Source organism: Dromiciops gliroides, chromosome 1 (genome assembly GCF_019393635.1).
Source record: "Dromiciops gliroides isolate mDroGli1 chromosome 1, mDroGli1.pri, whole genome shotgun sequence".
In the NCBI taxonomy this organism is placed as follows: domain Eukaryota; kingdom Metazoa; phylum Chordata; class Mammalia; order Microbiotheria; family Microbiotheriidae; genus Dromiciops; species Dromiciops gliroides.
Window position 1 is genome coordinate 352,844,258 of NC_057861.1, and position 229,925 is coordinate 353,074,182.

General features: G+C 38.7%; 1 protein-coding gene and 1 pseudogene across 1 annotated transcript; one reads left to right on the forward strand and one right to left on the reverse strand.

Annotated features, from left to right (window-relative positions):
* Positions 1-27,502: 27,502 nt before the first annotated feature.
* Positions 27,503-28,247, reverse strand: LOC122749094 (annotated as a pseudogene).
* Positions 28,248-80,432: 52,185 nt separating this feature from the next.
* Positions 80,433-197,600, forward strand: ANKRD33B (ankyrin repeat domain 33B). The gene is made up of 4 exons (XM_043965451.1): positions 80,433-81,477; positions 155,181-155,310; positions 178,552-178,692; positions 188,152-197,600. Exons 1-4 carry the CDS (start codon positions 81,046-81,048, stop codon positions 189,000-189,002), a joined length of 1,554 nt encoding a protein of 517 aa, XP_043821386.1. The 5' UTR covers positions 80,433-81,045; the 3' UTR covers positions 189,003-197,600.
* The last annotated feature ends 32,325 nt before the right edge of the window (positions 197,601-229,925 follow it).

Here is a 229,925-nt window from a genome sequence, read left to right on the forward strand (position 1 = left end):
CTAAAAGAAGACAAAGTTGTTCTCACAGGATTGTTGTGAGGATCAAATAAGATAATATTTGTTAAAGAAGAAAGAAAAGAAAGAAAGAAGGAAAGAAAGAACAAAAGAAGGAAGGAAGGGGGGAAAGGAAAGAAGGAGGGAGGGAGGAAAGGCAAAAAGGAAAGAAAAAAGGAAGAAAGAGAAAGAAGGAAGGAGGCAGGGAAGGCAAAAAGGAAGAAAGAGAAAAGAAGGTATGAAGGGAGGGAAAAAGAAGGGAGGAAAGGAAAGAAGGAAAGAAAGAAAAGCACTTAACACAGTGCCTGGCATATAATAGTTTCTATCTAATGGTTTGTCCTTCCTTTTCATTCTCCCTGCTTGACCTGATGAGCCCCACTGGGCTTCCCTGACATAGTTTCCTCCTCACCTGAAGGCATAAGTTCCAGCCACATGCAGTCTCAGAGTTGAGGGGGGCCTAAGACCACTTGAGTAGCCATACTCTGACGTCCTGCTAACTAGACTTAGGAGAGAAGCCATATCTACCAAAGCTGAATCTAAGTGCCACTCTATCCTTGCTGTGTTAGGAAAAAGGAAATCTTTTGTTAAATGTCCAGTGACTTGTGAGTGTCTCCTTCTGCCCCCAGATTGAAACTGTAATGAGTGTACTGGCTTTAGCGCTGAGCCTCTGCCAAGAGATCTTAGGACGAGCTGCTGCAGATTAGAAATGCTGTAGGAATTCAGAGGATGGAGAGAACGGTGCTGCCTGAGGCTGTCAGGGAGATGATGACACTTTGGGAGGAGGTGATACTTGAGCTGAACCCTTGAGGCTCATAAGATCATAAGAGTTCGAGTTTGAAGGGCCCTCTAGTTCAACCCACTCATTTTACAGATAAAGAAACAGAGCAGTAGGATCTGTGTGGGCAAAGAGGGTGACATACCAGGCAGTATTGACAGGGTGAGGCAGAAGCACGCAAGTAGGAATGAGCATGGAGTGTGTGGGGAACGCTAATGAAATTGGTCTGACTGGAATAAGTGTTTTAGGTGGGAAAGTAAAAAAATGAGATACCAGCAGAGACTCAGTGTCCCCATTGGCTTGATTCAGGGATAGTCTACGTGATGCTAAAAATACCTAACAGCTCAATCACTTTAGTGGAAAAATGAGTCAATCTGCGTGACACGTCCTAGATAAAATTACTGGATGGTTGATTGACTATTTATTTTTCAACTGCTTAGTCTGGTCTTATGAATCTTTACATAGCTGCAGCCTCTCATCTAGATGAGGTTGTACAGGAAAGTCGATTGAGATAGCATTCATTTTTAATTGCCAAATCTTGCTGCTTCTACCTAAGTAACATCGCTCACTTGCAACTCTCTCTTCTCACAATCATCACCTTAGTTCAGGCCCTTGTCCCCTCTCACCTACACCAGTGCAGTGACCTTCTAATTGGCTTCAATGCCTCAAGTCTCTCCCCATTCCAATCCATCCTCCACACAGCTGCCAGAATGCTTTTCCTAAAGGGCAGATCTGATCACATCATTTTCCTAGTCAATAAAATCTAGTGGTTTCCTGTTGCCTTTGGGATAAAATATAAACTCTTCTATTTAACTTTTTTTAAGTGAGGTAATTGGGGTTAAGTGACTTGCCCAGGGTCACACAGCTAGTAAGTGTCAAGTGTCTGAGGCTAGATTTGAACTCAGGTCCTCCTGAATCCAGGGCCGGTGCTTTATCCACTTCACCACCTAGCTGCCCTCTTCTATTTAACTTTTTTTTTGTTTGATTTTTTGTTTTTGTTTTGCAGGGCAATGAGGGTTAAGTGACTTGCCCAGGGGCACACAGCTAGTTAAGTGTCAAGTGTTTGAGGCTGGATTTGAACTCAGGTTCTCCTGAATCCAAGGCCAGTGCTTTATCCACTGCACCACCTAGCTGCCCCCTCTATTTAACTTTTAATTATCTTCACAACATAGTCCCATCTTATATTTCCAGCCTCATTATACATTACTCCCCATCCTACAACCTATAATTCAGTCAACTGTCCTTTGTGCTCCTCATGCATAGAATTAGTATCACATCTCTGTGCCTTTTTGTTTTTTATTTTTTGTGGGGCAATGAGGGTTAAGTGACTTGCTCAGGGTCACACAGCTAGTGTCAAGTGTCTGAGGCTGGATTTGGACTCAGATCCTCCTGAATCCAGGGCCAGTGCTTTATCCACTGTACCACCTAGCTGCCCCTCTGTGCCTTTTTAATGGCTATTCTCCAGTCTTGTATAGGGGAAGAAGGATTGAATTCCTGCCCCTGCCCCTGCCCTCCAGCTCAGTTTCTGTTGTCACAGGATGCATTGACAGATGAAGGATTATTGATATAGTAGTAACAAAGTTTAAATACCTTGGAACCCCTTTACAAAGTATTAACACCACTTTCTGATTGAGTCAAAAGGAGCAAGTGATTGGCTGGGCTGAAAACTGGCCACACCCTTTCAGAACTTTAAATAGTTAAACTCTGGAGCTAGTCTGAGAGTTTGTTACATCAGGAGAATCAAAGAGAGCCCCAGCAGTCAATATTATGTTGATATCCAGCTAACACATATCATCATGTTTCTATAGTTTCCTGGGTAACAAATGTAGCTCCAGTCCCAGGAAGATTAGTGCTATCCTGGACAATCCTGTGATGCTGCATATGTGCTGAAAGACATGATTCCTGATTAGCCAAGAGACTTCTAAAAGAGAGAAGCAGAAAAAAAGAAAAAGAGGCAAAGGGAAAGAAAGAGAGGGAGAGAAGGGAATGATAAAGCAAGAGAAGACAGGATGTGGATTTTGAATGGAGGAATGACCCTCTGGAGTCTAAGGTATGTAGGGGAAAACTAGTACCCCAAAATGTGAGAGTAGGGTGATTCAATAGGTCCATTGATCTAGAACCAGAAAAGACTTTTAGATATCATCTCTTTCAACTCCATCATTTTAAAGGAACCTGAGTCCTAGAGAGGACTTCCCCATATTTAAGTAGCAGAACCCACATTTGAACTCAAATGCCCAAGTTTAGCAATATTATTCTTCATTCACAACACATAGCCAGCTCATCTCCTTTTGGGGCACTTTTCTCTTTCTGCAACTTCTTCCCAGTTCTTTAATAATGTGTTTTGTTTTGGTTTTTTCCCATTTGTTTTGTTTTGTTTTGCTTTGGTGAGGCAATTGAGCTTAAGTCACCTGTCCAGGGTCATAGAGCTAGTCAGTGTTGTGTCTGAGGCTGCATTTGAACTCAGGCCCTCCTGACTCCAGGGCTGGTGCTCTATCTACTGTGCCACCTAGCTGCCCCTCTTTGATAATGTTTTACTACCTCATCACACCAATCACATTTCTCCCTTTGGACTTTTGGATGGCACTAAACTTTAATTCTTCAGAGGTGGTGGCACTTACTCAAAAACATAGCTATGCCAGAGTGATATCGATTAGGAACAAACTTAATCATTATACATACAAATGTTTTGGGGAAAACCACATTCTGAGGTCCTGCTCAGGAAACCATGAATGCCTTTCCCTTCAATTTCAGAACAGTCAGGTTTTAAATTATTTAGTATTTTGTTTTCCCCAGTTACATGCAAAAACAATTTTTAGCATTCCTTTTTGAAATTTTGAGTTCCAAATTCTCTTCCTCCTTCCCTAGCCCTTTCACTGAGAAGGCAAACGATTTTATATAGGCTATACATGTTTTGCATGCAAAACTTTTTCCTAGAAGAGTCAGATTTTAGCTGACCCCCCTAAGCTCCAGGATGACAGTAGGGATTGGGTGGTAGAGGGATGTTGATAGGGATTGTGGAGAGGTAGTATGGAGCTTACCGGGTGGCAATGGCAGGAAAGGTGGACATGGAAAATGTGTTCAAGAGAGGCAGTGGGGTATAGTCAAAAACATGCTGGATTTGGAGGAAGAAGGACCTGGGATCAAAACCTGGCTCCGCTAATTAAAATCTTTTTACCTTCCTGAGCCTTTATTTTCTCAGCTATAAAAATGAGGGGGTTGCATTAGATGACCCTTGTGGTAACATCCAGGTTTGGTTTTTTTTTGCTTTGTTTTTGTTTTTTGGTGAGGCAATTGGGGCTAAGAAACTTTTCCAGGGTCACATAGCTAGTAAGTATCAAATGTCTGAGGCAGGATTAGAACTCAGGTCCTCCTGAATCCAGGGCTGGTGCTCTATCCACTGCACCACCTTGCTGCCCCAACATCCAGTTTTAAATCTATTATTATGGGTTGTTCTATAATCCATAGCATTTAAGTGTTTGTGTGCCAAGGATTCCCTGTAATTTACTGTCTAAAGAGGAGCGCTTGACATTGTTTAAACAATAGTTTCGAAATGCCACTGGTTACCACATGACAATAATACATGAGTATCAGAGGCATAGGCGGCAGCTGGGTGTCTCAATGGATAGAACTCTCTTCCTGGAGTCAGGAAGATCTATTTCAAATCTGGCCTAAGAACACTTACCAGCTGTGTAACCTCTATTGCCTTAATACATTGGAGAAGAGGGGCAGCTAGGTGGCGCAGTGGATAAAGCACTGGCCCTGGATTCAGGAGGACCTGAGTTCAAATCTGGCCTCAGACACTTGACACTAACTAGCTGTGTGACCCTGGGCAAGTCACTTAACTCTTATTGCCCTGCAAAGAAAACAAAACAAAACAAAACATTGGAGAAGGAAATAGTAAAAAATACTCCAGTATCTTTGTCAAGAAAACCCCATGGGGCAGGTGGCACAGTGGATAAAGCACTGGCCCTGGATTCAGGAGGACCTGAGTTCAAATATGGCCTAAGACACCTGACACTTACTAGCTGTGTGACCCTGGGCAAGTCACTTAACCCTCATTGCCCTGCAAAAAAAAAAAAAGAAAGAAAGAAATCCCCATGGACAGCATGGTCCATGGGGTCATGAAGAGTCAGATGCAAATGAATGACTAGACAACAACTGTCAGAGGCATAGCATATTCATCCATTACTTTGAGCCTATATTCTTTGATTACCCCCTTATGCTGCTTAATGCACAGCTAGGAAACAGGAACTAAATAAGCAAAATCTTTTGCCATAAAAAGATATTATCGGGCATTTTCTTAAAGATGAATCACCATTTCTGCAATATCACCCATATGCTGTGTGCATAGAGATAGTCATGACTACATCAGCATTTTTGCCATGTGTTTCTTTTTTCAGGAGTTTATTACTTGGCTATAAGGATGAAATTGTTTCAAGCTTTTCATATATGGGTTTCATACCAAATATGAAAATATTAGGTTGTCCAGTTAGAATTTTAGGAACATTTTAAAGTTAAAACGTCTTGGTTCTATTTTATTTTCCCATAATTTTGTTTATTTTATGTTCCCATAATCAGAAATGGACTTTAATTATCATACGTAAAACCAAATTGCCCTCCTAACATGGCTGAATGACCAAGGAAAGGAAATGCATGGGAGGGACTAAAAATCTATGTCTGAAGACTAATGGCCTATGGGGAAATTTTCTCCTCCTACAATTATATACATATAACATTCAAGGAACATAATGTCAAAGGATGAACTCATCATTTTAAAATCTCAGAAAAAAATGTTACCTGCCCTTTAGATCAATGGCAATTTACAAAATCAGATGCTATAGAAAATAACCTTACAAATAACCACTTGGAACTAAGAACCAATGAAAAATTTTTATTGATATCTTTTTGTTTTTAACATCAACTAAATACATTTATCATTCTCTCCTACCCAGCAAGTCAGTCATTGTAAGAAATTATTTTAAAAGAAAGAAAAATAGTTGCGCAGAAAACCAAATGACATTCATTGACTGTATGACATTCTATATGGAGTCCTCTACCTCTGCAGAGAAGGAAGCTAGATTCTTTTTCTTAACTCTTCTCTGGGGCTAAGGTTGGTAATTTTAATTAAATAAGATTCATTGTACATATTATTTTCCTGATTCTGCTTCATTCTCCATTGGGAGCTTATTCAAACATTTATGTTCATGTCTTTCCCTGTTTCTCCAAATTCTTTTTATTAATTCATTTCTTACCATGTTTTAACATTCCATTATATTCCTGTACCATAATTTTCTTAAGCCATTCTCCAAATGATGGGCACCTACTTTGTTTAAATTTCTTTACTACTGTAAAAAGTGCAGCTATGGTTATTTTCATATGTATATGTAACCATGTCTTATGATGTACAGCCATTCCAGGATTCACAAGAAACCAATGTTTTAAAAAAAGGAACTCCTGAAAAAGACCTATGTGTGAAGACTTCAGAAAGCATTCACAGAAAATCCTGAGAGATATAATAAAGGATATGTACTATAACCAGGTTAGATTTATATCAGGAATGCAAGATTGATTCAATATTAGGAAAGCTAGAAACATAATTGACCATATTAATAACAATAAAAAGCATGTGATAATGTTAACAGATGCAGAAAAAGCTTTTGACAAAATACAACATTCATTTTTGTTAGAAAAAAACACACTAGGAAAGATGAGAATAAATGGACCCTTCTTTTTATATGGTAAATAGCATATTTGTGAAAACAAGAACCAGCATTATTTATAAGGGGACAGAGTCCTTTCCAATAAGATTAGGGATAAAACAAAAAACATCTATTATCACCATTACTATTTGGAATGGTGCTAGAAATTGTCCTATTCTAATAGGACAAGAGAATTCTGAAAGACACCAGAAGTTAAAAAAGGAGTAAGATTTCTTCCCTACTGCCTACAAATAGTACCATGTCTCTCTCCCATCTCAAAAAGCTTTCATTTGATTCATCCATCCACATTAGCTATTGTCCAATATCTTGCCTTCCTTTTGTGGCTAAACTTTCATAAAAAGTTCTCTATGGTTTTGTTACCACTTCCTTTTCTTTCACTGTTTCCCTAACTCTCTGTGGTCTGACTTCTGACCTCATTTAACTGAAATTGTTCTCTCCAAAGGTACCAAGGATCTCTTACTTGCCAAATCTAATGGCCTTTTCTCAATCCTCATTCTTCTTCTTTTTTTTTTTAACCTCTCTTTAGCCTTTGATATTGTCAATCCCCTTGATATGATCTTCTCTTTACTCTCTCCTGGTTCTCTTCCTACTTACCTTACTGCTTCTTCTCAGTCTTATTTGCTAGATCTTCAACCAGGTAACAACCACTAACTATGAGTATCCCCTCAAGCATCTATCATGAGCTGTCTTCTCTTCTCTTATACTATCTTGTTTGCAGATCTCATCAGGTTCTATAGATACCATTACCATCCCTGTGATGATGATTTTCAGATCTACTCATTCAACCCTAACCTCCAAATAACCTCAAATCTCCAAATATCTAACAACCATCTAGAACTGGATGTCCCATAGAGATCTTCAACTCAATATTCTAAAACTGAACTCATTATCTTCCCTCCAACTTTCTGCTTCCCTATTCCTGTTGAAGGTACCATCATCTTTTTAGTCACCCATACTCAAAACCTAGGTGTCATTCTCGATTCCTCATTCTCTCTCATTCAGTTCTCGAGTCCTGTTGTTTTGACCTTCATAACATCTTGCATACACATCCCATCTTTCTTCTGGCACTGACACCATCCATGAGCAACACCTCATACCTAGACAATTGCAACAGCTTAATGGTGGTTATTCCTACTTGGGGTTTCTCCCCACTTCATGTCATCTGCTGTTAAATTGATTTTCCTGATTTGTGTAGTTCTAACAGTATTATCCCCCACTCCTCCTCAATGAACTCCATTGGTTTCCTATCTCCTCGAGGGTCAAGTGTAAAACCCTCTGTTTGACATCCAAAGTCTTTCATAACCTGGCCCCCTCCTACCTTTGCAGGTTTCTTATGCCCTTCTTACCTCTCTCCCCTTTGCATATTCTAGGATCAGGTTACACTGTTTTCTTTGCTGTTCTTGGAACAAAATTTCCCATTTCTGGGCATTTTCCCTGGCTGTGCCCTGCGCCTGGAATTCTCTCCCTCCTCATTTTCTCCTCCTCCTCCTCCTCCTCCTCCTCCTCCTCCTCCTCCTCCTCCTCCTCCTCCTCCTTCTTCTTCTTCTTCTTCTTCTTCTTCTTCTTCTTCTTCTTCTTCTTCTTCTTCTTCTTCTTCTTCGTGGGGCAATGGGGGTTAAGTGTCTTGCCCAGGGTCACACAGCTAGTAAGTGTCAAGTGTCTGAGGCCGGATTTGAACTCAGGTACTCCTGAATCCAGGGCCGGTGCTTTATCCACTGTGCCACCTAGCTGCCCCTCCTCATCTTCTTTTGACATTCTCTGTCTCTAACTAGGGCTGTCCCACACATGTAGCATGGAAGAATTGTGGTGTGGCTCAAAGAGAGATAGAATGGACATCTTTAGCCTCTTCTACACTTACCCCTCCCCCACCCTTCTCCAAGTTTCTGCCTGGAGAGGAAACAAGAGGTTGGGGCCAGAAACTTGGCCTCTCTGCTGTCCTCAGAGAGAGAGAGAGTACTAGACTATAATTATAGCTATCTACTCCCTTAAATATTATTAGTCTAGGGGATGTGGGTTTTAGGTTCAATCTAACTTTTTATTTCTGTAGCATTAATTGGGGTTGGGGACAGGACTCCAAGCTTTATTTTATATCTAAGACTTTACTCCCTACCAAACATTAGTTCCACAATGTACATACACAGCAAGTAAGTAGAGGAACCTATTTATCCAGAATGATAGCAAACATGAATCAGAGAAAATATATATAGGAGAATATATACCAAATAATATGAAATGAAGGAGCTCTCCCATTGGAAGTCACGTAACTCAGTTTAACTGAGTCTTAGATCTCGCCCAAGTGGAAGTTCTCCAAAGTCTCTAGTGTAGCAAGCTGGGAATAGGGACATGACAGAGATGCTGCTCCTCACATTATCTTCTTCCGAGTCTTTTCTTTCAGCAACCTGAAGTGGAGTTGGCATTGTTCATCTTCCCTCTTGAATCTGGAAGCCAGAAGCATTCGAGTCAACTGCAGAACACAGAGTCTGAAGAGCCTCAAAGCAGTTCTAAAATCTTCAAAAGTCTGGTCAAATTTTCTCTCCTAATTTTGCCAGCTCCACCCGACCCCTTCAGACAGGCACAGGGCATTGATCTTTACTAGTGAGTGGAGAATCCCATACCATTTGGGACTGGAATTACACTTGAAGTCCCATTTAAAATCCTACCTTTGCAAGAAGCTTTTCTGGAATCTCTCCTAATGCTAGTGTCTTTCCTCTGTTCATTAGCTTCAATTTATCTTGTCTGTTTTATTCCTACATAGTTGTTTGCAAGTTGTCTCCCCCATTAGGTTCTGAGCTCTTTGAAGGCAGACTGCTTTTTTATTTTTTTGCCTTTGTACTCCCAGCATTTAGAGTAGCTGTCACATAGAAGGTGCTTAATAAATGCTTGCTGACTGTAACTCTTGAGGTGAAAGGTTGGGTCACCTTCATCTCGAAGCCCTGTGGACTTTGGCAGAATCAGATTTTTGCTTCACTGCTCTTCCCTTCACACACACTGAAAGCATTTGTGGCTAGCACAGTGGTAACCATCCCATTTGACAATGCTATAGGGTGGGTGGGTGGGTGGGGAATTACTGAGACTAGATAACACTGAATTTAGCAGATTAGGTTGCACAGAATGACTCTTACTGCTTTTAAATACTGTGAGCTGGAGAGCAGGCAAGTGTGGTTTATTGCAACACTTCCAGAATTCATGCTTTCTTCTCTCTGAGTAGAAAGAGTTAATGCAGGAAAGCTGTGCTTTCTGCAGCAACTGGCTAGGCCTCACCAGTGTATTACACCCACATGTATCCTTTTCCCTCTCCATGCCTTTGCAGTTATTAATTCTAGTGTTATATAAAATGTATCAGTGGCCACTAAGCTTTGTTAGGGTGTTATCCTGTGTGTGATAGAAATGTGGAGAGTCTGAAATAATGAAGTAAATTTATCCAGTGCCTAAGGGATGAGGGGTGGGGGGTGGAGAACGTGAACCAAAGAATTGGCTCTTCCTAAACCTGATGTTGTTATCTGAGACCTTTTTCTAAAGAAGTTCAAAGTGAAAAACTGGGGAAACAAAAGAGAGAGATTTATCATCTGAAATGAGTCATGTTCCCTTAGTCTAGAGATAGCATTGTTACAAATCAGAAGCTTGGAGAGGGAGAGGGAGGAGAGGGAGAGAGAGGTCTCCTTTTCTCTGTGAACCTTTTTTTTGCGGGGGGCGGGGTTGCGAGGTGATGAGAGTTAAGTGACTTGCCCAGGGTCACACAGCTAGTAATGTCAAGTGTCTGAGCTCAAATCTGAACTCAGGTCCTCCTGAATCTAGGGCCGGTGCTTTATCCACTGCGCCACCTAGCTGCCCCCTCTGTGAACCTTTAAAAAGGACACTTGGGTTCCTCTCCTTACCTTTATCTCCTTCCCCTACTCATTGCTACACATGGGACTAGCTACCTCAGTAATCTTGTTACAAGTGTAATGGGAGTTTGGGACATGAATACATCCCATCGGTTTGCTTGGGTAATGCAACTTCACATGGAGGACTCTGGGGAGCTTGCTCTCAGGGAGAATTATGAGGACATTCAAGGGAAGTGTTTTAGGGAGGTGGTGAAACATCCAGAGACATTCTATAACTGGTTCCAGGTGACTAGGCATGGGGCAGAAAAACCTTTTTCACTTGGCTTCATGGCTAGAACTGTTGGCATCTCAAAAAGACCTGAGTCAGTTTAAGCTATTCATGGACACTATATGGTTTAAATGCCTGTTAATGTGTGAGGGGGATTCTTCTGATACATATGGAATGTTTCTTTCTGTCTTTGACCTCCCTGGCATACAGTCCTAGCAGTAAGATCTCTGAATCAAAGGGTATGGTTCTTTTAATCACCTTATTAGCATAATTCCAAATTGATTTCCTGAAGGGTTGAACTAACTCAGCTTCACCAACAATGCTTCAGTGTTCCTGTCTTTCCACCGTTCCTCTAAAATTGACTATTTCCATTTTTTTTTCATCTGCTACTTTGCCAAGTATGAGGTGAAGCTACAGAGATGTTTTGATTTGTATCTCTTTTATTAGCAGTGATTTGTAGAAATCTTTCATATTGTTATTAAAAGTTTGTAATTTTTCCTTCAAGAGCTCTTCCTTTAGTTTGGTCCCTAACACATTGGGTCAGAGATTCAATTTCTATTTAGTTTGATCCTGGCTCTAGCAACCTCATCCAATCTAGCAGCAGTAAAAAAAAATCCTTAATTCTAGCATTTAAATGATCTGGGCACAGAATGAATAAAGTTATTGGAGGGCAGCAATTTAGTTGTTTCAATATTGTTCATTCTGTCAGAAAGAAACTACTGCCCCACTGCAAAGAGGCTGTTGTTAAGAGAGGGGAAGGAAACAAATAATCTGGGGCTCTTTAGTAGCACAGTGAAGAATCCTTCCTCCCCACTCCTCTTCCATGTTAGGCCTGCCTTGAAATTATAACCATTTTGGTTACTGGTGGACTATTTGACAAAAGCAATCACCTGCCAGAGGGTCTCTAGTACTTTTCCTTGAGCTGGGATTAGCCAATCAGAGTCATTAGATGGGAAGGGAGGCAGAATTTCACAGGTCCATTTCACTGGGAGGTAGAGTCTGCAAACAGGCTGGTTTGCTTAGTACAGTGTGCCATCTTTGGCAATCGACCTGAGAGAGAGAATGGAGCAAGGGGTTGGGATGTTAAATTCAGTTATTTCACAATTTGTCTGGACTGGTGGCTGCTAGTCCTTAGAGTTGAATTGTTCCGTGCTATGGAAAAGGCCTTAATTGGACTCCTGATCATATTTCATGACAGCACAGACATTTCTGCCCTATGAACTTAATCCCACTGGCTATGGGCTTCAAACAGGGCAAGTCTGAGTCTGCAAGGAGGACAACTATAATGGATTTCCACATGGATTTTAGGGTTTGACTGCCTTCTAGATGGGGAGGGGGGGAGAGAGAACCACATCAAAAGGGTCAAATCTGACCTGTTGCTTATTTTTGTACAGTCTCCAGTTAAGAAAGGTTTTTACATTTTAAAATACAATGAAACTTTATTTAAAAATGTAAAAACCAGTCTTAGCTACCAGGCCTTAAAAAAGCAGGCAATGGGCCTCTGGCCCAGGCTGTAGTTTTCATTCCCCCCCCCCCCCCCAGCTCTTCTAGAAACTTTAGCCTTGAGGCAACAATCACTACTTCTTGGAAGAAGGGCTTAGATTTCTCTACTTATCTTGAAGTCTGAATAGCTGATTGAATTTCCCCAGGTCACTTTTTCTCTTGACCTTTTTCCTTGCTTGAGTGGGTTATAATATTTCCTTTACCTCATTTTGCTTCCAGAAAAATGTAAGCTTCTCAAGGATTAGCAACCCTTTACAAAGTGCCCTATGCATATTAACCATTTAATAAATGTTTGTTGAATTGAATTGAATTGTACTTTTATTCTTTGCCACATAATAATTCCTTCAAAAGTAGGCTTAATTTAATATCTGTTGAATGCTCACTATGATCCACAGCACAAATTTTTATCCAGGCATATAAACCACTGTCCCCAGGGGTGTAGCTATGAAACATTTAACAACCTTGAAATTACTTAGATGAAAATGCTACTTAACAGTTATCTCATATGGAACCTGTAAAGCTATTTATACCATCAATCTTTAACAAAGACGATGACCTGGTGGTTTCCTGGGTAAAAGGCCTTCTACTTCCTTTTCTTGTGTTCTGCAACAATGAGAATGCATTTCAACAACTTTTACCCTCTGAATACCCAAGACATTAATGAATACTGGAGAGTTAGAAGTATATAAATAGAATTTTTTCCAACGTAAATTCTCTCTGTCTCATATTGCTGTGATTAGCAAAACCATGCATATAACGACAATGTATTTTCATGGTTTTAGAAAGGGGAGAAGGACCCAAAGACATCCCCCCAAAAGAGAAAAAGACCTATTCATACAAAAATATTTATAAGAGCTTTTTGTAGTGGCTAAGAATTGGAAATCAAAGGAATGCCCATCAATTGGGGAATGGCTAAACAAGCTGTGGTATATGATGGTGATGGAATATTATTGTGCTATAAGAAATGATAAGCAGGATGATTTCAGAAAGGCCTGGAAAGACTTGTATGCACTGATGTATAGTGAAGTGAGCAGAACCAAAAGAACCTTGTGCACAGTGACAGAAATATTGTTTGATGAAGAACTGTGAATGACTTAACTATTCTCAGCAAAACTGATCCAAGACAATCATTCCCAAAGGACTAATGATGAAGCATACCATCCACCTCCATAGAAAGAACTGATATTGATGGAACACAGACTGAAGCATGCTATTTTTCACTTTCTTTCATTTTTTCTTTTATTCAAGTTTTCTTATACAAAATGACTAATATGGTAATGTTTTACATAATTGTACATGTATAACCTATAACTGATTTCTTACTGCGTCAGGCAGGGGGAAGGTGAAGGTGGGATAAAATTTGGAACTCAAAACTTTAAATAAAAATGTTTACTATTGGGGAAAAAATAAAGGGGAGAAAGAACAAATCAAGTGGTCAAGTGATATTAAGGGGGAAAAAATTCCCTCTTTTATGTGACTGGATTTAAACCTCAGTTGGGGCCTCTCTCTCTCTCTCTCACTCTCTCATCTTGTAGTATACAGGCTTTTGAGAAATGACATCAATTCCATTGACATAATCTGTCCAGTGTGCAAAATCTGATGTGTCTTCCCAATTATTAATTATTAATTAACCTTCATTGCTGTAATTATGTTGTTCTACAATAAGTCCTGGCTAAGACCAAGCATTTAAATTTCTCCATCATCTCTAGCTTTGGCCTATTGCTTCTACCTCTCATTACTAAAAATATCTTTAGTACAAAGGTATATAATAACAGCAAATGATGTTTCCAAGAAGAAAAAAAAACATTCTCTGGCAACAACAGCCTGTGAGAGACAGACTGGGTATCTCCCAAGAGTGATTGCTTCTTTGACCTTAATCTGTCATTGGCAACACTTGCTGGCAACACTGCATTAACAGATGGATAATCGGATCCAGCCCAAATGACTTGTAGAGTTAAGTAGTTTATTTTCTCATTTTCCAACAGTGACAGTCTTTGAGCACACAGCTTGCCTGTCAAGAATACATTTTCCTTCCGTGTTTATTTGTGTTTTCCACTGGGCTGTTTAGAGAGGAGGAGGCTGCTGGGGGACACTGAGGCAGGGATTGCTTCTTCAGGTTTTCTGAGGTGACAGCAAAATAAAGTTGCATGAAGGTAGGTATGCAGCATAAGCACACATGTCATTTCCAGCCAAATAAAATCTGTAATATGCTTGCATAACTGACTTTTAAATAAATATGCCATAACTTAAAATAACAATAAATAAATATAAAAATAATATGATAGCAATTATATAATAAAATTAATAATAGCATCTATATTTATATTCTACTTTAGGGGTTATAAATTATTTTATATATGATCTGCTGCTTATTCTATCAAAATGAATGCTGCTTACTTGATATCTGCCCTTGGGTATCTTCATACACTCATTTGACAATGTGGTTGTGGCATCTTATATCTTCTTCACATTCAGTCCTCCAGAAAACCTACCTTAGATGTGTCAGCATTCACTAATGTTGGGGGTGGGGTGGGGAGGGAAACATGTATGGACAAGTTCCATGAGTTATGGGAAATAGGCAAGGAGTCTTTATGGTAAGGCCACATGCATGGTGGTCATACAGGAAGAAAAATGCCTGGTCAGGATTAGGACAAATTATATTTATGATAATGCAGACCCGTCCTCTGGTGATGTCATTATGCTGCTTTACTGAGGATCATATCTCTGTTTTCTTCCAGGCATGTCATATATCTCCCTCCTTCATCATCTAGACTGGGAGGATCCTCTGATCATTAAACTTCTCTCCAGTACCATCTGCTGGGTTTCAGTTATTTAGTTTCTTTGGAGCCATCTGTGTTCTATGTTACTATCTACTGAAGGACAGTGGCTAGAAAGCAAGTGCTAGTTGTCATTCTTTTAGTGCATAGTTGAGGGCTATGATGCATCACCTTAAGATGGACAAGGTTAAAAAGCTAGCTTAAAGCCATTGTGAGACGAGATAGCTGCCTGGACAGAGAGGCAAGCTTCCCCGTTTCCCTATCCCTACTCCAGCAAAAGCCTAAAAATAGTACCATGTTGAATAATGACCAAGAAGCCCAATGAGTAAATATGGTAAATTACTTCTTCCCACACCAAATCTGCATAAAAATTTAGCTAGAAGCATACAGACAATAGGATAGTGGGTATACCTAAAGAGTCAGTGCCCACATTCCGGCAGGTAATTCAGTAGACATCAGTATAACAGATACCAGCCAGAGACATGTATAATCTGCAAGGCTTTATATCCAGAAGTATCAAGAGGAGAGGAATCCCCCAAGGAGGTCACAGAGTGGTGAGAAACCCACAGCTCAAACCTTGGAAACCACTGGAATGGCCACCAGCAGTGTAGTATGCTTGCTGTTGTGACAGTCCTTAGTCTGTGATACTTCAGGGCCACAGGCTCTTGGGGTCTCTAGTACTCTATCCTGAGGTACTATAGAGAACCCTGAAGATCCAGCACTCTGAACCTCATAGATCTAGAAAGGTCTTACTCTGGGAGGTGGAGGTCAATCTAAGCTGGTGACCTGACTTAGGCCAAAACAAGTCAACCTCCCCACTTAAGAGCACAGGCAGAGGTAGAAGCTGGCCCTGGCACAAAGCTGAAATTCAGGAGCTAAGGCTGGAAAGATGATGTAGACCGCTACAGAGCGTTATGATAGAGACAAAGATACTCAAAAATTCAACCTAGGAGAGTATAACTCCTTAATGATGGTCGACAAAAACTCAAAGAAAAAAAATGTACCCCAAGAATACCTAGAAGAAAATAAGCAATGATGAAATAAAATCTCTGATGGAAAGAATTAATAGTTTAAATGAGAAATTGCTAAACCTTACTCAGGAAATGGCCTCCCTTGGAAACTAAAACAGATCAAATCAAGATCAGTGATTCTATGAGACAAGAAATAAAACAAAATCAAAAGGAAAAAATAGAGGAAAATGTGTCTACTATCAAAAACAAATGACCTGGAAAACAGACCAAAAAGCTATCATGTAAGAATCATCAGACTCCCTAAAAATTACAATTGAAAAACAGTTGGGACACTATATTTCAAGAAATCTTAAATTAAAACTGCCCAAATCTTTTAGAACCGTAAGACTAAGTAAAAAAAAGAAAGAATCCACTGTTAATCTCCTAAAAGAAACCCTAAAAACAAAAGTCCCAGGAATATGATAGCCAAAATCCAGAGCTCCCCTATCAATGTATGCGTAGAAATACACCAAACTCAACAAGAAGACAGGTTGGGGGTCAGGGGGGTAGGGTGGGTAAGATGGGAAATAATACTCATGAGGAAATCATTACCAGAAAAACAATCTTCATGATCCATAGGGCTAAAAGGAAAAAAATAAAAGAACAGATATGGAAACTTAACAATGTGCTCACCACTGGGGAATAGCTGCATGAACTGTAGTATATGAAGATATTGGGATATTATTGTGCTATGATAAATGATAAAAAGAATGATTAAATACAACCCTGTGAAGTATGAATTGATCCCGATTGAAGTGAGCAGAACTAAGAAAAATAGTTTGTGCAAGGACAACATTATCAAGAAAAAAAATCTTTAAAAGACTTAAGAATTCTGACCAAAATAATGACTAACCATTTTTCCAGAAAAGCTATAATGAAGCATGTTACACATCCTCGCAGAGAACTGGTGATCTTAAGGCATGAGGGCATAGTCATGGTATGGATTTATTTTGTTTCACTTTGCTTATTTGTTACCAGGAGTTGGTTCTTTTTTTTTTTTTTAATTTCAGGGGAGGGTGGTTGGAGGAGTGTCAAATAAAAAAAATGAAAAGAAAAAAGAAGAGGATCATTAAAATCTTTTTTAAAGTGCATGGGGAAACCAGAAGGAAGCTCAGAAGGAAGTCCAGACAAGATATTTTTGAAAGTAATATGCTGAATTTATTACATACTTTTTATAAAAATAAGTGGTATGAAAAAGAGATTCATGATTTCATATATAATCTTTTTGTGCTCTACTTTGTATATAGAAAATTTCTTTTTTCAGGAGTGATTAAATTCAGAATGTAAAAAAGCTAGCAGAAACAAAGTTTACATCTGCACTTTTGACTATATTTCTGCTCGTGTTGACTTGAGGTCTATAGTCTCAGACTATGATGATGTGAAGTTAGAATTGTATGGAGCTAGAAAATTTATTTTAATTCTTATAAAATCTCTGATTCTGAGTCTGCATCTATAAAATACATTTCAGGCACTGTGTGGAGTTTGGGTTCACCTGAGGGCAAGAATGAAAGGCTAAGAATGGAAGACAGGGCCGTTGCCGATATATATTCCTGTCAAAATCTTTGTCTTTATAATGATCACTTGCCACTTTTCAGGCACCCTTTGGCCAGTCCCAACTCTGGGGATCTCCCTACACTGTCTGTGCTCCAAGTGTTTTTGAAATTTCTCTGATAAAATTGATTTTAAAGGCAAAGATTTCTGCCTTTCAATCCATTGCAGCCATGTCCTCAGTAGTAGCAGAGTTTTGTTTTCTGAGGGTAAATTTGCTTTTTGGAAGGAGCCAAAAGTGTCTCATAACCAATTTTAGGGAATGAAGCAAGTGATTGAGTTCAATAATGTGTAAAGCATTAAAAAATAATGAAATTGATTTACTTTCATGCTTGTAGACTGGGCCTGAAGATATTTCCAAGGATTTCTGGGATGAGTGAAATTTGGCTGGGATAAGCCAAGGTGAATCTTAGGTACTCAGGGTAAGAACATGGATGTGATAAGGGTGGAAGGTTAAAAATATGTGCAATCATTTGGCAGTGGGCCAAAGTCAAAGTGCAGGCTGCTTTAACTGGCCATATCATATATGTTAAGATTACTATTCTTAGGGTCAGTTAGGTGGTGCAGTGGTAAAGCACTGGCTCTAGATTCAGGAGGCCCTGAGTTCAAATGCGGTCTCAGGTACTTGACACTTACTAGCTGTTTGACCCTGGGCAAGTCACTTAACCCTCATTGAGCCGTTTTTAAAAAAAGAAAAAGGAAAAAAAAAAGATTACTGTTCTTGGAGTCAAAAGACCTGAGTCCAAGTCCTATATCCAATATATATTAACTATATGACCCTATGCATATAACGTCCTCTCTCAGTTTTCTCATGTTTACTATTAAAATAAAAGTAACAAAGTTAATATCCTTCTTGTGTGTTTTTGCTTCGGACACTGACTCTCCCTATCTTGCACAGTCAGAAAGTACCATGGACATTCACAGCCTGATTCCAGTGCTTATCTTCCTTTCCATCTGCAGATTATTGCCAGGTATACATTAAGCACTTAATCAATGCTTGTTGACTTGCTGGCTATATGACTGATCATTAGTCAAACTCTGACTGGCTCTTTTTTCTAACTTCCACTCTTTTTCTGTTCCCTACTCTGGGAGGTTACCACATCAGTAATGCAATCTGGTGTTTGTCCTAATATTGCTTAGGACTCAAGTTCAAGCAAACCACCAGGCCTAGCCTCCTCAGGAGCCCAGATTATAGGCCAATGCCACTACTCCTGGCTAGCTAAAATCTTCAAAGATCTTTCAAATCCCCCAATGCAAAGTCTAGTTGTGCAATAGGCTAAATCATTCACTTGGATTAAACATTCAGTCAGTGTTGGAACTACTACCACCAAGGTATTATACTTCATTCCCAATCTTTGTTTCTAATTATAAGCCATCCTTGCCACCCACACCTCAGTCATTCATTACCCTGAACTTGGAATCAATGTCGAAGAAAATTACCAGGAAATGGGAACCTTTCTTCTTAAAGACCTTGTCAGGAAATTTATAGTGTTTTGCAATAGTTCCAGCCTCTAAAGGTTAAACTTAACCATCAAAAAGAACTTTTATTTTTTTCCCCTAACATTTGAATTTATTTTTCCCCTAACATTTGGTAGAGCACTTTCACATATATTATCTCATTTGATATTCACTATAGCTCTATGAGGTGGTCACAGCAGGTTAGTATCCTGATTGTAAGGATGAGGAAGCCAAAAATAAGTAACTTATAAGTAACTTGAGGGTAAGAACTTCATCCCACGTCATGAGGTTAGTTAGAGGAGAAATGGAGCTTGAAATCAATTCTGTTAAATTTATATAATTAATTGGTACCATCCCTCCCACCATAGGGCATACTGAAAGTCGCCAGGCCTGGTTCCAGGTGACCACGTAGAGAAGTTTAGCAGGGCCTTTAGGCAATGTGTGATTTGTTACTAGGGGACTTGCACTGTGATTGAGTCCTATTATTGGCTAAAGCATTGATGACTCAGTGTGTATACAAAAGGCATTGGCCTTCTCCCTCCCTGCTTTCTTCCTGCAAATGGAATTGTGCTAGCCTGTTTTGAGCTAGGTCCCGGGAGCTGACCCATTCTCCTAGCCAGGCATGATGGTATCATATCCACATGTCCCACATAGCTAGAGCAGGGGTACTCGCCTCAGGTGGTTTGTGCCTGAACCCCTGGCTTCCTTTTCTTTTGTTGTGTTTCTTTTCCTGAGTAGATGACTGAGCAGCAACCCAAAAAAGGGCCATGTCTAGGCTCGGAGGTGGCATTAAGAGTTTGAGAGGTGGGGCAGCTAGGTTGCACAGTGGATGGAGCACTGGCCCTGGAGTCAGGAGGATCTGAATTCAAATCTGACCTCAGACACTTGACACTTACTAGCTTAACTCCAATTGCCTCACCCCAAACCAAAACCAAAACCAAAAAAGAGTTTGAGAGGTACAGAGGTCTGTTGTATAATATCTACTAGAGTGGCCAGGGAAGCTCCTGCATCAGCTAGAACATCCAGTGACAAGATAATTGGCCGAAACCTGACCATTTTACCAATAGAGAGTGATTTGGACATGGTGATGGTGCTACAACCTGATACTGCCCTTACCTCATGTGGCATTTAAAAAGTTCAAAAGACATAATTTCTGGGTAGTTAGTCATTTTATAAATAGTGCTAGCATTTTGATAAAAAGGTCAGTGGCTCTTGAATGCCAAAAAACCCTCATGGCGATAGACACAAGGCTTATGTGGCCTTGGAAAAGTAGGTGTTTCAGATGGTGGCAATCAACTCTGATTGGTTAACAAGAAATGAGAGAATGAATATTGCTGTGAGGGGCTGGACCTATGTTAATGAACTTTGATTATGTCATTTACTTCTGAGTTTCCCCAGCCTTGGGAAATGTAAACAAAGAATCTATATCCCCAACAAGACTGAGCAGAAGATAGTGGTCCAAGAGCTTCACTTTATAGTAGAAGTCTGAACTAATTGGGTAGAGTAGCAATACTAAAAATGAGGAGAATGTTAATCCTATCTTCCGTCAGTCCTGTCCTTGAGAAATTGGACAAGGAAATAGGACAGGGGAAAAAAAGCTTGGGTCTCTCTAATTTTTGGCTATTAATATGAAAGAGAAATAATCATTTCTCTCACTCAGCAAATCAGGCCAATTCAATAAGCATTTATTAAACACCTCTTATGTATTAGGCAATGTTCTAGGTGCTAGAGATACCAACAAAACAAATAAAAAGTCTTTGTCCTCAAGGACCTTACTGGAAGACTACAACTTATAAATGTATAAAATAAACTAAAAGTGACAGAGAATATTATTTCTGTAGAAGGAAATAGTTTAAAATAAATAAAATATTTTTTTCAAATAAAATAGTGTCAGGATCCCCATACCAAGGACACCCCTCTCTTTTTACTCCTCTCTATTTACTATTAGGAGAAACCCTGTTTTCCAGAGCTAAGACACAGCAAGCAAGCTGTGCCTTGAACTTGGCATAACTGCAATCCTTTGCACTCACCCTCTGAATGATTTTAGCCACAGCAAAATCCCAGAATTGTTTCATACCAGCATCAGGTAGTCTCTGAGTTCAGACAAACATTGGTAGTATCCATATTCCAGTCATGAAGTCCTGCTATGAATCAAATTTGTCTCATTGTTGCTATTATCCCTCATTATCAGGGCTACTGTGCAGCATCTAGTAAATATACTGAGATTTGCCCCAACTAAAGTGGATTTCCTACTGTAGTGGGCGCCTGCATTTGGGTCTAGTTTCCCTCCTACAACAGAATAAAGAAAGTTTTTTGCTTATAACCATTGTTAGTTCTTTGGTTTGGTTTGGTTTTATATATTAATGGTGGTTTTGATAACCTGGATGAGCTCTCTGTTTTTGTTTTTGTGTTTTTTTTTTTAAGAAATAACAGTTACAGAGTTGTTGTGGCCCTTTGATCATTTGTTATCAAGATTGACAGCAGTTTTCAAAATAATTTGATAAAAGGGATTCCTAGGCAGTTATATTTCATTTATAAATGTTCTAGATTTGAAAAAGTATAAATAATAGGATTTTTGTTGTTGCCCACTCATTTCCAGTTATGTACAACTGTTCATGACCCCATTTGGGTTGTTTTGTTTTGTTTTTGTCAAAGATACTGGAATGGTTTGCCATTTCCTTCTCCAGCTCATTTTACAGGTGGAGAAACTGAGGCAAACAGGGTTAAGTGACTTGCCCAATGTCACACAGCTAGTAAATGTCTGAGGCCAGATTTGAACTCATGAAGATGAGTCTGCCTGACTCCAGGCCTGGTACTCTATCTACTATGCCATCTGCTTGTCCCTGATTACAAAAGAAGGACGCTATTATCCATCTTATTGAGGAAATTGTCTTATCATGAATTTAGTCACTATTAAACCTATCATAGGGAGGGAACAAACATTTATTAAGTGCCTAGTGTGTTCCAGGAAGTATACTTAGAGCTTTACAAATATTATCTCACTTAATCTCAAGAAATAGGTGCTATTATTATCCTCATTTTACACTTGAGGAAACTGAAACAGAGGTTAAGGGACTTGCCCAGGGTCATATAGCTAGTAGATGTCTTAGACTGAATTTAAACTTGGGTCATCCTAATGACAACTGCAATAGGGAAGTTGGGAAAGGGAAGAGGGAAGTTGGGAAAAACAATGAGTCCTGTGTTGGACATGTTGAGTTTTAGATGCCTATGGTATATTCACTTTCTTTTTTTTTTTTTTGGTGAGGCAATTGGGGTTAAGTGACTTGCCTAGGGTCACATAGCTAGTAAGTGATAAGTGTCTGAGGCTGGATTTGAACTCAGGTCCTCCTGAATCCAGGGCTGGTGCTCTATCCACTGCGCCACCTAGCTGCCCCGGTATATTCACTTTCAAATGTATGTTACAGGAACTCAGAAGAGAGACAAAGGGCTAGATATATAGAGCTCAGACTCACCTATATAGAGCTGATAACGAATCCCTGAAAGCTAAGGAGTTAAGAGATAGCAAAGAGAGAAAATGAAAGTCCCAGACTAGAGTCATGCCGGACACCCACAGCTATTAGGCATGACATGGATGAAGAGCCAGCAAAGGACACTAAAAAGGAGCTGCCAAAAAAGTAGGAGGAGAATCAGTAGAGAGAGCAGTGTCATGAAAGACAGGAGATGAGAGAATATATGAGGAAAAGGTGGCGAATATTAAAAACTTCAGGGAGACTGAGAAGGATGAAAACTGAGAAAAGGCCATAGAATTTAGCATTTCATTAGTCATTGGTTGAATATGTTTTGTGGGACTACATTTGTTACGAAGGTTTTGGTTCCTTTTTCAATTTTTTTTCCAAATGGGAGGGGAGTTAGGAGCAAGAGAATGGGTTAGGGTTGGGGTTGTCTCCCCACTCACCCAAGGAAGAAATACAAAAGAGAATCACTGAAGGTTTTTTTTTTTTGATACATAGAAGAGAGCAGAAGGCAGGCTGGAAGGCATCATAGACAAGCAGGACAGTTTTAAAAGTTACATGTTTGAATTTATTATACACTTAAAAAAAGAAAAACAAGCTCCTCTCTCTCCATAGATCCATAGACACACACACACACACACACACACACACACACACACACACACACACACGGTATTCATAATACAATCCTCTTTCTCTGTTCTGCATACATAGAAGTATTCATTTTAATTGGTGCTCATTGATGTCAGAATAAAAAAAATTGAAAGAAAAAAAGAAAAGGGATCATTGGTAACTTTGGGGAAAGCAGTTTCAGTTCAGTGATGAAATTCAAAGCCAGATTGTAGTGGGTTTATATGAGAAAGAGAGGAGAGGAAGTGGAGGCACTGAATATAGACAGCTTTTCAAGGAATTTAGCTGAGAAAGACTTGGGGAAGAGACACATAGGATGAGTGCAAGCTGGGAAGGTAGCATCGAGTGGTTGGGGTTTTTTTGTTTGTTTGTTTGTTTTGCAGGGCAATGGGGATTAAGTGATTTGCCCAGGGTCACACAGCTAGTAAGTGTCAAGTGTCTGAGGCTGGATTTGAACTCAGGTCATCCTCAATCCAGGGCCGGTGCTTTATCCACTGTGCCACCTAGCTGTCCCCATGGATGGATCTTAAGGAGAAAGGGGGCAAGGGCATATTTGTAGGCTGCAGGGAAGAAACAAGTAGAAAGGGAAACATTGAATACTAGAGGAACAGTAAGGATGATTATGGGGGCAATTCACTAGTGAAGATGGAAGGAATCAAGGATACAGGTAGAGGCACTGGCCTTGCAAAGGAAAAGTTGCTCCATCAACAAAGACTGGAGTAAAGGAGGTGATGGTGGGACATGTCAGAGGAATGCAAAATGAAGACGAGAGATGAGGGAGCTCTGTGAGAATGGCCCTAGTGTTTTCAGCAAAATATTAGGTAAAGTTCTCAGCTCAGAAGGTGGAAGGAGGGAGGCTTGAGCAGAAATAGAATAATTTAGAACAGCTGCTGTGGTGAGTGGGATAGAGAATCAATTAGGGAGGAGTAAAATTGCCTTGCTGCAGTGAGGGCCCAACTGAGATTAAGGGACATCAATTTGTGGAGAAACCATTCAGCACAGTTTTATGACTTCCAGCTCCCAGCAGGGTGTGAATAGGAATGAAGGAGGAAGCCATTAAGGATGACAGAGTAGAGAAGAAAACTGAGGTCTGAAGTCACTGAGAATGTGGGAAAATGGCCTAGAAGTTGATAGATAACAGTCCTTTGAATGGATTGATCATGGTATAAGTAGATGGCATAGCCCTCTAAAGAGGAGAAATTATCAAGTGATGGTAGTGGTTTTAAAGTGGCAGTGGGGCATAAAGTGTTTGCTGAAGCTTGCTGAACCTCTGAGAGTCAAGGAAGTAGAAGGATCAGCTTCTGCTAGACTTGGTCACAAGCAAGGTAGTGTTAACAAGGGAATATCAGGTTTTACTTAGCAACAGGAGATAGAAGAAAAATTTGTGCAAAGAGATCTTGCTTATCATAGAAAGGGGGGTGATGGATAAACCAGTGACCACTGAGAAATAGACTAACCATTGCTCTGTAACTAAAAGAATATATTGCTTCAATAAACCTCATGGATGTTGGAAGTTGCCTCATGACTGACTTTGGCCATGACAATCATGGAGTATCATGATCCACACTCTCAGTTACAAATGGGGCAGAACAAATTATTCTCCCCTGCCCCTTCTTTAGAATTAAATCATTGGGAAAGTCAATAATGCTTAAGGAAATTTCCATGTCAATTTCTGGGCTATTATGGAAGAGAATCAGTTAGAAACCATTTTAAGAGACATTAATAGACATTAAATTTTCATCTTAACTAAATTAATTCTGTTTCCATAAAACACTGACTGGGGGCCCATCTGTTTAATCTCTCTCTATCCTTGAGAGAATAGAAGATAAATCATGCTTAAAAAAACATAGGTACAATCTTCCTTCCTGGTGTCTAGTGTGTGTGAAAAGAAAACTCAAAAAATGTGCTTCCTGGTATTATAGATAAATGTTAATGGCCATGAAGGACTATAATAATAGTAATAAAAACAACAACAATAATAATAATAGCTAGAATTTATATAGCACCTACTATGTGCCAGACACTGTGCTAAACACTTACAAATATTATCTCATTTGATCCTCACAACAACCCCAGGAAGTAGTTGAAATCATTACCAGTTCTAAAGTATGACCTATATGTTCAATGTAAAATGCATTACACAATTTAAAACATTATGTAAATAAAATTTATTATTATTAAATCTGAGAAAATATCAGGGAAAACATTTTCCTCTGAGGGTATTGCTCTAATTTAGAGAGGGCATGGAAAATATTGTTCATGCAGTTAGCCTGAAGGTTTCCTACAATGTCTGAATCTCTACCTAGATTGCCTGCCACTTTGCACAATCTCTTCATAGTAGGAAGGAAGAAGACCAATGACATCATGTGTGTTGTCTTAACCTTTGAGTGAATTGGATTTAAGTGAGGCAGAGTTGCACAAAGTCATCAATCTCACTCTCTCTTTCAGAGTCACTGAAGTTCAATGGGAACACAAAGGCAGGATGACTGGCAAAGGCCTAGGATACAGTGAATGACTTTGGGGTCTTTGTTGTCTGATCAAGCTCTAACTAACTACTCCACAATCCCGGGAAAAAAAATAAGCATGCTCAGGATGCTTGACTATTGTAAACCCACATGGATTTTTGAGAATGTTTAGACATTTTGTAACTGGTTCTGGTCTGCTAAGCACATGACAAAGGGGGGATTTTTATTTTATTTTTTCAGGGCAATGAGGATTAAGTGACTTGCCCAGGGTCACACAGCTAATAAGTGCCAAGTGTCTGGGGTCAGATTTAAACTCAGGTCCTCTTGAATCCAGGGCCAGTGCTTTATTCACTGCACCACCTAGCTGCCCACTAAGGGGGGCTTTTTGATTTAATGAACAAAAGTATGGAAACAAGCATTTATTAAGTACCTGGCATATACTGTCTGAAACCAGTATGTGGCCCAAGAATATGGAGCACTGTTCTTTCCCTTGGCATATGTTGGGGGGTTTTTTTTTCCATTTTAAGTGGAGGAAATTGGAGAAGGAGGTCTGAGAGTAAAGCATTTTCCATTTTGTAGCCATATGGTCCACCCAGCAATGATACCCCAAGGATCAAGGAACGGCTTTTGTGACAGAGTCCAGTGGTAGCTAAGGCAAGGACTCATCCAGCAGCAATGCCAAAGTTGGAAGTGAACACTGTGGAACCAATGCTTTGTAGAAACTGCATTAAGTCTGAGCCCATTTTCCTCTAGGACTTACATGGTATAGAGTGTGCCCCTAAGTACCGGGGGAGAATATTTGTACTTCTGTTCTTGCTGTGTCTGTGAAGTAAATACCCCTTAGTAAAAGATAATCATTGTTCATGGGTTAAATGGAACTGGGGGCTAGTCATTGACAGTAAAGTAGAAGGGGAACACACTGGAATGGGGGTTTATAACATTCAAGAAAAATGGCCCAACCCAGCAGCGGCACCTGTAGAACCTTTAGGGGGATATGTAGCCAGCTTTGCTCTGGAAGAGTGAGTCCAGAGCATTCACACTAGCTTCCTTCCAATCTCTGATTCCACCTTCTGCAAGAGGCCTTTCCTAATTCCTCTTAATGCTAGCGTCCTCCCTTCTCTTGATTATTCCCAGTTTATCCTGTACATATTTTATTTGTACATAGTTGTTTCCATGTTGTTTCTCCCATTGGACTGCAAGATACTTGAGAACAGGGTCTGGTTTTTGTCTTTCTTTTGTATCCCCACTGATAAGCACAATGTCTGGCACATAGCAGGAGTTTAATAAATACTAGTTGATAACTAAAGAAATAGTGTGTTCTGCCTGGAGGCATCATTCTGAGAAGGACAAGCAAGGGAAAATAGAAAATTATTTTCACCTGATTCTGATTAGGAAAGTCAACTTAATACAGCTCATGGAGGAAGCTGAGCCACTAAATGGAGGGGGCTTTGCTTTTATCATAATGAATAGTTGAGATCCCATAGAATCAGATTTGGTTATTACTCAGTAGGCTCTAGATGGGGAAGAGGGTCTGGTCCCCTGAAAAGTGGCAGTAAAGCTCTGTCCTTTATACATACATAAATACATAAATACATACACACACACACACACACACACACACACACACATACATATTTTTTGGTGAGGCAATTGGGGTTAAGTGACTTATCCAGGTTCACACAGCTAGTAAGTGTTAAGTGTCTGAGGCTGGATTTGAACTCAGGTCCTCCTGAATCCAGGGCCAGTGCTCTATCCACTTCACTACCTAGCTGCCCCCCCCTTTATTTATATTCTAAAGAAAATGGTCACTGCCTCCCACCCTTCCTCCCAACTGTTTTGCACTGAGGGGTGGCTATAGCTGGTCACATGCAGGTAGGAAGGAGATGGAGACACCTCAGAAAGCTGGGGTACCTGACCATTGCAAAGGGGCCTGGTCAGTGCTGAGGCCTCTCCTCTCTCTTCTCTCCCTCTATACTGGCTTGTTTCTTTCCCAGTCCCAGTCGGTGGGGGAACAGCCACTGGTCCCTTTCTCCTCAATGCAGATTGGATGCCTGAACTCAGTATGGGCAAAACTTGCAGTGGGCCTGCATCAAAGCCGGTCTCTGCTTGTTCTCCTCAAACTTCTGCCAAGTGCTCCATCTTGGCCTCCTGGAGTTGCCAAGCACCATGGAAGTTTAGCAACTCCTTCCAAGCTTTCTTCTATTTCTCTTTTTCCAACACCTGCAGGCTGGAGCCCTCTGGAAGAGCCTGGGACTTTGCAAGTCACCTTCACCCAGCCTTCCTCATCTGGTATGATTTGCAACTATTTTCTTGTATTCTTCCATGAATACCTCCTCCCTGAAGGTCTCAGGGTCTACAAAAGAATCCACGTAATCTGCTATCCATTTCTCAGTTTCACTGGGTGGCTGAGACAATCAAAGGACCCCAAAAAGCCATGACCTTCTGCACCAATGCTGGCTTCCTAAAGGCCAAATAGGTAAACTGGAACCCCTGAACAGACTTTGGACAGAAATATGTTGACTGAGACTTCTTTGGTATCTCTGAAAGGTCTGGTTTCTCCTGCAGATTCACAGGGAGAGCACATCTGAGCCAGGCATTTCTCTGAGGAGTACAGTGCAGGCTGGAGACATAGTAGAGAAGATAGGATGTGGTAGAAAAGACAAGACAAGGAGATGTAAGAATCATACCTATTCCAGTCTCTTTACAATCCTTTAGAGTGCAGATGTCTTGCAACTGCTCTGAGTCTCCAGCCCCTAGGAACCCAGAATTGATTTCTACCCTAATGAAGAAGTTTAGCCACATCTGGACCAGCCTTGGGTACCAAGAGTCAAGTGTCTCTTCCTGTCCTCTTTACCTCTCCTCAGTCCCTCCTAAAGGTTTGGGCAGATTCCTTCTATAAAGTGGAATTCTTGAAGCATCTCAAGAGGAAGTGCTTTTATTATTCAATTGATCAGATTACTTCCTTATTTTGAAGGCTTACAATTTAAGTTCAAGTACATTGTTTGGGGATCAAATGGTGATAAACTAGAAGGTTCTAGACATCTCTGAGTGTTTATATAACTTTGCTCTGTGCTATTCCACTGGTCTGAAGTTCCAAGATATCCAGAATGGGAGAAAAGAAAGCAAATGTTACTATTAGGCATCACATTACTAAGAATGTGTGAGCTCACTGTTTACTAAGGCACATTCCTTGAACTATTTGGGAAATGGATTGGGTGACCAGTACTTCCTCTCCCTGCCCTAAGGACAATGGTATCTATTCCCTGGAGGGAAGTCCCTTTAGGGCCCTGACTTGGAAATCTGGACCAAATTCCCCAACTATATCAGTAATCCTAGGTGGAAAGTAACACATTTTAGGGGATGGAGTTGGGAATAGAGGTAGAGAGGGAAACTTAGAATTCTACCAGTTCCTGGCATGGCTGAACTGTGGGACAGGTGGCAAGTTTCAGTGAAAGGTGAAGTTCAGTGATGCTTTTCTTGAAGTCCACGGACTGTTGTTGTCATGTGACTTAGTAATTCTGAATGGTTACAAACTGCGGAGTACTCTTCAGTGTGCTGAGTTTGGCCATAACCATAGACTCTATAGGTTCTTATATAGAGATGTGTCATGAATATTAATTGGTTAAATGAAAGTAGGGTGCTAGTCACTGATTACTGACAATGATGGGGTACACTTGAAGTTCCAGCCAAATTGGCTTCTCTTCTTTTTTTTTAATTATTATTATTATTTTTTTAATGTGCAGGGCAATGAGGGTTAAGTGACTTGCCCAGGGTCACACACCTAGTAAGTGTCAAGTGTCTAAGGTGGGATTTGAACTCAGGTCCTCCTGAATCCAGGGCCAGTGCTTTATCCACTGTGCCACCTAGCTGCCCTAATTGGCTTTTTTTCTGTTCCCTGTTCATCACATTAATCTCCTACCTCTGAACCTTTGCATAATTCCTTGTTTGTTTTCCCTCTTCATCTCTTGGAAGTTCTTGCTTTTTTATGTTTTCCTCCCCAGGGTTCAGCTTAAAGTGACAACTCCTTAGAGTCTTTCTGAAATCCTTTATGTGTTAATGAACCCCTTAAATCATTGTGTACAGGGGCAGCTAGGTGGCACAGTGGATAGAGAACCGGCCCTGGAGTCAGGAGTACCTGAGTTCAAATCCAACCTCAGACACTTAATACTTACTAGCTGTGTGACCTTGGGCAAGTCACTTAACCCCAATTGCCTCACTAAAAAAAAATTTTTTTTAAATCATTGTGTATATATCTTGTGTTTACTTCTCTGTGAACATGTATTTATCCAGCAAAATATTGACACCAGAGACTTCTCTCACTTTTGTAACTCTGGTGCCTATCACACTAATTAAGATATTCTTGTTGATTGATTGGGATTGGGAGAGAGTGTCTGGTATGGGCAAGGGTGTGTGGGGATGGTTGCTAAGGAATAGTCCAGCATAAGGACTGAGAACACAGGCCTAGCTGTGTTCTACCCCACATTCCACCCTAGGAGAGCTCTTACCCAACCACATGGCTACTTTCCAGCAGCAACCAAGGGCCTCCTCCCTCCAAACAATGAGCTCTGGGCAGATAAGCTCCCAGGCTTCCTGCTCTTCATGGGACAGAAAAGCTGCAAATTCAGGCTGGGCCTCTGAGCAAGCAAAGCTGCAATTTCTTCCACAGATTCCCAGGGACAGCTGGGAATGAGAACTGTCCTTGAAAAAAGGTGCACTCTGAGGAGCTGTGTGAACTTGGAGGAGTCCCTTGACCCTCAGTTTCTTCATCTGGGAAACAAAGGGACTTGGTCTAGGAACCTAAGGCCCCTTTTTTGCTCTAAAATTTGAAAACAGTGTTTATATTCCTAAACACTTGCTTTCCATATAAGTCCTTCTCCAGTGGTTCATTACAGCTGAGAAATGAACTCTGGATTCTCAAGCTATGCCAGAGTACTTTTGGGTACCTGGGAAAAGTAGGGGGGAAATGTCACTTCAAATTAACTTTTTTTTTTTAAAGTGAGGCAATTGGGGTTAAGTGACTTGCCCAGGGTCACACAGCTAGTAAGTGTTAAGTGTCTGAGGCCGGATTTGAACTCAGGTACTCCTGACTCCAGGGCTGGTGCTCTATCCACTGCGCCATCTAGCTGCCCCCAAATTAACTTTTAAAGACATATTTGTGGGTGAGAGACCCAGGACACTTTTTCTCATGCTAGGTCATGGTTGGGGATGACTGAGCCATAAAGGAACTCACTTGGGTGAGGAAGCTGCCATCTGGTAGCTTCCTAATCTAACTAACTATTCATGCCAACGAGGTGCTAAACTTAGTGGTTTGGGGGTTTAAGAAAGTTCTAACTTTCAGTTCTCTAGGACAAAGCCTTGGTTCAGTGCTAGGATTATAGGGTCATAGATTTAGAGCTAAAATGGACCTTAGAAGCCACTGAATTCAATACTTTCATTTTATAGATGAGGAAACTGAGACAAAGGCACTGATCCTGGTCCACTTTGTGGATAGGCCCAGAGATAAGAGGATCTAGCAGAGAAGAAAAGGGCAAGTATCCTATTCCTTTGGTTCTAGCAACAGTTAGAATTTTTGTAATGGAATATATACTATGACCCTGAAACTAGTAGGGAATAGATGGCAAATAATTTATACTGATAATTTCCAAGAAAAGCTTCCAGGGTGTAGGGAACAATTTTTAATTGGTGAGTGTTAGCTCGTGGCCAAATAAGGGGGGGTGGGGGTGTTAAAGACATTTGCTAGTTTAATCAGTTCCTAGCTGGCTCACCGAAACGGGAAGTCAGAAAAGATCATAATTCAACATGAGACCTTGGAAGGTACTAAGATTGAAGCAAGCTGTTCCAGGGAATTATATCATATGTTGTTATTATTGTTCAGTCATTTCAGTTGTGTCTCACTCTTTGTGACTATATTTGAGGATTTCTTGCCAAAAATACTTGAGTGGCCTTTTCATCACACATACCCGAAAGTCCCCTTTTTCATTGGGTATGTGTGATGAAAAGACCTGAGCTGAATGGAAAATTTGACTTTCAAATACAATACCCTAGAAAACCATAAAAAATTGGAGTTGGGGGACATACCTGGGGTCATGCAGTGGGTGACTTTCTTGTGTCTGAGGCCAGGTTTTGCCTGAGATCCCCCTGGGTCTAGTCCACTGTGTCACCTAGCTGCCCCATGATGACATCTTTAGGGTAAAATTGAGGGGTGAGAGGAATGCACTGGAGGAGGGGGAAGGGCAGAGGTAGTATGGGGTGCAATCCCACATGAAAGGAAATGGCTTATGGAGTTGAGGAAGAGATTGGGGAGGAACAGGTTAGTAAATGAACTTTACACTCATCAGAATAGGCCCAAAGACCTTAATCTCATCTGAGGTGGCTCAAGGAGGGATTAACACACACCCAATTGGGCAGAGTAATCTATTTAATCTGGGCAGTAAATGAGCCTCACACTCATCAGAATTGTCTCAAGGAGGGAATAATTTATACACTCAATTGGGTGGAGTAATCTATCTAACCCTGCAGAAAAATAACAGGGGAAGGGGATAAAGAGAGAGGGGCAAAAGAAGGGAGGGCAGATTGGGGGAGGGGACAGGCAGAAGCAAATACCTTTTGAAGAGGGATAGGGTGAAAGAAGACAGATAATAGAGTCATTATTGGGGGAAGGGAATAGGATGGAGGGAAATAATTAACAATAGTAATTGTGAAAAAGAGAAAAAGGGGAAAAATTGTACAAAAAATATTCAATTTTTTCTGGTGGCTAAGAATTGGGAATCAAGGGAATGTTCATCAATTGAGGAATGACTGAAGAAGCTGTGGTATATGATTGTAGTGGAATGATATTGTGCTATAGGAAATGACAAACAGGATGATCCCAGAAAAACCTGGAAAGACTTATATGAACTGATGTATACTGAAGTGAGCAGAACTGGGAGGACATTGTGCATAGTGACAGAAGTATTGTTCTACGAGCAATTGTGAATGACTTAACTACTCTCAGCAATACAATGAACCAAGACAATCCCAAGGGACTAATGATGAAGCATACTACCCACTCCCATAGAAAGAACTGATAAAAAGAACACTTGTGGATTGTACATATATAACCTATATCAATTTGGTTGCTTTCTTGTAGAGGGGGGGAGGAAAAGGAGGGAGGAAGAAAAATTTGGAACTCTAAATCTTACGAAAATGAATGTTGAAAACTACCCTTACATGTAACTGGAAAAAATAAAATAAATGTTTGTGGCATTGAAAACAAAAACAAAATAAACAAAATTGTGCATACCCTTTGACCCAGCAATAGTACTACTAGTTCTATGTCCCAAAGAGATCATAAAAAGGGGGAAAGGGCTCATATGTACAAAAATATTTATAGCTGCTCTTTTTGTGGTGGCAAAGAATTGGAAATTCAGGGGATGCTCATGAATTGGGGAATGGCTAAACAAGTTGTGGTATGTGAATGTAATGGAATATTATGCTGTAAGAAATGATAAACAGATGGATTTCAGAAAAACCTGGAAAGACTTACATGAATTCCTGCTGAGTGAAATGAGCAGAACTAAGAGAACATTGTACACAGTATCAAAAACATTGTGAGCGGATCAACTGTGATAGACAACTCTTCTCAGCAATACAAGACAATGCCAAAAGACTTATGGTGGGAAATGCCCTCCACATTCAGAAAAAGAAACGCAGAAACTGAATGCAGATTGAAGCATACTACTTTCACTTTTGTTGTTGCTTTTTTGTTATTGTTCTTGTTTAATCTTTCTTGCATTTTTTTCTTTTTATTGTGATCCTTTTCTTACATTACTAATGTGAAAAAAAAATTTTTTTGTGTGGTTTGCCCTTTCCTTCTCCAGCTCATTTTCCAGATGAAGACACTGAGGCAAACAGGATAACGTGACACATAGTAAGTGTCTGAAACTGGATTTGAACTCAGGTCTTCCCAACTCCAGGCCCTGCACTCTATTCACTGTGCCACATAGCTGCCTTATAGAGTATATAATGCTTCAATTTAATTCAATTTAACAAACATTATGATGAAGACACTGAGGTGTAATGTAACGATTGGAATGACACCACCTGCTGGAGACTTACTGTAGAAGAGTTCCACCCATGAAGCGAAGGTCTTTGAGGGCAAGACCAGGAGTCTTTTCTTTGGCGTCAGGAAGTGACGCGGGCTAGTGGGAGGAGGAAGGAAGAGACTGGCGCTCGGTCTCACGCTCTTTCCTGGGGATGCTGGTGGAGAAGGCAGCTAGAAATGTGCTCTCCCTTTAATAGATAGGAATCTAGGCCTTTCTTCTCTCTTTATCAAATTCTTATTCTCCTTAATAAATGCTTAAAAGTCTAACTCTTGCTAAAGCTTATAATTTATTGGCGACCACTCACTAGATATTTTAGGTGGTTTAGCTAGAATTTTAGCCCTTAACAGTAATAAATAAAAAGACATAAAAATAGTTCCTTCCCTCAGGTAGCTTACATTTTAATGTAGATAAAAACATGTACACAGACCAATATAAGATAATTTTGAGAAAGGAGAGAGCACTCATAACTGGGCAGATTATGGAAGACTTCCTAAAAGAATCAGTAACTGAAATGAACCTCCAAAATGGGAAAAAAAGGATAGTGACTGATAGAGAAGAGGGGGGAGTGCATTCCAAGCATGAAGGACTTCTGCAAATGCAAGGATGCAGGAGATGGAAAGTCAACTTGAGAAAATAGCTAGTAGTCCAATCTGGCTACAGTGCAGAATGAGTGAAGGGGAGCAGCAGGAAATCAGTCTGAAAAAGTAGGTTGGAACCAGATATGGGGGGCTTTTAGTGCCAGGCTGAAGACTCTGTCATTTATCCTGGTTAATAAAAAGGATCTCCATTCTGGACATCATGATTAGCCAGGTGGTTTGCCCATACTCTTACAGGTAGGTACAAGTGCTGAGTAAGTGATGTGTTTTCTGTGGTTCTCAGGTCATCATCTTCTCATTTTTTACTTCTTACTATGGGGCAGGGCTGACTCATTATCAGGAGATGTTTGGATATGTGGCTTTATCCAATGAGAAACAAACTCTTGAGCCCCCCTGCCCCACTCACTAGTGAGCCCTGCCTTCTGATTATGCTATATTTCAGTGAACTCTCCATGACTTAATAAGTCTTTGTGAGCTGCTAAGGTTAAAAAAAAAATGTTGCCTCATAGTCAACCTTCAGGTAATGAGTCATCATTGAACTTGGGTAGACCAAATGTCAGACAGAAGACATGCAATCTATCACTGGGTCTATTTTTGAAGTCTTTCTGACTTAGCAGAATCCACTAGAGCTTACCCCCTTTGGTACAGTCTGAGAACACATACTCACTGCTCCAACATGAAGAGGCATTGGAGTTGGACTTCAATGGAAAAATAGAAATGATAACTTATTTTTACATTTTTTAATATTTAATTTTTCTCAATTACATGTAAAAACAATTTTTAACCTTTGCAGGGTTTTTGAGTTCCAAATTCTATCCCTTCTTCCCTTCCCTATCCCCTCCCTGAGATGCTAAGCAATTTGATATAGATTATACATGTGCAATCATGTAAAACATTTCCATATTAGTCAACAATAACTTTTTTTTTTTTAGTGAAGCAATTGGGGTTAAGTGACTTGCCCAGAGTCACACAGCTAGTAAGTGTTAAGTGTCTGAGGCCAGATTTGAACTCAGGTACTCCTGACTCCAGGGCCGGTGCTCTATCCACTGCGCTACCTAGCTGCCCCAACAATAACTTTTAATACCACTTTAAGGTTTATAGTATATAGTACAGCAGTTTAAAGTTTATTTTCCTGTATCCTATGAAGTAGGTTAAGCAAAATATTTATTATCCCCATGATAGATAAAGAAACAAGCTCCAAGAAGTTAAGTGAGTGGTTTAACTAACAGATCCAGGAGTAAACACAAGGCTTCTGTTTCCAAAGTCAATGTTCTTTCATTCCCTAGGACACAAGTCCAGACCTCATAATGGGGGAAGCATCCAGCAAGGCAGTCAGAAAGAAGAGAGATTTGGGATAGGGAAGGGATAATTGAAATTAGAATCAATTGAAATTAGAATGGAAGAATTGGCATGACACAAAGGGAAAATAGGAGAAATTAGGTGTTACTGAAGACAGACCTGAAGAAGGAGCAACATCCCATGTTTCACAGAACTATAAGGGATTCAATTATAAATGCCAAGAGGAAGAGATGTATAATGGTGACTCACTGTGAAGGAGTATGGAGTAGAGTTGACATGGCCAATTGAAAAACACCTTGTCTTCCTGGCAAATTTATTCAATTATGTGACAAAGTTTGTTAACACCCAGTTCATTGACTACCACCCACCAAAGTTCATTAATATGGGAAAAACTGATACAGACAGGAAAAAAAAACCACCTAAAATATTTCTTGAACGATTTGAGCAGGTAATGACTTGAATGACTGAGCAGGTAACTGAAAGACTTGGGGAAGAAAGGTAGATTTTTTTTAATAGAGATTTTTGTATATATTGTTTTCCTATTAAAGGTTCTGTGTGTTAGTAAAAGAAAAGGAGTAGTCAGATGGATAGAAAGCCCTTCAGTGAAGAATTTGGTTGGTGTGACCACAGTTTGACATACAGTGGGTGGCTGGCAAGTAATGTGATATTTATCTTTTTTTGTTTGTTTTATGAAGATGGGAAAAGTGTTCTCTGTGTGTGTGTGTGTGTGTGTGTGAGAGAGAGAGAGAGAGAGAGAGAGAGAGAGAGAGAGAGAGAGAGAGAGAGAGAGAGAGAGAGAGAGAAACCCCAACCTGGCAACTTATTTAGAAGGATTTTAAACAGAAATTTGAGAGTGAGGAAAAAAAATACATATAAAATGAGACAATAGTAGAGGAAATGCCCAGTAATTCTAGGGATAAAATAACAGAAAAAATGATTCACAATAATACTTATGGCTTCATACTTCTGTATACCAATACACAGAGTATGGGCAATGGATAACAAAAATGGAATTTAAACACAAATAAGGATGATCTCATAGGTATCACTGAGATTTGGTGCAATTCTCTTAAATAGAATATGACAATAGGAAGATATGCCATATTTTTAAAAAATCTGACAAAAGGGATAGCTATCACTGTATGTTATAAAGTTATATATTTGTGTGAAAATTTGAGAAGCTGGGGGTAAAGTTAATCAACTTCCCCTCCCCCTCCCCATCCATTACAATGTTGCTTCAAAACTGAACTAGCTTTCTCCAAGGTTACCAATGATCTCCTTTCTTTATTTATAATGGCAGTATTCCACCTGACCTGAGTAAAAGTGAGTGTAGTCTGCTGAAGTTTTAAATTTGTAAAACACAGTGGTTTACAACCTATGATCTCTTCACCTGGTAAGTACCTCTTTTATTGGATCACTTCATGAGAGGTGGGTGAACCCACTTCCCTCCCTACTGCCATTATTAACTTTGTCATTTGAGAAATTGGACTAGTAGAAGATACATCCTACTGGAAACATAGAGGGACATACTGAGGACAAGCACAGACAAATATGGACACAGAAAGCCAAGAAGTTTCAAGGAGCATAACACCTTGTACTTGAAGAATGCCCACTATGGATTCAAGAAAGGACTTCTAATAACCAAGAGCTGTGAGAACATATAAGTTCTCTGCAGTTAAAGCCATTCTCCTGTGAACCTGTTTGTATTTGTGGGAGAGTACTTTGGGGGAAAATGTTTTGTACGAACTTTTCTTACTATATCATGTTAGTAAATACTCTTTTCTAAAAGTTAATTTAAGTCTGACTTACTGATGAGAATGGGAAGCACACTGGTGGGGACAAGTAAAGGACTTTATTAGAAACTCCTTGACCTATAAGGTTATTTCTAAAACCTTAAAGGGGTGGGGTGGTAGTCAGCTGCCCTTTTGAGACCCAGGCCACCAGTGACCAAGGGAATTGGGGAAAGTATTCCCCACAAGAAGGTTTACAACATTTCATTTCACTTTTATTGTTTGTCTTTTGTTTTTACAACATAGTAATTTCCAAATAGGTCAACTAGGTGGCACAGTAGATGGAATACTGGGCTTAAAGTCAGGAAGACCTGAGTTAAAATTGGACCTCAGATACTTACTAGCTATATGACCTTGGGCAAGTCACTTAAACCGGTATGCCTCAGTCCCTCATCTGTAAAATGACCTAGTGAAGGGAATTACAAATCATTCTGGCATCTTTGCCAAGAAAACACCAAACTGGATCACAAAGAATCTGAATGACTGAAATGAGTCAACAACAATTTCCAAATATATCCTTTCACCTCCTCTACCCTGCTAGTTAACTCTTATTACTAAAAAAAAAAAAAAGATTAAAGAATGTAGGAGGGAAAAGCAGTTTAGCAAAAGTAACCAAAACATTGACTGTACCTGGCAGTATATGTCATATTTCACACCTTTAGTCCCTCTCCTCAACAACAAAGGGAAAGAGATGCATTTTCTCAAACCTTCTACAGGGACAAGCTTGGTCATTATTAATTACGTGACATTCAGTTTTGTTATTGCGGTTGCTATTGGTACCATTTATATTTTTCTAGTTAAGGCATATGTTATTTTTCTCTTTCTGTTTACTCTGTTTCAATTAATATAACATTACTTCTCTAATTCTTTCTATGTCATTACATTCATGCAACACAACACAATTTTATTTAGTGTTTCCCCCCAAAATGAGCACCTTCTTTATTTCAAGTTTTTTGCTAATACAAAATATATATATATATATATGTGTATATATATATATATATTATATATTGCTTTGATATTGTGATATATATGAACCTTTCTTTTTGTCATTGGTCTCTTTGAGGTGTATGGCTATCAGTGGTATCACTCAGTCAAAGGACATTTTAAAGCATAATTCCAAATTGTTTTTCAGAATGATTGGGTCAATTCACGGTGTGTTATTGTGCCAGTTTTTCTTCAAACCTCACTAATATGATTTCCCTCTTTTGTCATCTTTGTCAATTTGCTGGATATGAGAGATGAAACCTTACCTTTGTTTTGATTTACATTAGTGATTTCAGGCAATCTTTTTATTTACTTCTTCCTCCCACCTTCCCCCATAACATTGTTACTCATTTTTTGTTTTGTATTTGATGCACTTCTAGGAACTATCATGGTTTCTAAAAGGATTTTGTTTGTTTTGTTTTTGTTCTGGACCTGTGATTTCTCTAGAGTAGGGAGTTCCCAGTGAAGAAATCCCCTAATGGTAGCAGCACCTGTTTTATGTAAATTGAGCTGGTCCCTAAAGGAGGCTAGGATTTTTGGCTTCCTTATTACCTAATGCATAAAACCAGCCTAAGAAGAGTTGTTTTCTAGGGTTTTAGCAAAGCTCCTACTGCACGGAGGGAAGCATTTTCCTTATATAGCATGATTGGTGGTTGTTAAGATTGTTGATACAAAGGGAAGTAGTACTTTATGAGTCAGTGTCTTTTTTAACTTTATAAATTATACATAAAATATATCAACAAAGTTGTGTTTTTGTTGCCCTTCTTATGGTCTATGAATGCCTCATTGCTTTCTAACTCCCAGGCTAAATCCCTGGATTGGCTTAAATTCGACATCTCCCATAGGGCAGCTAGGAGGCACAGTAGATACAATGTCAGGCCTGGAGTCAGGGAGAATCATCTTCCTGGGTCCAAATCTGGCCTCAGACACTTATTAGCTATGTGACCCTGGGCAAGTCCGTTAACCCTGTTTGTCTCAGTTTCCTCAACTGTAAGATGAGCTAGAGAAAGAAATGGCAACCACTCTGGTATCTTTGCCCAAACCCCCCCCAAAAAACAAAAACAAAAACCCAAAAACCCAAATGGGATCACAAAGAGTCAACTGAAAAATGACTGAACAACAACAAAGGTGTCTCCCAGAATATCCATGTATCAATGCTGCTGATAATTGTTCTGAAACCAGTTTCAGAGTTTGCTAGGGACACAGAGAAGTTAAGTGACTGGCCCAGGGTTATATACACAGGATGTGTGTGTGTGTGCATATATGTTACACACACACACACACACACACACACACACACACACACACACACAATATGATGCAAGACTTGAACCCAAGTCTTCATAACTCCAAGGTGAGGTCTTCACTGTTTCATGATTCCATTGTAATCTTTCATATGGTTGTCAGTAGTTTGCAGTTATTCTTCTGAAAAATGTTTATATCCTTTGACCCTGTGTAATTTAAAATTCTAAACGTGGGTTCTAATATGTTCCCCCAGTTTTGGGGGAAACTAACTAAAATCACTCATAAAATAAGTTTAGATTTTTAAGGGTTTATTGAAATATGGAAAGAGAAAGATTGAGAACAGAATTCTTACAACCTCGCGATCCTATTTTTCCTCAGCTCCTCTCTGTCTTTTTTTGCCATCACCACCAAGTCAGGAACCAAAAAGACAGCGCTCTTCCCGCAAGCTCCCCTTTCCTCCTTCCTGTCCCCTCCCAGAATGGGGAGGTTCTTCAAGCTGGTTGGTTGATTGGGCCGGAAGTTCAAAGGTTTTTTAGATTCTGAGAACCATGCTTTCTTAAGTACTCTCAAGTACCAGCCAGATGTGCTTAGAATCTAGTCAACTACTAATCCAGTCAAATCAGCCAGTAATCCACTCAGGTGGGCTCCTGAGTATCTGCCAAATCTCATCTATCACATTCCATTATCTTGACAACCCCTTATCTGATAGGAGAATGTAGTTTGGTTTTATATATTTATGCTGATTTTTAATAGAGCTTCGAAATCAAACCCTTTTCAGAGATATTTGATGCAAAGATGTTTTATTAATAGTGTTGCTTTCCCTTATTATATAGATTTTGCTCATGCAATAACTTTTATATTTCACAGAATCAAAATTATTTTATTTTATCTTTTGTTATCTTCCTTATACCTTGTTTGGTTTAGAATTCTCTCCCTAGCTAAAACTTGAAGGTACCTAATTTCATTTTTAAAAATTGTAGCATAACTTTTTTATATTCAGGTCATGTATTAATTTTGAATTTATTGTAGTTTGTGGTGCGAAATGTTCTAAACTTAAATTTGCTAAAGTGTTTCCCAGTTTTTCCAACAGTTCTTTTCAAAAAGGAAGTTCTTCCCCACATAGTTTATTTTGCCAGGTTTATCAAATACTGGACTATTAAACTCAATTGTTTCTGATTTTTGCTTTTCTAGTCTTTTTCATTGATAGTGTAATGATTGTAATGACGCCACCTGCTGGAGACTTACTATAGAAAAGCTCCGCCATGAGGTGAAGGTCTCTGAGGGCAAGACCATGCATTTTTTCTTTGGTGTCAGGAAGTGATGTTTGCTGGTGGGAGGAAGAAGGAGGAGGCTGGCGCTCTGGCTCTTGCTCTTTTGTGTGGACTCTGATAGAGAGCAGAGCTAGGAATGCTCTCTCCCTTTAATAGATAGATGAATCTAGGCCTTTCCCTTTCCCTTCACCAAATTCTTATTCTCTTTAATAAATGCTTAAAAGTCTAACTTGCTAAAACTTATAATTTATTGGCGACCACTCATTAGATTTTAGACAGACTAGCAGAATAGCTAGAATTTTAGCCCTTTATAATATCCTTTAAAAAAAAAAAAAACAGTACCAAGTAGTTCTGATAACTGCCTCATAATAAATGTTAAAGTTTGGAAGTGCTAGTATTCTTTATTCCTACTGCTTTTCATTTTTTCCCTTCAGATTCCAAACCTATCACTACAAATTAATTTTGCTAATATTTTGTCTAGCTCTATACCATCCTCTCTTTGAGGGTTTGATTAGTATAGCATTGAACCTGTAAATGAACACTATAGATCCTTCTAATTATTTGTTATTCTTTATTTTATTTTATTTTTGTGTGGCAATGAGGGTTAAGTGACTTGCCCAGGGTCACACAGGTAGTAAGTGTCAAGTGTCTGAGGCTGGATTTGAACTCAGGTCCTCCTGAATCCAGGGTCAGTGCTTTATCCACTGTGCCATCTAGCTGCCCCCTATTCTTTATTTCTTTAAAGAGTATTTTAAAATTGTTTTTACATAAGTCTTGATTGGGTCTTGGGAAATTGATTTCCAGTTATTTTATGCATCTTAAGGTTGTTTTGAAGGATATTTCTTTTTAAATAGGAATAATTCATAAAATACAAAAAATATTTATAGCTGCTCTTTTTGTGGTGGCAAAGAATTAGAAATTGAGGGGATGCCCATCAACTGGGAATAGCTGAACAAGTTGTGATATATAATTGTGATGGAATACTATTGTGCCATAAGAAATTATGAGCAGGCAGATTTCAGAAAAACTTGGAAAGACTTAGATGAACTGATATGAGTGAAGTGAGCAGAACCAGGAAAACACTATACATAGTAACAGTAACATTGTGCAATGATCAACTATGATTGACTTAACTCTTCTTAACAATGCAATGATCTAAGACAATTCCAAAAGATTAATGATTTTAAAAAATGCTATCCATATTCAGAAAAAGAACTGATGGAGTATGAATGCAGATTGAAACATACTATTTTCAACTTTTTTGTTTTCTCATTTTTTCTCCTTTCATTCTTTCACAACATAAATAATGTGTAAATATGTTTTACATGATTGTACATGCAATATCAGATTGCTTGCCATTTCGGGAGGGGGGGTGTGTGAGAAAGAAGGGAAGGAGAAAAATTTGGAACTCAAAATCTTTCAAAAAATGAATGTTGAAAATTGTCTTTGCATGTAATTGGAAAAAAATACTATTCTTTTTTTATTTTTTTTTTAATGGGGGCAATGAGGATTAAGTGACTTGCCTAGGGACACACAGCTAGTAAGTGTCAAGAGTCTGAGGTCAGATTTGAATTCAGGTCCTCCTGAATCCAGGGCCGATGCTTTATCCATTGTGCCACCTAGCTGCCCTGAAAAATGAAATACTACTAAATCAAATCAGGATAACTTTGTCACTTTACCATCATATATACCTTCATTTTTGTTGTTGTTGTTGTTGCCTACCTGCTATTGCTAACATTTGTAGAACTAAGACAAATAACAGGAAAAGGGTCATCCTTTTGTCACCCAGATATTTATTGAGAATACTTCTTGTGTTTCCCCATTTCAAATAATGTTAGTTTGTTTTAGATACAGGTCATGCCTGCCCCATTTCATAATTTCATAAATTAATTAGCAATTCAGTATTTGCTTTTTATCATATCTTAAGATTACTTTTTTTAGATTTGTTTTATAAAGTGGTTTTTTTTTTTTCTGTTTTTTAGCATATGTAAGTTAAACTGTGCCAAAGGCTTTTTCTGAATCCAGAACCATTTGGATTGGGGTATTTTTGTTTTAAATGTGATTATTTATGTTAGTCATAACTAGTTTTCCTAATATTGAAACATTCTTGAGTCCCTAGTATTCATGCAACTTGGTTATAGCAAATAATTCTTTGTACATAGGGTAGTCATCTTTTGACTTGAATTAAAAAAAATTTTTTTTGCATTAATATTGGTTTATGATATTGTTCTGTAATCTTCTTTCTTTGCTTCATCCTTCTTCAATCTCCTCTCTCCTTTGATTGGACGGCTAGAGGAGGGAGTAGCAAACACTTTCTAATGCCTTCCTTTATAGAGAGAGAGCAGAAACTAGACTTTCAGACTTTCTGCCAGGTTTCAACTCCACAGAACAAGATACTCCCACACTGGGTACATGCCTCCTCCCTTACCCCTTTTCCTGTCTCCTTTTGTGTGTCTCTCTCCATTAGAATGTAAGCTCCTTGAAGGTAGGGATTGTCTTTCTTTTTATTAATCATATTCCCAGCACTTAGCATAGTACTTGGCACATAGGAGGTGCTTAATAAATGTTTATTGGATCGAATAGCTTAGATATTATGACTATATTTGTCTGATAAAAGAAGTTTGTTTTCTTTCTCTCTCTCTCTTTTTTTTTTTTTTTGGTGGGGCAATGGGAGTTAAGTGATTTGCCTAGGGTCACACAGCTAGTAAGTGTAAAGTGTCTGAGGCCGGATTTGAACTCAGGTTCTCCTGAATCCAGGGCCGGTGCTTGATCCACTGAGCCACCTAACCGCCCCCTCTTTCTCAGTTTTTGAGGATTATTTGTATAGTATGAATATTCTTCTTTATTTGAGGAATTCAGCTATGAATTTGGACCAGGATTTTTCCCCCTTTGCTAGTTCCTTTATGCCTTGTGCAATTTCATTTTCTGTGACTGAGTTGTTTAAAACCCTAAAATCTTGGGGCAGTTAGGTGGTGCAGTGGATAAAGCGCCGGCCCTGGATTCAGGAGGACCTGAGTTCAAATCTGGCCTCAGACACTTGACACTTACTAGCTGTGTGACCCTGGGCAAGTCACTTAACCCTCATTGACCTGCAAAAACAAAATCCTAAAATCTTTATTCTAGTTGTGCATTAATTTGGATATTTTATATTGTTGTGGACGATCCTACATTTCTTTTAGATTTGTAGTTTTGCCAGTATATAATCATATATGGTAGGCTTTGATCAGTTTTTTGTTTGTTTTTCTCTTGTGATTTTACCTTGTTCACTTTTAATAGTTTTTCATTTTTTTCCAATTACAAGTATAGTTTTCAACATTCATTTTTTAAAGATTTTAAGTTGTGAATTTTTCTCCCTTCCCTAAAACAATAAGAAATCTGCTATAGATTATACATTACAGCCATGCTAAACATATTTCCACATTAGTCATGTTGTGAGAGAAGAATCAGAAGAAAAGGAAAAAAACACAAGAAAAAAGAAACAACAACAAAATTGAAAATAGTCTGCTTCAATCTATATTCAGACTCCATAGTTCTTTTTTTGGATGTGGAAAGCATTTTCCATCATGAGTCTTTTGGCATTGTCTTGGATCATTGTATTGCTGAGAAGATCTAAGTCTGTCACCTTGTTAATTTTTTATTTTGTTAATTTGATTTTTCTCCTCATCATTTAGATTAGATTTGGAACAGTTTTATCAACTCTGTAAGTCTTTCTAAAAAAGTTTTAGTTTTATTTTTAGTCTTTTTGCTCATTTTTCTCTTTCTCCAATAATTTTTAAGATTTCTCTCTTTATGCTTATGAATTTTATTTAGCTTTAAAAATTGCATATTCAAATAACTTATTTTATTTTCCTCTTCTTTTCATGTATATTTCACATATATAGCTCATAGTCTTCCACCAATGAGTTTACCTTTCTCTCTCTCTTTTTTTTTGCTGGGCAATTAGGGTTAAGTGACTTGCCCAGGGTCACACAGCTAGTATGTGTCAAATGTCTGAGGCTGGATTTGAACTTTTGAACTCAGTTCCTCCTGAATTCAAGGCTGGTGCTTTATCCACTGCATCATCTAGCTGCCCCGAGTTTACCTTTCAATAGTCTACCAGAGGGCCTCTAAATTTTTGACCCTATATATGCAACAATCCTATAAGGGAAACAGTGTAAGCATACATGTGGAATCATAGATTTAGGATTGTAAAGGTCTTCAGAGGTCAAGTCCAACCCCTCATTGTACAGATGAGAAGATTTAGGTGCTGAGAGATTAAGTGATTTGCTCAGAGTCACACCCAGGTTAATTATTTCATACCCAGGTCTTCTTGACTACAAGTCCAACACTATCCACTTCCTCATGTTACCTTTACATATGGTTTCCCTGCAATACAGAATGTAAACATTCTGAGGACAAAGACTGTTTCACTTTGTCATCAGTTTCTCCAGAGCCTAGTACAGCATCTTGTATCCATCAGGCACTTAGTAACTGCTGATTGCACTGAATTGAATTTCAGGGCTGTTATCCCAAACCAACCATATCTTCCTATACTTCACTCAAGCCAACATAGAGTTCAATACCTCGTCCCTGTTCCAAGTGAGATGCTTTCACCGTCTCCTAAATAAGCTATGCTTATTCTGGCCTCCATGCTTTTATTTATGATCCGAACCTACCTCTACTCTTGTCTCTATTTGCAGCTTATCCATTAGTACTTACTCCTTAGAACCCAGTCTGTTTCACCTATTCTACTAAGCATTTTCCTGACTACCTGAACCCACACTGATCTCTCCCTTCTCCTACAGTACTTAAAGTCTACCCTATACTTTACAGTATAACTTGACTATATACTCTCGTTTGTTTTCAGTTTTTCTCTTCAATTGAATTGCAAACTCCTTGAGAAACATGTCTTATATGCAATTATTTTTTTTTCCACAAATATTTTTTGAGGCGGGAGTGCAAAGAAATGAGATCTAGTCTCTGTTCACAGATCTCTGGTAGGAGAGATAAGTGCACACCTACCAATTAGTAGGAGAGAGAAATACATAAATGACTACAATACAATCTGATAACTATAAGTGCCATGTGACTAAGAAGTCAGAGTGAGGAGAAATCACTTCCAGTTGTGACACAACCAAGGGATAATTACAAAATACTTCATTAAAGGAGTAACATTTATAGAGCACTAGCCCTGAAGTCAGGAGGACCTGAGTTCAAATCTGGCCTCAGACACTTAACACTTACTAGCTATGTGACCCTGGGCAAGTCACTTAACCCCAATTGCCTCACTAAAAAAAAAAAAAAAAAAGGAGTAACATTTAAACTGGGTAGGATTTTACTAAGTTTATTTCTCCATGAGGGAATTGCAGGACAGAAGATCCAAGATGTGGCTTAGTACTACAATGGTAAAGGATCCTGAATACTAGGATAATGAGACTCTCCATGTTTTTTTAGTAGACGAAATGACCAAAGTAGTGTTTAAAGAAGATTAGTCTTACAGTAGTATGGAATAAGGGTAAGGACACTGGATTTGATTTCAAAATCCTGGAGTCAAGACCTGACTCCATCTTTTACACCGTATGTGTAACATTGGGTCCCTTTGTGACTTTCCTTCATAAAACGGTAGTAATAATACACTATACTCCTTAAGGGATTGTTGTGAGGTTCAAATGGGAGAGCCCATTCAGAGGCATTTTTTGTAACCTTAGAGGCTACCTCTGTAAAGACCATGGTGGGGGGAGGGCCCCTAGAAGACATTGCCAAGAGCAGGGCTTGTGGGTAGATACTGCCTTAGTCTCCACACCCACAATGAAGCCCTGATTCTAAGACATGAATTTCTTGATAGAAGAACATTCTGTGCAAGGTAGAAAAGGAACAAATAGAAACTCCCCACGCCTCCCACTCACATGTGGAATTTCTGGCAGGGAAACGAAACTAGTGATTGCTAAGGAAGAGGCACAGATGTTTTTTTTTTTTAAAGGCAACCCGATTATATCCTACATTAATAAATGTTATTATTTATTCTTCTGACAAGTTCTTTTTACTGGGTTTAGCTGTAGGTATTACTTAAGAATTGCCCTTAGAATCACACTTGATTTTTTTTTCACTAAAATATATAGGACAGTTCATTTAAAAATAGCTCCACTCAACATGATTTGTAGATGTGCATATTAATAATTTGTTTTTTTCAGATGATTTTTTTCAGCAGTTTCTGGCTATATATAAGGAGCCAAGATCACATATTACAAGGCATTTTAAGGCTTGTTAATATCTTCCTATAGACAAAATGAGGGAAAAAGTAATTTCAATTAATGAAGTTTCAATGTGGAATTTAAATCCTTGTGTTTTGACCTCTGTTGATTGGCCATTTTTGATAGTGTTTGTAACTACCCAGGGCCACTCCATGCAGAAAGCAAATTGGAGGCTGTCTTTTGCTATTTCCCTCACATTCTGATTAACAAGAAGGATCTCTGTTAAGGAGATGGGGATGGAGAGAGATTATGAGGAAGTTCATTAATATGGAAAAGTATGAATAAAAGGAACTGGAAAGGAAGGAGAGACATCTGTTTGGAATTCTCAAACATCAGCCATCCCTGATCTGTAGAGATTTTCTTCTATGGGAATTCAGATGATAAACTACCATACTGCTAAAAATGGTAGGCAAGAACTAAGCTGTCCCTTGACCTAGAATTATTACTTTGATAAATAAACAAGCAAATAAGCATGATGCTTTCTATCTCTATCTTGGGTACCCTCTGTGTGTAGAGAGATAGAACTACAGAGAGCTATAATTTGCTGTTGTGAGGCTATGTGGTAGATTGGAGATTCTGTGTATAGATACTGCCGGACTTTAAATCGGTAAGACCTGTGTTCAAATCCTACTTATCAGTAGTTATGTGACCACAGACAAGTCGCCTTTTTCTTCATCAGTAAAATGAAAGTAGCGATACTCATAGGACCTGTCTCACAGGGTGGTTGTGAGGATCAAATGAGACAATGTAGGGAAAGTACTTTGCAAAGTTTAGAGACTACATGATTGTCAGCTATTATTCTGCAAATGTGATGTTAAAGAAGATTTGTCCTCAATTAACTCCCAGATACTTACAAATGTGCCTGTCATATATATGTGTTCTTATGCATTCTGAGGTGCCTCAACTGTCAATCAGTAAGCATTTATTAAGTACCTACTACATGGTCACACAGTATTAGGAACACATAGACATAAATTAAATTGTCCTTACCCTCAAATAGCTTACATTCTCATGGGAGAAACATTGTGTCCCAAGACAGGTATATAAACACATAACTGTATTGAATGACTCTCCCTATCCCACTCCTCCATCTGACCCTTGTGTAACTGCCAGTAATTGGCCCCAATTAGAGACTCTCCTCTACCTTTTACATGACAATCTTTCATACATATGCATAGAATATAGCTGTATATGTTGGAGGGGAAGGTGTTAGAGGAGTGAAAGAGGAAACAAGATAGAATTAGTCTGAGAAGGCATAATGGAAGAAATCTGTTTCAAAAAGAGCAAAGAATGAATAGGAAGTAATTTGATGGAGAGAGAAGGAAGTAAAGTACTGTGGATGGAGAAAATTATTAAGTTTTCAGGAGATTTAGCATGGTATAGTGGATAGAGAGAAGGCCTTAAAGCCAAGAAGAGATAGCTTTAGTTCCTGCCCGGAAGATAGTGGTTGTGTAACCTTGGGCAAGTCCCTTAATGTCTTAATGTCTAAGTTACAGAGAAGGTGCTGACCTGCATTGGTAGCATGAGCTTCCTCACAAGGTCTATTCCCAAATACCTATGAGAAATGGGCAGGGGGGGGGGTGTCTTAAAATTGGATTACTATTAAAAGGTCATAGAATTTTACAGGTAAAAGTGATCTTAGAAATCACCTAGTTTAACCCCCTTACCTAATGTAGTGATCTCTACATTCAGGGGGTATGATGGAACTAGTCTGAAGCAGCTTGAGAGAGCCTATGGTTAAATTTCCAGTGTGAGTGTTCACACCTTTGAAATCAGCAACTGCTAAAAATCAGAGCTTAATTTATTATTCTGTTAATTATCTAGACATAAGAAAATGCTGGAGAAAATGGTAATAATGCAGATTAAATTTTTAAAAGTGTATCATGCATACTTTTTTTTTTCTTCTGGAGAGCAGGTTATTAAACATTTAACAGCATGCTCCTGTCTATATACCTGACAGACAGCTAGGTTCTAAATATGTTTTCAGTGATAGGGAGCTCATTGTTTTATGAGGCATCTGTTAGACATTGTTACACAGGTTGAACGTTTAGAGATTTCTTCCTTATTTGGGGCTAAAATTTATCTCCTTGTAAATTCTATCCATTGGTCCTAGTTCTATATTTTAGAGCAACACAGAACAAGTCTACTCCCTCTTCCACATTAAAGCCTCTTAATATCTGATGATGGCAATAGTATCCCCATTGTGAGTCTTTTCTTCTCCAATTTTAACATCCACCATTTCCTCTTTGTTTCTTATATGACATAATTTCTAGACCTCTCACCATCCTGCTCAACTTCCTTTGAGAGTACTACAATTTGTTAATGTCTGAATGTCCTTCCCACATTCACAAACACTTCTCACTTGCTTTTAATTGTGCTTATATTCAGACTCTTGAGTCCACTGACATTTCCCCAAACACTCTTTTCTATTGTTATTTTATATTATTCTATAATATTATTAATAAGATACAAGTGAGATAAGTAAGCAGGCATACTTATTATGCAGATACTATTGACTGAAGATATTATTGAGGCTTAGAACTCTGCCTGTCAGGTATGTATGTATGTATGTATATATGTATATCAACAATATGCTGATATTGTTCCATGGGGATGGGCACTCAGCCTTAGGTCCTGCAATCTCTCCAGCTATAAAGGTCAGAATTGTCTGCCCCTGTCTGCCAGCTCTCTAGAAATCCATGAAATTGGCTGTGTGGGTTTTGTTTCATTTTTTTTTTCTTTATTCATAGAGGCAGTGAGGCCTAGTAGACAGAAGGTTGGATTTTTGGACTTTTTAAAAACAGAAAGTTCAAAATTGATCTTTGATAGTTATTAGCTCTGTCTAGACAATCAGTTTGCCTTTGTGTTCCCAAAGAAACACCCGGTGACATATCTAGTAGGTCATAGGTGGGTGGTATTTACATTCTTCATGCTTGTGACCAGTTACTTCTTTATTTAAAAAAGAAATTAAATTAGTTTATGAATGTCAACCTAATTTTCCTTCTTAGTAACCCACTTAATTATCTATTCTAGAATAAAGAATGCACAGTATAGTAGAAAGGGTACTGGAATAGGGATTAACAGACCTTAGTTTAAGCATGGGACTCAATTTATTCATCTATAAAATGAGGTGATTAGACTGTGTGATCTCTAAGATCATTCCCAATTTAACTTTTGATGACTTTGATGTGGATTGATATTAAGCTTACTGGTCTATAGTTTCTAGAATCTACCTTTTTCCCTTTTTGAAAATTGGAACAATATTAGCCCATTTCTGATGTTACAGTACTTTTTTGTCCTATACTTTCTCCAAGTTTATTGACAGTGGTTCTGACAACATGCTTATAAGTCCAATCTATAACCAGGGTATAGTTAGTTTTCCTTTAGAAAATGAACTCATTCAGTTAGTTTTTCTTTTACTGCCTGCTTACTTATCTTACTTGTACCCTATTAATAATATTTTTTCTATCTTTTCTAGTTTGTAGCTTTTTCTCTTTGGTGGAAAATGAAATGCCAGGTTTGGCAAGATAGTGAATATGCTATTCTCTTCCATCATGGTTACTTCCGTGGGCAGCTAGGTGGCGCAGTGGATAGAGCACCAGCCCTGGAGTCAGAAGTACCTGAGTTCAAATCAGGCCTCAGACACTGAACACTTACTAGCTGTGTGACCCTGGGCAAGTCACTTAACCCCCATTGCCTCACCAAAAAAAAAAAAAAAATCATGGTTACTTCTAAATTTCCCTTACAGAATGAATCTATTGAGTGATAATAACTACAGTTATGGTGACTATCCCTCCATCCTTTTTTTTTTTTTTTTGGTATCAAAAGCAAGCAAATGTAAAACCTTGAAACAGTTATATAGATGGAGTTTTAATAAAATGCTAAGATTAGAAAATTGGTTTTTGTTTGACTACTGTAAATATTCCCTTGCTTTTAATCCCAGAGAGATCCATAAGTAAAATATCTATTTTGCTTAGTGTTTATTGACTCCTTACCTTTGAGTTCTCACTGACATTGCATGGTGTGATATCATGGGGTACATTAATGTATATTCTTTCTTCTACAAACAAAAAAAGCTCACTGTATCCTCTTTAAGATTGGACTTGTCACCATCTCCTCTCTGTTGCCTAGTTTTGTCATTCCCAGGTACCCATGGGGTGAAGACAAACACAGCTTCTTTATTTAGTCCCTCACCTTACTCCCCAAATTATATGCAGCCCTTCTCGTGCTTTTGATTAAAAAGGACTCACTACCATGTGCTACAAAGTAGTATATAGGAAAATATAACTATATAGGTGGGGATGTTCTGGTAAATGTTTAACAATTGGCTCCCCGAAAAAAAGTTTGCATGGTACCCTTTTAAGTTTAATCTGCATTATTAATATTTTCTCCATTGCTTTCCTAAGTCTAGAAATCAACAAATAGTAAATTAAGCCCTGATTTGTAGCATTTTTCTATTTTGAGGTATAAATACTTGAATTAAAAATTTAAGAGTTGGCTCTTTAAAGCTGGTTAGAGCTGGATCCAGCACTCCCCTGTATACAGGGGAATAAATAACTAAAGGAAAAATTACATAGTTACAATGATCTTTTGGTTCATCTTGACAGAAACATTACTCTTAGTTCCCTATTTTCTTTCTTATCTTCCTGAATAAGCCTCTTCTAAAGGTGTTATTCCTTCTGGCTAGGGGTCCTAGGAATACCTTCTCTCCCTTTCCTTAAGGGAAAACTCCTTATATGCACTCAATTATCTTCCTTTGTAATATCTTGCATCTGTCCCTAGAGTTCTATCAGCACCTCATACCTGGGCTACTGTAATCTTCTTCTAACTCTTCTCCCTGATGACCATCCTTCTTCATGTCAAACAGTCCTATATATAATTTTCCCTAGAACAGAAAGCTGATCCAAAAGTCTTCCTCCTTCTTTTAGTCTCGCTGTTAACAGCCCAGCTCTCCAGGTGTGATTGTAGATATAAAAGTAAGACCCAATCTGGCTTAGGCAAAATTATTTAATTTACTCCTCAGAGGGTTTTCCAGATTGGCATTTTCTATTGTAAGCACTCGCTATAGGTCATCTTAGATTCTTTCCCCACAAAAGAACACCACAAATAAGAACAAGTTCCAAAGTGATCTTTATTTTTAAAATGTTTTCAAATATATTGAACACTTTTCCATACAGTATACTGCTTATGAGGCTTTGTAAGGAAAGGGAAGGAAATGAGCTTTTATATAGCACCTACTATGTGTCAGGCATTGTGCTAAGCATTTTTTACAAATAGTATCTCATTGGATCAAGATAAAGAGACATGACGTAGGAAAAATGGACACTGGGTAGTTGCATATGGAGGATAGGAAAGAAGAAGAGAAAGAGGGACGAATCAAAGATGAGTTCAATGTTAAAAGTCTGGGCAGCAAGAATTCCCCCATTAATAGAAGTGGGGAAGTACATAGGGGATACATTGTTTTTATGGAAAAGATGACACTTAACTGTGTTGAATTTGAGGTGACATTCTTAGTTTTAAAGTCTCCTATTTCATTGAATGTCCATCTTTCCCCCTGAAAGATTATGCTTAATTTTGCTGGGTAGAACATTCTTGGTTGTAATTCCAATTCCTTTGGTTATGGAATATCATATTTCAAGCCCTCTTATCCTTTAATTTTGAAGCTGCCAGGTCCTGTATAATTCTTGTGGTTGTTCCTTGATATTTAAATTGTTTCTTTCTGGCTGCTTGAAGTATTTTCTCCTTTCCTTGATAGTTCTGGAATTTAGCTACACTATTTCTTGTTGTTTTCTTCTTTTGGGGGTCTCTTTCAGGAGGTGATTGGTGGATTCTTTCAAAGACTACTTTTTCCTCTGGTTATAAGACATTGGGTCAGTTCTCCTTAATAATGTCATTAAATATGCTGTTTAGGCTCTTTTTTTGATCATGGTCCTCAGGTAGTCCAATTATTCTTATATTGTCCCTCCTGGATCTATATTCCCTGCCTGTTGTTTTTATGAAGAGGTATTTTATGTTTTCTTCTACTTTTATATTCTTTTGATTCTGCTTTACTTCTTCCGGTTGTCTCATTGAGACATTAGCTTCCATCTTCTCAATTCTGATTCTTAGGAAATTATCTTCCTTTTCTAATTTTCCAATTGTATTTTTAAGGCATTATTTTCTTTTTTGAAGCAATTGACTTTCTCTTTAAGAGCTTGGTCAGACATTGAAGACTCCAAGGTCATCATTGCATCTTGGGCTGTCAGCAATCATCCTTACTTTTGTCTTGCCATTGGATTTCAATGTCTCTGGAAGAAAGAGTGAGGCTGAAGACTTTGTACCACTCTGCCTCCCTTAAATCCAATTCACGTACAAGTCAAGACATCACTCTGTGAGGTCATTGGTCCTCTTCTAAGAAGGATGACCTATATATGCTTAATAATAGAGTTGTCTATAGAGCAAATGTTTGGGCCATGGCTGTGAATAATTATCATAATGTGCTAGTTATATGTAGGTTTGGAAATCAACATCTTAGAAGTAGCAGTTGAAATCATTAGAGCTTGCCAAGTTTTCTAAAGTGGAAATTGTAGATTAACAGTGGACAGAATGAGGACCTTGGAATCTATCTATATAATGTGGGTGGAAAGCTATTAAGAAGGCCTCCAAGGAACTCTTCTGTCCACTGGAGAATATAGTATTACAATGGGCACACAGTAGGTAGTAGTAGTAGGTACCCACTAAACATTTGTTGAATTTATTCTGAACTTAATAAATACCAAATAAGATGAGAATTTTCATATAGAAAGTAGAATAGAGTTATATATGATGCTACAAACATGTATGCTTTTTGCTTACTCTTTTAAAATATGTAATAAATTGAACACATTATTTTTTTGTTTTGTTTTGTTTTTGTTTTGTTTTTTGTGGGGCTATGGGGGTTAAGTGACTTGCCCAAGGTCACACAGCTAGTGTCAAGTGTCTGAGGCTGGCTTTGAACTCAGGTCCTCCTGAATCCAGGGTCGGTGCTTTATCCACTGCGCCACCTAGCTGCCCCCAAACACATTATTTTTAAAGTTGTATTATTGCCCACTGACCTTCTATTCTCTTCTGCTCATTTTAAAAACTGCTCCAATGACCCTCTTTTCTTCTTTAGTTTTCCTATCACTAGTTCCCCTCCTCCCATTAAAAAGTTAAAAAAGATACTCTTGTAGCAAGTATGCATAATAAATCAAAATAGTATTCCCAAATTGGTCATGTCTAAAAATTTGTGTTTCATTTTACATCTTGAATCCATCAAATTCTGTTGGGAGGTAGGTAGTATTCTTCTTTGACCCATACTTTTTTTTTGGGGGGGGGGCAGGGCAATGAGGGTTAAGTGACTTGCCCAGGGTCACACAGCTAGTAACTATCAAGTGTCTGAGGCAGGATTTGAACTTAGGTCCTCCTGAATCCAGGGCTGGAGCTTTATCCACTGTACCACCTAGCTGCCCCCAGGTAGTATTATTCGTTATCTGTCCTCTGCAATTATGGTCAGTTATTACATTGATTAGAATGTTAATCTTTCATTTTCCCCCTTTTATGCACAATGTTGTTATTATTGTATAAATTGTTCCCTTAACTCTGCACAACTTCATACAAGTCTTCCCAGTTTTGTCAGACATTGTCCCTTTCTTCTTTTCTCAAGGCACAATGATATTCCATTATATACCTATGTCATAATATGTTCTACCACTTATCTATTTATGGACACTCCCTAAGAGCTGCTATAGTTTTGTACATATGGATCCTTTACCTCTTTCTTTTATCAATTTGGACTGTAGATCTAGGTTCAACTGAATTTAAATTGGTGTGTTGTATGCCCTTCTAGCAAGGCAGCTAGATGGATTTGTGGATAGAGCACTGGGTTTGGATTCAAATCCAGCCTCAGACACTTACTAGCTGTGTGACCCTGAGCAAATCACTTAACCTATGTTTGCCTTAATCCACTAGAAGAAATGTCAAACTACTCAGTATTTTTGCCCAAAAAAACAAAACAAAACAAAACAAAACACAAAAAATCCCCCCCAAAAACAATGCCATGGACAGTCAGACATGACTGAAACAAAGAGTCAGACATGACTGAACAACAACAGTATCCTTCTAATTTTTGAGTCATGCCTAACACAAATGCTACAAGAACTAAAAAGGACTCTGTCCCTAGGACACATCTTATGCTGCCTCTGTGATTTTTCCTTGCTCCTCTCAATACCTGGATTACTTTTCTCCTTTCCACACATCTCAATCCTACCTATCATTCAAGGCTCAGCTCAAATTCAAAGTGCAGCTCCTTTGTGAAGCTTTCCCTGATCACTTACCTCTCTCCTTCCTATCTAATCTACCTCTGTATTTCTATAGCACTTACTGTCTGTGCCTTATATTATTAGCGATCCTTTTGTGTGTATGTAGTTTACTGCCCGAACTAAATTAGAAGTTTCTTGAGTTGAGTGGCTGTATTTCATACTTTTTTTATCCTTTCACAGCATTTCACACATAGTCACCTCTTAACAAATATTTGTTCATTGATTTAGTCTCACAGATAAATAAAGAGGACTTCCATTTTTAATCTTTGTAGGCAGGAGTAAGAAGTTTCAAAGAAGGGATTTTATCTGAGTCTACATGGCACTAAAATGTTGGTGCAGATTGGTGAGGGGTGATTTTTGAGACAGATGCCAGTACTGTGAATACAGGCATGAGTCACTATGATGTGGGAGTGAGGAGAGGAGGTAATCTGTAATTAAAACATGCATATTGAGAAGTTTATTCGTATATTTGGTTCTTCTAGTAATGATGGTGCCAGATTAAAGAGAGCAAAGAATAGAAAGGCAAATTTGAGTTCATGGAACTTTTGAAGGAACTTTTTATCATTGAAAATTTTAGGCATAAAATCCCAACCTATCATTCTGACAGGCTCATTTGCCACCTTCATGTCCTCCAACCCTTGAATAAAATAGTTATGTTTTCTGGTGAGTTGTGAGAGTGGGTAAATGCTGTTATATTTATGAAAATGTAAACAAGCTATATTAATAAGTATGAGATAGCTAACATTTATAGGATGTTTATTATGTTCCAGGCACTATGCTGAGCATTGTATAATTATTCTCTCATTTGATCCTAAGAACCCTGGGAGATAGGTGCTGGATCTCATTTTTATACATGAAGAAACCAAGGCAAAGATTAAGTGACTAGCCCAACATCACACAGCTTATAAGTGTCTGTCAAACAGCGAATCAATATCCCATATATTTTTTGTGATTTTTAAATTTCATTGTAAGGGAGTTAATAAAGTTAATATAAACATTTGTATTTAGAAAGAGCAGATGAGTTACATTAGGCTACCGAGTAAGGGTTGAATAGGCAAGGTCTATTGCAGTGATCAAGCTGTGACCATAAGCCCTTGCCACTTCCCCTCCTAAGATGAACACCAAGTTTCTCTAGGTAAATGAATAAGTTGGGACTCCTTAAGTGACCACTATCTACCCTATGTCTCTAATTCTGAGCAAGCCCTAGTTCTTTCCATGTTGAGCACAGCTCCAACACTGCCTTTTTCCCCTTGACCTCCCTCACCTCCAAAAGGTGTTACTCTTTGAAATTCCTGAATACAGGAGAGTCCCATTTCCCAGACAGAATCTGATGGCTAGAGGAAATATGTACATAGCTATGTTTAGAATCCTTGATTAGTATCATTAGAACTGGAAGTGGGGCAGCTAGGTGGCACAGTGAATAAAGCACCAGCCTTGGATTCAGGAGGACCTGAGTTCAAATCTGGCCTCAGACACTTGACACTTACTAGCTGTGTGACCCTGGGAAAGTCACTTAACCCTCATTACCCTGCCAAGAAGAAGAAGAAGAAGAAGAAGAAGAAGAAGAAGAAGAAGAACTAGAAGGAACCTCAGGGGCCATCTAAACAAATCCAGGGTTCTTTCTAAAATAGCATATAAATTGATACACTTTATTTCCTGTGTCTATTGTTACAAAGCTACAAAATCCTCAGACAGAGGATGAGGGTTTTTATGGAAGGGATGCCTCTTCAAGTTTATTCCCAGGCAAGGCTGATCTTATAAGCAGTCAGCGTAGAAAGCTACCTTTCCAAGATCTCAGAGAATCCCTGATTTCAAATATCAGACCTAGAGCCAATCACCCTATCATTATTAACTCCATTCCTTTGAAGGCAAAGGCTTTTTGGTTTTCTAAGAGAAAGACTAAAGCCTTAAACAATGTCTGAAAGCAAAATATAAAGGGGTGTGTCGTTTAAAATCTAAATTGTGGGTTCTAATCTGCCCCTCCCCCCAGTCTTGGGGGGAAGCTGGCTAAAATCACCGATAAATTCAGCAAGAGTTTAGGCTTTTAAAGATTTATTAAAATATATATTATAAGTTAGTGGAGAGAGAGAGAGAGATTGAGAACAGATTCCTTATAGCATGGAAATCCTAGCTCAGATCTAATTTGGTATAACCAGAGAGAAAGAAAGCAATTTCCTTTCCTAGCAGCCCACATGTAATCTCTCAACACCAAACTGAGCGACTAAGAGGGGCCCCTCCTGTTCTCCATCTGCTGCCAGGCTTGTTCCTCCTCACCAAAAAGAGAGTTCTTCTATGAGCGAGCATCCACTTCATAGTTCCTCTCTCCCTCCACCAAAGGGGAGGTCCTTCAAGCTGGTTGGTTGAGAGTGGTCTCTTGCTGATGTCAGTAGTACACCAACAAGTCACTCAGGGCTGGCCAGGTGTGGCCTCCATCCAATCATCCTTAAGTAGGTACTTAGTCAGTTCCTCATTTTCACCCAATTTAAATGATACTAAATCAATCAGGTGGGGCTCCTGGGCATCTGCCAAATTCCATTATTTTATCACAGGGGAGAGAGAGTCATATAAATGGTTGGTAGAAGAAAGATCTATGGCAACAAAGAGGAAAGAAGAGAGATCAAAGGGTGACTTTAGCTGTTTCAGAGTGTAGACCTGACACAAGTATAACCATGTGGGTGAGGGGGAATCACTTTGTCCAGCTAGACTCAGGTACTTACCCCTACAGCTTGGAGAATAGCTGTGGCAGAAAAGCCCCAGAAAAATAATAAGCAGGAGGGGAGAAGGAAGGCAGAGGTGATAAGGGAGAAGGGAAAACAGAAGGAACTGTAGGAGAGAAGGGAAATTGGGGGGGGGGGGTAAGAGAAAAAGGAGGAGGAGGAGGTTAAATTATATTGCACTTCATCTTTCATCTCTTTTTCCTTCAGTTCAAACCACCTGGAAATGGGAGGAAGTGGGGTAGGGTCAGCTTAGCACTGCTTCTTTTTATCTTCTCCCACTCCCAACCAATTTCTTGATACTATTTACAGTGACTTACTGCTAGGCAACCAGGCTTCCTGGTTAGACCAAGTGATTGCCCCCCCCACAACACACCAATTTTGTTTTTTGATTCCTCTGTTTTATAATCTCCCTTAAGGAAAATATATACATATTTGGATTAGAAGCTGAATCAGGAGAATCTGAGGGCCAGTGAGATGGAGTGGACCAGGTGACCAGGTGTAAACAAAGCTATGGGAGTCACTAAGTCAAAAGCTTAGGTTTTAACAGATTTTTCTTTCATTATGCAATTTATGCTAGGTTGGGAGAGTGATTTGAAAATGAATCTGGAGGTGCATTTAACACAGATTTGGAACAGTTATTGTTGGCACAAAAGTCAGGAACTTTGTAGCTTCTCTTGAAAGTAACTCTAGCTCCTTCTCTTTCTGAAAGTCAGCCTTTCAAAGCCCCTCCAGCATAAGGTGAATTCTCAAATTTCATTACCTGGTATCACCAGCAGTATGAGCATAGCAGCAATCTGTAATATAAAATTCATCCAATACTATGGAAAACTATTAACATTCAGAATCTCAGACCCTGCATTTACTTTTCTACTTCTGCCACAAAAATCCATTTAATATAGAGATCATATCACATTAATTCTGTACCTCTTCTCACTAGATTTAAAGATTTTTTTTATTATTCAATTACAGCCAAAGGATTTGAATACATAAGCAGATAGTCAGGTCCAAATCTCATGGGACAGCTATATAGCAAGTAATCTAGAGAATGAAATCAATTCCATTTTATTCCACCCCCCAAAAAATTCATTAAATGCATATTTGTGCTACAAAGAAAAGTGAAATAATTTCTGCCCTCAAGAAACTTATATTTCACTACATTCTTATGTAGAACATTTAGCCAGTTCTCTGATCAGATCAACTTGATGACCTTATGAGAATGTGAGACTTTTTTGGGTGAACTTTGGTCTTTTTTTTTTTTTTAATAAAGGACTAGCCCATTAGTGAAGATACAACCTAGACAAGGACAGTACTAGACAATACCACTCAAAGGGATGTATGTATTGATGTGGGTACACTTTCCAATTATGCAGGCCCATGAATTCCTGCCCATCCCTTGTGCCTCTAGGCCATGTCCCTTCCTTAAGTTTGCAGTAGGGGTCCATCCCGATGTGATTAAAGCTCAGATAAATAAAAACAAGGTAATCTGAAGAGAAAGAGAGAACTAACAACTGCCAGAATCAGAGAAGGCTCCACAGAGCAGGGGGCACTTGAACTGTAGCTTTTGAAGGAAGATAATGATTCTGAATTCCATTCCCTATCTTGGGAGAATGTTGAGTTCAGGGATTAGATGGAGGTCCAGTTCAGCTAGAATTCAGAAAATTCAAATGGAAAGAAGGTGAAACACATCTAAAGGTATAGGTTTGGACCAGATTGTAAAGTGTTCAGAGTGCCATTGTGAGGAATCTGTATTTTTGTTTTAGAGGCAGAAGGATGTTATCAAAGGGTTTTGAGCAAAGGAGTACATGTGCTCACATTTGTCCCTTATGAAGAATATTTTGGAAGTTATGTGTGGAAGAAAGTTTGGAGAAGGGCGAAGCTGGAATCAGGGAGACCAATTAGGAGGCCCTGTGAAACTTAATGAGGGTCTGAAGCAAGATGTTGGGTATGTGAATGGAAGAAAAGGGATATTGAAGAGATTTTGTAGAAATAGGGTCACTAAAATGCATCAATTAACTAGCTTTAAGGGTAGTGTATGGGGAGGGGAGGGTCAAATATGACTCAGGTTATAAACCTTTGTGGCTGTGACAATGATGGTACCCTCAGTAGAAACAGAAAAGTTTGGAGAGGGTCAGGTTAGGATAATCAGTTCTGATTTAGGTGTACTGAGTTTGAGATGTCAATGCGATGTCATAGGGTCATAAATTTAGAGCTACAAGGGATGTTAGGGGTCATCTAGTTCAATGCTCTGTTAGATGAGGAGACTGAAGCAGGAAGAGGTGAAGTGAGTCACCCAAGTTATACAGATGCATGTCCTTGAAGTGGGATTTGAACCTCGGTCTTTTAGAGTCACTATATTGTGGGTGATGAGGTTCATTAGACAGTTGGAAATCTAGAAGTGGAGTTCTAGGAGAGAAATTTAAGGTTTTGTGTGTTAATTTGTGTCATCTGTGGTGATGATCCTTGGATCTGTGGGAAGTGATAAGATCATGGAAAGTGTATCTAGAGAGAAGAGGTCCATGGATAGATCTCTGGGGGACACCCACAGTTGTTAGGAAAGTGTTGTGAGATGCAGAATTTGCAAAGGAAACCAAGAAGCAGTAGTCAGACAGGTAGAAGGACAAATGGATAAAGACCAGGAGAAAGTCTCCAGAAAAACGAAGATGTCAGTGGTGACAAAAACTAAAGACAGGTCAAGAAGGTTGAGGATTAAAGGCCATTTAGATTTAGCACATCTGGAAGTATATGCTAGAGTGTTCTCCTCAGTGAATTACAAGTCTGTTCCTTTTGGGAAGACTTCCCAAGTGAAACCCAAGTCTTCAATGACCTCATTTAAGGACCTAAATGTTTCCCTTTTGTTTGAAGCAGCTAGGTGGTGTAGTGGGACAGACTACTAGACTTAAAGTCAAGAAAACCTGAGTTCAAATCCCTCAGATACTTATCATTTGTGTGACTCAGCAAACACATTTAACCTTTTTGTGCCTTAGTTTCCTTACCTGTAAAATGAGGGGATTGGATCTGATCTCTAATCTCCCCTGTAGTTCTAAATCTAACAGCTAGTCTTTCCACTAGCAAGTGGGATAAAGTATCTCTAAAATTACAGTATTAGTTGACAGGAAAATATTTTTATATTTTCAAAATTTCCATCTAAATGTTACTTTTCTTTTTTTTTTTAGTCAGTCAATCAAGCAACATTTATTACATGCCTACTATGTGCTAGGCACTGTGCTAAGTGGTAAAGATACAAAGAAAGGGAAAAAGTAGTCACTGGCCTCAAGGAGCTCACAGTCTAATGAGAAGACAACATGCAAATTGCTCAGTTGTTTTCAGTCATGTCTGATTCTTTGTGCCCCCTTTTGCAGTTTTCTTGGCAAAGATACTGAATCTGTTTGCCATTTCCTTCTCGAGTTCATTTTACAGATGAGAAAACTGAAGTAACTAAGGTTAATCAATTTTCCCAGGATCACACAGGTAGTAAATATATGAGGCCTGATATGAATTCAGAAAGTTGAATCTTCCTGACTCCAGATCCTGACATTCTATCTACTGAGCCATCTATCTGCCCCACAACATACAAATAACTGTTCTAGTTCTTTCTCTCTGTTGATTATTTGCAATTTATTTCTTTTTAACTTGCAAATGTTACTTTTCAAGAACAAATCTAGGACCGGAAATGAGATACATCATTGCTCAAGCAGCTACCTATTGAGCTGTATTGAGATTCATCATATGAATTACGCTGGCTTTCATCATGAACACTAACAGATACTGCAAGTGAGTTGGACTTGGAACCAGAATCCAAAGGTTTGAATCCTTACTTTGAGGGTTATTTGGGCAAACTGCTTAATTGCTGTGAGTCTGAATTTTCTTATGTGCAAAACAAAAGTGCTTTGAAGGCAAGACTTTTGTTTTTCATCCTTATATCCCTGGTACTTAGCAAAGGGCCTTCTATATGGTAAGTGCTTAATAAATGCTTATTGCATTAATAAGCCTTGTACTTCCTCCTTTAAGGGCTTTTGGAGGATAGTCATTTGTAAATCTGAAAGTGCCACATAAATATGAGTTATTATGGGTCCAGGATGAAATCTTCAACTTAAGGGAAGGCTTCAGATTTCATTACTAATCTCCAGGACACATCCAGTTCCTTTTCTTACATACTTTGAATTTGGCTAGACACAAAAATTGGACATAGTGAGAGACAAATACTCAAAATAAGGAATGTTCCAAAAATGACAAAGAGGCAAAGGCTGTAGGACTAATATTTCTCACATACATAATACCAGTATCTTCTTTTGATGCATCCCTGAAGTTGGCAGTTTTATAGTAATGATGGAGCATGCCAAGCTTCTGTTAAATGTAAGCTTAAAATGAAACTTATCTTCCAAACAAAGAATAACTGAAGGGGCAGGCTAATTTAGCAGGTAAGAGAGGCAGGAGTAGCAAGAAACATGAATAGTCTATGATTCTAAGAATAAAGAATTGTCATAGCTTGGCTTGGGAGTGGAGTAAGGATACATGGCTTTGAGTCCTGTATTTTCTACAAATTATCTATATGTTTTGGGGCAAGTTTCTTAATCTTGTTGAGTTTAAGATTCTTCATTTATAAAATTGTGATGTTTAAAATCTAAATTGTGTGAGATTAAAATTGGATATTAGATCATAAATCTACCCTACTTAATCTTTCCCTTAATTTATCTCCCAGACTAGTAAATGGAAGAAGCTTCTGGTTTTCTAGATAGACCTTTTATTGTATGGTAGTCACAAGGTGATGTTGATTAGAAGGATAGGAAAGTAGAAATACAATACAAATCATCTTAAGTCTAGGCTTAGTCTATATTCTGTATAAAACTCACCAAAACCCAAGGCCACCTTTGGGTGGAGAGACCGAGTCAAGCGCGTGCTGTTAACCGAGAGCCGGGCCGAGTCAAACTCCAGTCCGCGTCTGTCTGTGCAGTGCAGCCAGGAGACCAGCGGAGCAGGAAAAAAACCCTACTTCCGTTCTCTCCTTGCCTTTTAAGCTCGCACCCCGGAAGTCGAGTGCTCAGCAGGCAATCTGGCATGCATCGCAGGCGGTGTGCGTAGCTCATGCTGTTGGTCTCCTCCCCAAAAGGGTGGTCCTAAAAAAAACCTGGCATCTCTCCATTATCTAACCGACTGTTAAAACTTTTTACCACAATTGTGTGGTTGCCTTAAATTAGAAGCTTCAGCACCAGTCTTTGGGCATTAAACATTTATTAAAGCATACATGTATTCACATGGAGTTCAGAAAGCTAAGAAAAGGCCTGTCTATTCTAGAGTTCCAGCCTGGTTGGGTTCTTCCTCAAGTCCTCCACCACTAGCCTGCTTCAATCACAAACTCCTCAGCAAACTGATTGTGGAAGCTTTTTATAGGTCCAGAGCATGGGCGGTCCTTACACACTGCTTCAAGCTGGATTGGTTAGCATCATTCAAATCCACTTGAATTAAGGTCAAAGTCCTTAGCTTCTGGGAACAATACCTTCTTAAAGACTAGCCATATGTGCTTACAATCTAGTCAACTTGAAGTAGGCTAATTAGCAGTCAATCACTCTCACTTAATTCAATCAGTTTAGATTAATCTCCAGGTGGGCCTTTGAGTATCTGCTAAATTCCATTATTTTATCACAAAATGAGATCATCATCTCTGTTGTATCTCGAGGGTTGTATAGCACTTATTAGTTAGAGGGAAGAAAGTAGCTATCCTTGAGATACGGTGAACTGAAGTTGTTGTGAGAAGGGGGAGGGGGGATGTCAGAGGAGGAAATGCATCCCAGGAACTAGACTGGTGGTGGGACCAGGTGGATTGAAGCTGGAAGGAGCTTACTTGAGCTGTATAGCATATCCTCCCTTTGTCCCTCTCTCTCTACAATTTTAGCAAACTAAGGTAAAGCTCTTCTTTCCCAAACATAACTTCTTGCTCAGTGAGGCTGAAACAAAATGGTGGGAATAAATTGCTTTACAGAACATAAAGTGCTATATAAATGTCAACTAAAATCTAAGAAAAAGGAAATGGAATGATGGGAAGAACATTCACTATAACTGGAGTCAGAAGACTTGGCAAAAAACATTCAGCTTTGACATAGAAGTGTACTGAATGGTTCTAGTTGAGTCACTAATGCTCCCTAAACCTCAGTTTTCTCAACATTGGTTTTTGTGACCTCACCTCCAGAATGCCTCCATTATCTCAAAGGATGTCATGATATTTCAAAACATTTTAAATTCACCCTAATTTCAAAAATTTACTTTGGTCAAAGAGTATGAACAAGCATTTCTCAAAAAAAGGATTGACAATTATTAACAACCATATGAAAGAATTCACCAAATCACTAATATTAAAAGTGCAAGTCAAAACAACACTCAGTTATTATTTTATACGACAGATTAGCAAAGAGGACAAAAAGCTAGGAATAATCACTGTTGGAGTAGTTGTGAAAGTTGGTCTAATAATTCTGGAAAGCAATTTGTAATTATGCCAATTAGAAAAATAGGGGTACCCTGAATTGCTTGAACCCCCAGTTATCCAGGTAACCAGAGGATTGCATAAGAACAGACCAATAATCCATTGGGATGGCCAGTCATATCAGTTTATGTACAGAAACTGTCCCCTTGCTTTTGTCTTGCTGTTTATGCTTGAGGCTTGAACTGTCAGATTGCAAATGGAATGAGGAACCGAAGTGTTTGTCGTTATCAGCACCAGTGGCAGATTCCTGACTATATAGACATCTCCTTTACCAGGAACTAATGAGGCCATAAATCTTAGTTGAGCCCCCTAAAACTCACCCTGCTATTTAAATACCCTCTTCCTTGAGTAATGCTAGGGGTTTCTCTCTCTCATGCCATCTTGCTGAGGAGAAACAAAATGAGTATTTGTGTAGATAACTGTGCTTCACTCTGTTTTGTTTTTGTGGGGGGCAGGTTTCTGGCTAACTAAAGTGGCTAAAGTTTCATCATACCACTTGATCCAGAAACTCCATTGCTAAGTATATACCTCAAGGAGGTCAAAGACATTAAGAAAAATCCCATACACACTAAAATACTTAGGGCAGCACTTTGTTCTAGTCTTGTGGGACATTACTACCCTTCCTGCACTCTGTGATACAACCCACTTGTCTTTCTGTTTCTCACTCAAGACACTTCACTCTCTTTTCTGGACCTTTATACTTTCCATCTCCCATGTCTAGAATGCATTCCCTCCTTATCTTAACCTTACAGCATCCCTTTTGTCCTTTAAGACAAAACTCAAGCACCATCTTATATATGAAACCTTTCCTCATTCCCGAAATGTTGGTGCCCTCCCTTCCAAACTATCTTGTAGGTCATTTCTGTCCAGCTTCTACTTTTCACTCTCTGGACTTTTACCCACCATGCCACAGAACCCTCCTCACCCTAGAGGTTCACTCCACCCTCAGGGATTCCTCACACTAGAAATATTTTCCCATTCTGTGTTTCTTTCTCAGATTGGCAGATTCCTCTTTAAGCCTCCATTTTAAGGAAACTGCTCAGGACAACTATATTCTTCCTTTCCAGGGTCTTCTGATACTGCAGACTTTCTCTACTATGTCTTCTCCTCTCCCCTGCCACCTTTTCCACTTCCTTTTATATGCTATTTAACCCCATTAGAATGAAAGCTTCCTTGATTCAGAATTTCCAATTTGGTGTTTAGTTGGGGATTTTTAATTTGTTCATTTTCTAGTTTTTTTAGTTGCTTGCCCAATTCTTGGATTTTCTTTTTCTCTATTTTATTGATGTTAGCAGTTAGAGATATAAAATTTCCCCTAAGTACTGCTTTGGCTACATCCCATAAATTTTGATATGTTGTCTTGTCATTGTTATTTTCTTTAATTAAATCATTGATTGTATCTATGATTTGTTCTTTGACCCACTTGGTTTTTAGGATTAGATTATTTAATTTCCAAGTGATTTTTAATCTCTCTTTCAATTGTCCATTATTGAATGTAATTTATATTGCATTATGATCTGAAAAGGATGTGTTTACTATTTCTGACTTTTTGCATTTAATTGTGAGGTTTTTATGCCCTAATACATGGTCAATTTTTGTGTAGGTGCCACATACCACTGAGAAAAAGGTATATCAGTTTTCTCCAGAGGTCTATCATATTTAATCTTTCTAAAACTCTATTCACCTCTTTAACTTCTTTGTTATTTATTTTGTGATTAGATTTCTCTAGTTCTGAGAGGGGGAGGTTGAGGTCCCACTCTAATATCATTGTGGGTTTTTTTGGTGGGGCAATGAGGATTAAGTGACTTGCCCAGGGTCACACAGCTAGCAAGTATCAAGTGTCTAAGGCGGAATTTGAACTTGGGTCCTCCTGAATCCAGGGCTGGTGCTTTATCCACTGCACCACCTAGCTGCCCCCACACTAATATAGTTTAGTTTTTTTTCTTTAGTTTGTTTTTTCTCAACAAACATTTATTTTATTTTTTCCAGTTACATGTAAGAGTAGTTTTCGGGGCAGCTAGGTGGCGCAGTGGATAGAGCACTGGCCCTGGAGTCAGGAGGACCTGGGTTCAAATCCGACCACAGACACTTAACATTTACTAGCTGTGTGACCCTGGGCAAAATTGCCTCACTAAAAAAAAAAAAAAGAGTAGTTTTCAAAATTCATTTTCATAAGATTTAGAGTTCCAAATTTTTCTCCCTCCCTCCCTTTCCTCTCCCCTCCACTAGACAGCAACCAATCTGGTATAGGTTACATATGTTCAATCCACAAGTGCTCTTTTTATCAGTTCTTTCTATGGGGGTGGATAGTATGCTTCATCATTAGTCCCTTGGGATTGACTTGGATCATTGTATTGCTGAGAGTAGTTAAGTCATTCACAATTGCTCATAGAGCAATACTTCTGTCACTATGCACAATGTCCTCCCAGTTCTGCTCACTTCAGTATACATCAGTTCATATGAGTTTTTCCAGGTTTTCCTGGGATCATCCTGTTTGTCATTTTCTATAGCACAATACCATTCCACTACAATCATATACCACCACAGCTTCTTCAGTCATTCTTCAATGATGAACATTCCCTTGATTCCCAATTCTTAACCAGCACAAAGAGTTGCTATAAATATTTTTTGCACAATTTTTCCCCTTTTTCTCTTTTTCACAACTACTATTGTTAACTGTTTCCCTCCATCCTATTCCCTTCCCCATGATAATGACTCTATTATCTGTCTTCTTTCACCCTATCCCTCTTCAAAAGGTATTTGCTTCTGCCTGTCCCCTCCCCCAATCTGCCCTCCCTTCTTTTGCCCCTCTCTCTTTATCCCCTTCCCCTGTTATTTTCCTGCAGGGTTAGATAGATTACTCCACCCAATTGAGTGTATATGTTATTCCCTCCTTGAGTCAATTCTGATGAGATTAAGGTCTTTGAGTCAATTCTGATGAGTGTAAAGTTCATTTACTGCCCTGCTCCTCCCCAATCTCTTCTCCCACTCCATAAGCCATTTCCTGTTTCTTTCATGTGGGATTGTACCCCATGCTACCTCTGCACTTCCCCCTCCCCCAGTGCATTGCTCTCACCCCTCAATTTTACCCTAAAGATGTCATCATGGGGCAGCTAGGTGACACAGTGGACAAAGCATCCACCCTTGACCCAGGGGGCGGGACCCCAGCCAAAACCCAGCCTCAGACACAAGACACCCACCCACTTCACGACCCCAGGTATGTTTCCCAACTCCAATTTTTTATGGTTCTCTAGGGTCTTGTATTTGAAAGTCAAATTTTCCATTCAGTTAAGTTCTTTTCATCACAAATACCTGAAAGTCCTCTTTTTCATTGAAGTCCCATTTTTACCTCTGAAAGATTATATGAAGTTTTGCTGGATATGTGATTCTTGGTTGTAATCCCAATTCCTCTGCCCTCTAGAATATCATATTCCATGCCCTCCAGTCCTTTAATGTAGAAGCTGCTAGATTTTGTGCTATCCTGACTGGGGCTCCACAGTACTTGCATTCTTTCTTTTTGCCAGCTTGCAATATTTTCTCCTTGACCTGGGAGCTCTAGAATTTGGCTATAATATTCCTGGGAGTTTTTCTTTTGGGATCTCTTTTAGGAGGTGATCAGTGGATTCTTTCAATTTCTATTTTACCTTCTGCTTCTAGAATATCAGGGCAGTTTTCCCTAACAATTTCTTGAATATGATGTGTGAGCTCTTTCCTTGATTATGGTTTTCAGGTAGACCAATAATTTTCAAATTATCTCTCCTGGACCTATTTTCCAGGTCATCAGTTTTTTCCAAGAAGATATTTCACATTGCACTCTCTTTTTTTATTCATTTGGATTTGCTTTATTGTGTCTTGGTTTCTCATAAAGTCACTGGCTTCCATTTGTTCAATCCTAATTTTTAGGCAATTATTTTCAGCAGAGAGCTTTTCTATTTGGCTTTTCAAGCTGTTGACTTTTTTCTCATGTCTTTCCTGCATCACCCTCATTTTTCTTTCCATTTTTTCCTCTACCTCTGTAACTTTATCTTCAAAGTCCTTTTTGATCACCTATGTGGCCTGAGACCAATTCATATTTTTCTTGGAAGCTTTAGATATAGGAGCCCTGATGTTGACATCATCCTCTGAGGGTGCACCTCGATCTTCCTTGTCACTAAAGAAACTTTCTATGGTCTTCACCTTTCTCTGTCTGCTCCTCTTGCCTTTTTTTACTTGACTTTTAGCTCCTTAAAGTGGGGTACTGTTTCCAGGCTGCACTATCCCAAGTTTCAGGAGGTTTCACATGGTATGATTTAAGGAGCAACAGGTTCTTCACTTGCCTGGCCTGTTCTCTGGTCCATAGATGACCCCAGACCAACTTGCTAATCAACCAGCTTTGTGTATTATGGTTGTCAGCTCTGACAAGCCTGTGCCCCTTCCCCCACCTGGGCCACTGCTACTCAAGACTACCTCCTGGTTCCCAGCAGGGGTGAAAACCCCAAGTTCTTCCTCAGCACCAGCAGAGACCCCTGTAGTCTCCCCCCTGCCGAGGGGTCAACCCTCTCACCAGACTGTGAGCTTAGTTCCAGATGACACTGGCACTGCAGCTCATTCAGAGGCTCTTGGGGTCTCTTACTCTGGCACGGCCTTCCTGGGACTGGATCTGTGTCAGGGTGACTGTAGGGTTGGGCTCCACTCCTGTCTCAGCATATTAGCTCCCTCCTTCTGACCTTCCAAGCCATCCTTGGTTAGAAAATGATCTCAGCACATTCTTCTGTGGATTTTTCCACACTAATATAATTTTGCTGTGTATTTCTTCCTATAACTCACTTAACTTCTCTAATAATTTTTATGCTGTACCACTTGGTGCATATTTGATTAGTATTGATATTACTTTGTTTTCTATGGTACCTTTCAGCAAAATGTAGTTTCCTTCCTCATCTCTTTTAATTAGGTCTTTTTTTGCTTTTGCTTTGTCTGAGATAAGGATTGCTATCCCTGCTTTTTTTAACTTCAGCTGAAACATAATATATTCTGCTCCAGTCTTTTACCTTTACTCCCTGTGTATCTCTTTGCTTCAAATGTGTTTCTTGTAAACAACATATTGTAGGATTCTGGTTTTTAATCCACTCTGCTGTTCACTTCTGTTTTATATAGAGTTCATTCAATTTACATTCACAGTTATGATTACTAACTGTGTATTTCCCAGCATCCTATTTTTCCCTTTGTTTATACTTCTCCCCCACCCCACCCCCCATCCCTTCTCACCAGTGTTTTGTTTCTGGCCACGACCTCCTTCAATTTACCCTCCTTTCTATCAGCCCCACTTCCCTTTTGCCCTTTTCCCTTTCAATTCCTAGTTTTGCCCTCCCTTCTAGTAGCACCCTACCCCTTTCTTTCCCCTTTTAATTCCCTATAGGGTAAGATAAAATTCTATACCCAAATGAGTATGCATGTTATTCCCTCTTTGAGCCAAATCAGATGAGAGTAAGATCAAAACAATACTCACTGGGGGCAGCTAGGTAGCACAGTGGATAAAGCACCAGCCTTGGATTCAGGAGGACCTGAGTTCAAATCCAGCCTCAGATACTTGACACTTACTAGCTGTGTGACCCTGAGCAAGTCACTTAACCCTCATTGCCCTGCAAAACAACAACAACAAAAACAACAACAAAAAAATACTCACCCCTCCCTTCTTTCCCTCTATTGTAATAGATCTTTTGTGCCTCTTCATGTGATGTGATTTATCCCATTCTACCTTCCTTTTAATCTTCTCCCAGTATAATCCCTTTTGTTACCCCTTAAAGTTTTTTTAAATATAATCACATCAGAATCAACTACATCCATACCTTCTGTCTGTGTGTACTCCTCCTATCTGCCTTAATAAAGATACAGTTCTCAAGAGTTACAAGTATCTTCTTTCTGTGTAGGGATATAGACATTTTAGCCTTATTGAATAACATGTTTTGTTTTTTCCCCCTTTTTACATCACCTACCTGACCCTATTTTCTATTCTGAAAAATGAGGATAATAATATAGTTACTAACTAAAGTACAGGGTCATTGTGAGGAGAGCTCTTTGTAAATCTTAAAGTTCTAGGTATATGTTAGTTATTGTTAATATTTTAAATTCAATTAAAAATATTTACTGTATTAAATCAGTTTGATATTCTGTTACAAATTCTAACAATTTAAAAATGCAAATGTTTGATTGTTGTGTCCCTAAAACCCCACTTTTTAGCAACTCTGAGACTCTACTGATGGGGATGGGGGGGTGGGAGGACTAAGATTTAGCCATTTATTCTACCCCACCTCCCAAATAAAATTATAGATTGCCTTTCAGGTGGTATCTAAAATCCAGATCAACTGAGCTCTCATAACTCATCAAGCATTTTTGTTTCCAACACAATGATAGCATTCTTCAGTACATACACTATTTGCAACAAGTCTTCAATTCCTATTTTCTATCAACCTATAGAACAAAATAATTTAACAAAAAAATTCTTATGAAAGGGCAACTTAGAAGAATTTCATTGATTTTTTTAGTGATCAAAAGTTATTCAAAGAGGTTCAAGGCAGTACAAAAAAAATTAAAAACATCAAAAGTTATGTAAAAATTTTGCAAAAACAATTAAAAGGAAAAAATGATAATTTTGAGAATATATAATCTCCACCTGTCTGGAATGATTGGCTATTTGCTGTTTTCTCTCACATGACAATCTATCCCCTAATTCCACACCTTTTTACTGGTTACACCTAGGATGTTCTCTCTTCTCACACCCACCTCCTGGCTTTCAGTGCTGCCTTCAAGACTTAGCTCAAATCTTACTTTCTGTAGGAAGTCTATACCAGTCCCTACGGCTGCTCGTGCCTTTCCTAGGAGATTACCTTCCATCTTCTTTCTATATATCTTTTATGTACTTATGTATATATTGTCTTCCCTGTCAGAAGAATGTAAGCTCATGGAAGGTAAGGACAATAATTTTACCTTTCTTTGTATCCCTATTGGTTAATACAGTATGTGTCACAGAGTAAGTATTTAACCAATACTTGTTAACTAACTGATATAAACAAAGACAAAAAGTTTCTGTAATTAAAAAAAATGCAATGCACTATTACTATATTTCTTATTAATCATTATGTTTTCCTTTAAAAATTGAATTATAAAAGCACTGTAGTATCCCCCATAGAGACTCTATTGTAAGTAAAAGGCCTCATGGAACAGGTATTAGATTAAAATTTGTACCTGGGCCTGGAGTGAGGAACATCTGATTTCAAATCTAACTTCAGACATTTACTACTTGTATGACCTTGGGAAAGTGACTTAACCTCTCTTTGCCTCAGTTTCCTCAAATGTAAAATGAAGATAATAATAACACCTATCTTCCAGAGTTATTCTAAGGATCAAATAATATAATATTTGTGAAAAGCTCTTAGTACACTGCCTGACACATAGTGCTATCTAAATGCTAGCCATTATTATTATTTGTCTGATGGAGGATCTATAGGAGAATATAGATAAGAATTACACAAGATGAGAAGGTATAGTTGGACTGATTTCTGGATGGAAGAAGTATACACATTCTTGAGATTGAAAAAAAAAAGTCCATTCAAGTATTGAGGTTTCAGACAAAGGATGGTTGTTTGCATTTATATCTTTAGTTGACCTTAAAAAAAAAGATGAACTAATCAGTTTCTTTTTTATAAAACCTCGGTTTTTATTTTAATTTTAATTTATAGAACGAAAAAAGCATTTCCATAACATAGTACAATAACAAAGATGACTGCATATGAAACTGCAAATCTACTATGTACAATTTGTTGTTCCTTTCAAATATACAACAAAATTATCACGTACATTTCTTTACTTCTATTTCTCAGTTCTTTCTTTGGATGCAGATAGTATCTTCCTTATCTTCCTTCATATGTCCTTTATGGTTCCAAAGGTTGTCATGCTGGGGTGGGAGTGGGGATAAGCTCCCACTCTCTATAAAATGTTCCAATGACATGCGTCTCAAATAGCCTCTGATAACTGAAGCCCAACTCCTGGCCTTCTCGTGGTGGAACTGTTTCCACTAACAGGAGAAGGGGCGAAGGTGAGTCACTGGCGCCTTAAAACCAGTCGTTTTGGGCAGGTGGGGCTCGTCAGCCTTGGTAGGCAACTCACCTAGGAGAAGGAAAACCCTGATTTTAAACCTCCACTGCCTTGTGGCTATACCCATATGTGGGAAAGCCTTTGGGAGTTAACCCTGAGGAAAAATCAGGAGCCGGAGTCCCTTAGGCAGTTGGATGTTGGACATCACATTCTTCTGGCAACTCCTGAGTCAGCACTGGTGCCAAACTGTATTGGCTCTGCCTTTCCTTTGGATCCACCAATGTCGAGGAGAGGGAAAACCTGCTGCATGGGCAACAGCTTGTTTTCCATATTGATCTGCCCAGGCCAGCGCCCTGGAGAGGACATTCCAGCTACTCCTCATGGGGTAGATATAACACACAGTCACACTGTGGTCTATGGCTCTTCAGGGGGCTGATCCATGGTCGTCAGTGACTGGTGGAGGCCTACTACTACTACTACTACTACTACTACTACTACTACTACTACTACTACTACTATGTCCTTTTTAGTTAATTTGGATATTTAACGTAGTCAAAATAACTCATTTGTTTAAAGTCATTCTTAAAACAATATTGCTGTTACCATATACACAATGTCCACTTGGTTTTGCTCATTTTGCTCATGATTATTTTGTGCATGTCTTTCCATGTTTTTCTGTTTTTTTGTTTTTTTTTGTTGTTGTTGTTGTTTTGTTTTTTGGGGGCAGGGCAATGAGGGTTAAGTGACTTGCCCAGGGTCACACAGCTAGTAAGTGTCAAGTGTCTGAGACTGGATTTGAACTGAGGTCTTCCTGAATCCAGGGCTGGTGCTTTATCCACTGTGCCATCTAGCTGCCCTGAGCTCACCATTTCTTATAATATTTCATCACAATCATATACCATAACTTGTTCAGTCAGTTTCTAAAGGAAGCCAAGTATTCCTTTATGCAAATTTTGAACAATATAGATTCTTGAATGAGAAAATGGAATTAAAGTAGTATAAAGAGAAAGAGCTTGCCATGGCACACAGAGAATTGGTTTCCAACTTAAGAAGAGCCAGGTCTAAGTTATGTCTCAGACCTAGACTGGCTATGGGACCCTGAGTGTCTGCCTAACTTTTTCATAGTCTGTTAGAAAAGCCTGGACTGGGTTCAAGTCCCAGCTCTGACACATACGGGCTGCGTGCCCCTGGACAAGTCAATTAACCTCTCAATACCCTAATCAACTCTCTTAGACCAAATGTAACAGAAGAGGCAGGTGCTGATCTGCATTGGTAGAGTACTGCCCCATGGTGTTCTCCCTGTCTTTCTTTATTGAATATCCTTTTCCTGCTAAGACTAAACAATCTCTTTGTTAACTGTTAAGTGTATCATTTTGTTCCAATATCAACCTAAACTACCAGATGACTAACCTGAGTCAGGCCCAGACCAGAACAGAGGCAATAGAAATATATGGAAACTGAGGTTAAGGAAAAACAAAAACAACAGTAAAGGTGAGATTTGAACACAAGGTCTTCTCATTCCAGAACTAGTGTGCTTTCTACTATACAATACTGGGATTATCTTTCCAAAAGGGATGCTTCATACATTTAGCCTTTGGAATTTTAAAAAAAATCTGATATTTGAAAGTTTACATACCTTTTGCCATTTAAAGAGACTGATTAAAAACATAATAATTTTGTTTGGGTGTTTTCCTTTATGTGTTTTTATAAATTTTTTCTTAGTGTCAGAAATAGCATTGAAAAATGGAATACAAGGGGGCAGCTAGGTGATAAAGTAGATAAAGCACTGCCCCTGGATTCAGGAGGACCTGAGTTCAAATCCAGCCTCAGACACTTGACACTTACTGTGTGACCTTGGGCAAGTCACTTAACCCTCATTGCCCCCCCCCACCTAAAAAAGGAATACAAAATGAAATTAATAGAACCTGTTTGTATTTCATTTCAAAACTCTTATTGAAAATAAACTGAAAACCATAATTCAGCATTGGACAGAACATTGCTTTATAAAGCAGTAAAACTCCCATATTACTCATAATCATCATATAAATATATCTGAACAAGCAAATTTCTATCTATATGTGGGTATATCTATTTAATCTGTAGGTGTAGGTGGGTATACAAACACATATACCTGTGGGCTAGGAAGCCTTAGGAGGTATGTAACAGGCATATATGTGTGTGTATCTATCTGTATGTATGTATGTATATATGTACGTATGTATATGTATATGCATTCAAGGATCTCTCTCTCTCTATATATATATACCAATATATATGTGTGTCTAGAGGATTACTATTTAGCAGTCATATAACAGATATATACATATGCACATATCCATATACTAGTCTATATACATGTACATATTGTGGAAATTTATTTTGATTTGGGGACTCTACCTTTAAGTTGAGATTAGAAAGCCTTAGGCCCTCAGGGTCTCTCCCCCTCCTCCTCAGCTTCAGCTGAGCGAAAAGACGCCAGGTCAGACAGCTGGGAGAAAAAAAGCCCCCAGCTCCCTCCAACCTGAGCGGAGCTATAAAGATCCCGGATAGCCTCTGCTGAGGCACGTGAAGTGGGAGTGCACCCCCCCCCCCCAACCAGCCTAAGCCTGGCTGGTGGATTAGCTTGGTCTGTGGGGGCGAAGGAAGCCCTGAGATTTGAGTGGAGAGAAGAAAAGGTATATATAGACCTGGGAGTTAGACAGCAGAGGGGGGACGGACAAGGAGGGGGGCTGACTAGAGGAGGATGGACTAGATAGACAAGATTAAAGGAGCAAGGAGGGGCTGACTAGAGGGGAGCACGGAAAAGGACAGAGGAGAGTTCGGTTAGGAAAAGGAGAGACTGGGCTGACAAGGTTATGGGCCTTAATACAAAGCAGGGAAAGTGTAATGTGCCCTGAGGCCGGAGGCAGCAAAGGCCCTTATTGTATTCAAGAAGTTCGAAGTGCAGCAGGTGGGAAAGAGATGCAGTGGAAAGAGACCGCAGGAAAGCAGTCAGGTTGTACTTTATTTCCCTGTATTCCTAATTTGAAATAGTATCTCATAAATAAACTCTGCTTTAATTATTTAGTTAAGAGGCTTCTTAATCCTGTGCTTATCAATTTGGGAGTGGAGCAGTGTGGTGGAACTTTATAAATGGCCCACATTAAATTAATGAAGTCAGATAGCAAAATAGTCAAAAGTCCCCAGATTAGTCCTCCAGTCAGCTTTAGCCCCAAATCAGGCCCAGTCAATTCAAAAATATTTTTACAATATACACACGCATAGACACGAGTATATCTATACATACATATATTAGCTCATATATGTGTGTGTGTGTGTGTATCCTAGATTGATAGATACTCATATGTATACCTACTAGACATTAATCTTCCCCTAGACTTCAGGTCCTGGTAATTAACACAAAAGCTTTCAGGGCAATTTTCAGGGTTTGTGCTATATTCATTTTTTAAAGACTAGTCAATACTGGGGCAGCTAGGTGGTCCAGTGGATAAAGCACTGGCCTTGGATTCAGGAGGACCTGAGTTCAAATCTGGCCTCAGATACTTGACACTAGCTGTGTGACCCTGGGCAAGTCACTTAACCCACTTTGCCCTGCAAAAAAAAAAAAAAAAAGGACTGGTCAAATAAGCAAGTAAACAAGTTAAAGACAAGCAGCTTAACAGGAGCTGAAGGTGTTCTTAAAATTCAAATTACTTGTCTGTCAAGTACAATTTTATTCTGTGGACAGGAGAAAACCTAGCCCTGCTTAACCCTGACAGCTGCATATTCCTTAGTAAATAAATCCCTTTTAGAATGTGTCCCTGATGTCAACATGCTAAGCTGGCACTTGTCTTCACCCGGAGATGATGATCGGATTACCTACCAGTTTTCTATTTCCTTTCCTCCCTTGAATTATGATCCTCTCCTAACACTTTCTTCAATCAGACTTAGAGTTCTGAGTTAAATTATTATCTTTGCTTAAAATATTCCCTGTCAAAGGCTGTGGTTTAAATTGTCCACACAATCATTTTACTTACTGAATGGAAAACACTAAATTACACATTGTGAAGGAGAAGGGTGCCAAGGAGTATTTTCTAACTAATCTCCACAGAAAATTGGGACACTAAAGAATCTGTTGAAGAAAGAGAGCTGTAGAACATTAGGAATGGATATAAAAATTAGAACAAAAAGGTCAGGGGGTAGAAGATAGGGGCCTGCCCAGAAAATCATCCTATCTCTGTGCCAGGAGTGTGTCCTTTGTCAAGGGCACTACCATCCTTCCAGTCACCCAGGTTGGCAGCCTCAGTGTCATCCTCATCTTAATCTCATTCATCCCACTTGCCAGTTGTTTATATCTCTACAATAGCTCCTACACTCATCCCATTTTTTGCACTCAACCATCACCTTAGTTCAGGTTCTCATTACCTCTGACCTGAACTAATGCAGTAGCCTTATATAATCTCCCTGCCTCAAATACCTTCCTACTTCAGTCCATATTCCACATAGCTAAGAAAATATTTGTTCAAGTGACTATATCATCCCCCATTTCACAACAAGCTTCAGTGGCTCCCTATCATCAGTAGTACCAATTATAAATTCCTCTATCTGGCATTTAAAGTTCATACTCTGTCCTATCTTTTTAACAATTAAATTTTTTTATTTTAAAAATTTTTTTAGTGAGGCATGTTAAGGGTTAAAATTCTAGCAAGTCTGTCTAAAATATCTAATGAGTGGTCGCCAATCAATTACAAGCTTTAGCAAGAGTTAGACTTTTAAGCATTTATTAAGGAGAATAAGAATTTGGTAAAGAGAGAGAGAAAGGCCTAGATTCCTATCTATTAAAGGGAGAGCACATTTCTAGCTCCCTTCTCCGCCAGAGTCCAGAGGAAAAGAGCCCCAGAGTCAGCGCCAGTCTCTTCCTTCCTCCTCCCACTAGTCCGCGTCACTTCCTCCTGCCAAAGAAAAGGCTCCTGGTCTTGCCCTCAAAGACCTTCGCTTCATGGGCAGAACTCTTCTACAGTAAGTATCCAGCAGGTGGCATCATTCCAATCGTTACAGGCAATTGGGGTTAAGTGACTTGCCCAGGGTCACACAGCTAGTAACTGTCCTATCTTTTAACCTTTATTCCACATTACTCTTATTTTTTTTGTGTGTGGGACAATGAGGGTTAAGTGACTTTCCCAGAGTAAGTGTCAAGTGTCTAAGGCCAGATTTGAACTCAGGTACTCCTGAATCCAGGGCCGGTGCTTTTTCTACTTCTCCACCTAGCTGCCCCTACATTACTCTGTTTCATGTCTCATCTCTATGCCTTGAATACTAGCTCTCTACTTACTAGACTTCTTAGAATCCTTAGTTTCCTACAAAATTCAGCTCAAGTAATACCTTTCTGCATTAAGCCTTTCCTGGTCTTCTAGCTGCAGGTACCTTTCTCCATCCCCAAGATGACCTCGTACCTGCTTTTTATGCATTTTATCTGTGCCATCTTCACACCATATGGCAAGGGACTCTGCTCCTGTATCTGAGCTCTGAAGAGTGATCTGCACTGCATCTTGCCTAGACCTAGGCCCTGCCACTTCTCTGACATTTCCACACCATATCACTATGGCCATAGCACCCCACCCTTTTATCTATTTTCTTCTCTACTTAGAATATATGCTCTGAGAGGGCAGAAATTGTTTTGTTTGCTTTATTTGTATCCTCAGTGCTTAGCATACAGTAAGGACTTAGTAAATGCAATGTTGGTCTGTCTGTCTCTTATCCATGAGCATATTAAATGCTCTTGTTAAAATATAAGGTCTTAAAAAAAAAAAGTAAGGTCTTGAGGACTGGGATTGTTTCTCTTTTCTCTTCATCTCCCTAGTAACTATCAAAATGTCTGGCAGGTAGAAAGATCATAACAAATACTTTTCTTCCCCGAGCAAGTTCTTATTGATTGATTATAGATATTGGGGCAATTTTGAATGACCTGGTACATTGGAAAATGTGCTGGATTTACTCAAATTCTGGATATGAGATTATAAATGGGAGAACCTGCCCTGCTTAGCTCCAGAACTCCTGTCTCATGGCCTCACTGTTCTGACAGGTGAGCGGCAGATTTGATCATTTATATCTAGGCAAGGCTGCAGCCATCCTTCACTTTACTTCCTCTTCCCCTCCACTTCCATCTTTGTCCTTGCCTTTCCTCACCCTGATTCTTCTGGTTCTGGAACCATAATGAAGTCAATGCTATTGGAAAAAGTGTGGCAATTACTTCCCCAACAACTCTATTCACCATTCCAGAAACTTTTCACCCACCTCACCAAGGCAACAGTCTGACAAAACTGACTCAGTAGAATGCAAACTCTTTGGGGTCAGGGAGTGATCTGACTTTTCTCTTTGTATCTTCAGCATTTTAGTACTTAGCACCTAGTAAGAGGTTAATAAATATTTTACCATTTATTCATTCTTTCATTTATGCATAGATTTGAGACAATTTACTCTTGTTTGTTTTTTTGTTTTGTTTTATTTTGGTGAGGCAATTGGGGTTAAGTGACTTGCCCAGGGTCACACAGCTAGTAAGTGTTAAGTGTCTGAGGCCGGATTTTTCTTTTTTTGTTTGTTTTTTTGTTGAGACAATTTACTCTTAACCTCTCCAGGCCTTAATTTCTTTGCCTATAAAATGAGGGGGCTGCACCTTGCACTTTGAAGTTCCTTCCAACTCTAAGTTTATGAGCCATTTTCCCCCCCATGGGGATGCTGAGATTAGATTGTAGTCTCCACTCTGTCATCTCCAATATCTTTGCAGTAGAAAACTCACCAAAGAAAAATGATTTCCTCACCATTCTTCTCTCCAATTTGTTTTCAGTTCCGTCCCAGAAATCTAACATTGTACCCTAAGTTACTTTCACTCCCTTGCCCCTAGACTCTTTTTTCTGAAGGGTTGTATTCTCTTCCTTTTCCATTCCTTCATGGTCCTTTTCTCTATTAGGTTGCTACTCCTTTCTCATCTTCGAAGACAAGGGGAGGAGGGGCATTTCTTGGTACCATTGCTACCACTTGGCACAAGCCTAGAAAGTACACATCTGTTGGCTATCTCCTTCCTTTCCCTTCCCCCTGCCCCTAAGAGCCGTTCCGTATTTGATTTTGTTCATCTTCTGATTCCACCTTTCCATATTGTGAGGTTGTTTGAGCCTTACACACAAGGCAGCCCCAAAGGGTTAATAATTTAGGGGGTTGACAGCTTTAAAGAGATTGTTTACCGACCAGCATACTCAATTACCATCTAGCAGAGTAACGGGGATTTAGAATGGACTATTTAAGGCCGACCCGCGGTATTTTCCGCTCCCCATTCCCAATCCCCCTCCTTTTTTCTTCATGTACTTTTAATGATTACATGATCTTAAAGAGGAAGAGGACAGAAGGTGAGTGAGTTCATTCTGGAAGATACGGGCTGTTGTCATGGCTCCGGGATCCCAGGGGTGGAGAGAAAATGGACTCAGAGTATCTGATTAGACGAAAGAAAGTACCTACGGAGACTTTTTTTTTTCTCCCAACTGGTCCCAGAGAGAATTGTATTGAATCAGAGGCAGGACCTGAGGAGATCAGACGTTTGACACAGGAAAACCAAGTCGCTTTTGATTTAACTTTAGATGTGGGAGGGGGCGTGCCTTCTTTAGGCTTAGGATCGCAGAGAAGAATGCAGTTATTTACTTCAGCTCTTTCGCCGGGCTGGAAACTCGCCTGAGGATTCCCAAAGTGCGAAAGCCGGAGCTGGCGCCCGCCGCGTATCCTCCCAGACCAGGCGCTCGCTCCCCGCTCTAGCAGCCAGAAGTGGGTGGGGCAGGCAGTAACCCCAGCTCGGGCCGCAGGGAGCCCCACCTGTTTCTTTTTCAACTTCAGACTGGGGCTCCCTTCTGGGCCACACCTCCTTTTTGTCGGAGAAATTAATCCCCGGGGATTTCGAGGAGGGGAGGAGGGGAAAGAGCAGCCGGCCGCGGGTCAGGCGGACAACCAAGCCAGCCCTCTGCACAGAACGCGCAGCTCCGTGAGTGCCTAGCGTGAATTCCCGTGGCCTGCGCTCCTCTTGGGGCTGCCCCGGCGCCCTCCGCCTGCCTCCGCCTGCGCCTGGCGGGGGGCCTGGAAACCCCCAGCCGCCATCCAGAGCCTCGCTGGGATTCTGCGTTTGCAGCTTGGTACTTTTCTTAGCGAAGTGAAAAAAGATAGTCTGGTTTCCGGCAAGGCGGAGGCTGGAGGGAGAATCTGCTCTATTTTAAAATGCTTTTTTCGGGGGGTGGGGGAGAGTGGTGAGTGGAAGTGGGAGAAAGCGCTCCTCCGGATACACTCCCGCCTTGATCCTGTGCCTCGCGGGACCGCAAGCCAGTGCGGTGAGGCGTGGGGCGCCCGACTCGCGTGGAGAACTCCCCAGGCTAGGAGAGGTGGGAGAGCGCGGTGCGCCTCGTCCAGGAGCGGGGCTGCTCTCCCCTGCCCGCCCCCGCTGGCCTCTCAGGCTCCCGCGCTCCCAGCCCACGCCGCCCGAGGCTGAGCGGGGCGGGGCGCCAGCATGGGGCTGCTGTCGGGGGACTGCCAAGAAGGAGGCGGTGGCAGCCGCGGCCACGGGGAGCAGCCGGCTAGCCCGGGCTGTGTAGCGGAAGAGGAGTCCTTCCCGGCCCTGAGAGCCGGAGAGGAGAAGGAGGACGAGAGGACCGAAGAAGACTACGAGGAGTATGTGGACTTTTCCCTCCTGCCCGACGCTCGCAGCATTGCCTCGGACGACTCCTTCTACCCATCCGACGGGGAGGACGGCTGGCTGGAGCACGGCGAGCCCGAGTCTTGGTGCTGCTCGGAGGCGGAGGACGACACGGATGAGGGGGCCGTCCCGGAGGTGGTTTCCCTCTTCCGTGCGGCCAGCACCAACAACGTGGGGCTGCTGAGAGCGCTCATCCGCAGGGGACCTAGGGCCGAGGAGGTGCAGGAGACCGACCGCAACAGTCGGGTAAGATCGAGGGAAACGGGTGTGTGCGTGCGTGTGTGCGTGTGTGCGTGTGTGTTTTGAGACGGTGTTTGACAGTACCAACACCACTGCGCCGAGTCCCGCTGCCCGGGATCACTCTCTCTACTCCTCTTTGCCTTCCATCCAGCCCGCTCACCTTGCCTCTGCTTGTCCACTCTGCCCAGTCCCTCTTTCGCCGGCTTCCAGCCAATCACAGCACTTTTTTCCTAGGCAACAAACACTTCCCACTCGACGCCCTCTGCTCGCTAGCCAGCCCGCCGGCCTGTCCTGCGAGGGCTTTCCCCATTGCACAGCCCCGCCGGCTAGACCACACTGCACCTTCCTGCCTCCCTGGGCCGCCAAACATGTTCTCAGCTCATCCTTTTCTCGAGAGTTGTAGATCAAGTCCATTTTTAGCACGGTTTGCCCTAGCACATCCCAACCCAGTTTACAAGTTTGCTTCTACCAGGCTCGAAAGCTTTGGTCCCTCATGCACCCGGCCTTGCCTCAGACCTACTTATTTCATACCCAGCAGATAAAGTTCCATACCTATTTTCTGATGCAGAGAGAGCCCTATCCCTAAATTAAATTTGTTTCTTTACCGATGCCCTAAGGAAGCATACTTGCACATTTCTAAACTAACCCTCCCCCGACCTACGGAGAAGAGTGGGGATTAGCATCTTGCCGTTGTTATGCAATTTAAACTTCGAGTTAAGGGGCAGAGGAGTAAAGTGGAAATTGGAAATCAATCAGTCAGCAACATTTATGTGCTTAATATGTGCCAGGTCTCCTACTAAACTCCGGGGATACAAAGTAAAGGGGGGGGGAATCCCGATCAAGAGGTTTACATTCTAAGGACATACCATGTAAACAAATAGGCACATACAAGGTAGCCTTAGAGAGGAAAGAGCTCTGGACTTGGACACCGGTGAGAGATGCATAAGTTTTGCCTCTGATAACCGGCGCAAGTCACTTAACCTCTTAGAGCTTCAGTTCCTGTATCTGTAAAATAAAAACAATACCAACAAAAGACATGATATAAGTAAGAGGCTTCACCGTCTTTAAAGTGTTCTTCAAATGCCAGTACCATTAGTTTATTCCACAACTGAAGTAATATTTCATAGCTAAACCACCCAATTCAGAACTCCTATTTGCTTCAGTATGCATAGCATTTTTTCTTCAGAAATTTTCGATTCTTGTTCCCCTTTTCAAGTGCCTCACATATACTAATAAGGGCCTCCAGTCTGAAATAAAAAATTTCCACATTCATCTCTCCTCATTTCTGTGCTTTATAATCAAGGTACTTTTTCTGCTTTCCTTAAACTATTTATTTGAATTGCTTTCTTAACCATCTGGTTTTTCAGTAAGGCAAGAAGAACTCTTTTCCAATCATTCAATTAGTCTGAATTTTTGCTGAGGTACTGTGAAGTACCTGTGATAAGCACTATACAGGATACATGAGAACTAAGAATTGCTTTTTGCCCTTATGAGTCTATTTGGGGGAGAAAATACCAAAGTGAAATAATTATTGAACAATAAAAGACAATATCAAAAACTAAGTGTCAAATTATGTTTCAGGGACTATAAATGCCACAGGAGTTCAGAGAAGAAAGAGATCAGAGGTTTGATAGTCCTGGAAGATTTCCTGGACTTCAAAGTGAGATGAGTTGGAGCTTGTTGGATAATAGAATCACTCTAGGGCTCCTAGAGATTATTTTAGCTCCTGTATTTTATCATCATCTGTAGTTGGTGGACTACTTTATAATTGTTGTCATCAGGAGTGATCCTTACAATATTGAATCTCATAGGTTTGGCTAATGTTGCTATCTTCATTTTAGAGAAGGAAAACCTCTTCAATGAGCACCTTATTACTTTTGTTCTGCAATTTCAGTATTTGAGACATTTTTTGACCGCTATTTACTCTGACAATTTAGATACCCCATGCAGGTAGTAGTTAGTGTCTTGTTTATATAGCCTGGGCTTGTGAGGTGAGATTTTCATGAGATTTATTCAAGGTAATGGCTCTCCTTCACAAATTTTTTTCTACAAAGATTTACCTAGTTTCTATACTTAAAAACATAGAATCACAGAATTTTGCAGTTGGAAGTAACCTCAGTGATCTTCTGTTCTGACCCATACTTGAAAGGAGGGATATTGTTTAGTCATGTCCAATTCTTCATGACCCCATGGACTCACAGAGATAGGTACCAGAGTGGTTTGCCATTTCCATCTTGAGTGGATTAAGGCAAACAGGGGTTAAGTGACTTGCCCAGAGTCACACAGCTAGTAAGTGTCTGAGGCTGGATTTTAATTGTTCTTCTGACTCCAGTCCCAGTGCTCTATCCACTGAGCCACCTCTCTGCCTCTACAGGGAAATACAGCTGGTCATCCAGCTTATGTTTTGAAGCTCTTTTCAAAGAGGCTGGACTGGGAGTTAGGAAGACTGGGTTCAAATTCTGCATATGACATTTAACTAGACAAGTCTTATTCTGTGCCACATTTTCCTCATTTGAAAAATGAAGAGGTTTCCATTTTTAAATCCATAATCATATGAACCTACCACCTCCCAATTCATACTATTTCATTTCTGCATCTCCCTAATTGTTAGTTTTTTCTGACATTAAGCCTAAAATTTCTTCTTTGCAACTTCCATCCACCATAGAAACATTGTACTAAACTCTGGGTGTACAAATACTAAGCTAATTCAGTTCTTGCTCTCAAGGATCTTACATTCTAAAGGAGGAAATGTCACTCTGTAGAGTGGTCCAGGAAGAACTAGTGAGGAAAGGCTGGGGAGGGAACAAAGCACTGGCTGGGGCTTTCCTGAAATAGTGTTCTAGGAGAGGCAGTCACCAATCAGGATGACTAACTGCCCTTTAAATTCTTGAACATAAACTTATCTTATTCCCAATGGGCCTTATATGGCTAAACTTCCCCAATTTTGTCAGCTAATCTTCACAAGAAAGGACTCAAAAGACCTTTCACCATCCTAGTTGCTCTCAATGGTTTTTCAGCATCCTCCTTTTTTTTTTTTTTTTTTGGCAGGGCAATGAGGGTTAAGTGACTTGCCCAGGGTCACACAGCTAGTGTTAAGTGTCTGAGGTCAGATTTGAACTCAGGTTCTCCTGACTCTAGGGCCAGTGCTCTATCCACTGCGCCACCTAGCTGCCCCTTTTTGTTTTGTTTTTTTGTTTGTCATTCATTCTTAATATAGAATTCTAACCCCTTCTCCAACTCAAACCCTTTTACCTTATCCTGTTTCTTTTGAGCAAGTTACACTTTTGCAGATTCCATTTGTATTTGTTTCAGTCTACCAAGTCTTTGACCTTTGAGGTCAAATGTGCTTCCTTGCATTAGGACCATTCATTCTTCAGTTTAGCAACAAGCATTTATGAAGTGCCTACTATTTTCAGGCACTGTGCTATGGATGTATATACAAAAGTGAGATGGTTCCTGCATTCTGTGACAGTAGGGTTTCTGAACCTGTGAAAGGGGTCTGTGGGGGTAGACATTTCAGGGAGTCCCAGAACTTGAATGGAGGGAAAATGAACATAGTTTCACTAACCTCTAACTGAAACCTACCATTTCCTCCAATTAAAAATGGAAACAACAAACCATAATTCTGATAAAGGCTCTATAGGCTTCACCTATGGACTGTCATGCAGGTCCATGACAACAAAAAAAGGTAAGAAATCTTATACTAGGAAGTCAGGTTGCCTAATCTTTGGTCAGTTTGAAGCCATTAGTTTTGGTTCTGATGCCTTTCTTGGATTTTTTATTGTATCCTGTGAGATTCCGGTGTTGTTATTCTTTCTTTTTGGTAGTTATTATATAGTATTCTTATTGCTGGTCCTATATAGGTAGTTTTCTCCTCCTTTCATCCTTTTTATTATAAAACCCTTTTGATCAAATAAGTATATTCTTTACTTTTTTTTTTAAGAATTTGAAAATATCAACAAAACGAACATTTCCATGCACAAAGAATGGGGGAGGGGGATTGTTTGGTGGTTTGTTTTTTTTTTTTTGGCGGGACTTTTCCAGGGTCACACAGCTAGTAAGTGTCAAGTGTCTGAGGTTGGATTTGAACTCAGGTCCTCCTGAATCCAGGGCTGGTGCTTTATCCACTGCGCCACCTAGTTGCCCCAGGGAGAGGGGGATTGTACTCTATGAAATGCCGATTCTTCTGTAAAATTTTTTTTTTTTAAACACAGTACAAACCCTATTCTAAGTCCCTTTAGGACTTTTTAGCTCTCTTCACAGCAATTTAAAAATGTTTCATTGGTAGCCCACCTAGTAAGTAGCAGAACTTGGATTCAAATCCAAGTCTTTTGACTCTGAGTCCAGGGCTTTTTTGTATACTCGAGTGTCCTTTGAGGATAGATACATGACCTTTCAAATAAGAGTAATAGAAGTAAAGGTATGTAGGTAGTAGTTAGCATGTGATTTGGTTAAAATATTCTACACAGTTCTGCTTTATTCTCCCTTGGTCAGACAACATCTGAAATTTTGTATTCAGTTCTAAGCACTACATTTTAGCAAGAACATTGATGAGCTGGGGAGCATTAAGGCTGTAAAGCCAGGTTAAAGTGCTAAAGGGGCCATGGGATCATTCCTTAAAGAGTATCATTTGATGCTGAGTGAAATGAGCAGAACCAAGAGAACATTGTACACAGTATCAGTGGAGTCTGAATGCAGATTGAAGCATACTATTTTCACTTCTGGTGTTGCTTTTGCTATATTGTTCTTGTTTATTCTTTTTCATGTCTTTTTTTTCTCCTTTTGTTCTGATTCTTCTCTTACAACATGACTAATTTGGAAATATGTTTAACATGATTGTAATGTATAATCTATATCAGATTGTTTGCTGGCCTCAGGAGGAGGGAGGGTGGGAGAAAAATTTGGAACTCAAAAAAAGTGTTACATGTAATTAGAAAAAAAATTTAAATCAAATTAATTTTTTTTAAAAAGAGTATCACCTGAAAGAGTTAAGGGTGTTTATCCTGGAGAAGAAAAGAACTGAGGGAGGAGAAAGGAATAAGTTGCTTTTTCCCCATCATTTGAGGGAGGAGAGATTAGACTTGGTCCCAGAGGACAGAGTTCAGGACCCATAAGCAGAAGAAGCAAAGTGTAAGGAACAACTTCTCAATATTTAGAGTTCATAACCAAATGGAAGAAAATACTGCCTATATGGGGTGATTGTTTCCTCTTTCTGAAGGTCTTCGTATGACAATTTGATCATCACTGGTGTACTTTGTAGAGTGGATTCTTGTTCAGATATAGTTTAGACTAGGTGGCTTCTGAGATCCCTTGCAATTCTCAGATTCTCTTTTTCTTTGAATATATATGATTAATTTTTCCTTTTCCTTTTTTTTTGATAGTAAGACTTAAAATTAAAAATCACTTACTGATAGGTAGCTACACTGATCAAATATTTTAAGCCTAATATTTTCTTTGGTAATAATAATTCAACAGTATTCTAGTAGTGAGTCCGGGTGACTATCACCAAATTTCCTTAAAAATATTTTGGCTCTAGAAGACACCTTAACTCACATTTCAGGGCTGCAAAGCACTTTCTTTATAACATCCCTAAGGAATTAGTTGTACAAGTAAGGATTTATTTTACAGATAAGGAAACTGAGGCTCTGATAGGTTGTGATTTGTTCATGATCACACAAGTTAGTATCCTAGGTGGGATTGAAATCTGACTTCAGGTACAGCACACTCACTAACAATTGTAGCATCCTAACAGTCATAGTACTGGGGATATTACCTTCTACAGATGATAAAAATAATATCAGAATGTAAATAAATGGCCTCTCAGGGCTAGACTGATGCTGACTAGACCAGTGGTTCGGTATTATAATTTTTTTTTCGGGGCAATGGGGGTTAAGTGACTTGCCCAGGGTCACACAGCTAGTAAGTGTCAAGTGTCTGAGGCCGGATTTGAACTCAGGTACTCCTGAATCCAGGGCTGGTGCTTTATCCACTGCACCACTTAGCCGCCCCCCAGTATTATAATTGATGAACAAACTATAAAGTTCAAAAGAACTTGGTCACAAAGTGGGGGGAAACTTAAAAGGTTTTAGGGCTCAGAGGTAGTAAAACCTATAATATAGGTGAAAAATCCCTAAGAAACTTTCCTTGCCCCAATTCCAATTTAATGTTTGACTTGGAAAGGGTAAACAAATGTCTGGGTTTTGTTGTTGTTGTTTAAAAGCTGTCTTCTTTCCAGTGCTCTTGTGAGTGATAGACTATTGAAAATGGTACAGTATATAATTTTCCTTCTAAAACCTTTACGATTATAAAAAGGGCTACATAATTTAGCATGTAAAATACAAATATTCTTCATACCCTTTTCTAGTTAATTCTAAAGTGTGCTTAGATGATATGTTTTAGAATTATAGGCTTTTTCCCCTCTCCAACCTTGTGACATTAAGTAAAACATGTTATTATCCTCCCATTCCTATTTGTTGTCTTTCTTTGTTCTTATGTTATTACCTGGAGTGCCTCTCCAGTCAAGTCAATAGAGAAATCACTCCTGAGAAAACACTGAAATCTGAGGTTGTCTGATTACTATTTTTATTGGTGTGGAACAGTGATGTGAATGTTGGGTTTAGAGTTTGAACTGTTTAGGCCTGATTATATGAAATTCAATAGTATATTGTGCTGCCTTAAAAACTTTTAATCTTACTGATTGATATGTTTAATTTTTAGTCCCTCACGCAAAAATTTTCAGAGGCTCTTATTTTATCATATTGTCCAAGAAAAATTCAGTCAATTAACCAGCATTTATTAAGCACCTATTATGTACTAGGCACTGAGGGAATACAAATACAAAGAAATGAAATGATCCCTACTCATAAGAGGTTTATATTCTATTGGGGAGATAGCAAGAACATATGTGAAGTTTATAAAGAATGAATACTAAGAATAAAACAAATAAGAATAAATATGAAGTAAATACCAAGGGAGTTTGAAACTGGCTGGCCATACTAGTTGAAGGGATCAGGGAAGGCCTCGCATAGAAGGTGAAATCTTGATGGAGGAGAGGGAATCCATTAAAGCATGGAGGACATCCTGTGTACCTGGAGTATATGAAGAGCAAACTTTTGTGCAGGAGGGAGAATAACCTACAATGAGTCTGTAAAGATAGGTTGCAGAAAGTTTTGAAGGCCTCAAAGCTAATAAACAGAAGAGTTTTTACTTGATCCATGCACCGTGGTTGTGTCCCCCCCCCCCTTTTTTGGACTCTATTAATGACTAATTTAGTAGCTATAACTGAGCTTAGCATTTTTTTTTAATATGCTCCATGAGAAAATGTTTTTATTCCATACAGAAAGGTTCATATAACTCGTAATCTGATCCTAATACAAATCAAATGTTCTTCTGTTTCTGTGCTCATGCCTTTAGGTTTTTTTTTGCTCTTCATTAACTACCCATTGTTACTGGTTAGGTGCTATGCAGAAGTTGACTAAATATTATAGCTAAAATTCCTTTTTACCTTCTATATTCTTCTTGCTTATGTCTTCATTGCCTTTTGTAAGCTTGTAGTAGTGAGTATTATTAGATTGTAAAATTTTAGGGATGGTGTCAAATGAGTGGAAAGCATTTGTTTAAGGGGTATGTTTTGGTTGTGCTGCCAAATTCATATGTGTAGAAAAGGGGATGAGATGGGGACCAGTATGAGCACTTAGGCCAGAAGAATAAAAACAGAAGCTACTTCAAACAGGCCTTAGTGAGAATGTAGATAATTAGTTGGAAGTTTGAAGAAAAGATGCAGATTTGGGGTTTCTAATCTAGTTTACAGCATCCCATTGAAGTAGCTTTAAGTCAGGGAGATCTGGGTTCAAATTCAATCTTAGACACAGACTAGCTGTGTGACTCTGGACAAGTCATTTAGCATCTCAGCTCCAGTTTTCTCATCTAGAAAATGAGGTGGGGCTGAATTTCCGAAGATCATTTCTAGCTTTCAATCTTATGATCCTGGTGCTGAATCTCCCTAGATTTAAGTTTTGTTGGGCTTTTAGATAATGAAGGGCCCTTTGAGGGCTATGAAATGTTTAGTTAGTAGAAGCTTTCCTGAAAAAAGATAAAGTGGGTGTGGATGGAGGCATATAATTGGGCTATCAGAAAGTGAGCCATGAACTCCCTGTTGGGGGCTCAGTAAACAGCGTTGGTTTTTCAGAGTTTATTCATTCTAATCTTGTAATTTATTTTAACTTTAAAAGCTTTTAAATTGTGAGGAAAATTTTTCCTTTTAAAATATTTATGACTCTCCTTTTTAGACAAATTGAAAAACAAAGAAAGCAATATGAAAGAAAAAATATTAATATTAATATAGTACATTATGTTTTAGGTTTAGATCTGCCAGAAACAATTTTGTTTAATTATTAAGCTATATCCAAGCCATTTCTAACTTGGAGAGAGAGAGTTGTCCAGATTGTCATAGTCAACCATATCTTTCAACATGATTCTGTGTCCTAAGATGATTTCAGGTGACATTTATTAGGGATTTTAAAGTTCTCCTTGAAGAAGGAAAAGATCACAATATGTATAAATACAGTTTGGATTAAACTTCCAAAATTATTGAGTAACTTAGTTGTAGAGAAACCAAGTTATCATCTCATCTTCTTCCATTTATTTCTTAATTTTTTTCCTATGGAGAATGATGAATCCTAGAGCTAACTAGTTTTGTTGGATGGAGAGGCTTTGATATGAACCAGGCAAGAATTACTTTGTTTTAAAAGTATCACCCTTAATCCATTTCCCTAAGAAAAAAACCTTTTTTTGTCCAAAAATTTTGGAAAGGGCTTCAATGGAAAATATTGTTTTAGATAGTTTTAATTTTACTGAAGAGGAGTTTTTAAATAATGCTTCCATAGACTATAGTAAGAAGTGAGTTATCCCTATTAACCTTAATAAAAATGAAGGTTTCCCTGCATCCTGGCAGGTTTCCTAGGAAAATAAAACTGAAACCACCAGTAGAATTTAAAGCTGGAAGGACTTTAGAGGTCATCTAGTGCAGGGGTTCTTAACCTGCTGTCCATGGATATATTTTTTAAAAATTTTAATACTTTGATAACTACGTTTCAATCAAATTGACTTCCTTTGTGAACTATTGTATTTTATTTTATGCATTTAAAACCATTACTCCAAGAAGGGGGCTATAGTCTTCACTTATGACCATGGGGATCCATGACATCTAAAAGTTTAAGAAACCCTGCTCTAGTACAACTCCTTAATTTTATAGATAAAGACAGTTGACAGTTCAGAGGTTAATAAAGAGACTTACCCAAGGTCATACAGGTGAGTAGCAAAGCTGCCCAAGACCAAACTCCAAATACATTCTCCAAATACAAATGCAATTCTATTCTGTCAGAGCTGTCTGAAACAACTGTAGAGCTGCCTGTAGAGAACCATGATTTCTAATCATGATTTTACAATGTTCTACAATGTCTTTGTTATCTGAAATTCTAAAGTAAATTTTTTGGGAAAAATTAATTTTAATTTTAAGAATTGACATGCAGGGGGCAGCTAGGTGGCGCAGTGGATAGAGTACCGGCCCTGGAGTCAGGAGTACCTGAGTTCAAATCCGGCCTCAGACACTTAACACTTAATAGCTGTGTGACCCTGGGCAAGTCACTTAACCCCAATTGCCTCACTAAAAAAAAAAAAAAAAAAAAAAAGAATTGACATGCAGTATTTCCCAGGCTTCTTCAGTCTTCACTATCTCTATGACCTCTTTCACATCTGGAACACACCAGGGAGAAGAAGTAGGGGTCAGTTTTAGAGCCCAAAGTTCCCCAAATGCAGATATATTGCTTCAAGGTTTGCAAAATGTTTCCCTTAAATTCTGGGTACAAGCATTATCAGTTGTGTGACTGACTCAGCATCTCTTCATCTCTTGTAAATTTGAGATTATAATATTTGTATTACCCACAGCATACACAGTGGAAAGAGCATTGACTTGGGCATCAGGGGACCTGGGTTTAAATCTTGCCTATGATGCTTACTATTTGTATGACCTTGGACAAATGAGACACTTAATTTCTCTGGGACTCCCCGTTTCCTCATGAAATGATGAGGTTTATATAGATCAGAATTTTTTGGGGGGGGGCAGTGAGGGTTAAGTGACTTGCTCAGGGTCACACAGCTAGTGTCAAGTGTCTGAGGCCTGATTTGAACTTAGGTCCTCCTGACTCCAGGGCCGGTGCTCTATCCACTGCGCCACCTAGCTGCCCCTAGATCAGAAATTCTTAACCTTCTTTGGGAAGAAAAGAGTAAGGGGAAAAACATTTAAGTTCCTTCCTTGTGCCAGGTACTGTGCTTAGCATTTGACAGATATTTTATCCTCAGAACAACCCTTCAAGGTAGGTGCTATTACTGCCCCCATTTTACAGTTGAGGAAGGTGAAGTAGACAGGTTAAATGACTGGCTAGCAAGAGTCTAAGACTGGATTTGAATTAAGGTCTTCTTGACTCCTAGCCCAGGGCTCTCTATCCACTGTGCCACCGAGCTGCCTCTTGAGTCATGGACTCCCTTGTCAGTCTGTAAAAGCCTTATAGACCCCATTCACAGTAATGTTCTTAAATGCATAAAATGAATTAGATTATAAAGGAAACCAGTTATGCTGAAATAAAACTGTGAAAATATTTCAAAAACAAGTTCATGGAACCCAGGTTAAGAACCTCTAGATGAACTTTGAAGTTCCCTCCAGTTCTAGATCAATGACCCTATGATCAGTATAAGTGTGGGAAGAACCACTTTACAAAAATGTCATTTATTAATGCTCATTTATTATCTCTGTTTTGCAGATGTGAAAAAAAATTGGCATTTTTCAAAAAAAGGAATATGACCTGAGATTTGGCTCAGTTACTTCCCTCCCTCCCCCCTCAACATTCCTTGGGCACTACCACATAATGATTTACTAATCTGTTTCAGTCTGTCTGAAAAAGAAAAACTACCAAACTGTAGCTGTACTTTTTGCTTTAGACAGGATAGATTAAAGGTCATCTGTAATAATAATAATGTAATGTAATGTAATGATAATAACTAGCTAATACTGTAATGTTTGCAAAGTACTTTACAGATATCTCATTTGGTCCTTATATCACCCCTGGGAGGTAGTTGCTAGTATGATCCCCATTTTACAGTTGAGGAAACCAAAGCAGACAGGTTACATAGCTAGTGTCTGAGGCCAAATTTGAACTCATACCTTTCTGACTGTAGGTGTAGTGCTTTCTCTCTCTCTCTCTTTTTTTTTTTTTTACCTAGGAGCCTCATTGTAGCATTTCGTAAACTTTAAAAAAATATATTTTTTATTTTTCTCAATTACATGTAAAAATAATACTTAACATTCATTTTTAAAAATTTTGAGTTCTAAATTCTCTGTCATCCTGTCATCCATTTCTCTCTCCCTGAGACTATAAGTAATTTGATGTTATACGTGGAAAACATATTTCTGTATTAGTCAAATTGTAAAAGAAAGTGCAGACCAACACACACACACACACACACACACACACACACACACACACAGTGAAAAATAGAATGTTTTGATCTGTATGTAGACTTCATCAGGTGGATAGCATTTTTCATCATGAATCCTTTGGAATTGTCTTGGATCATTGTATTGCTGAGAAGAGCTAAGTCACTCATAGTTTATCATTGTACAAAATTGCTGTTACTATGTAAATTGTCTCCAGTTCTACTCACTTTACTTTGCATCAGTTCCTGTCTTTCCATCTTTTCCTGAAATCATCTTGCTTGTTATTTCCTATAGCACAGTAGTAATCCATCACAATCATATTGTTGGGGGGACTTGTGACCTGGATGGGGTGGGGCTAGCTCACTCAAAGAATTGGAGGCTCATCACAATCTAGTAAAATAAAAAGAGATTTATTACAAGAGAGGAATATATGGCCAGGAAACAGACTCACTATGGAAAACTGTCTCTGGGTAAGAGAAGACCTGTTTTTTTGTATGTTTACAAAACAAAGAAAGGGGAGGGAATTACAAAGCAGCTGGGAGAAAATGCAAAACTGGGAAGAGCAAAACAACCGGGAGGGAATTTTGAATAATGGGGCATCAGTAAGATATGCAGCATTCATCCACATCTTTCATATCATCTTGCACATCTGTACCAAGGTCTCACCTTATTCCTGGTTGTAGGAGGCAGAGGTGTTTTTCCCCTGAGAAAGTTTAAGGATTCCTTGGGGGTTGGAATCTTTAGTTTCTTGGGATCCCACTACAATATATCATGTTAGTTAACCTTTTCAGTATATGTTAGGGTTTTAGTTAACAATCAATTCCTGCGTATATAACATTAGATTGAGCCATAGTGGATAGAGGGCCTGTGGTCAGGAAGACCCATTTTAAATCTTGCCTCTGAAATGTATGCTATGTGATGATGTACAAATCTACGTGGGATAGAATTTAGGGTCAAATCGATCGTGGGTTGTCCCAAAAAAATTATAAGACTCAATGACTCAGTTTCCCAAGTTTTATTGCAATACTGTGGATGACCACAGGGAGAGAACCAGAATAGTGGAAAGGTATCTCTGGAATAGTGAAAGAAAAGGCAATTTTATTTATAGTATGGATAAATTGATTATCAGTCTCATTATAATAATCACCACCTTAGGGAGGTACAGGGTAGGGCCTGTCCTACTCATTATAATAATCTCCACCTTTGGGAGGTACAGGGGAGGGCCTATCCTAATTTGGAGTTCCTGGGGTCTTAAACCAACCCCCGAGGCTGGTACCTTTTTCTGTGGAGGTGTGTTTTTGGGGTTTACATGTCATAAGGTGAATCTGGGGACAAATTTGACCTTTTCTATACATGTCTCTTTCTGTTTCCCATTACTAGTTTCAAAACATCTTCATTTATCATTTATTCCTAGTTTGAGTTTCTATAGCCTGTCAATGTATCATTGTTATAGTCTACAGTCTTCATGGCCTACCTCCCTAAGTTCCTGTTATGGGCACTGATTTATGTGGATAAAAGAACTTAGCATCCTGATTTATAAGTTATCCATTAACTGGGGTCTGAATCCCTCTTAGAGCTCATATCTGAATTAGAGCTTGGGTCTTAGGTTTTTCTGTTAACCCCTTCTTTGCCTCCTACATCACAAATCACTTAATCTTTTGGTGACTTATTCAACTCTGTGATTGTGATGAGTTGCTGATATGCATAGAGAAGGAGTTTATACACTGGGAGTTCCATGTCCAAAATAACAAAAAACAAAAGTGAAAAAAAAATTCCCCCAAACATTAAATTCATCCATTAAAGTGATTGTAGTAACCCTGAATTATAAATATAGCCAATCTTTAAATTCTTATTAGTGAGATCTGTTATAATGTTATCAGGCTTTTGGGATCCATTTAAATAAATTACTAACTAGAACAATGAAATATGTTTGCATTTTAAATGTAATGACTACTTCCACTGAGATCTGTTGTTTCATGGCAAGGACTATACCTATTTGTTGAGGGTTTTACTTTAGGATAATGAATGGATTAAATAATCCATGTACCCCAGCTTCTTTTTCAAAGGATTTGGGGACTCTTGTAAAAAAAAAATCATGTGCATTAATGTCTTGGTATTACTATTTAGTGCATAGTGCAAAGTATAAACTACTTTCTCCCCATTTTCTTAGCATAAAAATCTGATGGGATTTGCTCTCAAAGGGAAAAAATGCCTTAGTTGAGGTAAAATCACTTAGGTCTTTTATCACCACGCTTATAATGTACCCATTACTGTGGACAAAATCTAAAGAGCTGGGGGAGACTTTGGAGTTAGCTGCCTTGCTGTAGCTTTAGTCAGCCTTTTAAAAGTATTTGAATATGTAAGAGGCTAAAATTAGCCTCTGGTGTCCTGAACAGGCCGACCCTCCCCCGCTACTGCTCTCCCACTGCTACACTCAGCCTGGGGATAAGCACAGATTTCTGGAGCTCTGGGAGCACCTGGCATGGCCTTAGGCACGGCCCTGGGGGCACCAGCGAATTAGATTAGGTGGGCAAGGCCTACCTGAAGGGTTTTATAGCCTGGTGGGTAGAGCAGAGAAGGAAAGAGTGGCAGTTGCAGAAGGACTGAGAAAGGAGATTGGGGAGACTTGGAGCTACAGCGAAAAGAGACAGGGGATGACAGAGCTACGGAAGACGAGGCTGGGGGTAGAAGTGAAGGCAGCAGTGGCAAACTACACCCACAGGGAAGAGACAAGGAGGAGAGAGATATCAGGGTGGCAGGGAGAAAGTTAAGTGCAGTCAGGTTGTATTGTCCTATTTTTCTGTATCCTTATCTCTAAGTTTATTCACCTCAATAAACCCCGTTTGCTTTAATTGAAAAGAGGCTTTTTCTTGTCAGTCTGGCTTCAGTTATAATTTTTCAGATAGCGAGCCAGATAGAATTTTACAAATACAAAGTGTACCTGAGGAGGTATGCAAAACTCTTCTTGAGTGTAGCTTCAGCCAGATTAAAATTTGGGAAACATTTAACAAAATAAATAAAAATATAAAGCCATGTAGATGTTAATTTGTGTCAAGGTGCCACCAGAAGTTTCCATGGGCATCACGAGTTCTTATCCAAACTCTACTTGGAGACTTTTTTTTTTTTTTCCAGAAAGAGCTTGTTCCACTGGGTTTTTCCTTAACCACAAGTGTAATTTGTTTCTTTTTGAATTCCACCCATTGTACCAAGTTCTGTCCTCAGGGGCCACAAAAAACCACTTTATAATCCTTCCTCCCCTATATGTCTTTAACTTCTTGAAGAAAATGTCAACCTGAAATTTATTGAAAACAATAGAACAAAATTAAGGTCTTTAATCAGGGCAGAGGATTTATAGCTTGTGATACTGACATAGTGAGTGCCTTGGAGTACATGAAGATGGGAGCTGGGAAAACAGGGTTTATATAGGGTATCCGAACCCAGAGAAGACCCAAGAGGTTGCCTTTGGGAAGATAGTTTCTCACTATTCCAAACAGGTTCATTTGCATAACATACTGAAGATCTGGAAGAAACCTTGGGAATCTCTTGTAGAGGAGAGTTTTGGGGGATTTTATAATTCAATCAGATGCAATAATACTGTTAACCTGGAAATTAAGGAAACAATCAATATAGGAGAAATAAGGTCTTTAATAAGGGCAGAGAAAGTATAGCTTGTGGTATTGCAAAGCTCAGAAGCTAGGAATACCCAAGGATGGGAACTGAGGACAGGTTTTTATGGGGTAACAGAATAGAAGGGAACCAAAAGATTACTCCAGAATCAAGTATAACTACTTAATGTAAATGAACCTTTAACAAAAAAACCAATAGAACTGCTCCTGAGTTAAGTATAGATGCTACTAACTCTAAATAGAAACTACTTAATGTAGGTGGACCCTTTTTACATAATATGCTCCTGAGTTAAGTATAGATGCTACTAACTCTAAATAGAAACTACTTAATGTAGGTGGACCCTTTTTACATAATAACTTAAAGTCCTGGGAGTAAGATGGGGAAACTTTGGGAGGGGATAAGTTGCTGTGGGGGAGATGGGGGAGGTCCATAAGTCCATCAAAAGTCTGGAAATGACAGTCAGCCCCAGGCAATTCATCTGCCTGGGTAGGGGGACTGGGTGGCTTCTCACTAAATTTGTAGTTATCATTCAATGTTGGATCAGCCCAGGCAATTCATTGGCCTGGGAATGAAACTAGATGGCGTTCAGATATTTCTTAGAATCCCTAAGTTTTCTTTTTCTAAGTATAGTACCTTAATATGTTACTTATTTTCTTTTTAGGTTTTAGGCGCATAAACATATTCTTGATTATTAAAATCTCCTTATTTTGAACCAAGGATCATGCTTTTTTTTTGTTGATACTTTGATATAACCTTATGACAAGGTAGCTATGCTACCTAATAGCTATGCTAAGAACTTGTGTACTCAAAATGACTTAACCAATGTTGTAAAGAGGAGGACCTTTTAAAGAATTGAACTGTGGTTGTGTGTTTGGAGCTTAGATCTTGGGGTGTGTGTGTGTGTGTCTGTCTGTCTGTGTCTGTGGGGGTGGAGGGGCTAGGGATTAGCTGTGAAGTCCCTTAAGCATGGGAGGTGGGAGATACTGGAAAGGCTCACAGTGGATCTTTGCTCTTTGGGAGTTGGAGCAAAATGAAAGTGAAGGGAATCGCTATGGAAGTAACTGGCTGTCTCAATGTAGGTTTGGGATTCCAAAGGAAGCACAGAGCCCCAGAAGAGTGAACACAGGGTAGGAGAGAAGTAAAGCAAGCCAGCCTTATTTTGGGGGGAAGTACAATAAGAAGGGCATTCACAGGGGATGGACACAGTTCATACAGTTTGGGTCAGCTGAGAACTCAATGGAAGTCGTTACCAAAACCAGTCAAGTTGGGTGGGTTTTTTAAGATTTTTTTTATTTTGTAGGGAAAGCCCCACTAGGCTTTGGGGTGAGCAGGGGACCCAAACCCTGATTATATAGATGAAGCTTTGGAGACTGATATGGAGTCATACTGGAATGGGATGGTGGTAGAGATTCTGTTGGGAGGACTTGCAACCTTGATGGAGGGGCTAGCTCACTCAGAGAATTGGAGGTTCATCAGGAATCTTGTAAAATAAAAAGATTAGGAGAGAGGAATATGGCTAGGGAAGAGATCACTATGGTGACTGTCCCACTGGAGTAAGAGAAGACCTGGTGTTTTGTATATTTATAAAACAAAGGGCAGAGAAAGGCTAATGGGGATCAATAGGATATGAAGCCATCCACTTATGTTGATATGGGGTTTAGGACATAATGGAGGAATTAAGAGACTATTATGGTTTAAACTGGCCAACTAGCTATACTAGCTATCAGGACAACACACCTAAGAAGTAGGGGGAGATTGAATTCTATAGCAGGAAAGTCAATTAGGTGAGGCTACTCCTTGGCATAGCCAGGATCACCACCTCTCATTCATATTTTCTCAGAAGTCTATTTCCCATCCCACCCCCAACGGGAACTTTCCATTGTCAGGTGGTCACCCCATCTATCCACTATAAAAGCTTTGGCCTCCCTTCCACTGGGGAGGAGAATGGTTTAAGCCATCTCTTTCCTATGAAGGGAAGTCTTTGACTTCCCTCTTGGTCACTTTCTCTAGTGATCAGATCAAAGATTATTTTATTCTAATTGGATTGTGTGCAAGAGTTGTATAAGGACCCCTCCCCCCTACCTATCCCCCCTCTCCCCACAGATCCTGCAGACCTTGATGTTGCTTATCAGCATAGCAGGGTCATGCCCTGCCACATCTCATACCTGAGGTAGGAGACACAGCTGTTTTCCCTTGGCCTTGGGGGTTGGGATCTTTTGGATTTCTTGGGCTCCCACTACAATACCTGTATCTGTCAAAGCCCCAGCGGGCCTTATATCAGCCTGATGACTCAGAGGACTCCTACAGAAGCTTCTTGTTGAGCAGTGCGAAGAGGCTGCTGAGCTCCTTACACTGACCCAGATGAGGAAAGACTTCAAAAAGGACCCTTACATTGCAGTTTTGTGGTTGGGGCCTCCTGGTGTGTGTTTAGATTGTATGTAATAGAAACATTGTGTCATAGTAGGTAAAGGGCTGGCATCAGGGAAGAAAGATGTAGCTATGCAATGTTTGTTGTTGTTTGTCCTACATTCCCAAAGAGGACCATGACATCTGGGTGATAGCATGACTTGCAATGGGAACAACCAATATTAGGAAAGGTTTTTTTGTTTTGTTTTGTTTATTTGATTCTCTCAATTATTTGATTGTGGCTGTTATCCATTTGAGCATTTGTCTTAATTTTTCTTATATTGTACCTATTTTCTGGCTTTTTTATCTTGTCTTTTGGGGAGAGAAAAAACAAGATCACTTGATCTCAGTCCTTTAAAACAAGAAGGCCCCCATGCATGACAAGTACCTGAGAGTTTGTGATTGCTTATTGTGGGAACCTGTAGTTTTCATTGCACTGGTCCTATGACTTTTTTTTTTACATTAGAAATTTAGGACATTCCAGGCACTGAATTGACACCATTAATCATATAACTAGATACATCTTAAGAGTGAAGGCCCTTTAAGCACTAGAACTTTGTATCTTGTTCAGTTGTCCTGGGGGAGTATCATTTTGGTTGCCTTCTAGTTATTAAATGAGTATTCAGTTCTCTGAATCAAAATATGAGTCCTCATCCTGGTTCTGATTTGTTACTATAAGCAAGTCATGGAACCTCATCAGAGAATCCAGAGAAGGAAATACAAGAGATGGGACAGATTTTTTTTTATAGGGGACCTATGACCAGTAAAAGTTCTAGATCATAGAATGCCATTGAGGGAGGGTACAGGACACCAGCTGGCAGAAGGAGGGAGATGTGGGCTTTGAAAGTGAGAAGGTAAATGCTGAAACAGGCTTCAGTTTACAGTTTTTCTGAGGGTCAGAGAGTCCCCCTTTTTTTAGTACTGAAACCGTAATCAAATTCAGATCTGCCATTGCTTCTGGGAAGGATGTGTCAATCTACTCCCCTGTGGCTCTCTTCACTGGCCTGTCTCTGTAATTTCACAAAACAAAATACCTCTCTTCCTGGCTCTTTCTCTCCCAACATAAGCTAGATAAAACATAAGCCCCTTGAGGGCAGGAACTGTTTTTCCTGTTGTATTTGTTTCCCCAGTGATTAGCACAGGGCTCACATGTTAATAAATGCTTTTTCATTGTTTATTATGGGTTTTGAGTGGGAAGTCGTTCTAACCTCCCAAAAGAATATTAACCACAAAGAGCTAGAAAAATAGCAGCCTAGTGCTGTTTAGGACAAAATTGCCTCAGTTTACCCAAGTAACTCGAGACTACCAAGTCAAGCAGAGACAGATTTATTTCATTCTCATGAGAATGGGTGACCCCATGCAAGGGATGAGGAGTGCACTGATGGGCTCATGAGTTGGGTTTTTATGGAAGTTTTGAAGGGGGATCCCCTCGTGCACAGGGTGAGCTCACAATCTAATATCCAATCCTGTCTCACCCAGGATGTGTGTTCAGCTCGTGATCAGGGTATGGATGCATGCTCAGCTGGCGGGAAGGGGAGGGGGAAAGGGTGAAACCACTCCACCCATGTAAGGAGGGGCAAGGGGGAAGAGGGAAGAAGTTGGCACCAGGAGCTGGGGCTTAGGAATGTAAAAAGGGGGAGGTCGTATCAGCGTGGGGTCTGTGCCAGCAGGAGACATCTTTCCTGCCTGGTCATGGGCGGGGGTGGGGGGGTGGGGGGGCAGTATGAGGTGTGTTGTAGCAATGGCATAACAGGACTGGGGTTTTGGAATGTAGGCAGGGGCCGGGGTGGTACCAGGGTCAGCAAAGCAAAATACATGATTTCTGTTATTAGCAATGGAATAAAACACGAACAGAATAATCTAACAATAATAGGGACTGGGGGCTGGGTACTTTCCAGACCCCATCCTCAGAATCTGAACTGACTCAAGTTCACCTATCCCACACAGTGCTGTGCTAGCTCAGCAGCTGCTTTACTGAGTACTGAGCAGATTCAAAGCTCTATACCTTTTTACAATCTGTCTGAAGAAGAGTCCATCTTGGCTATAAAGAACAACAGGAAGTTCACCGTGCTGTACTGCAGTAGGCTAGGAACATGCTTGGCCACTTAAGCAACTGCAGTGGAACTCTCAACTGCCAGGGTCCCCAGGCTTTGAATTTTTTCTTCTGAAGTGTGCTAGGATTAATAACTGTAAAATAGTATTTACAGTCAGGAAGTGGCCCAGGTAAGCAGTTCATGCCTGAATAATCAGTCTATACACAACTTTAACCAAGTCTATTTGCCTGGTTCTCTGCCGTCGCACATGTCAGAAATAAATCTGAATTTTTCAAATAGACATAGGAAAATATGCAAAAAGTCTAGACCTGCTCTGAACAGGCACTAGTGCAATAATTAGTGGGGAATCCTTTTTGCACCCAGAGCTGAAGTTAAAGGCATTGGGTACCACCTGTTTATCTTAGTCTTTCTTTTTTTTTTGTAAAACTAAAAAGTATTTTCAGAAGTCATAATACAGAATTCTCTGAGTGGAGGCTGTTTTTTCTAATCAGTTTGTACCTGTTGTGACTTTTAAAAGTGATTGCTATACAACCTTTAGGGATTTTACGTAAGAACCGAATCTTATGTAATGTTGGGCTATATTCAGGGCATCCCAAAAGCCTTAGTGCAGTTTTAAGCAATTGGAACTTAAAAGGACTTTTGGGAAACCCTTTATTATTAATTGTGGAAATAGTTACATAGAATTACATGTTAAAGTACAACATAACTGAAAATTGTGGTTAGACTTAATCCTAAAAGAGTTTGTTTTGATTTTTACAAAGCATTGAAGTTATTTATCATGGATTTACAGATAGATTATACAGTGTGTGTATCATTTAAAAGTTGTATAAATCAAAACTCAAAAAATTCAGAACTTAATTTTAAACATTCTTGGAGAGTTGATATTTAAAGGAATATTTTTATAGGTTCCTTTGTAAAACAAACTCCCTCATTTATCTTCTTTGTAAATCTGCATTTTAATATATAGGGTTCACTTAAATCAAGGCACAGTTGTACTGACTTAAATAATTAAATGAACTAGTATAAACAGATAAGTTAAATTTATGAAATTATACTTTTAAAGGACTTAGAAATTATATTATTAGCCTAAGTTGTCTTAAGTGCTCTTATTTAATTTTTTTTTGGTAAGGCAACTGGGGTTAAGTGATTTGCCCAGGATCACACAACTAGTAAGTGTCTGAGACTGGATTTGAACTCAGGTCCTCCTGAATCCAGGGCTGGTACTCTATCCACTGTGCCACCTAGCTGCCCCAAGCTCTCTTATTTTAAAGTAAAAATACCTCCTTACTTTTTAAAGACTAAGACTAAGATTAAGCATTCCCTGCATTTGGTCTGGTCCTGCTAGTCAGTTTTTATACGGGCTACTTACTGTATATGAACAAGTCTTTCTGCATACATGAAAATTGAATTTACTAATACCCAAGAACATTTTAGAAAGAATAAAATAAATTCTTGGTCAATGGAGTTAGTATTCTATTTATTGAGATTCTTTAAAAACATGACTTGCTCTTAGATTAAGAAATATTACAGACATGAATTCACAATTTAGATTATTTCCCTTTTCATTTCAAGTTTAGCTCTATCACTGTTTGAGACATTGGGCAAGTCAACCTTAATGGATTAGACAGGTTGAGCCAAAAGTCACAAGGGTGTTTCAGTATTTAATAACTCCTTTATTTTTTGTTTTTAATTTACAATGCCATAGCATCATATACAGTATATATAAGAAATGAATTTACATTATTATGAAAAATGAAATATTATAAATAGTGAAAATGAAAGAAAAATAATTATCAGAAAGTTATTAAAAGTTAATAAAACACTGTGACTTTTGGTCCATCCTGTAGTTTCCTTATGTAAAAATGAGGGAGGCAGATCAGGTGATCCTTTGTTTTAAAGTTTTTGCAATCTGACCCTTTCCTGCCTTTTCAGTCTTGTATTCTACTAATTTTATGATCCACCCACACATATCTATTTAGTGTTTCTTGTTCACTACATTCCATCTCTGGGATCCAGACTTTGCACGGTCTGTTTACCATTCCTGGGATGCTTTTACTCCCATTACCAACTCTTAGAATCTTTAGCTTCTGTTAAATCAAGCTCCATCTCTTCCAGCATGCCTTTCCTAGTGTCCCCCCTTCTCCCCATTTCAAGCTGCTAATGCCATCCCTTCTAAGGCTACATTTGTGGAACTCTACATGTGAGTTATATACTTTGAGTATTTTAGGAGATTTTCCTGTAGCTACTTAAGGTGGAAGCAAAACCCTACTGCTTTGGAGTCAACCCTTCGGATTGCCTGAGCTCAGAAGCTTTGGGGGGGACTATAGGCCAAGGATTATACTTCTGTTCATAGGGTAGTGTATAGCAGTTCATATGTAAAGCAGATAGGGCACTGGATTTGCAGTCATTATGACTGTTCAGATGTTTCATTAGATATTTAGTAGCCATTTGCCTAGGAATAAATCACCCAGGTCCCCAAATCTCAGTTTCCATATCTGTAAAGTAGGGCTGATAATAGTACCTGCCTCATTGGGTTGTTGTCAGAAGTTTTACTCAAACATACTGGGAAGTGGGAATGGAAGTGAATAAGCATTTATATAGCATCTATTATGTGTTGACACTATGCTAAGTTCTTCACAAATCTTGATCTTCACAGCAACCCTGGGAGGTAGGTGCTGTTATTATCTTCATTTTACAATTGAGGAAACTGAGGCCAGTAGATGTTAAGTAACTTGCCCAGAGTCAGACAGGTAGTAAGTTTCTGGTTTGGACTTGGGTCTTTCTGAATCCAGGTCCAGCATTCTAATCTACTGTTCTACCTTGTTTGTGTCAAATGAGACACTATATTAAAGCCCTTTATTATATGTATTAATTATTATTTTTATTAAAGTTAGAAAGGACCTTGGAAATCATCTAGTCTAATCCAACTTTCCATTTCAGGCAGGGATCTTCCCTCAGTAACAATTTTCATAGTCTTGCAGTGACAAGAAACCCACTATCTCACAAGACAGCCCATTCTAATTTTGGACTGTTTTGACTTGTTAGTATTTTCTATCTCTTGGTACTTTTTTACTTTGAACTCAGATCAGGGGTCCTAGTTCTATGCTTTGCTGATACATAGAATAAATCTAATCCAGATGAAGTTTCCTTTCCTCTTGAGATTTCTCTTCTCCAGCATAAACATCCCAAGCTATGCAGCTGTTCTTCATGAAATACTCTTATTCATTTCCTGATTTTTTTTTTTACTCCATAGAGACTGTTCTAAACTTTGCCCCTTTTCCTTAATTTACCAACTCTATTACCAACTCTACACCCACAGTTAAAACATATGGTTAACCTCCCGTTTTGCTAAGAAGGTTGAGACTGTCCCAGGTGAGCTCCCTCAGCTTCTTCTCATCTATCATTAAAGACGTATCCATACTCCTTACTGAGATTAGCCTCTTTATTTATGTCCTTGAGCCCATTCCCTTCTGCCTCCTGCAGGACTTTACTCCTGCATCTTTCTCTTCTTCAGCATTGGTTTTTCTCTATCTTTCTACAATCATGAAAAGTTTCCCTTTGATCCTTTTCTTCTGTTTTTTAAAATTATTTTTTTATCAGCAAAAATCCACCACTTCTACCTTCCATTTAGCCTCCCTTCCACCCTTCAGCCCAACTGAGAACCAAGTAGAAAGTAAATCTCTATTAAAAACATGTAAAATAAATCAAAACAAATTTCTGCATTAGGCATGTCCCTCCAAAACTCTCATTCTTCACTCTTGAGTCCTTCACTTCACTATCAGGAGAGGTGTAGCATGTTTCATCATTACTTGTCAAAATTTTGGTTGTGACAATAATCAGAGTTCTTAATTATTTCAGAATTGTTTGTATTTTATCATATTATTGTCTTTGTATAAATTGTTTTGGTTTTGTTCACTTCAGTCTTTTTTTTTTTTTTTTTGGTGGGGCGATGAAGGTTAAGTGACTTGCCCAGGGTCACACAGCTAGTAAGTGTTAAGTGTCTGAGACTGGATTTGAACTCAGGTCCTCCCGAATCCAGGGCTGGTGCTTTATCCACTATGCCACCTAGCTGTCCCTCACTTCAGTCTTTATCAGTATCTCTGGGTTTTTCTGAAACCATCCCTCTTCACCATTTCTTACAGCACAATCTAATAGTATTCATCACATTTATATACCATAACTTGTTTTATATATACCCACAGTTTATGGGTACCTCCTCAGATCTCCATCTTTTGCTACATCAAGAATTTTATTTATGTACATCCTTTTATGCACTTGATTTTTCTTAGAACTAATTCCTCCCTTAATCTACCCTCCTTCTACTTCACCGTTCTCCCTCTTCCCTATTTCCATGTTGAATATAACATATTCTTGTACTCAACTCTCTCCTTTGACAAGTTCAGAAGAAAGTGAGGTTCAAGGGTTAGCTGCTCTCCTATTCCTAGGCCAGGGCCCAGAGTCAGAAAGATCAAAATTCAAATCTAGCCTTTGACTGTTACTAGACATGTGACCCTGGCAAGTCACCTAACCTCTGTTTGCCTTAGTTTCCTCAACTGTAAAATGGTGATACTAGCATACCTTCCAGGGTTGTTGTGAGGATCAAATGATATCATATTTGTTTTAAGGGCCTAAAATTCTAGCTGTGATGTCTAAAATCTAATGAGTGGTCACCTTAAATTAGAAGCTTTAGCAAGAGTTTAGACTTTTAATTATTTATTAAAGTGTATTAGAAGTTAGTGAAGAGAGAGATCGAGAACAGATTCCTTATAGCATGGAAAATCCTATTTTAGATCTATTTGGTATAGCCAGAGAGAAAAACTTGCCTTTCTCTAAAGCCCATGTGAAGTTTTCCCTATTCTTCATGTCCCTGCCGCCAAGCCACCATCCTGAAATGAAAGGGCCTCACTTCTCTGTGCTTCTCCCAGAAGCCTCCTGTAAAACAGGAAACAGGGCCATCCACACACAGAGATCCAAGCTAATTGGCTGGTAACAATGGTTGACAGGACCCACGGATGGCAGACATCACTTCTAGATGCCAAAGTCACATGCTTTCTCCTCATGGTGGAGCTTCCCTGCAATATCTTTCTCAACAGGTTGGCAGCACTCTAATTCTCACATTGTAAAAGGCTTAGCACAATGCTTGGCACATAGTAGGTGCTTAATAATTTCATATTTCCTTCCTCCTTGTTTGTATAGATGTCTACTTGTGTACCTTGATTATGTGAGAGAATTTTTCCTAATTTTCCTCTCCTACTACCCCTAATATATTCCTCTCTGACCCTCTCTTTACATATTTTTCTTAAGATTATCAAGACATAACAGAATCACTCCCAAGCCTCATCTAATTTGGCTCCTTTGACCTCCGATAAAGTTCAAAGGAGACACATAAGCAGTTTATCCTTGTTTATTTGGGCCTTTTTCATTGTTTATTCATGTTTATTTATTTTTGTTTGTTTCTCTTAATTCCTGTGTTTGAACTTTCAGAATTTCTACACAGCTCTGTTCTTTTTATCAGGAATGCTTGGAAGTCCTTTCTTTCACTAAAAGTCCATCTTCCCTTCTAGAATTTTATGTTCAGTTTTGCTGGGTAATTATTATTATTATTATTTTTGCAAGGAATTTCATTTTATTCAATCTAGGTGCATAAAAATGACACCTACATAATTCAAACAGGTATCTGAAAATTATTATGCAAAATTATGAAAGTCCTTTGGAAAATTTGTCATTATTGACCCTAAATTCTCTGAATTGTGGTTACACCTGCACAAAGAAAGATGGGGGGGTGTGGTGCTTAGGTGAATCAGACCTCAAGCAGATGGCTGTGTATTTGAGTTTGTGGTTTTTTAAGTAACCAAGGCAAAATTGTGTGGCATTCCTATAGCTAGTAGAAAGGAGGGAAGAAACCCCAACTGTTGTTTTGTTCACAGTTCAGTTTTCTCCCCACCCCCTCTTCTGCAAGACTGCCATTTGGTCCCTTAGGTCTTTTAACAAAATACTCCCATCTTGCTAGGTAATTCTTGATGGTAAATTTATATCTTTTGCCTTATAGCTATGATATTCCAAGATTACTGCTCTTCTGTAGTAATGGCTGTTAAATCATGTGTGATCCTGATTTTGGTTCTTCAGTATTTGAATTTTTTTTCTGACTGCTTGCAGTATTTTTTCTTGGAACTGGAAGGTCTAGATTTTGCCTGTGATATTCCTGGGAGTTTTCACTTAGTGGTTTCTTTCAGGAATGACTGGTGAATTCTGTCTGTTTCTACTTTACTTTCTGGATCTAAGATCTTGGTAGTTTTAAGATTTCTTGAAATAGAATGTCTAGGCTCTCTTTTTGGTTGTGATGTTCAAATAGTTCAGTGATTCCTAAATTTATTCTTCTTAGTCTATATTCCCCCACCCTCCCCACCTTTTGCTCTCTTTCTCCCTTCTTCCTTCCCTTACTTTTTTTTTTTTTTTTTTGCAGGGCAGTGGGGGGTTAAGTGACTTGCCCAGGGTCACACAGGTAGTGTCAAGTGTCTGAGATCAGATTTGAACTCAGTTCTTCCTGAATCCAGGGCTGGTGCTTTATCTACCTTTCCACCTAGCTGCCCCTCCTTACATTTTCTTTTCTTTTTAAATTTTTTTCTTACATTTTCTTTTAACATTGTTTCTAATAGTTCTTTCATGGAGTCATTAGCTTCTATTTGTTCCATTCTAATTTTTCGGGAATTTGTTACTTGGACAAGATTTTGTACCTCTTATGATAAGCTGTTAATTCCATTTCCAATTCTTTCTTCCATATCTCTCAATTCTTTTCTATCTTTTCCCTCTAGCTCTCATTCCATAGAGAAAAAAAAACATTTTAAATTCTTACTTCATCTCTTCCAGGAGTTCTACTTGAGTGTGTACATAAGCTGTTTTTCTTGGAGCCTTTGCTTGTAGCTATTTTGGGTTTGTGTCTTGACCATCTATGTTGTCATAATTAGGGTTGTTGTTTTTTTTTAATGGTGGGATTCTTTTTTTATTTGCTCATTCTTTCATCCTGATTTTCATTTTTTTATTTCAAACTTGATATTAGGGCCAGAATTTGTACAGTTATGGAGGGAAAAAATGAGCTGCTTCTGTTCTATGTTGTATTGTTTCAGGATCTCAAGGATAGCTCAGGCTGGGGACTTGCAAGCTTTTAATTCTCCCAAAGTGGTCTGGTCCAAGGCAAAGTCTGATTGTTATTCCTCTGGTCTGAACTCTGCAAGTTCCTGACCTGAGTTTGTATCTGAGCAACAATAGAATGCTGCTGGACTCTGCTACTATCAGCCACATAGCAAGCTCTGTTGGTTAAGAGTAACAATTGCTGGCTCCCCTTTGGTCTGTGATATCTGCTTATTTCTCAACCTGTTTCTCCTATGCATCTGGGGAAGTAGGGAAGGAGATCCAGGCCCCCAACTCAGTCTGCCCCAGATCTGTGACCTAGAACTTGGTAGTGGGCTGCAGAGATGCTAGTTTACTCCTGTCCCATCCTGGAACCCTAGTATGGGTCTGGAACTTACACTTGCCCTGGTGCTCCACCTTTCTGTGGGCACTGGAGTGGAATGCACCAATTGTGTACACTGTAAATCCCAGACCTCATTGTTGGTGTCCCTATGTCATCCTGGGATGGAAAAATGACTCACTGAGACTTTTTCTTGTACTTCCCCATTAGGATTTGGTCTGGGGCTTTTTCTAGGTCTTTTTGGAGTTTTTTTGGAGGGGGAAGGGGTGGAGTGGAAGGAGCTCACTGTGCCACTTCCTGGTATTCTGACATTTTGGCTATGCTTATTCCCTTGATCCTTTAATTACCTCTGACCTCTTTCCCTTCCATCTACTCCCCTTCTTAGCTAAAATTCTCAAAACACTAGATTACCCCAATGTCTCCACTTCTACACTACTTTCTTATTCCGTCTCTTCATCATTCTCCTGAAATTGTCCTTTCAGACATCAGTGCTCTTGAATGCTTTGCAACCTTTGAAAATATTTACCATCTTATCCTGTGACATATATATGGTTTCAGAGTAATTGTACCCACCTGTTTCTCCTTTCACTTCTGTAGCATTTACTTTTCTTTAGAAAACAAAATATTTTTTTTATTCATCTCTTTGTTTTTGCATAGCCTAAATGTCCCTCTTAGAGGGCCATTCCTTATAATAAAGATTTTTTCTTTTTGTAAAAAGGAAGAAAACCTATTCAGGGTTGATCAACACATCGGCTCTCTAAATCCATTGTTATATACAATGTTCCACATCCATCAACCTTGATTTCTTCAAAGGAGTAGAAAGTTGTTCCTCATATCTTTTATTTGAGGCTAATAACTGTTACTTTTGTCCACTACCCTGTATTATTATCTTCTTCCAGAGACTTAGGACTTGAGTGCTCCCCAACGTTCTTCTCTTGGTTCTCCTCTAGTTTCTTCTCTTCACTTTCCTTCTTTGCTATTTCCTCCATTCCCACACCTTCAAATACCTCTTCAGTGCAGATGGTACATTTCATTTCAAATATATCCAAAACCCAAACTTATCCCCAGCTAAACCTGCTCCCCCTTGTGTCTTTATTATTTCTGTTAGTGGCACACTTTGCCTTTGTTTGAAATCTTGGGGTTATCTCTGGGTGGTCCTTTTCTCACCTTTCTTATGCATTCCATTATTAAGTCCTGTTCCTTCTATTTCCACAATATCTCCATCTTTATTCCCATGGCTTGCCACTCTTGTACATCATCTCATTACCATCCTCCTGAAATATTTCAATATCCCAAACCAGTCAGGTCTTCCTGCTTCTATGCTCTTTTCTAGTTTATCTTTTATATACCTTTACAGTCAGTGACCAAGGCCTATAAATTTTACTTACTTTTTTTTTTTTACAATTTTATTTTCTTTATTTTTTTCCCAATTATATGTAAAGATTTTTTTTTGAGTTGAAAATTTTTCTCCCACCCTCCCTTCCCTCCTGAGGACAGCAAGCAATCTGATATAGGTTATACATTATAATCATGTTAGACATATTTCCATATTAATTTTATTTACTTTTCCTGTCTCATATATGTTGTTCTCTTGCCACTCTCCTAGGTTAGGCCCCCAACACTTCTCAGCTAGAGACTGTTACAGTAGTCTCTGAATTGGTCTCCTTGGCTTTAGTCTCTGTATTCTTTGTCTTCTGAAGAGATACCTATTTGATATTTAAAAAAACAAAAGAAAGAAAAACAAAGGTCTGACTATGTCATTCCACTTCTCTAAGAATCTTCATCGGCTCCCTGTTATCTCTAAAATAAAACATTAATTCTTTTGTTGGTATTTAAAACCTTTTGAAATATAGCTCCAACCTATATTTCCAGATCAGAGATTCTTGGCTTTAACTGTTTACATTATCTGTCTTCTGCAGTCATGATTGTGTCATGGACCACTTTGGCTGGTGAAGTCTATAGATCTCTTCTCAGAATAGTGTGTTTATAGACATAAAATAAAATAGGATTATAAAGAAAACTATGTTGAGATACAATTATCAAAATATTAAATTCTTGACTCAAGGATAAGAAACCCCTTGGTTTTGGCCTTATTACATATTATTTACCTTCATGTGCTCTGTTTTGCAGTCAAGCTAGCCTGCCTTCTGCCTGCCCCCCCCCCATGAAATTCCATCTCCTGCCTGCATGTCTTTGTGCAATATTCCCAATGCCTTGAGTACTTTCCTTGCTTCCACCTCTTTAAATCTTTTGTTCAGGACATATAGGTCAAATGCTACTTTTTACATAAAGTATTTGCTGACTTCCATCTCCCCCCTTTACCAATATTCCCTTCCCCCCCAAATTACTTCACTTGTGTTTTGAATTGACTTATTTGTGTACATGGTGTTTTCCTTCAGCAGAATGTAAGCTTTTTGGGGGGGGGACTGTTTTGGTTTTGTCTTTTGCATCTCTTACACCTAGTACTGTGTCAGGAACATAGTGTTGCCTAATAAATGTTTGATAAATTGAATTGAATACTCTTGACAGCAGACTCCTCTTTATGCTCAGATCTGGTTATGTTCTTCTGTTCAAAATTGGATTCCTATTACCTACTGATTAAAATTAAAATTCCAGTTACTGGCGTTTAGACCCTTCAAAATCTGATGCCACCCTTCTTATACAGCCTTCTCATTACTCACTCCAACATCTTTTCTGTGTTCCAAATCAAATGATCTATTCTCTGTTCTCTGAAGATAATCTTTGCTTCCTGTGTCTGTGCCTTCAAATTTAACTGTTTCCGGGTTATAATGTATTTCCCATTTTTGCTTGCACCTACCAATCTTTAAAGTCTATTTCAAATGCTACTTCTTGTCCCCTGATGACTTTTCCCTTTGGATATCACATAATTCTAGGTTTTACAATTTTTTTGATATTTTCTTTCAAATTTTCTTTCTTATGATTTTGAGTTCCAAATTTTTCTCCCTCCACCCTCCCTAAGACAGCAAAGCAATCTGATATAGGTTATACATGTCTAATCATGTTATACAAATTTCCACATTAGTCATATTTTGAAAAGAATTTCATATTTGGAAAGAAAACCAAAACAAAAAAGAGAACCCATGAAAAACAAACAAAAAACAAAAAAAAGAGAAAATAGTATGCTTCAATCTGCATTCAGACTCTATAGTTCTTTTTCTAGATGTGGAGAGCATTTTCCATCACGAGTCTTTTGGAATTGTCTTTGATTGAGAAGAGCTAAGTCTGTCATAGTTGGTCATCTCATAGTGTTGCTGTTACTGTGTACAATGTTCTCCTGGTTTTGCTCACTTCCCTCAGCATCAGTTCATGTAAATCTTTCCAGGCTTTTCTGAAATCAGCCTGTTTATCATTTCTTATAATAGTATTTCATTATATTCATATACCACAACTTGTTTATTCATTCCCCAATTGATGGGCATTCCCTCAATTTCCATTTCTTTGCCACCACAAAAAAGAGTTGCTATAAATATTTTTGTACATGTGGGTCCTTTCCCCTTTTTTAATGATCTCTTTGGGATACAGACCTAGTAGTGGTATTGCTGGGTCTAAGGGTAATGCAGTTTTATAGCTCTTTGAGCATAGTTCCAAATTGTTCTCCAGAGTGGTTGGCTCAGTTCTCTTTTGTGTGTATTTTAAAAGTTTATTGATTCTTTTTTGATCATATTTCTCCTGCCCCAATTCTTTATTCCTCCCCTCCCCTACTAAACAAAGGTTTCATTCATGCATTGGCCGTGTCTAAGATATATTTCTCATTTTGCACCTCTAGCCCCTTATCTTTTTTGCTAAGAGATGGAAAGCAATATTACATTGTCAGTCGTCTTTAGTCATGATGATCATTGAATTTATAGATCATAGATCTTAATTCTTTCACAACTGTTTTACTTTATATGATGGTAATCAACATATAAATTATTCTCCTGGTTCTGCTTTATATTATAAATGTCTTATGCTTCTCTGAAAAAAATTTTAATATGTGTTATGGTTGAATAATGTTCTATTACAATCATAACATAATTTGATCAGCTATTCCCCATTTTATGGATATCTGTTCTTGTTTTTCATCTTTCCTGTAACAAAATATGCTGTTATAAGTGTGTACTTATGGGTCCTTTCCCTGTCTTTGACCTCTTTGGAGTATATTCCTTGTATTGGTATCACTGATTCAAAGGGAATATAGTTTCTTTCACTTTACTAATACACTTACAATATTGTGTATTATAATTATGGCTTATTCTCTCTCTCTTTTTTGGTGGGGGGGGGCGGGGAAATGAGGGTTAAGTGACTTGCCCAGGGTCACACAGCTAGTAAGTGTCAAGTGTCTGAGGTCAGATTTGAACTCAGGTCCTCCTGAAGCCAGGGCTTGTGCTTTTATCCACTGCGCCACCTACCTGCCCCCTTATTCTCTTAATGTAGTTTAAATTTCATGAGGTCATTCACAATGTATTAGCTAAGTCTTGTTTCTATCCTATTTCCTAGTGTATTACTCAGCTATAGAGGAATTTAATAAAGGAATTTTGAATTAATTACATAGTAATTAGGTGCAGTCCCTGCCCTGAAGGAGATTACATTCTACTGGAGAAATTTGATATTTTTATAGAGAAGTAGCTAAGTAGTGATTTGAAAGGGAGAGAGCACTTCCTGCTAACTGGAGAGGATCAGGAAGGAAGTAGGAGGTAGATCTGAGCTAAGTCTTAAGGAAAAAGATTCTGAGAGGCTGAGATAAGGAAAGATTACATTCCAGGAATAGCAACTGGCTTGTGTGAAAGCATGTGGGTAGGAGATTGAATGTCCAGTTTGGAGAACAGCACTTTAGCTGGAACATATAGTGCATTGAGGGAGTAATGTGGAATGGTGATGGAAGTAGTGGTTTGAATTTCAATAAATTCTGTCAAGTTGAACTTCCTTTTTTGTGTAAAATTTAAGTTAAGCTATGTTTTCTCCAGTTTGTACCTGTGCAATTCAATTTAATTCACTTTTGTTTGAAGAAAATTAAGCAAATACTACCTACAAAACACCATGATAGGTGCTTGCAGGGGCACTAAAGGTAGTAAGATAAAATAAGATAATGTCTTTGCCTTAATTGAACTTCTTTAAGAAAAAATGCAAACATAAAACTTTTAAATTTCATGTTTCAGATTCAGTCTATTGGTCCCACCTTTCAATATCTTTTTGCATCCAAATTCATTCAATCTATGAATAAATAGGATTGGACCAAGGACAGTACCTTGAAGCAACTAATTCTGGGTTGATATAAATTGATATTTAGTATGGTCATTCTGTCACCCATGAATCTTCCTAACTAAACTTATTGAGAACACATTCTCTTTCTTGTCCCCAAAGATATGAGATTGGTTAAATGCCCTGCTGAAACACATGCACACTGTGTAACATTTTCTTGATCTTCCTTCTAATAATCCTCTCTGAAAAGGAAATCAGATTGATTTGGAAAGACTTGTCTTGAGTGCTAGTTCATGCTGTCTGGTCACTACTTTTCTTTGTAAGCATTCACAATCCCTTCTTTTTTACTTTTTTCTTTCTTTTTTTTTTTTGCAGGGCAATGGGGGTTAAGTTACTTGCCCAGGGTCACACAGCTAGGAAGTGTCAAGTGTCTGAGGCCGGATTTGAACTCAGGTCCTCCTGAATCCAGGGCTAGTGCTTTATCCACTGTGCCAAATAGCTGTCCCCACAATCTCTTCTTGAAGTAGCTAGACTTTTTGGTGGATAGAAAGCCAGGTCTGGATTCTGTAAGGGCCAAGTCCAAATCTGGCCTCAAACACTTCCTAGCTGTATGACCCATGGCAAATCACAACCTCTGTTTGCCTCAGTTTCCCTGTCTGTAAAAAGGGAGGATAATAATAGCAACTACCTCTCAGGGTTGTCTTGAGGGTTAAATGAGATATTTGTAAAGTACTTAACAGTGCCTGGAACATAGCAAGTGCTATATAAATGTTGGCTATTACCATTATTATCTTCAAGAATCCTCTCTAGAATTCTCTCTTAGTTAATTATAGCAAAGTTGGGGGCTTAAAGGTTGTTTTCAACAAAAAAGTCAAATAGACAAGTGATACGAAAAGGCCTTTATTATAATGTATTTTAATTTACCCAAGAGAAGATTCAAGACCTAAATTCAGGTACTCTGGGGATAGGAGAGTGAGGGGCCTAGGGTATCCTAGGGTAGGATATGATGAGGAATAGATCATGAGAATTTATATGCCAGGGAGTTCATGCTATGGCAGGAAGAGGGATGGGGGATCAGCTATATAGTCCTTTGTTGAGGTCACTCAGACTTAGCAAAATTAAGCTTTGCCAAATTCCATCTCTTTTCCTGGTTGTTGTGTTGTGCTTGAGGTTGGCTGGTTACTCAAATGGGAAAATGAGGATGGGATTTGTAAGATTCTAGAAAAGACAAGAGCATCTTGCAAAACTTATGGGTCTTGAAGAACGCCAAAAACTTAATCAAATCAAATTTGTTTAGCCCTTTCCAGTTTGAATAACATTCACCCCAGTAGAGTAGGCCTGGAATGGTTATTTTTTTTTTCCCCTGTTAACATATGACTCAGGTAGCATGATTGTGATATTCTTGCTTGCTTTTAGCAAACATATCCTTAAAAACCCTTTTCATTGTACTTAGCAGTTTTTGCAAGCCTCAGCTCATTCTGAAGTTTAAATTTCCTGACACCAGGAGGGTTATATTTGTTTTTATTCTTCCTTGGCTCTGTGCCCCATGTTCTATCTTTTATTTGATGTCTTTTATAATCACATCATGTATTCCTCAGTGGGATTAATGAGAAAGACATTTATGTTGTGAGAATTTTGTGTTCTCCCAACATGACTCATATGGAAAGATGTTTTGCATGATTTCACATGTATAAGCCATATCAGACTGCTTACCGTCTCAGAGATGGGGGAGGGGAGGGAAGGGAAGGAGGAAGAGAATTTGGAGCTCAAAATTTTAAAATATGAGTGTTTTAACATGTTCAGAAAAATAAACTATTATTAAACATAAAAATTTTTGTTCTCAGAAGATTTCTGTTTTAAGAATTTTGTTTGGAGAATTTCCTGAATCTAGTTTGTCTTTTAGAGACTTAGACCATCATTATTATACCTGTCATTTTCTTTAAACTTTCTGAAGTCTGCTTTCCTAAAGTCTGGGGTCATTATAATTGATAGCAACTCGCATTTATGTAACATTTCATCATTTTCAAAGTGCTTTTATCACAACAATCCTGTGATAATATTGTCATGCCCATTTTACAGACAGATCTGGGATACAGAATCACAGAATTTCAGAGTTGAAAGTGACCTCAGAGACTATAATGGTGTGTGTGTGTGTGTGTGTGTACACACACATATGTACACACATTATGTACACACTATTTTTTCTCTGTCCCCTTCATTTTTTGTTCCAGGCTATTTTGATTAGATTTATAATGCTCAAGGCAAATATAATCTTACTAGCCCTTGTTGTCATTCTTGGCTTATAAACTCTGGTCTAGAGTTAGAAATACTGTTTTTCTATATCATCTATATAACTGGTTATTCATTTCCCAAATCTTCCTTTTTCTTCTGAAGCCCTTGCCTTGGCAGTAGTGATTAAAAGTAAAACATTACCTTTGTCTCTAATGGCTTCAGTTTCTTGCCCAAGATTTTGTAACCTTTAGCAATGCTTTCTTTCTTTTTTTTTCCAGAAGAGTTCACAACCAAACGATTTTATTACCATATTGTTCAATTTAATGTAAATTTTAAAACTACATGACAGAAGTACATAATTTCAAGTGGCTTATTCTTTTTTGTCTACTCAGATGTTTGTGTTTGTTGACTAAGTTCATAATAATGTTTTAATCTTAAAAGTATTTTATTCCAGTTACATGTAAAGATAGTTTTCAACATTTGTTTTAATAAAATTTTGAATTCCAAATTTTTTCCCTCCCTCCCTTCTCTCCTCCCTCCCCAAGACAGAAAGCAAGCTGATATAGGTTATATATGTATAATCACATGTCATTTTTAAAAATTGACAATTATGCCCTTGATTATTCAATTAAGATTCAGGTCTTTGACTTTTTACTCTGTGACTGCATGAATTCCTTCTCTTCTCTCTAGAACTTAATCTCCTAAGTGTAATAGGGATAATCACTCTCCTCTTAAGGGCTAGTGTTCACTTCATTACTGTTACTTGGCACCTACAGTGGACTAGGTACCACGATGGGGATACAAAGTCAAAAAATAGCCCTTTCCCTCCAGAAGCTTGAAGATTAATGCAAGAATGGGCTGGTAAGCCCTTTGTCATGTAGAAAGTTCAGGGTGAGGGAGACTTGGTTAGAAACTGTTACTAACTCACTTATGTTAGGAAAGACTCTTGAATATCCTCTTCATAACTTTGACATGTTCTTGGAAGGAGAAGAGGTCCATGTGTTGGTGAAAAGGAGCAAGCAAGGAGTATGAGAAATCATGGAGATGGCTTGTTAACATTTTGAGTGAGAATGTGTATGTGGGGGGGGGGGTGGAAGGCAGGGCACAGGGAAGTCCTTAGGTCTGTTGGGACAGGAGGTCAGCATTGCAGTTTAAAAAAAAAAAATTAATGAGAACGGAAACCAAGTATCCTGAAAGAGTCTTGTGGACATTGTAGAGCTCTTGAATGTTATTGAGCTGAGGAGATATCACATATTTTTGCCTAGATTTCTCTCTACCTTTGGTCCTTCACCTCAGTAGTCTTCTAAACCCTTCCACAAGTTCCCTGCTCTCTTCCTTCAGTGTCTCTTCCAGCCCTGTCCTTGTCTCCCAGTGTTCCTACAATCCATTTCCTCGTTTCCCAAATGTCCCTGTAGTCACTGCCCCTCTATCCTGGTAGCTTCCTTGCCCTGTCTCTCCTTAATTCCCCTACAGCCTGTCCTTCTCTGCCCAGAGTCCTCTCAGCCCTGCCCCTCTCCTATATGCCCTTCAGACCCCTTGCTCTCTTTTGGTAATGTCCTCCCAGCCCTTGCTATGTAACTGATAATCTATCCCAATTTAATAAAACAGAATCATTTGGACTTTGTCTTGATGCTCCCTACATCCTCTATAGCTTTTGTCCCTTGGGAACAAGAATATTATAATGAAGTTGAAAAGTAGGTTAATGGATTGTGGAGTGTGTTTCTTCTCCTGCCTTCCTTGAGTACCCCCAGCCCTGAACTAATGAATACTTACGTAAGTTAGCACCATGGAGAGAGATTCTGAGAGTGCTCTGGACTACATTTTCCCTATCCTCCCTATCACAACCAGGACCACCCCTTCACTAAATACTTAAAGTTTTACCCTAGACTTCAAGCCAGTTACAGAAATAACTAGCTATCCTTAGTCATCCTGTTCCAGGTTCTTACATGCCTTCCTACTGAGGTTTTTCTTATTAAAAGATTTAAAACATTTATGAGGGCTCTCCAACTACATCATCTTTTCCATTGAACATATTTTTAAAGAAAAAAAACCGTTATTATAAATATGTATAATCTAGCAAAACAAATCCCCATTTTGGCCATATCTGAAAATGTATCTCTCCATTTGAAGTTTTATCTCTTCTCAGCATGTAATGAGTTTTTTTTTTAATACATTGATTAGAGTTCTTTTTTCTCTATATAGTGCCATTGTATAAGTTGTTCTGGTTCTGCTCACTTTGCTCTGCAGCAGTTCCCAGAAATCTTCCCGTTTTTTTTCTGAAACTGTCCGTGTTGTCATATGTGGTCATTTGTTTATCTATTCCCCAGTAGAAGTATTGCCTCTTTGATTTCCAGTTTTGGGTATACTTCTAAAAGAACTGCTGCAAATATTTTTGTACCTATAGGTCCCTTTCCTCTTCCTTTTATCTTTAGGGGGTATAGCCATTAATGGTATAACTGGGTCAAAGGGGATGTACAATTGTGACTTTTCAGGCATAGTTCCAAATTGCTTTACAGAATGACAGGGACAGTTAGTAGCTACATCAATGGTGTACTAATGAGCTTGTTTTGCAAAGCTTCTCCGGCATTTGTCACTTGATCTTTCATCATCTTTGTCAATCTGATGGGGGTTTAAATTTGCATTTCTCATTTTTAGTAATTTAGAGCATTTTTACATGGTTGTTAATAGCTTAGATTTCTTTATTTGAAAATTGCCTGTTAAGGTCCATTGTTCTTTTTTTAACTATTGGAGGGTGGCTCTTATTATTTAGTCTTACAAAATGGAGTCTGTTCCTTAATATATCCTGTAATTGGTACCATTATCAGAGAGACTGGCTGGGAAGATTTTTTCCCCCCTACTTTTCCCAGTTTCTTAATTGTCTTATTGTTTATCAGTTGTATCTGACTCTGTGTTCCCAATTGGCTTTTTTTTCTTTTCTTTTTTTGTTTTGTTTTGTTTTGTAGGGCAATGAGGATTAAGTGACTTACCCAGGGTCACACAGCTAGTATGTGTCAAGTCTCTGAGATTTGAACTCAGGTCCTGGTGCTTTATCCACTGTGCCACCCAGCTACCCTTTCTCCCCACCCCCCCCCCCCATTGGGGTTTTCTCGATAAAGATACTGGAGGGTTTGCCATTCTCTTCTCCGGCTCATTTTACTGATGAGGAATTAAGGCTAACAGCCTTAAGTGACATACCCAAGGTTGTGTAACTTGTAAGTGTCCAAGGCCAGATTTAACTCAGGAAGATGAGTTTTTCTGACTTCAGGCCCAGCTCTCTATCCACTGTGAGATCTGTCTGCCCCTTAGTTGTATTGGATTTGTGCAAACTTTAAAAAATTTTATGTAATTAAAATTGTTCATTTTTATCTTTTGTGATCTTTATTTGGCCATGAATTCTTCCCTTAGCCATGAATCTGAAAGTTAATGTCTTCCTTGCTTTTTATTTATGATGTGGTCTTTTATATTTAGCTCATGTATCCTTTTTGAGATTTTCTTCATATAGTGTATGAGGTATTAGTTTCTCTAGCACTTTTTGTCAAACATTCTTGTCTTTCCCCCAATAACTGGGATCTTTGGATTTATCAGACACTATCCTATGCATTGTTTGCTTTTGTTTGTTGTATAATCTATTCTGCTGATAAACCTCTGTATTTTTTTTTAACAAGTACCAAATCACTTTAATCATGATTGCTTTGTAGTCCAGTTTGAGATCTGGTACTGATAAATCCCCTGTCCCCCTTCACTTTTTCATTAATTTCCTTAAGATTCTTGACCCTTTCTTTTCCATATGAATTTCAGCATTTTTTCTAGCTCATTAAAACATGTTTAATAGTTTGATTAGTATGGCACTAAATAGTTAATTTATTTAGGTAATATTGTCATTTCTAATATATTGACAACTTATTTGTGAGCAATCAATGTTTCTCCAATTATTTAGGTTTGTCTTGGTAGATACACTGCCAAATATTTTAGTTTCTCTAGTTGTTTTGAATGGATTTTTAAAAAATTCTTCAAACTGGGTTTTGCTGATAATAGATGAAAATTTTGATGATTTATCTCTTTTTTATGTCTTACAAATAAGCTGAATATATTGATTTGTTTCAGGGGGTTTTATGTATTTTTTAGGGTTTTCTAAGTAAACCATTTCTATGAAAAGGTGTTATCTTGCTTCTTTTTTTGCTTATTCCTTTTTACTGCTACTTTGCCAGTACTTAGCATCATATTAAATAGAAGTGGCTACAATAGTCATACTTGGTGTTTATCCATGATCTTATTGGAAAAATATCTAACTTTTTCTACATCATATTTAACAAAGCTTCTTAAACTGTGGGTCACAACCCCATATGGGATGGTGTAACTGAATGTGGGGGTCATGAAAAATTTGGCAACAGTAAAAGGTTATGTATATCTATTTTATATACCTATATACTCATGGTTACATAAAAATTTTTCAGGCAAAAAGGGATCATGAGTGACAAAAGTTTATAAAGATGTAATATATAATGTTTGTGAGGCAACTAGGTGGCGCAGTGGATAGAGTCCTCAGACACTTAACACTTACTAGCTGTGTGACTCTGGGCAAGTCACTTAACCCCTATATATATATAAAATGTTTGCTTTGGATTTAGGTAAATGCAACTTGTTATATTAAAGAAAAGTTTACTTATTTCTATACTTTTTAGAGTTTGTAATAAAAATGGGTGTTTGATTTTATCAAAAGCCTTTTCAGCATCTATTGACATAATCATGTTTTATTCATATTTTGAACATGATTTATTATATTTAATATAAATCTAACTTTATCTTAGTGTGTAATCTTTCTAATATGTTGTAGCTTACTTGATACCAATTTTTGTTGTTGTTGTTGTTTTGGGCAAGGCATTTGGGGTTAAGTGACTTGTGCAGGGTCACACAGCTAGTAAGTGTCAAGTGTCTGAGGCTGGATTTGAACTCAGGTACTCCTGACTCCAGGCCCCCACACTCCATCCACTGCACCACCTAGCTGCCCCCCGTGGCCAGTATACTTTACAGGGATGTACACATTGATAGTGAGGTTGACACAAACATTGCCAGAACTAGCTTAGCATTTGGGAGGGTCTAAAGGAAAGTATGGGAGAGAAGAGGTATTACCCTGACTACCAAACTGAAGGTCTACAGAGCTGTTGTGCCAACCTCATTGTTGTATGCCTGTGAAACCTGGATGGTCTACCAGCACCATTCCAGGAAACTGAATTGCTTCCATTTGAATTGTCTTAGGAAGATTCTGAAGATCAACTGGCAGGATAAGATACCAGACACTGAGATCTTTTCTCTAACTAAATAAATTGCCAAGCATTCAAACTCTACTACAGAAAGTACATCTCTGTTGGGCTGACCATGTTGTTCAAATGCCAAATATATGCTTGCTTAAAAGACTTTTTTATGGAGAACTCACATGGGGCAAGTGCTCACAAGGTGGTGAGAAGTGATACAAGGACACTCTAAAGGTCTCTCTTAAGAACTTTGGAATTGATCGCATGATATGGGAGATACTGTATAGGAATGCCCAGCATGGTGTGCCCTCATCAGAGAAGGTGTTGTGCTCTGTGAGCAAAGCAGAATTGAAGAAGCTCAAAAGAAACATGAGTTGCAGAAATTTAGAGAATCTAACCCAAATGTTCACATGGACTATTTGTGCCAGACCTATGGTAGAACATTCTTGGCTTGAATTGATGTGATCAGCCACAGTCCAACACAATGCAACTTGACTCTAACATAGTAATGTCATTTTGGTCCTCTTTGAGAACAAAGGACAACAACCAACCAATCATCTTTCCCAAGGACACACAGGTAATAACTGATAGTCACTGTGTGAAGATTAGACAAATAATTAGGTGTTATACAAGGTAGGATGTGATATGAGTAAAAGATCCATTGAAGAAATTGAGGATATTTAGACTAGGGAAGATATTTTACAAGGATTGTCTTACATTTTGTATCTATGTTGTGAGATTTAAAATTGGATATAAGAGCATTAAACTCCCCTTTAACCTTTCCCTTATATATATCCCAGACCAGTAAGAGAAAGAAACCTCTGAGCTTTAATTAGAGAGGGATTAATTAGCTTTTATTGTTTGGGAATTAATTGGTCAACAAACAGGTGATACTGATTAGAGAAATAGGAAAGTAGAAATACAAATGAATAGTCTTAGATCTAAGCTTATTCTATATTCTTTTATAAACTCACTGAATCCCAAAGCTACCTCTCAGGCTGAGAACCAGAGTCAAGCACTTGCTGCCACCAAGGACCAGAGCTGATCACCCGAACATGCCGTCAAACCTGAGCCAGCGTGTGTGTGCCGAGAGAGAGCTTCCGTTCTCGACTCAGCTTTGAAGTCTCGAGTGCTTGGCCATGCTTTCCCAGGCAGCAGCAGGCACATGGCTGTTTGTCACAGTCTCCTCCCCAAAAGGGCGGTCCTTCAAAAACCACTTCAGTAGTATGCATTCAACTCTTTCTTACCACAATATCCTGTATCCAACATGGTACTTGGACACATTTGTTGTTGTTCAGTCGTTTAGTTGTATCCAACTCTTCATGAACCAATTTGGGGTTTTCTTGGCAAAGATAGTGGAGTGGTTTGCCATTTCCTTCTCTAGTGGGTTAAGGCAAACAGAGGTTAAGTGACTTGCCCAGGGTCACACAGAGTCCAGAGTTGAACTCAGGTCTTCCTGATCAGATCCAGCGCTCTATCCATTGAGCCATCTAACTGCCTCTACCTGGATACATAGTAGGCACTTAATAGTCATTGTTTGATTGACTAATTATAGATATCTTCAAAGTGTTGGAAGTACTGTTCTATAGAGAAGGTCTTTGTATCTGGGGGTCAAACTTAGAAGTGGTGGGGAAGGGGGGATTTTGGAGAGTTGTCCAAAAGCTCATTGGGCTGCTTTAGCTATTAGTGGTTTCCTGTCATTGGAGGAGGATATTCCTATTCATTTACACTTTGCTTTACTTGATTTCTGAGGTCTTGTCCAACTTTGACATTATATGATAGGCTACATGCGCTAGGAAAATTTGAAGAAGGAAAGAATACTTTCAACTTATCAAAATAGACTTGTTAGACAACCGATTTACTGTGAATCTCCTTTCCTATCCTAACCTGGACTAAAAAGTTAGAGTAGCTTAGAATATTCCCCTCTTGAATACTGAGCAAGTTTTGAGCAGCCAAAATACCTGCTAGGTGGCACAGTGTGCCATGTGGAGTCAGGACGACCTGGGTTTAAATTTGGTCTCAGAAACTTACCAGATGTGTGATCTAAGTAAGTTACTTAATCTCTGTTTTCCTAAGTTTCTTCAACTGTGCTTCATACAGAGCCTGGCACATAGTGGTCACTATATAAATGCTTATTCCCTTCCCTTCCCCCTATTTCCTTTCTTTCCTTTGTTCTCACTGGCACTTGCTTCCACTCATCAGCCTCTTGACTCCAGTTTCAATTTTCTAATTTTTTTTTCAGAATTTCTCTTCCATCTGTTTCTAGAAACTGATTCATACTTAGTTAAATAATTTTCTCCTATTTAAATGTGTGGTCCAGTAAAAGAAGGCTAATGAACTTTATTTTCCCTCTACTACTTCAATATTTTTATTTTATATAGACACAAGATGTCATCCATCATCTCCTCAAAGTATTTTCTATTTAAATCCCACACCAATGCCTTATCCTAGTGGGCAGTGAGCCTGTAATCTCAAAGACTGTCAGGGGAACAGATACTACCAAGCAGCAAAGGCTATCAGGGAGACTAGTGGGTGATAGAGCCAACTTTACCTTTGGACCCACATGATGAATATTTGGCCCACACCAAGTTAAGAAACCATTTCCTAAGCAATAGAGTGGTTGCAATTTACATTTGTGAGTGGAGTACCTAGGCTGCTCATGTCCATGTCTAGAACCATGTCTGGAATCATGTCTGGAACCGTTTAGGGTTAAGTAGGCAGAAAATAATTCAAAGAACAATGTAATAGGACAAGCTGTAGAGGGAGAGACACAGAACCTGGATTCACCTCCCAGTTCTTAGCTGTGTAACCTTGGATAAGTCACTCCTGTTTTCTCAATTGTAAAATGTGGATATTAAGTAATATGTGTATGACTGCCTCCTAAGGTTGTTGTAAAGTTCTTTGTAAATTGTAAAACTGTAAATAGATGGGAGTTATTGTTAATAATAATAATAATTATTATTATTACCACCAAGAAGAAAGGGCTAGTGTTTCATGTTAGATATTTTCAAACTTAACTTTTTACTTCAAATATAATGAATTACACATTTGAGCAACAAAATGATAGGAAAGATTCTGAGCTGGACTTAAACTGACATTTTAGCTAAGATTGACCTTTTAGACCTTTTATTAGAACTATTTTTTTTCCTCTTGGCAGAAGTAAAGTGATATTTTTAAAAGGGAAAAGCCAAATGTAACATCCATTAAGAAGACTTTACACTAAAAATCAGGGGTTTTTAAAAGAAGACCTGATAATAATGAACAAAGGATAGTTCTATGAAACATATGTGAAAACCTATTTTATGGTTATTTACTTATGTATAATTACAATAGGTAGTGCAGTGACTGGTTTGTTTTAACCTCGTCTTGCATTGGCTCATGGTTGATTGATAATCAGAATATTATTTCTCAGCCTTGGAGGCTTTGATGGCCAGTTCGTGAAGGGGGTGATCAGACCCAAGAAAAAAGCTCTCACTCATGCTATTGAAAAATCCAAAAGAATTAAAGATGGTAATAATGAGACTGTAAATGTTTATTATGTTAAAACACAGTAATGAAACTTTTTTTTTTTTGGTTCCCACATCCCTACTACCTCCCCCTCCTCAACCCTGCTAACTGACTTCCTTGACACTCTCATCTGAAATTCCATCTTTTACAGGAAGCTTTCCCAACCTTTCTTAATCCTAGTGCCTCCTCTCTATTAATGATTTTTAATTAACCCTGTATATAACTTGCTTTTAATATATGTTTGCATATTATCTCCCCATTAGATTGTAAATTCCTTGAAAAGGGACTATCTTTTGCCTCTTTGCATATCCAGTGCTTAGCACATAACCTTAACCTACCCTTCCCCAACTTCTCCTTTTCAGTCTTCCTACACCTCATTCCCTCCCTCTCTTCTATCCATTGACTATGGCTTTCCTGCCCTTCCAGGAACAAAACACTCCATATCTTGGCCCTGGGCTTTTTATCTGGCTGTCCCCCATGCCTGAAATGCTATCCATCATCATCATGTCTGTCTCCGGGCTTCTTTCCTATCCCACCTTGTATAGTAAACCTTTCCCAATCTTTTTGTTAACATTTTTTGTTTGTTTTTTTGTTTTGTTTTGTTTTGTTTTGTTTTTTGCAGGGCAATGGGGGGTTAAGAAACTCCTGAATCCAGGGCCGGTGCTTTATCCACTGCGCCACCTAGCTGCCCCCTCCCAATCTTTTTAATTCTACTGCCTTCCCACTCTTAAGCACCTAAGCCTGTCACTACTGGCTAAGTAAAAAAATTCTCTTGGATGTTCATCCACATGTAAGAATTTTCAGGTGGAGGGCAGCTAGATGGCACAGTGGATAAAGCACTGGCTTTGGATTCAGGGGTACCTGAGTTCAAATCCAGCCTCAGATGCTTGACACTTACTAGCTGTGTGACCCTGGTCAAGTCACTTAACCCTCATTGCCCTGCCCCCCCCCCCCCCCCAATTCAGGAGGCCATTAAAAATTGTGATAGTCAACATTTTTGTATAGGACTTTGTTTGCAAAGCATTTAAAAAATATTTCATAGTATTCTCACAACAACCCATGGAGATAGGTGCTATCATTACTCAAATTTTACAGAAGAAGAAACAAGGGAGACAAAAGTGACTTGCCCAGGATCTTATAGCTAGTAGTGTTTGAGGGTGGATTTGAACTCATGTCTTCTTGACTTCAAGTCCAGTGCTCTATCCATTGTACCACCTACCTGCTTTTAGGGATATAAGTTTGAATCAGTATGGGGGTTAAAAAAAATTAGTCTTTCACTGCTGACCTTGAAGAAAGCTTGCCCCATACTGGGCTCTGTTTCAGAACTTTTAAAGTTTTTCAAGAGTTGTTTAGTGGGTTGGAATGAAGACAGAGGTAGGAAGGAAGTTAAGTTTCACATCCTCCCTCACAGCAGCTTCTTTCTCTTGGAAGTGTTTCTATTACCACCTAAATGGAGCTTGAAAAGGCCAAAGCCTTCTGGATCTTAACTATCAAGCTTCTCTAGAATCTGCTTTAGTGGATGGAAGCCCATGGGGAGCCCTTGAAACCACCCTTGCTTCTTGGGCATCCATAAATTGGAATTTATGTTCTTACTAGAGAGTAGGAAGGACCTCCAGAAGTGATTGGGGCTGTTCTGGGCCAACTCTGTGTCTCCCTGTTGGCCTGGTAGCCTCAGTGACATTAACGCTGGGCTTTTAAGGGAGATTGATATCCTACTGTTGCCTCAGTGAGCTCATACTACAGTCAAAGCAGTGTGACAATTATGACACTCTTTCATGTGTAGGTTGACTGATTCCAATCTTCTGTGAAAAACCTTTCCTTATCACCCTTAAGGCTAGTTGTTGTTCAGTCATTTTAGTAACATCCAACTCTTTGTGACCCCATTTGGGGTTTTCTTGGCAAAGATACTGAAGTGATTACCATTTCCTTTTCCAGCTAATTTTACAGGTGAGAAAACTGAGGAAAACAGGGTTAAGTGACTTGCCCAGGGTCACACAGCTAGTAAGTGTCTGAAGATAGATTTGAGCTCAGGTCTTCCTAACTTCAGGCCCAGCACCTTTATCCACTGCCCCATCAAGTTGCCCCTTAATTCTAGTACCATCTCTATTAATAATCTCTCATTTATCCTGTTCATAAGGAGTTATTTTCATGTTGTCTTCCCTAAGCTGCAAAGCATTTTATGTTTACACTTATCTGACAAGGAGCTCTCCACATTAGTGACATCACAGGTCTTGCAGAAAGGGAAGGGAAGGGAAAGGAAAGGAAAAAAAGGAAAAAAAATCCCTAATGTTCAAGAATCAGAAATGTAAAGTGTTGTGAATGTGGTACTTCTGTACTCCCTCCTGTCTTTCACTCTCCTCCAGACTTTTTGTGTGTTCTATGGTATGGACTACAGTTAATATTCAGGTTGTGCTTTTCAAACATCAACTGGTCTAATTGCCAGATTGTGCAGCATTTCTCTGATTAATCTTGAGATAAGGAATAATTATGCCCCCCATATGAAGAAGAAAGAAGAGACAGGTGTGGGTTCCATTCAACAACTGTTCATTTGTTCCTGACTCAACATTCAGATTTAATTCATTATGAAACTAGAATATGGGTATAGTTCCTCTACACTCGGATCTAATGCTTTCCTGATGTTGGTTCAAGTTCACTAAATGCAATATATAAAATTCCTATGAAGCCAAAAATTGGTTTTTCAGTGAGTGATACTTTTTCTTTACATTCTAGATGATTTAGGTGAATATAATGGTTCTCATTTTCAGCCTTTCAATGCTGTCCATGGTTATCTGTGTTTAATGAACAAGTTGGGAAATTTTTACTTATCATGTGGCTTGAGCCAATTTCAGCTGATAGATCTTTTGATACAAAATGGCAGGCTTTTTGCAACAAATTTACCTTTACTTTTGGAGACATTTCTCAAATGCTTCCTTGACCTTTAGCACAATAGCTGCTTCTGCTTAGCTCAGTGGTTTTTAGAATTCTTTGCTTGCTGAATTTCAAAGCAGCAATAGAATTATGGTATCCTTTGAGATTTTACTTCTGGGAGAAGATTGTTTAACTTCGACTAATAGTGTCTTTGTTTTCCTGTGAGTTGTACAGAAGAAATAGTTTTATAGCTGTAAAATTGATTTATAAACTACTAGGGTTATTATCATTAGGAATATGTTGTATGAATGAGAAAGAATAAGACATGGGGCAGGAGCTTATGGAGAAAAGACTCATTAATTAGCCAGTGAGGTTTCATGGAAGTCCTGACTTCCAGCTCTACTTATACTTGTGTATAACATTTCACTGTGAAAATCACCTCACCTCACTAGAGTTCTGAACTCTCAACAAGGAGTTGGACTACATCATTGGTTCTCAAGCTTTCTGGTCCCAGGACCACTTTTCTCTCTTAAAATTAAGGAGCTTTTAAAGTGGGTTATGTCTCTCAATATTTACCATATTCGAAATTAAAACATTTTAATATTATGAAAATAATTTTGACCTTAAGGCCCCCTGAAAGGGTCTTGAGGACTTTCACGGGTACCCAGAACACGCTTTGGAACTATTGGGCTAGATATCCCTTCTACCTCTGTCAGCCTATGGCCCTATTGTCTATGGGCTATCTAATTAGCAGTTCTATCTCTAGAAGCCTTACATTTAGGATATAGTATAGAACCCAAGTAAATGTAAACTATTCCTCTTAGTGTCTGCCAAAATTTAATTTGGATGGCAGATCTGTTATTATTGACAATTATGTATACCTTGAGTAAATACCCTGACATTTCCAACCAGAAATGATGTTGAAAAATTAATGCTTCATTTCACTACTTGTAATATGGTCTCCTGTTACTTTAAAGATTCTTTGAACTAATAATGTGTCATTGTTGATATGTTAAATAGCTAACAGATTAGTCCCAGTCAAAGGTAATTTTTATTTTTACTTATTTATTTATTTTTGCTGGGCAATGAGGGTTAAGTGACCTGCCCAGGGTCACACAGCTAGTAAGTGTCAAGTGTCTGAGGCTGGATTTGAACTCAGGTACTCCTGAGCCAGTGCTTTATCCACTGCGCCACCTAGCTACCCCCAAAGGTAATTTTTAAAAGCAAAAGAAAATTAATTGGAGTAGAACACAGCTTCTGTCAATTTATATAAATTATTTTAGTAATTTAAACTTTTGACAGTGAATTAGTTAAATAAAATTATGGAAATATTTCAGTAGCATTTTAGTTATTTGACATTCATTTTACTCCCTTTGTGTCCATTTTCTTTTACCTTGTTTATTTTTCGTTCTATCACACATTCTTTCAGTCAAGTTGAGGTATGTGCCAATTAGTACTGTTAGGATACCTGTTCTGATTCATTTGTGCCAGGTCACCCACATTCTACTTATTGATATTGTCATTACCAAGCACTTTGGAATAATTAATTCAGGAAACAGGGAATACATGGACACATTTGGTACCTTGGGGTTATGGGAAGAAATGGCATTGACTGATCCAAATTACATTAGACCAAATGACAGATGAAAACTCTTCAGTATCATGTGTCACCGTTTTCTGAGCTAAACTTGAAATTTGTTTGGAGAGTAGTTTCAGTGATTTGATCACCCCTCAACTCTCATTAGTTATACCCCCTAATTTTTACATTTTGATTTTGAGTTATAGATGTGGTGACTTTACTATCTTTTTAAATAGAAGCATATGCTGCATAGGGTCATCTCTGTTTTCTTACAATTTATACCATTTCTCCTGATCTTAGCCCTTCCTCCATTGCTCATTCTATGTTACTGCCAAAAGGTACGGAGAAAAGGACATTGCCAATGAACTACACTTGTTTCCCAGTTTTTAAATTATGTTGATGCCTCAGAACAGTGATAGTATTGTTAGGCATAGCTTACTTAGCATGAACCTCAAGTTCCTGTTGGTTATTAGTGCTCTTGATGGGGAGGGTGGGGATACATAAGGGAGCTCTAGAAATGAAAGAAATCACTGTTGAGCCAAAGTTGGGAAGGATGGAGCAAGAGGAGGCTATTGTAAACTGAGTCGGGGCCAAGTAGAGATTAGGATGAACACACCCTTAAAGCCGAATCTAGTGTGCTCAGGTTGTTTCCTGGTTATTCTTCCTGGAGGCTGGATAGGTGGGTATGAGATGGGGCCAGTTGTAGCTTAAACTCTTCTGTGACTACTTAAATGTCATTGTTCCCTGATGAGAGAAGTCGTGTGGTTTAGTTAAAACAGTTCTTGATCTGGAATCAACATGTGTATTTATATCCTGACACTGATATAATTTTTTTTTTTTGGTGAGACAATTAGGGTTAAGTGACTTGCCCAAGGTCACACAGATAGTAAGTGTCAAGTGTCTGAGGCCGGATTTGAACTCAGGTCCTCCTGACTCCAGGGCTGGTGCTCTATCCACTGCACCATGTAGCTGCTCTTGAGTTGGGGTTTTTGTGGAGCAATGGGGGTTAAGTGACTTGCCAGGGGTCACACAGCTAGTAAGTGTCAAGTGTCTGAGGCCGGATTTGAACTCAGGTCCTCCTGACTCCAGGGCTGGTGCTCTATCCACTGCACCATGTAGCTGCTCTTGAGTTGGGGTTTTTGTGGAGCAGTGGGGGTTAAGTGACTTGCCAGGGGTCACACAGCTAGTAAGTGTTAAGTGTCTGAGGCCAGATTTGAAATCAGATCCTCCTGAATCCAGGGCCCATGCTTTATCCACTGTGCCACCTAGCTGCCCCACTGACACTGATACTTAACTTGTTAGCTGTGTGACCATAGGCAAACTACTTAATTTTTCTGTGCTTTGGTTTTCCCCATATTTAAATGTGGGTAATAGTACTTGTACCACCTATTTTTACCAAGTTGTGGGGGAAGCACTTTAAAAAGTGAGTTATTATTAAAGTAGCTCATAACATTCTCCTATACCTGCCTCTTGTGGAGTTTAAATTGGAATTTTACTGTATTTTCTAAATTTGGTCAGTGTATTTAGGGTGTTACATGCTCAAAAGATTTTTTTTTTCAGATATGCATACACACATAATGAATAGATTACTTTTAATGCATATGTGATAAAATTCTTTTCAGTGGTTTGTGCAGGAACTTTTAAATTTTACGTAAATGAAATTATCCATTTATATCTTGTGAACTTCTTTATCTCTTGTTTGGTCATGAACTCTTCCCCTGTCCATAGATCTGAAAGGTAGTTTCTTCTACTAATTTGCTTGTATTACCCTTTATGTCTAAATCACGTCCCCATTTTGAACTTGACTTAGTGTATGGTGTGAGATGTTCGTCTGTGCCCAGTTTTTGCCAGAATACTTTCTAGTTTTTCCTTCAGTTTTTGTCAAACTCATCGTTGGAATCTCTGGATTAAGCAAACATTTTGTTACTGTGCTCATTTGCTTCAGTATATTGTATACCTAATCTGTTCTGTTGATCAACCACTCTATTTCTTATCCAGTACCATATTGTATAAATCATCCTTGGTCATAGTGTCTGGTATTTGTCATGTTGTTGTAATCTCCTTGATAATATTTTATTTAAAATTTTTGTATCAGTATTCAATAGGGAAATTAGTCTATAGTTTTCTTTCTTTGTTTTGGCTCTCCCTGTTTTATGCATCAGGACATTTGTGTCATTGAAGGAATTTAATAGAACTCCTTTACCTATTTTTTTCAGTTTATCGTATTGGAATTAATTTTTCTTTAAATGTTTGTTGGAATCTGCTTATAAATCCTCTGGTCCTGGATTTGTCTTTTTTCTTAGGGAGCACATTTATGGCTTGTTCAATTTCTTTTTCTAAAATAGAATTATTTAAGTATTCTACAATTATCCCTTCCACGTAGCAGGCATTAGGGATCTGGTGCTTCCCCTCCCATAATCTGTAAAATCCACATAAAATTCTTTGGCCCTCCCTTCATGCCAGAGAAGAAGTCTGAATTATTATGATAGTAAAAGATGAAATATCTTGATGTTGTACAATATTATACGTATATTTTATGCATTTCTGAGTTTCTAAACTTTATCATCTACTGGCCTTCATGTGTCATCTGCAGTTTCCACAAAACTCCAAAATTCCCATTTGATTTCTTATACCAACACGTGATATATCAAAACCACAATGGGGAAAGTCTCCATGTGGAAGGGATAGCTGTATTTCCTGTCCTGTTAACCAGGGCAATTTATATTTGTGCAAATACTCATCCAATTAATTTAGATTGTTCGTTTTATTGGCATACAGTTGGGCAGATCCTTTCCATTTAGTTGTTTGAGTAATACAGCTAAGTTCACCAGGTTAACTTTACATAGTTATCTGGTGGGAATAATAATACCTTACATTTATAGTTTTTAAAAATTTGCAAAGTGTGTGTGTGTGTGTTATAGTTTTTAAAAACTATAAATTAAACACTTGGAATGATTGGTTGGAAGTCAAGAGACTTCACCTAGACAAAAATCTGGGTCAGGTTGCAGAGAATTTAGCCTTCTGAGTGTATCAATTCTTTGGGCTGTTCTTTGTCACTGAAGAATTTTATCAATTAGCTTGTTTCTTCAGTATTGTGTTTGCTTTTACATTTGAATGTAAGTGCACTTATTTAATGATTTTTATTTGCAAAGCACTTATCATTATTTTCCTGTTGTCTCCTGTGATTTCCCTTTTATTAAAAACTGAGGTCAGAAGTGATGGGGAAAAAAGGCATAGCAAATTACCAGGTAGTTTCAGTATTTTTCAGAGCAGTACAGAATAGTACAAATAGAACAAAGTTTAAACATATGAAGGGCATTTTTTCCTAACAATAAGAAATGTGAAGCTTCAAGATAGCACATGTATATAGAAAAATGATCAGGCAGCGTTTCTGATTTTGTTTTATAATTCGTCATCTAAATTGTGGGTTTTTTTTTCCTAAGAAGCTTCATGATGAATTGTCTTTAAATACATGTAAACATTTTCTCTTTTGCTCTAGACCTTTCAAGGGGTCAATGAGGTCAAAGCTAATTTTATAACAATACGAATAACTTTATTTGCATATTAAAACAATTTTTTATTTTCCAACTACATATCTGTATGGAGATAGATTTTCTTCATTTGCTTCAACCAGTGAATCAATGTCAATAAACATTTATTAAGCACTTGCTATTTTCCAGGCACTCAGAAAAAGCTTTGGGGATACAAATATTAAAAAAAGATAGTCCTTGCCTCCAAGGAGCTTTCGGTCTAATAGAGGAAGATAACACATAAAAGGAAACTAAAGGGGATAGTGAAGAAAGATGGGGGAAAGATGATAATGAGGTTTTGGGGAGGAGTTCTAAGTCCTGCCCTCCAATGAGAGATAAAGAGGATACTGATGAGATGTGAGTAATCTTTCAGGATGATAAAGTTCCTGATGATGAGGCTTCTGGGAACAGATGGAGAAGTCCTTGGAAGCATTATGGGAGGAGTCCAAAGGACTTCAGCTGGGTCAGAAAAAAAAGGAACCAGTGTAAATTGGTTGATTGCAGAAGCAGATTAAAAAAAATGCAGCTCTCTTCTATTAAGCCAGACATAAAGGAGATATTTAAAATAACGTTACTCTTTTATTTTGAAGAATAGTTATTTTGGGATTGTTATTTTGAATGATTAGATGTTATAAATTTATCAGTTTTAATTTAACATTATAAATATTGATAATATATAAACTAAAGTTCTTTGAGGTCCTTAGTAATTATTATTATATTTTTTGGTGAGGCAATTGGGGTTAAGTGACTTGCCCAGGGTCATACAGCTAGTAAGTGTCAAGTGTCTGAGGCTGGATTTGAACTCAGGTCCTCCTGAATCCAGGGCCAATATTCTACCCATTGTGCCACCTAGCTGCCCCCTTAGTAATTTTTAAGAAGGTAAAAAGGGCCTGAGACCATAAAGTTTGAGAAACACTGGCTTAAAAACACTGGCTTTATTCATATGGAATCTGCCCATGTATATAAATGAGGAAAATAAAGTTTTGTTTTGTTTTGTTTTTTAATGAGGCAATTGGGGTTAAGTGACTTGCCCAGGGTCACACAGCTAGTAAGTGTTAACTGTCTGAGGCTGGATTTGAACTCAGGTACTCCTGACTCCAGGGCTGGTGCTCTATCCACTGTGCCATCTAGCTGCCCCTGGAAAATAAAGTTTTTTAAAGTAGTTTTTACTCTGGTTTGTATGAGTTAATGTAGTACAGATCACACTTTATTTTTTTAATTGATACAAAAAAGACTGACAGTGTTTTGGCATTTGAGAATAATGTTCACGTTCATACAATCATTCCACTCCACATAATAAAAACAGCAGTTTAAAAATCTTTCAGTAGAAATGGAAATTTGTTTTATATAGAATTCTCTCCTGTGTTTTGCTGTGTACTTGGCAACTTCCCCCCCCCCCCCTTTTCTCATTTTGCAGTCAGAATAGTCTCTCAGTCTGAATTTGTTTTTTGTTTTTGGTTTTGGTTTTGGTTTTTGTGGGGCAATGGGGGTTAAGTGACTTGCCCAGGGTCACACAGCTAGTAAGTGTCAAGTGTCTGAGGCCAGATTTGAACTCAGGTATTCCTGAATCCAGGGCCGGTGCTTTATCCACTGCGCCACCTAGCTGCCCCTCTCAGTCTGAATTAAAAAAAAAATTACAAAAAAATTCTTCCAGTATACTATTTATTTGGTTGAATTGACTGGACAATTCATTCAGCATTGTTGAAAGAATGTTTCATGTTTATACAGTATATAATTCTTAGGAGGAGAATTCTGAGTTATAAGAAACAGGCCAATGAGTAAAGTTTTGCCTACTTCTATTCATTTTCCCAGATGCTAGTAACATGTTTTGTTCAAAGATAGTCATATTTTTTTAACTGAACCTAATAAAAAGATAAGATACATACTGACATGCCTTGTGCATTCAGTTTATTTTCTAATGGAAAAACATATTTTTTTTTCTTTGCCTAGTAATAGGTTTTGATTTTTAAATCCTGAAAGAAATTGCACAAGTAAATATTCTTACTTCTGCTTTGTCTCATGGGTATGTTAATCTCTCCTGTTTACCCCCCAGAACAAACAGACATGAAAGAAGTTCTGTTTGTTATATAACCCAACACTTTTTTTTTTAGTTACTAAGAAAAAAAAAGGTTCATTTCCTCAGTCTAATTTAATACAGCAAAAATGAGCCATTTCCTCTCCTCTTTCCTATAGTTAGTCAAGTGTTAACAGTGATCATAAAGGTTGATGTTAGTAGGAAGAAAATACGCTAGTTTGTTATGAAAAATATTTTAAGTTTTCCAATCATTTCAAATAAGCTATCTGAAGAATGGTAGATTCTTTCTTGTCATTTTGAATGAACTGTATAGATAAAGCATATATTTAATATATTGTGTTTCTTTTGAAAAAATGTTCACTTCTTTTTTTTGTTTTTTAAAAAATTAATAAAGTATTTTATTTTTTTTCTGTTACATGTAAAGATAGTTCTCAACCTTTGTTTATACAAGCTTTACAATTTCAGATTTTTCTCCCTCCCTCCCCTCCCTCCCCCCTGCCCTAGACAGCAGGTAATCTGATATAGGTGTTTATATATATATATATATATATATACATACATACATACATACATACATAATAACATTAATCCTATTTCTGCATTAGTCATGTTATAAGAGAAAAAAATGAGAGCAATGATGGATAACCTCTAAATAGAAAAAAACCCAACAGCATCAAAAACAAAAGAAATAGTATGGTTCATTTAGCATCTATACTCCGCAGTTCTTTTTTTTTTGTTTTCCCCTGAATTTGGAGATCCTCTTCCATCATGAGTTCCCTGGAACTCTTCTGTGCCATTGCATTGGTGAGAAGAATATAGTCCATCACAGTAGATCAACACTTAATGTTGATGTTACTGTGTACAATGTTCTTCTAGTTCTGCTCATCTCACTCATCATCAGCCCACACAAGACCCTCCAGGTTTCTCTGAACTCCTCCTGCTCATCGTTTCTTATAGCACAATAGTATTCCATTGTATTCATATACCACAACTTGTCCAGCCATTCCCCAATTGATGGGCACCCCCTCAACTTCCAATTCTTTGCCACCACATGAAGAGCAGCTATAAATATTTTTATACATGTGGGTCCCTTTCCCCCTTCCATGATCTTTTTGGGGAAAAGACCTAAAAGTGGTATTGCTGGGCCAAAGGGTATGCACAGCTTTATCGCCCTTTGGGCATAATTCCAAATTGCTCTCCAGAATGGTTGGATCAGTTCACAGCTCCACCAACAATGGATTAGTGTTCCAATTTTCCCACAGCTTCTCCAACATTTATTATTTTCCTTTTTTGTCATTTTAGCCAATCTGATAGGTATCAGGTGGTACCTCAGAGTTTTTATTTGCATCTCTCTAATCATTTGAGATTTAGAGCATTTTTTCATATGGGAATAGATAGCTTTGGTTTCTTCATCAGAAAACTGCATGTTCATATCCTTTGACCATTTCTCAATTGGGGAATGACTTGGGTTCTTATAAATTTGATTTAGTTCCCTATATATTTTAGAGATGAGGCCTTTATCAGAAGTACTGGCTACAAAAATTGTTTCCCAGCTTTCTGCCTCCCTTCTAATTTTGGATGCATTGCTTCTGTTTGTACAAAAAAATTTAATTTAATGTAATCAAAATCATCCACTTTGCATTTTATAATATACTCTATCTCTTGTTTGGTCAAAAACTGTTTTCCTTTCCAAAGATCTGATAGGTAGACTATTCCTTTCTCTCCTAATTTACTTATGGTATCACCTCTTATGTCTAAATCATGTATCCATTTTGACCTTATTTTAGTGTAAGGTGTAAGATGTTTTGGGATTGTTATTTTGAATGATTAGATGTTATAAATTTATCAGTTTTAATTTAACATTATAAATATTGATAATATATAAACTAAAGTTTTTTTAGCCAGTACCAGATAGTTTTTATGACTGCCGCTTTATAGTAGAGCTCCAGGTTTGGTACTGCTAAGCCACCTTCCTGTGAATTTTTTTTCATTATTTCCCTGGATATTCTTGATTTTTTGTTTTTCCAGATGAATTTTGTTATTATTCTTTCTAGCTCTATAAAATAATTTTTAGGTAGTCTGATTGGTATGGCACTGAATAAGTAAATTAATTTAGGCAGTATTGTCATTTTTACTATATTAGCTCTGCCTATCCATGAGCAATTGATATCTTTCCAATTATTTAGATCTGATTTGATTTGTGTGAAGAGTGTTTGGTAGTTGAGTTCATAGAGTTCCTGGGTTTGTCTTGGCAAGTAGACTCCCAAGTATTTTATATTATCTACCCTTACTTTAAATGGAATTTCTCTTTCTATCTCTTGCTGCTGGACTTTGTTGGTCATGTATAGAAATGCTGATGATTTATGTGGATTTATTTTATATCCTGCTACTTTGCTAAAGTTGTTAATTGTTTCAAGTAATTTTTGAGGTGATTCTCGAGGATTCCTTAAGTATACCATCATATCATCTGCAAAGAGTGATAGTTTTGTTTCCTCCTTGCCTATTCTAATTCCTTTAATTCTTTTCTCCTCTCTGATTGCTAAAGCTAACATTTCTAGTACAATATTAAAGAATAGGGGTGATAATGGATATCCCTGTTTCACCCCTGATCTTATTAGGAAGGCCTCTAATTTATCTCCCTTGCATATACTTGCTGATGGCTTTAGGTAGATACTGTTTATTATTTTAAGGAAAGCTCCCCCTATTCCTAAACTCTCCAGTGTTTTTATTAGGAATGGGTGTTGTATTTTGTCAAAAGTTTTCTCTGCATCTATTGAAATAATCATATGATTTTGGTTGGTTTTCTTATTGATGTGGTTGATTACGTTAATAGTTTTCCTAATGTTGAACCAGCCCTGCATTCCTGGTATAAATCCCACCTGGTCATAGTGTATTATCCTGGTGATCACTTGCTGTAATCTCCTTGTTAATATCTTATTTAAGGTTTTAGCATCAATATTCATTAGGGAAATTGGTCTACAATTTTCTTTCTCTGTTTTTGCTTTGCCTCGTTTTGGTATCACCACCATATTTGTGTCATAAAACAAATTTGGTAGAACTCCTTCTTCACCTATTTTTCCAAATAATTTGTATAATATTGGAATTAATTGTTCTTTAAATGTTTGGTAAAATTCACCTGTAAACCCATCTGGCCCTGGGGATTTTTTCTTAGGGAGTTCATTAATGGCTTGTTCAATTTCTTTTTCTAATATGGGTCTATTTAAGGATTTTATTTCTTCTTCAGTTAACCTGGGCAGTTTGTATTTTTGTAAATATTCATCCATTTCATTTAGATTGTCAAATTTATTGGCATACAGTTGGGCAAAATAATTCCTAATTACTGATTTAATTTACACTTCATTGGTGGTAACATCCCCTTTTTCATTTTTGATACTGGTAATTTGGTTTTCTTCTTTTTTTTAATCAAATTAACCAATATTTTATCGGTTTTTTCATAAAACCAGCTCTTAGTTTTATTGATTAATTCTATAGTTTTTTTGCTTTCAATCTTATTAATTTCTCCTTTGATTTTCAGGATCTCTAATTTAGTATCTAATTGGGGATTTCTAATTTGTTCTTTTTCTAGCTTTTTAAGTTGCATGCCCAATTCATTAATCTCCTCTTTCTCTTTTTTATTCATGTAAGCATTTAGAGCTATAAATTTTCCCCTAAGCACTGCTTTGGCTGCATCCCATAGATTTTGGTATGTTGTCTCATTATTGTCATTTTCTTGGATATAGTTATTGATTGTTTCTATGATTTCTTGTTTGGCCCATTCATTCTTTAGAATGAAATTATTTAGTTTCCAATTGATTTTCATTCTACTTTTCCCTGGCTCTTTCTTACATGTAATTTTTATTGCATCATGATCTGAAAAGGATGCATTTACTATTTCTGCCTTTCTACATTTAACTATGATGTTTTTGTGCCCTAATACATGGTCGATTTTTGAAAATGTGCCATGTACTGCTGAGAAAAAGGTATATTCCTTTATATCCCCATTCAGTTTTTTCCAGACATCTATCATGTCTAACTTTTCTAGTAATCTATTCACCTCTTTCACAATGTTCACTTCTTTTGACCACTTCTCTGTTGGGGAATGGCTTTTGGTATTCTATATCTCTGTTCATTGTCTACATATCTTAGATACCAAACATTTATCTGAGAAATTTGATAGATTTTTCCCCCCATTTGACTACACTTCCTTTCTTGTGCTAGATACATTAATTCAGTCTGTGTAGAAGCTTTCCAATTTCAGGTAATCAAAATGATCGTGTTAGGTACTTGCTGTGCTTTGCCCTAGGTGCAGTTTTAGTTAGTTTTGGCTCTGGGATTCCATATAGTTCACACTTATTTGACTAGACAAGAGAAACATATGAAGATCTTTCTTCTTCTCCATTATTAGCATTGATAATGTTGTAGTCTGAGGGCTTTTCCCAGATGCCTTAATTAACGATTCTGTAGAATATTTATGGATGATATTGACTGAGGTTCTAGTTTCCATTTTTTGATACTGACATCTTAAACCCCCTGTCCCCTAAGCCATTTACTTTTTCCTATCTTTCCTAACTCCCCCACACCAGCTGCCTGACTGTCACAATTTTGCTATGGCTCTGGGAAATGTTATTAATTATTTTTCATTTTATGCTATCTCAAGTTGATGACTACGGGTAATGGGATAAAATTAAATGACGGAAAGGTTGAACATGTTTAAACTTGAAATGTTCTTTCATCCATGAATTATTTTCCTGGGGAATGAACTGAAAATATAATCATTGAGTCATTGAAAAATCTGAATACATAAAAGCCCTTAAACATACTAGAGGGAATATGTTTTATTAGCAAAAGGGACAGATTGGGTTTTATGTTTTATGAGATTTTTCTTAACCACTTGTAATATTCTCTCTAGAAATGAGGGTAGGAAGAAGACCAGTCATTCTTTATAGACTCAGTTCAGTAAGTATTTTTTAAAATAGATTTGTTTTAGTCTCTTTGACATCTCCTAAATTTTTCCCTATATCCTTCCCCCTCCTTCCTGCTTTCCCAGAAAGTCATCCCTTAGAAGAAACTTTTTTTTTAAAGCAAAAGCAAAAGAGGACAAGAAAAACTCATAAACAAATTTTTAAAAATCTGATCTTATATATAGTGTTCCATGCCTGTGGACACCCCTCCACACACCTTTATAAAAGGCTTCATATCTCTTACTTCACTTTGAATCAGTTCATGTAATTCTTTCTATTCCTCTCTGTATTCATCATGTTTGTTCCACAGTATTTATTAATCACTTGTTATCTTTTGTTCTGGAGATATGAAGGAGTATTATTTACAGAGAAATAGGTAAATTTTAGGAGTTGTTGGGGGTCAGTTTGAGAATGATAAGGATCACATAACTGGTGCTATAAACCTCATTGAATGGAAGAATTGGGGTACCCTCAACAGAGATAAGGAAGATTGGGCAAAGGATGGAAGGTAATATTAATTCTGTTTTGGATGTGTTGAATTTGTTTCCAAAGGAATCCAGATATGACTGCCTACAAACAGTTGGTGATATAATACTAGAGAGAGATTACAGCTGGCTATACAGAGGGTCCCAAGAGCTGTTTTGGTTTAATAGTTTAAGAGTGCGTGAAGACTTTTGCATCCCTCTGTACAGAGTTGAGAGTCCTCTATTTTAGAGAGGACAAAGCCATGTGAGCAAATGAGATCACTGAGAGGGCATAAAGAGAGAGGAGGAAAAGGCATAAGACAGTCTTGAGTGTGACCCACACATTTAGGGGAGCAAGACTTGGATGATCATCCAGCAAAGAGGTCTAAAAAGAAATGACTGGTAGTATAGGAAAACCAGGAGAGAGCAAGGCTCAGAAAGTCTTTTTTTTTTTTTTTTAAAGTGAGGCTACTGGGGCTAAGTGACTTGCCCAGGGTCACACAGCTAGTAAGTGTTAAGTGTCTGAGGCTGGATTTGAACCCAAATACTCCTGACTCCAGGGCCTGTGCTCTATCCACTGCGCCACCTAGCTGCTCCTCAGGAAGTCATTTGAGAAAAAAGCATATGGTAGGGAAGGAGCAATCAAGAATGTTTAATCTCCTGACTCAGTGGATCCACAGAATTTGTTAAGCCCTTATTATGTGCCCAGTATTGTTCTAAGACTTGGGGACATGAAAGGCAAGACAGTTTTTGCCCTTAAGGAACATATGTTTTAATGTGGAAGACAACATGCGAATGACCTATGTACAAATCAGATATATGCATGATAAATTGGAGATAGTCTCAGAAGATGGGCTTTTAGCTGAGACTTGAGGCCTAGGGAACCAGGAAAACAGAGATGAGGAGGGAAAACATTCCAGGTGTGGGGGAGAAGAAGCAGAAAAGCCCATATTTGGATGGTGGAGTATCTTATGCAAGGAACAGTAAGGAAGCTGTTGTTACTGGATCTCAGAGTAGTTGTAGTGGGTTGTAAGGGGTAGTAAGATGACTGGTGATAGTTATTAAACATTTAAATTATAAATAATGCATTTATATGATTCTGATCAAGAACACAATGTTGAAAATAGAGTAATAGTATTTAAAAGCACTTTTGGTAACAGGCATGGAGTCTAAAAATACTGGAAGAAAAAAAGTTCAGTTTTCCTGAAAAAGTCCTAGTCTCTCTGAGTATCTGGTCATTCATTTAATTGAATGATTCAGGACAACATTTTTTTTGTTATTTTTTCTGTTTTGTTATTTTATCTGTTCATGGAAGGAATGAAGGGTAACCCAATAGATAGGGGGTTTAATATGGGTTCTAATTCAGTATGGATGATTGTAGTTTAGAAAATCAGGATCTTATGGATCTCCAAGGAGATCCTAAGGCAGCCCTTGGGCAGTAATTGTGAATGGCTTTTGGAAAAGGTTAGGACCTTGCAGAGAGTGATTATTAGTTTCCTTTCATTGATTTTGTTTGTGCAAAACCTTTCTAATTTTCTGTAGATTGGCTCAGTAAAAGGCTTCATCTTGTCCCAGATGGAAGAATAGATCATTTGTATGTTGGGATGTTCTGGATTCTTATAGAAGTCAATCAAGAGGGAAAAGAAAGAAAAGAAGATATGAATTTTAACCTCTACATTTTCATCTTTAGGGTTGGAATTTGAGGAAGAAATCTTATATCTTCATTTATTTTAAAAACTTTCATGGAAAAAGGATTAAAATTTTCTCATTATCTTCAAAGAGTAAAACCCAAGGGTCAGAATTGGGGGTGGGGGAAATAATAGATTTCAGCTTATTTGTAAGGAAAAACAACCTAGTAGCTATAGTTGTTGAAAAGTGGAACAAGACTGTTCCCTTTTTGTTTAATAGAAAGGGATGGAAGAACAATTTCACTGTCTTAACTTTCAAATGCTTGGTTATTTATGGTTACTGTTCTCATATTCTTGACTACATATAGACAGAGATGATGGCACCATCCTAAAGTTTGGGAGCTGATGATAGATGATACCCTCTGAGGTGATATATGTCAGGGTGGACCCTACCAAAGTCAAGAAAAAACCCTAAATATCAAGAAGAGCAGTCTGGAAAATGTAATACTGATAGGTGTAAAAATCAAAGCAGTTTTGGGGGCTAGGCTAGCCTATGAGCTCTGGGCCTTCAAACCAACTTATAGAGAGAATTTCCTCAAATTATACCTTTAGGCTTATTCTTTGTATATGTGTAACATTAGATCAAGCATTGTCAGATCTGTTTGTGTGGCTTGAGTTCTGCTATCTGTAGGTTTGTAGAAATATGCTGTGTCACTGAATTAATTATCCAGTGAGGGAATGTATTATCTGAGTGACTCAGCAAGTAGTAATGTATTTGAATGATCAACCTCATGGCCTCATCAGTCATTTTTGGGGGGATTTAGTGGGGTATATATATGAGATAGCTTTTTATGATGTTGAATTATTCCTTTTGGAAACCAGAGGATACTTAGCCTGTAGACGCCCTGATTATTCCCCCCCAGATTTAGGATTTCAGCTATACTAAGTGGTTTGGTTCAACCTTTGTCAGCTGAGTCTGGAATTAATCTAGTCTAGAGGATAAAAAATAATAACTTACATTTATATAGTGTTTACTATGTGCCAGGTACTGTACCAAGCACTTTGTAAATTTCTCAATTGATGCTCACAACAATCCTACAGGGTTGATGCTATTATCCCCATTTTATAGATAAGGAAACTTGAGGATGAAATGAAATATTACCCAAAATGTTAAAATGTAAAATACGTGGTCTGTAGCTTATGAGTCCCTATTCCACTCAGGCTCTGTTCTCTCAGTTCATCCCTCTTCTACCACTTTTATATCATATTGTCATCACAAAGGTTATTCTGTGTTGTGTTAAGTGATAGGAAATAGAATAAGCGCTCACACAGAGATGTTTACCTCCAGCCATCTTCCAAAAGTCCTCCTACTTGCCCTGTAGGATCTTCGATGAGATTGCTGACCCCACAGACTCAAGGAAAAGAATAAGGGAAGGAGACATCTCTACCCTCCTTTTGGACCATGGACTATAAATGAAAGAAAATTGGATCAGGGAGGGGAAGCAATGATAAAGACATCAATTTTTCTTTTCCAGCTCACCTGCCCAAGTGGGATTTGCAGTAACTGACAGTCTTGGCCAACTCAGGATCTTCTGTCCTCAAGAAGATCAGTCTGTCCTTCAAAAGTGGTTTCAAGGGATGGGGAAGGGAAACTGAAAAGGGTCAGGAAAGGTCTCTTGTTAAGAGGTTGCATTTGAGCTGAGTTTCCAAAGAAACTCAGGGTTCTGAGAAGCAGAGCTGAGGAAGGAATGCATTCCAGGCATTGGAGGGGTGTGTGGGGGGAAGTCTGTACGAAGCCATGGAGGTGGGAAATGGAATATTGTTGTGAGGAACAATAAGTAGACCAGTTTGGCTAGGATATAAAATATGTCAATGGTAGTAATATGTAATTCAGGTAGCCTGAAGCCAAATTCTGATGGGCTTAAAATGCTAGACATAAGAGTTGTGGCTTGATTGTAGAAGCAGTAGGGAGCCACTAGGCCTTTTGGTAAGGAGTGCGATGAGGTCAGCCTTGTGCTTTAGAAGGATCACTTTAGTAGCTGAATAGAGGTTGGATTGGTGAGGGGAGAGATTTCATGAGGACCTGAGTTCAAATCCGATCTCAGGCACTTGACACTTACTAGCTGTGTGACCCAGGGCAAGTCACTTAACCCCAATTGCCCCACCAAAAAAAAAGAAAAGAAAAGAAGAAAAGAAAGTTCATGTCTAAGAGGTAATGTGAGCCTAAATAAACTAGGTCAGCAGCCATATGAGTGGGCAGAAAGGTGCAGATTAGAGATTGTATGGGGGTAGAATTGAGAAAACTTGGCTACTGATTGAATATGTGGGGTGAGGGAGAATGAGGAGTCTCTCATAACACTGATGTTGCAAACTGGAAAGACTAGAAGTATGGTGACACCCTTGACAGAAATAAGGAAGTTAGGGCTGGAATTGGTTTTTGTTTTTTTTTTTAATTTTGTGGGGCAATGAGGGTTAAGTGACTTGTCCAGGGTCACACAGCTAGTAAGTGTCAAGTGTCTGAGCCTGGATTTGAACTCAGGTCCTCCTGAATCCAGGGCCGGTGCTTTATCCACTGCACCACCTAGCTGCCCCTTAGGGTTGGAATTGGAAGGAAATAACAGTTTATATTTCTGATATGTTGAGTTTAAGATACCTGTGGACTTAATAGTTGGAAATGTTGAAAAGGATGTTGGTGATAGGACTGATGTTTCAGAGACTAGGACTGGATAAATTTGGGAATCATTTTAACTAAAATGATAGTTAAACTCATGGGAATGTAGAAAGAGAAGACTGCCTAGGACAGAACCTTGGGGCACACCCACACTTAGGGGGATATAAATAAAGATTCCATGAGAATTTTGTGCTAGTGAAGACTGATGAGGTGTGGGGATTGGTTGGAGGTTCTTAGGATCCACACTGACAGCTGGACCACTAATTTGTAGCTTGAGCTACATTATTATAGCATTAAAAGTTTTATCCTCCTGCCCTCTATCTACTTACTCATTCCTGTAGTCCCATTACCATTTCCTCTTAACTCCTACTTATTGCTTATCCACTTTGTGCTATAGATTATGTAATCTCTTCACATGATATCCTCATCTCATCATTGCTCCTTCCCCCCAAATTTTCCCTCACATTTCTATCTTCTCATCTCACAGAGTGTCACACACAGCACCTCATCCCCATCCACCCTTGCACCATCATCTGGAATGCTTTAAGATCTTAAAACCACACCAAGACTTTTGGGACACCCTGTATTTCCCATCCTCAAAGCTGTCTAGTGAGAAATCACTATAGGGAATAAACATTTGACCTCCATAGACAAAAGGCCAGTCACCTGTCTACTATTCTGAGGAATTCAAATTCAGGCTGTCTTGACCCTTGAATTATAACATCTGGAGTAGCCGTGAAAGCTAGGGGGTAGAGGGTTGGACTGACTGATTTCTAGGTAGGGAGATAGGATAATGGGATTGTAATTGGGGGACGTTGTGTTTGGGGTATGGGACAAAAAACCAACATGTTCTTTCTCTTTCCATATCACCACTATTATTAGTGCCTTTAACAATTCCACAGTGGCCCAGCCCTGGTAAAGGAGGTAGTTCCCAGGCTGGTTAAGGGTGAAGGGAAATAAAAATCCCAAGAAATAACATTGGGAAGGCAAGGGACATTTCTGTGGCCATCAAACAATTCCCCAGTCATATGTAAGATATGTATGTAAGTCTAGGACTTCTTATTTTCATAAAAGCAAGCATAGCTGGATTTGGGGCATGTGTGTACACACACAAACACTTCTCCATCTCATTCTGTGTCTCTCTCTTCTCCCAGTTTAATGGATTTTTAATATGGTTTCCTTATCCTTCTGTGCTACCGTGCTTGTAAAAGAAATGGCTGCTTTGTTGCTGTGTAGGGGGCTTTAACTTTGACTTCCTCTCTATTGCATATACCTCGCTTGTTGGTTGTTGTCCATTTTCAAAGAGGACCAAAATGACATCACTATGTTAGAGTCAAGTAACAGTGTGTCCCGACTATGGCTGATCAAACCAATATGAGTTCGGAATGCTCTACCACAGGTCATACACAAATAATCCATGTGGACATTTGGCTTGGATTCTCTAAATTTGTGCATCTCGTGTTTCTGCATATAACTACTTTGACACTTACATAGAAAAATATAGGGGACAGCAGGATACAGGAATAACTTACATTTGTACAAGACCCTTGACATATTCATTATGATAACAAAGTGGTTTCTGCACAGGATTTTATGAGTTTCATGACAACTCTACAAGTATAGATGTCATGAATATTAAAATGCCCATTTTACAGATAAAAAAACCTGAGGCTCAGAAAATTTTAAGTCACCTGCCCATAGTCACATAGCTAGTTAATTGTGGCAACTCCATGTCTTTAGACTCCGTACATTTAGTGCTTTCATTCTTGACCCAATCCTCCTCATCTCTCTTTTTTTGCGTTTGGAAATTATATGAATGAAAGAAGAAAGAAACAGAAGGTAGTTGGCATTTTATTTACTCTATCGAATTTTGTTTATTAAATGTTTCTTATTTGACTTCAAAGCTTGAGCACTTGTGCCACCAAGATCTCTTGAGTTATCAAATAGAGAGCTGGAAAGCACCTTAGAGTTCTAGTCCAAACATCTTATTTTATAGATGAAGAAATTGTAGCCAAAAGAGATAAAGTGATTGCTCAAAGTCATGGAGATATTCATTGGCAGAATTGGAATTCAAACCCATGTCCTCTGATTCCAAATCCAATGCTTTTTTCACTGAACTATATTCCCTCTGATTATAACCTGGCAAAATTTTGCAACCTTTCTAGGGAAAGAGGGAAAAAGTCAAAGCAGTCTAATTAATGGGCTGGTAGGGCACTTTGTTATCATGTTACAGTTATTTGGAAAAATTGGCTGTAGATTTGGCATGTAGAATGACTGCAGAATGAACTTTGGAAGAGCTTTGGAAAGGGTGATGAATTTGTTTCTAGTCCTATTTCTGTTGCTGTGTTTAAATTTAGGCAAATCACTTAATATTTCTGAGCCTCAAGCTTCTTTGAAAAATGACAAGATTAAAAGGGAAACAGTTAACTGGGGAAAATTTAATCTTTGTAGCAACTTTCTCTGATAAAAGTATCATTACCAAGATATATAAGGAAATGACTCAACTTTATAAGAATGAGACTTCTCAATTGGTAAATGGTCATAAGATATGAACAGGTACTTTTTTCATTCATATAAATATTGTATTATTTTCCAGTCACATTTAGAGATAATTTTCAACATTTGTTTTTATAAGATTTCTAGTTTCAAATTTTTCTCCATCCCTTCCCTCTCTCCCCACTTCCCAAGACAGCAAGTAATTTGATATAAGTTATAGATGTACAATCACGTTAAACATATTTCTGCATTAGTCATGTAATGAGAGAAGAATCAGAGCAAAAAGGAAAAACCTCAAAAAAAGAATAACAACAACAAAAACAATAGAAATAGTATGGTTTGATCTGCATTCAGATTCAACAGTTCTTTTTTTTTTTCTGGATTTGGAGAGCATTTTCCATCATGAGTCCTATGGAACTATCTTGGACCATTGTATTGCTGAGAAGAATCAAGTCTATCACAGTTGATCAACACACAATGTTGTTGATACTGTGTACAATGTTCTCCTGGTTCTGCTCATCTCACTCATCATCAGTTCATGCAAGTCCTTCCAAGTTATATTAATGTTATCAGTATTATATTACATGGATGCAACATTAATTCTTGGAGAGGAGAGTAGGACATGAAGATAAATTTGTAATCATTATTTACCTTTTTCTTCTAGCTACTCTAACTAGATAATTGAATGTACTGTAAGTTGACTTTTTCTATATGCTTTTCCCCTTATCTGGAATATTGGAGGAAAACTAAGATATGGCTGGGTAATGACTTCAGAACTTTTTATATGAGCAAAGAAGTAAAAAGTAAAATTCCATTCATAGATTCGTGTACATGTGCTTACACTATCAGATGTACAGTTGGAAATTGCAGGCTACTTGTAGAATGTTGGTGTCCTTTAACATTTGCCTTGAAGAAATCAGACCTTTTAAAAGTCTCAGTACTTTTTCAGCCATCTTGTATAATTAAGTGCTGCTTATAAATGAATGAATGCATTATTTCACTGCAGTTCTAAAAGAATGGTCTGGTATCTCTTTTATGAACACCATAAGTTTTTAAAGCAGATATATGAAACTCAAAAGCAAATTATTCCCTTGGGAATGTTGACATGAATAATTTCGTTATATTCTTAGCCTCTGACCTAATCAATGATCCTAAGTTTAAATGAGTCTCAAGTGACTGGGTAACATTTCTCATACCCAACTCACAAATCTGAATAACTTAAGACATATAAACATACTAACTTGTGGAGTTGTTTTGTTTTGTTATGATGAATATTTTTAAACTTTGCCTCTCTGCCTTATTTTATGACTATGGCTCCCTTTTTTCCCTTTCTAAATTATAAACGAATCTTACATTTAAAGGATATCTCTAGTTACAGGAATTCCTTCTACAGCATCTTTGGGATGTGTTCATCTTGGAAAGGCAAAAAACATTTATTAAGTGCTTACTGTGTGCTAGACACTGTACTAATAAGCACTGGGTTACAAATGCAAGCAAAAAAAGAAAGTTCCTGATCTAAAGGAATTTACAGAAAAGGGAACTGAAAAGCTAGAGGATAGTTATTGAGTAGAATTATAATTTCCTTCTTTCTTGACACTCTGCAAGTCTTAATTCAACTTAAGATGGCATTAGCTTTTCTGGGCTATCAGGCCATTGTGTTGAATCATATTGAACTTTCAGTATGCTCAAAACTCCCCTAATTTTGTATATGTGAAGTTAATTTACCCTCCCCCAAAAAAACCCAAAAGAAAAAAACTAACATTGGATTCATATCTATACTTTAGACAGGTAAGGTCTTTTCAGACAATGATTCTACCATCCAACATGTTTGCTATTCTTTCTAGCCTTGAGCTTCTAATTGATTACTTTTAAAAATGGGGAAATCAATATGTCCTCAAGTAGCCCATTCATTTCTGATCAGCTATAATTCTTAGAAAGTGTTTACTCATAGTGAACTCATATTTATCTTTCTATAAATGACACCCATTGTTCCAGGCACAATAATTCTAACTCCTCTTCCATGATACAGTGCTTAAGAAAGTTAAAAGCTCTAGCATCACTTCCCTAATTCTTCTTGCAGATAATTTTTCTTTCACTGTATCCTCTTATGGAATGGTTTTGACCCCACTGCCATTATTGATTTTGGCGGGGTATGCTTCAGCTTTTCAATGTCTTCCCTAAAATATGGCAGAACTGACCAAAGAATTCCAAATGTAGTCCGACCAGACCAAATCTATAGGACTGTAACATAAATCTTCTGGAAATTATAGAATTAATTCAGGCTGGATCCTAATAGAACACATCTAGAGTTAGGTTTTTAAGCTAGAAGTCAGCAACCTCCTTAGCCCTGAACACTACCAGAGGTTCTGACACTATGACCATTAACTGCTAATGTCAGTCAAGATGTGATTTTCACTATTGGAGTGAAAATTAAGAAAGTTTATCAAGTCTAAGTCACAGAGTTGTAGGAAGTGTGTTTAATCCATTTCAGAAAGCATATTGATTTTAAGTGATACCATGCCATTTACATACCTCTGTGGCTGATAGTATACATTTTTTTATTTTTGGAGGTATGTATTTGGGGGAAGTATCATACCATTTCACAGAATTGGAATTCCAAAAATGCCACTGTAGTAGCATTTTTTTTTTTTTGGTATGTGTGAAAAGCCTTCCATGCTATTTCCTTAGGTGTTGCAGGGATTGGAATGTTCTATACCAGTAGATTTTTCAGATAAAATTGACCCTTACATTTTCAATTCAATTCAACAAACATTTATTAAGTACCTATTATGTGCCAGGCACTGTGCTAAGTGCTGGATTTTCAAAAAAGGAAAAAAGAAAGACAGTCCATGCCTTTAAGGAGCTTACAGTCTAATGCGAGAAGACAACACACACAAAAGCAAAAAAGCTGAAAAAAGAGAGTGGGGAGAAGCAGGGGTAGGCTATTAGCAGGTACCAGGAACACAGAAGCATGATATTCGATATTCCCAGCAGTCAAAACCAAGCAGAGCTGCTGATAGAGAAGGGAGAGTAACCTGGAAATTTCTGAAAGCTCAGAGCCCTCTATAAAGGGAAGCTTTAAGGGGCAGCCAGGTGGCGCAATGGATAAAGCACTGGTCCTGGATTCAGGAGGACCTGAGTTCAAATCTGACCTCAGACACTTGACACTTACTAGCTGTGTGCGACCCTGAGCAAGTCACTTAACCCTCATTGCCCTGCCAAAAAAAAAAAAAAAAAGGAAGGCTTGGGGGGGGGGGGGAGGAGTTGACTACTGACTGCTCAGCCTTCCAGCCCTCCAGTCAAAGGAGAGGCAACTGAGGAAAGTGCAGCCTTGAGTATCAAAAACTGAATCAGTCAGCATGAGGATGAGGTTTCAGGTGATCACACATTTTTCCTCTAGTTTTGACCATTTGCTCTGAAAATTCTAACATGTATTACCTGTTCTTGCCTTCTTAAACAGTGTAACGAACATGATTCTACTGAATTTTCATGATTCAAGATCATAATTATCAAGATGAATTCAGATCTGCTTTTTAGGTTTTCTTTTTCTTTTTCTATAAAGCTTCCACTTTTGGCAGAATGCTCACTTCTGGCAGGTACCAGGTTGCTGCTTCTATTCCATCATGATCTGAGAAACCAGATAACCACATTTTTAAAGAATTAGCTTTGTGGCTCTGAGTTGGTGGTTAGAGGTCTTTTGCTGCTTTTTCTCAGGGCTGTGTTCCAGAGAGTTCAGATTGATAGTCTGTCCTTAGGGCACATCTGCAGATCTAACTATAGGGGACCCTTACACTTCCAACTCACAGTTACTATTAAATCTTCTATTATTAAAATTATAATATGTATTATATAGGGCATCTGTTATATAGGTTGTACAGTGGATAGAGCGCTAGCTAGACCTGAAGTCAGGAAGACTCATCAAGCCTCAGACACTGTGTTACTCTGGGTAAGACACTTAAATCCTGTTTGCCTCAGTTTCCTTATCTGTAAAATGAGTCAAAGAAGACAATGGCAAACCTCTCCAGTATCTTTGCTAAGAAAATCCCAAATGGGGTCATGAAGTCATGACTGAAACAACTGAACAATAATAAATATAAGTGAATGAAAATTACTTGTGACTCCACATGCCCACTGGAAGTAGCAATTATAGAGTATCCATGTTGTAATAAGTCCTATATTGGTTTTTTGGTTGTTTGTTTTTGTCTTTTTTGCAGGGCAAAACTGACTTGCCCAAGATCACACAGCTAGTAAGTGTCAAGTGTCTGAGGTTGGATTTGAACTCAGGTGCTTTATCCACTGTACCACCTAGCTGTCCTCCCAGTCCTATATTGTTGCTTAACAAAGGTATTTCTTGGGAGGCAGTAGAGTGGAAAGATAATTGACTCTGGAGCCAGAGGACCTGGATCTATAGCTTGCCTCAGTTAACTTCTCTGGTCCTTAGTTTCCTCATTTGTCAAATGAAGGAGTTGAACTAGATGTCCTCTGAGGACCCTTCTAATTTTAGATCTATGATCCCATGATTTATTGGCCTTTCCACATTCTTCTGACTATTAGTGTTCCCTGAAATCACTTTGGATTTACTCACATTGCCTGTGTTTCCTCAATGGAATTTCTTTCCTTTTCTTCCTTTTTTTCTTCATTTTATCTCCAAAACCTAAATAGTACCTGGCAATTTGTATGCACTTAATACTGCTTGCTTGACAAAAAAGGAAACTTTTAGTTTAGGTGGGATGTGATCTGGGCTTCTGCCCCTGCCTGTGTGTATAGAATAGCCTCATGCTTGCCTCAAGGGCACTTAAAGCAAAGTAAGAACAGTAGGTCACCCAGTGCAGCCCTCTTGGTGCATTTTATAAGTGAATGGTCTCCTGGACCAGTGGTAGCCATGACTCCTCAATTCCTTAGACTCTACTCATTTTCAACTTCTTTGGCAAAGAAGGCTCACTCACTATTCATTCCTCATATCTATTATAGCTTTTTTTCTGGGCTTGATATTGTTAGGTGCTGAATGTGGTTTAATAAGTAAAAGACCTAGCTGGTCTCTTAAAACCTTAATTTCAGTTTTTATTTATGGCTCTGGCTTATGATTCATAATTTATGGAAATGGCTATATTTATTCTGTTGAGTCAAGGAAGCATACGCAGCTACAACTTTCCACAAATTTCCTGTGGAAGAAGGATCATAACAACCAGCTGCCTAAAAATAGCCTTGTTCCTTTCGGTTTTGGTACACGTTGTGGGATTTATCATTGTAGCAGGTGTAGAGTTGGTTTCATTTTGGGATTTGGCAAAAGGAGTGTTCCAGAGTTTGTATCTATCCAGAAATTTCTGTGTCTTTGCAAGTCACTGGTTGTCTTTGTTCTGTGTTTTTCATCTCCCTGATTAGACTGTAAGCTCCTTACTGGTAAGCTGTTTCATCCATTGTATTTGTATTCCCAACACAAAGCAGTAGTGGTTGATATACAGTATATACCTAATAAATTCTTTTTGATTAATTATTGATTTATTAAATACTTATCAAGTCCTTTGCTAGATGAGCAAAAATACTCTGAAAACAATCAATCATTAAACATTTATTAAGTGCTTTCTATGTACCAGGAACTGTGCTGAGTGGTAGGTATACAAAAAAAGGCAAAAGACAGTCCCTGCCCTCTAAGAGTTTGCCAATCTAATGGGAGAGATTGCATAAAACAAATACATACAAAGCAAGCTATGTGCAGGCTAAATAGGATGTGATCAACAGAAAGAGAAGGTAATGGAATTAAAGGCTTGGGGAAGACTTTCCAGTAAAAGACAGGATTTTAGGTGGGACTGAAAAGGAAGCCAGGGAGGGCAGTAGGCAGAGCAGGTGAGGGGTGCATGTTCTAGGCATAGGGAACAGTCAGCAAAAATGCTGAGAGCTGAGAGATGGATTGTCTTATTCATAGAATGTCCGGGAGGCCAGCGTCACTGGATCAGAGTCTATGGTGGGGAGTAGTAAGGTGTAGGAAGACTACATAGATTGGAGGGGCCTAGGTTATGAAGGGCTTTAAATGCTAAATAGAACATTTGTATTTGATGCTAGAGGCAATAAGGAGGCAGTGGAGTTTATTGAGTAGGGGGAGTGACATCATTGGATCTGCACTTGAAGAAGAGCACTTTAGTGGTAGAGTGGGGGATGGGTTGAAGTGAGGAGAGGCTTAAGGCAGCCAGACTCACCAGCAGGTGTGAGGTGATAAGGACCTGCTTTAGAGTGGTGGAGGTGGAAGAGGAGACCAGGGGTTGTGTTGGTGAAATTGATAGGTCTTGGCAGTGCCTATCAATAGAGGCGATGAGAGAGAGAGAGAGAGAGAGAGAGAGAGAGAGAGAGAATGAGTTCAGGATGACTCCTTGGTTGGGAACCTGAAGGACTGGGAGAATGAAATTGCCCTCTACATTAATTGGGAAGGTAAGGAGTGGAGAGAGGGTTTAGGGAGAAAGATGCGTTCCATTTTGGACATGTGGAACTTAAGATGTCTACTGAACATCCAATTCAAGATGTCTGAGAGGCAGTTGGAGATACTGTCGTCAGAGACCGTGGAGCAGGATAGATATATTTGAAAATCATCAGGGGGCAGCTAGGTGGTGCAGTGGATAGAGCACTGGCCCTGGATTCAGGTGGACCTGAGTTCAAATCCGGCCTCAGACACTTGACACTTGCTAGCTGTGTGACCTTGGGCAAGTCACTTAACCCCAATTGTCTCAACAAAAAACAAAAACAAACCAAAAAAAAAAGAAAATCATCAGCAGAGACATGGTAATTAAATCTATGGGAGGTGTTGCAATCACCAAATGAAGTACTATAGCAGGAAAGGAGAAGAGGGCCCAGGACAGCACCCTGAGGGTGTGATGTGGAGGAGGATGCACCAAGGAGAAGAAACCATCCTTTCCATCCCTATTTCTTTGTATTAGCTTACATTCTAATTTGCACATGTGTAAGTCCAGACTTTGCGGGGGGCCTAGTATCGGAGGAAGCCAAAAAAAGCCTTTTATCTGAGGTGGTGAGACTTGAGCTGAGCTTTGAAGGGAATCTAGAGAGTCTGAGAATCAAAGGTAAGGAAGGGGAGTGCCTGCTAGCAACAAGGGCTCCATGCACAGGCATGGAGGAGAAGCAAGATGGAATGTTATATCCAAGGAAGAATAGGTTTAGTTGGAATAAAATGTACTTGAAGCAAGACAGGGTAAAAGTTAATAAGCCTGAAAAGGTAGACAAGAGACAGATTGTGAAGGGATATAAATGCCAAATGGGTATTTCTATTTTATCCTAGGGGTGTTTAGGAGCTATTAGAGATTCTTGAACAGACCTTGTACAGACAATCTTTTTTTTTTAATTTCTATTTAAGTTTCACTTTCCCTTAGAAACCAACTGAAAAGGCTTAAGGAACTATTACTTCCAAAGCAAATTCATTTTGACTAATATATTTTTCCTTGACAGAATTATGCTTATCTATATGTTGCATGCCCCCAGCATTTTTGTAGTAAGGAGTTATTCTACTTAATTTATTTAAAGTTATTCTATTTAACTTACTTAAATTACTTATAGCTTAACTAAAGGCTTGCTCTATTAGGCAGAGGTGTAAAAGAGCATTACTGACAGAGAACTAGATCATTGTTAGAATTGAAGGTTGGGAGATCATAGTGACTGGGAAATTTTTCCATAGAGATGGACATGTTGCTTGCTACCTGTCAGTATTTCAAACATAGTGGTTTCTGATCCCACTGTTTTTGTTGTTGTCATTGAGAATATTAGTGGGAAATGATTGCTGGCCTAAGCTGGCTCTTGTAGCACTCAGAAGTTTGAAAGTTCTGCAATCAAGCTTCTCTGGTATTTGACATGTCTAACGTCAAAGAAAAATCTACTTACCTCTTCTTTTCAAGAGTTCCGAGGCTGACCCTGATAGCTTTTTCCTCTTTTTTTGATCATTGTCCAGAGACTTAATTATCCAGTTGAATAAGACTTATTGGGAACCTTACTGTAGCTGCTGTATCTTGTAAATAACTTTTGCACATATTTCATTTTCTGTGTCTCTGTAGTCATTTTACCTCATCCGCAAGTTTTATGATATACTGAGACTGTCTTCATCGTGTTACTGATTTTTTTTTGTACCACTATGACTTCTGTAGCATTTGGAGAGTACATTTAATAGGGAGGGAGACAACAATGTGAATGAAAAATTATGATCAAGAATATGCCACCTCTAACCCAATTCTGTCTTTTTATTTATAGACCGGCCTTATTGTTGCCTGCTACCAAGGTTTTGTGGATATTGTAGTGGCCTTAGCAGAATGTCCCCATGTTGATGTAAACTGGCAGGACAATGAGGGGAACACAGCACTGATCACAGCTGCACAGGCAGGTAAGGCTTGGCTTCTCATTTCACTCATACGGATAATATCTGGCTGTAAAATCTAGGTACTGTGGCACAGTGGAGAGAGTACTGGGCATGAAAATGGGAAGATTTTGCTTCAAATCCCATCTCTTGACTCTGGTTTTGGACCATGGGCCTTATTTCCTCATGTGTAAAATTGGAAGAATAATAAATAATATTTCACAGAATTGTTCTGAGGTTCAAAAACAATAATGCATGTAGAGCTGCAGCATCGTGTGTGTGTGTGTGTGTGTGTGTGTGTGTGTGTGTGTGTGTGTGTGTGTGAGATACATGTTGCTAGGGGAAGCTGAGGGTGATGGATCACTTGAGTTAGAGAATTCTGGATACAATTTGGTCTAAAGCCAATAAAGTATTTTTTGCACTGTCTGGCACCAAAATGGTGTGGGCCCTTAGTGTGTGTGTATGGGGAAGGACCAGTCTGTGTAAGAGGAGTGAATCATCCCAGGTTGGATACAGAATGGGTTAAAGCTTCCCTATTGATCAAGGTGGACTCTAGTGGCTGTCATAATTCATGCCTCAGCAAGACAGGGAGGACCCAGCCCAATAAATGACTGTTTCCTGTAAAGCCCTTTGCAAACCTTAAAGAGCTATATAATAGCAGTTATTATTACTAGTTCAGCTATTTATCCTATACTGTAGCTAAGGTTTATACTCATCAAGTTCAGACTTTTTCCTGTGTGCTCAAAACACTTAAAACACTTGAAAATCTGTTTAGAATCGCCTGCTCTTCCCAGTTGTTCTCTTCTAGCCACTACTTTAACCTCAGGAATGCCAGAAACCCAGCATAAGCATCAATGAAGGAAGAAAAACTAAGCCATAAAGATAACTAAAGCAAACCAAAAGACAATAAGCCAAGTAATTGCGGCCTGAGAGAGTGACAGAGTATGGGAAAATGGAGATTAGAAATCCCAGCATTGACTTCCCTCATTCTGTATTCCCATGATACTGTTCTCCTCGCTATTCCTGGAATATCACATTACCACTCTCAATTCTGAATATTTTCACTGGCTTTCTCCAGTGCTTGAAACATTCTCCCTTTGCATCACCTCCTGAATTTGCTGGCTTCCTTCAAGTCTCAGCTAAAGTCCCATTTTCTGCAAGTCTTTCCCAGTCTTTCTTAATCTTAATGCCTTCCCTTGGAGACTACTCCCGATTTATGCTGAATATAGCTTGTTTGTGGATGTTATTTGCATGTAGTCTCCCCCTTTAAACTATGAGGGGCTGGTTTATGTCTTTCTTTGTGTCTCTTGTGCTTGGCCCAGGGCCTGGAACATAATACATGTTCAATAAATGCAAGTTGATTGTCTGCCTAACTGGAAAGACCTAGTGCTCAGTCCAATCGATCTGGTCTATGTGGTGGATGATGCTGTATCTTTTGTTGTTGTTGTTGTTGTTCAGTTTCAGTGGTGCCTGATTCTTCATGACCCCTTAATGGAGTTTTCTTGACAGAGATACTAGAGTCATTTGCCATTTCCTTCTCTGACTCATTTTACAGATGAGGAAACTAGGGCAGACAGGGTTAGGTGACTTGGCCTGGGTCACACAACTAGTGTCTGAGGCTGGATTTAAACTCTGGCTTTCCTGAATCCAGTCCCAGAATTCTATCCACTTTGTCACCTGGCTGCCCTTTATTACATCTTATCCCTTTACAATAAATATCATGATTCCCCTAGGTGTCATTCTTCCTAAGGAAGAAATGAGACCTAACCTTTGGGCATTCTGTCCAACAAACAACCATTGAGACCCTTATAGTAAGCCAGAAGTTTAGAACTCTACAACAAAGTCATGGCCACATAGATAGATATGTCCTATTACATATAGACTGGTCTTCTCCTTTTCTCTCTTGTATTCCACACTCTTTGAGTCACTTACTACCACTGCAGAACTGATGATGGACTAGTTTTCAAAATCACTTGCACCCCCTCTTTTTTTTAAGCTGTAAGAGGAAGGATGCCTTCATTGAGGTTGATGTACTCTTAGGTTTGTTCTCTGGCTGTCAAATTCATTGTGATTACATACCATCCTCAATGCTGGGTCAGCTGTGACTGCCCTGCATTTCAACTAGTTTAGTTGCTAGTGGTTATATAGTTTGAGGAAAGTGATGATATTTTTGCTCTTATTTTCATTGGAGATAGATTGTTTTTCATTTGACTTTTAAATAATGCAAAAAGGGACACTAGTATATCTGAAGAAGTGATTTTTGCCCTGATTTGTTTATTTAAAAAAAATACTTAACCTCACTGATCCTCCTCACTATATATCATGTTAATACTCTATAATACATAGTGGAAAACCCTATACTACATAGAGCCTTTTTCTAGAAACACCGTTGACTGTGTCAGTGAAACTTCAGGAATTAACCCAGAAGATTCATGGCCCTGATGTATTTTTTTTTTTTGCAGGGCAATGAGGGTTAAGTGACTTGCCCAGGGTCACACAGCTAGTTAAGTGTCAAGTGTCTGAGGCCGGATTTGAACTCAGGGAGTCCTGGGTCCAGGGCCGGTGCTTTATCCACTGCGTCACCTAGCTGCCCCCTGATGTATTTTTTTTAGTCAGCATGTAGGCCAATGTAGCTGGATCCATATTGTGTGGCATGGAGAATAAAATGTAAGAAGGCTGGATATATGGGAAGGGGCCAGGTTGTGAAGGCCTTTAGATGCCAAATAGAGGATTTTACATTTGACCTTAGAAGTAGTAGATAAGAAGTGAAATGTTCAGATGAGCTTTTGGAAAATCTCTTTGACAGCTGAGTGGATTGATGGGTTGTTGAAGGGGGAAGAGATTTAAGGAAGAGGTTCCAGTTAAAAGGCTATTATAATCTAGGCAAGAGGTGATGAGGGCCTGTGTACTAGGGTGGTGGCTTTGTGAGTGGAGTGAAGAGTACATAAATGAGAAATTATATGAAGGTAGCAATGAAGATTTGATAAAAGATGGGATATGTGGTGTATATGAGAATCAGGAGTTAAGGATGACACCGAAATTACAAGCCTGGAGTGACTGGGAGAAGGGTGCCCAAAATAGTAAGAGGAAAGCTAAGAAGGGAGGAGTTTAGTGTAAACACAATGAATTGTGTTTTGGACATGTTGAGTTTGGGATGACTATTGGGCATTCAGTTTAAGATGTCCAGAAGGAAGTGATGGTATAAGACTGGAGCTCAGGAAAGAGACTAAGATTGGACAATGTAGATCAAGGAATCATCTGTGTAGACACAATTGAACTCATGGAGGTACTGAGACAATCAAGTGAGGTAGTATAGAGGGAAAAGAGAAGAGAGCCCAGGTTAGAGCATTAATAAATACCTACAGTAAATTGGCATGGCCTGGATGAGAGGGAGAACGGGGTCAAATACTACAGAGATCTCAATAATGTGGAGGATTGAGAAAAGGAAGGAAGAGCCCATCAGTAACTTTGGAGAGAGTAGATAAAATTGAATGATGAGGTCATAAGCTACTTTGTAGAGGATTTGAAAGGAGGGAGAGGGAGAGAGAGAGAGAGGAGAAAGTGGAATAACTGAGTGAAGATGGCTTTCTCAAGAAGCTTTGCTGCAAAAGTGAGGAGAGATATAGGACAATAGCTAGTGGAAAATAGAATAAAGTGAGGATTTTTTTTTTAAGAATGTGGGATGCATGGGTATGTTTGTAGGTGGCAGAGAAGGAACCATTAGAAAAGCAGAGATGAAAGATCTTGAGAGTGGGAATGATAGGGACAATCTGTTGGAGACAGTATGGAATCAAAGAGATAAGGGTTTCTGTGAGATTTAGCAGAGGGGATGATGGGGGCTTAATTTTATTTGGGGGAGGAGTAGCATGAGGGAAGGTGATACCATGTAGAGGCTTGAGTTGAGAAAGGGATGAAAAGGGTTGTAATAACAGCTGCGGTGGGTGGTATAGTTAATCAGTTAGCAAAGTGTTAAAGAATTGCTTTGCTGCAGTGAGAGTGCACTTCAAATTATGGAACAGAAATTTGTGGTGGACCCTACTGATATTTTTTTCATTTTCTTTGACTCCATTCAGCAGCAAATTAATCCAAGTAAAGAAAGCATATGGTAGAAATAATCTGCAGTTAGGGTTTGGGAAAGCATTATTGTCCATCTAACATGGGCATAAAGGGATTTGAGTGTAGAATATGGGAAAGAGCTAAACTGATTCACCAAGAGGTCAGTATTAAAAGGCAGAAAGTGTAGTTAGTACGAGGGTGATGACTTGAGGAAGGACTGGGGAGTGGAGGGAATGGAGTCCCAGTGAGAATAAGGAATAGGAATAGGGGTCATAAGGTACCAGGAGAGATGGAACGCTTCAAGATTTTGATCAGATATATGCATTTTAGAGTTTGTTAACTAGGAAATGGAGCACTTGTGGCTTCAGAGAAGGTCAAGGGTATGACCATCTGTGTGTGGCTGATGTGGAGGGAATAGATCCTGATAACTGAGGAACTAGGAAATGAATGTAATGAGAGCACCAATATGTATCAAGTCACTGTGCCTTGTTTGATGAGCATGCCATCTATTTAGCTATCATTGATAACAATATTGCACAGCCCAGATCCAAATAGCAGATCCCTAGGGTTTTCTGTTTGGAGGGCTTCTGCTACTTTGGTATGCACCATTAACAACCATTTTCTTGATCTGGTTCTCTGACCAATTCTCATTCCATATAGTTTAATTAAAATTTCTCTCTATCTATATCTCTATCTTCTCCGCAAGAAAAGTGTGATAATGCTTTATCAAAAGCTTTGCCAAATTCTAGGTAAACTATTTTCTCAGAATGTTCCTTATTTCCTGGTTTAGTAATCCTATCCAAAAAAAGAAAGAAAGAAAATGAGTTTGGTCTGTCATGATTTGTTTTTTGATGAAACCATGCTGGTTCTTTGTAATCACTGCTTCCTTTTCTAGATATTTTATCTAAATAGTCTTGCATGTATTCTATAAATTATTTAGTCTAGTAAATGTTTAATGCTTTCTGGGAGTAGGAGACCTACAGAAACAGGTGGAATCGGGCAGCTCATGGACAAATTCTGCACAAGCTCTCTGCAGGGGAGCTGCCAGTGGATTTTGTTAGACACATAATACCCTCTACTTTTCCAGGAACATTGTTCTGAACTCTTCAGTGGTGCTATGTATTGGTTTTGTAATTGGAACAAATGTCCCCCAAGGACAAAGCCGAGACCACCTTGTTTGTTTTACTTGGGAAAAACGAAATAATTCTGTGAGCTAAATAATTTGAAGTCATGAATACTTAATCATTGTTGTATCCCCACAGTGACTGGTACATGGTGGGAGCTGGATAAAAATTTGTTGAATGAATAAGGAGTAAAAAATTCATGCAGTATTCAGTTGAATGTGGAGAACCTCCATGTTTTTGTGCTTCTTGCAATTGTAGTTGTGTTGAGTATTCATATGCCTATAGAAATAGGAGACACAGAATTCTGTTAGCTTCTTATAAAGAATTAGGAAGTAAGTTCATTGAGCTGTTTTTGTCCTTCAGGGTACCTAGACCATTTTGGGAAAGAGGGGAAAGGTGTAAATACTGTTTCAGCCAGTTCTCAATTGATTGAAGTAAAATGGAAAGCTTGTGTAAAGAATTCTAAGGTAATTAGGGGGACCAGATTGAGTCAGTTTCAATCTTCTTTCCCACATCTTTTCTTCACCTCCCTTTGACAAAGCTTTTATGAAAAGCATTAAAATATGAAAATGGACTGGTCTTTTTCTGTTTCCCTGGCCTCCTTTCATGACATGTAGGTGCTGAAATGGCCAAAAGATGTGTAGCAGCAGGAAGAAAAGAGGCAAAGAAGGATCCTAGGATAACTAACTGGTGATGCCTATACTACTTTGAGTACTATTAATGAACATATCATGTAAACAGTGCTAGGTGGCTCAGTGGATGGAGCACTGGGCCTGGAGTCAGGAAGACCTAAATTCAAATCCAGCCTCAAATTCTTGTTTGTCCTTTGTTCTTGAAGAGGACCAATAACATCAGGAGAGTGATGTCTAAACTTGCAAGCCAAATTGGATTTGTGAGGCAGGGTTGTACAAAGTCATCAGCCTTACTCTTTCCTCCAGAGTCTCAGAGTCCAGTGTCAAGACAAGTCAGGATGACTGGCTAAGGCCTTTTTCAGGTCTCAATTTGTCTGAAGCAACATCCATTCAGTGATTAAAGGCTAGGTTAGAATTGAGACAAAAGATGGCCTTCCCAAAATAATCAGTCTGGGAGGGGAAGATACTCAGATTTTCTGTCCAGGCAAGAAAACAATTACTATTTTCACTCACTCTGAGCCATCTGGCTCCAAACACTCACTAGCTGTGTGACCCTGGCCAAGTCACTTAACCTCTGTTTGCCATAATCCACTGGTGAAGGAAATGGCAAAACACTAATGTTCTTGGCAAGACAACCCCATGGACAGTTTTTGTGTGTGATGTTCCATAGAATCACCAAGAGCTGGACATGACTGAACAATTTTTGCTGTATTTGCTTTTTTTTTTCTATTGAATAAGTCCTGTATAGTGTTAGGGTTGAAATTGAGCCTGTAATTTCACTGATAGAGGGAATGCTCATGTGAGGAAATTCCATAAGTAGGTAATTTATAGATTAGATGAATTGTCAAGACAACTGAGAGTTTTTATTGACCATCTGAGAGTCACACAGCTAGTATTTATCTGAGGCAGAACCTGAATCCAGGTCTTCTGACTTTGAGGCTACCTCTCTATCCACCAGACCACATAGCACTCAAATACTATATAAAAATGTCTGTTATTGTTCCAAGAAGCTCAAGTCTGCTTTCTCTTGCTCCTGGATGGGATGCTCTTGGCTTAAAGGGGATGAACCTTTTAAGATAGGTTCCGATCCCTGGAATAAAAGACAACAATCTCATTTACCCCCAATCCTTCTTTGTCTTGAATCTTCCATAAGTTCTGTGTATTCTGGTTTGGTTTTTTTCTTTTTTGGGGGGAGGGGGGTTTTGTTTTTTTAAAGACTATAATTTTTTTTTTATCTTGGCCAGACTGGAAATACAGAGGTAACTTACAGGTCTATTATCAATCTAATCTAGCAAGGTAGCTCTAACCAGCACTATTTCCAACCTGGACCAGTTCACCCTTTCTTAGACAATCTGGCAGCCCTTCCCTAGGGGAGGGTAGTGAGTTACTACATTACTGCCAAACTTAAACACAAACATGCTATTGATTTAGCCCATTGTATCTCAGGACTTCTGAGCTCAAGAGTTTTTGCCAGATTTGGCCTCCCCGGTAGCTGAGATTAAAGCCATTCACCACCAGGCATAGCTGATTATGGTCTTTTAAGGAAAAAAAAAATTAACTATTGTTTTTACATCACCTGCATTCCTCCTCATCTCCTTTCCACTTCCACTTCACAAAGAACATTTCTTATAACAAATAATTGTTTAAAAAAGAAAAGAGAAAAAAAATAGCAAAGCCAATAAAAACTGAAAAAATTGGTCATTATTTGCAATGTTTCTTTCATACCAGGGAATGTTGAACCTCTGCAAAAAGTAAGGCAAATAATCTTCTGTCTGTTCTTCAGGTCCAAGCTTATTCTGGAGTAGTGGTTTTTAACTTAACGTCTGTGAATTTTACATATATATATATATATATATATATATATATATATATATATATATATATATATATATATATATACATATAAATTTCAATATAATCCATCTCCTTTGCATTCCTTTGTATTTTATGGTTTTAAAAATATTATTCTGAGAAAGGGCCCATTAACTTCACCAGACTGCCATGACACGTAAAAAAGTTAAGAACTCCAGTTCTAGAGGCTAATTGTTTCCTGTAGTCATCCTTCTCTATGACTCAGACTCTTTTCAAATGGGGACAAGTCTTCATGACTAAAGAAGGGACTTTTACAGATTTATGGTTTACTAAAGAGTGTATTCACGTAACTAATGTCTCCTGTAAAGAACAGTTGATAATTCACAAACTTGTTTTCTATTCACACTTAAAGGCTATTTCTTTTAGACTTTTGTCTTGATTTAAGCTATGGGAATGAAAAAGTGTTTATTAAGCCTGAATCTCTGATGTGAACTATAAGATTATTTGTGAAATCTAGATAATTTTTTATTAAGGGTTTAGTGAACATTAAAGCCATTGCTGTGGGTCATGTCTAGAATTTGCTCTTTAGCATATATTTGTATATATTTTCATATATGTATGTATACATATATATATATATATGTCCTTTGTACTATCTATTTATCTAGATAGACAGACAGATAGTACTAAGGGCCTACCAAAGATATAGCACATCATTTGATAACAAACATTTGAAAACTAGTATACAAGCCACTGTGCTTGGTCCGAGGGATACAAATATTTCTACATTGTTGATGTGAAAGATGCTGCTGACCAATTTCTCTTCATTTTCATGGAGAACCAAACTAAATGAAACTGTATAAGCCATAGTAGCACAACTATAGGTTAGGTATCAGAAGGAGCCTTGACAGTAAAACTGAAACTACTAAATATGAAATTTCTAGCCCTGAAAACTTCATGAAACTCAGGTTAACTAACTTTGATTTAGATGTTTGGTGTAAGGGGGAAAGCTAGGTGGCACAGTGGATAAAACACCAACTCTAGATTCAGGAGGACCTGAGTTCAAATCCAGCCTCAGACACTTGACACTAGTTGTGTGACTCTGGGCAAGTCACTTAAAACTCATTGCCCCACAAAAAAATAAATTAAAAATTCTTAAAAAGATGTTTAGTGTAAGTTTTGCTTGCTTGGTATGAGAGTAAGGAATCTATTTCCCTTATTTTATGTGTGAGACAATTAAGACTCAGAAGTTAAATGACTTGTTCCATGAACTTGACATATACTCTTCTTTCACTTATAACAGATTATCTATTTTTTTAGTTCCATCTCTAGGCTTCTATGATTTTATTAAGCATACAACCAATTCAGTTAAATTAAACAAACATTTCTTTTTTAAAAAGTATTTTATTATTTTCCAGTTACATATAAGAATAGTTTTCAACATTTGTTTTCACAGGATTTTTAGTTCCAAGTTTTTCTCCCACCCTCCTCCCCATGACAGAAAGCAGTCTGATATAGGTTGCGTATGTACAATCATATTAAACATATTTCTACATTAGTCATCTTGTGAAAGAATCAGAGCCCAAGGGAAAAACCTCAAAAAAGAAGGAAAAATAAACAGTAGAAACAGTATGGTTCTATCTGCATTCATAATTCGCAGCTCTTTTTTCTGGATGTTGAGAACATTTTCTTTCATGAGTTCTTTGAAATTGTTTTGGATCATTGCACTGCTGAGAAGAGCCAAGTCTATCCCCATTGTTCATCACACAATGTTGCTGTTACTGTGGACAATGTTCTCCTGGTTCTGCTCTTCTCAGTCAGCATCAGTTCATCTAAGTCTGTCCAGGTTTCTCTGAACTCCTCCTGCTCATCATTTCTTACAGCACAATAATATTCCATTACATTCATATACCACAACTGAAACAAACATTTCTTAAGCATCTGTTCTATGTGAGAGATTAGGTTAGGTGCTGGGAAAACAAGAATAAAATTTGAATAGTCTGTGAAAAATCAATACAGATAGCGTATTTTGAGGAGGTAGACTAAAACAATGCGTTAATATAAGTGAAAAATTATGTGGAAGTGTGTGTGTGTGTGTGTGTGTGTGTGTGTGTGTGTGTGTGTGAGAGAGAGAGAGAGAGAGAGAGAGAGAGAGAGAGAGAGAGAGAATGGCTATAAGTGGCCAAGAGGCAAGAGAGATCTATTTTCTTTCCTAGGCCACTCAAAGCGGGGAGCTCCTACAAATCCTGTTATCTTTGTATACTTTTTTTTCACAAACTATCTCAACATTTTTTAAAACTTAAACAGGTGCCCAATCTCTCCTCTGATTTCCATGTATATTTTGTGTCCCATACCCCCCACCCCGAGTAAATTTCTTAAGGGGAGGGGCATTTTGGTTTAGTTTTGTGTCTTTTCTCATTTTTGTTTCTGGACCAGACCTTTAATTTCATTGACATAGGAAACTCCATGAATTTATTAAGTACTGACTTGCTATGTCTCAGGATCTTGGGGTACAAAGGCAAAGAATGAAACCATGTCTACTCTCAAGGTTGAATCAAAACCTCTAGAACTTGCTCTTGGTTGGCACCGCCTTCATGAACCCAGGATCACTTCTGTGCCATGATGAAGCCTCAATGTAGGTCTTCTGCAGAGAATTAATTAAAAAATAGTTCATTTAATACTTCCTCAGGATCACAGACTTAGGGCTTAGAAGGGACCTCAGAGGCCATGCAGTCTTAACACCCTCAGATGAAAACACTGAGACCCAGAGTGTTGAATTGGCTTGCTCCAGGTCACACAAGTGTCAGAGAATGGATTTGAATCCCTGTTGTCTGATTCCAACACCATTGCTTTTTTCCACTCTACCTCTTCTAGAGTTATGTCCTTTTCATAGATTCACAGAATTTTAGGTATGGCAGGAACCTTGGAGATAAGTACACTCCAACATTGTCCTTTTATGTATGAGATACATATAGAAAGGTGAAATAATTTGGCTAAACCCATATAGCTAGTTAGTTCCAGAATAGAGACTAAAATGTAGCACTCATTACTCAAAGGTTAATGTTCTCAGTACTACACTACATTGCCTCTCTTCTTGTAATTTATTTTTAAATACATTTTAAAAATTCTGAACTTAAATACTATAAAACCTACCCATAACTATATGCAAAACAGAATGAAAGAAGAGGTTTCTGTATTATAATTATAGTATCACTCAAGGAATTGTGTCTTTATCTTTAATATTCATTTTGAAATGTCACAATTGGAAAAGTGGAGATGATACAGAAGACAATAGAAGGTTTTGACCTTTAGAGCCATTTCTTTTTTTTAGAATGTAATCAGGACACTTGAGTACTAAGTATACTCACATTTTTCATTTCATTATCATCATTGCTCTTCCAAGATAAAGTTGCAAAGCATATTACTTATGTTACCTCACTTGATCTTCTTGTTGACATGTTCTTTTATATGACTTCACACATTACTTCATACATGTTTGTTTTTATTTCCCTCATGGCAGGAACTGTATTTCCTAGTTATTTTCTTTGTTCCGGTAGGTCCTTTTATAGTGCATTCCCAGAGTAGGAGCTCATTGAAGGCTTGTTGACATCCTTGTTGTTCTCCTGCAAGTATATCATAGCTTACATTTATAGAGTGCTGTACAATTTACAAAGGGCTGTTTGGTGTTCAGAGCCCTTTACAACCCGGCCCTTCTTTCTCTTCTAGTCTTCTTACATCTTACTTCCCCCACCCTAACTCTCACTATGTGATCCAGTGACACTGACTGCCTCGCTCTTTCTTGAAGAGGTCACTTTATCTCCAGATTCCAGGCATTTTCATTGGCTGCCTGCCCATATCTGGAATGTTCTCCCTCCTCAACTCAGCCTCCTAACTCCTGGTTTCCTTTAAATCTCAGCTAAATTCCCATGCTCTTCAAGAAGACTTTATTGATCTCCCATAACAATAGTTCCTTCCCTCTATTATCTCCAATTTATTCTTTATATAGATAGTTGTTTGCATGTTGTTTCTACCATTAGACTGTAAACTCCTTGAGCAGAGACTGTCTTTTGCCTTTCATTGTATTCCCAGCACTTAACACAGTGCCTAGAACATATTAGTTGCTGAATAAATGCTTTTTGACTGATTCACTGACCAATTCTCATTCGATCACCACAGAAAGTTTATGAGGTAGTTTATATTAATATTATCCTCATTTTATAGATGAGAAACAGACTCAGAGAGGTCAGTCAACTTACCCAAGTTCACATGGTATAGTGAAATTAGAGACTTTTTTTTTATAACGGGCTTATTAATTAGCACACTGCTTGACAGACTATGCTTAAAAATGCTTATTTTCTTCCTTTTTCTGATCCAAAAGTGCTATTTCCATTATTCCATACTGCCTTTTATGATTTCATTACTACTAATAGTAATATATACACATAATAGGGTAATCATTTTGTTCCCCCAAATTTTTGTAAATAAATGCTAAGATTCCAAAGACCTTCTGCTATATATACATTTATGGGATGCTTCCTTTACTCATCAGAAAGGTTAGTGTAGACTGAAATGCTGTTTTCAACTAAATTTATCAGTTTCTTTTTTTAAAAAATCAACATTGTTTGCCACAAAATAATAATATTAGAGGTAATTTCCTGCTTTTATAGGTTTCTACAACTGCTAGCAACTTGTTATGCAAATGTGGGTATTTAATTACAGTTTCATTCCAGTATCATAATTACAGTTTTCTCATTAGCAAATAATCTCCCTACCTTTGGTGTCTACTAGTTAGCTAAAAGGATCTATATTTAATGATTAATTGTAACATTTTTTTTTAAAAAAAGATTAGCTATTTTTAAAAGCATAATTTCTATTTTTTCTCTGCAATGGTGACTTCTCTACCAGGAATATTTTAAGAAAATAAATGACCCATTTTAATGACTTCTATGGCTAATAAATTAAACAATTCATGTGATATTAAAGACTTTTCACTTTAAACCAGTACATATATATGTGTACATATGTAAGTATTCACATATATACACACATACATATACCTACACATATGTTAGCTGTACCTGTCATTTTATCATTAATAGTTGCTTCTTAGGTTTTACTTGATCTTTCCCTGGAAAAGAATTCCACTTTGCTTATCATTTTATTAGTAGATAACTATTTCCAATGAAAAAAACCATTCTGATCTTCAATATCTTTGTAGTCATGTGAACACTGTACTTTATGAAGAAAACTAAAGATCTATAGGAGGTTCCATGAAGTACATTTCTTTTTGTCCGATTTTGTTTCTGAAGGGTTTGGGGACATCCATCCATTTTCTGATCCTTTATATTTGATCAAGGTAAGCTTAATAATAATGATGATGATGATGATGATAATAATAATAATGATAATAAATGCTTATATTGGATTGGAATTCCCTTCTTTTGATATTGATCTCTGTTGAAGTTGAGCCTGTCTTGTCAGGAGAGGCTTAGAAAGAGAACTGGATTATGATTCAGAATGTTTGGGTTCAAATCACCTCTCTATCTATATGAACTTAATTTCTCATAGACTTCTCTTTCTTCCTTTGAAATGAAGTAGTTAGATTATCTTTAAGATCCCTGCTCGCTCTATATCATATGGCCTGAGCTACAGACACTGGTTAATGAGTGCTTTGTCCCAATACACTACTGTCATGTTGTCACCCCCAAGAGTCTACTCTTCTGCATACATTTTGTCATATGAAAATGTCTTGATATTTTAAATGTTTTTTTGATGGTGAATTAATAAAAATAAAAGGACTCTCAGCTCCTTATAAAATGACAAATTTTTATAGAAATTTTGCATTTTGGAGCAGTAACTTGTGGTTTAGGGAGGTAGGAAGTATTATTGGAAGAACAAGGAAAACTCACTAGTTAGCTTTTTTCTTCATGCTGTGCAAAACTCAAGTTTTATGTGCTATGTGGCAGGACAGGCTGGGACATACATATATTCACATGCGCTCAATCATGCAGTGAAACTCAATATGTTCTATCAGTTTTGTACCAGGAGTCTGTCAAACCTCAGAATACTAAAATTCCTAATCCTGTTTTCTCAAGTGCTTTTTACTCTGTTGGTATGCTTTGCTTAAATTTTAAATACTTCTCGCAAGCATGTCAGTCATCTAAACAGTTTTTGCTATATATGTGGTAAGTTAACTTGTAAATCTCACTTCAGCTTTACTCTAAAAGAGATAAGGAAGCATATAAACTCTATCTTGGTTGAATAATTCATGGTCGGGGCAGAGCTTGAGCCCCTCACATCTACTAAATTGTTTGTACTAAGACTCCTATCTGGCTGGATACATGGATCTCATTACAGACCCATTTATGATTCCTCTGATAGGGAAAGAACAAGAAGCTCTTTCAGTAGGTTGTTGGTTTTGGTTAATGAATTGGGATAGGGTCGCAAAATCCAAATCTACCATCAGCTATAAAACCTGTTTCACCCAGTGAAGGACTACCTGTCCCCAACAACCAGACACATAGAATTTAGATGAAGAAGATAATACAGATAGCAAAAACAAGGCTCAGCATGATAAGAAAGGAGCCCAGAAAATTAACCTTTCTGTCCCTAGATCTTCACTTACAAATTCAAGATGAAGTAAATGGCCTTTTTTTGTTGTTAAAAAATCAAGCTAAATTTATCTACTAGAAGGAAAGTATGGAATCTCTTGGAAGAAGATAGCCAAACATGTTCAAAACAGGAAACTGCTCTTGAAAAGTATCAAGTATGATGGATATATTTATAGGGATCTGAAAGTAATTGGTCATTGTAATGCTAGAATCATAACTTGGATATAATAAATATACTGTTGCTACATTTGTGAACAGGGAAGCAGAGATTTTTTTTTAAATCTATAATTCTAAGCAACACTGGTCTCAAAAGAAAGAAATGGCTCAAGAAAAAAACAAACAACTTTCCACTGTTGCATATTAGACTTTGTTTAATGAAAAAATGTAATTAAAGTAATGGTAAAAGTTTTTTTATCTGAAAAATAAATGTTCAATAGTCAGTAAAACTGAAATCAATGACTAGATATTTGTGGGTCTTCAAATAAGGGAAATGATAAAATTCAATTTGAATGAAGTTGAAAGAGCTTCACAGAAGTCATTTTTCAGAGGGATAAAAATGTTTTGGGTTCAGTACAAGGCAGAAAACTATCAAGAAATTGTCAGTGATCTCAAAACTATAAAGTTACAGGTTCTTGGAGATACATTTGGACTTCTTGGAAAGCATACATGCAGTAGGTGATAAGCACAGGTCATTTTTTTCTTCCAAAAGTTAATAAATTATGTGTCTTTTGACTTGGTGATAATATTACTAACCCTATACCTACTTCCAAAAAGATCAAAGAAAGAAGAAAAAGTCCTATATGTACAAAAACATTAATAGCATCTCTTTTTATAGTTGTAAAGAATTGGAAACTAAGGGAGTGCCTATCACTTGGAATGGCTGAACAAGTTTTGGTATAGGAATGTATACCACCTTACTATCATGCTATAAGAAATGATTAACAGGATAGTTTCAGAGACACCTGGGAAAATTGGTAGGGAATGATGCAGAGTAAATAATGCAGAATGAAGAGGAAAAAAAATTATATTATGCCATCAATGATGTAATGAGAACAATTTTGCAAGATTTGACAACTCTTATCAACAAAATAATTTACTATGATTCCAAAAGACTGATAAAGTAGAACACTATCCACCTCCTAAAAGAGAGATTATGTACTAATATGCAAGATAAGAAATGTATTGTTGGATGTAACCCCAGTGTGGCGATTTATATTGCTCAACTGCACTTAGATGACACAAAAGTTCTATATTTCTTTTTTAAGTGGTTGGTAGCAAGTGGAAGGGAGGAAAGAATGCTTGACAAGTGAAGAAAAATTAGATTTATATGAAAAAAAATAATTTCCACAATGGAAAAGTAATAAAGGACAGGTAAAGACCCAACATGCTGACTGATTGCTGTTGGACACTGAGAAGTGACGTTTCCACATCAGGAAATTAGGTAAGAACCAAAAAAAGCATAATTTTGTTTAGTGAAAAAAAATTTAGTATATAAAATGGATTTAATATATAAAGTGGATTCCCCTGAAAACAATGTAGAGCATCTGAATCCATCCACTTATTCAACACAAAAGGTTGTAAAGTTCATCTAATTTCATATACATGACAGAAAAACCAGGACTTTTTTGGGTTATTTAGCACTACCCATACTTGAAAATTATGTCATGGGATTTTTTGTAGTCAATAGAATATCTCTGAATACTACTGGTATGTTTTTCATTTATTGTAGCTTCTTGGTTCTGTGATCTATTATCTTTCCCTGTTCATTATTATTTGTGTTGTTGTTGTTTTTTTCTTTGAATAAGAAATGGCAGTAAAGATTATTTGGAGTTGTGCGGACAAATTTTCCAAAATCCTCTGTCCTTTCTTTTACTTTTCATATTGGCCCTAGCTTTCATGGACTACATCAAAATAATGTCTAAAGTTAAGCGCTATTGGGTGTAGCTCTGCCTCTCTTTGTGGTCCTGATCATCATTCTTCAAGATTGTCTACTTCCAAGACCCTCCTTAAGTCTATCATTTTCTCATTTGCTATAAAATTCTCAGTTGAAACTATTTTTCTATATTCTGTTTTGTCCTTTTTAGGATAAGTGGGTTATAAACTTCTCCCTTGCACTTGAGTTATAATGTTTCATTAGTAAAGTCTACAGTTCCCTCTACTGGCTTTGTTTGGAGAACTACAGATTTAACACCCAGATTCAGAGTACTGATTTTTAGAACCTGAGTCATAGAATATTATTATAGTCTTATGATAGCTCTAAACTGATGATAGTGATATATCTTTGAAACCAGAAGCTTATATGTATCAGTCTATATATGATCAATCTATACTTTCTTCTTCAAGTTAGGTAAAACTTTAAAGAACATATACACCATGGAAGGAAAAAAAAATCAGTAATTCCACCAAGCAACCAAGCATTTATTAAGTGCATAAGATGAACCTCCACTGTGGTCAGCTCTGGGTGCACAAATGGGAAAAGAAAGGTTGTCTTTGTGCTAAAGGAACTTATATTGTAATGGAGGAAAACTACACTTAGAGTAGAATGGGGGCGGGGCTGAGAAAGGTGTTTTAAGCCAAAAAATCAGAGAGGTGGTAAATTTATAAGACTGTCACCTAGCATATTATATTATAAGTAGCTGGAACTTTAAAATATTTTTAATTGTATGGACTTCTGAATGTTATTGGGATGCCAATGTGACATCACTATCACATGCAAAATAATAATAGCTAGCATTCAGAGTGCTTTAAGGTTTGCAAAACGCTGTACAAATATCTCATTTGATCTTCATGACTACATTGGGAGATAAGTGCTCTTATTATCCCCTTTTTACAGATGAAGGAATTAATAGCAGACAGAAGTTAGGAGACTTGCCCAAGGTCACACAGTTAATAAGTGTCTGAGGCTGAACTTGAACTCAGGTCTTCTCCACTCTATCTCCTGTGCTACCTAGCTACCTCCTGAAAAATAATGAATAGGATCAGACACTATACTTGTAAATCATTTCATTATTAGATTCTACCTTGAGTTCAGGGACTTTGACTTGAAAAGTTTGCTTTATTCTTGCCTCTGTCTCTCTCACTCTCCATAGCATCCTCACTTCTCCCACACACCTTAGTTAAATCTTTTAAAATGAAATAAATTTATAGATTCATGACTTTGTGTTGCTTAGCCAGAGAATGTAAGAGCTTGGCCAGGTAGTCCAGTATCTTCAGGATCTATGAAGGCAAAGGCATGATTCCTCCCCACAAAAACACAAACAAGGGCATCTAGGTGGCGCAGTGGATAGAGCACCAGCCCTGGATTCAGGAGGACCTGAGTTCAAATCTGGCCTCAGACACTTTACACACTTACTAGCTGTGTGACCCTGGGCAAGTCACTTAACCCCAATCGCCTCACCAAAAAAAAAAAAAGTTAAAAAAAAAACACAAACAAACAAAAACCAACCATCACTGGACCAACCTCCAGGAATTTCTGATCACAACAGAACTGTAAGCCATCTTGTGAAGACCTGACTACTCCAACCTGTTTGCCTTTGGTTCTTAATTCCTATTCCATTCATGTGCTTGCTTACTCAGTACTCACTGGACCCACTGAGGGGTTGTGACATCTCGTTCTGATTTTTGCCCTGATTTCAGTCACCTGGCTTTGTCTTTCCTCTATAGGACGTACTCCTGCATCTGCAGACTTTCTCTGCCATAACATAGAAACCTCTCCTGCAGGGAAGCTTCACTCACTTGAATGGAAGTACATTCCATGTCTGCAGGCTCTCCCTCAGGTTGGATGTCTCCTCCTTCCAGAACCTCTCTTTTAAAATGGATGCCCAGACCAACCATGTCTTAATTCCTCTCGAGGCTATGCTCCTGACTCTCTACCATACCTGGGACCTTCATCTCTTCCTTTCCCAGATCTCTTCAACTTCCCTTTAGGTGTTGTCCTCCCCCAGAATGTAAGCACCTCAAAGGTATAGGGGACTGTCTTTTCTGCTTATATTTGTATTTCCAGTGCTTACCACAGTGCATGGAATGTTGTAAGTGATTAATGAATACTCGTTGATTTGACATTGCCATAAAAATAGAGACTATATGTGGAGAAGCAGATGGATGGCACAGTAGTGGATGGAGCACTGGGCTTGGAGTCAGGAAGACGCCTCACTGTGTGCCTTAGGCAAGTCACTTCAGTTTGCCTCAGTTTCCACATCTGTAAAATGGGGATAATAATAGCACCTACTTCCCAGGGTTGTTGTGAAGATCAAATGAGATAATAATTGTAAAGCACTTAGTACCATGCCTGACACAGAAGAAGCACTATGTAAATGTTAGCTATGAGGAAGAGGAGGAGGACTGTAGATTAACTTTTTATGTTCACTTTGCTGTAGTGAGAAATAACCTAAGCATTTACGCACTCACATTATATGATCATGGGTCAAGACTGAAGCAAATAATAGCTAGAAGCTGTTTGGTGTGTAAAATAGAAATGAGGAAAATGGATAAAAATTTTATAAGAATATGATTAGAGAATAGTAGGTCATGTGAAAATTATCTCAGGGCTTTAATTGAACATAGCTTTAATATAGTGACATGATGGTTAAGAACCCTCGTGTAGTCTTAGTTGTCAGTAATGAAATTTGGGTGTTTGGGTCATGACAGTAAATAGCCCCACTAATATAACTGTAAGATGAGAAAATGGCAAGGAAGCAGCTCTTAGCAAAAGCTTCCTTAATTAAGTAGTCAACATCTGGCATCTCATAGGCATTTTTCTGATGGGGAAAAATTAAGCTCAAAGTTGTTTTTACCATGGAATGCTCTTTGGGCAGAGTTCAAATTGCAAAATATGTTGCATTCCACAGAATGGTCTCTACTCTACAAAAATGGTAGCAATAGAAAGTATATGACTAGCTAGTCACCTTGTACCAGCAGTAAAATTGGCAACATTGTTATATGACATAAGGTAATAATTGTAATATGTTAATTCCATTTGTTTAGTGCTTTGCAGTCTAACAAGAACTTTCATGTTTATACATCTACCCATTATATTCACAGACACAGATACACATGAGGCAGTATGGATAGAGAGCTGGACTTGGTGTCAGGAAGACCTGGGTTCAGATCCCATCTCTGGCACATATTGGCTATGTGACCCTGAGGAAAGCATATAATCTTTACAGACCTACATCAGTAAAGGGAGTTGCCTCATCTCTCTACCACCGAAATCACAAACTCAGTTCCTTTCCTCTAGCTAAGAGTACACCCTTTCATAGACACATAGGTCTGGCAAAGTGCCCGGGGCCTTTTTTGTTTGTTTGGGGTTTTTTTGCCCTGGTTAACAAGCCCAAGTTTAAAGTACTTTTGTAGTACCGATTTATCTAATAATAGTGAATAGAGGGGAAAAAAAGGACCAAATCTTGAAGAACAACTCAAATCCATTTAGGACTTTCCCTAACCCTTAAATGATTTTAAAAGAGTGAGTAGTTGGTAACTTGTGCCTCAGTATATCCTCCCCACTACATGAGTATAAGTTTCCTGAGGGCAGGAGACAGTTTATTAACTAAAGTTTGCATCCTACCCAGGCATAGCATATCTGTACTGAAATAAGTGGCAGTTGGATTGAAAAACTAAAATGAGTTAAATATAACTTGGTTTATTTCAGAAATTCCAGTAGTAGAATATCTTAATGGGGGTGGGCAATTATCTGTGGCTACATGTTATTTTCCAGCCCCTACAGAATGTAAACCCCTTAAAGGGTTTGCATTTTGTCTTTGGATCCCCAGCACCCAACATGGGACCAAACACATAGAAAGCATTTAATAAGTGTTGGCTGAACTGAATAAGACTAAATAGCCTACATATTACTATCATTTGAACCTTTGATGCAGGGTAGTCTCATTTTTTCCTTTACAGATGGCACATTTTTAGGTGATATGACTTAATAACTCTTTCTGTCTTAAGTTCTAAGTAACAAAGTCATGGATTTGTAAAAAAGGAATTCTAGGTCATGGGAATTCCACTTTCCTCTACTTTTCCTTCAGTGAGCAATTTTCAATCCTTTTCCAAAGCTAAGTATTTCTCAAAGTGTCTGCAATTAGGCAAGGCTCGTTTAAAGCACAGTCTTTCATTGTTCTGTGGGATTGCTTAATTGATGTGAGTTCATCTGACTTAAGATGTTCTCTTGAAGGTTCATTGCCCCCATGACTCATAGGGGCTTCTAATACTCTAGGATTTCATTAAAGTAGATATCCTTAGAGCCTATGCCATGAAAATACCCTACAGGTGAGATTGCTTATAACGGTGCTTTGAGAATTTCAATAACTGAAGCCCCCTGGATAAGATTGAAAATGGATTTCTCTTATACTGTCTTCCACTTTATAGTAAATAATCTTATTTCAAAGTTGTAGTGCATAAAGAGGGCTATATTTTTGTAGGTTACAAAAAGAAAAGGGGGGAAATGGATCATTTGTCATTATTTTAAAAGAGAAAATTTAACACTTATACCTTCCCGATGCCCAAGAGAGAAGCAGCTGTTGGCCTATCCTTGACTTGACTGAAACAAGATCAACTAAGCAATAAAAGGCACCCATTGATATGGGCAGAACATGTCATGGAGCATTGAGTAATTTCATGGACCATTGAGAAGCCAAACCCATAATCAGGACTCATTGGTTGCATAGTGGTTCTCCTGAATGAAGCATAAGATAGAGAGAAAGTCTAATTTGAACACTGCCTACTGTGTATAACAGGCAGTTTGCTTTGTGGATTTTCAATTTTTTCTCTTCTCTCCTCTTCAAAGTGTTTAGGACATGGTCAGTGCAAAACACCTCCTGCTGAAAATTGCAATGGATACGCTATTTCAGATAGGGGGAAAAAATGACTCTGAACGAATTGCAATCTGCTTCAGTTACGTTCGTACTCAAATTTAACTGACACGCACACCACAAAGCATTCAACTGGACTACAGAATGAGATCAAAGAGCATTCTTTTATAGTTTGCCACAATTAAGCTGTTGCAGCTGCCTGACAGCTTGCATTATCATACTAACTTTCACACCCTCACTAAATAAATGCCAAGCAAAGGGGAGAATGAGAGTGATGTAAATGACTCAGAAAGGAAATAGATATTTGTCTTGATCTGTGAATCACATGGCTATAACCTAATATTAATTTGTTTTTGGACTGCTAGCCTTATGAGGATGTGATTCTTTTAGGTGACATGTCATTTGCAGAATTGTACATGTTTCATTTATTACTGTCTTCAGGAAGGCTAGTAGCTGAAGTGATGATGTAAATGATAAGCAGCCATAATTTCTTTTGACGAATCACAGCTCCACTCTAGACTTGGAAGGAACTAGGGGTAATGGTCACTCAGGAAACTGTACTGGGCGGGGAGGGGCTAGGCAATTCTGTTTGGTGCCATTTTGCTAAAGCATTTGGATAAGGTATTCCGTGGGCAAGCCAGCAGAATTTATGAACCATTGATTTTTCCTTTGGTTCTCCCCCACTGGACTGTGGCTATACAAAGATGATGCTAAAATAGCAATAACAACAACAGTAGTATTTATATAGCACTTTATGGTTTGCTAACAACCCTGCAAAGGTAGGTGTTATAGATGAGGGAACTGAGGCAGACAGTGGTTAAATGATATCACAGAGTCATAAAGCTAGGAAGTGTGTAAGGAAAAATTTGAATTCATTTCTTCCTGATTCCAAGTCTATGGTCTATCTACTGCATCATGTAGCTGTTTTTAGTAGGAAATGGGACTCTAACCAGAAAAACTAGTGGTAGAGTAGAAAGAATCTACAAAATTCTTACTCACTTGAATCTGATGTTTCTTACTATGGTATGGTATGATGTTTTGTATGTTGATAGGAATTTCCAGTGTATATTAGTCAAATTTTATTGCAGTGGTGAAAACTTTTTTCTTTAAGGGTCAGAACAATTTGGAAACTTAAGTTTATTTGTACTTTTGTGACTGCTCTATCCATGTTTCATGCTTTTAGCTGACAGCATCAGAAGCTAATTCCTAGATCATGTCAAATGTCAGAAGTTAGGAGATTCACTACAGTGGCAATTTCAAGAGGCACCTGGAGCTCCATTGCTTGCTCCCCCTAATTCTTTGGGTTTGGGTTATGTTTGTTTGTTTGTTTGGTTGGTTGGTTTTTTGGGGGTTTTTTGTTTTGTTTTTGCGGGGCAGTGAGGGTTAAGTGACTTGCCCAGGGTCACACAACTAGTAAGTGTCAAGGGTCTGAGGCCGGATTTGAACTCAGGTTCTCCTGAATCCGGGGCCGGTGCTCTATCTACTGCACACCTAACTGCCCCGTTTTTTGTTTGTTTTTGCTCCCCCTAATTCTTAATGATATATTTCAAGTTATCCGTTTTCTGGAGATCAATAGGAACAGCCCCTTGTTATCAGAATGTGACTGGGGGTCGTAACTTGAGAAGGAATCATAGGTGTTAAAAAGAAATGGGATTTCTGGTAGTCTACTTTCTTTGCTTTTTTTCCCCTCTTATCTTCTTAGTCTTCTTTCTTGACCTAGACAGTGTTTACATGGATGATAAGTACTGGTAACTTGAAGTATGAAAGGAAAAAAAACCCTTAAATTGTAAAATTTATATTGTCAAAGAAAGAAACCCTGAAGTTATTTTGGTGAATGGGAAGGAGATAACTTATTACCAATACTTAGCTTTATACTTAATGAAGTAACTACCTCTGTTTCCCTTCTCCCTCCCCCACACGTTATGTTTATTCATGTTTGGTATATTTGATAGGCAGCTGCTTTTGGTCAGGAAGAGCTGAGTTCGAGGCCTCCCTCTGACACATACTATAGCTTTGTGATCCTGGTCAGTAATTTAATTTCTTTGTTCCCCAGGCAACTTTCTAGAGTAAGTTACAGAGAAGTTGCCAGTTGAAAGGTGGGAGGATTTCTATACTAGGGATTTGCTTTCTACATGATGAAATAACCGGTCTCAATAAAAAGTGTTTATATATATATATATATATATATAACCATCCATACGTGTCTGTACAACTTTCTTTTCAGGGCACATAACCATCACCAACTACTTGCTGAACTATTTTCCTGGTATTGACCTTGAAAGAAGGAATGTATTTGGGTACACGGCTCTGATGAAAGCTGCAATGCAAGGTCGAATTGACTGCATCCGAGCTTTAATGTTGGCAGGTATGTGGTTATCTCTGCTTTGGTAAGGTTCTCATCTCTTGCACTCTCCACAAGGTCAGGGGAAAGCTAAAATTTTGGGGTTTATTCATAGGTATTGAGGAGAAAGCTCTAGATTTCTAAATACCAATCGTTTTGGAGAACATTTTTTTTGTGAGGTTTATTGCCACCCCAATCCAGATAAACAAAAGAAAATCCTATTAAAAATTGCAGGAGGTGTCCCAGAGCGAGTCCCTGTCTGCCACAGACCTTGACTGCCTTCCTTCATAACTATACCATGCATTATCCTCCTTCCTCAGGAATTTTTGCCCTGATCCTGTTAGCCAGAAAGCTGCTTATATCATAGGTGAGGGTCGGCAGCAATCAGTGACTTGTAGGTTGGGATTGATTGACAGTTGAATACTTCAAGGATTCAAGATTTCCTAGACTTGGGTCAAGTCAAGCACCTATTAATTACTTAGTATGTTCAGGAGCCGGAGATATAAATACAAATGGAAAGAAAAACAATCCCTGCCTTCAAGGACATTCCAATGTAATGGGAGAAGAGAAATCATAAAAGGAAGCTAAAAAGGGGGATGGAATTGAAGGGGCTACCTATGGAGGTAGCAGTGTAACCTGAGAACAGATTGACCCGGGCTGCTGCCTTAAAATGGTGGTTCCAGGAGGAAATAGTCAGAGGGAAAAGCCATAGGGATGGAAGATACTTCCATTCTGAGAAATAATGAAGAAGTGAAGTGAACTTCCAAGGAGATGGAGATGAGTCTGTTCCCTTCACCAGTGCTGATGAAGCCTCCTCTCTGTGTTAGTGGAATAGTTTTTATGAATTGCTGTGGCTGAAGAATTTTACATTTCCTATTTAAAATTTGGCTCAGCAGTCCTATAAAGGCAGGTCTTTTTAAAAGGGAATTATTGTTCATTTTAAATTCATTTATTATAATTTGATTTTGATATTCTGAATTTGACAAATGACAATACATTAGCATTTTCATTTACAAAGAACAGAAAAAGAGCACTATATATGGAACCGTGGATCTCTAATTTATACAGCTTGTTTTTTTAAAGTATGTAATAAATTTAACACAGTTTCAAAGTTGTCCTTCTTGTCTGTGTCTCCCTCAAAACTTTTTTTTAATTTAATTAATTTCTGTGCATTAAACAAAAATGCTTCAATGACCCTCTTTTTTTCTCCCTTGGTAGCAGTATCACTGCCTCTCCCCCATCCCCTATACAACTTCTTTCTCATGCCAAATAAGCATTGTCTAGTGCGCCGTGCCCCCCCCCCCAAATCATACATTGGGTATATCCAAAAATGTACAGCTCATTCTGCTCCTTGAGTTTAAACTTGTGTCTGTCAGTGGGGATAGCATGCGCAATCATTTCTAAATTCACCATGGGAATGGCCCTGGGTTCTCAAGTTATTAGTGGAGCACAAGGTCCTAATAAGATGGAAAGGCTTTGACCTTCCTTGGTATCAGCTCCTTCATCTGTAAAATGAAGGGGTTGGATTAGATAACCTCTGAGGAGGTCCCTTCTGATTCTAAATCTGTGAGTACTGGCCTGATGATTGGCTGATGAGCTGTATCTGTTCTCTGAGGACCAGCCCTCAGTAAGTTTGGAGAGACTCATTACCAAAATGTCGAGCTCCTGGTGATCAATTTTTTTGTTTCTCTGAAGACTTTCTTCTAAGATTATTATACATACCTGATGACGTGATGTATCTTTGAAATAATAATACTTGAAGGTTTGCCAAATATTTTATATATATTATATCATTTGATCATTACAACAACCCTAGCAAGTAGATGCTGTTATATAGATGAGAAAACTTATGGCAAAAGGGAGTTATTTGCTCAGGATCGTAGTTATTAAGTGTCTGAGGTAGAATTTGAACTCAGGTCTTCTTGACTCCAGGTCCAGGAGTAACTGAACCTGAATTTATAACTTTTTTTTTTTGACTAGTTGCTTCTAAAACTTTTTAGTGTATTTGTGATGGAAAGGGAAATAATGTTTTAACCCCAGCTACATTAAAACTTCTGTGTTTGAACTTTTGAGATAGATTGTCTTCTAGAAGTTGACCAAGAAAATATGATCATTGAGAGACTATAATTAGAGAATTGAAAGACACAGGAGTACTTCCATATTGAAAGTTAAGGTGAAAATACATTTTTTCCTCTAATTCATCTGTTGCGGCATTCCTTTGTGAACCTAATTTTTCTAGTCCCAGTTTCATTGTATTCAACAGGAATAGTGTTTCTTCCCACCACCACCCCCTTTAACAAATGATGTATTGTTTATCAGATTGCTCTCCCTTACCAAACTGCTTACATCTTCATAGAGTATATAACATAGAGTCACACATCAATAACTGCTTTTATCTACTCTGATCAAGCAGAACAAAGAGATATTAGAAACTTCAGAAACCCTGAAATTTAATAATAAAAAATTATAGTTCAATAAAGGATTTTCTCTCTCCAAGGTTCTGAAACTCTGATTTATTGGAACTCTGTTACTGTGGCTACTAAGGACAAACACATCAGCAATGCCAGCTGTGCTGATTATAATCCCAAGGGATGTGAAACCTTATTAATTTGATAGAATATTAATATTCCCAAAGTGACAGGTCGTTTTAAATAAGTTGTCCTGAGAAGCTGTATTCAGAGCATGATTTTATCTACATGAAAACATAACCCAGTGGTGTTACTTGTTTTTCCTCTTTAAGAAGCAGCTTTGGGTGTCTGTTTCAAACCCGAATGGCATAAACCAAGTAAGATGGAACTGTTGTGACATTTGGGGAAAACAAAGACAAAACATATTTGAATATTCATATCCATCCTACTCCATAAAGTTGATATAGATGTAGATACATGAAGAGATGTAATGATGGGTAGGGCCTAGTCACTCATATACTATCCTGCCCTCAAGTAACTCCAAATGACTTGCTTTTCATGATGCCAAATTAGACTCAGGTGAAAATCCAGATTTCTTTCTGCTTCATACCCTTATTTCCTTTGTATTTATAGACACAATGCAGCTTGCTTATAGGATTTCTTCAATAAGAACCCATATTGAACACAAAGTGGTGGAAATACAACATGTAGTAAGTCAAGTTTCACTAAGTAAAAGTGTCTTCTCCAAAGATAAGCCAGATCTCCTTTTAATCAGGAACATTCTGGGCCTAGCTTTCATTGAAAGTCACAGTGGTGAGGTCTACAAGGGTGGGCAGCAGTAAACATGGATGCTATTTTAGTGTTCATTCAGTCTTAAGGAGTCAATTACAAGACAAGCCCTTTTACATGTTAAAATTAACATGGTTGAAGGGCAGTAGCTTAGATACCAGCAGTTTTTCTAACAGGTTTCTTGGTGGTAAAAAAGATCTAGTCATTTTTTAATTTTATTTTTTTGGTGAGGCAGTTAGGGTTAAGTGACTTTCCCAGGGTCACACAGCTAGTAAGTGTCAAGTATCTGAGGCCAGATTTGAACTCAGGTCCACCTGAATCCAGGGCCGGTGCTTTATTCACTGTGCCACCTAGCTGCCCCAATCTAGTCATATTTTCAAAGAACTCATACAATAGTAGAGTCAAAATGGACCTTTACAGTTAGGCTCTCTTCTGTTATTTTCCAAATGAGGAAACTGTCTCCAAGATAGAAGTGGCTTGTCACTCATCTGGTTAGTGGAGAACCTGGACTAGTCTCTTGATTTCACCTCATTCTCTTTCTGCTTCACCCTGCCCCTGATAGAGGTAGAGGTTGACACCTTCACTGATTTCTAGATAAGGATTGTAGGAGTTAGAGCTAAGAAAGGACCTTTGAAATCATCTAGTTGAATGCCCTCATTTTAGAGATGAGGAAAATGAGGTCCCCAGGGAAGTTGAGTGGCTTGCCTAAAGTATCATACTACCCACATTCTCTGACTCCAAATCCAATTTCTCTTGCCACCAAACCATCCACGAGGACAGACAACTTTTATTAAAGACCTTAAAGGTTAGTTCTAATCAGCATTCTGGAGAGAATTCAAAAGCTCAAATCAGTGCAAAGCATTAGCCACTTTGCTAAATATAAAGACAAAAAGTGAAGCACCCCTGGTCCTTGATGAGCTTATAGTCTAGTTGTTGCTCAGTTATTCAGTCATGTCCAACTCTTGGTGATCCCATGGATTGTAGCACACCAGGCCCTTTTGTCCTCCACTATTTCTCAAATTCTGTCCAAGTTCATGTTTATTGCTTTCATGACACTATCCATCTCATCCTCTGCTGTCTCCTTTTCCTTTTCCCTTCAATCTTTCCAAACATCAGAGTCTTTTCCAAAGAGTCTCATCTTCTCATTATGTGGCCAGAGTATTTTAGCCTCACCTTCAGCTTTTGACCTTCCAGTGAATAGCCTGAATTAATTTCTTTTAAGTATTGACTGATTTGATCTCTTTACTGTCCAAGGGACTCTCAAAAGTCTTCTCCAGCACCTCAGTTCAAAAGCCTCAATTCCATAGCACTCAGCTTTCTTTATAGTCCAGCTTTCACAGCCATACATTGCTACTGGAAAAATCATAGCCTTGACTATGCAGACCTTTGTGAGCAAGATGATGTCTGCTTCTTAGTATGCTGAACAGATTTGCTGTATCTTTCCTTCCAAGGAGCAAGTTTTTTTTTTTTTATTTCATAGCTGTAGTCACTGTCTGCAATGATCTTTGAGCCCAAGAATATAAAATCTAACATTGCTTCCATTTCTTTTCCCTCTATTTGCCAAGATGTGTGATGGGACCAGTTGTCAGGATCTTAGGATTTCTTTTTTTTGGTTTTGGGTTTTGGTTTGGTTTTTTTTTTTGATGTTAGGTTTCAAGCCAGCTTTTACACTCTTTTCTTTCACAGCTAATGCAGTTATAAATTAGGAGATAGTGTATGCGCTCTGTCTCAGAAAAAAATGTCAATCCAGTTGGGATTAAAGGGTTTAGCACACATTTTGATTCTTATTCTTGAACGCAGAGTATGAACCAAAATTTCTCTCTATGATCGACTCCAGTAGGAGGCAGTATTGGCTTGGTCCTCATTTTTCATGGCACTACAAAGTCTGTCTAGTATGGATTCTTGAGTGGGACGGACAGTAGTTGAATGATGACAAGGAAGGAAGATAAACCACTGAGCAAACCTTTCTCCATTTTCCCTCCATCCCATTATTTTAATGCAGTTGATGGATTAAAATAGACATCCAGAGCACCTTTGAAAGGGGGAAAAGTAAAAAAATGTAGCTGTAAGATTGGTGGGTATTGTATATGTAACTGGCTGGATGTAAGTCCAGTAGATTCAGAGTCATAAGACTTGGTATAAGCCATGGTTCTATCATTTACTAGTTGTGTTTTGGGGGTAAATCACTTTATTTCTCTGGGCCTCAGTTTCCTCACCTGAAAAACTGTAGATGTGCTAGAAGAGAATCCAGATTTTCTTCTCAGTCACAGAATCATAAAATGTTGAAATTTTTCTGAGCCTCGCCTTTTTTTTTTTTGAAAGAGTAGTAATTGGAGTTAGAAAACCTGACTCACCTACTTACAAGGTATATAGAGTCCCTTAAATTCTCTGAGATTCAGTTTCTTCATCTATAAAATGTAGTTCTTCTACTGCCAACATCAGAGTTGTCATAAGGGTCAAATGAAATCAAGTGTTTGGTCATTGTAATTGCATTATATAAATGTGAGCTGGGTTTTTTATTTTAGCACCACTTGATGCAGTCCCTCCCAGCTCCAAAGAATCACCCTGCTAACAGTCTAGCTGGGCTTTTGTCTAAATGATTATCAAGAGAAGCACCTTCTAAATCTATTCTTTAGTAAGCTAGCTATGGAAGGGGCAACAGCCCCTTCCTCTTATCTTGCCAGTGATTGTAAGCCCTCTGTAGGCAAACACATTCAGTGGGAGTAAGTTAGAGGTCTCTTGTGTCTGCAGTTTACAGCTGTGCACTAGGAAAATGGCACCTTTTGTATTGGCCAGCCTTTTGTTCTCTGGGTGGGTAAGGAGCTGGGTTCAGGATTCAACACTGGATAGAGGAAAAAGTAAAGATAACTATGGTCATGTTGTAAGATAATTAATGACAATTCTTTGATGTCTCCACTGAATGGCATGACCTGAGTATAAAACAATTTATATGAGTCCATTATAGCCCATTATTTAATTGCTATATCTATAGTATTAATATTCCACTTGATAGTGGGTCTTTTGAATTAGAGTTCACCCTGATTTATGATACATCTCACAGAAAATCTAGGGCTGTTTAATGTCTCATAATGGAAATGCCTTCTGATCTTTTGTACATCCCAAGATCATACACAGAGGGCAAAAAAGAGGGCAGATTTTTCTCCACAGGGAGAAGATTCTTAAACTTTTGACAGCTGTTCCTTTTGTGTTCCATTAGCATTTAAAAAATGTCTCTTTCAAACAATGAATTGTTCATTAAGATTTTAATTTTGCAGTTTGTTCCCTTTTAAGTGACATGCAATTAATTAAGTTTTAATGTGCCATTTATTTTTTGTAATGACATTTTTAGTGCCCTGTTTCCTTTTTAGTCAATTTATAAATTGTACTTCAGCTAATGTTACTTCCTAATTTTCAGTTCTAAATAATTGCAGCTACTTCCCACATAGCTCTTTAATTTGTCTGAAAATGAAGATGTACTGAAGTAGTGCAGATGAGCTAGACCAGCTTGGGCCAAGAGAAGAACTGAACGGCAGCAAGGGAGGCCAGAAATGATCATTACCTGATTATGAAGATTACCATCCTAAATCATTCTATTGCTTTTCCACCAGAGATACTGTTATTGAAAGTGGAAGTCTCAAATAATTTTTATAGCCATTTGTGCAATTGTCTTTGTTTTGGGGTTTGTGATATAATAAATCTTTGTTCGTCTAGTCTACTGAGAGGTATGTAGGGAGGATATAATGGACTGAAAGTCAGCTTCTAAGTTTTTTTCCTGACACATCCTTGGCTATGTGATCTTTATTTATTTTATTTAAAAATTTCCCAATTAGATTTTAATCTGGTTCCTGGCTCTCAGAGGGCCAAAAGGGCAGCAGCATGTTGGCCACCTCTGCTCTAGACAATTCTGCCAGTTATACAGGGTGGACCAAAAGTCATGAAGGGATTTCAACATTTTATATTTGTTTTTCACTTACAGTACCATAGCATCATATACAGTATATATAGGAAATGAATTTACATTATACGTGGAAAATCAAGTCTTATAAATGGCAAAAAATAAAGAAAATTTTTTTCAAAAAGTTATTAAAACATTGTGACTTTTGGCAAATACATTGCCAAGCAGAAGCTGACAATATTAAACATAGGTGGCTACGTAGTGCAGTGAGTGCCAGACCTGGAGCCAGGAAGACCTTGTTTCAAATTTGACCTCAGGCACATACTAGCTGTATGACCTAGGCAAGTCACTGAACCTTTCAGTGCTATAAATAAGTGATTAAGTTATATTGTTAACAATGAGTTGCAGATCAGGCACTGATAGTAAGAATTGTTCATTAAGATTCATTAATAATGAATTGTTCTTTAACATTTTAATTTTGAACTGGAAAGACTTACATGAAGTGATGCTGAGTGAAATGAGCAGAACCAGAAGAACATTGTACACAGCATCAACAACATTGTGTGATGATCAACTGTGACAGATTTAACTCTTCTCAGAAATACAATGATCCAAGATAATTCCAAAGGACTCATGATGGAAATGTTCTCCACATCCAGAAAAAAGATCTGTGGAATCTAGGTGCATATTGAATCATACTGTTTCTACTTTTTTTGTTTTTGTTTTTTCCTTTTTGAGGGTTTTCCTTTTTGTTCCGATCCTTCTTTCACAACACGACTAATGAAGAAATGTTTACAGTACTTTAAAAACCTTAAAGCACTACACAAATGCTAGCTATTATTATTATCATTATAGCTAGCACGTATGTAGTGCTTTTTAAGGCTTGCAAAGTGCTTTGTGTGTGTTAAACTCATGTGATCTGCATTGATAGTAGGCACTTTCTTATTGTTGATTCCCAATTAATAAAATCTTAGGTCAAGGGAGATGCTTAACCTACTTAAATATAAATTGTTTCCAAGTACCTTAAAAGCATCTTTTAACATGCCACCAATTAATATCATAATTAAAAATTATTCTTATCCATTTTCAGTCTTTTTTCATAAATAAAAGTATTTTATTTTCCATACATACATATATGTATGTATATACATAAGGATAGTTTTCAGCATTTGTTTTCATAGGACTTTTAGTTTCAAAATTTTCTCCCACCCTAGCTCCTCCCCAAGACAGAATGCAGTCTGATACAGGTTATATATGTAAAATCATATTAAACATATTTCAGCATTATTTCATCTTATGAAAAAAGAATCAGAATACAAGGGAAAAACCTCAAAAAAGAAGGGAAACAAAAACCAGCCCAAAAGTAGAAACAGTATGGTTCAGTCTGCATTCAGAATCCACAGTTCTTTTTTCTGGATGTTGAGAATATTTTCTATCATGAGTTCTTTGAAACTGTTTTGGATCATTGCACTGTTGAGAAGAGCCAAGTCTATCCCCATTGTTCATCACTTAATGTTGCTGTTACTGTGTACATTGTTGTCCTGGTTCTGCTCTTCTCAGTCAGCACCAGTTTCATGTAAGTCCTTCCAGGTTTCTCTGAACTCCTCCTGCTCATCATTTCTTACAGCACAATAGTATTCCATTACATTCATATTACCAGAACTTGTTTAAACATTTCCCCAGTTAATGGGCATTCTCTCAGTTCCTAATTGTTTGCCACCACAAAGAGAGCTGCTATAAATATTTTTGTGCATGTGGGTCCTTTTCCCTTTTATATGGTCTCTTTGGGATACAGACCTAGCAGTGGTACCACTGGGTCAAAGGGTATGAACAGTCCCATAGCCCTTTGGGCATAATTCCAAATTGCTAGCCAGGATGGTTGGATCAGTTCACAGCTCCACCAACAATGCATTAATGTTCCAATTTTTCCACAGCTTCTCCAACATTTATTATTTTCCTTTCTTGTCATATTAGCCAATCTGATAGGTGTGAGGTACTACCTCAGAGTTGTTTTTCTTATCCATTTCTTGAAGCAGATTCCAAGGGACCTTTGTTAGCATAAGATAACATGCTCTATATAGTAGAAAGTCACAGGAGTTTTATAAACACACACTCCAACCTCCATATTAGTGAGGATGTAATCCAGAAAGCACTAAACTGAATGTAAGAATGAAAGTTTGGTTTCTTTTCATAGTTGCTGGTGAGTAATACAGAATGCTTACATTTGGGAATTAGATTTTTTTCCCCCTATATGAAACACCTGTAGTACACAGTGAGTTGTTAACCATTTTTAATTGTTCAGTTTCAATTATCTGTATTCTATTGGGGGTGGGGGTTGTAGGGAGAGTCCTGTGAAATTCAGCCATACTTATTTTTATTTTCATTTTTCAGGAGCAGATGTCCATGCAACTGATCCCAACAGGGGGATGACTCCACGGGAATGGGCATCTTACACAGGAAGGTCTGAGGCTGTCTGGGTCTTCCAGAGACTGTTGGACAGACCCTGTCCTGAGCAGTTCAGTGAACAGTACAAGCTAGACTGGCCAGTAGTGAAGGACATTCTTGTCAAACCAGCAGAGCCCAAGAGCTGTTTACAGAGGCTTACTGAGTGCTTTCGGTCAATCTTGTCTTCTCGCTATGTCCAAGGACCTGAAGATGGGGGTGTACTTGACCATATGGTTAGAATGACCACTAGTCTCCACAGTCCTGCTGTGGTAATTGCCTGCAAGACTATATGCCCTGAGAGCCCCCCCTGTGTGGGGAAGAAGCGCCTTGCAGTGCAGGAGATCCTTAGGCACCAAAACACTGAGGAAGTCCATGATCAGGAGAAGGCCAGGGTGGAGAACTCTGAGAAGCCCTTTCGGAACTCCCAGGGTGAGGTGGTTCGCCAAAAGACAGACAGGAGAGCAAGTCTCCAACCTTCCACCTTTACAGCTGCCCAGGGTAGCTCTGCGGTCTCTAGGAAGGCCAGCCTCCTACCCCTGCATTTGTTGAGGAGGAGTAGCGTGAGGCCAGGCTTTGTCATTCCAAAGGTCCGCATCAACAAGGCTCCCACTCCCACTTTTCAACCAGAACGAGTGAAGAAGAAGAACAACGCTAAGGATAATACCTACTTGCAGATTCCTAAGTGGAGATACAAGGAAGCGAAGGAAGAGAGGAGAAAAGCTGAGCAGGCAGAAAAGAAGAAAACAACTGAAGCTCCAAAAGAAAGACGAGTATCTCCCTGGAGAAATAGAACTTGAACCCATGGTGGAGTTCTAGCATCTGGGATCAGATTCCTAAAATGGAGGCTCGGGAGGCGTTCCGCACAGGCAATGGCCATGCGGCATGGGTCACGCTGACAAGGGATGTAGGGAGAAGGTGGGGAGCATACTGATCGTACACAGGCTCACATCAGCAGTTTGAGTCTGTCGAGGGAAAAGGTGACATTTTCCTTTGCTGCTATGTCTAACTCAGGGCTCCAAGGTTCCTGTATTGCCTGTCTTCTCCTTTGGTTTGAGTAGAAATATAGAAATTGTCATGCAATGGTGAATTGGTAATGCTGTTGTGTGATTTGGTAGCTAAGCAGTGATTCAGGGAGGCAGCTGCCAGGTAGGAAGGAGGTGATAACTCTAGCTAATGGAAAACAAACCGCCCATGACTTCCTTCCCCATCCCCGAGGGAAGGTGCTGGCCCCTTTTCAGTCCCACCCTGAACGTGCTCTTTATTTATCTCTTCATTGTGGTCCTTGCTCTTCTTATGCACCATCAGCACCACTCAAAAGTGTGGGTAAGGGGAAGCAGGAAGGGAGTATAAACAACTCCCATCAGCATGGCCTGTACCCTATAGAAGAAAACTCTGGCACTACCTGTATCTCAGAACCAATAAGAAAGGGTAGGCATCATGGACTATTTGTAATGCCCACTACTCGCAACACTTCAGTCCTATAGAGTAGCTTGGAGATACCATAAGTTTCCAAAAGACTGTCCTCTCCCCCATTCCTCCCATATTCAAGGACAGTGCAGTTAAGTGCCTCACACAGTACTCTGCACACACTAGAAACAATAAATGTTTATGAAATTGAAATTTAATTTAATCACAGCCACCTTGTACACCTCTCTATAATATTAGCACTTCACCATTCAAATGTTATCTTGGCCAATCCCAACATTGTCAGGGGGTCTGTCTATAAATCTGTGTAGATGAGTGGTTCCTGAAATGTGGGCCACTTTCCCAATCTATTTTGCATGATTAAAAAAAAAGAACCAAATCCTACCTGGATTAATAGGAGATTCATGTTTGTTTAGGATGTCCCAAGTAAGGTCATCTATTTTTTTTTACCTCTGGATTTATTAAATTATTAAAGCCAGTCAGAAACACAAGTACAGACATTTTCATAATAAAAAGATGAGAGAGTAACTTGCAAGCCTTCACTGGCCCCCAGAATTGCAGTTATATATAGAAACAGCCACCAATATGGATCTGGGTAATTCTTATTCTCTGCCATTTGGAAAAGATGACATTTCTTAGATGGAAGCATATTGCTATAACAAAAGAAGTGGGTAATAGGGCTCCCCCTTTTTTTTTCTTCTTCTCTTTCATTTCTAGCCCTGTGAAGTCAGGGCCCAGCATGGATGTAAATTGCTTGGTTATCAAATTCATGAGATGATAATCTGTTCACTCAATTTTTGTGCTATCCAAGGGGATGTATATGCAGTGAGAAAGGGTCACTCGCCCTTTTACAGATGCCATCTACTCCAGAGCAATAATTCTGTCAAGTAGAACAAATTTGATATCCCACATTATTATTATTATTATTATTATTATTATTATTATTATTATTATTATTATTATTATTAGTGAGGCAATTGGATTTAAGTGACTTTCCCAGGGTCACACAGCTAGTAAGTGTTAAGTGTCTAAGGCCGGATTTGAACTCAGGTCCTCCTGACTCCAGGGCTGGTGCTCTATCCACTGTGCCACCTAGCTGCCCCGATATCCCACATTCTTGCTGGTCCCTAATGAGGAAAGAGGGTACCAGTTGGGGACAGGGGTTCTGTTAGCCAAATGTTTGCTGAAGGACAATCCCTACATCAAATCAGTGATGGGTGGGTTGCCTGTATTGTAACAGTACTCCCTATGCTGCCCCAAAGGTTGGTCATTTAATGCTGCATAGTTGTCCTGGTATTTAGTAGACATGCCTTGCTCTGGTGTTGCTCAGTCCCTTGCCTCATCATATTCCTTGACAACTATTCAAAACTTGACCAGATTATTGATGCACCTGAACTCCACATTCTCTAGCTATGATATAGGATTAGAAAGTGAGAGTTTTATTACGTTTTTTCCTAGCTTTCAGTCACAAGCAAAGGACACTTTGGGGTCCGCAAACTGAATGGGAAAACAGTACAGAGAATGCTCATGATGTCAGCAAAATGGGCCTTGTGTATTTCTTCTAAACTGTCAAGCCAGCAGGTTTCAACCAAGCAAACATGTTCTTGGCAAGCCAGATGCTGTGTTTGTCACTTTCCCTGTTATTGAAGAAAACAAGATAATTGGTCAAAGGAATACAGTAGAAAAGGCATGATATGGAGCAGAGTTAGTTGTGTGTTGGCAAGAGACAGAGAAGTAGTTGCTGTGTGTATTTTTGTGTGTGTGTGTGTGTGTGTGTGTGTACATATACACATTTATGGGCACATTGTATAGAAAGTTCAGTACTAGGTTATAGTCACTTATCGGGCTATAATATTAACTCCAGTCACACCCAGACTCTGAAAGGAAGGCATTGTACATTATTTCTGCACTTTTTTTTCTCATGGCTAGGTTGTTTAGATTCTCTCATTTTTCTCCCTGCATAAGCAAATTTACCAGTACAGCAAATTCACAAGGCAAGGAAGTTGTCTTCCAGCTCTGTCTCCCTGCTGTAAGGACAATTTTGCTTCTGTTTTCTAACTCAGCCATAGGACGGTTAAGGGAGTAAACCTGCACGTGAGAAAATGTTATGTCTCTTCTTTCCTGGGCATTTCAGGGTTTGTTTTTTTGCTCTTTTCCAAAGGAGTTTTTTCTTGAACGAGGTAATTTTTCACACTGGACTTACAGATCTCTGTGCAGACATAACCATCAGCACACCAGAGACCACACAGACTTCCCATTCAATAGTTGACAATGTCAGCAGAACAGGTTGATGAAAACTAAAGAAAAATATAGATACACTTGTTCATTCTCTGCTACTTGGGGGAGTGAGGGACAGGAATAAAGAAAGATGTCTTCTGAGGGAAGCACTGAAAAAGGACATCAGTTCTTAGGCAAGATAATTATGCTATTTTTTCCTCATCTGTTTTTTAAAAAACAAGTTTCATTAGAGCAGAAACTGGCCCTCTTTGTCCCTATTAGGGAAGAGAATCATGGAACTTTAAGTATGTCAGTTAAGTTTAAGCGTGTCACAAGTGTCAAGCTTGGCAGTGTTCTTCCACTGTTACCATCAAAATGGCATAGAGCTTTGTTTGTTTGGTTTTCCCAGTTGCCATATTTGCTAAGGTTCAATAGTTGCTCCCACAGAACTCTTTTCTTTACCCTCCACCCCTACCCCCACTACAGCCTTTTGAGACTGAAAAGAAAAAAATGGAAGAATAAGTGTGACTATTCTGCATTTTCTGCCTCATTTCCTTTTTTTTTTGCCCCTTGTCACTTGACCACCTGTTCTTCATTGCCTGCCCCTGAATTCTGTGGCCTCTGCTTTCTTCCCTTTGCTGGCTGCTTCACCCCCATGCCCATCAAAATTCCTCACAGAGTTCCTGGCATCAGTTTCTCTGGAGGCAAAAAGGGACATAAAAGTGAGAAGAGAGCAATATGGTAGTCCCCTGCTTTGGCAATACTAAGTGACAATCTTTAGACTGCGTTAAGTGAAAGAAAAGACTGATTTCTTCTGGATCTGTCATTTGACTAAATTTTTACAATTTTCTTTTTGTAGAAAGGAAAACATAGTATATTGAAATAACCTAGTACAGTCCATATTGAACCAAGGCATAAGAATTTCCACCTCAGGTCTTAATTACCATGAATATTGAGTAACTACCTCCTCCAACTCCTCCCCCTCTTCTCCCTCCTTTGTTTCTCACATACAGCACATGGTTTGAGATTATTTTAATTTCCATTTTCTTTACTCCCTTGAGGGTATTACAGTATTATTCACTAAAAGTAAATAAGTAGATTATAAGGCAGTGGCATGGCTCCCCTTGCCCCACTCCCACCCCCCCAAATAAGATTCCTGGGAATTGCTTATTGAATTTCCTTGATCATAAGCAACCCAGGTCTGTAGTAGCTGAGGACATTTATGGGAATGTTGCTCTTTGGTTCATGTGAAATCAGTCATTGATCTTTCAGTAACTTCTTATGACTATGAATACTTTCAGTTAAACAAAAAATTCAAATTTCCCCCAATGTAGAACATACCTATTTGATGGAAATTTCCAGTCAAAACCAAATGGGCTTAGAGTTTTAACAAATACTTTTACCACTTTGGTTGATTTCTTTAGGTCTTAAAGTAGTATGCTGAAGGTTAGAACATATTTCTGTGTGTTTTCTACCTGTTAGTGTGAATAAAATGCCGGAGGGTCTGCCCTGCATTAAAATCACTAGGGGAAAAAGGAAGCCTGTAGGAAATTAATCCAGGATCTATTGGACTTCCAAGAGCTTAAGCACTTTAGTTGGCCACCAGAGCAAGGCATACAGAAGACTCTGAAGCATTAAATAGCATTTGAAGTTTTTCTTTATAGTTTTGAAGCTACTTATAGCAATTTCCTGGCAGCACTACATTACATATCTCAAGAATGTGATGACCTGTATTCCAGAAGTTCTTCAGTTTGGCCAACAGTTATATTTTAGCCTCTTGTTTGATGAATTCATAAGCATCCTGCAGAATGTTTATAAAGTAGTAATGTGAATACTCAAGTGGTACTTGTGCCACTCTTGTCCTTGTTGTCAGCTTTCTCTAGTCAGAAATGGGGATGCTTTATGATGAAATATTTCCTCCAAATTTAGCTCCACCATATGGGGACAGATTCAGGTGCTACCCTGTCCAGTTGCAAAATACTTGAATTACTCAGATGGTGGGTAAAAGTCAATTAATATGAAAAAGAGTCACCTTGAGAAACAGATTTTTTTTTTTACACTAAATCGAGCTAGGAAATCAGATTCTCCCTGATGGCACATTGACAAGAATATTGTATCCAAGGGACATTAAACTTAGGTATGAAAGTAGAGAGTTGATGATTTTTCTTTTCACAGTTTGATTTGGTGCCTATGACATTTGAAAGGAAAAACAAATCATAAATCAGGTTTGGCTCAGACATTTCCCCAACTTTATCCAGATATTCTACTCCAGTGTACTCATTACTATTCAACATCAGCACATTTTATTACATGTGAAGATAAAATATAATACACTAAAAATCCTTTATAATAATTCTTGCATATGACAAGATACCAACAATTGCTTAGTGTTTATATTCCTAATATACAGTATTATAAAAATTAATATGGTAATACCAAAGAGTTAACTCAGGACTATTTTCTTCCCATTGTGTATTGTTGTTTCACTACTGAAAACAAATGGTTTGACATTTCATTAAACAGAAACAAACACAAACAAACTCATAGTTCAGTCTCAAGGTGGAACTGAACTTTGGCATGTTGTGTAACTTATGTCTGGTCCTGGATCTGCCAATGACTGATTCTTTGATCCTGAACAGGTCACTTGATCTCATTGGGCTTCAATTTCTATAGCTGTAAAGTGAGAGGGTAGAAGTAGATAATTTACAACCTCCCTTCCAACTATGTTTTATGGTTCTGTGTGGACAGTCTTATTAGCACTGGCTACTTCAGTTATGCAAGTCATCAGCTTCCCAAGTTTTTCTGGGGGATTACTAATCTTCCAGGTTGGGGAGGACCATATACTATCCACATTAAAAATATGGGCCCTTATGAAGAAATGCAGTTCTTTTAAAAGTGATTAAACAAAATTGGTTCAGCAATAATAGCAAGAGGGGTGTTTTAGCCAAGATGGTCCCAAGCAGAGGTTTTATGCCTTGAGTAGCTTGTTTAAGGTTGATTATGCCATTTATTCTTTTTCCCATCTTTTGATGCACTAAGTACTTGGTTCAGAGGTGTACATGACATCAATAAGCTACTAACTTGAAATAACTTTTTTTTTTACCTTGATGTTTTTTCATGCACATTGATGGTAAATAACAGAAAAAGATCACTGGAAGGTGAAAGAAAAATAAATTAAAAGAAAACAATATGAATTGGTTTGATTCTCTTTCTTGACTCAGATTGACAGCAGTGTTATTTCATTTCCCCAATGTGGATATGGGCCTAAAATGACCTTTAAGGAAGAACACTGATACAACAAGTAGATGTTTAGCTGTCTGTGCTTTGCTAAATAGAACTGAACAGTATATAGTAAGACACAGAGGAAATACATTAAGAAAAGGCATTATGGTTGAATATGGGAGATTAGTGACTTCTGTGAGCTCCCTATAGACAATAAAGAACTCTAAATGTGGCCTGTAGCTGTCTGTGTGTTTGGGAAAAAAAACAGTGCCCTCTAAGCCAAAGGCAACATGGTATATGGAAGGAGCACTGAACCTGAAATTTTAAAATCTAGGTTCCAGTCCTGACTCTGACACTAACTTACAGTCCGACTTTTGAGTATATGCTTTTATCTTTATGGGCCTTTATGGGCAACATTAGAAATTTAATTTCCCCTTTTTTATTCTAAACTCTATGATCTTGAATGAAAGAATTCTCCCTATGCAAAGCTGTGCCTAGGGCCTGATCAAATCCTATCGCCATTTATTGAAGATCAGTGGTAACATAACAATCGCCATTGTAATCTAGCCCATCAGACTCTATAAAGGAGACCTGGTTTCTAATTTTGGCCCTATCATTAACTCTGTGTGACCTTGGGAAAGGTCCTTCTGTCCTCTGGACTTCCTTTTCCTCATCTTAATAAAATGATAGGATTGAATGGAAGTTTCTCTAAGGTACTTTCTAACCCTAACAATCCATGGTTCCTTAATGCTTCCACTATCTGGTTTTGAAATTTTCTTTGGAAACCAAAATAAGATTTTGCAGTCCCACAACCCATCATCTTGCTTCTAGGAAATCACTAACTTTTTTCTCCAAGCTTCTCTCCAGCCATTTGATCCACAGCAGCAATCTAACATTAAGGGAAATATTTGATACACAGTATTAGAGTGAAACTTGCTGGCTTTTTTTTTTTTTTTGGTAAGGCAATTGGGGTTAAGTGACTTGCCCAGGGTCACACAGCTAGTAAGTGTTAAGTATCTGAGGCTGGATTTGAACTCAGGTACTCCTGAATCCAGGGCTGGTGCTTTATCCACTGCGCCACCTAGCTCTGCCCCTTGCTAGCTTTTTAAAAAAGATTCCGTTTTAAAAGACACATGAAAATGACATGACAATATGATTACAATAGCATTTTCTGATGCTTTCTGAAATAACAAGATGTCCCAGTGATGTCAGTTCTTGTCATACTGTGTTAAAGCTGTACCTTATGTATGTACTTGGTAAAACATTAAATTATAACCACAAGGCAATTGTAGCATCAGCCCTTTAAGTGGACAGCTCGGGAAAAGGGCTTATGAATGATAATAGAGAGTTGTTTAGTTGCTTTAAATCATGTCTGACTTTTGGGGACCCCATTTAAGGTTTTCTTGGCAAAGATACTGGAGTGGTTTGCCATTTTACAGATGCGGAACTGAGGCAAACATAGGAATTGATTTGCCCAGGGTCACACAGTTAGTGTCTGAGGCTGGATTTGAACTTGTGAAAATTAGCCTTCCTTATTCCAAGCCCATTGTTCTATCTACTGTGCCATTCATCTGCCCTAATGAGGAGTATGATAGAATAATAAAAGTACATTTCACTAAAATACTATCACTCTATATACAAATGCCTATATTTGTAGAGCTTCAAGGTATTTTGGTCTTGATCATCAACAATACTATAAAATAGCCTAAGAATTTAGCCTGCCCCTTTATGACAGAAGTGTGTTAAAAAAAATCTTATGTCCATATAAAAACATTTTCCAATAAACTGTCTTTTCTTTTTTGTGTAGATCTTGTTAAAATAATGTTCACTCTGAATGTGACTCTAATTGTATTATTGTGATGTCAGAATTTTTGTTTTAAAGTTATGCTTTTGTCACCTACAGCTCTGAAAACATTTGTATTATATGGGCTCTAAGAATATTTGGGGGGCATAAACTGAAGACACATCATCTTTGGTATCTGGATTACAAAAATACTAATGAAACAGTTTACACAAATATCATGTAATGATTGAAAAAAGTTTTTTTTTTTCCTCAATGCCTACCAAATAATTACCTCATATTAAAATGAAATCAAAGTAATATCAAATGACTGTTGGAGGGAATGGAAAGTATGCATGAGTAGAGGTCAGAGAAAGTATACAATGAACCTGTTCTGAATGTATGGTAGTGTGATGCTTGAAGAAAACTAAATATTTTAAACTTGAAGATGATTGTAAAAAAGTATACATGATTTTAAAAAAAAAAAACTTAATTATTTATATTAATTTTAATTCAAATAATTGTGAGATTTCTTAGTTACTCTTTTACTTTGTTTTCAAAAAGCATTTATATTCTTAATTTAATAAGGGTTTTTGTTACTCTTGATTGAATTAGCAGTCTTGTACTTTTGGGTTTTTTCTTTCTATAGATTTTACAGTGACCTTATTAAAGCTCTAAAATCCAATCTATAGAAAAGAAAATAATTTTGGTATTATGTTGTTCAGAAGGGCCTTTGAATAAAAAAAAATAAAACATGACACTTAATTTGGCTTCGTCTCAGTGCTGCCCTTGTCCATACAAGGAGATGGTGGATCCCCATGTTAATTTTCCAGCCTGGAGTTTAGCTGAGCGCAGTATCTGAATTAGCCACCAGATGTTGCTCTGCCTGAGCTATCAGCCCCATTCCTGGTAAGTCATTATGACAAGTGTCAAGGCATCAGCATTTTCTATCAGGCTGTAGTATTCCAATTAGCCATCAAAGAGCACTGAAGCTTGCAAATAGCAGCTAGGTGACCCAGCGAATAGAGGGCAGGACTGGGAGCCAAGAAGACCTGTGTTCAAATCTTCCTTACGAGTTATGTGACCCTGACATGTCACTTAACCTCTATTTGCCAGTCAGCTCATCTGTAAAATGAGGATAATAATAGTGCATACCTTACAGGGTTGTTGTGAGGCTCAAGTGAAATGAGATGTATTTTGCAGACCTTTAAGTACTACATAAATTGCAACTATTAGCTAGGATAACAATAGCTAATATTTACATAGCACTATGTACACACTGTACTAAGTTTTTTTAAATGGGGATAACAGCATCTGCCTCTCAGGGTTGTGAGGATCAAGTGTGATAATCGTAAAGTGCTTAGCACATAGAAAGCACAGTATAAATCTTAGCTATTATCTCCATTGAGGAAACTGAGGTCGACCTTCCTAGGTCACACAGTGTGTTTGAGGTCAGATCTGAACTCAGATCTTCTTAGCTCCTAGCTTCTTAAACTTTGGGTCTTAATGCCTTATGGGGTCACATGACTGAATGTGGGGGTCATGAAAAATTTGGCAACAGGTAACAGGTTATATATACCTACTTTATATACCTATATACCCAGGGTCACATTAAAAATTTCTCAGGGAAAAAGGGGTCACAAGTGGAAAAAGTTTAAGAAGCCCTGTTCTATACCACCTAGCTGATATTTTTTCACAGCGTGGTGCACAGCCCCACTTTGGTCACAGAATTAACCTCTTGTTTGACTGGGTTCAGTTTAGTCCAGAAGATGAGAGAGAATATTAGTTAAATCTCAAAATACAGAATCTGCTATCTGTATTTGACTAGACTTCACCCTGCAAAGGTCTTTCATTCTTAGGTCTCTTTCTGAATGTAGTAAGTGACCTAAGTATGTTATGATCATAGGTTTTTGTTTTTATTTTAAAAACATGTAAAGAAAAGTATAAACTTCTCTCCCTAACTCACACCACCTCCTATCATCCAGAATCTTCTTTGTGGCTGGGAAAATGCCCAATCCATACAGATAAATCATGATAGGTTGGAGAAGGATTATCCTGCCTATCTTGAAGTTCATAGGTTAAAGAACATTGGCTCACCATAGGATTTCTAGTAGTCCCTACCCGAGCATTCAACCCTTACTAATAAGCAATTCCTGGTTGCTTCAGTGTTTCCCTAGCTGCTCCTGGCCCTTTGACTTCTGTCTGTGCCTCCTCAGAGAAGGTAAGTACCCAGGTTGAAAAATTGAAGGAAAAACAGAGCAAAATAAAGGCAGCACACTATTATGTGGTTTCTCCTGTAGCAAAAGGCATGAGGAGTATAATGATTCCAGATAATTGGGGAGGTTAATCAAAAATTATTCTTTCTCTAAGTTATTTCCTGGGCCCTAAGTTCTCCACAGAGAACAGGTGCGGTGATACCAGTCTACAAAACTTTGAATTTTAACTTGATCTTTTGAATTCCTGTGTGAATTTTGGGGATGGTTAAATGAGAGGTTTAGGTGATTTTGAGGGTCAAATGAGAATATACGCAAAGTGATCTGTAACTGGAAAATGCTACAATATCAATTATATTACAAATAGGAGGAGTATCTTGGTTTTGTGTTATTTTTGTTTTTCACGGGCAAGCCTTTGAATTGGAACTTGAAAGATGAGGAGGGAGAAGATAGTCTAGATGGAGGTTGTATTATATTTTACCTAGCTTAAAATAAAATTTTTAATAAAGAGCAGTAGAACAAAGAAATAATGAGCAGTAGTAGAACAACATAATAACAGTAATAAAATTTGGACAATTGAATTAAATGCCTTAAGTATTTTCCAGTTCTTCAATTCTCTCTTTCAGATGACTTTTTTTTTAAATTTTATTCCTTTATTCACTTAATGGGCTTGTTAGCCATTGGTAGAGACAGGTGCTCAAATAGAGAAATGTTTAAAATTATATCAGAATGTTTTAATCAGCCGCTTACCAGCAATATTCATAAATAAAAATCATGTTGTTGTTTTTAAACCTCCTCTTTTACCATCCCATCTCCACCTTCCCTGAAGATCTTGGCAGGGAAGTTTCCATGGTGCTAGATGTACCTTTGGTACATGGATGTGCCAATGCACACATGCATTCCAGTGCTGTCTCTTCTTTTTTTCCCCCCCCCAGGGAATTTGGGGGGGGGCAGGGAATATTTTTTCTAAATTTTTTGGCAGGGGCTCTCTCCTCTTGACTCAGAGATGGAATGGGCCCCTGCTTAACTGAAGTACTGAGGCAATCTGGATATGGGAGCCTAAGAAATGGCCATTTTGGTCCGAATTGAACACAAAATAGCCTCATCTTGTTGCTGTGGGAGCGCACACCTGGACTTGGGAGCGCAGAAATGAGAAAACTGAGTGTTCAAGCATCCAGGTGGTCTGAGTATTATTGCCAGCCTTGAAGCAGGAATAAAGGCTATAAAACGAGTAAAGTCTAGTTGATGTGGGGAGGGAGCAGACCCTTCAAGGCATATGCTTATAACCTTTCTTTGGGGGGATGTACTTAGACTTCTGCCTCTGGAGCGCCTGTTTTCATTTGCTCTGCAGTCAGCTGCCAGGAATGAATCTAATTGTTTGGCTTTTCTTTGACTGCAACACCTGCCTGCCACTCAGCTTGGTCCACTGACTCATTTCATGTGGCCACCAAGCACATGTCAAGTAGGAACTGCACTCCTTCACCACTGACCTGGGCTGAATTCCAGCAAGGGACATGAAAGGAGAAAGTTTCCTCCTGCCCCGAAGCTTCCATTTCCCCTGACAAAATTAGACTTTGATATGGAAATTGTGCTAGTAAGTTGTCAGCAGTGAGATGCAAGCCAACAGCTGCATGGGTTCTCTCAATCAAGAGGTTTGGGACTGACAGCACCAACTAGCAAATTAAGAGTCATCTGGGACTGAAGGGTATGTGTGTGAAGCACATTAAGACAGGTACCACTGTAACAGAAATGGGGATACCATACAATGAAGCTGCCCTCACCCTTCCTTGTGTACCACATAATTTTCAAGAGAATCAGAGTCTTTCATTTGGAATCTTAAAGTGTAAACCCTGTCTAAAGAAGGAATTACCTAGAGGCCATCCCTAGCAAGTGGGTGTTCAGCTTTTGCTAAGTACTTTTGGTGACAGGAAACTCACTACACTACAAAGCAGCCCATTCTATTTTTGGACAGCCCTAATATTTGACTAAGGGCTCATTCATTCATTTTGGTTTTGTTGTATTCCCATTTAATGAATTGACGTGTTTCAATTAAAAATTTTTTTAAACACAGATTTAAAATAAAAGGTTATTTTTGCTAAAAAATATATTATTTACTTCTTTCCTATTAAAAATAACTTTCCAAACTTAACTCAGAGACCATTAAGATGCCCTGAATTTAAATAGAGAGGCAGATTTGGCATTAGGTGATGTTGGACTACAGCAATTGGGAAAGAAGGAGCAAGGATGTTTGGATTTGATAGAATTACAAGGTGGGGGAAGTGTGAATGATGAGTCTAAAGTGTGACATGACAGCCGAGAGAGAGCCGCTATAATACAGTCTCCGGCTGTCTTAAGAGAATCACAGCTTGTAGAACTAAGGAGTTGGTAGTTCTGCTCTACCTGTTCTGACCAGATCACATCTGGACAGTTGTGTTCAGTTCCCAGGCACCACATTTAATGGAGAACATTGGCAAGGTGGGACATTTCCAGAAGAGAACAACCAGGATGGTGAAGGGCCTGGAGTTCATGCTATGTAAGGACTGGTTGAAGTGACAGGAAATGTTTAGCCTAGAAAAGAGAAAATTTGGGGAAGAGGAGAGTGATAGCTGTCTCCAATATATGAAGTGCTATTATAGGAAAGAGGAGAGAGTCTTGTTATTATTGGTCCCAGGGCAAAATTAGAAGCAATGTATGAAATTTGTGTGATGAATGAAAAGTCCAAGAAACAGTTTCTGGGTAATAATACATTTATTAATTATGGCTGGGGGCAGCTAGATGGCGCAGTGGATAGAGTACCAGCCCTGGAGTCAGGAGTACCTGAGTTCAAATCTGGCCTCAGACACTTAACACTTACTAGCTGTGTGACCCTGGGCAAGTCACTTAACCCCAATTGCCTCACCAAAAAAAAAAAAAAATTATGGCTAGCAAATAATAAATTGAGGTAAGTGGTTTCTTTTGTCAACCAAAGACAAACCTTAGAGGTTGCTGAATGCTTAAATACTCTTAGAAAAAAAGGTTGTCCCTAACAGGTGGAAGTCAACTCTGATTGGTTAATAATTGAGAGAATGAGAGAATGGATATTATAATGAGAGATGGGCTTATTCTTCTTGCTGTTTGTCTTTCCTTCCCAAAGAGGACCATGACATTTGGGCGATATGACTTGCACTGAATTGGATTTAAGTGAGGGAGGGCTATGCAAGGTCACCAGTCTCTCTTCTCCAGAGCTATCTAGGTCCAGTTGCAAGATATATATCAGAACAACTGGAGATGGCCCTGGATGTTTTAAGGCAATTGGGGTTGAGTAACTTGTCCAGGGTCACACACCAATAAGTATCCAAGGTGAGATGTAAACTCAGGACCTCCCAACTTCAAGGCCAGTGCTCCATCCACTGCACCACCTAATGAGGGGCTAGGGGGAATGACTGATCAACCTCACTCTTAGACAAAGAGACATCTCTACTCAGATCACCCAGCCTTGGACAATCTAGACAAAAGTCTTGCCTGGGTGTAACAGGAAAGGTTTCAGGTAGATGCTTGAAACTCAAGGGTTCTTTGAGGCTCAGATGAGGAGTGAAAGCATTCCAAACATGGTGGTAGCCAATGCAAAAGCATGGAGACAGGAGATGGAACTCTGTCTATGAGGAGCAGAGAGAATACCAATTGGACTGGACCAGATAATTTGGGACCAGGTTGTGACAAACTTAAATGGCAAACATTTTATATTTTATCCTCGAGGCAATAGGGAATTACTGGAGTTTACTCAGTAGGGGAGTGACATGGTCAGATCTGCACTTAAGTGAAATAATTTTGACAGCTATGTGGAGGATAGACTGGATTTGAGAGATAAGAGACCAGCAGACCAATCAGGAGACTATACCAATATCTAGATATATGAGACAATTGCTTTAGTTTACCCACATAATTTGAGAAGAACATTGAGTCAAGCAGAGACAAATTTACTTCATTCTCATTAGAATGGGCAACCCCATGAAAGGAATGAGGAGTGCACCAATGAGCTCATGAGTTGGGTTTTTATGGACGTTTGAGGGGGCAGTCCCCTCGTGCTCACAATCTAACATCCTATCCTGTCCCACCTAGTACCTGTGTTGAGCTCATGATCAGGGTATGGAGGCATGCTCAACTAGGTTCAAGAGCTGGGGAAAGGGGAGGGGAAATGGGTACAGGTGGTTAAGAAATTGAAGGGGAGGGGAAAAGGGTGAAACCACTCCACCAGTATAAAGAGGGGGGGTACCAGGAGCTAGGCTTAGGAATGCAAGAAGGGAGGGGTGGTACCAGTGTGGGTTTCCACTAACAGGAGACACCCTGTTTGGCCACAGAACAAGGGTGGGGAAGGGGGAATGTGTGTTTTAGCAACGGGATGGAATATGGACAGAATGATCTAGCAATAACAGGGACTGGGGGCTGGGTACTTTGCAGATCCCAGCCTCAGAGTCTGAACTAACTCAAGCCCACTAAATCCCAGTCATAGATGATAGGTTATAAGGATCTACTGTGTTGGTAGAGATATTGGGACCTATGTAAGACATGTTATAAAGGTAGCAATTGCAAGACTGAATGACTGATCTTATACATGGGGTGAGGGGGAGTGAAGAGTCAAGGACATGTCAAGGTTATTAACATAAAACCCTGGAAGAATGGAGGTACTTCTCACAGAAACAGAGATGTTTGGAAATGTGAGAAAATAATTATTAATAATGAATTTCTTGGGGCAGCTAGGTGGTGCAGTGGAAAGAGCACCGGCCCTGGATTCAGGAGGCCCTGAGTTCAAATCCAGCCTCAGACACTTGACACTTACTAGCTGTGTGACCCTGGGCAAGTCACTTAACTCCAATTGCCACCTCCCCCCCCCAAAAAAAAGAAGAAGAATGAATTTCTAGGGGGAACCCAGATTAGTTTCAGTTGCTCTCTCCCCCTTACCCCAGAAAGTTCAATTCTGGATTGGTGAGAGCACAAGGGTACAATAGAGATGGAGATTGGAGATTGATTCTTTCGTTTAGCTAAGTGAATTGATAGGATTAAACCACACCTGGGCTTTGCCTTTGTCTATTTTTTTTTTTTTTTTGGTGAGGCAATTAGGGTTAAGTGACTTGCCCAAGGTCACACAGCTAGTTAAGTGTCAAGTGTCTGAGGCTGGATTTGAACTCAGGTCCTCCTGACTCCAGGGCCTGTGCTCTATCTACTGCGCCACCTAGCTGCCCCCCTGACTTTGTCTTTTAGGGATGATCTTTTGCACATTTTCCCCCCATGTCATCATAGAGCTCATTTTAATTTGGACCACCCTCAGATCATGCCAACTAATGGAATTGAATGATGCTAAACAATTAGCTTTGATCAATGTACAAGGACCCATCTCTATCAAAAGAGGATTAAAAAGTCTTGATCATGTGAGGGTTGCCATCTTGGCTCAGAATGTGGTTGCTTGGTGCATGCTCTTCTTAGGCCTTGAGACCACGTGCTGCCTCTCTGAAAGACAACATGGGTCCTCTGGGGCCTTTCTGTCTGTTAACTGCCATGGGGTCAATACTTTACTAATATATAATATTAATTAATAATAAATGCTTACTGCCAAAACAGGCTCAATAGCCATTAATATATAAGTACCAATAATTTAAAAAGCAGTTTAGCAGAACAATTTAGGGTTTGGGAGGGGGGAATATAATGAATTCTGGCTTGGATTTGTTGATTTTGAGATTTCTGTGGGACATCCCTTTTGAAATGTCTAATAGGCAATTGTTGATGTGGGACTGAAACACAAGGGAGAGTCAGTATGGAGATTTATATATATATATATGTTTATATATACACACACATATGTGTGTGTGTGTGTAATCTTCATAGAGATGATAATTAAACTCATGATAACTGATAAAGTCACCAAGATGAGAATGGGGTGGGGAGGAGGAGGGAGAGGGGAAAAGAAGGACCCTGACAGGACCTTGGGAAACACAGGTGGGAATAATGATATGTATGATGAGCCAACAAAGGAGACTGGAGTGGTCAGACAACTAGGAAAAGAAACAGGAGAGAATAGTCTTATGAAATTCCAGAGAAGAGCATATCCAGGAGGAGAGGTTGGTCAAGAGTGTCAAATGAAGCAGAGAAATCTAGAAGAATGAGGACTGAGAGAAGACCCTTAGGTTTGGATATTAAAACATAATTGATAGGGGCAGCTAGGTGGCTCAGTGGATAGAGCACTGGCCCTGGAGTCAGGAGGACCTGAGGTCAAATTCAGTCTCAAACACTTAACACTTACTAGCTGTGTGACCCTAGGCAAGTCACTTAACCCCAATTGCCTCACCCTCCTCCCAAAAACACAAAAACAAAAAACATAATTGATAAATTTGGAGAGAGAAGCTATGAAGGTAGAGGCAGTTGGAAAGATCACGAAAGGTTTGTGTGGACAGTGCCTGAGCTGCTTCTTTTTTTTTTTTTTTTAAGTGAGGCAATTGGGGTTAAGTGACTTGCCTAGGGTCACACAGCTAGTAAGTGTTAAGTGTCTGAGGCCAGATTTGACCCTCATTACCTCGCCCCCCCCCAAAGTAGTTTCTTAAGACTTGGCACAGCCCCAACCTTCATTATTTGGGGGGGGTGTTTTTGTTTTGTTTTTGTGAGGCAATTGGGGTTAAGTGACTTCTCCAGGGTCACACAGCTAATATGTGTCAAGTGTCTGAGGTCAGATTTGAACTTAGGTCCTCCTGAATCCAGGACTGGTGCTCTATCCACTGTGCCACCTAGCTGCCCCCTTCTTTTTTTTGTGCCCAACCTTCATTGTTAAATGCCTCACCAAGTCTCAGCTCCTAGGGATGGATTTCATAACTAACTCAGATTATGTAGTTGGCCCTCTGTGAAGGGTAAAACTAATTGGTTACTAATATTTAAAAGGGCTTTTGACAGCAGCTGAAAGACTAGTAAGGAGGATTCTCAAGTCAATTAATCAGTCAATAAACATTTATTAAGCACCTACTATGTGGCCAGCTAGGTAGTGAAGTGGGTAAAATGTCAGGCTTGGAGTCAGAAAGACTCACGACTGAAAAACAACTGAACAGCAACAATACTATGTGCCAAGGATTGTGCTAAGTGTTGGAGATACAGAAAGCAGTAAGACAGCCCCCTTTCTCCAGGAACTTACAATCTAATGAGGGAGAGACAACATGCAAACAGATATCTATACAAGACAAGCTATATGCAAGATTAATAAGAAATAATTAATGGAAGGAAGGCACTCAAATTAAGAAGGGTTGAGGAAGGGTTCCTGTAGAAGGTGGGATTTTTGTTGGGACTTAAAGGAAGCGAGGGAGTTCAGTAGTCAGAGCAGAGAAGGAAGAGTGTTCAAGTATGGGGGGCAGCCAGAGAAAATTCCTGGAGCCCATCAGAGATCAGAAATGATGCAGTTGTTTGATAATAATGTTTCACCGGTGTTGGGGGTGCGGGTTGGGGGGGTGCTATTTGATACTGTTGGGAGATATGACGATATTAGGAGGGACTAGAAAGCAATTGAGAAGATGGGAGTAATCTGATGGACTGATCAAGAATAATATTCCAGTGAGAAAAATAGGAGCATTTCTCAGTGAGAAGCTATAAAAGAATCTAATATCCAAGACTTGAGCCTGAGGTCTCATTGATTCATAGTTTTTTGGACTCCCAGCTATCTGACCTACTATTAGAATAGCATGGTAGGAAAAGGAGACAGATGAGTCATGTGGTGACAGATGACAGGTGAATAAATAAAGTTTTCCACAGTTATCCTTGCATGTTGAAACTATGGAAGGACATGGACAAGAGTTCCACAAGAAAGGCAGGCATGGATGGATTACAAGCTGCCCTGCTGGAGAGAACACTCCCACTGATCAGGTGAAGGATTCACTGGAGTATTTGAGAATAAAGGGGGGTGGGGCAAGACAACCTCCTAATAATTAGAGCTGGACAAAAGTGGAACTGTTTACCTTAAGAAGGAGAGTTTCTTTCCTTGGAAGTGTTGAAGCAAAAGCTAGGTGACCACTTGTTTTAGTGGGGAAGTCCACTTTTGTTTAAGGGCTGGACTTGATCTCAACTGGAAGTGGGCTAATCATGTAATAAGAATGAAGGATAACATAATATGGTTTTGTTCTATGTTGGCATTCATGTAACATTATTTGACTTAGGAGGAAGATCCCTAGCATGCCAGATGGAACCTTTGTAAAGAATTTATTGGAGATCACAAGAACAGTAAAAGAAGAAATGAGTGAGGATATGTTATGATATGCATCATTGAAGTCAGTATCCACTTCAGTCAAATCACATCCCATTCAGGTATTGAAGTATGAGGGCTGCTAGGTGGTTCAGTGGATAGAGTGGCAGTTCTGGAGTCAGGAAGTCTCATCTACCTGAGTTCCAATTTGACCTCAGACACTTAGTAGTTGTGTGACCCTGGGGAAGTCACTTAACCCTGTTCGCCTCAGTTTCCTCATCTGTAAAATGAGCTGGAGAAGGAAATGAATGGCAAATCACTCCAGTATCTTTGCCAAGAAAACCTGCGAATAGGGTCACCAAGACTCAAGCATGACTGAAAGATGACTGAATGACAAAAATTGAAGTATAAGATTCCTATAAACATTGACAAAAGGGGCAAGAGAAAGGAGAGGCAGAAGCTACTAAATTTCTCTTAGATCAACGACACCTGGCCTGTGCTATTTTGTTTGGCCTAGATAGCTAAGCCTGTGTGTTCATTCATGTATAATTCAGCTTGTTTGTGGCTCTTATTTCATGCTTTTGCTTGTGATACATTATGAAATGCTCTCTCTATTAGTCACTTTGGCTTCACTTCATTCAAAGGGGTTGTTTGGACATCATCCCTGGAGGCAAGCCCATTGCAAAGGTAGGCAATTGTTTCTCAGCAATCAGCAGAGGCAGGTGTTTGGTTTATAGTTGAAAGATGCTGAGACTTCAAGCAGGGAGGCTTGGAGCCTTGCTCAGGACCACTCATTCTCACCAAATGCTCCTGTGGCACTTGACCCGGGACATCAAGTCAAGTCGGTCTGTGCCTTTCCATCTTTGAATTAGGCAGGTTAAGTGAATATATTCTCTTTATTGCTCTGCTATCGGTTGATAGCTTTGTGGAAAGGGAAGAGCATTCAAGAATTCCTGGTCCTCAGCCTTCCTGCACTTACCTACTAAGACTCACAGGATCCAGGAGCCAGAAAGGATCCCTGAAAGAATCTAGTTCAATCTAAGGAAACTGAGGCTCAGGAAGGAAAGAGTGAGTGATTTGTCCAAGGTCAAACCCAAGTCTTTGGATTCCAAATCCCAGTGCACTTTCCCATGTACCACTGAGGGCTAAAGCCCTGGATGAGTCTTTGACAGCAGAGGCAATGATGCTTAGTATCTGGAACTAGTGTTTTTCCAATGAAAGAAGTTTAGTGAAAATGGAAACAGGCAAGTTTAGTTTGGTTAAAGGTGCACCAATGTTGGAAATGCCATTTTTACTTTATTAGTATTATCTTGGATCTTTTCCCAGAAGAGCATATGGTGAAGATGCTTAGATTGCCTAATTAAATCAACTGGCTGGAAGGCTATTCTTAGAGTGAATACTTCAGCTGCAGTTCTGTTGTTGGGTAAGATGATTCAATAAATCTGGGGGGGGGATAACCCTTTGTACTTGTATAGTGTGGATTTCTGCAGGGGGCTTAGGGCGCTATTCAGGGAAAACCCAGTTTTTTGAGCCTCCCAAGATCACTATAAGATAGGAAGGAGAGATGGAGCATTCTTTCTGTTTTCTAGAAGCTAGACTTTTTTCCCCCAAAGCTTCAGGGAAGCAGAGTTAAGGAAAGAATGAACGTTAACCGACTTTACTTTTTCTAGTGGTAAATCTCTCAGGCCAGGCAGATATTTGGATTAGTGAATAGGACATTCTCTCAACTTCCATCTTGTATCTGGCCATGACTGTAAGGACTATACAACTTATCCTGGACTTTCATTAGCAATACTGGAAGGGGGGGGGGTTGGAGCTGGTGACCTTGGTTGTATATTTCTGCAACCAGGACCTTGTCCCTCTCCTTCTACTATTATCTCTTTCTTTTGCTGTTTCACACTAATACCTGGGGCTGGGCATTGACTAGCGACGTTGTTTCTTTGTATAGGAGAAAAATACATATCCTGTCTTTAGTCTTTGTCATTTCATATTATTGCTTTCTAAATGACTTGTGGAAAATTAGCAAATAGATGTTTCTTTACCTTTAACAGACCCACCAACTCCATGATAACCTCCACAGGGCGGAAAACTATTGTGCTTTTGACTCTTCCCTGCTATACTTTGTCTTTCCAGACCTCTCTCACACATAAAGGAGCATTGCTTTGAGATTGAGACTCACTCCTGTAAACCAAAGTAAATGCTCTCTTAATGGAATTTAGATGCTTTTTCCCAAAGGGGAAGACCAGAGAATTCAAAGGCCAGTTCTTAAGATTTAAATTCCCCTCTTCCTAAAAGGGAAGGAAAATCAGAGAAAGACAATGCCTGTAAAAATTAAAAGAAAGGGGGCAGCTAGATGGTGCAGTGGATAGAGCACTGGCCCTGGAGTCAGGAGGACCTGAGTTCAAATCCGGCCTCAGACACTTAACACTTACTGGCTGTGTGACCCTGGGCAAGTCACTTAACCCCAATTGCCTCACCAAAAAAAAAAATTAAAAGAAAGGCTTTAATAAACAGGGAAGAAAAAGAAACATGATCATGGGTGCTATCCAGTTTATTGTGGAATAGGATGCAATAGATTACAAGGATTTATATGCAGTTTAAACAAAGGCAGGTAAAGAATTTGGAGGAAAGGGGGGCTTAGAAAGTCCCACTCCCAAAGGGAATGGGGTGTGTGTGTAATTCCCGGGTAAAGGATGTGGCCTTTGAAACACAAATCAAAAGGCATCAAGAATAGGCAGTTCTGTTCAAGGTCTTGAGGAGATCTCTTCAAAAAGAAAAAGGATTGGGGCAGCTGGATGGCACAGTGGATAAAGCACCAGCCCTGGATTCAGGAGGACCTGAGTTCAAATCCGGCCTCAGACACTTGACATTTACTAGCTGTGTGACCCTGGGCAAGTCACTTAACCCTCATTGCCCTGCAAAAAAGAACAAAAGAAAAGAAAAAGGATTGTGGCTGAAGATAAGGTCCATATCCATAGTCCTGCAGTCAGATAAATCTTCAGATTGGCTTTAGAGTTATTGAATGTCCAGCTAGGTTTACTCTGGGTCAGGCAAAGGATTGTTGGCTGTTAGCCAATTAAACCAGTCCTTATATAGTTGTTCTGGTTACCTGGATGATTGGGGGACTCAAGCAAATCAAGGGACCCATTTTCACATTCCCTTTCACCCATCCTTCAGCAGATTATTTGAAGACCAGAATTCAATCCAAATGCACATTTAATTTAGTCCCACTGTTTGGTGTGGGTGCTTCCTATATTCAGGATCAAAAGCAATCTCATGAAAAACATACTTCTAACAGAAGTCCCAATCTTTTTTTTTTTTTTAGTGAGGCAATTGGGGTTAAGTGACTTGCCTAGGGTCACACAGCTAGTAAGTGTTAAGTGTCTGAAGCCAGATTTGAACTCAGGTACTCCTGAATCCAGGGCCGGTGCTCTATCCACTGCACCACCTAACTGCCCCACCAGAAGTCCCGATCTTAACACATACTCTAGTTTATTAACTCTTCTTTGTAGATCATTTGGAAATTCCTTCTAATACTGCTTCCCCTATCCATAAGGACATGGAGATTATCTCATAATTTTGATTCATAGGTCCTTTCCAAACCAAGGAATCCCAGATACCAATCTTTGCTCCATTTTATCTCATGGCTGCCCTACCCTCTTTGTACACTCTCCAAGGAAGCTTCCTAATATTTTTATTATTCCATGCATCCATTCTCCATTAGTGTCAATCACTGGCCACCCACCCCACATTTTGCTTACCCCTTCTCCTATAGAAGATATATGCAATATAATGAAGACTTTCTCCTGGTTCTCTTACTAATAATGTATCTCTCTGCAACACTTGAGCTGTCATTCTATTATCACTCATTCTTTTTTTTTGATGAGGCAATTGGGATTAAGTGACTTGCCCCGGGTTACCCAGCTAGTAAGTGTTAAGTGTCTGAGGCCGCATTTGAACTCAGGTACTCCTGACTCCAGGGCTGGTGCTCTACCCACTGCACCATCAAGCTGCCCCTATCACTCATTCTTTTTTTTGTTCTGTTTTGTTTTGTTTTTGCAGGGCAATGAGAGTTAAGTGACTTGCCCAGGGTCACACAGCTAGTTGTGTCAAGTGTCTGAGGCTAGATTTGAACTCAGGTCCTCCTGAATCCAAGGCCAGTGCTTTATCCACTGCGCCACCTAGCTGCCCCTATCACTCATTCTTAATGCATGACTGACCCCCTTATTTTCTAATCATAATTCTTTTTAGCTACTTCTCATGTGCAGGTCATTTGGTAAAATGTTGCAACTTGCTTATACCCACCATGCATCATTGCATTCACCTACAATTAGGACTCTTTTGAGATCCTGTTTGTATGACTCAGTGCCTTAAAATATCATTGGGAGAGAAAAAAAAGAAATACTGGCATTTAAAAGATGAGGGCTTTGTGGCAACAAATAACCTCAGAGGTTGTGTGTGTGTGTGTGTGTGTGTGTGTGTGTGTGTGTTTTCTCCAGTTTTAAAAAAAATACATGTGGGGTTTTTTTGGTTTGGTTTTTTTTTAGAAATTTGACATTAAACATCAATATAAACAACTCAACATTGTTAAATGTCTATTTTTTAAAGTCCCCAATGAGAGCTACCTCTGCCCAGCTAAGAGCTCTTCACATTTTTGCTTCCTCTCTACCTAAGCTCTTAAAACTTGAAGAGATTCTTATCCCACAGCACCATTTGCCTATTCAGTAGTCGTCTAGTTGGAATTGCTTCCAGGAGCTCTATCTTTGGGCTTCTATCACAGTTGACTTGCAGGGTCTAAAAGCAATCAATCAGAAAATATATTTTTTTTCTTTTTTTTCAAAATGTTTTTATTGATATCTTCCATTTTTACATGACTATAGTTTCTCCCAGAATCTCTCCCCCTCCCAGAGAGTCATCCCATATAACAAATAGTACTTTTAAAGAAAAAAAGAAAAAAACCCCAGCATAACTGATCAATACATAAATAAGTTGGAAAATAGGCGCAATGTGCAACACTTGTAAACTTCCTATTTCTGCAAAAGGGTGGAAATGTCTTCTCATATCTCTTCTTCTAAGCCACTATTGGTCTTTATAATTTTGCAACATTTAATTTTGATTTTTTTTGCATATGTGTGATTTTCCTTCCATTTATATTGTTGTCATTGTGTATCTTGTGTTGTTGGTTCTGCTTACTTTACTCTGCTTCTGTTCATGTAGATCTTTCCATGCTTTTCATTATTCATCACATTGATCATTATTTCATTACTTCATGTCCCATAATTTGTTTACCCATTTTGCAATTGATAAGCATCTACTTTGTTTCCATTTCTTTGCTATCACAAAAAGCTCATCAAATGCTTAAGTGTTTACTGTGTGCCTGGTACTGGGCTAAGTACTGGTGATAAAAATATAAAAGGGAAACAGTACCATTCCTTAAGAAACTTACACTGGGAGGCAGCTAGGTGGCTCAGTGGATAGAGCACCGGCCCTGGAGTCAGGAGTACCTGAGTTCAAATCCAGCCTCAGACACTTGACACTTACTAGCTGTGTGACCCTGGGCAAGTCACTTAACCCCAATTGCCTCACTAAAAAAAAAAAAAGAAAGAAAGAAAAAGAAACTTACACTGGAACAGAGTGTACTTATGAAAGCATGTGTGTGTGCCTAAGTGTGTCTGCATATATGTCATATGGCTACTCTTGGGTGCCACAGAGATAGCATGCTGAAGATGGACATTTATTAGTCAGGAGAAGGATCCCCATAGTGTTATCTCCTTGAGGGTTACCTCAAGGAGTCAACCTTTACATGGACTGATATGATTGAGAGGTAAGACTTCTTAACCTGATGCAAAAGGAGAGCAGAAGCCTTGAGAGAGATAGCTACACCAGACGGTGGGAGAGAAGGGTGGAAGACTGGCTTTGAAGGGATAAAGGGAACAAAGTCTCCGTGCACCATTGCTGCTTCCAGAGCTCCCTGATGCTACTCTGTGCCATGAGTGAAGGAACCAAGGGAACCTGCCCAGATATGAGGGTGGCTTCCCCACCTTACCAGAGACCAAGCGGAGCGATGAGATATTTCATAGATCTGTGCCATTGAGACCATCACTCATTAGACTCTTGGGCCAAGAAGTATATGTCTGAGCATCTAATAGTTTTGCTGAGCTTGTCAGAAGGACAAATGCAAGACAGTGATTCCATTCCCCCAGTTCCTTCTACCTCAGATGGAACACAGAATGTGCTCAGCAGCTTGGTGAAGGCTCCACCTAGTATGCAGCGTGGTTGCTTCCTGCCATTTCCCCTTTTTCCTATTGTTCTATGCAATTTTAATAGGAAACCCATCCCTTCAAACTAAGGGATCTGCCTCACGAGGGTGGGTTCCTTTTCTTCAGCTGTCCCCTTTGTGTCGCTCAGGGTTAGAAAGATAAGCAGCACCACTGGTTATACAAATTAAATACAATGTAGATTTTGAAAGGAGGCCCTTAGCAGGACAAGATGGGGAGGGGTTCAAGAAAAGTTTCATGTAGGAGTTGGCCCCTGAGCTGAGTACTGAAGGAAATCCAGGAATTCAGAAAATAAAAGGTAAAAGGAGTCTATAGCAGGTGCTGAATTTTTTTGACTTGGTAGTCTCATGAGGCAGTTTTTGAAGAGGGTTTAACTTCTCACTTAGCTGCCCTCTTTTCTAGGATCACACCTATTGGAGGGAAAAGTACAAAACTGATCTCATGTTTATCTTGTCCTTCTGTGGTCCAATCTCATTTATCTTGGTGTATTATATATGAACCCTTCCTAGCTGCCCTTTTTTTAAGAAATTTCCTACTTTTCCCTCATTTTCTCCCCATCATTTTTTTTTTTAGTGGGGCAATGAGGGTTAAGTGACTTGCCCAGGGTCACACAGCTAGTGTCAAGTGTCTGAGGCTGGATTTGAACTCAGGTCCTCCTGAATCCAGGGCCGGTGCTTTATCCACTGCTCCACCTAGCTGCCCCCTTCTCCCCATCATTTTGTATTCTTTCTGCTCAGTGTTCCCCATTCCCTTCACCTGACCTCGTGAAGATTTAGTACTAGGACAGCTTTAGTTAGAAGTTTCTGTTATGGGGTTGGGACATATCAAGGAATTTGGGACTATTAAAATTTAAACTGGTCAGCTGAACTGAAGGAGGAACATACCTTGAGAAGTAAGGGAGATAAGCCCATTAGTCGGGGCTGATGCCTGATCTGCACCAGGGGACAGAAATAACTCCAGAAGTCCTGACCAACCACCTCTCACTCAAGCTTTCCCCATTCCCAAGGAGAACTTTCCATTGTCAGGTGGTGACCCCATCCAGTCACCCCATCTATCATCTATAAAAGCTTTTGCCTTTCTCCTGTTCAAGGAGATAGGTATCTCAGAGAATCATGACTCTCTGAACTATCTCGACTTCTCTTGTGGTCTCCTTTCTCTAACACCTAAATAAAAGATTATTTTATTCTAATTGGATTTGTGTGCAAGAGGGTGCAATTCTTTAAAGAGGAATACCTAAGGACCCCCACACACACACCACCAATTTCTCCTGGGATACTTCTATTATGGAAATAAGAAAAGATTTGGATGGAGAAGAATAAAATGGAAAAGAAAAAAGTGTACGCAAAAAGCCTATTTGAATTAGCATGAAAAAAACAAACAAACATGGAAAACTGCATAACAATATGAAAACACCAAATTTAGATCCAAACCTCATTAGGTATAACATTACAAACTCCATTTGGATCAATGAGTTAAAATTCAAAATAACAGATCACTAAAAAGTGAGAGGAACATGCGTAGCATTCTAATTTGAAACATGGAGGGGAAAATTCTTGCCTATTGAATTAATATGAACGTAAAACTAATAGGGAAAAGTTTGAAGGCTTGATTATATACATTTTTAAAAGTTTCACACAATGAAAAAAAAAATCCAAAACTAAGATAAAAAGAAAAGCAACAAAATGGGAAAATATTTTGTGGTGATTGTCAGATAAAAGTTTTCTTGGAGCGTTTTACAAGGAATTGATACAAAGCTATAGAGGGAGCAGATATTCAGTTTTCAGTGTACAAATCATGTCCAAAGAATATGAATTGACAGCAAATGAGGAAACAAAAATAGTAAATAAAAACTTGAGAAAATGTCGGACCTCACTGAGGATTTAAAAAATCAGTTGAAAACTACCATAAAGCACCATCTCATACCCACTAAGCTGGTGAAACTAAATACATATGCTCCAGTCCAATGTTGGCAGGATGTTGGGAAGACAGGTATATCTGTGTACTGTTGATAGTACAGTCTGTCTGGAAAGAGATCAGAGAATGTGCAATGAGAACAACCAAGCCTTGCTTTGTGCCCCAGTAGTAAAATTATCCTATTATGAAATATTATAGAGTTGGAAATATGAAAATCCAATTATCCTATTAAGAAATATGACAAATATTTTTGTGTATGTGTGTATGTTTAAAGAACTAGAATGCTCCATGGATGTAGTAACTAAGCACCACATTTGCCCACAGACCATAGTAAAAGGATAAACAAATATCTTACAGATCTTTTGCTTGGGTAAATATTGTGGCTATGCTAAAAAGCATTGTGCTAGAGCCTTTTAATGGATTCAAAGGATTTAATGGATCGAATTCTATATTTCATATTCACCCCACCCAATTTATAATCCCAAATATGTAAAGATTTCCTTCCCTCCACCCCATAGACAAATGAGAACAATTTGTTCCAATGGCCATGAAAATGCTAAAGCAGGAGCTGTGGAGTACATTGGTCAGACATTGAAAATGCCAAGTCAGCTACTATATCCTGGGTCATTGCCAGTCATTATGACTTTTGTCTTGCCACTTGACTTTGATGACCCTGGAAGAGAGAGTGGGGCTGATGACTTTTCAAAACTCTACCCCACTTGAAGGGTCCTTGAAGACCACAGCAATGTACAGGCTAAGTCAAAACCATTACTTTAGATCACTTGGTTGCCCTTATTTTGAAAAACTCTCCATTTAATCCTGTTGCCTCCTCCAGTTGTCATTCTATTTTTCTTTACGTTCATAGCCAAATTCTCAAGATTCAGATGTTATAGTGTGGCTGCTGCCTCCACTTCTTCACCCCTAATCCTTGGTCCTAATCATCATATTCCTTTTCTGAGTCCTTATTCTCTGTAACTGCTTTATTGTATTTAACATTGTCAATTATCCCTGTGTTCAGTCATTTTTCAGTCATGTCTGACTCCGTGACCCCATATGGGGTTTTCTTGGCAAAGATACTAGAGTGGTTTGACATTTCCTTTTCCAGCTCACTTTACAGATGAGGAAACTGAGGCGAACAAGGTTAAGTGACTTGCCCAGAGTCACATAGCTAGTAAGTGTCTGAGGCCAGATTTGAACTCATGAAGATGAGTCTACCTGACTTCAGGCCTGGCGCTTACCTACTTTACCACTTTATCTACTGTCCTCCTTTACAATCCTTTTTTTTTTCCTTTTTTTTCTTGGCTTCTTTGAGAGTATATCATCTTCATGCTCCTACTCCTGGGAGAAGCAATGTTACTAATTGGATTTGGAGAATCAAGAAGATATGTGCTCAAATCCCACCTCTGAGCTTACTAGCAGAAGGAAAATGGGCAAAGTACTTACATCTTTCTGACCCTGAATTTCTTCATCTATAAAATAGAGATTATGATGTCTGTAAAGGCTCTCTCACAGGATTGTGAAGTTCAAATGAAATAATGTACGCAAATTGTTTGCCCATTTTAAAGTGCTTTACAAGTATAGGTTATTATTACCTGATTGCTCTCTTTCCACATTTTTTTTGCCTACCTCTTTCTTCTTTTGCACCATAAAAAGTGCTATTCCTTATTTTAGCCCTTAGAATGAAAGTTCAGACCTTAGAGAACATTGCTTGTCTCTCTTTCTCTTCCTCTATCTATATCTCTCTTAGTCTTTGTCTCTCAGTATTCTCATCCACTACAAGACCTTTGACCTCTAAGTGAATGACTACCAAATAAATATCTCTGGCTCTTGTCTCTCTCCCAAATTCAAGTATCACCTCTTCAGATACCTTTGGGTCAGTTTCATTTGGGTGTTCCTTCATCAACTGAAATTTAAGATGTCTAAAACTGAACATTTAATGTCTCTCTCCCCCGCCCTATATCATCTTTTAGTACTGTCTTCATTATCCTCTGAATAATATCACCATTCTGCCAGTCACTCAGACTCAAAATCTCAAAGTCACGTTTGATTTTGTAAAACAGCTCTCCTACCTCCATCTAATCAATCATCACATCTGGTTGATTATTCTATTGCCATGTCTCTTGCACCTATCCCTTCCTTTTCATTTTTGCTGCCATCACTATATTTCATTAAGTTATTACTTATGCTCAAACATTTCCAATAGCCTTCTAATTGGTCTTCCCCTTTCCAGCCTTTTGGTCCTTCAATTTATAATGAATATGGCTTAACAACTAATCTTACTATATCAACACTCTCATATCATAATTCTGTTCAAAGTTTGTAGTGGTTTCTCTTTTCTTAAAGAATAAAGTCCAACTAATGCATTGTTGGTGGAGTTGTGAACTGATCGAACCATTCTGGAGACCAGTTTGGAACTATGTCCAATGGGTAGCAAAACTGTTGTTAAGGCTAAAATTCTAGCTAGTCTTTCTAAAATATCTAATGAGTGGTCGCCAATAAATTATAAGCTTTAGCAAGAGTTAGACTTTTAAGCATTTATTAAGGAGAATAAGAATTTGGTAAAGAGAGAGAGAAAGGCCTAAATTCCTATCTATTAAAGGGAGAGCACATTTCTAGCTCCCTTCTCCACCGGGGTCCTCAGGAAAAAGCCCCAGTCAGAGCCCCAGGCTCCCCCCTTCTTCCTCCCACAAGCAGACATCACTTCCTGATGCCAAAGAAAAGACTCCTGGTCTTGCCCTCAAAGACCTTCACTTCATGGAGGAGCTTTTCTACAGTAAGTCTCCAGCAGGTGGCATCATTCCAATCATTACACTGTGCATACCCTTTGATCCCACTGGTTGGTCTATATCTAAAAGGCATACAAAAAAAGGGAAAAGGACTTATTTGTATAAAAATATTTATAGCAGCTCTTTTTGTGGTTGCTAAGAATTGAAAATCAAAGGTATGCCCATAAATTGGGGGATGGCTAAACAAGCTGTGGTATATGATTGTAATAGAATATTATAGTGCTATAATAAATGACAAGTAGGATGATTTTAGATGAACCTGTAAAGACTTACATGAACTTGATGGAGGAGGCTAAAAGTGTTAACAGATAACCTATTAAGTGTAACTAAAAAGGGTTAACAGATAACCTAGGACTTGATCAATAATAGCTAGAAGGGCTAACAGAGAAACTAAGACCTGAGTAACCAGAGGGTTACTATCAACAGAAGCTTAGGGAAGGTGACCAGGGACCATTAACCATTAATAGCCATTAATATTCCTAGATGACAGGAAAGAGTAATTGCACCTAGAAACCAGATCTTAAAGTAAAGAGATATCATAAACAGAGAGACCCTCTGACACTGACAAGTCTAACCATGTCTTTAGGAACATGCACAGAAAGGACCAAATGTGTCTGTAGGTTCATCTTATGACGTTTAAACCCCCAAAATACACCCCTAGGAAAAAAGGTATCCACCTTGGAGGATGTCTTAGTACCACTGGAAGTCCAAATTTGGATATGAACCTCCCTAAGGAGGAGAGTAAGATAATTAGGAGATAACCTACTTTTTTTCACTATAAATATAACCATTTACATCTCCCTATTTGAGACACCTCCCTGGTGTTCTCCCTGTGGTCAGCACAGTGTTTTAATAAAACTTGGGAAACTGAGTCACTGAGTCTTACAATTCTTTGGGACACCTCATGATCAATTTGATCAATTAAACCCATTACCTACATCAAATTGATGCAAAGTAAAGTGAGCAGAACCAGGAGACGTACACAGTAACGGCAATATTGTTTGATGAAGAACTGTGTATCTGTTTACCAGGAATTAGTTTCTCTTGGCTTCTAAGGCCCTTGACTTCTTTTTTTTTTCTTTTCTTTTAGTGAGGCAATTGGGGTTAAGTGACTTGCCCAGGGTCACACAGCTAGTAAGTGTCAAGTGTTTGAGGCCAGATTTGAACTCAGGTCCTCCTGAATCTAGGGCTGGTGCTTTATCCATTGTGCCACCTAGTTGCCCCCACTCCCTTATTCTTTTTTTTTTTTTTTTTTTTGGTGAGGCAATTGGGGTTAAGTTACTTGCCCAGGGTCACACAGCTAGTAAGTGTTAAGTGTCTGAGGCCAGATTTGAACCCAGGTACTCCTGACTCCAGGGCTGGTGCTCTATCCACTGCGCCATCTAGCTGCCCCCTCCCTTATTCTTAAGATACATTTTGGCTTGTTTTTGTTGTTGTTACTGTTCATCCTTTGTTTTGTTTTGTTGTTGTTGTTGTTTGTTTTTTGTTTTTAATTTTTTTTTTATCTTTTTGTTTTTGATGAGGACCAAGGACATCTTGAGGGTGATGTCCTGACACGCATGTGAATTGGATTTAAGTGAGGCAGAGCTTCCCAGAGTTGTCAACCTCACTCTTTCCTACAGAGTTTTTGGAGTCCAGTGGCAAGACAAAAGTCAAGATGACTAGCCATGGCCTGGGATGCAGTGGAGTAGCAAAGAATTGGAAATAAAATGAATGCCCATCAATTGGGGCTTGATTCCAATGCACTTGTTAAGTACAGGCCTGTTTTTGTTAAGCATCCTCTGGATGTTCTAAGAAAGAGCTCTGGAATAGGAGTTAGAGGAACTAGGTTTGAATCCTGCCATGGCTAACAAAAACTCATGTGACTTTGAGTAATCTCCTTACCCCCACAAGGTCTCAGTTTTCTCATTTGTAAAACCAGGGAGTTAGACTAACTGGTCTCTAAAGTCATTCCCCGAGTCAAATCCTATGAGTCCTTAATGAAAACAGTTAACAATACTGTGGAAAAAAGTATCATTAACCCAGTCAGGAAAAGACTAATTTACTGATTGTTGATCCCTTTTAAGCTGATAGACTATGACAAATATTATGTATGTATGAGAGACTAAGTAGGTTATGATTGGACTGGAGGGGCTAGCGCCATTCTGTGTTTGTTAAACATAAGATAAAGCAGTAGGACTTTTGTGTTGTTCATGGAATTCTGGCTGATAACGGCAATGTGTATTGATGACTCCTTTAATAGTCTTTTAAGAGTTGCCTGGGACACTGGCAGGTGAAGTGATTGCCTAAGGTCACACAGTTTGTACGAGGTGAGTCTTGAACCCTGGTCATGCTGATTTGTAGGCCAGCCTGATTATCCATTACAACACACATCCTCTCCTAACCCTGTAGTTACACTGGTAAAACACCAGTTCCCTGCACTTCACCTTTCTTAAAACCTCTCCTCTTAGAAAGAAGAGAGCTTCAAGTGTATTTCTCACTTCTCTGAGAAGTGATATATTCTAGGAAATGGGGGTTTTACCACCTTAGCCACCATCTCATCAAATGAGGAGACTTGCACAGAATGAGTCAGTTTTCAGTTTCCATAGTTCAGAAGTCTCACTTGTCTACACACATTTTATATAGTGTCTCCTCTCTTATTGGGGTCTTACCATGACACATTTGAAGGCCACTGGGAATTGTGACCTGGAGTAGAGTAACTTTATTAAACTCCAAAGTGCTGCTCATTAAGAGATCGAGGCTCCTCTTACCTCGTAACTGAGAGCTCCCCAAAGTGGCAGCAACCCCCTCTGTAGTTCTGCTCTCAGAACAGTGTTTTCAAAATGGGATTCAGTCTGAGTGTCTCACTTCTTATTAACATGCAGGCCCCTGGGGCATCATTGAGATGCACAGAAGCTTGTGTGAGGAAATATATTACTTGGGCAAAGGTTTATGATTTGCCTAAAGGACTGAAGTTTATCTTTTGCTTATTACACAGTGAGACCTCTGGGTTTAAATGGTGCCTCTGTTCTAGTCCAAGCCAACTAATTTCAGTATGACTTGTATCTATCTTTTAGATGTCTGAGGGATGTTTGGATTTCAGTTTCAGGAAGCCACACCTATAAAGGTGATAAGGACTAGCCTGAGGAATAGATGTTTAAAAAAGAAAAAAAAAAACCCAGACAAGTGTTGACAGTTGGGCATTCTCGGGAATCCTAACCAGAATAGGACAGCAGTGGCTTTCTCTGAGGGGAGGTAATTTACAGGGCTATGACAACATCCTTCACCCTCTCCCCCCAGCCTCACTGACTAGTACTCTCCGGACGAGCTCTGGACCCAGCAGCAATAACGTGTTCCCTCCTGTTTCAGCAAAGTAGAGACTGCAAGGTGTCCCAGCTTGCACTTCCTCCTTCCCCCAGACCACACCAGCACCACTACCACTTACTACAGATGAAAAGTTTTGCTAGTTTGGCCTGTACTTCTGGGTTCTCAATCAGAATCACAGACTCAGTGTAGCAGGGATAAGATAAAGGGATGTGCCCACACTATCCAGTGTACCATGGAACAAACAATTTGGGGAAAAACAGATTTTGAGGTTTAATGATTACATACAAGCTTAAGGTGAGTCAGCAGTTTTACGTGGCAGCAAAAAAGAAAAAAAATGCCAGGCCGTGTTAAGTGGGATCCAGCTTCATGGAATAAGGAGATGGTCCTTGTCCCTTGGTACTTTGTCTTGGTTGGAGCTTATGTGGAGGTCCACAATCTGTTCTGGGGGTGCCATGGTTTAAGAAGGACATTGATAAACTGGAGAACATCCTAAATAGAGCAACCAGTTCTTAGTACACGTCATATGAAGATCAAGGAATTAGGGATTTTAAAATTTAGTCTGGAGTGAAGAAGCTCTGAGAAGGCATGATAACTGTGTTCATGTATTTCAAGAATTGTCATGGGGGCAGCTAGGTGGCACAGTGGATAAAGCACCTGCCCTGGATTCAGGAGGGCCTGAATTCAAATCCAGCCTTAGACACTTGACACTTACTAGCTGTGTGGGCAAGTCACTTAACACTCATTGCCCTGCAAAAAAAAAATGTCATGAAGAAGAGGGATTAGAATAATTTTCTTTGGCCTTACAAGGCAGAACCAGGAGTAATGGGTAGAAGCTGAAGAGAGACAAATTTAAACTTGACATTGGGAAAAAATGTGCTAAAAACCCAAAGTGGAATGGTTGGCCTATGGAGATGGTAGATTCCATCTCACTGGAGTTCTTTCTTTAAGCAGAGACTAGATGACCCCTTGTCTAGTCTGACAAAAAGGATTTCTTCTGAGTATGGGTTGGACCAGATGGCCACCGAGGTCCCTTTTGATAATACAATTCTGCAATTCTGTGAGTGTAACAGAAAAAAAAATGATACCTAGACGTGGAAAAGAGTGCTCGATCTTGGGGATCAGTTAGTCTAATCTCATTTTACAGATGAGGAGACTATATCTCAAAGTTAAGGGACTTGCCCAAGGTCACATAGGTAGGAAGTGGCAGTTAGGATTCAAATCCAGGTTTGCCTTCAAATTCCATGCTTAACTCATCACATCAATTCTATTTATCTTTATATAATTTAGAGATGGAAAGCACCCTAAAGACCATCTGGTCCAATCTTCTTATATTACAGATGAGGAAAATAAGGGCCAGAGAAGGAACGTGGACCCACAGCTGCTTATGTAGTAAGTAGCAGAGTCTGGAATTGACTCTGGTCCTTGACTCCAAAGCCAGTGCCTTCCTTTTCCCCATTATACCACACTTTCCTCTCCTATGTTCTTTTCCCAGTTTATTTAAAGCACATAGAGGTATAGGCTTACTCTGCCCCATGTCAGGGTAATATCTTAGAAAGAGCTTTATTTCAGAGAAGCCCTCAGTGTAGCTTTCCAGTATAAACCAATGCAGACCCTCTCTTAGGCAGACATCCCGTGACAGTTCTCAATTCAATTCAACATTTGTTTAGGGCTTACTATGGGAAAGGCAATATGAAAGATACAAGGATATGAAGTTAAAACCTAAACAACAATGCCTACAAGGAGTTTACACTTATTATACTGGGGAATATGACATGTACAGTGATGAATAACATATACCCAGTAACACAAAGCACATTCAAGAGGCAGAGAGCTCTGATAGTTGAGGGATTCAGGAAAAGAGAGAGAGAGGCAGTGTGGTTCAGTGGAAAGAGCAGTGAATTTGGAGTTAAAGGATTTTGGTTCAAAACCCAACTGAGGGTTCTCAAAGGCAGAGATAAGAAAGGTCATTCCATGCCTGGGTGACTGTCGATGCAAATGCATGGAGGTGTAAGATGGAAAGCTGTTTATGGGAAATAGGCCATTTTGACTGGAATAGAGTATATGAAGGAGAGTAATCCAAAATAAGATTGGAAAGGTAGGTTGGAGCCAGATTATAAAGAACTTTAAATGCCATGTTGAGAAAGGAGTTCCTGAAGACTTGTGAGTAGGAGAGGGATAAGGTCAGATCTGTGAGATAAGAATATCAATTTGGCAATTAGATGGAGGGTGAATGGGAGAGGCTGGAGGCAAGGAGGAAAATTAGGAGGTTATTTCAGTAGAATGGATGAAAAATCATTAGAGCCCGAACTAGAATAAAGGCTGTGAAAGTGGAAAGAGAATGGATACAAAAGTAATGTAGCAGAGGTAAAATTAACAAGATTTGACAAGTGACTGGGTATGGTGGGGAGGGGGTTGAACTTGGGTACCTGGATGGATGATAGAATATTGGAGAAAGGAGCAGGGGGAAAGATAATGCATTTTATTTTAGCTGTGTTGAGTTTTAGATGTCCATGGAACATCCAAGTAGAGATGTTCTATAGACAATTAGCAATGTGAGACTTGAAGTTAGGAGAGAGATCGAAGCTTCATGATATTTAGATTTGTGAGTCATCAGCAGAGAGATGAAAATTAAACTCCTGGGAGCTGATAAGATAACTGAGAGAGTGTAGAGAAAGAAGAGGGCCAAGAACAGCCTTAAGGAACACCCACACTTGATGGATGGGAGCCAAGTGCTAATACAGTTTAGGAGATTGTTTTAATATGCTTGATCCTGAGAATCTAGATGTATTAATAATAATGTTATAAGATCTTACAGACTTTTCTAGCCATGAGAGTGAAATATCAGAATGGAATTCCAAGAGACCTGGTGAACCCTCTAACCTTCTGATTCCATCTGTATGCATTACACATTTTCTATATTCAAGGCACTATACTATATTCTAGGGATATAATGGCAAAATGAAGAATAGACCCTAACTAAACAGTAAGTTTAAAAAGAGAAGTACATACATAATAATTTGAAGAATAAGAGCACTAAGGGAATCAGAAAAAGGTTTCCCATAAAAGGTGACCCATAGGAAGAGCCTTGAATGAAGCTACTAATTCTAAAAGGCAGAAGGGGATCTAGAAAAGTAGTATATATACCTCTATTAAGTTTTATAATATATGTATATATATACATACACAATATAAACACAATTATATGTTTTTAAAACTGTATATAATAGATTAATTATTTTATATACAACCTTTTTCTTTCTGCTTTTTCTATGCTAGAGACTTCCCCTCTAAGGTTACCTTTCATCTCCCCATTTAGCATATAATAAGATTCTTGAGGGCAGAGATTGGTTTTTGCCCTTTTTTTGTATCACCAGAGTTTAGCGCAGTGACTTCTGTATAGTAGATGCTTGTAGACTGATTGATATTTGTTGATGATTTTCTTTTTTCTTTTTTTTTTTTTTTAGTGAGGCAATTGGGGTTAAGTGACTTGCCCAGGGTCACACAGCTAGTAAGTGTTATGTGTCTGAGGCCAGATTTGAACTCAGGTACTCCTGACTCCAGGGCCGGTGCTCTATCCACTGCGCCACCTAGCCGCCCCTGTTGATGATTTTCTAATTCCTAATGAAGCATTTAAAAAAGATCTATAGGGGCAGCTAGGTGGTGCAGTGGATAGAGCACTGGCCCTGGAGTCAGGAGTACCTGAGTTCAAATCTGGCCTCAGACACATAACACTTGACCCTGGGCAAATCACTTAACCCCAATTGCCTCACTAAAAAAAAAAAAAAAAAAAAAAAGACCTATAGATCCTCATTGGTCTGAGAAGGTTTAAGGCAGTGGTTCCAGAAAGTGGGATTGGAGTTGGAGTAGGCCATACTTTAAACATCCTTTTAAATCCTCTTCCATTTCAGGGAAGGAATAATTTCGGTGATGCTTTTCCTGGACCATTGCAATAGACTCCCATAGTAACTGGTTTCCCTACCTTAAGTCTCTCCCCAGTCTAATCCAACCTCCACTCAGATGCTTAAGTGATATTCCAACATGTCACTCCCTGTTCAAGAGAATGCAGTGATTCCCTAACACTTCGAGGATCAAATACAAACTCCTCTAGCATTTAAAGCTCTTCCCATCTTGCCTCAAACCATTACTTCCTTTCATTTACTCTTTGGTTCAAACCAACTGTCTTGCTGTTCCTCACAGATGACATTCCATCTTCCATCTCCATGCCTTATAGGCTATTTCCCCATGCCTAGAATGTCCTTGCTGTTGTCCTCTGCCTATTATATACTTCAGAACTCAATTTATATGCCACTTCCTATAGGAAGTCTTTCTGGATCCCTTCCAGCTTCCACCCTCCACCCCTCCAAACTGTCTCATTTATTTTGTATAAACATAGCAGCCTTTCCAGGCTACTCTCTCAAACGACATTTGGGGGTTGGATCTCCAGTGGGATACTATACTCAGGGTTCAAGGGTATACTTTGTGGTATTAACATTTAAAAATTACGGTTCACAACTCTTGAGTGGTGCTGTTCTCATGAACAATCAGTAGTTCTTAGCAAAGACATTTACTGCGATGCCACAGAACTGACAAAATAACCTAGGACATTCTCTCCCAAAGACAGAGTAAAATGCTAGTGAGGCAAATGTGTAGGACACATGTGTAGCAAAGGCAATGAATGACTCCTAGGGATTCTGGACCTCAATATTCTTGCTCTCTTCAGATTCTCTCTGTAGAGTGATTGATACATGTACCATCTGGTCTGGGTTCTGAGCTACTGCTTAGCTGGGTTTCCAGGTTCTGCTCCTGTCTATAGTCAGTTCTCTTTTTTCTTTCTCTTCTTTTTTTCTCAACTGCATGTAAAAAAAAATTTAACTTTTGTTTCTTTTTTAAATATTGAGTTCTAATTAGGAGTTGCAGTTAGGTGGTGCAATGGTCAAAGTGCTGGCTCTGGAGTCAGGAGGATCTGAGTTCAAATATGGCCTCAGACACATACTCACTGTGTTATCCTGGGTAAGTCACTTAACTCAGATTGCCTCAGTCCTCTTCTGTAAAATGAGCTGGAGAAGGAAATGGCAAACCACTGTGGTATCCAAGATAATGCCAAATGGGGTCATGGAGAGTCAGACACATCTGAAAAGACTCAACAACCAACAGATAGCTATTTAGTACCCCCTGGGATGGGACTAATTTGTTTGATCAGTCAATCACTTTATTCCTTTCTAATTAAATTAGGAAAGGGTATTCACACTTCATAAAGGAACAAGGGCATAAGCACATCTTTACAATGAAAGACTCTGTTAACATGAATGTATTTTTGGTTTTATGCCCTGGGGGTTGGTCACAGATGAACTGTTCTACAGATATTTAGTTTATATGTGGCACATGGCTGTGATGGTGGTGGTGGTGATGTGTGTGTGTGTGTGTGTGTGTGTGTGTGTGTGTGTGTGTGTGTGTGTCTTATAGGGAGACAATATTAGACTTCTCCAGAACATCTTCCCTCCTCCAAAGGAGACTTTAGTTTGTCAAGAGGGGAAGGAGGCTGCTCTGCTCTCCTCAAAGAAAGGGGATGCAAGATAGTTATATCTCTTTTCTTCCTTAAATACTGTTAGTTAGGAGATTTAATTTTTAGATTTAAGCTAAACTCCTGAAAACTATTCATTAATGGAGGAAAGAAGACCACTCCACCCCCCAGCTTTATATGCAAGGACTGACTCCCTTCCCACCAAATTTGCCACAATGAACAAATAACAGACCGCAAAGAAGCCCATTTATCTAAGTCAGGAGTAAAACAGAAATCAGAGAAAGTATACACATGAGCATATAAACCAGAAAATACAGAATGAAGGAGTTTTCCTACTTAGAGAGCGGTAACACCTCAAGCCAGGGAGAAAGTCTTATATTTCACCCAAGGGGAAATTCTCTGAAGTCTCTAGTGAAGCAAGGTGAGGCTAGAGACATGAGGAAGATTGACAGCTCATCTCATATCAGCTTCTTCCCAGAGTCTTTTTCTCCCTTCAGCAACCTGAAGAGAGGGTGATATCACACATCTTCTCTCTCAAAGCTGGAAGCCAGAAGAGTCTGAAGAGATTGAAGAGAATGGATCTTTCTTCTCTCCCGGTTTCCCAAACTCTTGCTTACCCAGAGCCTCAGGGCACTGATCTCCACCAATGAGGAGAGAGTCTCACACAAAAGGTCCTCTGAGCCAGAGTTACATTCATATACTTACATATTTTGTCTTCCCCAATAGGACGTCAACTTTTTTGAGGGCAGAGACTTTTTTTTGTGTGTCCCATGTGCCTGGCACAGTGCCTGGAATATAGTAGTTGCCTAATAAGTGTTTGTGGATGGATTGTTTATTGAGGGTGCGAGAAAGTTATGTCAAGGGGGCAGCTAGGTGGTGCAGTGGATAGAGCACCAGTCCTGGATTCAGGAGGACCTGAGTTCAAATCTGGACCCAGACACTTGATACTTACTAGCTGTGTGACCCTGGGCAAGTCACTTAACACTCAATACCCTGAAAAAAAAAAAGAAAAGAAATGGCAGTTTCCACATACTAGGTTTTCCATTTGATTATTTTTTAACATCTATAGTGTTCTGTGTTTCCATAGTTAAAGTTCTAAAACTATCTAAAGTGCAAGCTGGCCTTGCCTGAGCCTTTATTTTCTAAGCTACAATTGGGGTTTATCTATCACCGATGAGTTCTAATGCTTTCTCACATGCCTACTTTTCTTATCTAGTCTGTAGATTGTGCTAATGCTGGTTTCCAGTTCCCAGGAAAAACGAATTCCTTGGTTAGATCGTTTCATTTTGGCTCTCAAAAGAATGCAAAGTTCTGCAGTAAAGGGGGATTAGAAAAGGCTTTATTATTGAGCATCTGAGAAGCAAAAGTCCAGGACTCATCAGTATTTTTGCATGCTAGAGAAATTCATTAACAGGAAGCAAACATCCAAGTATATGGGTCCCAGGGGATATTAGGAGCAGATACTGGATGAAGCTGATTTCGGTTCTTCCCTATCCCAGAAATGAAACACATAACCTGACCTGGATGGATAAGGGGTAAATGATTGGAATATTATGGATTCACAGGTCCTGGGATCATAGATAAAGAATTGGAAGGATCCTCAGAAGTCCTCTAGCCTTTTCATTTTACAAGGCTAATGGAAGCTAATGGACTTGCCTATTGAGTTAAATATTGGAGCTGGGTTTAGAATCCAGGTCTTCTACTTCTGGGTCTACTGCTCTTTTTTTTCTCTATCCGCCTCTCTGTTGTCCTAGTAAATAAGAGCCTTCTTCAGTAGGAGCTAGGCCTGCTTTATATAGGCTGGGATGGTACTTTAAGGAGGTAGGGAGGCCATTTTGCTTCTGTGCTTCCATGAGATATAAAAGGTCCAGCCCAGCAGGACTTGAAATCAGAAACTGTGTACCTTGTCCCACTTGCTACCCTCGGGGAATGCTTTGCTAGTTGTTTGCAGCTAAGTGGCATCTTTTAACTTCGTAACTTTTAAAAAGGATTCTCTAAATTCTTACTTCATAAAATTGACTTAAATTGTTTTATGTTCCATTGGAGCTAATTGCAGTTTAAAACACATACTGTATACACACATACACATTCACACACGTATATACACATAGATGCACACACATTACACATGCCACATATGTGGTACACATGTGGCACACATATGGTACATCTATGTGGTCCACACACATATATGTAGCACTATAGTACTTTTCTCTAACTCTTCACAGGGCCTGTGTTACAGTACCCCTTTAATCATTTGAGTAATTTTTGTGTAACTATAATTTTTAAAATCAATAGGAATGGGTCATCTGTTCACCATGTACAGCATAACCCCACCAACCCTATTGTAGTTAGTCTTTCTGAGTTGTTGTGAACGATCTGACTGACTTTAGCCAGGCTGTTCTTTAGATGACAGGCATATGTTGTACTGTATTAGAAGCCTAACCAGTTAACCACTTCTTGCAATCTGCTGGCCTTTGAGAGCCCAGGGCACTTAGAGTGGGAATGTGACTATATAAAGAACAATGTTATAGCAAAGTTCTTGTGTGTCTTTAAAGGAAATTGAGTGTGATTTGGCAGAAGCAGGAGTCCTATGTGTTCCAGGAAGGAGGATGATCAGAAAGACATAAAACAACCTATTCAGTCAGTGTTGTATAATAGCCACGAGCTCTGTATTGGAATAATGTTGACAAAGGGCCTCAGGGAGGTTTTCTGAAATGCCTGGTTATCACGAATTTTTGCCAAGGCCAGTGGAATAGCCAAATGTGGAGAAGACTGAGTTCAGGTCCTCATAACCTTGTCACTTGTACTGCAAAATCCTCCTACTTGGAGAATCTCCAGTTCATCCTGCACACATGCAGGCAAAGTGA

Bases quoted from the DNA above. Each gene is read 5' to 3' on its own strand.
- ANKRD33B (XM_043965451.1), top strand. From the start codon at position 81,046: ATGGGGCTGCTGTCGGGGGACTGCCAAGAAGGAGGCGGTGGCAGCCGC. The intron at 155,311-178,551 runs GTAAGGCTTGGC...CTTTCTTTTCAG, and splicing joins GATCACAGCTGCACAGGCAG to GGCACATAACCATCACCAAC. The intron at 178,693-188,151 runs GTATGTGGTTAT...TTCATTTTTCAG, and splicing joins CCGAGCTTTAATGTTGGCAG to GAGCAGATGTCCATGCAACT.